This window comes from Oryctolagus cuniculus, chromosome 4 (genome assembly GCF_051225735.1).
Source record: "Oryctolagus cuniculus isolate XC-2025 breed Fujian yellow rabbit chromosome 4, ASM5122573v1, whole genome shotgun sequence".
Taxonomy (NCBI): Eukaryota; Metazoa; Chordata; class Mammalia; order Lagomorpha; family Leporidae; genus Oryctolagus; species Oryctolagus cuniculus.
In genome coordinates this window covers 167307840-167596197 of record NC_142870.1, presented here as the reverse complement: position 1 = coordinate 167596197, position 288358 = coordinate 167307840, and the positions used below count along the sequence as shown (strand labels likewise).

The following is a 288358-nucleotide window of genomic DNA, read 5'->3' as shown; positions in this document are numbered from 1 at the left end:
AAGAACAACACCAGATACTTAATAAACATAAAATTAACCCTCAGTTATCAGAGAAAATGAATTAAACATTTTATTTATTTGTTTTCATTTCATTTGAGAGGCAGAGAGACAAATGGATGGAGAGAAATCCTCCTTCAGCTGCTTCACTCTCCAAAAGCTCACAACAGCCAGGTCTGTGACAGGTCAAAGCCAGGCACTCAGAACTCCATCCAAGTCTCCTATGTGGGCAGTAGGGACCCAAGTACTTGGGCCCTTGCTACCCACGTGGGAGATCTAGGATGGAGTTCCGGGCTCCGGGCTTCTGCCTGGCCCAGCCCTGGCCACAGCAGCCATTTGGGGAGGGTGGAAGATATTTCTCTCTCTCTCTCTCTCTCTCTCTCTCTCTCTCTCTCTCACACACACACACACACACACACACTACCTTTCAAATAAATACATAGACCTTATTTTTAAAAAGTTGAAAGAAGTGTGTCTTTTCTTCTAAACTACATGAAGATATGAGTTGCACTTAAAGAAACATCTTTTATAAGAGCTTAGATGGGGGAGTACCGAAGAGTTAGGGACCTAAGTCAGGATTGCGGTTTTGGCTTAGCAGTAATTTTGGGCTGTGTAATACTGCTGTTCTTAAAACCAAGAGGATCTTCAGGGTAAAATGTTTTTGATTTTCTTTATAAAGTAGTTTCATTTTTCAAAAAGATTTATTTATTTATTTGAAAGAAAGAGTTACAGAGAGGTAGAGGCAGAGAGAGAGAGAGAGAGAGAGAGAGAGAGAGAGAGGTTTTCCACCTGCTGCTTCACTCCCCAGATGGCCACAAGGGCCAGGGCTGGGCTGATCTGAAGCCAGGAGCCAGAAGGTTTTTCCTGGTCTCCCACATGGGTGCAAGGAGCCTAAGCATTTGGGCCATCTTCCACTGCTTTCCCAGGCCACAGCAGAGAGCTGGATTGGAAGTGGAGCAGCCGGGACTAGAACCAGTGCCCACATGGGATGCCAGCACTGCAGGTGGCAGCTTTACCCACTATGCCACGGTGCCAGCCCCAGTGCAGTTTCGTTTTAAAAGTCTTCAGCCAACAGATGTGTGTTGAGAGCATCCTGTGAGCCACTGTTCCAGGATGGGGCACATAATGAGGCACAGGACAGAATAGAGAACCCCGTCCATGTGCAGCTGACATTGTACGTGGGGAGAATAACACAGCAACTCAACAACGGTGAGCACCTGGGAGGCAAGAACAAGAAAGCAGAATAGGACAAAGTGGGATCCAGAGGGTTGGGGATGGGGAGGAGGAAGGGGAGGAAGGAAGGCCTCACAGACAAGGTCCGATCTGAGCGACATTTCAGGCAGACGACTGAATAGGGCAAGGGCCTCCAAATGACAATGCTGAAAGTCGTGGTGCTTGGCTGACCCTGGAACTGTGGGGAGGTCTGTGGGCTTCCACTGAGTGAGTAGGGGGAGAGGGCTCAGAGAACAGATCCCACTAGCTGCAGACACACCCAAGACCCTGGTCACTCTTGGAAGGAGGGGAAACCACGGAGACGTTTGAGCACAAGAAAACATAATTTGAGTCATTTTACACTTTATTTTAAAATTTGTTTATTCAACAGATATAGAGAGGGAGATCCCAAGTATTAGCACCCCAAATAGCTATAACAGTGTAGTGGGGGGCAAAGCTGGGAGCTGAGAACTCAGTTCAGGTCTCCCACATAGGTGGCAGGTGCCCAGTGTCTTGAACCATCATCACTGCCTCCCAGGGTTTGCATAGCATGAAGCTGGTGTGAGGAGTGAGCCAAGACTCACACCCACATATTTTGTCTTGAGACATGGGCATCCTAACTGGTGTCTTAACCACTAGACTAAATACCTGCTCCTGGTCATATTTTAAAAGCATAATCCTGGCTACTTTTGATGGTCAAATGTGGGAAGCATATTTGGAACAAGAAAATATTGCAATAATCCATATATGAGAGAATAATGCTTGGTGTCATGACAGTAGTGCTAGATATGGTGAGAAGTCATCATCTTTGTGTGTGTGTGTGTGTGTGTGTGTGTGTTTATTTGAAAGGCAGAGTCAGGGAAAAAGAGAGAGAGGAGAGAGAGAGAGAGAGAGAGAGAGAGAGATCATCTATCCATTGGTTCACTCTTCAAATGGCCGCAATGGCTGAGGCTGGGTCAAGCCAAAACCAGGAGCCCAGATCTTCTTCCAGGACTCCAGCATGGTTGCAGGGGCCCAAGGACTTGAGTCCTCAAAAGATGGCTGCTTTCTCAGGTGCACTAGCAGGTAGCTAAATCAGAAGTGGAATGACTGGGACTCACTCTGGCACCGATATGGGATGTTAGTATTGCAGGCAGCAGCTCAACCCACTGCATCACAATGCCAGCTCCATGAATGTGTTTTAAATGTACAAGCAAGAGGAGTTTTAGCAAATTGGATGTGGTTATTAGAAGAGAAATAGTCAATAAATGACCCCCAGTTGTTGACTTATGGAAGGACTGGGTAACTAAAAGGATAAACTTGCTATCAACTGGGCTGGATAGGCTGTGTGTGGAGTAAATGTTGCATGGATTCAGTTTTGGGTATTTTGGGTTTGTAATGCCTATTAGACTTCCAGTTATATATATAATTTGGAGTTTGGGCTAGAAGTCTGAACTAGAAGTGTAAGTTTGAAACTTATATTTTAACAATTTCACTCATTTCTCATGATCATTAATCTCATTGTTACTCTACTTAATGATGGAGGCATAGAGAGGGATCTTATTTCCTTTGACCCTATCTTCCTAAAACTGCCAGGATGATTTGAGAAGTAGTAGCAAGTATTTTGACATGAGCTACTTTGCTGTAAAATAACTGCCTGGATATTGGCTCATGGAAGGGGAAAGTAGAATTATTGTGCAGCCACAGTTTATATAATAGATGCATTACTGAAAGCATGGGATAATTCCAAACTCATGTCATTTAGGATTTACCCTGGCCAGAGTGACAGGTGTTTGGTGGTGGCTCCATATGGCACTGGTATAAACACAGTTTACACCTCACTTTGGCCTCACTCTGTGAAACACTGAGTTTGCTTATATTTTATATAAATTAATTGGCATTTTTCCAACTCAATCCACATGTAAGCTGAGATTTTAATCACATTTTCAATTTGAACTCTACATAAAATGAGCCTGTTTCATAAGTTTACACCTGAATATATTAAGAAGAGATTTAACTCAACTTATAGATAATATTTACAGTCCTCTGACCCTGTTCTCCCATTTTCTCTCAAAGTATTAGGAGCCCTGGTTTTTAGGTTCACATCTGATTGGCAAAAATAAAATAAAGGAATGTCCCAGCTAGGGGTGACCACTGTGATGTGACTAGAAATGGCATATGTACTTGTCAGAGCTCATCCTTCTCCCTTCCTCTGTCCTATTCCTTGAGTCATGACCATGGCAGCCAACCACTTTGATCCATCCAGACAGAAGAAATATCACAGGAATGGTGGAGCAAGAAAACAGCAAAAGTCTTGGCCCCAAGCTGATGCTATGCCACAGAGTTTCCGTGAGAGCCCTACATTGCCTGTCTCCTATCTGTCACAGAAAAGAAAAACAGCTTTGAAGGTTTTGATGAAGTCATTGTTATTTGGCCTCTCAAGAATGTATAATTTTTTCTATTTGATATTTTTATTTGAGAGAGACAGTGGAGGAGACAAAGAGAGGAAGAAACACACACACACACTCACACACACAGAGAGAAAGAGAGAGGTCTCATCTGTTGGTTCACTCCTTAAATGTCTGTAACAGCTAGGTTGGGGAAGGACTGAAGCCAGGAGTCTGGAACTCAATTCAGGTCTCCCTCTGGGGACAAGGACCCAATGACTTGAGCCATCAGTGTCCCATCCCAGGGTCTATACCAGCAGCAAGCTGGAGTCAAAACCAAGGTATTAATTGTAAGAATTTAGACATTCACACAAAAATCTTACCTTGTGACTTAACCACTAGGCTAAATGCCCATCCTACGCAACTTGTACTCTAATTAATAAAAGTTGAAGAATTATCCACTTTTTCAAAGGATAAAAAGATTCACAGGGTGTCTTCCTGGGCAGCACAGTTTTGCAAAAAGAACATGGACTTTTCTTTTTTCTAACCTTGATTAGAATTTCAGCATCTCCTCCTATCAGCTATATGACCTTGACACAGTTATTCAAATTCTTTGATACTCAATATTGATCTGTTATATACTTTAAAACAAAATGGAGGTTAACTACCTAACACATAGGTTTCTGTGGAATTAAATACAAGGAGGTCAGGAACATAAATTCCTTGCAGCCTGGTAGGCTCACAATAAACTTTAGGTCTTTCCCTCTAGCTCTATCTACATATTTCAACTAGCCGTTCTAGTTCTCCAAATAGAAGTATAGTGGATATTTCAGACTCAAGTTCAAATGCGTTTCCTTCCCAATTGAGTTTGTTCCACACACAGACTTCTTCATATTACTTTACTGCAACTCTACCTTACACTTTCTCAAAGTCAACAATCCAAGGAGACTTCGAATACACCTCTGACTTTCTCAGAATCTACATTAATTTGTGAGAAAATGCTGTTGGTTCTGTCTTCAAAATAGAACCAGAATCTAACCTCTTCTTAATAAACTCAGCTCCTACCCTGGTCTGAGACACCACAATTGTAGGCAGGTTGCACTTCCTAGCTCACTAAGACTTTAATAGATATTGGTCCTAGTGATATAGGCTATGTAGATGCTCACCAATTAGATATAAAGGAATATGCTGCCTTGTGAATGGTTTTAGTTCAGTTGTCCCTATTAGAGAGATATATTTGAGTATCTGGGAATCACGCACCATAGTTTTGCCTTTTAATTTAATACACAGTACTTTGCAAATGCTCTTTTTTATGGAAACATAGTTGAACGCTAAGTAGGATGGATTTTTATTGCACTCTTGGCACATTCTGCACTTTGTAAATTAATTAGCCTGTTTTTCAGCTTTGTCTTTAAAAAGTAATTGTGTGCAACTGTCTACTGCATGCTTATCTCCCTCCTGGAGGCTGCATTTTGATTCTTTGAGAAATCAAAGTGGTAGGGAAGAGGGCGGATTCTGTGTTCTGCCATTTATCCCACCTTGTAGATTTCCTAATAGAAACAGAGTGAGGTATTCTTTTGTGATCAGATCTTTTGTGACCACTTTACTTCCTGCTTTCTCCTTTATTAGTTTCTTTTTACTCCAAAAAGAGGAGCAATTCTAGGTAGGTCAAGTCGCCTCTGGAGCCTCCATCATTGATCAAGTGAATTGAAACAATTTCTTAAAGAAATCACCAGGGCTTCAATTACTGTCTTTGGCAAGAGTCAAAACCAAGCACAAATCATTGGGAAAATCTTACACAATTCATCCAACAGTTTGAACAACCACATGCAAGTTTTGTTAATTTCTGGCTTTTCTGATCACTGGTCAGTCATTTTCTCATTTAGTTTCCCAACAGGACAGGCAAATGTTTCTGCATCATTGATGAAGTTAATTTCTAGGATGGGACTTCTCAAAACATCAGGGCACATAATGACCCAGAAGAACAAAGGATGATGGGAAGAAGACAAATGCTAACCTGGGTTCTCATGTGTCTTCTGAGGAGGCTACAACAGTTATGTAACCCATGGATATCACTGCCCCCTGCTCTAGACTTAGGAGTGAGAAGAGCTGTGACCACCTTTCCTGAAACTGTTCTGCACATGGCTGCTCCCTCTGGCCAACGCTCTTGGAATAAACTGCCCACCATCTGATAGTAGCCGAAGACCAGAGATCCTGGAGTCCTGTCCAGATCTTGAGCGAGGTTATTTTACTCCCTGCACTTCCACTTTCTGATCTTTAATTTGGGATGAAGACAAATGATCCTGTGTTACTCTCAGTGCTATGTAGGATGCTACATCTAAAGTTGCTACAGCATCGTAATTTCCCAACCAGTGTTAAAGGCCTCTATAAATATCAGTGTTTTTAATTAGAAATATCAAATAGCAGAGTTATTGTAGGAGTGAACCTCCAGAATTGTTCAAATTTGGAAATGTATTGTACTAGAAAAGTATATGACTCATGTGGATTAGCAAAAGGAATGCTTTTTTCACTCAACATTGTGGGCTGCTTCTTTGTTTTGTTTTTGAGGTTGATCTTTATACTGTGTTCACCAACGGACACTTTCTTCATGATGTATTTTGGATATTTACAATGAATTAGCTTCATAAGTGATAAAGCTGATTAAATACATCTCTCTCAGATATAGAATATTTTTTCTGTTTCACTAGAGCAGAAGAGAGAAGGACACCCGTGTGTCCTAATCCTGCCTCTACTCCTCCTACGTAGTGTCTGCTCTTCATAGCACAACCATTGCATGACTTTCAACTTCGGCAATGTCCTTCTCAGTTCTCATCTGCCAAACCTAAGATCTTGTTTTATGACTAGCTCTGCTTCAGGGTACTGGGAGGAGTGGCTTATCAGCAGAAAGTGTTCACATTATGATGGAGTTGCTTTACTCTTTGTCGAAGCTGTTCTGAACATGGTGAGCAAAGATGTGTATGGAGTGTAGGAACAAAATGGAAAAGTGGCGCAGACATTGGGTGCAGTAGTGTAACTGCCACGTGGGACACTGGTATCCCACCCTGGAATGCCAGATTCAAGTCAAGTTTCCTCTATTTTGATCCACCTTCCTTCCTGCTACTGGGTATGCTGGGAAGCAGAAGGTGATGGCTCAGGTGGTTGGGTGTCTGCTACCCACATGGGAAACCTGGATGGAATTCCTGGCAACCGGCTTCAGCAAGCCCAGCCCAGGCTGTTGCAGCATCTGTGGAGTGAAGCAGCTGATGGAAGATCGATCTCTCTCTTTCTCGCTGTCACTCTCATTCTCTCTGTCTCTGTGCTTTTCAAACAAAACTAAACAAAAACAATATGTAGAAGCTGGGTTTAAACAGTGAGTTGAAGTTCCTTATATTTTTTCTTTCTTTCTCAATCTTTTTCAGCACTGCCCAGAATCTGTCCTTGCAGAGCCACTTTATTTTGATTAATTCTGTATAGCTGATTACTTTATCATAATAATAGATGTCACATTTCTTTTATTCTTTTTATAAAAACTAATCTATGTATATATAAGACAGAGCAACTTAGGGGGACTGAGGGGAAGATCTTTCATCCGCTGGTTCACTCTCCAGGGATCCAGGAATTCCATCCTGGTCTCTCACCTGGGTGGCAGAGGCACAAGTACTTGGGACATTTTCCGCTTTCCCAGGCACATGAGCAGGGAGCTGGATCAGAAGTGGAGCAGCTGGGACTCAAACCTGCATTCATGTGGGATGCTGGCATCAAAAGCAGTGACTTAATTCTCCACACCACAATGCCGGCCTCTAGATGTCATAGTTTTTTTTTTTTTTTTTTTTTTTTGACAGGCAGAGTGGACAGTGAGAGAGAGAGACAGAGAGAAAGGTCTTCCTTTGCCGTTGGGTTCACCCTCCAATGGCCGCCGCGGCTAGCGCGCTGCGGCTGGCACACCGTGCTGATCCGATGGCAGGAGCCAGGTGCTTCTCTTGGTCTCCCATGGGGTGCAGGGCTCAAGCACTTGGGCCATCCTCCACTGCACTCCTGGGCCACAGCAGAGAGCTGGCCTGGAAGAGGGGCAACCAGGACAGATTCCAGTGCCCCGACTGGGACTGTAACCCGGTGTGCCATCGCCACAAGGTGGAGGATTAGCCTAATGAGCCGTGGCACCGGCCTAGATGTCATAGTTCTAAAAGCCCAGTGATACTACTGAAATAGTCATGCCCTTCCCTGTTCATTGTTTTGGAGTCACACTCCCCTGAAGCAATCAGGCTCAATTCTTCCTGGCACTTTCTTCTCACATTTATCTCCATTCTTCTTAATCATATTTTAAAGTTACTTTCTAAAACGTTTATTTTCATTTTTTGAAATGTAGAGTCAGGGAGAGAGAGAGAGAGAGAGAGAGATCTTTCATCATCTGGTTCTGTCCCTTAATGAGCTAGACAAAACCAAAATCATGAGTCCTGAACTCAACCCAGATCCCAAGTGGATGGCAGGAACCAAAGGGCTTGACATCGCCTGCTACCTTCCAAGGTACACGCTAACAGGAGGCTGGGTCAGAGGCAGAAGCAGGCCTGGAAATCAGGCACTCTGATATGGCATGTGGGCATTGCAAGCTGTGGCTTTTTTTTTTTTTTTTTTTTTTTTTTGACAGCCAGAGTTAGGCAGTGAGAGAAAGAGACAGAAGGAAAAGACTTCCTTCCATTGGTTTACTCCCAAAATGGCTGCCAGGGCTGGTGCGCTGAGCTGATCCGAAGCCAGGAGCCAGGCACTTCTTCTTGGTCTCCCATGCAGGTGCAGGGCCCAAACACTTGGGCCATCCTCCACTACCTTCCCGGGCCATAGCAGAGAGCTGGACTGGAAGAGGAGCAACCAGAACAGAATCCAGCACCCCAACCGGGACTAGAACCCGGGGTGCTGGCACCTCAGGCAAAGGATTAGCCTAGTGAGCCATGGGGCCAGCCATTGCAAGCTGTGGCTTAACCATTGCACCCAATACCCACTCCTTTAAATTGCTATTTTTAACTTGATTGATGTTTTAGTCCCTGTTTGCTACCTAAACTTCTTTCTTCCATCCTGTTGGATCACAATTTCTCCTTAAATTAACATTTTATATATTATTATAACTCATTAATACACTTGTAGAATAACCTTGAATTATTCTGTGTTATATATCCTTTTTCATACAAATTTTCAGGTTATTTTTAAAGGAGATAATAGCTGTTACAATTTTGTTTCTTACAAAGTACTCTATGAATATAAACAGATTTTCCCTGTTAGAGCTTTTGTTAAAAAAGATTTATTTATTTATTTATTTGAGAGGCAGAGAGAGAGAGAGAGAGAGAGAGGTCTTCCATCTGTTGATTCACTCTCCCAAATAGCCACAATGGCTGGAGCTGGGCCAAACTAAACTCAGGATCCACGAGCTTCTTCTGGCGCCCCACGTGGGTGCAGGGGCCCAAGGACTTGAGCCATTTTCTACTGTTTTCCCAGGCCATAGCAGAGAGCCAGATTGAAAGAGGAGCAGCCGGGACTTGAACCCGCGTCCATATGGGATGCCATCACTGCAGGCTGCAGCTTTACAAGCTCCGCCACAGGGCCCCTCCCCTGTTAGAGCCTTCATGACTGTTTCAGGATGACACTATTCTATTGTCAGCGCTTCCTCCCATCTTGGAACACAATGCTCCATCAGTGTTCACTGTCTGCCCTCTGGCCTCTTGCAAATGACATCTGGAGACTTCCCTCTGTCATTAGCTCTAGGCGTCCCTTTTATTACCTGTTGTGTTGGAGTGGTGTCCTCAGCCTCATCTCTTCCTATTTCTTGGTTTACTCCATCATCTCAATGGACAAAATCTTCCAATAGCTTTTGGGAAAGAGTGCATGTGAAATAAACATTTTGTGTCATATCATATTTGAAGATGGCTACTGTATCCTCATATGTAATGCTAGAATGACTGAATTGAGAATTCTAGGTTGCATATCCTCAGATTTTCTAGGACATTTTTGAATTCTATTGTCCAGTATTTTGAAGTGTTGTTTTTTTTTTTCTACTCTGGAAATTTCATTTTGTCATTCATTGTATCACAATACTGAGCCTTGTGAGAATTTCCTTTTTATTTTATTGAGCATTCATGGATCCTTCAGAAGAGAGGAAATATCTGATTATTTCTTTCACTCTGTTCAGTTTTTCCTAATATCGCTGTCTTACGTGCTTGTTATTAGAATATTAGGTTTTCTATTTCAAAGTCCTTTGCTTTTATTTTTCTATGAGATTTCTGTGGATATTTCAGTCCACTCACTTTTTTCAGTGGCTACTATATTTTTAATTTCAAGTAACTTTTGCTTTTAAAAGATTTTATTTATTTTTTATTTGAGAGGTGGAGTTACAGACAGTGAGAGGGAGAGGCAGAGAGAAAGGTCTTCCTTCCTTTGGTTCACTCCCCAGATGGCTGCAATGACCGGAGCTGTGCCCATCCGAAGCCAGGAGCCAGGAGCTTCTTCCAGTCTCCCACACGAGTGCAGGGGCCCAAGGACTTGGGCCATCTTCTACTGCTTTCCCAGGCCATAGCAGAGAGCTGAATTGGAAGAAGGGCAGCCTGGACTAGAACTGGTGTCCATATGGGATGCTGGTGCTTCAGGTGGAGAATTAACCTACTACACCACAGAGCCAGCCCCCCCCCCCCTTTTTTTCTTTTAAATAGAAATCATTTCTTTAGGCATATATCTTCTACATGAAAATACCATTTTTGAAATCTTCAACTTCTAATAATCAATTTTGTTCCTTTTGAATTGTTTTATTCATTGTGCATGTTTGTGTTTGAGATTATTTGTGTGTGTGTGTGTATCTGAGATGATTGTACACCTGAGATTATTGATTGTCTACCAAAATCCATAATACTCCTCTTTTTTCATAATATTCTTCTTCCCTAAAACAATTTATTTGGCAATCTGTATTCACCTTGCTAAAATATTGCATTTTCAGCCTCTCTTGTAGCAGATATATTCATATGAGTATGTTTTGGCCAATGAAAGGTAAAAAGAGTTATTTAGCAATTCCAGGGCAGCTGCCTAAAGAGAGTTAACTCAACTGGAAGTCTAGCCCCTTTGTCCTTCTTCTTGTTTACCTTCCTGTTGCTGGGAGTTAGATTCAATGGCTGGAGTTCTAGTAGTTATCTTGGGTTTTGAGACAGAGAAAATTAAAAGCTAAGGGCTAGGTGAATGAAGCACTTTTGTCATCTTGGTAGAAGAAGCCTATGTCCCTGATGACTACAAACCATCATGCCTATTCTGGAATTTTGGTATTTATTTTACATGAAAATTATATTGATTATTCTTATATTAAAGATATTATTTTTCATCAATGATTCCATGATTACATGGAGCCATTCCTGTCCCAGTCTTTGATTTTAAAAGGTTTTTAAAACTATTAGGTGATCCTTGCAGATCAAAGTTTATGTGATATGAAACACTAAATTGTTGATTGGAAACTCAAGGCAAATTTTGCCAAACCACTGTGTTTCACAGAAATTAAACCAGGGAAACCCACAAGTCTTTTTTTTTTTTTTTTTTTTTTTTGACAGACAGAGCAGACAGTGAGAGAGAGAGACAGAGAGAAAGGTCTTCCTTTGTCGTTGGTTCACCCTCCAATGGCCGCTGCGGCCGGCGCACCACGCTGATCTGATGGCAGGAGCCAGGTACTTCTCCTGGTCTCCCATGGGGTGCAGGGCCCAAGTACTTGGGCCATCCTCCACTGCACTCCCTGGCCACAACAGAGAGCTGGCCTGGAAGAGGGGCAACCAGGACAGAATCCGGCGCCCCGACTGGGACTAGAACCCGGTGTGCTGGCACCACAAGGCGGAGGATTAGCCTAGTGAGCCGCGGCGCTGGCCTGAAACCCACAAGTCTTTCTCTTGGGATAATTTATTTTTTCAGATAATATATCCAGTCTCCTCCCTAGTACTTATGAACCTACAGGTTATCAGACTGTAAGCAAGTAGAGGGGATGGGGTCTGCCAGTGAATTATATAGATGTTTTGTTAACTCCTTATTTTCAATATGGTGCCTCACCACACAGGATCTAGAGCCCCTCATCAAATTCCTTCAGAGAAAACAAATTCCATTTATTTCTTGGGTGCATGAGAGTGCAGGAGGGTGTCTCTTGCTATAGTCTTTATACCAATCCTGCTTTCTGCCCTGTTCTTCCCAGGATAGCTCAGATCTCTGTCTCCTGGGCGACACTGCCACCCTTCTTTGCAGACCTTCCCTCTGAGGCTTCACTTCCCAAAAGGCCCCAACCGTCAAGGCTGGTCCAGGCAGCAGCCAGGAGCTTCATCAGAGTCTCCTATGTAGGTGCAGGGGTCCTCGTACTTGGAACATCTTTCATTGCTTTCCCAGGTGCATTAGTGGGGAGCTGGATCAGAAGTGGAGAAGCTGGGAGTCAAACCACAGCCCATATGAGATGCAAGCAACACGGGCAGCAGCTAAACCCACTGACCCACAATGCTGGCCCCCTCAACGGAGCCCTTCTTAATAGTCTCTTACATCCAGATACCTCCCCTCAAACCCTTCCTTCTTCTATTCTCTTAATTTTTGCTAAGTTATCTTATTTTAGTAGCACCATTCCTTAGTATATGTGTTTCATAGTCAAAAAGTTCTTAGTTTTTCAGGCTCTCTGGGAGACCACAGATTTATTCCTTTCTCAATGAAATTCACTCTTGCAAGTGGAATGGATTGTTTTGCCACTGGGTGTATCCACAACCACTCAGGAGTGCGCTGATCTCTTTGTTCTTGGCTTTGTGGTTCCTTAGCACCCTTAGCAGCCAGCCCCCTGAACAATGGCAGAAGATAACGAGCAAAGGCATTGTACAAGGCTCCATCAGCGACCTGAGATACAGATCCTGGTGCCATGCAGCCATGAGCCCTTATTCTGCACGCAGTTACACAGCCTGTGAGTCAGCTGATCAAGTTGGCTTACAGTAACTGTGTCCCAGTTACTGGTCAAGAAAGTTGTTTGCCTTCCTTCCCCCTGGTACCAGGCAGCTAAAACAGACCTGCTCTTTTCCTGGCTGTGACAGAAGAACAAGGCAGCCAGCCCCACTGCACAATCAGTTTTCAAGTTGCCACTTGCATCATGTCTGCTGGCCTCCCATTACATGGCTGAGAACAGAAACAAAACACAGGGAGGAAACATCTCTCTACTGATGTGAGGAGGGAGGAAGGAGTGGTTAGTTTGTCGTCTACCTGTGTGGGAAAGATCATTTACTAAAAATCTCAAAATACCTCATTGAGTAACTTACCTTGGTTCAAACAGAAGGCACACGTGTTTGAATCCTAGTCTAAATATATTCAAAACCACACCACCTATAGCAACTTGTTTTGAGATTTTTTTAGAATCAAAATAAATGTGAAGGAAAGGGTCACTTCATACACCTCAGCAAAACTGTAAAAGCATTTTTGTCTGAAATCCCTAAATTCCTTACTAGTAGCTTAAGTGCTAAGAAAGTGAAAAAGTGATAGGTAAGGCAAGAGGCTCTTTTCTTGTTCTCCATCCCCCACCACAAAACAGAATGATCTACAAAGACAACGTTTGCTAAAATTGTGTTTAATTATCCAGGAGTTTGATAGAAGAGAATATTTCATTATTTATAAGCCAATTCGTGTGCAGCCAAATTAGGTCTTTAATTCTTGCATATTATAGCAACTATAAAATACCATTACATGTTACATAGGAAACAAACCCATAAAACAAAATGAACCAATCAATATAACTCATTCCCCGTAGAATTCTGTTTGGTATTTTAATGAGCCAAACTCCCAAACTAAGAATCAATATCCATTATGGTCCTTTTAGAAAGGACCGGTGGTCACAATTTCTTACAGTGAGCGTTATCAGCAGAAAGTGTCCCCCAGCCTGTTTCTCCGAGGCCCATGGCTAGAGCGCCTGGTTGACTTACAGGGACATTCCCTACTACAAATAATTTAGCAGGGCTTCTTATCTAGGCTGAATCTTTCCCTTCGTGGACAGTCAGGCTCAGCTTTCTGGCTCACAACATTGAAGCCCCTCCAGGAGGTATTACGAGATTAAGAGGAACTTGGGACTCCCATGTCGCAGTGACACTGGAATAGTTAATTTGGAGAGCCAGGGTGTTTCACTAGGAAAACACAACAACAAAAGTTTAGGTATTAAATTATGATAAGAAACAGGAAGAATCCGTCTACTGGGAAGAATGATAGAGGAGAGAAGAAAGTAAGCAAAGGCGGGAGGGAGGGAGTTGGGGAGAGTGAAAGAAAGGGGGAGGAAAAGAGAAGGCAAAGGCTGCCTGAACTCCCATTATCCTCATCTCCTAGGAGATCTGACTGCGGCCTGAGTGTACCTGTATCTGTCTTGAGTGTACCTGAACCTGTTTGGACATTGGAGCACAAAAACTAGCCTTTACCCAACACTTGCCATGTGCTATGGCTCTAGAACTTCCTTTGGCAATGGAAATCCCTACATCTGTGCTAATTGAGTAGTGGCTAGTCACACATGCCTGTCACCCATTCAGAATGTGTCTAAAGCAACCAAGGAACTGAATATTTAATGAATGAGTTTCATTCTAGTGGGGATAGCCACACATTGCTAGTGTAGAGAGACCAGCTCTACACAAAGACTGTATGCATAGTAACTCCTCTAGCTTGCATTCACTGTGATTGCCTCCATTATGAAAGTGAGGCAGAGAGTGACTGCAGCTTGCCAATGTCACACAGCTGGCAAGCATCAGAGTCGGGAGTCACACCCAGACAAGCATAGGCGTGGTGCTATCTTCTGACCTATAGTCCCAAATGAAGCCAGTTCTACAAGGAACAAAACCCATTTTATGATGGAATGTAGGAATCTAGAAGGTGTGCAGGAGATCCTTGGGATGTGAATGGAGAGAGCCATAGAGATCCTGAGGGTACCATCTGTGGAAAGCCATTCAGCAGCCCCAGCTATCTCTGCCACCATGTGATCACAACTGGCCTCCCTGTGGGGTTGGGCACAGCTTTTCCCAGAGTGTTTCCTAGAGTCTTGGAGATGTAGTGTTTAGCGTCCCAGTCTCTATAAATAATGAAACACAAGAACAACCTTGCAGTAGTTGTGGGTGATACAACCTACATGTGAGGCAAGAATATATTCAAATCAAAAATATTATCTTTTTAAATAGAATGTCTTTTTAAAGAACTTTTTGTGTTAAGCTTTCTTTTAAAAAAATCAGTTTTTGATTCAAGAAAAGGAGAGAGACAGAGGAAGGAGAGAGAGAGAGAGAGAGAGAGAGAGAGAGAGAGAGAGAGATCTTTCATCAGCTGGTTCACTCCTCAAATGCCTGCACCAGCCAGGGCTGAAGCCAGGAGCCAGAAACTCCACCTGGCTCTTTCACATGGGTGCAGGGGCCCAAGCATTTGGGCCGTCATCTTCTGCCTCCCAGGTGCATTAGCAGAAAGCTGGATCAAAGGTGGAGTAGCTCGGACGCAAACTGGCACTGCCATGGGATGCTGGTTCACTAACGGTGCCTTGATCTGCTGAATTACAATGCCAGGCTGGGAGATAGAGCCTTGTGATGTTCTGTTGGGAGAAACCCAGTCTAGCATCTTCCCTAATATAAGGCAATCATATAATTTTATCTTCCAAACCAGACATTTTTGAGAATCAAAAGAGGAGCTCTTTGTAGTTGTTATCGTGATGGTGTTCGCAAACAAGGACTGCCCTGGAGAAAGCGGACACGTGGTCTCTCTACTTTTTTATACCAGTGGGCATCCATCACCTACTTGCAAAGGAAGCAAGTGTGTATTTCAATTTCCTCTTTGTTAGAAAAAGAATTTTAGCTTTATTGATCATTATTGTATATTTGAGAGAGAGAGAGAGAGAGAGAGAGAGAGAGAGAGAGGTAGAGAGAGAGATATCTTCCATCTGCTGGTTCACTCCCCAAATGGCTGCAAAATCCAGTGCTGGGCCAAGCCAAAGCCTGGAGCCTGGAACTCCATTCAGGTCTCCCACGTGAGTGGCAGGGGCCCAAGCACTTGGACCACTTTCCGCTGCCTTCTCAGACACATTAGCAGGGAAGTGGATTGGAAGCAAAGCAGTGGAGACTCAGACCTTGAATTGACACTCTGATATGGGAGGCCTGCATCCCAAGCAGCAGTGGCTTAACATGCTGTACCACAACCGGGTTCCTCACTTTGCACTTAAATGAAGCATGCTCAGTCCACAGAGGAACTACCAGAACAGAGGTTCCTAGGCCCTTGCATCAGAGATTCAGATTCCACATATCTGGGATGGGAACTAGAAATATGCATTTTAAGGGCTGGCACCATGGCTCACTTGGTTAATCCTCCACCTGCGGCACCAGCATCCCATGTGGGCACTGGGTTCTAGTCCCGGTTGCTCCTCTTCCAGTCCAGCTCTCTGCTGTGGCCCGGGAAGGCAGTGGAGGATGACCCAAGTGCTTGGTCCCTGCACCCCATGGGAGACCAGGAAGAAGCACCTGGCTCCTGGCTTCGGATTGGCGCAGTGCGCTGACCATAGCAGCCATTTGAGGGTGAACCAAAGGAAGGAAGACCTTTCTCTCTGTCTCTCTCTCTCACTGTCTAACTCTGCCTGTCAAATAAAAAAATGCATTTTAATAAACTTCCCATGTGGTTCTAATGTGAGAACTGGAGTTTTGCCTTATGGAAAACCTGAGCCTTAAGTTTAGAGTACATGGGGCCAGCACTGTGGTGTAGTGGGCAAAACCACCGCCTACAGTGCTGGCATCCCACATGGGTGCCAGTTCGAGTCTCGGCTGCTCCACTTCTGATCCAGCTCTCTGCTATGGCTTGGGAAAGCAGTAGAAGATGGCCCAGGTCCTGGGGCCCCTGCACCCGCGTGGGATACCCAGAGGAAGCTCCTGGCTTCGGATCAGCACAGCTCTGGCGGTTGTGACCAATTGGGGAGTGAACCAGCAGATGGAAGATCTTTCTCTCTCCCTCTCCCTCCCTCCCTCCCTCCCTCCCTCCCTCCCTCTCTCTCTCTCTCTCTCTCTCTGCCACTTCTTCTCTCTGTGTGTAACTCTTTCAAATAAATAAATAAATAAATATTTTTTAAAAAGTTTAGGGAACATATGTTTCCAAGATCTTCTACAACTGGGAAGATACCCTTTCTAGTCATTAGCTGCCTCAGCTATACAATGGACTTGGTAAACATTCACCTCATGACGTGTTTTATGGACTAGGATAAATCTTGACTAGGTCCTCCGCACCAAGCTGGCTGCATTGCGAGTATTCAGTGAGTGGTGGAAAGAGTGTAATGGTGAGACAGATCAAGGTACCATCTTTGTGGTTAAACCCACTGCCTGGAGATGGTTTCATGTGGCTTCATCTAATGATAAGGAAATATTCTCAAGGCTATTTGAAGTCAATTTCATGAGCTGTTTATTTTTGACTGTTTAAATAGATTATGCACCTGACAGGTGCTTTGTTGAGGATAGGGGAGATATAACCTGCAAAGAAGGATGCTACTTCTTTTTGTTAAAAATATTTATTTACTTGTTTGAAAGAGTAACAGAAAGAGGGATTCACACACACACACACACACACACACAGAGTGAGAGAGAGAGATCTTCCATCCACTGGTTCACTACCCAGATAGCTGCAACAGCCAAGACTGGATCAGGCCAAAGCCAGGAGTCAGGAGCTTCTTCCAGGTCTCCCACATTGACGGCAGGGGCCAAAACACTTAGGGCATCTTCCATTGCTGTCCCAGGTTCATTAGAAGGGAGCTGGATCAGAAATGGAGTAGCCAGAATGGGAACTGGCTCATATAAGAGATGCTAGCATTGAAGGTGGTGACTTTAGCCACCATTCCACAATTCTGGCACCTAACGATGCTTCATGCTAAAGGGCTCATGGTGCCACACTGAACTATGGAATTATCTTGCAAACTCTAATGCACACACAAATTACAGAGGGCCTTTTATAAACGCAGATTCAGACTCATTGGGTTTGAGTCAGGGACTGAACTTTTGCATTTCATGCAAGCTCCCAGGTGATGCTGATACTGTGGTCCATGGAAACTCACTTTGAGAAGCAAGGATCCAGGAGGCTTAAAGGGATATCAATTTATAAAGCTGTCTCAGGGGTCTTGACTCTCCGGTGAATGAAAATTAAGTGTTCATCTTCCTAAGACGAATGACGTGAATGAATATCTCTGCGACCTCATGGTGCCGCCAAGTTAATTGCTTTTCTGAAAGTATTTTCTTAAATCAAAATTACTGTGCATTTATCTTATCACAAATCCAGGAATTTGGATATATCCATATTCTGATAGATGAAGCAATTTCCTATTCAGAAGGGTTGCCTATGTTTTTCTTATTGCTGTGCTGAGAAACATGAAATTTTAGAGCTAAGTGGATTTATTCATTCATCATGCATCTCTTTAGCATCAACCCCATGGTGTGCCCTCTATTAAGCTGTTTGAGGGTCCTGAGAGAGGCTTTCAGAGCTAGCTGGGATGTGACTGGGAGCTGACTGCAGGATTCCTGACCGTAGCATTTCTTGTCTTCCACCAGGTCACACTACAAGGGCGGTAAAGGAATATATCAATCATCCCAGGTGACAGATTTTGGGAATTTAAAGCATTTGACTTCTCCCATTTCTTTGTCAGTGTGTATATTGGAGAAAACCTATAACATAGAAACAGATGACCAGGAAACACGTGCATTTTCTTCTATAGCATCCACTCCCCCATATGTGAGTGGAGAGATTGGCTTCGATCATTTCCAAGGCCACTTCCCACTACAAAATTCTACAATTCATAGCAACAAAGAGCATCTTGGTCTCAATGTACATTTTCTTGAACCTTTGGTCTCTGCTTTCAAGTGCATACTTAATTCAGTTTTCCTCATGCTCTAGTGTAACAGCACCAGCCTGTCTCCAGGAAAGTGAACATAAACATGCCGACGATATCAAATTCCAGGTTCACTGCTCTGTTGCAGAGAAGGTTGAAACTGAAGCCATGAGTCATACTCTCTACCCTTAGAACTGTGTCTCTGCATGGATTTGAATTTTAAATGGGTGTAATCTGCAACTGAGGGGTCTGGTACAACAGACACATACACATATATAGGGGTGAAGGAACAGTTTCTAATTGGTAATGTTGGACACACCAGGCTTGAGGATTTAGGATCACGCATCTGAGTACAATAACCAGTTGTGTCATTTTGGGTTGCTGGAAGCTTGCTATAGTTTGGTCTTTTTCACTCACTATTTTTTGCCCTTGTATGAGGCTAATTGCTCCGTCAGCTCATTGGTTCACACAAAAGTCAATCAGTGCCCTTGTCCTTCTAGTGACCCGGGGTAAATTTTCCTTTATTGATTCAGCTGTGCATTTGCCCATCACCAATTTTATCATAACATCTAGTCTCTGTGTTTTCCCATCTCAGCCACGAGATATGTGAATAAGAAGCTGCAGGAATAATTCCTGTGATGAGTTTCAGCACCACCATCCCAAAGTACGGCACCTTGACATTTAAGACAGCAGCAGAAACAGGAGGGTAACTCTCGGTTTCCCCTGGCTCTTCTCTGCTTCAGCAGGTCCTGAGATCCTGTTCAAGAGGTGCCCTCCCTACACACAGAGGGAAGAAGCATCCTTGTCTCTGAGGATACCAGGAACACACAGGCGAATGTCAATAAGCAGATCTTGCTCTGTTCCCCTCTTTAGAGTATACATAGTTCCTGCCATCAGATTATACGAACTTCCCAAATCAACTTCATCAAACTTAGCATACAACACCCAGATTTCCCTGTTTCTTTGTGTCTTCATATCTGATGGCTCTTGTGTCATATAAAACTCCTATTAATTAGGTATATCTGCTTTACTCTTGTTACAATATCTTTAGTTACAGGGGCCTCAATCATTAATCCAGCAATGGGGAAGGGAAAAGTATTTTCCCTGCACCTGCTCCCATCACCAGCTAGGCTACAAAAGTGTCAGAAACTTAGAATTACTGAAGTAAGCCCAGTCAGCTCCCAGAACTATGGAAGACAGTATTAAATGGCTGTGGTGGTTTTAAATCAGCATTTGGAATGCTCTGCTATGTATCAATAGGTAACCACAACTAATGCCATGGAACTTGTTTTTTTCAAGATAATGCCAATCTGTAAGCATATGTTTATGAAGCACCTACAGTGACAGACTAAGTTGCCTAGTCTGTCATTCCACTAATTGCAACTCCTAGCATGTGCTTCTCCTCTCACTGGCCTGATCAATGCCATTGTCCTCTGGACACAGGCTAGAAGTTTCTGGTCCCTCAGAAAGCAAGTCAGTTGCACTAAACCCTACGCTTGCTGCTAAGTTGAAAAACAGGTGCTGTGATCCTAAACTGCTGTGGGACAAGGACTCAATTTACACCTCCACTCTGATGTCTTCCATCTGTGGGAATTCAGCCAAGTTATTGAGCCAATGAGATCCCAACATCCCCATCTATGAAATGAGGTTAGTAACACCCTCACAGAAAGGATGGTGTGGCTGTTACTGAGGTAATGTCTATAAAATACCCAGTACAGTGTTGTCTCATAGTAAGTGCTCAGTAAATGATAGATGTGGTTTTTGTTTTCATTGCTTCTTTTCTTCTAGAAAAGTAATTATTTTAATGTACTCTAACATTAAATAGCAAATGAAGTTAGCTTTAGAAGACACATTCTTTTTTTTAAAAAAAAAAAGATTATTTATGTGAAATCAATTAGAGAGAGAGAGAGAGAGTGAGTGAGAGAGGCCTTCCATCCTCTGGTTCACTCCATAAATGGAGGTAATGGCCAGGGCTGAGTCAAACCAAAGCCAGCAGCCCAGTGCTTCCTCCAGGTCTTCCAGATGGGTTGCAGGGGCCCATGAATTTGGATCATTTTCCCAGGTCATTAGTAGATAGCAGAATTGGAAGTGGAGCAGCCAGGATTTGAACCAGCATCCGTATGGGATGCCAGCATTAAAGGCGGTCACTTAACCCACTGGACCACAATACTGACCTTCCACTTACATTCTTGACTCATGAAAATTATGGTGAGAGGAAGTCTTTAAATCCTTGTTTTCTAATCCAGTAGATGATGCTGGCAAAATTCAGAGGGAGGGATTCCAATGACTGTAGCTAACAAGTGATCCCAAGTGCACTTGGTCCACAGACAAGAATTCTCTTCCCATGCTTTCCCTTTTCCTGCATTTTGACTTTCTTGTTGACTAGTAATAAGCTCTATTGAAATTCAGCCTGTTGACACTGGATCTTAGTTGTAACATGTCGATATATATCTTGATAATTCTGTCAACAAAGACATTCTCAGTCCTTTGGATCTTATGTCTGCTGTCAATTTGGACAACATATCTTGTATATTTTCATCTGTCATTGATTAAAAATGGCTACAGCAACATCTTGAACAGAAATCTTTTAGTCTTCTACTGAGGAGCTGCCGCCAACCTGGTGTTAGCTCATCATCTGTCCCTCTTGGGCATGGATGTTCAACTGGTCATAAATCCACCTTGCCATGCTATCATCGGAGTCAGAATCCTCACCTCTTTATATCACCAGAGACTTTGACAAATGTTCTGTTGAATTCAGAAGCCTATATCTACAGAATCTCTCTAACACACTTGTCAAGAAGCCATGATAAAAGAGAAAGAATTTTGAGTAATCCTCCTGAGGAAGACTTGGTGATCTCAGCTTTCTTTTTTCTTTTTACTGCTTTTCTTATTTCTTGTTTCTTTTTAACTTTAACTTCTACCATTTCAATAATACACCCTACAATACTACCTGGCACTGAAATTAGAATTGCAAATTTGTCTACTGACCCATCTAGAGGGGTAGAGAACTTGGATGAGAAACTTCTTTCTCTGAAACTCTCTTCTTTTGTTCCTCCTCCATTTTCCTTTCTTAGTTACTTTATTCATTTCGTTACAAGCTTGAATTTGGAAATTTTAAGCACATACAAAAGCAGAGAAACTAGCACACCAGCCCCACATATTTCCAGCATCTGGCTTCTAGGCTTTCCCATCTGGCTAAACTGTTTTATCTATGCCCCCAATGTCTCTCCCCAGACATCACTGGCTTGCTTTGGATGATGTAAGATTGGTTCATTGCAAATATGTCAGTATGCTTCTCTACAATCAGGGTTGTTTTTGAAAGAATAACCACAACACCTTTTTATGACTAAAAATGATCATTCATTAACATCCTCAAGCACATAGTTAGTAGTAAAATTTTTTACCAGAGGGAAAAATTCATGTTCCACACTGACTTTGAGTCATATAGAACTGTGAGGTGTCTCCACTCTCTAAACATAACACAGGCTCTGGGGCTCAAACTGCTAAGGTAGAGCACCTACAGGCAGCAGGTTCTGGGAAAGTCTCTGCTCTCCCTGTGGATGGGACAGACTATTGAGGCAGAGTACATACTCTGCACCCCATGACTGTGGAACTCTGTGACTGCATGATAGGGCTCAGTATGTAGCTGGGTCTCTGGGAAATCACTGTGTCAGGCTCCAGAGGCTAAAATCCTCCTGACTGCCTGGGGGTGGGTCATTAGAGAGGGATCTGTGCTCACACTGAAGACTTCACAGATCCTTTGTGCCATTCATACAGCAGCACAGGTGAGTGTTGTTGTGAGTGAGTCCCATTACAGACTAAACCTGGGCATTGATCACCTTGAAAGAGTTAGAAGAGTGGAGGCTTTTGGGGTGTGGTTAGGTCAAACTAACAATAAAGGAGCCCTACCATGCTTAAATTGGGTGTCACCCTGAAACACTGCACAGAGCTCTCTAGCCACACCCAACACTTAAAGAGCAGACATTCCACTACGCCACTGAGGGATAGTTCAAAGAAAATTACATCAGAGGAGAAAACCAACAAGTACTCACACAAATGCCTTAAAATAAATGCAGAAATTCAAGAAATAAGAATAGAAAGGAAGACAACATGACTCTCCCAAAGGAACACAACAACACTTCAATATTGGAATGTGATGATGAAGGGATTGATGAATTGCCTGAAAAAAAGAATTCAAAATAATGGTCATAGAATTACACAGAAGCAATGAAGAGCAAAGTCATGAGTTAAAGAAATCCACACAAGCATGAGGAAGATTTTCCTGTGAGATTGAGATTTTGAAGAAAATAAAACCGAGATATTAGAAGTGAAGACTTCAATATGACAAATAAAAATACAGTGGAAAGCCTTAACAACAGTCTTTGTAAGGCAGAAGAAAGAATATATGGGTTAGAACATGAATCTTTGGAAATATCTTAGATGATGAAGAAGTCTTAAGAGAAAAAACTTTCAGGCCGGCGCCGTGGCTCTCTAGGCTAATCCTCCGCCTTGCGGCGCCGGCACACCGGATTCTGTCCCGGTTGCCCCTCTTCCAGGCCAGCTCTCTGCTGTGGCCAGGGAGTGCAGTGGAGGATGGCCCAAGTGCTTGGGCCCTGCACCCTATGGGAGACCAGGATTAGTACCTGGCTCCTGCCATCGGATCAGCGCGGTACGCCGGCCGCAGTGCACTGGCCGCGGCGGCCATTGGAGGGTGAGCCAACGGCGAAGGAAGGCCTTTCTCTCTGTCTCTCTCTCTCTCACTGTACACTCTGCCTGTCAAAAAAAAAAAAAAAAAAAAGGAAAGAAAAAACTTTCAGCCCGGGATACTGTACCGTGGATAGCTCCCATTTATGAATGAAGGTGAAATAAAGACCTTCCATAACAAACCGAAATTGAAAGAATTTTTCACCACTCTTATAGCCTTAAAATGATGCTTAAGGATGTGCTACATACAGAGAGATAATCATCATTATGAAAGAATATGAAGGGAGAAAATCTCCCAGTAAAAGTACAAAGGAAATCTGAAGCAAACAACAGAAATATTTATGGAAAAATGGCAGGGTCAAGTTGTTACTTATCATTAGTAACCTTGAATACAAATCACCTCAACTCTCCAATTAAAGTATATATAATGGATGAGTGAATTCAAAAACAAGACCTATCTATTTGCTCTCTATAAGAAACATACCTCTCCAATAAGATATACACAGAATGAAAGTGAAAGCATGGAAAAAGATATTCCATGCTAATAGAAAGCAAAAAAGAAGCAGGTATAGCCATCCTAATATCAGACAAAACAGACCTAACACAAAAATTATCAAGAGACAAAGAAGAACTCTATGTAATGACTCAGAGATCAATTCAACAGGAAGATGTGACTATAATAAAAGTATATACATCCAATGCCAGGGTGCCTGGTTACTTAGAACAAATGTTACTGGATCTAAAGGGGGACATAGACTCCAATATGATAGTAGTGGGAGACTTTCAGCACTCTACTTTCATCAACAGACAGATCAACTAGACAGGAAATCAACAAGTAACAACAGAGCTAATCTACACTAGGTACCAAATGGGCCTAACTGATGGCCATAAACCCTTTCATTCCACAGTTGAAGAAAACATATTCTTTTCATCCATGCATGGAATTTTCTCTAGGAAAGACCACATGATAGGCCATAAAGCAAGTCTCAGCAAGTGAAAAAAATTCAAAATCATACCATGCTTCTTTTTTGACCACAATGGAATGAATCTGGAAATTAACAACTTAAGAATCTCTACAAAATATGCAAACAGTGGAGACGGAACAACATGCTCTTGAATAAACAATGAGTCACAGAACAAGTCAAAAGGGAAATAAAAAATATTACTGGAAATGAGTGAAGGTGACAAAACAATATATAAAAACATGGGATACAGCAAAAGTGGTGTTAAGAGGGAAGGTTATAGCAATTGGTGCCTATATCAGGATATTGGAAAGACATCAAATAAATGAGCTATCAATGCATCTCAAGGACCTAGAGGGGCTGGTGCTGTGGCATAGTGGTTAAAGCTGCCGCCTGTAGTGCCTGAATCCTATGTGGGTGCCATTTTAGGTCCTGGCTGCTCCACTTACAATCTGGCTCTCTGCTGTGGCCTGGGAAAGCAGTAGAGGATGGTTCAAGTCCTTGGGCCCCTGCACACATGTAGGAGACCTGGAGGAATATCCTGGTTCCTGGCTTCAGATCAGCTCAGCTCTAGCAGTTTTGGCCAATTGGAGAGTGAGCCAGCGGATGGAAGATTTCTCTCTCTCTCTCTCTCTCTGCCTCTCCTTCTCTCTGTGTGTAACTCTGAGTTTCAAATAAATAAATGAATCTTTTTTAAAAAGGACCTAGAAAAACAATGAAAAAGAAAACCAAAATTACTAGCAAAATTGTAACAAAAATACAAAAGATAAATGAAATGAAGAGCTTGTTTTTTGAAACAAACAAACAAAATTGATACATTGTTGGCCCAACTAACCAAAAACAAAAAAGGGAGAGAACACCCAAATTAATAAAATCAGAGAAGAAAAAAGACATGTAACAATGAATATTATAAAAATAAAAGGAATCATCAGGAATTACTACAATCAGCTATATGCCAACAAGTTGGAAAATCTAGAAGAAATGGATAGATTTCTGGACACATACAACCTACCAAAAGGAGTCATGAAGACATAGAAAACCTAAACACATCAATAACCAAGACAGAGGTGGACTCAGTAATAAAGAGCTTGCCAACAAAGAGAAGCCAAGACTGGATGGCTTCACTGCTGAATTGTATCACACATTCAATGAAGAACTAATTCTAATTCTTTTCAAGCTACTCAAAACAATTGAAATTGAGGGGACCCTCCAAAGTTCTTCTATGAGACCAGCATCACCTTCATTCCTAAATCAGAGAAAAATAAAAAAGAGAATCAGAATTATAGACCAATATCCCTGATGAACATAGATTCAAAAATCCCCAATAAAATAATAGCTGATCAAATCCAACAACACATCCTAAATATCATCACCCAGGACAAAGTGGGATTTATCATTGGTATGCAGGGGTGGTTCAACATACACAAATCAGTAAATGTGATACATTTCATTAATAAGTTTAAGAATTGAAGCCATGTGATTGTCTCAATAGATGCAGAGGAAGTATTTGAAAATTACTACATGTTTTCACAATAAAAACCTTAAGCAAATCAGGCATAGAAGGGCCATTTTTCAACATAATCAAGACAATTTATGACAGGCCAACAGCCAGCATCATACTGAATGGGGAAAGGTTGGAAGGATTTCCACTAAGATCTGTTGCCAAACAAGTATGTCCACCATTGCTATTCAATATGGTCCTGGGACTTATAGCAAGAACAGTTAGGCAAGAAAAATAAATCAAAGGTATGCAAATTGAAAAGGAGGAAGTAAACTATCCCTATTTGCAGATGACATGATTCTATATATAAAGGAACCAAAAGACTCCATGAAGAAACTATCAGAACTCTTAAGTGTTTGGTAAAGTTGCAGGATATAAAATCAACACACAAAAATCAATTGCCTTTGTATACATAGACAATTCCATGGCTAAGAACAAACTTCCAAGATCAATCCCATGCACATAGCTTCAGAAAATTTAAATACCTTGGAATAAGTTTAACCATGGACATGGAAGTTCTCTATAATGAAAATGGCAAAACATTAAGTAAAGAAATAGAAAATGATACAAAATATGGAAAAATCTTCTGTATTCATAGGTTGGAAGAATCAATATCATCAAAATGTAAAGATTACCAAAAGCAATTTACAGATTCAACGCAATACCAATTGAAATACCAAGGACATTCTTCTCAAATCTAGAAAAAACAATGCTAAAATTCATATGGAAACAAAAGAGACCCTGAATAGCTATAGCAATCTTAAATAAAACAAAAAAACCAAGCTGGAGACATCACAATATCAGATTTCAAGGCATATTACAGGGCAGTTATAATCAAAACAGCCTTGGACTTACGCAAAAATAGATGGGTAGACCAATGGGACAGAATAGAAACACCAGAAATCAACCCATACATCTACAACTAACTTACCTTTGACAACGGAACTAAAATCAACCTGTGATCACCAAATGGTGCTGGTAAAACTGGATCTCCACAGGCAGAATTATGAAACAAGACCCTACCTTGTACCTTAAAAAATCAGTTGAAAATAGATCAAGACCTGATACCATTGAAATGCTTCAAGTGAACATCGTGGGGAACTCTGCAAGGTATTGGCATAGGCAAAGACTTCTTGGAAAAGACCCCAGAAGCACAGGCAAATAAAGCAAAAATAGGCAAATGGGATTACATCAAGCTGAGAAGCTGCTGCACTGCAATGGAAATACTCAGCGAAGAAGCAACCAGCAGAATGGGAGAAAATATTTGCTAACTATGCAACTGATAAAGGATTTTTTAAAGATTTATTTGAGAGGCAGAGTTACAGACAAGTTAGGGAAAGATGAAGAGAGAGGTGTTCCATCTTCTGGATCACTCCCCAAATGGCTGCAAGGATCAGAGCTGGGCCAATCCAAACCCAGGAGCCAGGCGCTTCTTCTGGGTCTCCCACATGGATGGAAGGGGCCCAAGCACTTGGGCCATCTTCCACTGCTTTCCCAGGCCATTGGCAGAGATCTCTTTCAGAAATGCAGCAATTGGTACTTGAACTGATGCCGATATTGGATGCTGGTACTGCAGGAAGAGGCTTAACCTACTACGCCACAATGCCTGCCCCCAAAAAGGATTAGTATCCAGAATCTACAAAGAGCTCAAAACACCAAAACAAACAATCCATTTAAAAAATGGACAAAGGACTTAAACAGACATTTTTTAAAAGAGGAAATTTGGATGGTCAACAGAAGCTTGAAAAAATGCTCAGGATCACTAGCCATCAAGGAAATGCAAATAAAAAACACAGTGAGATTTCACCTCACCCAAGTTAGAATGGCTCACATACATAAATAAAAAATAATAAATGGTGGCAATGATATGTGGAAAAAGCTACCCTAATCCACTGTTGATGGTTATGTACAGCCTTGTGGAAGATGCTTTGAAGATTCCTCAGAAAGCTAAAAATAGGTCTCCCAAATGACCCAGCCATCGCATCTCCTGAGGATTTATCCAAAACAAATGAAATCAGCATATTAAAGGGCTATCTGTGCCCCTGTGTTTATTGCAGCTCAATTCACAATGGTTAAGATATGGAATCAACACAGATGTCCATCAACTGATGACTAGATAAAGAATTTGTGGCCAGCGCCGTGGCTTACTAGGCTAATCCTCCGCCTGCAGCACCGGCACCCCGGGTTCTAGTCCCAGTTGGGGAGTCAGATTCTGTCCCGGTTGCTCCTCTTCCAGTTCAGCTCTCTGCTGTGGCCTGGGAAGGCAGTGGAGGATGGCCCACGTCCTTGGGCCCTGCACCTGCATGGGAGACCAGGAGGAAGCACCTGGCTCCTGGCTTCAGATCGGTGCAGCGTGCCAGCCGTAGCAGCCATTTGGGGGATGAACCAACGGAAGGAAAACCTTTCTTTCTGTCTCTCTCTCTCTCTCACTGTCTAGCTCTGCCTGTCCAAAAAAAAAAAAAAAAAAAAAATAGCATATGTGGCATATATAGTGTGGAATACTATTCATTCTAAAAATAATTAAATCATCTCTTTTGCAACAAAATGGATGCAACTGGAAATGATTATACTTAGTGAAGTAAGCCACTCCAAAAAGACAGATACCATATGTTTTCCCTGATATGTGTAACTAATAGCTTACCAAAAATGGAATCTGTAAGAGTGAAATTGACATTTTGTGATTCCATGATTGTTTACAGCTCTTGTCTCTACTGCTAAGGAACACAGTTTTTTTCATTCTTACTATGTGTTGAATTATTTTCTTAGTGTATTTTATTCTTACTGGTACAAAATAAACTGAAGATAGATCATTGTAAAAATTAAGGGAGGGACCAGAAGAGGAAGCGGGAGGGGGTGTATGGACAGATAGGGTAGGGAGGGAAGAATTACTGTGTTTCTAAATCTGTACATATGAATACATGAAATTTGTTCATGTAAAAATTAATTAAAAGTAGATTTTAAAATATAGAATACATATTTAAAGTATTATATTTTCTTTAAATATAACAAAATATAAAATACACATATACTTTAAAGTATTCACCATCTTTTAATTAATATATATTATATTATAATATACGTTACTATTCAAAATAATGGTTTCTGTGACTATTTTAAAATATTTTCCTGGTAAGAAATCTCCATGTTTTCTTGTCTGCTTTGTAACAGGTGCAGAAAGGCAAGTGAGAATTATTTGTGAGTTGTCAGACCTTGTCTTCTCTCAACAGATATTTAGTGAACTCTCCTGTCATCTCCATCCCGGTAAGCAATCCTTACACAGTCCCTATTCTCGTGTGCATTCAACCTGCACAGGAGGCAGATATTAAAGAGTTCATCTTTCCTTGTTCCCCACTTCTGCTGTTTGCCATCTATGATATATTGCATGCCCCATGGAACAGTCATTGGTATTTAGTGTTTGATAGCATATTTATTCATTGTGTCCTTTTAAATGGCCATGATTTGGTTTTATGGAGTCTTCTGACCTATCTCCTATAGAGGGTACAATTTTAGCTCCAGAGCTATAGAACTTGAACCCCTAATTTCTCAACTGGTGCAGATCCTTTCATCCCAGTGTTGGGAGATATGGTTTGCAGGACTTCCCTACCAAGCAGAAATAGTAGTGAAATGGTGTATCAGTTAGCTATTATACATTTCTAAAATGCCAAATATAGCCCTTACGGCAATAGTAAACAATTTCTCTTAGCTGGAAAGTTCTAGTCTTGGCTGGATTCCTTCATGAACCTATGAATAGCAGTAGTTCAGATAGGAAATTTTGCTGATGTGGGCTGGACTTTTTATTCTAAAAATATTTGGTGAGAAAGAGGGAGGGAGGGAGGGGGAGTGAGAGAGAGAGAGAGAGAGAGAGAGAGAGAGAGAGAGAGAGGTTGGTTCATTCTCCCAATGCCCCCAACAGCTGAGTTTAGGATAGGGTTAAAGCCAGGAGCAGGGAATTCAATCCAGGTCTTTCATGGGTAGCAGGAACCCAGCTACTCGAGCCATCACTGCGGCCCCTTAGAGTCCGCATCAGCAGGAAGTTAGAGTCAGGAACGAGAGCTAAGTATGAAACCTGGACACTGCTACATGAGACATGGGCATCATGACCAGCATCTTAACATTTCCAGGTCAAACTGTCATCCTTTGATTGGACTTCTCCATCTGTCTAAGAACTGTATCTGAGACAACTGGGTTAACTTGGTCTGGGCTATCAGACCTCTCATCTTCCAGCAGGTTAGTTTGGGCTTATTCACGTGGCAGATGCAAAGGCCAAGGAAACGACCGGAAGAGGACTCACACACAGAACCAGCACATAGCATTGCTGCCACATTCCACAGGTCGAAGAAAATCTTAGGACACAGAGGGAAGAGAAATAACTTTTATCTTTTAATGAAAGAAGCTGGAAAACACTGTGAAAAGGAGAGGTTTAAGGAAGGGTGGCCATTTTTGCCAACAACTTCTCCTGTGTAGTCATATTTGAGGACAAGAGGCTGGAAGTAGACTCTTCTTATTGCCTTCTGCATGCATCTTAGGAAATGACCTCTAAGACAACAAATGACCCATCACTGAGAGGAAGTTACTTGAGCGTGGTCCATTCTGAAATTTAGTATTTGCAGGACCAAGGAAAAGAGCTTTTCAAGTTGAGGACTCAAAGCTGCAAATTCTCATCCTTGTCTCTTCAGGAGATCCCAGGCCATGTTTAGGGGGAAAGATGCAAGGCACGTTCCTTTGCATTGATCTTTGAATAATCTTAAGCAAATCACAGAAACTCCCATGCAATCAGTCCCCAGGCAGTCCACCTCCCTTTGTGTGCTATTTCTTTCTAACATAACATACTTGTCAAAGCAGTGAGGTATTACCGAGAAATGGGCTGTGGATGCATGTAAAATAGCATTTTATATTTTTATGCGCTGAGAGTCAAAGTGAACATCACACAAACCATTTAGTTTTGAAACAAACTCTTGTGAAGCTTGCTTCATTGCTGTTCAAAATTCAATTGCCCTCCCTGTGAAAGTCACTTCTCCACCTCCTGTTTTTTTCTCAATTCAGTGTACGGAGGACATACATTAGGACCTGATACAAAATCTCTCCGGATTGTTGAGGAATTGATTTCTGCCCAAGAGTTTCACTATTATAATATTTTCTTCATGATTGCCTATCTGATGCCTCCTATCTGCAATGGTCATTTTTCATTTGTTATTCTGATTTGGTGGGAAGTTGTGCAAACTATGCTATTAGCTGCTTTTTTCCCCACTCTTCCATTCCACCAAAGTAAATAGGTGGATTTCATCCTGGGGGTGACTTTCATTTTGTTTCTATAAAAGTGTCACCACATGTTGACTCAGTAAAATTTTGTAGATTGTTAGGTCCTTTTTATCAGTCTTGTTTTGAGGATCCAATCTGCTACGAGCAAGAAAAGGTACATACTTTCCCTAGAGAGAGTGTGATGGTCATATGTTTGACTTGGAAGTGTCACAGCCTCAATGAATATCCCAGTACTGCCATTGACCTTGATGAGTTCCTATGCGTCTTTAAGCTTCCGTTTCCTTATGTGCAAATAGAGTAAGAGTTCACTCATGAGTAATTGTAGTGATTGTGGAGAAAACGCACAGAATATGCTTAGCTTGGGGCCTGGAACTTAACAGGAGCTCACTAAACGTTAGCAGGTGCTTGATGATATTTCTGCAGTGGTGGTGGAACTATTCCTTCTGTCTCTGACTGAGGTTACGAGATCAAACAGAGCCTCAGCTGGGAGCCACATGAAACTGCTTTTGGAGATATGGTAAATGGCCAATGGCATATTAAATTCATTTGATAAAATGCCATAAAATGGCCAAAAGCAGATAAAGAACATACATTTCCTTCTTTATCTCAGTCATTCCCTCTTCTTGTCATTTATTTTTTCTCTCCTCTTATCTCCAGAAATATTTGTTAAGAGGCATCCACATGGCACAGGGTCAGGTACTAGGGTATACAACTACTGTGGCAAAGTCTCTGCATCCCAGTGCTCCCAATTTTCGTGGAAGATGTGAAGAACTGGCCACCATAGTCCAGGGCTGCATAGGGAGCTCACTGGAGGCCCATCTAGTTGAGCCTTGCCAGGATGTGGTGTCAAGAGGAGTTAACTGTTAAAGTTGAATGTAACAGGCCAGGCATTACAACACATTAGGTTAAGTCACCACTTGGAAGGAATGCCGGCATCCCATAGAGAACTGCCTAAAATTGACCCCTGGCTGCTCCACTTCTGATCCTGCTCCCTGCTAATGTGCCTGGAGAGACTCAAATGGAGTTGCAGGTTCCTGGCTTTGGCCTGATCAGCCCCAGATCTTGTGGGCATTTGGGAACTTAAGATCTCCCTGTCTCCTTCTTTCTCTGTGACTCTGCCTTTCATATAAACAAATAAATCAATCTTTAAAAAATGTTGCGTGTGGAATGTGAGTAGTGTGTATCCAGGTAGCCAGGCTGAAGGGTGGGCTTCTTATGAGAATGAAAAGACATGAGAAAGAGAGAGGAGAACGTTATTCTGCTTCTGTGAAAACATCGTGCTTCTGTGCCTTGATGTAGGCCAGAAGCAGCCCCAATGCCAAGTCCTAGTGAAACACATTCCCTACATAGGGAACTCCTGTCCACTCCCCTGCCCTTACGTGGCTAGGGAGAAGGCTTAGGGGTGTAGGAGAGGGTCAGGGAACGTGAATGCCACAAACAGATCTAGATGTGATCAAGGAAGCTAAGGAGGTGAAGGGGAAGAACAGAAGGTGAGAGGAAGGAAAATCAGTGCCTCAAATGGACAGCAGACAGGCTGAGGTTGAGTCCTGAGCCACAGGGACCTCAAAGGAGCAGAAACGCTAGGCCAATCCAATGCAGAATGTTTCAGGGCCTGCCAGCAGGAGGTTGTGAATGGCAGCTTTGGAAAAGTACCACTCCCAGGGCTAGGGTTGTGGTGTAGCGTGTTAAACCATTGCTTAATATGCCAGCATTCCTCATGAGCACTGTTTTGAGTCCTGGCTGCTCCACTTTTGATCCAGCTCCCTGCTAATGGGCTTGGGTAAGCAGCAGATTGCCCAAGTACTTGGGCCCTTGCCACCTACAAAGAAGACCCGATGAAGTTCCAGGGTCCTGGCTTCAGCCTGGCCCAGCCCTAGCTGTTGTGGTCATTTGGGGAGCAAACCAGTGGATAGAAGATATTCTCTCTCTCTCTCTCTCTCTTTCCCTACCTGTAACTCTGTCTTTCAAATAAATAAATAAATCTTTAGAAAAAGAAAGAAGAAAAAAATTGCCACTCTCTGCAAGACCCTTTAAAAGAATTAAAATGCAAATCAAGTTCAATGTGTTTTTTTTTGGTGTTTTTCACCAGAAACCTTTTATTTAAGGAATATAAAATTTATTCGTTTCATAAATAAAACTTAAGGAATATAGTGATTCTTCCCACCATTCCTGTCATCCCAACCACACTCCCACCATTCTTCTCCTTCTCCAATTCACATTCTTATTTTTACTAACATCTATTTTCAAATAACATTATGCACATAGGATTAACTCTATACTAAGCAGAGTTCAAGAAATAGTATGAAAAAATACTGTTCCTCAATACTCAACACAGAGCTGTTCAAAGTCATTGCATCTTGAAGTGTTAATTTCACTTCTGTATACTATCTTTTAGGTGCTTTATTAGTTATCACAGATCAAGGAGAACATATGGTGTTTATCCTTTTGGGACCGACAGTTTTATTCATTTTGTTGCAAATGACAAGATTTCATTTTTTACTGCTGTGTAGTATTCCATGGTGCACATACCCCATAATTTCTTTATCCGACCTTCAGTTGATAAGCATTTAGGTTGATTCCATATGCTAGCTATTGCGAATTGAGCTGTAGTTAAAATGGGGATATAGATAACTCTTTCATGTGTTGATTTCATTTCCTTAAGTAAATTGCCAGGAGTGGGGTAGCTGGGTCATTTGGTAGGTCTATATTCAGATCTGAGATATCTCCATACTATCTCCAATAGTGGCTTTACCAGTTTACATTCCCACCAACAGTGGATTAGGGTACCTTTCCCCCCACATCCTCACTAGCATTTGTTTTTTGTTGATTTCTGTATGAAAGCCATTCTAACTGGTGTGAGGTGAAACCTTATTGTGTTTTTGACTTGCATTTCCAAGATGGCTAGTGATTCTGAGCATTTTTTTTCATGTGTATATTGGCCATTTAGATTTCCCCTTTTGAAAAATACCTGTTTAAGTCCTTTTCCCATTTCATAACTGAGTTGTTTTTGGCTGTTGTTGAGTTTCTTGATCTCTTCATATATTCTGGTTACTAATCCTTTATCAGTTGAGTAGTTTGCAAATATTTTTCCCATTCTGTTGGTTGCCCTTTCACTTTGATGAGTGTTTCTTTTGCAGTGCAGAAGCTTCTCAATTTGATATAATCCCATTTGCCAATTTTGGCATTAATTTTCTGGGCCTGTGGGGTCTTTTTAAAAAACTATTGGCCTATGTCAGTATCTTATAAGTTTTCCACAATGTTCTCCAATAATTTGATGGTATTGGTTCATAGATTTAGGTCTTTGATCCATTTTGAGTTGATTTTTATATAAGATGTAAGGTAGGGGTCTTGCTTCATACTTCTGCATGTGGAGATCCATTTTTTTTATCAGCATCATTTTTTGAAGAAACTATCCTTGCTCCAGGGATTAATTTTAGCTCCATTGTTAAATATATGTTAGATGTAGCTTTGTGGGTTGATCTCTGGCACTTCTATTCTGTTCCATTGGTCTACATTGTCTTTTTTGTGCCAGTACCAGGCTTTTTTGATTATAACTGCCCTGGAATATGTCTTGAAATCTGGTAATGTGATGCTTCCCGCTTTGTTTTGTTGTATAACATTACTTTAGCTACGTGTGATCTCCTGTGTTTCCATATGAATTTCAGCATTGTTTATTCTATATCTGAGAAGAATGCCCTTGGTATTTTCATTGGAGTCACACTGATTCTGTGAACTGCTTTCAGTACTATGGACAGTTTGATAGTATTGATTCTTACAATCCATGAACAGGGAGGATTTTTCCATTTTTTTTTACTAATCTTTTATTTCTTTCATTAATGTTTTGTATTTTCATTTTAGAGATCATTAACATCCATGGACAAATTTATTTGAAGATATTTGATTATTTTTGTAGCTATTGTGCTATTGTGATTGGGATAGATCTTAGAAGTTCTTTCTCAGCCATGGCATTGTCTGTGTATACAAAGGCTATTAATTTTTGTGTGTCGATTTATATCCTGAAACTTTACCAAACTCTTCTATGATTTCTAATAGTGTCTTAGATGAGTCTTTTGGATCTCCTACATATAGAATCATGTCATCTACAAATAGGGATAGTTTGACTTCCTCCTTCCCAGTTTATATCTTTTTCATTTCTTTTTCTTGCCTAATGAGTCTAGCTATAAGTTCCAGGACTATATTGAATAGCAGTGGTGAGAGTGGGCATCCTTGTCTGGATCTCAGTGGGAATGCTTCTGACATTTCCCCATTCAATATGACCTTGGCTGTGGGTTTGTCATAAATCGCCTTGATTGTGTGTTGAGGAATGTTCCTTCTATACACAATTTGTTTATGGTTTTCTTCATGAAATGGTGTTGTATATTATCAAATGCTTTCTCTGCATATGTTGAGATAATCATATGATTTTTGTTCTTCAATTTGTCGATGTGATGTATCAGATTGGTTGATTTACGAGTGTTGAACCATCCCTGCATACTGGGATAAATCCCACTTGGTCCATGTGAATGATCTTTCTGATGTGCTGTTGGATTCAATTGGCTGGTAGTTTTTAAAGATTTTTTTACATCTATGTTCATCAAGGAAATTGGTCTCTAGTTATTTTTCTCTGTTGCATCATTTTCAGGTTTAGGAATTGTGATGCTAGCTTCACAGAAAGAGTTTGGGAAGATTCCCTCCCTTTTAATTGTTTTGAAAATCTTGAGAAGAATTAAATTCAGTTCTTCTTTAAATATCTGGTAGAATTCAGCTGTGAAGCCATCCATTCCTTGGCTTTTCTTTGTTAAGAAGATCTCTATTACTGATTCAATTTCCATCTTGTTTATTGGTCTGTTTAAGTTATCTATGTCTTCATGGCTCAATTTAGGAAAGTTGTATGTGTCCAGGAATCTATTTCTTCTAGGTGTCCTGATTTGTTGGCATACAGCTCTTTGTGTAATTTCTGATGATTCTTTTTATTTCTGTGATGTCTGTTGTATTTACTTTTTCATACCTAATTTTATTGATTTGGTCCTTCTCTCTTTTTTTGGTTAGTTGGGCCAATGCTATGTCAGTTTTGTTTGTTTGTTTGTTTGTTTTTTCAAAATACCAGCTTTTTGTTTAGCTGATCTTTTGTATTTGTATTTTGTATTTTTTGTTCCATTTTTAAAATGTCTTCTCTAATTTTAATTATTTCCATTTTTTGTTCCATTTTTTAAAATTTCTTCTCTAATTTTAATTATTTATTTTCTCCTACTAGTTTTGATTTTGGTTTGCTGTTTTGTGTCTAGATCCTTGAGATACACTGGTAGCTCATTTATTTGGTGCCTTTCCAATTTCTTGCTGTAGGATCCAATTACTATAAACATTTCTCTTAACAGTGCTTTTGCAATATCCTATAAGTTTTGATATATTGTATTATTGTCTTCAATGATTTACAGAATTTTTTTGATTTCTCTTTTGATTTATTCAGTGACCTACTGTTCATTCAGGAGTATGTTGCTAAGTCTGCATGTGTTTATACAGGTTTTAGAGATTCTTGAGTTGTTGATTTCCAGCTTTATTCTATTGTGGTCAGTGAGGATACATGATATGATTTCAGTTTTTTCAAATTTTCTGAGCCTTGCTTTATGGCCTAGCATGTGGTCTATTCTAGAGGAAGTTCCATGCACTGGGTGTGGTCATGGAGCTCTGTTTAGTGCTCCAGGGTGAAGGGAGTGTCCAAGGTGACAACTAAGTTTGGCATGGTGAATCGTGTTTTTTTCTTCTTTTCTTTTTAATCAGAGGGAGGTCTGCTCAGCTCTGTTCAGCTTTGTATTCTTACACTCACCTCCTCTCCTCAGTGGAGATCAATGCCTGGGTGCTAGCCTCAATGGGTACAGTTTTCATCTGCTGTGCCACAAGAACCACACAAAGGATCCACACAGTCCTCAGTGTGAACACAGATCCTGCAGCAATGACCCTCACTAGGAATCAGGGTGCCCAAAGCATGTGGAGCTGCTCCAGTGACTTCTCAACGTCCTAGCCACAGCCTGTGCCCTCCCACACAGCCACAGTGTTTTCAGAGTCCTGGCACACAAGGCTCCCACTGTCATGAGCACCCAGCTCCCTGTCATTTCTCCCAGCCAGACTCAGGTGTCTACTCTGGGCTGGTTGCTGAATGCATGGACACAAGCTGGCACAGCTGTTATGCATGTCAAAAGCAGCACTCACCCTCTCCCAGCTAATTACAGGATGCTGGTGATTGGTGGTCAGGAAGAGAGAAACATGCCCCCCCTTTGTTCCCTTCTATGTTGGCAGGTACACTGTCCCCCATAGGGCTCCAAGCCTGGCCCATTGCAAGCTATTCCTACAGCTTCATCACCAGTGGCTTGGGCTGCTGCAGTCTGGTCTCACCTCACTCCAAAGCTGGTGCTGAGGCTCTGTGTAGGTCCACACCCTCCATAGAGGTCCACAGTGTCCCTCTAATTTATGTAGCATTTCCTCTCGTCATTTTCTCCCTAACCCTTCCCTGAGATTGCACACTCTCCACTTTATTTTTTTACTATCCTCCCTTAGACTCAGAGCATAAGCTCCCTCTCTATTATGCCATCTTGAAAAACTCAAGGTCAATGTTAAGTGATTGAGAAAGTGTTTTTAAAATGAAAACTCCTTTAGAAAAGAGCTTTGTATTTTTTTAACCTAGAATTAAACATACTCAACTGATGTTGGTAAATGTAGGCAAAGACTAATTAATCTAATTCACAAACATAAGGAAGGTTTTTATTTTGTGTCTAATTGAGATACCAAGGAAGAGGTTTTTAGATACAGACATATGGGCTTGAATCTCAGAGAAGTCTCAAACCTGCAGTGTGACGTCAGAGATAGTGTATCCTATCTCCGTACCTCAGTTTCTTATCTCTACAACAAGGATGAAGATGCTCTCCTTCCCTGGCTCTGCTGTGCACTATATGTGCTATTTCTGCAACACAAAGCACCAGGTGGATGTTCCAAGGGTGACAGCTCTAATTATTTTATCCTACCTATTTTATAAAATAGGAGCTGTCACTCTTGGAGGGGCAACTTCTTTTGCCTCAACTTGAAAAGCATTTAAAGAATGCAAGAACTCTTTAAGGAAATGAGATTTAAAGGGCGCAACCTATTTGAATATCTTCTTAATAAAAACTTCTCTAAAGAAGTTAAAGAACTTTCACATTTAGAGAGCTGGCACTTTTTAAGAGTTAGGTGTTTTTTACCGCTTAGTCCCGTTCTAGTTAGGATCTTGTCTGGAGACAGAACAACAAAAGTCTAGCATGAAAATTTATTAATGGGAATTGGGAACAAGGAATTGGCAAAGATAACATAGAAAATAACTTTTAAAAAATTATTTAATTTCGTTTTTATTTGAAAGTCAGAGAGACACGTGGAGAGAGACATTTCCTTTGTTGGTTCACCCTTCAAAAGCCTGCAGTAACAAGGGCTGAGTCAGGCTGATGCCAAGAGCTCTGAACTCTATTCATGTCTCCCATGTAGGTGGCAGGGACCCAAATAGTTGAGTCATCATCTGATGCATTCTCAGGCTGTGCATTAGTAGAAAACCAGGTCGGAATTAGAGTAGCCAAGATTCAAAACAGGCACTCTGATGTGGACTGCGGCTATCCCAGGAAGTGACTTAATACTGAACCCCAAAAAAGAGCTCTTAAGGTTTCTCTATAGCTGAGGGTGGAACCAAGGAAAGTATAAACCTGGGGTGGAGTATTCTCGCTGTGGTTGAGATTCTGATCTGGTTGGTGAGAGTGTTATTGAAGGTACCTGGATAGCAGAGAGATTTGGATTGTGGCTATCCAGTCATTGGGATGAGCTGAGGCTGGTAGGCAGAAAACCATCTGCCAGGAATCCTAAGGAATTCAAAAAGAAATTGCCACAGGGAATGGGAGTTGAAAGTCAACAACTTTCTGGAAACCCAGTCAAGCACAAGATACATTTAGGGGGAGTTACAGACAGAGAGAAAGGTCTTCCATCCACTGATTCAATCCCCAAATGGATGTAACATCTGGAGCTGGGCCAATCTGAAGCCAGGAGCCAGGAACTTCATCAGGATCTGCCACGTGGGTGCAGGGGCCCAAAGACTTGGGCCATCTTCCTCTGCTTTCCAAGGCTATATAAGCAGAGAGCTGAATCAGAAGTGGAGCAGCTAGGACTCAAACTGGTGCCCATATAGGATGCCAGCACTGCAGGCGGAGGCTTAACCTAATATGCCACAGCACCCGGATCCAAGATAAATTTTTTTAGGAATATTTGTAGAAGCTACCAGAAGGTGTCACAGGATACTGTTAACTCACCTGGAAGAAGCTATTGCCAAGAATGCATCAGGAAATGAACCAGGAGTGGAGAGAACTCAGTAGCTGCCTTTGAAACACAGCTATACTCCATCTTAGAAACCCAGCTAAACTCCAGCTAAGTGTTTTTTGTACTGGCCCTGAAAAGTGTCTTTATCCATTTTGGTTGCTGTATTAGAATGCTATAGACTGGATGATTAATAAAGTAAATTTGTTGCTCATAATTATAGAAAGGCCTATATTGATGTTCTAGCACCTGGCTAGAACCTTCTTGCTTGCTCATCCCATGGTGGAAGGCAGAAGGTCAGGACAGCATGCACATAGCACTGGAAAGGGGATTGAACTCAGCATTTTCCAAAAGACTTATTTATTTATTTATTTATTTGAAAAAAAGAATTGCAGAGAAAGAGGAAGAAATCTTCCATCTGCTGATTCACTCCCCAAATGGCTGCAATGGCGGGGGCTGGCCAAGCTGAAGGCAGAAGCCAGGAACTCCACCCTGGTCTCCTTTGTGGATGTAAGCCATCTTCTGCTGCTTTCCCAAAACCATTAGCTGGGAGCTAGATTGGAAGAAAGAGCAGCCAGGAATCAAACCAGCACTCTGATATGGGATGATGGTGTTATACGCCACAGCTTGACAAGCTCAGCCACAATGCTGGCCCTGAACTCATCTTTTTAAATCACTAACACATTTCTCTGATAAGCAAACTCACTTTTTAAAAAAGCTTTTATTTAATAAACATAAATTTTGAAAGTATAGCTTTTGGATTACAGTGGATTTCCCCCGACCCATAACCTCTCTCCCACCAGCACCCCTCCCCTCTCCTGCTCCCTCTCCCATCCCATTCACATCAAGATTCATTTTCAATTATCTTTATATACAGAAGATCAATTTAGTATATACTAAGTAAATGTTTCAACAGTTTGCACCTACGAGAAACACAAAGTATAAAGTACTGTTTGAGTACTAGTTATACTGTTAATTCACAAAGTAGAACACATTTAGGAAAGAGATCCTACATGGGGAGTAAATGCACAGTGACTCCTGTTGTTGATTTAACAATTGACACTCCTATTTATGGCATCAGTAATCACCTGAGACTCTTGTCATGAGTTGCCAAGGCTATGGAAGCCTTTTGAGTTCGCCAACTCCAATCTTATTTAGACAAGGTCATAGTCAAAGTGGAAGTTCTCTCCTCTCTTCAGAGAAAGGTACCTCCTTCTTTGATGGCCTGTTCTTTCCACTGGGGTCTCACTCGCAGAGATCTTTCATTTAGGTGTTTTTTTTTTTTTTTTTTTTTTTTTTTTTTTTTTTTTTTTTGCCAGAGTGTCTTGGCTTTCCATGTCTAAAATACTCTCATGGGCTCTTCAGCCAGATCCAAACGCCTTAAGGGCTGATTCTGAGGCCAGAGTGCTATTTAGGACCTCTGCCATTCTATGAGTCTGCTGTGTATCCCGCTTCCCGTGATGGATCGTTCTCTCCCTTTTTGATTCTATCAGTTAGTATTAGCAGACACTAGTCTTGTTTATGTGCTCCCTTTGACTCTTAATCCTATCATTATGATCAATTATGAACTGAAATTGATCACTTTGACTAGTGAGATGGCATTGGTACATGCCACCTTGATGGGATTGAATTGGAATCACCTGGCACGTTTCTAACTCTACCATTTTGGGCAAGTCCAATTGAGCATGTGCCAAACTGTACATCTCCTCCCTCTCTTCTTCCCACTCTTATATTTAACAGGGATCACTTTTCAGTTAAATTTAAACACCTAAGAATAATTTTGTGTTAATTAAAGAGTTCAACCAATGGTGTTAAGTAGAACAAAAAAAAAATACTAAAAAGGGATAAAGTATTAAGTTGTTCCTGGACAGTCAGGACAAGGGCTGATCAAGTCATTGTTTCTCAGTGTCCATTTCACTTCAACAGGTTTCCTTTTAGGTGCTCGGTTAGTTGTTACCGATCAGGGAGAACATGTGGTATTTGTCCCTTTGGGCCTGGCTTAATTCACTTAGCATGATGTTTTCCATATGCCTCCATTTTGTTGCAAATGACCAGATTTCTTTTTTTTTACTGCTGTATAGTATTCTATAGAGTACATATCCCGTAATTTCTTTATCCAGTCCACTGTTGATTCCAGATCTTAGCTATTGTGAATTCAGCTGCAATAAACATTGAAGTGCAGATAGCTCTTTTATTTGCCAATTTAATTTCCTTTGGGTAAATCCCAAGGAGTGGAATGACTGGTAGGGTTATATTCAGGTTTCTGAGGAATTTCCAGACTGACTTCCATAGTGGCTTCACCAGTTTGCATTCCCACCAACAATGGGTTAGTGTCCCTTTTCCCCCACATCCTTGCCAGCACCTGTTGTTGGTAGATTTCTGTATGTGAGCCATTCTAACCATGGGTTGGCAAACTCACTTTTAATATATTGGCATTAATCCATTCTAAAGAGTAGAGACCCTACACTCTAAAAACCCTTAAAGATCCCACTCCCCAGTACCATCACAGTGGCAATCACATTTCAACGTGAGTTTTAAGAGGGGGCAGATATTGAAGTCGTAACAGGGAAACTGCCACAGAAAGCCAGCCACTCTGTAAGAACGTGGCTGGACCACAAGAGGAGCACATCAGAACCAGGAGGAGCAGTCCCCTTCCTCTCCTGGTGTCTCTCCAGGGTCCTCCTTTGACAAAGCTTAACAGCACTGCTCAGGCTGCCAAGAGAGAACTATTTATGACTCAGTTCCCTCATCACAAGGCAGGTGCAAGGGTGAACTTGGAGCCAAGGGGCACAATGTGGGCACAGTTACATGGGAGGGAAATAGATATGAGGATACTTCAGATGGTTCATGAAAATAGAAATAAAAGATGTTTGTTTACATTAAAATTGTTAAGCCAATGCATACAGGAGGTCATGAATTAGCTCACAGAAAATGCATGAGATAGAAAAACTGTGCATGGATTTTAAATAGTATTTTGAATACCATTGTAAACTTGCCTTTTATTTCCATTTTCCTACTGACTGTTTGAAGTACCCTACTTCAAACTACTACTTGTTATTTCTTCTTCAGAGAAGAAAGAATGGATTTACAGATAGTTAATATATTAATATCTTCTAATATCTCCAAAGAAGTATCACAGAAACTGCTTATAAATTTGCTACAACTTTGTTAAATAGTTCTTATGAAATCATAAAATTAATAATGCCAGTACAAAGCACAATTCCAAAGTGCTTGGACAATTTTGTGCTAAAATTATCCATATGATTTTATCTACAGTGTATGGATGAATGTTAGAAGCAATGCATTTAAGCAAATAACTGCAATTGGATTTCTTAGACTTTATGAACTATAGAAAAATATTTCTTTCCAGCCCAACATTCTAATTTTTAGGAAGTTAGTACAAAAAATCTCAAAAGGTTTCTTGACACAGCAAGATGTCGTGAAAGACTTGTTTGCATTATTTCAGTTTTTTTTTCAGTGCAAGTGAAAACAATATCTGTTGCATATCTGTTGTTTAATTGTCTTAATTGTCCAGATGTGTGCAGGTAGTTTGTCAGGGAACCGTGTTGGTGAGGAGGATGAGGGGGTGGGAGAGTGATTCAGGGAGGGGGAAACCCCACACATGGGTGATTTGGAGCAAAGTCCCACAGCGCGGCCTTGACCCTCTCCCACAGGAACCTCTGGCCGTAGCTGTACCTGAGTTGTCACTGTCTCACGTAAGGGAGCTGGGATTTTTATACTCTTGTACCTGGAGGGGTAGGAATATTCCAGCACAATCAGTTCCTGTAGTGGCAAAGTGGGCTCAAGTAGGTTGAGAGGAGTCCTCAGAAATGAAACTTTTGGAAGCAAAATTATATCAGCATCCCAGGCTGGAGGGTGAGTGTGTGCACACACATCACACACACACACACACACACATACATACATACATACACCACACACACATAATGCTCTCTCTCAGTACATGCATGTGTGTGTGTTTCCCCCCTGTGTGTCACTCTATCATTCAATTAAACAAATATTTTTTCAAAAAGTAGATCAGTTTGATTGATTGATTATTGTAAGTTTTCAACAGAGTGCAGTAAAAAGACAAAAGAGAAAAAAAAAGTTTACCATCTTGAAAAAGTGATTGGAAAAATGCATCATGGGTTCAAGTGGGCTGGGAAGAAAGAAGGTGGGTAAGGACTTGGAGTTAAACAACACAGTCATGGTGGCATGAGCTGAAGAAGATGGGAGAAGAGACGTAGACAGAGGTAGGAAGATGGGGATTTCAACATGGTCCAATACTCAGACTCACGGTCCTGGCAATGGTCATGAGGCTGGGTTGAGGAGTTGGTTGTTAAGAAGATTACCACCGCTGGCGCCACGGCTCACTAGGCTAATCCTCCGCCTAGCGGCGCCGGCACACCGGGTTCTAGTCTCGGTCGGGGCGCCGGATTCTGTCCCAGTTGCCCCTCTTCCAGGCCAGCTCTCTGCTGTGGCCAGGGAGTGCAGTGGAGGATGGCCCAGGTGCTTGGGCCCTGCACCCCATGGGAGACCAGGAAAAGCACCTGGCTCCTGGCTCCTGCCATCGGATCAGCGCGGTGCGCCAGCCGCAGTGCGCTGGCCGCGGCGGCCATTGGAGGGTGAACCAACGGCAAAAGGAAGACCTTTCTCTCTGTCTCTCTGTCTCTCACTGTCCACTCTGCCTGTCAAAAAAAAAAAAAAAAAAAAAGATTACCACCAAAACTGAGCATAAGGACCCTAGGGCTCACATGTACTCAGCGTGCACTTTACATGTCCCTCTTCTCAGACATACACATGGCAGCTCATAGCCTCCTGTCCATCATAGCACCCATGGGTCATGATCCTTCTCAAATAGTACATCACTTAGCCACTGTTAATTGGTGTCTAGCTACCCCATTGCTTGTGTATTTCATGGAGTTGATGATAGACACTGATTATTACTTTATAATTCTTTTTGCACAAAGTGTGATATAGCGATAGAATGCAAAGCCCTTAGCTAAACATCTAGAGGCTTCTGTCCTTTCTGAGTCGATTCCCGGCTGTATGACCTTGGACAATGACTTAAGAAATCTGCACATTTGTAACTTGGTAGTAATTATACCTGCTTCGCAGCCTCCCAGAGGACTTACATAAAGATTGCTCTTGGAAAAGGCAAAAATACTACACAAATGTTGTAACCATCATTAGTGATGTGAACAGCTACAAGTGGCAGGGTAAACTGGAGAAAAAAGGGACTAATTGAAGAAGGCCACACAGACTCAAAATACAAGATCAAATCCATTTTTTAAAATTGCCACTTACTGCATATCCTTTAGTTCCAACAACAACATCCAATCCAAGTGAGTGTAGTAGCCAATAAAGGAAAAAAAGAACAGCTTAAAAACTTAAAAGAATTGTTTAAAACACAGAGATTCTGCAGCCCAGTCAAGCAGAACGGGATCCACCTGCTTTCCTTCCTTCTTGTACTTCCCCTGTACCAGAGAGGCTCAAAGTCTTGTCCTGTTGCTTGTGTGCTCATGCTCAGCCATGAATTAGACCGGTTGAGTTTTAAAGTCTGGCCATTCCCATGTCGACCTGACTGCTCTCTGTTATATTTTTCCAAGGAGAAAATGGAGTGTTGTTATTCATCCCCCAGCCCCGTGCCTGAATAGCAGTAGGTGTTCCCATAAATGGGGCTGCTGTCCTGTATGCTGTGACAGCACTCAAACGCCCTGTGGCCAAAGCAGAAACTTTTCTCTCACATTTACCTGGGAAGGGTGTTACAGCAGCCGTGCTGGTGGAATTATTAGAGCCAACCTTTTCCAGTGTGCGTGTGCAGAGTCACAGCCAGGTTCTCAGCGTGAACTGCACTGACGGCAGCTACAGTGAGATGTCTCAGCTCGTTTGTCTTTACGGTTAATGCTGTTTCCAATCTTGCTCGCTTGCTGTCTCTCAAAAGTATACTACAAGTTAGTTGAATGGTGCAATTGTTATTTATTTACAAGCTAAATAATAAGTAACCTACAATCATGACAAACTAATAAAATAACAAGCTAAATACAACAAACCAAATAACATAAAAAGGCCAGCGCCGCAGCTCACTAGGCTAATCCTCCGCCTGCGGCGCCTGCACACCAGGTTCTAGTCCCGCTCGGGGCGCCGGATTCTGTCCCGGTTGCCCCTCTTCCAGGCCAGCTCTCTGCTGTGGACCGGGAGTGCAGTGGAGGATGGCCCAAGTGCTTGGGCCCTGCACCCCATGGGAGACCAGGAGAAGCACCTGGCTCTGGCTTTGGATCAGCGCGGTGCGCTGGCCGCGGTGGCCATTGGAGAGTGAACCAATGACAAAGGAAGACCTTTCTCTCTGTCTCTCTCTCTCACTGTCCACTCTGCCTGTCAAAAAAATAATAACATAAAGAAATAATAATGAAAAATAACAACCAATGAATCATAGTATATAAATTGTAACAAATTAAATCACTAATTCCCTTCTAGATTACCTATACTGTGTGAAGAAGCAGTTACCCTTAAAACGGTACTCTGGCCTCTTTTTCTATTTTACAAATCAGTATCTTTTCCACATTAAAAAAAATAGATAACTTACAAACTGACCTCGGTACCTGCCTCTCCTTTGCTTCCCCACTTCCCTAGTGCACTTACTTGGATAACACAGTTAATGGGGTAGAAGAGCCCTCATTGTTCTCCCTGCATTGGCAATCTCTTATGACCCCCTCAGACACAATTTAGTGGCATCAAGCTCTAGTACCCACTTTTGCTCCTGGAGGACATTTACTCTTCCAAATTGGACATCATTATCCTTTTATGAGAGGGCTATTATATGTTGTAAATAGTAGAGGCCCAGCAGCTGTGGCTCAGCAGGCCACAGTGAGGATACAGCAAACAGACTGGACAGAAAATCAAGAGAAAACCAGTTCTCCACCCTGAAATCCACATGCCTGCCTGCTGTGCCCCTATGGGAGGCTGAGTCCTAGGGTGCACCAAGGACGGGTTTGCAAGCTGGGCAGATACAGCTATGGGCCCCAGCTCTGCCACTCACCTGGCTGCACACTGTGTCTACCTGCACTGCACTTCAGCTCCCTGACCTCTCAAAGGGGCACAACAGCTAAGACGTCACTTAGAATGCCCACATCCGTGTCAGAGTGTCTGGGTTCGACTTCCTGCTCTGCTTCCATTTCAGCTTTCTGCTACTGTGCGCCTGGGGAGGCAGAGGTGTTTGCGCCCTGGCTCCGATGTGGGAGACCTAGACGGAGTTCCAGGCCCCTGGTTTCAGTTTGGCTCAGTCCTGGCAGTTGAGAGCATGATGGAGGAGCTCTCTCTTTCTCTCTCAAATAAATGAACTTTTTTTTAAAAGGCAGGGAAATGATATTCCTACCTCATGGTGGTGTGGAGTGCCTCAGTCACTTTGAAAATAGATCTAGCAGCATCTGCCGTCTATTGAAATAAAATCCATGTGTATCTTTCAAGCCAGAAAGCTCACTTCTGGAGTCTAGAAGCAGCCATGCACAAAGGCAGGTGTACTTGTTGTTTATACAGCATCATTTCTGGGGTCCACAAACTATCGGGAAACAGACAAATGCACCAGTACACCGTGCAATGTTGTGCAACGCTCAGAACAAATGTGTTAGAGTTCTTCATGGAGATATTTCCACTAGGTATGATTGAATAAGAGAAAAAAAACCCACAAAACAAAAGGAAGAATGTGTGTCATGTTTTGCATTTTAAAAGTATACCTATGGAGTCAGAATTGTGGTGCCACAAGTTAAGCCACCACCTATGACTCTGGCTGGCGTCCCAAATAACATCAGGATACAGGTTCGAGTCTCAGGTGCACTGCTTCTGACATAGTTCCCTATTAATGTGCCTGGAGAAGCAGTGGAAGAAGGTACAAGTGTTTGGGCCCCTGCCACCAGGGGAAGAGAGGAGACTCCAACTGGAGTGGGAGATTCAAATGGAGTTCCAGGCTCCTGGTTTTGACCTGGTCCAGCCCTGGCCATTGTGGCCATTCGGGGAGAGAACGAGAGGATGGAAGATTTCTCTATGTCTCTCCCTCTCCATCTGTCACTGTACCTTTCAAATAAATAAAAATAAATCCTTTTTTTAGAAAAAAGCATACATTTTCATATATGGAGAGATTCTTGTGCATGTGTGCTTACTGAGTTAGGAGAAAATACAATGAGTGTGCATGCCTTGAGTACCTTGGGAGGGGAAGAGTGATGTGAGGACGTGCTAACGAGACACAGAGTAGGAATCAAGAGACCTGGAGAAAGGAGGGAGAGACCATACCACGAAGTATGCATAATCTGTTATGGACTGCATTTTGCCCTGCCAGTTTCCAATGTGGAAGCCCTGACTACCAGGATGTCACATTGTGATTGTGACTGTACCGGGAGACAGGACTTTTAGGAGGTCAAGAGGTCAAATGAGTTTACTGGCATGAGCCCTTTCCCAATATACCTGTGTTCTTTGGGGAGAAGAAACTGGGACAAGGGCATATACAGGAGGAAGGCCACCCGAAGACATCGTGAGAACACAGCCACCTCTGAGCTTAGCGAGAGGGCTCAGAAGAATTCCACCCTGCTGAGACCAACCGTGCAGAAATGAACCTCTGTCATCCGGGTCCCCCAGCCTGTGACACTGTTACGGCAGCCCTAGGAAACTCTCTGCACATTTATACATAACAATCCTCCTGGGCAGGTGTGTCTCCAGATTAAACAGCATATGGAAACATCTCTGCCCCACCTAGGAAGTATACAGTAAACACCGGCTCTCATGATTATTACAGTCACTTTTACCATCTTCACCTACATTATTCACTTCGTGTTTTCATTATCATTATTTCCTTTAGAAATTCTTCGTTTTGATTTGTACTGAAAGAATTGTTGTAGAGATTTTCCATTTGCAGGTAGAAATCTATTTTTTCCTTATTCTTAGTTATTTTAAGTTTTGCTGCATTGTCATCAGAGTGGTGGTCATACATTTTCTACTTTATAGAATTATTTGGATTAATTTGTAAATTGGCATCATATCTTTCACATATCCTGAAGATGTGTTTTCTTTTTTTATATATATTTGAAGGAGAGAAAGAGAGAGGGAGGGAGAGAGAGAGAGAATCTTCTTTCTGCTGATTCACCCCCTGCCCCCCACAATTGGCCATAATGTCCTGGGCTAGGCCAGGATGAAGCCAGGAGCCAGGAACTTCTTCCTGGTCTCTCACATGAGGTCAGGGCCCCAGACACTTGGACTATCTCCTGCTGCTTTCCCAGGTGCAAGGAGCTGGATTGCAAGTGGAGTAGCTGGGACTCAAACTGCCCATATGGAATGCCAGTGCTCCAGGCCACATCTTAACGTACAGAGCCACAGTGCCGACCCTGGAGAAATATGTTCAATGATAAAAATTGTAAAATTAATAAATATCCATAGGACCTGCATTAATATTGTTTTTTAGGTAATTCTTACGATTGGTCCACTCAATGCTATGACTGGTTTGTAATATATTTTTGTGATTTTTTCCCCCTAGTAGTCTGTTTTTGCTTAAAAATTTCTCATTTGCAGGGCTTGTGCTGTGTCATAGTGGATTAAGCCACCACCTGAAATGCCAGCATCTCATATAAGTGCTGGTTCAAGTCCCGGCTGCTCTACTTCCGATCCAGCTCTTTGCTATGGCCTGAGAATGCAGTAAAAGATGGCCCAAGTCCTTGGGTCTGTGCACCTGTATGGGAGACCTAGAAAAAGTTCCTGGATCCTGGCTTTGGATCTGCTCAGCTCGGACAGTTGTGGCCATCTGGGGGGTCTGCCTGTGCCTCTCTGTAACTCTGCCTTTCGAATAAATAAATCTTTTAAAAAAATTTCTCTTTTGGTATTTAGAAAAATGGTTTATAATTGGTTCTCTTACCTATAAATTATTACCTTTTATAATATTCTCGTTTTCCCTTTTTCTTACTTAGGCTTCAGTACTTAATTTGTCATCTTTAAATGATATCCTTGGAATGCCAAGGATATGCAAGGAATGCCAATGTCACCTTTCTGCCTTCCTTCTCCCACTCTTAGTTGTACTGTTGCAACTGCATCAAAACAGATGTTTTCCAACTGTTCTCGCTCCCTTATCATCACCTTTGTCTTTGTCTTGTCTCTCATATTTTTGACATTTTTCAAATCCTCTTAGTCATCATCTAGTAGACTTTTAAAGAACTTACAAAGGCAGCAGCTCCAGGTAGAAATCTGTAACTTTCTTTAGGTTTGTACAAGATATATTCTTTGGCTGGGTCTGTTTCAGGAAAATGTTGCTCCTTTTTTTTTTTAAGACTTTGCAAACCACTATTGAGAAATCTTATGCAAACCTGATTTTCTGTTCTTTGCTAATGAATTGATCATTTTACTAAGAGGCTCAATGGCATTTCTTTACCTTTGAAGTCTAATAACTTTTTCCGTTTTAGTTTTGAGTTGATTCTGTATACATGATGGAGTTTTCTAATTTGTAGATTCCAGAATGTTTTTCCTTTAGACTGTTTTCTTGGTCATATTTTAAATATTAGTTACATTCATTATTTTACTTTTCTTCTTCATGAATTCCATTACATTTATTCCAAGAACACTTACACTTGGCCTTGGATTCTTTATTTTGCTTTCTTTCCCTTAACTATTTTCATTCATTACCTGAATGCTCTTTAGTCTATTTTTAATCAAGTTGATTTCTCCTTGGGGTCTGTGTAATTCAATCTGATATGGCTTTTTTTGTTGTTGTTAATTCAAATTATTTCTGGAGCTTGGTGATCTGTCTCACATACTCCAGGTTTCTTCCCATTCTATTGTATATTCTTTATCTGGGGTGCTTTTTTAATATCTGCAAATATTTGTTTATGGCATATAATTCATGTTGAAATATTGCGGTGTAGTTTCATTCTGTTTTTTTTTTTCTTTTTTAGAATTCTTAATAAGTTGAAAACAATTGACTCTTATTTTCTCTGCTTTTGTTAAAAAAAGCTTTATATGGATGGTGTACTTGTTCTGTTTTTATTTTATTTTACTGCATGTCTATTTGTTTATTTGAAAGGCAGAACAATACACACAGATACACACACACACACACAGAAATTTTCTATCTGATGGTTCATTCTTGTAATGTCCACAACAATCAGCCCTAGATTGGGCCAGCGCCTGAAGCCTGGAACTCCACCAGGTCTCCCACGTGGGTGGCAGTGACCTAAGTACTTGGGTCCTCACCTGTTGCCTCCCTGGGTGCACGTTAGCTGGTAGGTGGGTCAGATGTGGAGTAGCCTGGATTTGAACCGAGGACTCTGACATGGAAGGTGGGCCAGGCACTCCAGTATGGGCGGTGGGATTCCCAAATAGCAGCTTAAGTTGCTGAGCCATAGCACCTGCCACCCCATGCGTTCTATTTTTAAATGTCTTGTACTTAACAGGACCATCAGTTACACCACAAAGGGTTTGGTTTTGGCTCACAGATTTCTCAGTTCAAGGATGCCCTCTTCTGTCAGCATGCTGAAGTGTGTTTTCTTTCCTCTGTGGCGTCTTTCTGGAGGTGGAGGGCTGATGTGTGTGTTCTGATTCTTTTATACTCCTCTGCTCTTTAGGTCTCTTAATTTCTACCACTTGTTTCCTTCATTTTTCTGATTCACTTTTCTGCTCCAAATTTCTTATCTCCAGAAAGGGTACTTATCCAACGTAAGCCAAAGATAAAGACTTCATCTTTAGATTCTTCCACAGCAAAGTACTCCATTCCACCAGCTCATAGATGACCTGAGGGAGAACTCAGCTGTCCTCTGTGAGAACCTGCAGCAATCTTCGTCTTAGGGAGCGTTGCCATCTCTATAGTACTGATTACTTTGAATCCTTGAATATGCTTAGTCTATTAACATAGACCTTCAGTAACTGATGTGTGTAGAATTCTGCAAACTCCACTGTAGAGAATTCACATGTTTTATTAGAGATATTCTGTCCTGATGATACGCTTTTCATATGCAGCATATAGTTAATCTTCTGGTTATAGTCATTCAAACAGTCCAAATCATTATATAGATTATTTAGCCTATTTATATTTAGTATAATTATTGATATATTGGGATTTAAATCTATCATCTTTAGTTATTAGCTGCTTTGCCTCAGCATTTTCTATTCTTTCTTGTCCTTTTTGAGGTTAATAAAAAAGTAAGTTATTTGTGAACATAGATGCAAAAAACTTCAACAAAATTCTGGCCAATTGAATCCAACAACACATCAGAAAGATCATCCACCTAGACTAAGTGAGATTTGTCTTGTAATGCAGGGATGCTCCAACATTCACAAATCCATCAGTGTTATACATCACATTAACAAGCCGAAGAACAAAACCATATGATTATCTCAATAGATCCAGAGAAAGCATTGATGAAACACAACACTTTCATGATGAAAACTCTAAGCAAAAAGGGTATAGAAAGAACATTCCTTGACACAATCAAGGCAATTTATGACAAACTCATGGCCAGCATCCTACTGAATGAGGAAAAGTTGGAAGTATTCCCACTGAGATTTGGAACCAGACAAGGATGCCCACTTTCACTGTTGCTATTCAATACAGTTCTAGAAGTTTTAGCCAGAGCCATTAGGCAAGAAAAAGAAATCAAAGAGATTCAAACTGGGAAAGAGAAAATCAAATTATCCCTATTTGAAGATGACATGATTCTATATATAGGAGATCAAAAGACTCAACCAAGAGACTATTGGAACTCATAGAAGAGTTTGGTAAAGTTACAGGGTTTAAAATCAACACAGAAAATCAACAGCCTTTGCATACAAAGACAATGCCACAGCTGAGAAAGCACTTTTAAAACCAATCTACAATAGCTACAAAAAAAAAAAAAAAATCAAAAACCTTGCAATAAATTTAACCAAGGATGTCAAAGATCTCTACAATGAGAATTACAAAACTTTAAAGAAAGAAATAGAAGAAAGTACAAAAATGAAAAAAAAAATCTTTTATGTTCATGGATTGGAAGAATCAATGTAATGGAAGTGTCCATTCTTCCAAAAGCAATCTGCAGAATCAATGCTATACCAATCAAATTACCAAGGACTTTCCTTTCAGAGAAAAAATGATGCTGAAATTCATATGGAAACACAGGAGACCCCAAATAGCTAAAGCAATCATATACATCAAAAACAAAGCTGGAGGCATCACAATACCAGATTTTAAGACATACTGCAAGGCAGTTATAAACAAAATTTTGTGCTGGTACAAAAACAAATAGATAGACCAACATAACAGAATAGAAATGCCAAAAATCAATCCAAGCATATACAACCAGCTTATCTTTGACCAAGGAGCTAAAACCAATCCCTGGAGCAAGGAAAGTCTCTTTAACAAATGGTGCTGGGAACACTGGTTATCCACCTGCAGAAGTATGAAGCAAGACACCTATCTTACACCTTATACAAAAAATCAATTCAAAATGGATTAAAGACCTAAATCTATGACCCAATACCATCAAATTATTAGAGAACATTGGGAAACTCTGAAAGAGATCGGCACAGGCAATGAGTTCTTAGAAAGACCTGAGAGGCACAGGCACTCAAAGCCAAAATTAACAAATAGGATTACATTAAATTGAGAAGTTTCTGTACTGCAAAAGAAACATTCAGGAAAGTGAAGAGGCAACCAACAGAATGGGAGAAATTATTTGCAAACTATGCAACTGATAAAGGATTAATAACCAGAAAATATAAAGAGATCAAGAAACTCTACAACAACCAAACAACCCAGTTAAGAAATGGGAAAAAGACTTAAACAGACATTTTTCAAAAGAAGAAATCCAAATGGCTAACAGATACATGAAAAAAATATTCAGGATCACTAGCCATTAGGGAAATGCAAATCAAAACTACAATGAGGTTTCACTTCACCCCAGTTAGAATGGCTTTCATACAGAAATCAACAAGCAACAAATGCTGGCATGGATATGGGGAGAAGAGTACTCTAATCTACTGTTGTTGTGAATGTAAACTGGTACAGCAGCTGTGGAGGTCACTATGGAGATATTTCAGAAATCTGAATATAGACCTACCATATGACCCAGCCATCCCAATTCTGGGAATTTACCCAAGGGAAATGAAGTCAGCAAATAAGAGTTATCTGCACCCCCATGTTTATTGCAGCTCAATTCACCATAGCTAAGACATGGAATCAACCTAATTACCCATCAATTGAAGACTGGATAAAAATATTATGGGATATGTACTCTATGGAATACTACATAGTGGTTTAAAAATATGAAATTAGTCATTTGCAAGAAAATGGATGAATCTGGAAAATGTCATACTTAGTGAAATCTGCCAGTCCCAAAGGGACAAATACCATATGTTCTCCCTGTGATACCAAATAGAGCACCTAAAAGGAAATTTGTAGAAGTGAAATTGACACTTCAAGAAGCAATGATTTGAACAGCCCTTGTCTTCACTGTCGAGGAACAGTTTTATTTCTTCTTCTTCTTCTTCTTCTTCATAATATTTGTTGAACTCTTTACTTAACATTAAGTTAATCGTATGTGTATAAAGTCAATTGAAAATATATCTCAGTAAAAAGTAAGAGTATGAATAAGAGAGGGAGGAGGAAGTTTGTAACTATAAAGTCGTATAGTACTGCATACATCCCGATGGACTTACTTCTAAAAGTACATTTTTAAAAATCTCCATTGGACCCCAAATCCCATTAATCTGGGTGTTAAAATTCCATTTTAGTGGTAAAATGATCATATTAAGTGGTAAAGTGATTATATAGATAGTATTAAGTGTTGAAGGGATCATATATATAAGGTAAAGTGTCTGGTAATATTAAAAGATAAAATTAAAAAGGAGAGAATGTTCCAACATGGGAAGCAGTCCAGAGCAAACTCAAAGAATGACAATCACTTTAAATAGCACTCTGACCTCAGAATCAGCCCTTAAGGCATTCTGGTCTGGCTGAAAAGCCCATGAAAGCATTTCAGGCATGGAAAGCCAAGACACTGTAGCAAAAAAAAAAAAAAAAATCCCACATGAAGTTTCTCTGTGAGAGAGACCCCAGTGGAAAGAAGTGGCCATCAAAGAAGGATGTACTTTTCTTTGAAGGGAGGAAAGAACTTCCACTTTGCTTATTGCCTTGCCTGAATACTAATGGAAATTGTGGTCCCAAAAGGTTTCTATAGCCTTGGCAGCTCATGTTAAGTGCCTTGGGTGATCACTGACATCATACATAAGAGTGTTAAATGTTAAATTAACAACAGGATTCACTCTGCACTTACTCCCCATGCAGGACCTCTGTCATCAATGAATTGTACTATGAGAATTAACTGTAAGACTTTCTCAAACAGTTTGTGTGTGTGTGTGTGTGTGTGTAAACTGTTGAAATCTTACTTACTATAGAGTTGTTCTCCTGTGTAAAAAGTTAATTGAAAATGAATCTTAATGGAGAATGGGAATGGGAATGGGAGAGGAAGGAGGTGGTGGTGTAGCAGTGATGGTGGGAGGGCAGGTATGGTGGGAAGAATCACTATACTCCTTAAATCCCTGTACCAGGCCCAACACAGAAAACTGAGTTGGAGATGTCCCTGTGGGTCCTTCCTGTAGAACCAGACTGAATATCTGTGCCCTCCCTTTCCAGACAGCCATGAGACTGCATTTACCACTGCTCTCTCCAGCAGAAAGTAGAACAAGACTCCAGCCGTGGCAGAGTAGGGTGGGAGAGGCAGCTTAAGATCTTGCCTGGGAGCTTAGAGATGAATATGCCACCATGAGATACAGCACCTCATGAAGCGTAAAGACCTCTCTCTAGACCAGTGCTTTCAGACAAAGCTTCTAGACATGCTCTGGCATCAAGCAGACACCTGCCCACCAGTGGGGCAGGCTTGTTTCAGGGTGTATGATTACCAGCCTCAAATGGATTTTCTGTGTATTCTTGAGATTACAATTTGCAGGGCCTAGTTATTATGAGACCCAGATGTTACCCAGCCTAGTGCCTGTCTGGGTGACGAGTGTGAGGCCATTATTACTCTACTCCATCCTTGGCCAGACAGGAAGGAACCACAGGGCTGTGTGTTGAGACTCAGTATCTGGTTCATAAATTCCTGATGGTCCCTGTCCCTAGGCCAGTGCCTGTGGACAGAATCTCTAGACTTCACCCAGTATCAGATGGAGATTAGCATTGAGATGTGAAGAACTTGCTTAATCTGTATTCCTCACATGTGTGTTAAATGCACATCCAAGATTTCACAGGGCCTGATGACTGTAAAACTCAGAACAGCTTCCTCTATTATCTCTCTTCCAATCTTGGGAAGACAACAAGGAACCACAGGATTATAAAAGAAATCAGTGCCAGGCTGAAAAAGCCAACATTGAATAAATCTTAATAGTCACTGTCCCCAGATCAGTGCCTGCAGATGGAGTTTCTGTATCTGTCTTGATACCAAGTAGAGTTCTGTAGCCCCTGCTGATCAGTTTTATGACCCAGCCAGCATCCCCAATAGGAATGGCATCGGGCAGTGAGTCCACCTTAGCAATAGGCAGATCGTATCCCAGTAGTCTGCAGTCATGCACTGAGACTGCATAGGTGTTGGTTACTGTTGATTCTGGGTGTAATTTAGCATTGCAGCATTGGCATTGGTGGTAACAGGAATAGGTATCTGGGTGAACCACAGCTCCAAGAGGAAGTTTGTTGGAATGATTTTTCCCTTATTATATACTTTCCCACTTCATTTTAAAAACCACAACAACTGCAGATTTGGGGCAAATCTGAGTTTTGGAATTACTGCATGATTGAAATGGTGACAACATATTAGTAATAGATCTGAAGAAAAACTCAACTTAGGGTGCCAGGTAATACTAAAATAGCAGAAGTAGCTTTAAGCTCTCAGAAAGTCAAAGACCGATTGCTTGTAATTTCTGGAAGGGCAGCCACAAATGAAGCAGGATTGCATAACCAATCCTTCAATGCACTTCAAGAACTTTCAGGGAGTCATGGCCTCACCCAGTGAGCAAAATGTCAGAAACCAGCCATCTAGCAATTGAAATTCTCAAATGAAAACTGAAAATTTTCAATAAACACAGAAATAACTAACAGAGACACTTGACAGAGATGGAAGTAATTAAAATGAGCAGGGATCCTCAACTAAAAAGCATATTAAGCAAAATTAAAAATACAACAGGAATCATCAATTGCAGAATAATAGGACAAAGAGAAAAAGAAAAATCAGTGAACTCAAAGACAGGTTTTTTGAAAATACTCAGTGGAGAGAAAACAAAAACTAACAAGAAGAATGAAGAGAGCTTATGGGAACTTTGAGACAACATGAAAAGAGCTAATGTTTCAGTTATTAGAGTACTAGTGGGACCTGAGGATACTAAAGGGATAGAAGGCATATTCAACAAGGTAACAGAAAACATCCCAAACTTAGAGAGATAAAACTGTAAGGCATACTCAGATCAGGGGAGCTGAGAGTGATAGAAGCAGGAGCAGAGAGAGTTGATGTGTCTCACCAAATTAACTAGTGAAAGAGCAGATCAGGAAGGTAGCTGGAAAAGGACTTCTTTAAAAAGTGGGAGGACCTTAAGCATCCCTATATTCCAGGAAAAAGGAGACAATTGGATGGAAGTTTGGAGATAAACATGGAACTGGGAAGTCAGTAAAGAGGTTTGTGAGAAGGCGGAGAAGGCTGTGCCCAGAATTCATCTGGGTGGTCAGCCATTGTTAGGATCCGCATCTCTTCTAGTGTAACAGGAAGAAACAAAACAAGATGGGAAGACGTGCAGACAGATTTGGGGGTTGACAGCCAGATGGTGAGGGAGCCCTGACTCATTACTAATTTTTCCCTCATAAGAGGAGGTGAGTTGGCCCACTCACTCAGTAAGTACTTGTGGAAGTTCTGCCCTCTAACCACACTCTTAGGGAGACAGTGAACAGTGGTGAGCAGACTGACATAGGCCTGGCTATGAGGGGCTCAGAACTATCTCACCTTAGCTATTTTTTTGTAAAAATGTATTTTCTTATTTGTATTTTGTAAAGATGCATTTACTTACTTACAAAGAGAGAGGGAGAGACAGAAAGAATCTGTGGCAGTTGCAAATTCAAAAAGAATGTATAGGAAATACATGGACATCTTGTGATATGATTGTGAATTTTAGCCCTTGTTTATACTCCTGTGGAACTGTGGTCTTACTTTTTATTTGTTGAATATTCTGGTTACTGGTGAATTAAGCCTCTGATTATAGAGTGGATTAAAATTATGTCTGCAAAAATTAATGAAAAAAAAAAAGAGAGGGAAGGAGGGGGACTGAGGATGGAGATAGGAAGGGAAGGAGGTGTAGTTATCTTCTTAGAACTGTACCTATTAAATAGAACCCCCAGAAAATAACCCACACATCTGCAACCAACTATGCTATGAAAAATGAGCTGGAATCTGTCCCTAGAAAAAGGACAGTCTCTTCAACAAATGGTGCTGCAAACACTGGATCTCCCCATGCAGAAGTATAGACCAAGAATCCTACTCATACTTTATACAAAAATCAATTCAAAATGGATCCAGGATCAAAATTTATGGTCTAGTGCCATCAAATTACTAGAAGAAAACATTGGGTAAACTCTGCAAGCCATTGGCATAGGCAAAGACTTCTTGGAAAAGACAACAGAAGCACAGGCAATAAAGACCAAATAGACAAAAGGAATTACATCAAACCAAGAAAATAATGCACTGAAAGGAAACAATAGTGTTAAGAGGCAATAGACAGAATGGAAAAAATATTTTCAAACTATGCAGCTAATAAAGGATTAATATGCAAGGCCTAGAAAGAGCTCAAGAAAATCAACAACAAAACAAGCAGTCCAGTTAAGACATGGCAAAGGACAGGAACAGGCAATTTTGAACGGATGAAATACAAATGACCAACAAACACATGAAAAAATGCTCAGGATCACATTAGCTTTCAGGGAAATGGAAAAAAAAGCCACCATGATGTTTCACCTCACCCAGATTAGAATGGCTATCATCCAAAACTCAAAACACAGTAAGCGCTGATGAAGAAGTGGGGAAAAGGTGTCTTAATGCACTGTTGGGGGGAACGTAGATGACAGTATGGAGATTCCTCAGAAACCTGGAAATACATCAACAGTATGAACCAGCCATCCCACTCCTGGGATTTACCCAAATGAAATGAAATCAGCATATGAAACAGTTATCTGTTCCCTCATGTTTATTGCAGCTCAATTCACAGTAGTGAAGATGTGGAACCAACCCAGAGGTCCATCAAGTGATGACTGGATGAAGAAAATGTGTATATACACTTTGGAATACTACTCAGCCATAAAAAAGAATGAAGCCCTGTCTTTTGCAACAAAATGGATGCAACTGGAAACTGCTATGCTTAGTGACATAAGCCAGCCACAAAAAGACAAATGTCATATGTTTTCTCTGATATGTAACAGCTAATATAGAATACCAAACAATGTATAGAAATGAAATGGGCATTTTGGGATATGATCTTTTTTTTAGCCTTTGTTTATACTCCTGTAGAACTGTGGTCTTGCTCCTTTTTACTTGTTGAATATTATGATCAGTGTCGAATTAAGCCTGTGAATATAGAGTGAATTAAAATTATGTCTTTGAAAAAACTGATGAAGAGAGGAGAGGGAGGGAGCAGCATCAGGGGGCAAAGGAGAGTGAAGGAAGTGTGGTTTTCTTCTTGGAACTGTACCTAATTAACGCGTATTCTTTGTATTACTACAAAGCAAAAAAACTGTACCAATTAAAAATAAGCTAGTGAAGAAGAATTGAAAAGGAACCTTAAAAATAAATTTATATTTTAAATTAACCTATTTTAACAATTTATAATAAAAAAATTTAAATGAATCTCCAAACTCTGTAAAGAGATGGCATGTTGGAACTTCAAGGTCATATAGGAAGAGCCTGCCCTTGGCCATTTTTCTTAATCTATTTAGGGAAAACTCAATCAGCATTTAAAAAGTCTGGGCCCTCATTTGTTACCTGACCATAATTTAACTGCCGGTCTTGTCACTTCCTCTCCCTATTCCTCAGTCTCTTCATCACTGGGTTAGGTCCGCTTTGTGCTGTATGATCTCACCTGTTAATTTTGAGAGGAATAAACAAAAGGTACAACTTGCCTTTTAAAAATAATTTGTGTATCAGATGCCCCCTTTATGTCACAGTAATTAGATAGGTTGACTATGGATTGATTTAATTATTAAACTAATTTCTTAGCAATTTTCAGAGGACTTCCTCACCCTCCTGTTAAGTGTCTCTGCCCTTGATGTATTTACTTTCTTAGCACATTATTTGCACTTGCCTTCTCTGCATTCTACCTTTTCATTTAACACTGTGATTATTCTTACTTTTCTCTGATTTCAATGATTTTTATGGGGTGCAAACCACAGCTGACTTTCCTGAAACAGGGCTTTTAAATATATATATATATATATGTATAGTTTTTATAGTAATTATAATATATATAACCTTATTATTTCAAAATATAAGATGCGAACTTACCCCTTTTGCCTAAAAAGTCTAGAAAAACAGCATCACGCATCGTGAACTATTAGGGTTGGAGGATGCCAGCCAGATGGGCAAGTCCCTGAGAGCTGTGAGCTGGTGGAAGTTTATGCTTTAAGAATTAGTTCTAGGGGCCAAGCATGGTGGCGCAGCAGGTTTACCAGATGTGTGGGATGCCTGACTCCTGCTTTGCTGTGCCCACTGAAGCCTGGCTGCTCTGCCTCTCGTCCAGCTCCCTGCTAACGCTCCTAGGAAACAGCAGAAGTCGGCTCAAGTACTTGAGTCCCTGCCATCCACATGGCAAACGCTAGTGGCATCCCTGGTTCGTGGCTTTGGTCGGGCCCATTCTGGCTGTTGTGGCTGTTTGGGAACTAAACCAGCGGATGGAAGTTCTCTTTCTCACTCTGTCATTCTGCCTTTCACATAAACAAACAAACAAATCAGCTTCACAGCTAGAAGAAATGGCTCCAGAAGGCTTGCGACGTCCCACAGGGCACAATTGCACGATGAGAATATTGGATGGCAGGAGCTTGTTTCACAGTTTTCTCCACTGGACCATAGACTGTGCTAGAAAAAGCAGTGTCTTGCATGGCTAGACTTAGGTAATCAGAAGTCTGTAGGAAAACCGAACAAAGGACAGCTGACTTAGTTTTCTGGAAGAGTTATGGGAAGTTGGTCTCTGTTCCTGATGCTTCCCTCCTCCCACACTGCATGTGTGTATATGTGTGCAAACAGGCAGACACACACACACACACACACACACACACGCATTATTGGACCTGAAGATTGTTGGCCTGCAGAGTAGCCTGGACTTGAGCAAGCTGGCTGCATTTTAAAGAAGAGAGTCAGCAGAACCTGGAGAGGGAGTAGCCAGGCCTCTTTCTTTTCCTCTTTAAAAAAAAAAAGAAGATTTATTTTATTTTATTCCGAAGTCAGACGTACAGAGAGTGAGCAGGAGAGACAGAGATCTCCCACTGGCTAGTTCATTCCCCACATGGCTGCAGCATCCTGGCCTGGACCAGGTCAAAGGAGCTTCATCTGGGTCTCCCACATGGGTGGCAGGGGCCCAGACACTTGGGTTATCTTCCACTTCTTTTCCCAGGCCATTGGCAGGGAGCTAGATTGGAACTGGAGCAACTGGGACATGAACTGGTCCCCCTATGCAATGCTTGCCTCTTAGGTGGCAGCTTTTCCTGTGATGCCACAAAACCGGCACAATCCAGGCCACTTTCCTGTAGGGATAAATTTCAAAGTTTAGGGGCTGGTACTGTGGCATAGTGGACTAAGCACCCACCTGTGGTGCCAGCATCCCATATGGGCTCCAGTTCAAGTCCTGGCTGCTCCACTTCTGATCCACCTCTCTGCCGTGGCCTGGGAAAGCAGTAAGATGGTCTCCCAGGTATGCATAGGGGCAAAGGCTCTTGGGCCATCTTTTTTTAAAAAGATTTTATTTATTCATTTGAGAGGTAGAGTTACAGATAGAGGGAGAGACAGGGAGAAAGGTTTTCCTTCCATTGGTTCACTCCCCAAATGGCCACAACAGCCGGAGCTGTGCCAATCCAAAGCCAGGAGCCAGGTGCTTCTTCCAAGTCTCCTATGCAGGTGCAGGGGCCCAAGCACTTGTGCCATCTTCTACTGCTTTCCCAGCCCACAGCAGAGAGCTGGATTGCAAGAGGAGCAGCTGGGACTAGAACCAGCACCCATATGGGATGCTGGTACCACAAGCAGAGGATTAACCCACTGCACCACGGCGCTGGCCCCAGGCCATCTTCTGCTGCTTTCCCAGGCCATTAGCAGGGAGCTGCATCAAAAGTGGAGTAGCTGGGACTCAAACCAGCACCCGTATGGAATGCTGGCATCTCAGGAGGCAGCTTTACCTACACCACAATGATAACAAAACTAGTATTTTAATATGATCTAGTGCCTAGTCTGTAGTTGATCTTCCAAATTTTTCTTTCCACAATTGGTTTATTCAAATCCAGTGAAGGTCCTCATATTGCATTTAGTAGAGTTGTTGAAAATTTTAACCAAAATGTACTATTTTCATCTCTGATGTTGGCATCTTATTCCAAAGATGATAATATTCTTTGAAGTCATAGTCCATTTTCTAGTATATTAGATACTGCTGGCAGGATCTAATCATTGTATAATCATGTGTCTCCCTCCAAGTTACTGACTGAAAAAATGAAAGGACAAGGATTAAATACGGATACTGAACTACTCTGTCTAGGTCTAGATCTTATCCTAATACATCAATTGTCCAAACTGTCTTCAAATCTCTAAATATCTAACTGCAACATTGTCAGCAGGATGTTCATCTTTCCTAAGGTTCTACTCCCACGTAGACCTTTCTTATTGATTAGAAATTTTAGGACAAAGAAGGAGTACATTGTCATCTTCAGATGAAGTACAAGAACACACATAGAATCAATTAAAGGATAAATAAAATGCTTAGTTGTGAGTCATGACATGATTTTCTCAAAATCAATTTCATCACCATTTTAACACAAACATGAATCACCTGTCATTTAATGAAGGGAAAAAATGTATTATGAAATGAGCTTTCTCCCTTCTTTAGTATAGTCCCCAAAGCCTAAAGGCCCTGGACTGTTCTCCTCCTGGCTTGAATCCCTACCCTGAATTCTGGCAAAAACATCTACCCAGATGATTGGGTATATTTCCCTTGCACATAGATTATCTCATGTTGTAAAGAACTTCAGATGCCAATGAAACACACCCTCTGTGCGACCGCTTGTCACTACGTAGTGAGTTCTGGAATCAGAACAACCAAGTCTGGAACCTGTGCTCTTTCAGGCTGCATGTGCACCTTGAACCAGTTTCTCCATGTTGCTATCTCAGTGACCTCTTAGGGGGTTTTGTGAGGCATAAACGAATCCGTGTCACAAAATGTTTAGAACACGTACCAGGTAGAACACAGAGATACTTCATGAATGGCACTGCAGTGGTTCTCACTGGGCGTTCATTATGTAATGCACTGTTGTGCTGTGTGTCAGTTCTATGAAGTCTACATTGGTCCTGCTGAGAATGTGTACTCGCCACATCAACAAAGCCTAACAGATTTATACTTCTAAAAAATGGAACGCAATCCTGTTTTTTAGCAATATAATGAGAGCAGGCATTTGGCATAGCAATTAAGACATCACTTGGGCAGCCAGTGCCGCGGCTCAACAGGCTAATCCTCCACCTAGCGGCGCCGGCACACTGGGTTCTAGTCCTGGTCAGGGCGCCAGATTCTGTCCCGGTTGTTCCTCTTCCAGGCCAGCTCTCTGCTGTGGCCAGGGAGGGCAGTGGAGGATGGCCCAAGTGCTTGGGCCCTGCACCCCATGGGAGACCAGGAGAAGCACCTGGCTCCTGCCTTCGGATCAGTGTGGCAGCATGCCGGCTGCAGCGGCCATTAGAGGGCGAACCAACGGCAAGGCAAAGGAAGACCTTTCTCTCTGTCTCTCTCTCTCACTGTCCACTCTGCCTGTCAAAAAAAAAAAAAAAAAAAAGGCATCACTTGGGGATTCCCACGTCCCATATTGGAGTCCTGGGTTTGAGTCCCAGCTCCATTCCTGATTCTAGCTTCCTGCTAATGTGCACCCTGGGAGGCGACGGGGAGTTCAAGTAGTCGGGTCCTTGTCACCCACATGGGAAAGCTGGGTAAACTTCAAAGTTCCCAGTTTTAGCATGGCTCAACCCAAGGTATTGTGGTCATATCGAGAGTGAACCAGTGAGTGGGAAATCTTTCAAATATACAAAACAAGTAAATAAAAATTTCTAGCAAAAGAAAAATATTATAGTGAGTGAATCAAATGGCATCATTGTGGGGGACGCTGAATCTGGACAGGCCTAGAGGAACTTCCTGAGCCTGCCTTGAATTTGAAAACCTGACTTTAAGTTTCAAATCCCTGGTCGCAAACACCCCAGCCCCAGGGTACTTCTGCCTAAGGATCATTAAGGTGGTATAAGAGGAGTGTCTAAGGCCCTTTTGCATCACAACACCCCACCCCTTGCCCGCATCTGCTCATCTGCTCTGTACCATCCGCTCTGTACCTCAACTATAAATACACCTCCCTTTTACAATAAAGTGAGACCCTGCTTCAACTGGGCTCCACACCGTACCTGATTGTCCCCCGGGTTTGGGGAAGGCTGAGTGGCGGGTGGCGCACTTCCCCTCCTCGGTCAAGGCAAGCTGCGGGCAGCCTGCCTAATTCTCCGGCGGTGGCGAGGAACAGTCACCGCACATCATCAAAACTTTTTTGCTAGTGTTTCTAGGAATTCATTTGGCCTGGTATTCTAGGAAGACAAAGAACCAATGCTGCTAGGGGCCGGCGCCGTGGCTCACTTGGCTAATCTCCGCCTGTGGCGCCGGCATCCTATATAGGCACCGGGTTGTAGTCCTGGTTGCTCCTCTTCCAGTTCAGCTCTCTGCTGTGGCCCGGGAAGGCAGTAGAAGATGGCCCAAGCACTTTGGTGCCTGCACCCGCGTGGGAGACCAGGAAGAAGCGCCTGGCTCCTGGCTTCGGATCGGCACAGCGCTGGCCGTAGCGGCCATTTTGGGGGTGAACCAATGGAAGGAAGACCTTTTAGATCCTTGGCCATTAAGAAGAATCCCTCTTGGGTTACATGGAATTTTCTGATTTATTTCTTGCAGTTTTGCTCTTCTGGAATTCTATTTTAGCCAGTCTTTGCTCTGAGAGTCCTGGTGGATGTTCAGTGACCCCAGTGACAACTCAGACAGTCATTTGTCTCACAATCCATTCCTCTTATATCCAAAGGGAATATATATACTCTGATTATTCAGTCTTTTTCTTTAGGGATAATATGTCTTAGTGCCTTGTGTGGTTCTTCAGTACAGACTAAGAGAGAAGAAAATTTTAAAATAAACCTAACACAGCAGAAATGTAAATCAGGTACTTCCTCCCAACCAGAGAAAATGTCAGGCTCAGTTGCGTGTGTGAAATCTATGTATTTAGTAAAAGCACCTGATGTCACCCTAATGGTGTCGGGGGCCTCAAAGGGTTGAGTCTGGCATTGTGCAAAGGTTAAGCCCAGGGAGGGGTGTGCATGGTCAGTGCTGTGCTGCACTAGAGCTCATAGCCAGCAGGGAGAGACTGAGGGGAGGTCAGGGGTGGGCAAAGTGAGCAGAGAGGCAGGTGTCTAGATTATAAAACAGGTGTGCTCCGATTTTGTTCCTCATACATACTGTACACAAATAGACTTAAGTCTTAGACTTGCCGGAGTGACTTTACTTCCAAAACCTCAGTTTTTGAGGCCCAGTGCAGTGACATAGCTGATAAAGCTGCAGCTGGTGATGCTGGCATCCCACAAGGACGACGGTTCATATCGCAGCTGCTCTGCTTCCTATCCAACTCATTTCGTATGGCCTGGGAAACAGCAAGAGATGGCCAAGTGCTTGACTGGGCCCAGGCTGCCCACATGGGAGACCTGGAAGAAGCTTCTGGCTCCTGGATTTGGTCTGACCCAGCCCTAGCTGTTGAGGCCATTTGGGGAGTATACCAGCAGATAGAAGACCTCTCTTTTTCTGTGTCTGTCTGCTGTCTTTCTTTCTCTCTCTGTAACTCTGACTTTCAAATAAATGAATAAATCTTTAAAAAAAAATCCCCTCAGTTTTCTCCTTTGTAAAATGGGATAATAGTAGTTCCAACTTTGAAGAATTGTTAGAATCTACAAATAATGTACTCTTCTTTCCTCACTTTATGATCATTGCCAGAAATCTCTTGCTATGTGTTGTTAATATACATATGTTTTCAGGCCAGCATTGTGGCAGAGCAGGTAAAACCACCACCTGCAACTCTGGCACCCTATATGGGCACTCGTTCGAGTCCTGGCTGCTCCACTGCCAATCCATCTCCTTGCTAATGTGTCTGGGAAAACAAAAGAAGATGGCTCAAATGTTTGGTTCCCTGCTACCCTCATGGGAGACCTGGAAGAAGCTTCTGGCTCCTGGCTTTGGATTGGCCTAGCCCTGGCCATTATGGCCTTTTGGGGAGTTAACCAGTGGGTGGAAGATCTCTATCTCTCCCTCTGTCTCTCTGTAACTCTCACTTTCAAAATAAATAAATAAATCTCTAATATTATATTTATATATGTTTTCAAGAAATAGTAGTATGAATATATATGTATACAATATCTACATATGAAGTGAATATGGCAAAAGATTAAAAAAGGTTAAAGTCTTAAATAAATAAATGACCACTAAAAAATAAATACTATATATAAACCACTGGGACAGGGCGTGGTTTGAGGGGGTTCTTAAGAAACATTGGTAGAACCCCCAAGTGGACAGGAAGGGTGAGAGTGCACGACACTGGCAGACAGTTGGGGGAAGTTCAAATCAGACTGGGTCTGGCAGAACCTGAGAAGTTCAGACCCCAGACTAGCAGCTTTAGAAACATCGAGTGGGGACTGACTTAGGGTGACCTGGCTGTGGAAGTCAGACCCCGAACCAGAGAAGCTACCAAGGCAGTGGAGTCCAGCATGGCTCTGGGTATTCACAGATCCCATGGACAGTGAAGGGCTCCCCTCGCCCCTGCCAGAAAGAGAAGAATGAGGGCAAATCATTAGACATCCTCCTACTTGGACTCAGGAGTCTCCCAACCACACTCTGTCTCACCCCGGCTGGAGAATGGCTTCCACCTTTATTGTCAAACCTCACCTAACTCTGTCAGTTAGAAATGGGTTTGTTCACTCTCAGTGGCATAATCACTTCCACTAAATGTTAAAGCATAGTTGCCAAGTCAAGTTTCAGAGTAATCCAAAAGAGATGGCTTCAGATTTTATGCCATGGTTCTACAATGCCAATGCAAACACACTTTATGGTGGATCCCATGGTGTATACATACACACACACACACACACACACACACACACATCGATTTTGTCCCCTCTGATGAGTGTGGGGAGCAACCCGGACTAGACTGAGTTACTGGAATTAAGACTTATTCTATGCATCTGCTCTCCCACAATATGGCGCTGGGAGAGGAGAAAACAGCTTCTACGCAGCTGCCTCCAGTTCAACCAATAAACTGTAGGACCTACTCCTGATTGGAGGAGAGCAGCGTACTCGGCGTGTGGGCAGCCGAGTTAGGATTGGCGGAGGAGGACTATAAAGGAGGAGAGAGACGGCATTCACCAGGAACATCTAAGAGGAACATCTAAGGGGAACACCTGTGCAGCCCCCAAGAAGAGCCGGCCGGCGGTGTGCTGCTCCCCTGCGGAAGTGGGGAAAGCGGCCAGGGGGAACCGCCCTTCCACGGAGGTGGAGGGGATGGTGGCCAACCCGGGAAGAACGAGCAGCAAGCCCGGGGAGGGCCGAGCAGACGAAAGAACAGCGCAGGGTCCTGTGTTGCTCCTCCACGAAGACAGGGAGCGACAGATGAGTTTTTGAAAAGCATTTTATTTTAGTCACATCATGGTCACAAGGTAGCCCAGTGGCCAGGACAGTGGGGATGAGTAGGCACATATTTCCTTTTATATCACAATGCTTTGGCTTTAAGTTCAAATAGGGCAGTGCACTGGCTGACTTCCCCTCTCATTTATCAGAACCCTTAACATCCAGGGCCCAGAACAATCATTAGCAACCAAGACTGAGTTCATCAAGACGTGTTTCGTCCCATGATGATTCATTCCCTGCCACTGAGACCTGAGCTGAAGATAACCTGCATTTCAACCTGTGTCCATTGAGAACTCAGGAGCAAACAGATGATACAGAAGTGAATTTACAAAGGGATTAATTATAAATATGCGGCCGGGGTTAGGGAAGCCACAAGGGATAGTATCAAAACATCCCTGCACCAAAGGAATGAGGCAAGGGTGATCCTACACGACCCAGCAGGAGAAAGGAACAGTGACCTTGTATCAAGGAACAGAGCAGGTGAAGGTGACCTCAGAGAGCCTGGAGAATAAAGCCCCCTCGCCCCCATTCATTCTCCTGCATGGTCTCCTCACTGAAAAAATACAGCATAAAGCCAGATAGCTCGGGAATTGTTGATGTAATCCAAACAGGGCAGCATCCGGGGTAGAGAGCAGGGCGGAGACGGATGTGGGGAAGGGAATGTCAAGGAGAAAGTCGCGGAGACATGGCACACTCCCTAAACACACATCAGATTCTGTGTGCAGGGGAGAAGACATGTTGTGCGCGTGCATGGCAGACCACATGTCCACACCATCTGGTCAACCCCTCCCTCTACCACAGCCCCCAAAAGAATGGAGGGGTCCTGTTAGTTGCTGTCAGTGATACACAGCAAGCAAGAAGGGACTGTCTATCGGCTTAACACCAGGGCCTCTTTTATTACCGTAATTCCTCAATGCCAAGGTGCCATAACTGTAATACAATTCATCAGTTTATTAACAACTTCTCAGGGGAAGGAAGACTGGAAGGAAGGGAGAGAAGAGAGAAGGGGGGGAGGGCGGCGGAGAAACTTTACACTAACTGCAGCCACTAATGGACTACTTATGAGCTAGCGAAATGTGAAAAAGAAACGTGTCAGGTGAATTCACAAGGAATTTTTAGGTCAGTAAAACTCTTCTGTATGATATTTCTGTAATAAATACATAACATACCTTTGTCAAACCCCATAGAATATGCAACAAACGAGTACATTCTAGCATGGGTAGGGAACATTTTTTTTTTCCTACCAAGGGCCATTTGGGTATTTGCAACATCATTTGCAGGCCATACAAAATTGTGAACTTAAAAATTAATCTGCTGTAGATTGATTGAATTTTGAGTTCCACCTGCTGTTGCCTTGCAGGGCCAGACCCCATGATTTCCTGGGTATCACATGGTCTGTAGGCTATGGCTTTAGTTAATAAGAGTGTGTTCATGTTGGCTCATCAATTGTAACAAAGGTACCATACCAATGCAAGGTGTCAGCAAGAAGGGAAATTGAGGGGCCAGGAAGTGAGGCTATGTGGGAACTCTCTGCTTTGACTACTTTCTATTTCTCTGTGACCTAAGACTGCTGTAACAAATCAAATCCATTCATTTTTAAGATAAATGGATTTCAGGGCCAGTGCTGTGGCATAGTGGGTAAAGCTACCGCCTGTGGTGCCGGCATCCCACATGGGCACCGGTTTGAGTCCTGGCTACTCTATTTCTAATCCAGCTCTCTGCTATGGCCTGGGAAAGTAGTAGAAGATGGCACAAGTCCTTGGGCCCCTGCACCTGCTTGGGAGACCTGGACAAAGCTCCTGGCTCCTGGCTTTGGATCAGCACAGCTATTGCAGCCATCTGGGGAATGAATCAGCAGATGGAAGACCTCTCCTCTCACCCACCTCTGCCTCTCTGTAACTCTGACTTTCAAATAAAATAAATCTTAAAAAGATAAATGGTTTTTACACTAAAGGATGTATAGTTATAACACCAGACTTAAAATGCTTTCCCCCGAGTGAAGGTGTGGTGGGTTAGAGAGAATCTTCCTATCCCAGGTAAACTGTCACAGATAGCCAGAACATGAGTGTCCCCATGTGACTGTCTGATTCACGTGGATTTCCTGGCATCTGTATAGCTTCCTTAACCCAATTAGAAAATACACGGTCTCCTCATTACACAAGGTGAAACATAAAAGAAGAAGTATGTATCTTTTTTCTCATTTAGGACCTTGAATTTGTTTTAGAAGCAATAACAGTAGAAACAAAAAGGGTTGAGGATCCTATTGAACACCTAATTTGCTGGACATTTATCAAAACCTCAGTAGAATTACAATTAACTACGGTGCCAGCAGACCAAAATGTCTCTGGGTCAGAGTCTTTCAGCCCCTGAAAGTTTCTGACTCTGTTTTTGTTTATTCCACTGAATTGGCAGCTTTTTGTGTATTTCTGCGAATAGAACTCAATGAATAGAATCCAATGAATAGAATGGATAATTTTGCAGCAAGACATAGCAAGCCAGCAGCTAGTTTAGAACGTAGCCTTGCCCAGGGAGCAGTGGTACTGATATTAATCTGTGCTTGAGGCAACTAATAGCTGAAGATGCCCCCAGTGAACCAGGCCTCCCGTATCCATGCCCTGGTGCCGTCCCCTCCTACTGGATCTGGCTGCTCCTATGATTCACTTTTGACCACAGAATGTGGTGTAAGATCAAAACTCTTGTGGCTTTCACTTGGGACTCTTGAACTATGCATGCTGAGGGACTCCAGCCACCGTCTAAGAACCTCCATGCTGTTTTCCATGACAGCTACTCTATTTTGCCAAGTCCTGGCTGTTGTGGTCATTTGAGGAGGAGTCAACCAGTGCATGGGCAGCCTCTTTCTTTGTCTGTCTCCCTCTGTCTTTCAAATACAGAAATGGGAAGAAAAACTAGAGTGTTTGAGAGGTTACTAAAAGCCTTGTTTTCTTTTTTTTTTTTAACTTTTATTTAATGAATATAAATTTCCAAAGTACAGATAATGGATTACAATGGCTCCCCCCCCCATAACGTCCCTCCCACCTGCAACCCTCCCCTTTCCCACTCCCTCTCCTCTTCCATTCACATCAAGATTCATTTTCGATTCTCTTTATATACAGAAGATCAGTTTAGCATACATGAAGTAAAGATTTCAACAGTTTGCTCCCACACAGAAACATAAAGTGAAAAATACTGTTTGAGTACTAGTTATAGCATTAAATCACAATGTACAGCACACTAAGGACAGAGATCCTACATGAGGAGTAAGTGCACAGTGACTCCTGTTGTTGACTTAACAAATTGACACTCTTGTTTATGGCATCAGTAATCACCCTAGGCTCTTGTCATGAGCTGCCAAGGCTATGGAAGCCCCCTGAGTTCACTGACTCTGATCATATTTAGACAAGTAAAGGCCTTGTTTTCAAAGGCATCTGTAAGCATAAAGAAACCCTGAGGGATGGGGGCATCCTCTCGGCAGCCGTGAGATCCTTTGTCAGAACCCATGGGAAGCAGCTGCCCCAAACTTGAGCCCTCTGTAGGCAGACACAGAGTGGCAGGGAACCATCAGGGGGCAGTAGGGGTCCCCACACACACTCCCCTCTTCCCTTCTCTCTCCTGGCCCATCAATGCCTCTCAATAGCTGAGTCCAGTTGGGTCCAGAAGGCAGGGAAGTCTGATGAGATATCTGTATAGACCAGGCTCTCGGAGCCCAGAGCAGGTGGAGAAGGGCCCTGTGGAAGACCCCAGGACATTAAGACGGGTGATGTTCCAAGATGCACAGAGCGTCACTCCCACTGGTGCTCCACGTGATGGGTGACATGTGACTGCTCTGTTGAAGAACATTCTAGGATCATAATCTTGTCTTGAACTTGTCGTTTGCTTCTTTTTTTTATTTTTTTATTTTTTATTATTATTATTTTTTTGACAGGCAGAGTGGACAGTGAGAGAGAGAGACAGAGAGAAAGGTCTTCCTTTGCCGTTGGTTCACCCTCAAATGGCCGCTGCAGCCCGCGCACTGTGGCCAGCGCACTGCGCTGATCTGAAGCCAGGAGCCAGGTGCTTCTCCTGGTCTCCCATGGGGTGCAGGGCCCAAGCACTTGAGCCATCCTCCACTGCACTCCCTGGCCACAGCAGAGAGCTGGCCTGGAAGAGGGGCAACCGGGACAGAATCCGGTGCCCCGACCGGGACTAGAACCTGGGGTGCTGGCGCCGCAAGGCGGAGGATTAGCCTATTGAGCCACGGTGCCAGCCTTGTCGTTTGCTTCTTAAACACTTGCAAGGTTCTTTGAAAATTTCTAAGAATTTTCATTGATGATAGCCCTGGGAGGAGGACCATCCAAAAGCTGCACAGTATAACCGAGAGTCCGAGGTGCGTAGTGCTTGTAGACTTAGCTTCCTTGCTTTCCTTTCCTCTGTGATTTGTCTGGTCCACCTCAGATGTTGAATTCCCAGGGAGAAAGGGGCTTTCCAGAAACTTCTGAATCGATTATCTTTTGCATGGCTAACAGCAAGAGTCACAAATGCAAATATACCAGAGAGGAATTGAAATAAATGGGGCTGGGTGGTGACTGTGGTACTTGTTAACATGCATCAGCAGTTCTGCTCATCACCAGCAGCTTTGGGAGAGAGGCAGGACGATTATCCCCCATGTGCAGATGAGAAAACTGAGGCATGGAGAGGGAAATGCAGAGAACAGATTTCCTATCTACAGGGAGCAGACAAAACTTGGCTCCAGCCCATTGGAATCATGCAATAATGTGGTCCATCACCCCATAGTTTCTTAAGATCTTGAGATGAATTTAATGTGAACTTCCCCAATTAAGGGGGAAAAAAGCCCTTACAACCACTTAGAAATTGTAAAAACATCATGCAAACCAAATTATCACCTGCAAGTGAGTTATGGCTTCAGAAAACCCATTTGCAACCTCCAGTCAAGTAGTCTAGAAGTTTTTTTTCTAAGAGCAGAGCTCAAGTGGTTTTTAATAAAAAATAGAGAGAACCTGGTGCATTAGTACGAAGCTGCCCTGTGTTGGGGACAGAACAGAAGTTGAGCTTGTTGGCTGCTGCTTTTCTCCAACAGGGGCACTTGGACACCCTGGGGACACCCAAGAATAGAGCCTAGCACGACAGAAAGCCACCAACCACCAACCACCGTTAACTAAAAGTTGCCCAGAAACGGAAAACCAGGCAAGTGAGATTCATTTGCATTGCACACAGGAGGCCACACCTGCTTCTCCTTTTCAATTACCCTTCTTTACATACAGTTGCCAGGAGGAATCTCATTTTGTTTCCATCATTTTTTTCCATTACTTTTATTTATGTCAAGAGCCGGCCCTTGTGCTGAGTCCTGCGGTTGAAATTGCAGAGTCACTACCCAGTTGGGTTTGCTGAGCCCATTTTAGGTTTTATTGCTCTTGTGTTTTGTAATGTCAGGTTTGAAACCAACACACACGGTAATGATGGTTGTGCTATAAATACAGCCCCCCAAAATTGCTCCGGCTCTCTGAAAGTTCCTACCCATATGCGTGTATCGCTTTTCAAATTGCTTTCACCTCCAATAAAGCATCAGTAGCAATTAAGGCAGACAAATGACTAATTTGGGTGAAAGTACTTTCAAAGTCAAGGGGTTTTTAAAAGCAAAAGTTGTTTTAAAAATCTTCACAATTAGCTCTAATTGGCAGCCCTTAATTTTCTCCCTGCACGCTCTTCTGAGAGACTCGGGATGCCTGCTGGGTGCGGGGAGGTGTTTGGTACACTGGTTAAGGAGCTGCTGTGGGATCCTGTGCTTCTTACCTGAGTGTCTGGGTTCAAGTCCTGGCTCCTGACTCCAGCGTCCTAAAGCACTCCTTGGGAGGCAGTGATGATGGCTCACGTGATCGCATCCCTGAAGCCCACATGAGAGACCTGGATTCAGTTCCCAATTCCTGGCTTCAGCTCTTGTAGGCATTTGGGGAGTGAGTCATTAGATGGGAACTCTGTTTCTCTCTCTCTCTCTCTCTTTTGTAAGATTTATTTATTTATTTGAAAGTCAGAGTTGCATCAAGAAAGGGACAGAGAGAGAAAGAGAAAGGGAGGGAGGGAGAAGGAGGGAGGAGAGAGAGAGAGAGAGAGAGAGAGAGAGAGAGAGAAAGGGAGAATCTTCCATCTGCTGTTTTACTCCACAGAGGGTACAGTGGTGGCTGGGACTGGGCCAGGCCAGTCAGGAACCAGGAGTCAGGAGCTTCTTCAAGTTTTCCCATGTGGGTAGAAGGGACCCAAACACATGGGCCATCTTCCACTGCTTTCCCAGACCATTAGCAGGGAGCAGGATCAGGGAGTGGAGCAGCCAGGATACAAACCAGCACTGGCATTGTAAGCAGTGGCTTTAAACATTATGCCACAATGCCAGCCCATGTTTCTCGCTGCTTTTCTTCCTCTTAAGTAAGAAAATTGCATTTTGGAAGCTTCAGAGCTAACTTGACCCTCCCATGCAGGGGCAGAGTTGAGGTCAAGGGCGCAGGCAGCCACGTGAGCTTCATCCTGCAGAACCATGACCCTTGGAGTGGGGTCCTGGGCTCACTTGTCAGCAATTACTCAGGCAGAGATTGTTACAACACGGCCTCTGGTCTCTAACTCAGACGGGCTCTGAGGTGGAGTTGGTCAGCCGTGGAACTTGGAATTGTAACAAAGCTTCCTCAAGCGATTGGTGGGTGCCTACTGAGATCCAGTATGACAGAAGGCGCGGAGTGAAAACAGTCTTGTGCACTTAGCATGTGCCAGTCACTGCTGTAGGCGCCATCCATGTGCTAATTCATTTACTCCTCACCGACACCCCTTTGAGGTAGGTATTCTCATCCCCATTCTTCAGAGGAGGAAACTGAGGCTGTAATGAATCATTAAAGCCTCCAGAATCACACACCTGGTTAACAGCAGTCGCCAGCCTTGAGCCCAAGGGACTGGCTTCACACAATGCTCACACAGTGGCCCCCTGCGGTGCTGGTCTAAAATGCGGGTCCCAGGTTAGCCTCTGCTGGGGAGGTGCATCCCTCCTCTGCCTGCAGGTTAGAGTCTCAGCTGCTCTGCTTCTGCTCCAACTGCTGCTGCTCTACCTGGGAAGGCAGTGGACGAGGGCTCAAGCACCTGCGTCTCTGCAGATCTGCATGGAATTCCTGACTCCTGGCTTTGGCCTCAAACAGCCCCAATTGCTGTGGCCATTTGGAGATGAACCAGTAGATGGAAGGTGTGTGTGTGTGTGTGTGTGTGTGTGAGAGAGAGAGAGAGAGAGAGAGAGAGAGAGTCAAATAAACAAATGAATCTTTTAAAAATGCAGGTCCTGACATGGGTGCTGGAGTTACCAGCGCAGGGAAGGGGGGGTGCTCTCTGTTCTCTGGCCCCCATGGCTGCTGCTGAGAAACACCGTGTTTTGTTTTTTTTTTTTAATTTAATTTTTTTGACAGGCAGAGTTAGACAGTGAGAGAGAGACAGAGAGAGAGTTATAGAGAGACAGAAAGGTCTTCCTTCCGTTGGTTCACTCCCCTAATGGTCGCTATGGCTGGTGCTGCACCAACCCAAAGCCAGGAGCCGGGTGCTTCCTCCCTGTCTCCCATGCAGGTGCAGGGACCCAAGCACTTGGGCCATCCTCCAGTGCCCTCCCGGGCCACAGCAGAGAGCTGGACTGGAAGAGGAGCAACCGGGACTAGTACCCAGCACCCCAATCGGGACTAGAACCTGGGGTGCCGGCGCCGCAGGCGGAGGATTAGCCAAGTGAGCCATAGCGCCGGCCCGAAGCACTAGGTTTTTATGAGACCTCTGTGCACATCAATTTTGCTCCCATCACTCCTCAGATCACGGTCTTTGCCTCACTCCCAGACAAAGAGAGGCTTGGAACCTTACCTAATGGAACCTTACTTTCAACAGAGATCCTGTCTCTGTTGAAATTTGGGGAGGGGGCTCTCTCTCCACTGAGCGTGTCCACTTCTCTACAGATATGCTTAGACATCGGCAGTCTGAAAAGTAACTGTAGCCTAACTCTTGCCTTAGCTGTAACATTAGCATTATTGAATAGCGTACTCTGCCCTGTGTATTCCCACAAATCCTGAATTCACTCCCCATCAAACTGCATTCTGACCACCACCACTGACGTGGCTCTAGCTCAGGTCTCCTAATCGCACAATTCCATGGATATTTTAATGCACATCCCCATAGGACATCAGGGTGGATGTTTCATTTCTTCAAATTCCCTTTCTGCACTGGCTGCCATTGCTCTGATCTTCCTGCTTTCTTCTCCGATTTTCCTTTCTTTTTCCTGATGCTGAGTCCTCGTCTCTGTTTTCCCTTTAATTCAGGGATTCACAATGTTCTGTCCTGGGTCTTCCTTGCTTCCTGCCAATTTCAGCCTTTCAGGTGTCTTCATCAGACATTTAATAAATCTATATTCCTCTTGGAAACCCTAGTACTGTATATTTTAAGCATCTCTTGAATGAATCTGCTTAAAAATCTCCCAGTCATCTCAAACTCATCTCAAACAACTCACTACCTGTGGATCTCCCCAAAATGCACTTTGCTTCTTGTTCTGTTAATGGCTTTATTGTCTCTTCTCTCCACATCAGAGAATTGAGTCATCCTCAGGCACTCCCTCACTTTCAGCCCCAAGTTTAATGAAGGTTGGAAAACGCCATTCGAATGCCTTGCTACGGTCACTGCCTTAGCTCAGGTTTGCAAACCGCTTCAGAACTGGTCTGCCAGGTTCCAGTTCTTGCCTAGTCCAGACTTCACCTCTGAAAAAACAAAGTTGACAAGAGCACATCATTGTTGAGTTTGCATTCAACCTGCCCCACCAGCTCTGATCACTGGCACTTAAGGACATCAGTTGATCCCAAGTCCCTTCTTAGGACTGCCCATTCCACACTCACCCCCTGTTCTTGCCATGCCAAACAGCTGCCCGTTTCAGCGAGACTCCAGCCTTGCCTATTGCACAAGCCAATTCCTTTTTGATTCTTTTCTTCACTTGGCAAACTCCATCCAGTCTTCCAAGCCCCGTTGAGGCATCACCTCCTCTGGAAGCCATACTTTGGTTCCCCTAGAATTCGGGTCACCGTCTGAAAGAGCAGGTGCCCAGTATGTCTTGCTGGCTTCCTCTGTCACTAGGCTGAGAGCACACCATGCAAGCAGCACTGATTTGTCCGATCGGTTTGAGGAGCCTCAGAGCCTGCACTCTGCAGACACTCACTGCATCACTGTGTGTTGCTCTACCAGATGGCAACAGCTCCCTGGCACTTAGCGTGTCATCAGTGTTCCAGTGACTTATTTTCCTAAGATTCGTTAAGTTGTGCTCAAATGCTCAGTTGTAGGACTCGGTGGATATTCTCTAGTGGTGAAAGTTAGGGGCTCCTTGAGAATTTTATGACTAATTAATTGGTGATGGACGAGTATCGTGTACAACTCGTGAAGGTCATTGATACCCAGACAGGTCGGTCTCATGACTTGAGCTGTTGGGTCATTCTGGCAGGGGGATGAAGGGGAGACCAAGGTTGCTGCCACCTGGTAAGGACCACTTCTGTATTTTGGATGGTGATTTTCTGGATCAGCATGTCTCCAGGGATGTGTGGGGATGAGACTTGTTTTAAATCTGACATAAATTGGTAGTGAAATATGATACTAACATATGATAATAACAACCACTAGAAAAGAAAGCAGAAAGTTGTCACAATGCAGGTCCCAAGTATATTTTTATATGAGCTTCAACAGACCCAATCGTACTCCATCAAATTGCGATAAAGCAGTGGTTCTCAGCTGGGAGCATTTTGTCTTGTAGGGACATCTGGCAAAGTTTGCAGCCACTTTTGCTTGTCAAAACCAGGAGGAGGTACTACTAGCACCTACAGGGTTGCTACTAGTGAGGCTGCTAACCACCCCACACTGCACAGGACCACACTGGGGCCATGAGGTCAGCAGCGCCAAAATTTTTCCTATTACAGTTTCTAAATGAGTGCCCTCAGTTGTTGACTCTCCTGTCCTGGATCGGTTCAGACACTTCCCAGACCAGCACTGGTCACCGGAGCACTCTCTGAGGAGTACTCTTCTAGAGATTTTGCCATTGCCTTCTGACCAGCCCAAATCCTGGTCCTAAGGGTGGGGATTTCCAAAGGGAGTTGTGTCCATTTGAAACTTTAAATTTTTTTTAACTTTTATTTAATAAATATAAATTTCCAAAGTACAGCTTATGAATTACAATGGCTATTTCCCCCCATAACGTCCCTCCCACCTGCAACCCTCCCATCTCCCACTCCCTCTCCCATTCCATTCGCTTCAAGATTCATTTTCAATTATCTTTATATACAGAAGATCAATTTAGTATATATAAGTAGATTTCAACAGTTTGTACCCACACAGAACATAAAGTGTAAAATACTGTTTGAGTACTAGTTATAGCATTAATTCACATTGAACAACACATTAAGGACAGAGATCCTACATGAGGAGTAAGTACACAGTGACTCCTGTTGTTGACTTAACAAATTGACACTCTTGTTTATGGCGTCAGTAATCTCCCTAGGCTCTTGTCATGAGTTGCCAAGGTTATGGAATCCTTTTGAGTTTGCCAACTCTGATCTTATTTAGACAAGGTCATAGTCAAAGTGGAAGTTCTCTCCTCTCTTCAGAGAAAGGCACCTCCTTCTTTGATGGCCTTTTCTTTCCACTGGGATCTCACTCGTGGAGATCTTTCATTTAGGTTTTTTTGTTGTTGTTGTTGTTTTTGTTTTTGTTTTTGTTTTTGTTTTTTTTTGCCAGAGTGCCTTGGCTTTCCATGACTAAAATACTCTCATGGGCTCTTCAGCCAGATCCAAATGCCTTAAGGGCTGATTCTGAGGCCAGAGTGCTGTTCGGGTCCTTTTGAAACTTTAGATTAACATGTAATACTTGCACATTTTAAGGGGAACAATGAAACTTTTCTTCACATATACATAGCTTCAACCAATTGTACCAGCCAACCAGCCTTTCCATTTCCACATCTTTTTTCCTCCAGTTCTTTATACCAAAACCACCCCCAATGTGCTACAAGATACCTCTTATGTTCACCTGATGGTGTTTTATTACCCTTTGTCCTAGCTCCTCATATATAGCCTTATTTTATGTCAAGGTGTGTATGCCTTCCACACTTAACTTGTTCACAGGTTTTACCATGAATGGATGTTGAATTTCATCAAATGCTTTCTCTGCATCTATGATTTTCTAGCTGATTATCTTGGGGTGATGTATTACATTCATTGATTTGCATATGTTGAGCCATCCCTGCATCTCTGGGATAAATACCACTTGGTCAGGTGGATAATCCTTCTGCCATGTTGTTGGACTTGATTTGCTAGTACTTTGTTGAGACGTTTTTGCATCTGTGTTAATCGGAGATTGTTTTCTTTTTCTGTTCTATCCTTGTCTGGTTTTGTAATCAAGACCATGTTGGTTTTGCAGAATGATGTTGAAAGGGTTCCACCCCTTTCAATTCTTTATAATAGTTTGAGAATAAATGGTTACTTCTTCCTTTAAAGTTTAGTAAAATTTGGCATTATAACCATCTGGTCCCAGGTTTTACTTTCTTGAGAGCATTTCTATTAGTGATTCAATCTTACTACTTCTTATTGGTCTGATCAGGTTTTCTATGTCTTCATGATCCAATTTGAGAAGGTTACCTGTATCCACAACTTTAACCATTTCTTCCAGAATTTCTAATTTGTTGTCATATAGTTGTTCATTGTGATCCCTGTATGACTCTCTGTGTTTCTGCAGTATCATCCATAATATCTCATTTTTCAACTCAAATTAAAATTAATTTGAATCTTCTTTCATTTATTTCTGTTATCATATTTAAAGATTTATAAATTTCATTTATCTCTCTTTCAAATAAATACCCAACTTTTCATTTTACTAATATCTCACATTGTTTATTTGGCTTCTATCTCATTTAGCTTCTACTGGTTCTTTCCTTATACCAACTTTACGTTTGTTTCTTTTTTCCATGCCCTTGAAATGCGTGGTTGGGTAATTTATTTGGCCACAATAATAGTTATGGAGACCACATGACTTATAATATGGGCATTCATTTTTTTTAAAATGGCAGAACTAAGCAGGTGAATTCAAAGAGAGGTGATTGATCCTATCTCCATCCTTGGGTCCAGGCATTGCTAATCAGGCATACACCTCTGATGGATTTGACCACGTGATGCAAACGTAAGAAATGAGACTCTCTGGGTACTTGTGGATAGCATCTCTCTTGCAGCAGAAAGAGGGAGATGGAGCACCCTTGGCTAGACTTGTCCCTGTAACAAGCTGTTTGCTGCACTTCCTACTTTTTGAAAGTCCAGAGCTAGCTTGGCTCTTGCTTGGTCCTTCCTCCAATCTTCTAACCTTCCAATCTCCAGGTCTCTATATGTTCTTCACATCTTCCTAATAAATTGTTTGTAAAAAAAATTCTTAAGGTATCCAGATGTGATTTAGGTGGCTTGCAAACCCTAAATGTTAGGTCTGTTTCTCATTTTTTTCTCCCACATCTCTACTTTTGTTTCTATGATTTGCTGTCGCTTTTCTTGTTCTTGGCCTAGAGATCTGCAGTGTAGTAGCTAAATTGCTTCTTTAGTTTTTAGCACCAAGCTGTGCTTGTTATAATCCAAGTGATGTTTCCTGTCAGTTCTGATCTTGGCTTGAAACAGATGTTCCAATTCTGTCACAAAAATGTCTGTCTAGCCCACATCTTGCCTGTTCCCCAATTACCCCTCTCCACACACACACATCTAGACCAGTTCTAGTATTGTATTTTGGTGAGGATCTTTTTTGATTCTTTAACACAGCTGTTCCCTCCCCACACCTGACCTCTCTTGCAGACAGAACATCTATCAAATTTTAAATGGATGTTGTCGGACAAGGCTTCCAGGAAAGCTGTTGAAAGGTGCCTGACTCAGCTTCCATGTGTTGTTTTTACTGTTTCCCCCTTTTCTTTCTCCTTCCTATTCAGAAAACTGACATGAGTCAGTTCAGAGCTCCGGCAGCCATTTTGTGATCATGAGGAAGTCTTGAGGCTGGAAGCCTGTGTTAAAGATGCCAGAGAAAGGAAAAAAAATAGAAGACATTTAGGAACTTCATGAAAACATGAGTCTGCAAGACCAACCATAAACCACATATCTCTAAGTTTCAGTTAAAATTAGAAAAAATGATCCTGATTTGTTTAAACCATGGCTAATTTATATCTCTGCTACTAGGGACTAAAAGCACATCTTCACCAACCTATAGATCTCATGCAGAAGTCCCATAACGTTGGTATTGTTAATGTCATTTTACATATGTGCGATCTTATGACAGTTGCACAACTTCTAAGTTATTCACCCATTGGGCAGTATTGGATTGATCCAGGACTGAGTAATTGGCTGGATGGGTCAGATTTGAACGTGGTATTTGTCTGACAAGAAGAGTGGATTTGTAATCACTGACTTTTTGATGTCTCTGTGTTGAACATGTGACTCAGAACCACACAATTTGAGGGCTGCCTTGGGTAGGTGTGACCAGTGGAGATTTTTATTATTGGAATAGAAGCTCTTAATTTTGTTTCTTCTCTCCCACTTCCTGTCCAGCAAAAGGCATGTTTCTCAACTTCAAGTAAATTGTTCCAATGGGCAACTCTAGGTAGAGTAACTCTCACTTCCTCTGTGTGTTCCTTGGAGCATTCCTAGGGAAATCTGTCGTTGGACTGAAATCAGCCTTCAGAAAAAGGGTATATCTAGAGTGGGTATTCAACAGGTGATACATGAAACAGTGGATTAATGAATGCTATTCTCCTAGAAGTGACACCTGATACACTGATTCCCAAGTTCGTCCTAAGAGTCCTTTGAATGTCCCATCGTGTTAAGACAGGTAGAAACTATTCTGTGAAGAAAGCAAGGTTGTCTCGTGCAGTCTGATTTCCTGCAATGCCAGCTGGCTTATCTCCATTCTCTTGAAGGACTCATTTTTCCTGAAAGGTTTTCGTGAAAACCTTTGGTACAAGTTTGTAGAAAGTGCTTTTGCTAATCAGTGCAGACCTGTGCAGAGATGGGGTGCTGGCTTCATAATGACAGAGAGCTACATTCCAGCCATGATCCTGAAACTCTTCAGTTCTGTGTTCTTGGAAAAGTTATTTAATCTGAATGTCAGTCTGTCCATGTGTAGAATGGGGACAGTCATCATTCCTGTTCTTAAGGGGTTACAAGAAGGCAGGTGTGAGCTAGCGTGCCTAGTTCATATGATAGCAACTATCATTGGTGAAATTTCCTACTTCTGGTTGGAAGCACTTCTAATTCCCAAAATAGAATTGTCCATCTTCTCTGTGGCTCCTCAGTGTCGCATATCTCCTGCAGAACGTAAAACATCTCAGGAAGATTAGCTGGTTCTAAGCCTGTCTCTCTCTCAACTGCACTACAGTACTCTGTAGGCAGGATTTTTTTTTCTATAAATCCTTTTAGTGTGTGGCTCAGAGGAAGCACCTCCTAATTAAAGAGTAAAAGCCAAAAGAATAGCATAGGATGCTTTTTTTACAGGGATAAATATTACAGTTGAGAGATGCCAGAAAGAAGTGAGCTCTAAAGACAGTTTCTGGTTTTCAAACTAAGACATGGTGATCAGACTCTTCCCTGCTGGGGGAAAGGGAGTCCCTTGCCCAGATCCGGGAATGGACAGTTCTGTAACCCCCCATGGTCCCAGCAGGCACTGGTCTGTCTCTCACAGAGCGATACATAAATCAACGAGAGCAGACCCAGTCTTCATTCTGAGCTAGAGTGGGCAGGGTTATTCTAATGCCACAAATAGAAAAGCACAAAACTTTGCAGAGTGTATACTTCTTTCAGTATTTTTTAAATAGAGTTACCAAAGGTTCACCCCTAGAATTCTTATTTAAGCTTTTATCCTGAGATCTCAGCCCTTTATCTGGTGGAACAGGACAAAGGAGTTGATGGGAGTCTTTGTAAAATGCATCTGCAGGGTCTTCACTTTAACATTTTTAGTAACTCTGGTTGTAGGCACATTAGAAATAATCAGTTTTTCTATGGGAGGCAGAAGCCTGCACTGTCTTCACTGTGGACTTCCTGCTTGCCAGAGGAAAGCACTCACTGGGAAGCAATGCTACCAGGCTCTGTGCAAAACAAAGGCAGGATCATTTTCTTTTTTAAGTCTGTTGAAGGGTCTGGATTACAAATGCAGCCCCACGATGGAGTTGTCATAAATGCGTTTTGAAATGGCGTTAACTGATCATTCGCATCACATCAACAGCCTCAGTTAAAAGCTCCTAAGGGAGTAAGACTTTAAACGTAAGGTCTGCTGGAGGAATGACAAAAAAGCAGCGCTTACTGATTCTATTTAAATTTACACAGGAGCAGGGCCGACAGGAGCCTTCCACCCGCTTGCTTGGTGGAGCAAATCCAGTGTTAAGAAAAATTCTGCTCTGAAGACCAAACAAATCTGGGGTTGTTCTGATTTATTTATCACCTCCTTCCGCTCATGATTGGGTGCCAGCAACCTTGCCTTCCTCCAAACCCAACATTTCACACAGGCAAAGAGCTGACAGGAGACCCGGGAAAAGTCTGGCTTTTAGAACTCTTAAATGTCAGCACAGTACTGAATGAATGGGTAGTGGATCCTCTCCTCACCAGAGCTGCCCTAAAATAGTTCCCTGAGCTGCTGGCCCGAAGCGGGCAACAGATTTAGCTTCGGGCTCCTTCTGCCAGCTCAGCCCTGGCAGGAGTTTGCTGCCAAGAGCTGGACGCAGCTAAGGTCACTAGACCAAAGCCCGCTCAGGGGTCTTGTCCAGCCTCGACCCTACGTGGGCTGAGGGTGCCCCTTGCCTCTCGCCCCAAAGCACCACCGCCTCTCCACGCGGTTCCCCGCCCCTTCCCCCCTGGGTCAAGCCCGTGGCACGCAGTGCCCCGCGCTCCAAGTATTAATAGAGAGCCACTGGGTGCAGGAGGCTGGCACTGGAGCCTTGGACCGCAGAGCGAAAGCATCGCCGAGCGCGCGTCCTCGCGGCTCCCGTGGCTTGGGCGTGCGCCCCGCGGCCGCTGGGTGCACCTGCGAGGCCCCCGGGGGGCGCTGCCTCAGCAACCGCAGCCGCCGCCCAGACTGCGGGAGGCGCGCCCCGGGCTGCCCGGAGCCGGAGCGGAGATGAGCGGCGACGCGGACCGCCGGCACCCGGTGGACGGTAACGACTCCTTGGGGGCGCGCCTGCCTTTTCAGCCCCGAACCACCTCCTCTCCAGGCGTCTTGATGCCCCCGGTGCCTTGTTGATTGGGAAGCCTGTTATTTCCGAGGGTGGGTGGGAAGACCCCATCTGCGTGGAGTTTCGCACGTTTTCCTTTAGCTTTCGGGGCTATTTTCTTCTTTTTTTCTTTCAATCTTAAACGAGTTAACTTTTACCAGCTGCGGTGGGTTGGCCTGGCCCGTGTTGGTGGGCTGCTAAATAAGTTGAGTGTTGAGGTTTCGCTTCTGGGCGCGCTGCTGCGGGTGTTCTTAGGCGGGTGGGACGCACCTGCCCCGAAATAGGGGTGGTTTGGCTTCTACTTGGGGGCGAGGGCAGCATCACCCCAGTCTTCCCACCTGCAACCCGCCGCTTTAGAAATTGGCGTCCAAAGAGTCTACCTGGATGCCACGGGCTGAGGGACGCGCTGATGATCATTGGAAACAGATACCTTAATTATTTCAAGAGGAGCCTGTGAGTTCTCCAGGTCTCTTCATTCTACTGGTTTAAAATAACCATTGACAGCTTTTTGTGCAAGGGAGATGGTGTCGGATTGCTGTGAACATGTGGTGCAAAAACCCAACCCCCGTGCCCATGGGAATCCCCTCCCAGTGAATAACGGATCTCTGGTCACGATTTCAGGCTAGACCCCTCAACTCCAGGGAGCCCCAGGTTAAGAGCCCCTCCTTTGAAAGGTCTGATGTTCAGACTTTCTCACTAGGTAGTTGTTGACCTTGTAATTCCTCCAGGAATTACTCCTCCTGTTCTCAAGCATCCTGCTGGGTGTGAAATCTCCAAGGGCTTTGCTCAACAGGTAGGTCAGGTGACACAGCTGGGTTCTCTGAGGATGTTAGGGCTGGTGTTTTGCCCAGTCATTGGCAAGAAGAGGATCATTGGGTGGGAAGAAACATTTCATTCTTTGCTTTTATTACCCCAAGGAGGGTTCCCAGCCTCATACCCCAGATGCTCTTTAAAAATTAACTTTTGAAAGTTATATTGTTATTGTTTAAATTCGTGGCGGAAAAAAAAATCGGTGTTCTGAACTGCTGGAGTTTTTGTTAGACTGGTACTTTGGTGTTTCTCGGTGTGGGAAAAATGCTATAATCTAAGACTTTAGGCTATGTGAAAACTGAGAAGTCCAAGTTGCATTGCTCATTAAAAAACAAAATGCCGTTTCATTTGGCAGATTTCTGCGTGGAGCAAGGGTGGGCAGGGTAATTGTATCCGGCCATGGTAGCCCCATTTTATTCTCTTTATTTCTCTGAATTTCTATTTCAAAATAGTCTTTAGAATTCAGATAGAAACATTTAAAAATGTACTGACTCTTTCTCACATAAGCATGTGTTCTTGTACCCAGCTATTTGAATGGAAGTTTTTGAATTTCATCGTCAGCTTGACAGGTGGCTACTGCCCTTGTACACTTACCTGGTAGTGACAGAGGTGCAGAGGCAAGATTATCTTCAGGGCATCTGCCTGTGTGGGTCTCTGTGTGTCTCCCTGGGGGCCCTCACCATTGGTGGGGGGAGGGGATTGTAGGTGTTGCTTCAATAACACCACCACAATGTGAACTTTAAGAGGTTTTTTTATTATTATTATTGTTTCCACACTCTGCAAGGAGGCAAGCTGTGGCTCACCTGGGCAATGCACACAGAACTCAAGGAGTACAGGGAGGGCCAGACAGAAGATCCCAGGCCCTTTATAGGGTGCAGCGCCCATGGAATTATCCAAATAGGTTTATTGGGGGGAAGCTTTAGTTGATGGGTCTCAAGCAGTCACTAGATCTTGGACGTCATGCTCTGGACCTACTGGAACTTCACAGGCAAGCGTCTGAATGTCCCTTCCCAGAAACAGCAGGAAAGTGGGGAGCTGGCCTGCTAGGTGGGACGGGTGCCTCTTAGTTTATCTCTGGTCACCAAATGGAGCCATTTGGGTGGGGTGTGGCACTGGAAACTGCACCAAAGCTGACATGGCCTGCTTCCAGTGTGAGAAAATAAAACAAGTTTAAAAAGAGGTGTTGGGGCCACATAAAATTCAGAACTCTCATTGTCTTTTGTAGCTGTGGTGATTTCAATAACTGGGGTGTGTAAATAGTGAGTTCCAAACTTTAAGTCTAAATTCCCAAGAGTAGTGGAAGGCTTCAGTTGCTGTCTCTCTGGCCATTTCTGAGCAGGTGAGAAGGTGGGAATGGGTTTCCCTCCACCTGATTGTGACCAATGCTTGCTATGACATCTTTGAAAAGTATAGGATGAGTATCTGTAGAGTTTAGTGAATTTCCAAGTATTTATGACAAGACCATGCAATGTGACATTTGACAAAGTGGGAATTTGTTCCATGAGCTGGAGTATTTTCAGTCAACACGAATGGCTGTGACCCCTGCATGGTCATCATTGCCCTCGGAAGTTGAGTTCTGAAACACACAAGTTTATCAATCAGTATGACCAAATCTGGAACAAAACAATTTGTAAATGGAGTGCCCTTTAAGATGGAAAGAACATATTTTATAGAATCCCCGATGGTGATGATAGGCTATCCTTATACAGATTATAGAACCATTTAGCCTCACCATTGCGATTTTTAATGTCACTTTTAGTGAACATGCTACTATTTGAGTAAAAGTGGCAGGTTCCATCAAACACTGCATATGTTCCTCCTTGTTCTATTAAAATATATTCCAATGCCTATTGATTGTCCATAACTACCTTGGACAGGGTGTCAACAGATGTCAGTACTTGCTATAAAGGTTGGCCTGAAGTGTAAGCCAGATTACCTAAAGCGATGGTCAGGTTTTTAAAATTAGCTTCATGTGTCTCACCAAGATCTAGTATTATAATAGAAGAACCTGCTAAGGAATTTTTTCTGCCAGTAACTGCTCCAGAAAGAATCAATTGAAGAGGTAGGTACAACATGTCTACCTTAAAGTGCAGCATTCTTGATGTGACAAAAGCAAAAGATTTGCTTATTTTTTTGCTTTCTGAAGAGGTATTTAAGATCTTCGACTGGCTCACAGAAATAGGCTGACTTACCTTTCAAGTGCACTTATGAAGACTTAGGAGGTAGAAGTTTAATCCTTGACAAATGTACGCAGCTTAGCATGCCCTGTAATTTCACTGAGGTAGGCGTGCTCAGTAGCACCTGGGAGGGAATCGTCCATTTAGGCTGCAAATGGTCTGATGGGGATCCTTGTATAACCAAGGTGAGTGGTTTCCTCCGGCTTCAGAAACCACACGTCTCTGAGGTAGGAGCTGCCTGAGTACCGCCGCTTCTTAAAACCAAGAACTGCCTGAGCTCTGCCGATTGTGAAAACCAAAAAAACTGTCTGAGGCCAAAACCTCACTCATTTGCTCAGACGCCTTAGCTGAGAGTGAAATGAAACTGTGCTATAGCACATTTCTTGAGAGAGAAACCACAAAAGCTGAGAAGAGAGACTGGGAGACAGAAAAAAAATTTAGGATGTAGAAACCACTCCCTGCTGAGATAGAAATCCTTTGATGGCCGGCGCCGCGGCTCACTAGGCTAATCCTCCACCTAGCGGCGCCGGCACACCGGGTTCTAGTCCCGGTCGGGGCGCCGGATTCTGTCCCGGTTGCTCCTCTTCCAGGCCAGCTCTCTGCTGTGGCCCGGGAGTGCAGTGGAGGATGGCCCAAGTGCTTGGACCCTGCACCCCATGGGAGACCAGGAGAAGCACCTGGCTCCTGCCATCGGATCAGCACGGTGCGCTGGCCTCGGCAGCCATTGGAGGGTGAACCAACGGCAAAGGAAGACCTTTCTCTCTGTCTCTCTCTCTCACTGTCCACTCTGCCTGTCAAAAAAAAAAAAAAAAAAAAAAAAAGAAATAAAGAAATCCTTTGAAAGCCCCTTACCTTGTTGCCATTTTTTAAACAGGTATCTAGTCCCTTCATGGTTGCCATTTTGTTATAGGCTAACTTAAGACAAAATTTAATATTTCAGATTCTTGCCGTCTACTTACAGAAGAATTCTAAGCACGGGCTCAGACAATACATGCAACGTGTGCTGCTCCTCTCCTAGCACTTTTAGTAGTGTTTGCAGCTATTTATCTCCCTGTCCCTGGATTGAAGTGATTGAGGAACCACAAATCTCCACAGCGTCCAGCACAATGCCTGGCACATGAGAGGTTTAGATACGCAAAACAGAGTCACTCAAGAAACTCATGCGCCGGTAAATGATTTAGAAAGTGATGGTAAGGGGAGATGGTGGTGGGATTTGGGTAACAATACAAGATTCCTGAAATTCTTTAGTCTTTTCTACCTTTGCATTAAATGTTGAGTACCTAGTCACTTTTTCCTTTATGAGCTGTTATAATGAAAATTTGTAACCTTTGACCGTCATGCAATAGAGCATTGTTTAGAACACCCAAATATCTATTAGCTGCTTGGCTTCAATCAGTCATGGCAGGATAACAATATTATGTAAATGCATTCTATTTTTGAAAAATGGTAATACATTGTAAGAGGACCTAACTGATGGATAGCAAAGGATTAATAGACATTGCTTTTCGGTAGGTGATGATATGGATATTCCTTGAATTCTTTGGCTTGGTTGTCTTTTTCAATTCTTACATAATGAGCTTTCCTTATTTTTACTAAGAAGAAACCAATATAAGAAATATATATGTATACATGTTATATTTCTTATTTATTGTATTTCATATATACATATATATGTATGTATGTATGTATATTGTAGATCAGTTATACTCTACCACCTGTCCCTGGACATTTAGGTGATCTTCTCAGCTTAGTTTCTAGATTTGCCCTCCTAACTATTTCTGAACATTTAAATGGTTTCCAACTTTTAAGTCATATAGAATAGTGTAATTGATCTGAAAGACATGAGCAATTGAAAAAAAATCTCAAAGGAGAAAAAAAGAAGCTAACTTGAAGTCCCTAAGGACATTAATTTTTCAGTACATTGTCACACTGAACACATTTGTTGCTGCAAATCACAGTTAACCTAATGTTTTGTCTCTCCTCTCCCCTTGGCTTTTCTTTCTTTGCTGTGTAAAATTTTATGACAGCTCATGAATTCCTGATTTGTCAGTGTTCCCTGTTGTTTTGTGTACTTGAAATGTTTTCAAGGTGGCCATTGTTGGGTGCCCTGTCTCTTCTGCAAGATCTTTTATAAAAGAGAGTGATTTTCTTGTTGCTTTCACATCAGCATTATGTGGTGTGAATGGGTAATCTTTAATCTTACACATATATCTGCCTCATGGAATTCATACTGTTGCTTCGACACTTTCCATTGATTTCTGCCCAATGTTTCATTGTGTCTTCAGTTTTCTTTCTTTCTTTCTTTCTTTCTTTCTTTCTTTCTTTCTTTCTTTCTTTCTTTCTTTCTTTCTTTCTCTCTCTCTCTCTTTCTCTCTTTCTCTCTTTCTCTCTTTCTCTCTTTCTCTCTTTCTCTCTTTCTCTCTTTCTCTCTTTCTCTCTTTTTTTTTGGACAGGCAGAGTTAGACAGTGAGAGAGAGAGAGACAGGGAGAAAAGTCTTCCTTCTGTTGGTTCACTCCCCAAATGGCCGCTATGGCCGGTGTGCTGCGCTGATCCGAAGCCAGGAGCCAGGTGCTTCCTCCTGGTCTCCCATGGGGTGCAGGGTTCAAGCACTTGGGCCATCCTCCACTGCACTTCCGGGCCACAGCAGAGAGCTGGCCTGGAAGAGGAGCAACCGGGACAGAATCCAGTGCCCCAACCGGGACTAGAACCCGGAGTGCTGGAGCTGTAGGCAGAGGATTAGCCTAGTGAGCTGCGGCGCTGGCCAGTTTTCAGTTTTCTGACTGAATAGTAGAACATGGAGTCCCTTTTTCCAGGATATGTACTCTTACATATGGGGAACTTCTTGTCAGTCTTCAAGGTGATCCCTACCTCATTTTTGAGGTTTTCCCCCACCAGTCCGTCATGACATGCTTGGAGTCTCGTTGAGACCACCTCCCCTTCTTGTTGTCTGCCCTGGCTCACCCTTTCCCCTAGGAGTCCTGATCTCTTGACTTGAGAGTCACTAGAGATCAAATAGTTTGTCTCTTCTGAAAACTCATGTTGGAGTTGAATCCCTATTGTGAGCTATTAAAATGGTAGAAATGGAATCTACCATGGCGTTCAGAGGTGAGGCCTGAGAGGGGGTTGGGATTGGTTATGCTGGTGAAGGCTGCGGCCCTGTGATTGGACACCAGTGGCTTTATGAGAAGAGAGAGCAAACAGAGGAGGCGTGCACATCCCTGTGCTGTCTCTTTTCATGGATGCTCTCTGTCTCTTTGGGACTGTGCCAGCAAGCACACCAACAACAGATGCAGCCCTTGGGACCTCTGGAACTGTAAGCTAATAAGCCTCTTTTAGTTGTAAAATTATCCAGTGTCAGGGACTTCTGGCCGAAATGCAAGATAGTCCTAATATGAGGGTGATGCCCCTGTTCTACCCCTTTGTGGTAGAATAGGTACAGGAAGGGAAAGACGTCTCTAAAATAGAATCCCTGCTCCATTAAAATGCTCCAGACACTGACAGATCCTAGCACATCCCCCATCTCCACAGGGCTTTGGCAGATTCCTCAGACTCTGGGACTCCAAGGAGCTGGGGTCTATTTTCTGCTCATTAAAATTTTTGGGATGTGAGGGCTGGACATACAGAATGTCTAGTTATCATTTTGTATGCTTGTAACACCCATCCAGATGAAAAATTATAATTTCACCATCATCCTAGAAGCCCCATTGTGTGCTCTGTTCCAATCAGAGCCTCTTCCTCCCCTATAAAAAATTGCCATTCTTATTTTGATAATAATTACTTTTTTGCATGTTCTATAGCTTTACCATTCATACGTGCATTCCTATGTGTTATGATATAGTCTCAACTATTTTAAAAACTATGATATGTATTTATAACATGTAGATTTCTTCTCTATCCTCTTCTCTCCTTTTAATTTACCCTATGAAGCTCTTGGTCCAATTGATTTATTGAATTCTCTACAACCTGAATTTCAGAGTGTGTATGCTCATGGTTGAATTTTTTTTTTCTTGAAGATTATCTTCCTGTGAACTCCAATGTATGCCACGCTAGCCCTTCTTCCTTCTCAATCCTTGCCTGCATACAGTAGGTACTCTATTAATTAAGAGGTGAGGTACCATACCATGTTGATGTCCAGGCTCCACCAGTTACTAGATTGTAGACTTGCAGGTAAGAACTCTAACCTTGGGCATGCTGCTTGAATTCCCTGGTCCAGGTTTCTCATTGATAACTAGCACCAGTGCCTGCCTTACAGAGTAGTGGTAGGGATTAAATGAGCCAATACATGCAAGCACATAGCACTGGCTCACCGCTCTTGTATACTCTACGTGAACTATCATCACTGTGGTCATCATTGCTAAGTAGGAAGGAGTGGCAGACTTCACTTGGGACTGGAGCTCCTATGTACTGTTAGAAACTTGCTTGGCTCTGTTTTTGTCCCCTGCCTATCCTATGATGCCTCCCAAGAGCTCAAGGCTTTCCCCTGGCTTGCAACAATAGAGATGGGGACCCAGAGACCACTCAGGCTGAATACCTCACAGCAATCAGAATCCTCGGGTCCTTTCTGTAGCACACAGAGTAAGCACGAGACTTGTAGGATGACTTTACTGGCCTGAAGCTTGCCTTTCTGATGAGAAGTTCATGTTCTCCTTCAATGGGCTGTGAGAACAGCTTTGTTTAGGACATCAGAGCCCCCGGCCCCGTGAACCCTCTCTCACACTATTCTACTTCACTCCCTGCCCTATCTGCTGCTCACCGGCCAGTTTGCTTTTATTGTGCCCAAATTTTGCTCTTTGTAGGGCATAAGGGGAGGACCTTGCTTGCTTTGCAGACCCCCTGGATACCAGGGTTGGTGGTGGGAAATCAGCCCTGATCTTTCAGTGTGCAGAAGTCTCCATATTGCAACTTCTTTGGACACATCTTGTCCTGTAGGCTAATTTACACTTTTTAATCTTTAAGTTCCAGAGACAGAATAAAATCATTTTATTTATTAGGCTTCTTATTATGAGGCAATCAGACATTTCATTGAGCTTCGCCTATTCAGCTCCTCAGTTCCGGCGTTAACTTCGCTAGGCATTATAACGAGTTGGTTAAAATTGATGTCCTCATTGAGTAATTATTTCAAATATTAGTAATTGAGTGCATTACAGGGCAGTTTTGCAAACTTTCATATTTTAAGCATATTAGAGACCTATATTCAAAATTTTTATATTTTATTTTGCTTTTGATCTCATCACTCATTTTCCACTCCTGCCTATTACTAATGCTGAACTATTGGAAAACATTCAAAGTTAGGAAACAGGGATTCATTGGAAAAATGTAAATGTGGAGTTATTTAAATTATAGTAGATCACAAAACACGGGGGATAGAAAGAGTTCATTTTGTTAAAAAAAAAACAAAGCATAATCCATTTGTACATAGGGAGCTGGAACTGAACAGCCACACGCAGGGATAGGAAGTAGCTGTGTACGATTGAGGGATAATGGGTTTTTCGTAGGTTCTTCTGCTGTCTGGACTTTCTGTAGAGAGCTCGCACTGCTTCTGTCAAAAAGAAAACAAATTAACTTGTTAGGGAAATGGCTTGGGGTTCTTGTTTGACTTTAAATATCTTTCTCACACTAGGCTGGGCTTTCCAGCTGCATTCTGCTGGCTTGATTTTCATCTTCCTGCAATTTCTGTTATTAAAAAAATCCTTATGTTAGAATCCACAGTGTGTTCCAATTAATCTCCTACAGCTGAGTAGTTAGGCTGCTTCAATATTTTTTTATTTGTCACAAGCAAGACTGAAGAAAAAGCAATAGGCTGAGAATGAATTAACAATATACAAGAGAAAAGTGAGGGAAACCTACTGTTTTTTAATAGGAAAAGATTAACCCTGCGTTAGGGCATACCAAAGAATTGAATAGTTGTGGGATGCATCAGAATGGTCAGTCCTTGGAAATCCAGAGACAGGACATATTGAACTTTTTGATGAGTGGCCATCTTGACCAATGTGCATCTGTTTCTGCAGGACAGCTAGGGGGAAGGGCAGGGTTTGAGCTCAGCTGTCATAGCGATGGAGGCTCAGTGTCTGGCTAAAAGCAACAACTCCCCCCCAACCCTTTTAATATTTATTTATTTGAAAGGCAGACTTACAGACAGAGTCAGGGAGAGAGAGAGAGGCCTTCCATCCGATGGTTCACTCCCCATTGGCCTCAATAGCCAGAGCTGTGCCGATCCGAAGCCAGGAGCTGGAGCTTCTTACAGGTATCCCATGTGGGCCCAGGGGCCCAAGGACTTGGGCCATCTTCTACTGATTTCCCAGGCCATAGCAGAGAGCTGGATCAGAAATGGAGGAGCCGGGACTTTAACCGGCGCCCATATGGAGTGCTGGCACTGCAGGTGGTGACTTTACCCACTATGCCACAGCACCAGCCCCCAAACCCTTCTCTAAACATCTTTCTATGCCCCAGGGCAATGAAGGTGAGAAGAGGCACCAGTGTGAAGCTCACAGGATTTTGTGAAACTGGTGGGGAAAATACAGAGTCTTCAACAAGTTATGGAAAAGGTGCATTTGAAAAAAGTATGCACAGATTTCAAAACACTAGCTTTAAAATGTTTTCTTTTAAAAACAATTAAGCATTTGTTGGGTTAAAACAAAAAAAATGTTAGCACCAAAATGAACCTATATTTAATTCCATTCTTTTTCTTACTCATTCTTTCTTTCCAATTTCCTATCTTCCTCCTCTAATACACATTTTTCACATTGAAATGTATGGCTAAATAAAATGGGCTCAATGGGGAGTGCACTTTTTTAAAAAAGATTTATTTAGACAGAGAGGGGGAAATAGAGAAACAGATCTTCCATTTACCAGTTTACTCCCCAAATGGCTGTAATGACCAGAGCTAGGCCAGGCTGAAGCCAGGAGCAAGGGACTTCTTCCAGGTCTCCCATTTGGGTGTGGGGCCCCAAAGACTTAGGCCATCTTCCACTGCTTTTTAAGGTGCATTATCGGGGAGCTTGATTGGAAATGGAGCAGCCGAGAGTCAAACCAGTGCCCAAATGAGATGCTAGCATTGCAGGTGGCGGCTTAACCCATTAGACCACAATGTTGGTCCCAGGTGAGGGGTGCAGGCACTTTTTAACGTAGTTTAGTTTGAACAAACCAAATCACAAATGCACTACAAAATGAGAAAGAAAGACCTTTGACTTCTGTCACTCTCAGCAAAGAAGTTGAAAAAAGGTGGTGATTTTTAAGATTTCTCCTTCTTTAGAACTAAAATAGCACAGAGAATAATACAATGTAGAAGATGGGAAGTGTTTGTCTTTGTTTTGCTGCTGACTAACATAAGGTGGTTGATGTAAACACCTCCTTGAACTTGTGCTGAGGTTGTGTCTCTGGTGCAAACTGGCCCTGCACTGCTTTAAGAACCTTGTCTTCAATAGGTACTGCAGACTTGCAGAAGAAATGAGTCACTGAGACTGCCAATGAGGGGGTTTTGCCTGATACTCCAATTATGAAAAAATACATTGTAAAGTTCTTTTTAAAATTTTTAAGTTTATTTTTATTTACTTGAGAGAGAGAGAGAGAGAGAGAGAGAGAGAGAATGCATCTATCTGCTGGTTCATTCTCAAATGCCTGCAATAGCTGGGGCTGGACCAAGAAGAAACCAACAGGAGCCTGGAACTCAGTCTAGGTCTTCCACATGGGTGGCAGGGTCCCATGTATTTGGGCCATTACTTGCTGCCTCCCAAGGTTCACGTTAGTGGGGACCTGGAATTGGAAGCAGAGTTGAGACTCGAACTAAGGCACTCAGGTGATGACTCAGCTGTTGCGTCAAACCCTGCTTCCATCATGAAGTTCCTATGTGTGGAATTGTCAGAAGGCAGTCATTTTTCTCTGCCCTAGCTGGGCTTTATTCCAAAGTCCTAAGATGGGATTTATATACTCTCTTTAAAGTTTTCTGGTCTGTGGCGATTGCGGCTGCACTCTGTCTATATGGGGACAGATCCCAGCAAAGGTTGATCCTCACACCCAAGGGAATATCACTGAATGTGTTTTCATTGTTCCCTTCCTGTTCCTTATTGGCAGTGAAATGGCAGAATCTTGTAGATGAAGACACAGACACCTTGGAGTTGAGTGATCAAGTAGGAAATCCAGAGCCAAAGGACTTACACCAGTAGGAGACCAGCAGTCTGTCCACAGCTGACTGTTCCACTGCTACCACTTCAAGAGACAAAGACTTAAAAATTTTGCTAAACAAAAATCTCAGAAGATTTGTGATTGCATCAAAACAATAACTATTTAGGAATAATTGAGCCAAGGAGATTAAAGATTTGTAAACTGAAAACTACAAAATCTGCTAAAAGAAATTAAAGACACATATAATTGGAAAGATATCATCTGCTCACATATTGAAAGAAAATATTGTTAAGTTGTTGATACGTCCTAAAGTATCAACTTGATAAAGTCCTAAGATTTGACACAATCCCTATTAAAATTTCAATGCAGTTTTTTGCATATATAGGAATTTTCATCCCCCCAAATCATGGAATTCAAGGGACCCTGAATAGTTAAACCAATTTTGAAAACAAAGTTGAAGTTTGAGCACTCACAGCTCCTGATTTCAAAACATACTACAAAGTTATAGTAATGAAAACAGTGTGGTGCTAGTATAAAGACAGACATGTAGCCCAATGGAAGAGAATAAAGAGCCCACATAAACCCTGACATGCATGGTCAAGTGGCCTTTGAGAAGCATGACAAAGTCAGTAGGGAAAGGGGTGTTCCTTCAACAAATGGTGTTGCAAACATTGGGTATGCACATGGAGAGGAACTAAGTTGGACCCTTATCTTACCCCATGTACAGAAATTAAGTCAAAAATGGATTAAAAGGCCTGGTTGTGGCCGGCGCCGTGGCTCACTAGGCTAATCCTCCGCCTTGCGGCGCTGGCACACCGGGTTCTAGTCCCGGTCAGGGCGCCGGATTCTGTCCTGGTTGTCCCTCTTCCAGGCCAGCTCTCTGCTGTGGCCCAGGAGTGCAGTGGAGGATGGTCCAAGTGCTTGGACCCTGCACCCCATGGGAGACCAGGAGAAGCACCTGGCTCCTGCCTTCGGATCAGTGCGGTGCGCTGGCCGCAGCGTGCTGGCCGCAGCAGCCATTGGAGGGTGAACCAATGGCAAAAGGAAGACCTTTCTCTCTGTCTCTCTCTCTCACTGTCCATTCTGCCTGTCAAAAAAAAAAAAAAAAAAAAGAAAAAAAAAAGAAATCCTTTGAAAGCCCCTTACCTTGCTGCCATTTTTTAAACAGGTATCTAGTCCCTTCATGGTTGCCATTTTGTTATAGGCTTATTGGAACAGAACATAGGGTGGTGGTTCCCAGGAACTAGGGATAGGAGGCAAAGGGCATTTTTTAATGGATATAGAGTTTTGGTTTAGCATGATGAAAAGTTCTGGGGATCTTTTTCACTACAAATTGAATATATCTGACACAGCTCCACTGTGCATGTAAAAATGCTTAAGACAGCAAATGTTATGTTATACATTTTTACTACAATAAATAAATAATACTCAATTTAAAAACACAGACAAAAACACTTTAAGGATAGTGACGTTTATAAAAATCATTTAGAAACTTATTGCTCATAACAAGTTTAGTATGTGTGTGTATGTATGTGTGCGTGTGTGTGCATATGTGCACGTGTGTGTGCGTGTGTGTTTGCACGTGTACGTGTGTGTGTGTGTAGGATCTTGGTATTGCCATTGTATTGATCATATTGTGATACTTCTGAAGAACTGAGATATACCCAGCTGTGTGTCCCTGCACTGAGTGATCTCTGTTGGCTGTTCCTACATTTTTGTGTCCTCTTTCCTGAAGTTACTTTCTTGTCAGTCTCCTCTGAATGTCAGCCATATTTTCTTTCTTCTCCTAAGTCTCGGTAGCATCCTGAGTCACCACTTCCTGCCCCTCCTCCAAATTATTGCCTGTACAAGGGTGGTCCTTGTCTCATCTTCTGGTGTTCAAACGTACAGATGTTTGCTTGGAATTGTGCACAGTGTAAGACAGATTCCCTCCAAATGGGACTTGAGGTCTATTATAAGAAGAGTTTAGAAGTAGGTGCTACCTTGGCATTGTTCTAATTTTTTTTTGCATTCTTCTGTATTCTTGTGCATGTTCTAGTTATTTGATTTTGCTAGAAAAGAGCTTCCAGTCAACGTGTATATAAATACAAATATTTCATGTAAATGTATGCATGCATAATTAAAGCTTGTGTCATGATTTGAAGAAACTGACAATATTTCATTGCTTAGGAGCCATGCATGTAAACTTGAGTTGGCAGATAAGTCCTGGTTTGGAAGGAAATCATAGCTTTCTACTCACCGAGTTACACTGGGAATGTGATTGATTGGCCTGTACCTCCTATCTATTGTCTTTCTTTCCACTGTTCCCATAAGCAGAAACACTAAGCAAGTTCGAAGTCCAGCTGACAGCAGGGTGACCGACCATATTTCATTCTTTTTACACTGCACATGATTTTCTAAGAGCTTTCTTCGGGTATAATTTATATTCCATAAAATTCACCAGTTTGAGTGTAAAATTCAATTTTTAGTAAATTTACTGAGTGATTTAACCCTCACCACAATCCAATTTTAGAATATTTCCATGCACATGAAATATATTTTTTAAATTATTGTGCTTTTCTTTTGCTGCTTTTCTGAATACTCTCTGCAAGCTGCTGTCTGTTTGGGCGAGATTATAATCTTTGTAGGGAGAACACAAAGAGAAAGACAGTTAATATTTAGATCCCTGAAGTCAAAATGGGAGTTTCAAACAAAGCAATAGTTTTAACAGCCAGACTTTTGCCTTGAGTTAGGGCTTCTCAATTTGGTCATTTCCCCTTTAACGTGACCTACTACATCTGAAAGACAAAATTGTGGGTTTTTCCCATGGTGTAGGGACGACACTGCATTTTAAAGTTATCCATGGGACCAGCGCTGTGGCGTGGTGGGTAAAGCCACCACCTGCAGTATTCACATCCCATCTGGGCGCTGGTTTGAGTCCTGGCTACTCCACTTCTGATCCAGCTCTCTGCTGTGGCCTGGGAAAGCAGTAGAAGATGGCCCAAGTCCTTGGACCCCTACACCCATGTGGGAAACCTGGAAGAAGCTCCTGGCTCCTGGCTTCGGATCGGCACAGTTCTGGTCATTGTGGCCTTCTGGGGAGTGAACCAGCAGATAGAAGATTCTCTCTCTCTCTCTCTCTCTCTCTCTCTCTTTCTCTTTCTCTCTCTTTCACTCTCTGCCTCTGCCTCTCTGTAACTCTGCCTTTCAAACAAATAAGTAAATCTTAAAAAAAAATAAAAATGTTATCCATGGCCAGCGCCGTGGCTCAATAGGCTAATCCTCCACCTAGCGGCGCCGAAACACCGGGTTCTAGTCCCGGTCGGGGCACCGGATTCTGTCCCAGTTGCCCCTCTTCGAGGCCAGCTCTCTGCTGTGGCCAGGGAGTGCAGTGGAGGATGGCCCAAGTGCTTGGGCCCTGCACCCCATGGGAGACCAGGAGAAGTACCTGGCTCCTGCCTTCGGATCAGTGAGGTGCGCCAGCCGCAGTGTGCCAGCCATGGCGGCCATTGGAGGGTGAACCAATGGCAAAGGAAGACCTTTCTCTCTGTCTCTCTCTCTCTCTCACTGTCCTCTGCCTGTCAAAAAAAAAAAAAAAAAAAAAAAAGCTTATCCATGAGGCTAAGGTTGAGAAAAAGGAACACTCCATTTGGCAGAAGCCATTCAAAATCTTCACTTTTCGCAGGAGGCCGTAGTGAGGTGAGAAAGAGATTGGGGCAAGAGAGGCAAGTGCTGCTGTGTACAGTCTCGATTTCCCGTCAAAGCAGGCTGGGGACAGCAGTGGCGGTGTCTCTGGCAATGTATGACCACCTGGAGAGCAGCAGCGGGCATCTTTACTGACTGCTCTTGGCGGAGGGTCCTATGCAGCCTTGGTGACACTGGATGGAGAGGCAGAGCCCAGCCTGAGCTCTCTGAGGCATAGGGGCGACTCACAAAGACCCTCCTGTCCTAGAGGAAGGTGGGTGAATCGAGGCCCTCCATCCTCCATGGGTCAGAAGCCATGGGACCAACCCCACTGACTGGGGAGCACTCTCAGAGGATGGCAGTCAGAGTGCTTCCAGTCAGCGCACAATGAGAGAGGAGAGAAGAGAGCCTGGCTCAGCCACAAGTGGCAGGTGGGAATGGAGTGCAGGTGTTGCCAGGCGAGAGGGGCCAGGGACACATTCCTGTGCACACTGCAGCGCCCTAAGGACTCCAACTCTCTTTCCACCTTCCAATCGAGTGAGACATGGCTTTCTCCCCTTCTAGCTAGAAGCCGTTAAGAAGAGTGTTAGAAGACAGAAGTGTGGAAATCTAAGATATCAAACAATTTAACACAGAAAAACAGAATAACCAAAAAGGACTGTACACTTTATTACATCAGATCAAGTGTTTTTTTAAATATTTATTTATTTATCTGAAAGGCAGAAACTCTCTCTCTTTCTCTCTCTCTCTCTCTCTCTCTCTCTCTCTCTCACACACACACACACACAGATTATCCATCTGCTAGTTCATTTCTCAAGTGATCAGAAGCCAGTTCTGAGCCAAGAGCCAGGAACTCCATTCTGGTCTTCTACATGGGTAGCAGGGTTCCAAACACTTGGGCCATTCTCTGCTGCTTTCCCAGGTGCCTTAGCAGGAAGCTGGCTCACAAGTGGAGCAGCCGGGACTTGAACTGACGCTCTAATATGGGAAGCTGGCATCACAAGTAGCTGTGTAACCCACTGCACCACAACATAGATCCCTTGATCAAGTTTCAACCAGTGGATAAAGTGAATTTTATTACCTCTTTCCAGCAATGGGGGTTCATGAGAGAGAGAATATTAATATGAGGTCAAAATAAAGATGCTATATTTTCTCTATATACCTGAGTGTCATAAGGGCGAGGACAACACAAATAAACTTAAGACAAATGCAGTTGATTGCTTCAGTGCCATTGCCACTGCCACTGTCTTTGGGAAATGCAGTTGTACAAGGTAAATATGTGCAATGCGGGGACTCAGTGATGTTGATGAGGTAAACGAGAGGCAGAGAGAGAGAGAGGAAGAGAGAGAGAGAGAGAGAGAGAGAGGCAGTGAGCAAACTCCCACCTGTTGGTTGACTCCTCAAATGCCTGCCATGGCTGGGGCTGGGCTGGGGTCTGCGGCTAGGAGCTGGGAATGCAATCCAGGTCTCCCACCGGGATGGCAGGGACCCAGTTACTTGCACCATCACTGGAATCCAGGACCACAGTCTGAAATGAAGCCCAGGCACTCCAGTGTGGGACACAGGCATCTAGACTGCTAAACAGAACACCCACTCCCAAGTTCTCCATTTTTTAGAGAGGGAAAATAAGTGGGTGTCCTATTGTAATTTTCAGCCAAAGTGTGCATGTATTTACTCTTACCTACAAACTCGTTGTTTAAGCCAAGTGATACAGACATGTTAGAGAGGAAGCAGCATTTCTTTGCCTTAAGAAGACTTCAGGGGCTCAAAGCCCACCTGTCATCTTCGTCATCACTACCTCCCCAAAGCCACCTCCATGAAGATCCCAAACACTTTAGAAAAGCACAGGTCTGGGGCAGGCGCTGTGGCGCAGCAGGTTAAAGCCCTGGCCTGAAGCGCCAGCATCCCATATGGGTGCCGGTTCTAGTCCCAGCTGCTCCACTTCCAATCCAGCTCTCTGCTGTGGCCTGGGATAGCAGTAGAAGATGGCCAAAGTCCTTGGGCCTCTGCACCCATGTGGGAGACCTCGAGGAAGCTCCTGGCTCCTGGCTTCAGATAGGCACAGCTCTAGCTGTTACAGCCATCTGGGGAGTGAACCAGCAAATGGAAGACCTCTCTCTGTCTCTACCTCTCTCTGTAACTCTGTCTTTCAACTAAATAAAATAAATCTTAAAAAAAAAAAAGCATAGGTCTGTGCAGCACCCATGAGGCCCACTTTTAGAAGAGCTGGGATGTGGTCTATGCTAATTACAAGAATAGGATTTTAGTTGAAAAATGATCTCTCACCATAGAATCATTGTTAGGGGTGGCAAGGTGTCTCACAGCACATCATTGAACCGAGGGCCTCATTTAACCAGCGAGAGAAGGTACTCACAGAGTACTTAGAGCTACTTAGAGCCAGATTCAGGGCTGAGACTCCCCTATCCCAAATGCCGGAATGTTTCTTTCATCACAGTGCTAGGGCAAGTAATTAGAAGTCAGAAGCCAACCCTGAAAATAGTGACCAAATCAGAGTTGGGATTTATGCCTTTCTATACCAGCATCTGAGATTGCTTGGTATAGTGTTAAGAATCCAAGCATTCAGGAGCTTATTACTGTTGCCTATTGCAGAGCAAATAACTGAAACACTAGATCTTAGAAAGCCACTGCTAAGTGTTAAAAATGTATTTTTGTGGTATAGCCACAAGCATTGAAAAATCCCATTTTTTTTTTTTTTTGACAGGCAGAGTGGACAGTGAGAGAGAGAGACAGAGAGAAAGGTCTTCCTTTTGCCATTGGTTCACCCTCCAATGGCCGCCACGGCTGGTGCGCTGGGGCCGGCGCACCGCGCTGATCCGAAGAGGAGCAACCGGGACAGAATCCGGTGCCCCGACCGGGATTAGAACCCGGTGTGCTGGCGCCACAAGGTGGAGGATTAGACTAGTGAGCCACGGTGCCTGCTAAATCCCAAATTTTCACACTCCAATTTTTGCCCATTAAATATACGGCAAAGTCCTCCCTTTGTTTGAGATTTTTTTAATACGATTATTCCCAAATCAGCACTCTGGATGCTATGTCGTTTGATCTTTCAACACTTAGTATTGACTCAAAAAATCAATAGGACTTAGTTGGTATTTTATGACATATCTGTTCTTTCAGATAGTTTGTGGGCCAAAACTATAACCCAAGAAATATATTTTCTTCATATGCATTTTCGTCATGGTATCTTTTGCTATACCATCAACTCAATTTTATTTCAGTACCTAATTTCTATGAAAAAGTGATATAGGAGAAAGAAAATCCATGAAAAATTGAATTTCCTAATATTAGTCAGTGGCCTTATTTTTCAAGTTGATGGCACAACAAAAGAGAATTTTTGAAAGTAATTGTTGGAAGTAAGTAAGATGACAGCTTTGCCCAGAAGTGTTCGATACAATTTGTCAGTTTAGCAGTTAATTGTTCTTTTATTGTTTCATGTGTGTTAGTCTAATCTCCCCTGCGAGAGATGCTGTAGTGCAGTGGAAAGAACAGAGAAGTTGCAGTCAATCAAAGTTTGAATACTAGTTCTGCTATTTACTGTACCAGTTCTGCGATTTCCACAGAGTTAGGTAACTTCTCCGATTCTCTTTTCCAAACTTGCAGAATTGGATATGATACTTGTCTCATCAGTGCCCCTAATAGTGTCTGTGTGGTCCGTTGGCATGCAAAAAATGGTGGCTGTTTGTTGCATTTGTGTTTTCCAGAAGCAGATTCTGATCAAGGAGTAGAGAGTAAGAAGTTACTTTGGGGCCGGCGCTGTGGCTCACTAGGCTAATCCTCCGCCTTGCGGCGCTGGCACACCGGGTTCTAGTCCCGGTCGGGGCGCCGGATTCTGTCCCGGTTGCCCCTCTTCCAGGCCAGCTCTCTGCTGTGGCCCGGGAGTGCAGTGGAGGATGGCCCAGGTGCTTGGGCCCTGCACCCCATGGGAGACCAGGAAAAGCACCTGGCTCCTGGCTCCTGCCTTCGGATCAGCGCGGTGTGCCCGCCACAGCGCGCCAGCCGCGGCGGCCATTGGAGGGTGAGCCAATGGCAAAGGAAGACCTTTCTCTCTGTCTCTCTCTCTCACTGTCCACTCTGCCTGTCAAAAAAATAAAAAAAAAATAAAAAAAATAAAAAAAAAAGAAGTTACTTTGTAAAGTGACCCCGGGGAGGCCAATAGCAAATGCACTGTAAATTAAGGTGTCTCTGTGGACAGTGGAACCTTCATCCCACTGGTGTCTCTGGGTGCTAGTGAGGAATACATACCTCAGAGTTATCCCATATGAAGGATTGCCATGTAAGTGGGTAGACAAATAATGGCCACTATCAAAAGGCCCCAGCAAGACTGAAGATGCTAGCACTCAGAAAGTAGACTACACGTGGCCATAGTACCTGAAGAACCACCTTATCCCACTTTTTGTTACCCACTATACCTTTTCTTACAGATGAATTTTCGTTTTCCTAGATTCTTTACCCAGAAGTGTGCTTGAATTGTCTCATACCAGCTCATGAGTGTTCCATATTCAGAAATGCTGTAATTCAGTTTAAAAATGGTTGGTACCATGAAATTAGCCATGATGGGAGTCTTTGCACCATAGAAATAGGAAATGCTGCCAATGAGGAATCTCTCCCTTGGAAACCAGTTTGCCAGGGCATCACACTTCCAGTTGCTTTGCATTACATAACTGGAGAGCAGAGATCACAGTATAGGCTTGAGAATCAGATAGACCTAAGTTCACATTGGAGCTCTGACACCTTTCAGCTGTGCAGCCTTGGGCAGGTTACCTAACTTCTCTGAGTTTCTGTATCCTCGTATGTGAAATGCAGTTGATGGTAGGTCACTTACACAGCTGTTGTGAAGAGCACATACAGCAACATTATTTGTAAGGAGTGTTTCAGGGTGAGGAGTTTATTACAGGAATCAGGCCTTCCACAATTGTAGGCGGAGCCAAGGAAGAAGTGGCAGGAGTGGCCACCGTGGTGCTTGTAGGGGAATGTGGGAATCCAAGCGTGTCCGCTTCCCAAAGTGAGACTGTGAGATGGGCTGGAGAGAGAGAGCTGTTTCCTCTGTGTAGCTGACAACTCTGAGGACCAACAACCACGCGTGGAGATGACAGAGCAAGAGTGTGAGGGAGGCTGCAAGGTGCTGGCCCGTCTCCATCTACCCATCACTGCACTTGACCTCAGACATTGACGGAGAGGCTGGGCTCCTGCTCCTCCACTTGTAGCACAGATGTAAGAGCCTCAGGGAACCATGGATTAGGAATCTGACCACAGGGCAGAATCTGACCATTTTCATAGATGCCCAGCTGGATTTCAGAACTGGTTTGGGCCAGGGACTGCCTGTGCTGCCTGTTCTTTCCTGGGAGCATCTGGGACACTGATCCTGCCCTGTGACACTGTCATATGTGATGTGTGCTGCCTGGTATCTTGAGTTTTAATTTACTGGACCCTGGACCAAGAACAGTTGCAACTGCTCAACCTCGTTTGCTTGTAAACCTGATACAGATATTGAGATCTGAGACTTCAAGCCTTATTCTTTAATAGGCTAGGATATTGGGGTGTACATGAGCATAGTTTGTGGATGAAAAGAACACGAGTCATTTGTGATCAGAAGCTGAACTGCTAAATATTGCAAAAATGGCTCCGAATTCCTTCCACTGTGTATTTGTGAAAGGGGCTAGAGAAAGAAAGCCATTTGCTCTGTGTAGCTGACATCTCTGAGGATCAGTAATGTGGCATCATGGGGTGAGCTTTTTCTTTTCTATGTCCCTGAGTCTAGCTGTCCTCAAGCTGTGCTTTGCCCAGTGGAATGCGGCAGAAATGGTGATGTGTGACATCTAATCTGAGGCCGCAAGAGGCTCTGTGGCTTTTACCGTCACTGTCCATGAACCTGCCATCACTTTGTGTATTTTTTTTTAATTTTTTGACAGGCAGAGTTAGTGAGAGAGAGAGACAGAGAGTTATAGACAGTGAGAGGGACAGAGAGAAAGGTCTTCCTTCCGTTGGTTCACTCTCCTAATGGCCGCCACTGCCAGTGCTGCATGCTGATCCGAAGCCAGGAGCCAGGTGCTTCTCCTGGTCTCCCATGCAGGTGCAGGGCCCAAGCACCTGGGCCATCCTCCACTGCACTCCTGGGCCACAGCAGAGAGCTGGCCTGGAAGAGGGGCAACCGGGACAGAATCCGGCGCCCCGACCGGGACTAGAACCTGGGGTGCTGGCACCGCAGGCAGAGGATTAGCCAAGTGAACCACAGCGCCAGCCCCTGCCATCACTTTGTGAGGAATCCCAGTCTGGTGTCTTGGAGGCTGGAAGCCTGCATGGAGAGGCCCAATGGGCTCCATCATCTCAGCGGAGCTCAGCTCCAGGCAAGTGCACAATTTGGATGCAGTCGTGTGACAGAGCCTGGGCAAGTCCAGCAGAATGACACAGCCAGGCCACAGAATCCCACAAAAGAACACAGTGCTGTAGCACAAAGCTTTTAAGGTTGAGGCTCATTTATTTGTGCAGCTAATCTACTTTCCCAGTAAGTTGTTTTTCTGCTTAACTGAAGCAGAGTGAGTGTTGGTTGTTTGAATCTGCACAGAGTTGGGTTGGATAAATGTTCTGCGGTTTCTAAGGGACTTGCCAAATGCCTGATGATGCTACACTTCTGGGAAACAGGCCCTGGAGTCTTATGGGAGATGGAGTGTGGACAGCCCTTAGGGTATCTGGTAGACCTGTAGAAGCGGTCACGTGGACAACAAACCATCTGTGTGCTATTGAACCTCAGTTCTCTCAAATTCACAATGAACAGATTTGCTAACTGATCTGTGGATACTTGTAAAGATCTACATTCCCATGAGTTTACAGACAACTGGCCTTGAAATACCTTTGACATGTTCTGAATGGATCCAAACCCATATCTCAGTGGGGCTCAGCTGAGGAGGAGCCCACACCAGGGTGTTGATGACCTGCTGGGTGGTGTTCCGTGAATACCACATTTCTCTATGGCAGAGGAACGCTGAGGTATGTGGGTGTCTCCCGGAGCACCTGCTTTGTCACTTCACAGCTTGCATCACTGCAGTGGCTCCCAGGTGGTTACCATTTTTTAGAACATTTGCTCCAGTTTTATATAGAGGAGACACTGATTCATGTCACAGAAAGGAGGAGAAGGAGGATTCTGGTGGCCGCCTCACAGCCTTTTCTACTTCCTTGAGCAATTCTGCTCTGACCCGGATTTGCATACCCTACTCCGCAATGAGAGTCCTCTCTCCTTAGAAGGCAGTTAGTACCCTCTGTTCTTATTTAAAGATGTCCTTAGGCCTGCACTGTGGCGTAGCTGGTAAAGCCACCCCTGTAGTTCCGCATCCCATATGGGCACCAGTTTGAGTCCCAGCTGCTACACTTCTCATCCAGCTCCCTGCTAATGTGCCAAGGAAAGCAGCAGAGGATGGCTCAAATGTTTGGGCCCCTGCACCCATGTGAGAGACCCAGAGGAAGCTCCTGGCTCCTGCCTTTGGGTTGGCCCAGCTCCGGCTTTTGTAGCCTTTTGTGGAGTGAACCAGCAGATGGAAGACCTCTCTCTCTCTCTCTCTCTCTCTCTCTCTCTTTGTAACCCTGTCTTTCAAATAAATAAATAAATCTTTAAAAAAGAAAATATGTCCTTGGAGAGGTCTCCTTGCCATTCCCTGCACCTTCTTGGTAGATTTTTTTCCCAACCCTTTGTTGTAACTCCATCAAGGAACTTCAGCCAGTAGTTTTCTGCATCCGAGGGTGCCACATATGAATGTCTCAGTGAGTGGGAGGTGCACAAGCCCGAGAGCACTTGCCCTGCCCTCCCCAGAAGATGCTTCACTGAAGCCATAGGCAGGAGGCAGAACCATGGGCATGGAGGAGCCCCTTATCAAAGTTAATCAACAGATCATGCAAATGAAGCATCCATTTATAGCATTTATTTAAATTTTCATTTAAATTGCTGGTTAAATGGAATACATTTAAAATCCTGAAGTCAACACTTGAGCAAATTGGTTTTAAAACTAGATATTAAATTGCTGCACATTGCAATTTAATACATACTTCCAAGATAATTACTTATTGCTTTAGGAGTACAAAATTGTGTCCAAATAGTTTAGTGTGGTTGATGAGACACAGGAAGTAATATGGTCTTGCTTGCCTGTTTTGGAAAAAAAAAATAGGATGTGTAATTATTAGCATGATGTCTGGCCTTAGATTGCCTGGCTTTGAATTCTGCCTCTACTAGCTGCATGATTTGGGCAGTTCTCTTCATCTCTCTGGTCTCAGTTTTCCTGTCTGTAAAATAGAGTTAATCAAGAAGCTTTTATTATATGATGGTTATAAGGTTAAATGAATGCCACATCAAATGCTCAGCTCAGGACAGGGCTTAGGGCACAATGGGATAAGCCACCACCTGCGACACTGGCATCCCAGATCAGAGCACCAGTTCACATGTCGGCTTCTTGCTTCCTATCCAGCTCCCCCCTAATGGGCCTAGGAGGCAGCAGAAGATGGCCCAGATGCTCTGGGCCCCTGTCTGCCAGATGGGAGCCCTGGATGGAGTTCTAGGCTCTTGTCTTGGGCCTGGCCCAGCTCAAGCTTTTGTGGCCATTTGGGGAGTGCACTAGCAAATCTTTTTCTCTCTGTTTCCCCTTGTCTGTCACTCTGCCTTTCAAATAAATAAAACATCTTAGAAAATGTGCTCAGCTTGTTCATACCTTGTTCTTGTAAGTTTTCATTAAATGTTAACCTTCATTATCATTTTATAAGCACAGTTACTTTTTTTTTGTTTCTTTGATGCCACACTAAAACCAGGAAAGCTACTAGAAAAGATAAAATCACCCAGGTGGTTGCACTGTGTTTATTTTTGATTGTCCTAGACTCATTGTGCTAGCACAGTTTTATATGCCTTGACCTCAAGCATCCAGAATTGTACATAGGTGAAATGTTTTAAAAAAAAAAGTCACATATTTATTTTCTGACAGTAATTGAGTGACCTCCAAGATTTGGAAAACAATAAAAATAGATGAGAAAATCTGAAGGCCCAGAGAGTCTGTTTAATAAGTGTGTCTGCTTAGCTTTAACTTTCCTTATTTGGACGTGGGCACAAAGTCCGGGTTGCCCACCATGTTAGTATGTTAGTTGTGGTTCTCTGGTTTCACAGAGCACAGAGGATTCCTGTCACTAAAAGGGAGAGTTTACTGGGAGGATCTTGGAAAGCTCACGGAACTGGAAAGAGGGAAAAATTAGGTCTGAAAAAGACAAGCACAGAGCAACTCTGAGGATCCGGAATCCTTGGAGAAGCCCACACAAGGGATCTTCGCTTAACTGGCAGTCTCACCAAGACTGTGTTCTGGAGTTAGGATGGCTCCCACTGGGATGCTCCTTGGGCCAAACGTCCTCCCAACTAAACACACTAAGAATGGGCATTACCCCGATTCGGTCTTAAATCTCAGCAAACACAGGGGCACTGAGAAGGCAGTGAGTCAAATCTGGTGATTCACAAACACATGGTGACAAGAACAACGAGGAGGCCGGCGCCACGGCTCACTAGGCTAATCCTCCACCTTGTGGCGCCAGCACACCAGGTTCTAGTCCCGGTCAGGGCGCCAGATTCTGTCCCGGTTGCCCCTCTTCCAGGCCAGCTCTCTGCTGTGGCCAGGGAGTGCAGTGGAGGATGGCCCAAGTGCTTGGGCCCTGCACCCCATGGGAGACCAGGAGAAGCACCTGGCTCCTGGCTTCGGATCAGCGTGGTGCACTGGCCGCAGCAGGCCAGCCGCGGCGGCCATTGGAGGGTGAACCAACGGGAAAGGAAGACCTTTCTCTCTGTCTCTCGTCTCTCTCTCTCACTGTCCACTCTGCCTGTCAAAAGAAAAAAAAAAAAAGAACAAGGAGGAAGAGGTGGACAAACAGCCAACGTGGCAGGGGCAGAGAGGCCAGCAGGAACTGTGACTGCTCGGGTGCCCCGGCTGTTGAAGAGGAGAGGGAGGGTGTAGGGGGCACAGCACCTGCAGCACAGACCGCAGCCCCATGCAGTTGCTAATACTGAGCAAGTTCAAGTGTGTCATCCACAGCAATGTTATCCAGCCTAAGTCTGAAGGCAGGCAGTGAGGTTCACCCGTCGGGAGTTCTCATGGAACCCAACTGCATTCAGATCCTTTGAAGGTGACATTGGACCCTCAGATTCAGACACTGGATGGTGGATGAGGGTGGTTTGAAAGCCACCTACGCTAAGACGTACGAGAGCAGTACACACTCAGGGAGCTGGTTAAATCATGTTTAAGTTGAGCCACATGAGTAGACGACACTGGAAAACCTACTCGCCCGAAATGATCAGAAAGCTGCTTAATTCCTGTCTCAGTGTCCGTTGAAAGGAAGACATTTTTGGAATGAAAAATAAGGAAGCAGGATTTATGATACAGCACGTGTCTGTCGCCGGTGGCAGGGCACTCCCTGCTATTTCTGTGGCTGGGTCACAGGCTGCCTTCCGCGGGGCTTGTCTTTTCGGAAGCCGGGTGGTGTTTATGGTCTTGGCTGTTCTGTTAAAGGGGATGCCTGGCTGTTTCAGTAGAACCTGAATCCTCTGACCAGTATGCCAGATACTAACCTGACAGCATCTCGTGAAATAAAATCCTAGGTGATGAGAACATGTCAGCTCCCGAAATGCTGTGTGTCCATCTGTGCTCTGCGGGAGGGGAGCTGGGGCAATCCATGGCATTTTTCCTGTCTTGTTCTGCGACCTCTGCATCCAAAGATGGTTTTAGAACATGGACTTCATAGGGTACAGTCAAACTATCCTATCCATGCCCGGCTGTAGGATTCAGTACAAAGACAGGGGATTCCTGGCATGCAGTGCAGTAGCATTATCACGCCGAGTGGGAATTAAGCACACACCTGTCTGCTACCGAGTTCATATCCTCCTTCCCTGACCTGGATTCTTGTTTCACATCTCCCCACCTCCCATTCTTGAGTTTCCTCTCTGAGCTCCACACCAGTAGCCACCACATCTTCCTAAAGCTCTCTGCTTGTCCTATCAGAAGTTCTCAGTGGCTTCCTACTCAATAACATCTAAACTCCTCAGTTCCTGTATAAGATGGGTCTCTGTGCCTCCTTCTTAACAGCTCCTTGGGCAGACAGAAGCTCCTGTGGTTTCCTGGACGCATGCACATGCATGCGAGGATGCGCACACACACACACACACCCCCACACCCCCCCCCACATGCTTTTCTGCCTATTCCCTGTGATTTTGTTATCATCAATGCCCTTGCTTTGTTTTTATCCCATCAGAACCAGTTTGTGTGACACTGTCAGAACTCTTGCTCTTCCTGTGCCCCAGACCCACGGCTTGCCTCACTGCTCTTCTTCAGCCTTCCTCACGCTGGTATAGGGCTTTGCGGTCCACCATCCACCTGGTTGTTCAGACCCAAACCTAAGAGTTCTCTTAGATTCCTTTGCTTTACACCCGAATGCCTCCCAAATTGTACTCCTCTGCCCCAATCTCCACTACTCCCTTCAGATCAACGTCACCATTTTCTGTACCCTGAACGTCTACAGAAGCCTCCCAAACAATGGTCATGTCTGGTCCAGTTCATCCTGGCGTGCAGGGAATGCATGAGCAATACATGAACAGCACAGGGCTGCAGGACAATCTTATCAGTATAAGACAGATCATGTGACTCCTCTGTATACAGCCACGGTGGCTTCCTGTGGCTGTCAGGGAACACAATTCCCATCTCATCTTCTCTGCTCTCGGGATATCTCTCCAAAGCTCATTTTATTCCTTTCTTTCCCTTGCCCTCATGTTTGGGCCACGTTGGCCTCTTTCTGTTTCTTAAAGGATCCAGTCTATCTACTGTTGGTATTTTCTCTTCACGCTTGCTGCACCATTCTCTTTCTGTGTCTTTTCATGCCTAGCTCCTCTGAGCTTCCATGTTTTAACTTAGAAATCCTTTCTACTGACCATGGCTAAAGCAGCTCATTGATCTTGCTCTAGCAAGTCAGTAGTTTTCTACAGAGTATTTAGCAGGGTCTGCAATTATTTTACTTATTGCTTGCCTATGGAAGACCCATGTCTCCCATCCACTCCCACCAGATGCAACTTTGTCTTGTTCATTGCTGAAACTCTAATGCTTCGTTTGGTGTTTTGCACGTAACAGGCACTAAATACTTGCTAAGTGGCTGAATAAAGGTCCATCTCAAATGCCACATCATCCAGAAAGACTTTCTGTCTCTGACATTCAGAAGCAGATCCTTCTTTGGAATTTCGCTGTGCGAGTTGTTCGGCCTCAAGTGTCATACTTTGTACCTGGTGGATGCGATTCCAAGTACCCATGGTTTATCCATTTTTTGTTACTGAATTTTGAGGTCACCACCTGTGTTGGTTTTTGAGTCACTCATGGTGCTTGCTCCAATGTCTTGTACAGAGTAGGAATTCAATAAATGTTGGATGAGTATTTTCTGAAAGTATAAATAGAAGAAGCTGTGGATTCCCATTAAGGTAAATTTATTCCCAAAATGACACTCAAGTGATGGTTGACATTGTCTTTTTCTCTCTTTCCATTGGACACCCATCTGCAGCTGAAGAACATTGTAAGCGTAATCTTGACCTTAATTCCTTTTTTTTTTTTTTTTTTGATAGGCAGAGTGGACAGTGAGAGAGAGAGAGACAGAGAGAAAGGTCTTCCTTTTGCTGTTGGTTCACCCTCCAATGGCCGCCGCGGCCGGCGCACTGCGCTGATCCGAAGCCAGGAGCCAGGTGCTTCTCCTGGTCTCCCATGGGGTGCAGGGCCCAAGTACTTGGACCATTCTCCACTGCACTCCTGGGACACAGCAGAGAGCTGGCCTGGAAGGGGGGCAACCGGGACAGAATCCGGCACCCCGACCGGGACTAGAACCCGGAGTACCTGTGCCTCAGGCGGAGGATTAACCTAGTGAGCCGCAGCGCCGGCCGACCTTCATTCCTTTGGCTTCCCATTGCAGTTGCCCTGTAGAAATCATCCAGTCCTTAGGCAGGCTCTCTGGCTCTGCTGAATCACAGAGTGGATTCACACACTTTGTCACTCTACTTATTGATTAACAAAATGATCAGAGTTTCTGTGGACACCGCCTAGCATTGTTGTTATTTCTAAATATTTATTTCTTTTTTAGGATTTATTTTATTTACTTGAGAGGCAGAGTTAGAAAGAGGGAAAGACAGAGAGAGAGCTCTTCCATCCAATGGCTTACTCTCCAAATGACTGTAAGGGTCAGGGCCAAGCCAAAGTCAAGAGCCTGGAACTCCACCTGGGTCTCCCACATGGGTGGCAGGGGCACAAGCACTTGCGCTGTCTTACACTGCTTTCCCAGATGCATTAGCAGGGAGCTGGATCAGAAGCAGAGCTGCCAGGACTCGAACCTGCACTCCTATGTGGGATATAAGCATTGCAGGCTGCAGCTTGACCTACCCACCATATTTGTTTCTTTCCTGTAGTCTTCTTTCTTGTAGGCTATCCACAGTTGCTCCCTCACTGGCTGGTTTTAAACAGATAAACTGGCTTAACACAAATGTGAAATTTTTTTTGACAGGCAGAGTGGACAGTGAGAGAGACAGAGAAAGGTCTTCCTTTTGCCGTTGGTTCACCCTCCAATGGCTGCTGCGGCTGGCGCACCACGCTGATCCAAAGGCAGGAGCCAGGTGCTTCTCCTGGTCTCCCATGGGGTGCAGGGCCCAAGTACTTGGGCCATCCTCTACTGCACTCCCGGGCCACAGCAGAGAGCTGGCCTGGAAGGGGGGCAACCGGAACAGAATCTGGCGCCCCAACCGGGACTAGAACCCGGGTGCCGGCGCCACTAGGTGGAGGATTAGCCTGTTGAGCCACGGCGCCGGCCACAAATGTGAAATTTGTAAAGAAAGCAAACCATCTAGGAGGCCGGTACCAGGTACATCTAGGAGGCCAGTAGCAGGCATCCACTCTTGTGGACTGAGACACCTCCTTAGAAAACTCCAGACAGAAGATGCACCTTCTGATTGTCTAAGCTCATTTCTCCTCTGCTTCATTCCTGACATATTGTCTGCTAACAAACTGAGAACATAGCCTGTGTGTTGCTGTTTACTTCTATAAGGGAACTGTGGAAGTTCATGGAAAATGAAATGAAAAGATAGGTTTATTTTAGTGCCCCAAACAGTGAGATCCATGTATCTGAGGGGATCTTCAAAAATGTTTGAGGAAAAATGAGGATTAAGAAAAAAGTATGCATGGGCTTCTTTTCTTTTCTTTTTTTTTTTTTTTTTTTTTTTTTTTTGCTTTTGTACCACATGAACTTATCTTTTGCTTCCATTTTCCTATAAACTTTTCAAAGTTCCCTAGTAAATTCTGGGGCACCAGACTGGATGCTTGGTTCACCGTAAGCTCTTACTAATTTGTTAATGATGCCATACTGTTTCCCCAGACTCTGGGGCTCAGGCTTTCTTGGGCTGCCCTGGTGGGGTTGCTAGGTCCAGACGCTCAGGCCTCCTTTGTCTTTACGTGAATTTTCTGGGGAGTCCCTCTTCCGCCTAACCAGATGACTGGACTTACTGCAGAGCCACTGTTTCTCCTCTGTGTCCTTTGTCCAAAGACGTCCTTTTCCTATTGCTCATTTGCTCTTCAGAATGTAAGAGTCTTGGATGGGAAACCTGGCTCTTCTGGCAGACCTCCTGACAAAAGCCTAAGGCTGTTCATTGTCACCCTGCCAGAGCCAACAGTACAGCGTGAGTGCCAAAGGAGGCTTCATATAGACGCAGGCACACTGATGGTCACCTTAACTGAGGTTCTTACACTGTTGCTGGCCCTCTGCTCAGCACCTTGCAAGCTCTCCCACATTTGACCCTCGCAATTAGCCTGGCTATTTCCCTCGTTTGCCAGATAAGAAGTGCAGATCAGAAGGAAGTTAAGGGGCAGAGCTGGAATAGGGGCCAGGATATTCGCCTAGTTTCATAGTCCAAGCTTTGGCATTCACTGAGGTGCCGATGTTTCTTTGTTAATGGAGGTGCAGAGAACAGAGGGTGAGAAAGAGGACTTCGCTGTATGTAGAATTGGTGAGGCCACACAGGGAGATTTCCGTTACACCTCACTTTATTCATGCAAAATTTATTTGTTTGTTTGTTTTTATTTGAAAGGCAGGAAATGAGGATGTAGGAAGTGAAGAAAGAGGGAGGGGAGGTGTGGACATTCTTTAAGTAAACCAGTGAATGGAACTGTTCTCTCTCTCTCTCTCTCTCTCTCTCTCTCTTCTCACCCTGTAATTCTGACTTTCAAATAAATAAATAAATAAATCTTTAAAAAAAGAAAGAAAAAATTGGAGCAGTGTAACTAGCAAAACAAGAATTTAGATGAGAATTGTTCGACACCTCCACGTATTTGGATTTGAGACCTGTGGAAGAGAACTGAGACTTCCCTGTCAGCTGTGAAAGCCTGCGGAAGGGATGTGAACGTGTACTTGGAGTTTCCCTCTGCAGAGGCGCAGTGGTCATTCCAGCTGTTGGTCACTGAAGTGGCTCCTTTAAGAAGCAATGGACTCAAACCAGCGCGCATATGGGATGCTAGCACTGCAGGCGGCGGCCTTACCCGCCATGCCACAGTGCCGGCCCCTACAGAGGGAAAATGCAGAGGCACATTATTGTGTATGGCAATAGAAATGAAATGGGTCTGTTAAGAAAAGTGGCATATGGGTTAAGCCATTACCTTCGATGCCAGTATCCCATAAGAGAGTACTTATCTGAATCCCAGCTGCCCCACAACTGATCCAGCTCCCTGCTAATGCACCTGGGAACGCAGCAGAGTGCTTGGGCCCCTGACACCCATGTGGGAGACCTGTATGAAGCTCCTGGCTCCTGGCTTTGGCCTGGCTCAGTCTTGGCCATTGTGGCAATTTGGGGAGTAATCTAGCAGATGGAAGATTTACCTGTCTTTCTCACTCTCATTCTTGCTCTCTTCTCTCTCTGTGTGTGTGTGTGTGTGTGTCCCTCTATCTATAACTCTTTCAAATAAATAATTAATCCTTTAAAAAGAAAAGTGAAGGAGGCATACGGTAGACCCAATTTTTCATGGATTTTTATAGCATTTTCTCCCAGGTAAGTATATGAATTATGAGGATTTCTTTAATTGATTGCTGTGAAGACAGTGACAATTTAAATATTTAAATTTCACCATTATTCTGATTTCAAGTGGGTGTTTGACATTTTTTCATTTTATTGTGTGTGAGTGTACCAGAAGCATAGAAATTGGGGGAAGAAAGAAAGAGAGAGAGGAGAAAGAGAGAGAGAGAGAGAGAGAGAGAGAGAGACTGACTCTGTGAGCAGGCAACCAAGCTGCTATGATTCCCTGGACAATAAAAGCCTGAATTCCTACTAATGAGGTTTTAAGAAACCTAACTTTTTCCTGTGAGCTTAATAATAGCATTGCCTACTGGCATAACCAGGGTTTCCAGAATAATTGCCCTCGTTCCAGTTTTATTTTTAGGACCTAAAAGCATGTTTTTTGAGTGGGGAAGTACCTTCAGATGAAGAGTGTTTCCATCTAAAAAGCTCAATTCCAGGGCTTCAGTGTTTGGCCCCAAACCATGCTAAACTCATCCTTTCAAGCGAAAGATAAACGAAGGATGGCAGTAAAAGTCATCCTGCGAGCCCTGCCTGGCTTCCCCCTCCGGGAGCAGCTTAACGATGGGGTCTGGCTGCAGATTCCCGCTTTCCCAAATTGGGGGATCTTCCTATGACGTTTCTGTCTGGGCCTTTGTGAGAACTATTTGTGTTTTCCCATAATAGAAGTGAAGGCTTTATTAAGCCATTACATTATACAAGAACATTTGACTTTGAAGCCAAGCTGGAGACCAAGGCGTAATAAATGTTAATACTGTCAGAGCCCTCAGTGAGAAGTATTTGAAATACATATATTTAGAGAGTTTTCTTTAAATAGACACCAGCACATTTAAAGTGGATTTAAAATATAAGGCACTGTGTGAGGTGCAGTGCTGACTTCTAAAAATTGTTCCGGAAAATTCCACGACTAAATGAGCATGCACCTCATACGGAGGAGGCGGCCCCGATAAGGCAGAGGAAGCAGTGAGACCAGAGGCCGCGGCGGATACTGGTTGGCTACCTGGATTGACTTGCCAGAACTATTTTTGTAGAGGGCTATTTTTGGTAGGCAGTAACCTTTCTGCTAAGATATAGATTTCCATATTGACTTTTAACCTTTAGTCCTTGATTGGCAGTTGTACAGTCCTCAACGTATTCTGTTCCATCTTTCTGTCTCTGCTTAAGCGGCAAGTTTGAAAGGTTTAAAGGCATTAAAGATAGGTTTACACAAACCACCCAGCTACTATGCCATCACCTACTCTGCAAGAAATGGCTGAGAGATCAGGGAGGAGCTTCCAGGGACGAAGCAAGATCTCTTACATGCAGGCTCTTAAAATGGCTTAAAACATAAAGTAAGATTAGTGATGGGGACAGGGGTTTTGGCTTAGTGACTCAGACACCTGCATTCCATATTGGAGTGCCTGACTCCCCTTCTAATCCCAGCTTCCTGCTAATGTGCACCCTTGGAGGAAGCAGGTCACGGCTCAAATTCTTGAGTCCCTGCCACTCACGTGGGAGACCCGGATGGAGTCGTTTCTTCTTGGCTCAACCCTGCTCTTGGGGACATTTGGGGGGTGAACCATGCCCAGAGAAGAATCTCTCTCGTGTTTTTGAATAAATAAATATTAACAGAAAGATTACTGAGGAGGTGTGCATTTAGCCTTGCTTTGGAGACGTGGTGACTGCACCCACATCCCACGTTGGAACACCTGGGTTTGATTCCCAGTTCTAACCCCTGATTCCAGCTTCTTGCTTATGCTAACGCTGGGAGGCAGTGGGGATGGCTCCAGTAACTGGGTTCTTGCCACTCACGTGGGAGCCTTGACTGAGTTCCTAGCTTCTGGCTCCAGACCTGGCTGTCGTGGGGCTTTGGGGAGTGAACTTGCAGGTGGGAGCCCTCTCTGTCTCTTTTTCTCCCTCTGCCTCTCAAATAAAGATTAGTGCGATGTTTATGGTGCCCCTTCTTCTTTCAGAATGAATACTAAAAGGACAATATGCTCATCTTTAACAAATTACCAGACAGTATATGCATGTGAGAGAGACATGGGCTTGTATTTACAGAGATCTTTTTGTATGCATTAGAAAAGTATTTGCAAGAGTGAGTAAAATGGGTCACATTTACACTTCCCAAGCTCCTCCACACTCCCCGATGTTAAACAAGATGCTGCAGGAATGGCAAATAGAGCTTTCGTCCTGGGCAGACTTTGTCATCTAGTTCATGGGGAAAATGACTGGGAGCTACCCCACCCAAGGGAAAAGGGCACATGCATTAGAGGAATGGATTTGTGTGTGCCAGAAGCAGCTAGCTCTCTGCCTTTGAAGATTTCATTATTTACTCTCTTGAAGGTGACCAGGTGATCCTTCTCAGCTCCTTCCGTAATTCGGATACATCAAACACAGGACAGACCTTTATGAAACTTAATTTGGTATTCCAATCCAAAAGTGTGTACTGCTTCCGCGAGGAAAACAATCTGTGTGCGGTCAGTGTTGTTTTCTCTTCCTGCGCACAGAGCATCATCCTGAGTCCCAGGCACACTACTTGAATTTGCACAAAGAAATGAAGTCAGGGGGCCGGTGCTGTGGCGCAGTGGGTTAAAGCCCTGGCCTGCAGTGCCGGCATCGAGTCCTGAATGTTCCTCTTCCAATACAGCTCTCTGCTATGGCCTGGGAAAGCAGCTGAAGATGGTCCAAGTCTTTAGACCCCTGCACCCACGTGGTGAACCTGGAAGAAGCTCCTGGTTCCTGGCTTCAGATCGGCTCAACTCTGGCCGTTGCACCTATCTGGGAGTGAACCAGTTAATGGAAGACCTCTCTCCCTCTGTCTCTACCTCTCTTTGTAACTCTTGCAAATAAATAAAAATAAATCTTAAAAAAAAAGAAAGAAATGAAGTCAGAGACTTGCCACCTAATGTTTTGTGTAGTCAATGCACCAGATGCTGAAAATTAAAGCAAATAAAACATAATTTTTATGTCAAGAGGATACAACCAAGATGTGGTATTCATTCTAGGTAATTTTTTTTAAATATGTATTTCATTTACTTGGAAGAATTTCAGAGGAAGAGAATCTTCCATCTACTGGTTCACTCCCCAAATGGCTATAATGGCTGGGGCTGGTCCAGGCCAAAGCCAGGAGTCAGGGACTCCATCCTGATCTCCTAGATGGGTAACAGGGGCCCAAGTATTTGGGCGATCTTCTGCTGTGTTCCCAGCCACAGTAACAGTGAGCTGGATCAGAACTGGAGCTGTTGAAACTCAAACCAGTGTCTTGATATGGGGTGCCAGGTAAAATGTGGAGGGCTCTTTCCCCTTTTCTCCAAAGGCAAAACTCTTTTCCTTCCACCTTGCTCCCTGTTGTAGGAGAGTTGAGGGATGTTTCTAAAGAAAGAACATAATGGCCGTTATTTGTACCTTTGTGGGAATAACTAGGAATGTTTGACACTCCTTTGGGAATGGGTGTTTTGCAAACAATCTAGCTACAGAAGACATTGTTTGTTCAACTTATGACAGCTTCTACTGTGAGGTTTGATATACCCAATGATAACCCTCCTGATCAGACCTGAAATTATACCAAAAAAATTGCCATCCACTCCATGTGCTAACTCAGCTTGATCCAAGGGGACATATGTAATAAGATAGACATGCCTAACCCATAAATCGTGCTTTCTGGAATTTTCTCTCACTGTGTCATGCCTTTGTTTCCATGCCCCCAAGATATCTTCAGATTTTAAGAGGAAGTTATGCCATGTGGAGCTGGGAGAGTGATCCATTTTTTATCTCTGTGTTTTGTTCTGTGAATTAATGAGATTTTATCTCAAACATAATTTGTCTCTGTGCTTCCAGGAGACATTGGTCAACAAGAGATGGCTCCAAGTAAGAAGGGCGCTGTCCTTGTGGATGGCATCATACTGAATGGCCCCACAACAGATGCAAAAGCTGGAGAAAAATTTGTTGAAGAGGCCTGTAGGCTGATCATGGATGAGGTGGTTCGGAAGGCTACAGATATCCATGAGAAGGTAAAAATAAGAACCTAAAAGAAATTCCAGGACTGGGAAAGATGGGTATTTCCCGTAACTGCATGCTTGGGACCTAAATTAAATGGAAGCACACACTTTCATTTTCTCAAGGCCATTGTCTCAAGGGGATGTCCAGATACCAAAGTTTGGGCCACACCCTCCCTGGAGCCCACCCAATGTCTGCTTTCCTTGAAGAGTGGACCCTTACTATGTCAGTCATCATTTGTTGGGAGGTTGTCAGAACCATGGTGTAGCTAGAAGAGCCCATGAAGCACAGCAGTGAGGCTCCCTGCCCTAGACTGTAAATAATCTGCTGGTCTGATGCATACACTCGCTAAAACACGCTTTGCTGGGCACTGTTTTCAGGACAATTCTATATGCATCTATGTATTTAATGCTTAGAAAATCCTGTAAGGCAGATACTCTTTATTATCCTCGTTTTAGAGATGAGGAGGTGAATGAGGCACAAAGAAGTCAAATGACAAAGAGGTCAAATGTTTACCCAAGACCATGCACTAGTGTCAGAGCTGGGACTATGATACAGCAACCTGACCTTAGACTTTGTATTTTTTACTACTTCTCCAGGAGGCTTTCAAATCATTAAATTGTGCTTTACCCTATTAATTGCTTTTCATTTTGGAATTGAATTACCAACACATGAATGAATGGAAGAGATTTTTATTCCAATTACATTAACCAGAATAAATTCATTTTAAAAATAGCTTAAATGTGATGGTATTTATTTTAAATGTTTGATCCCATGTATTTGGGAAAACTGACAGAAAACTAGATTGACATGGGCTGTGAACTTTGAGTGGATTCAATACAAATAAAACCATTGCTGATGTTTTGTATTCATTGAGATTAATAATCTATAATTGCATATTTTCCAATGTTTATACTGCTAATAGGTTGGATCTGCTTTATTTTGGAGCACACTGATCCTCTGGCAAGATTTTTTAATTGGCTTTTTTTTTCTGTTAAATATTAACCAAGTGCTAGCTATGGGCAAGGCATTGTATCTGGCCCTGGAAGATAAAGAGAAAAATAAGGCAAAGGCCCAGCTTTGGACAGAATGTATAATCTCATTGGAAGGATAAGTTTTCTTTGGAAACGAGAGAAGGAGATCCCAGGGTGAATGTGTAGGCTGGTGTAAGGTGGGGCAGATCACTGGGGTTTCAGAGGAATGGGCAGGGTGAACTTTTATGTGGAGTGTAATGGTTAGGTAAGATTATGCTGGGCAGAGAGAAGTCAAAGTGAGGTTGTTCATTTCTCAGGGTGTTCAAGAAAACAAGATGGTAAATAATGGAAAGCATTGCAGAAGGACAAAATATTTAACATAGCAAGAGAGAAGGGCTCATGGAGGGGACACTGGGAGATGAGTAGGCAAGGCTTAAAGTCCTCAAAATATCAACTGTGGAGCCTCATGTCAATCACAACAGAGTAGAAGTGTGGGCTGAGGATGTGAAGTTAAACTGAAAGCTATGTGGGGGTTCAGGGAAAGGAGGTGAGATTTTTATGCCACTAACTCAGCCTACTGTGTTTGAGATCCAACAGGACACCATTGACAGGGACTGTGCTTAGTGAGATGATCACTCCTAGTGTCCTGACCAGTAGGCCCTTTCTCAGACACATAAGAAGCTGAGCTATAATTCATGCTGTATGTTTCTGGTGTGCAGTTCCATGAGTATTGATAATTCATGTCACATCGCCACAATCAGGATATACAGCTCTTCCATCAACCCCCACATGTCCCTGTGCCTTCTTTCTCCTCTAGTACCTGTGAAACACTGATCTGTCTTCTGACCTTACAGGTTTTTGCCTTTCCCAGAATGTTGTGTAGAGGAGATCATATTCGGAGTGGCCTTTTGAGTCTTGTTGTTTTCCCACAGTGAAATGCACCTGAGACTCCTCCATGGTGGGGAGTATATCAGGAGTCATTTCTTTCCATTATCAGAAGCACTTTTGATTTACCTCTGCCAGTCATGGTTATAGCATGGATTTAATTTCACACCTCTTGAAAACTTGGTATTTTCCCCTGCCTCTCCCAACCTCCCACCTCCCAGTCATCTTACTCCCTGGCTACTCCCTGTCTCTCTCCTCCCTTCCACAGCCAAACTTCTTAAAGAATGTCCACACCTCCCCCTCCCTCTTTCTTCACTTCCTACATCCTCATTTCACAGCAATCTGGCCTCCACACCCACCCCTCTAAGTCAAATTTCTCTTGCCAAGAACACCTCCTTGTTGATACATCCCATGAACACTTCTCAGTCTTTATCTAATTTGGTTTCTCAGCAGTCTTTGATAATAGTGACCTTCTCCTTAAACATTCTCCCTCTTTCTCTCTCTCTCTCTTTCTTCCCTGACCCCTAGTAGTCGCCTTACCTGTCGGACCTGTCTTCATGGCATAGGGGAGCTCTTCTCCCATTGCCTGATCCCCGGTGCCCAGGGGAGCTATGATGGCTTCTCTTCTTTGCTGTATGTTTTTCTGAGCCATATCATCACTCACTCTTACATAATCAGAATGTATGCCTAGAACTCTACCACTGAGTTGTCACGAGAGTATCGGATCAACTGCTATGTCTCTTTTGGATGTTCCAAAAGTGACTTGGACCAAATGTGCCCCAAACTCATCATCCCTACTCCACCTGAGACCAGAAGCTTCTCCTATTATCCCTATTTCCATCATCAAACCTGGGGTCCAAAATAGAAACTTCAGGATTGTCCTTGGCTCATTCCTTTCTCTTAGCCTCACCATCTAACTGGTATCCAAAATCTACTGCTTCTGCATTTTAAATATTGCTAGAAACTATGCATGTCATCCCTATGACATCTACTGTCAACCAAACCATTACCTTCTTTTGCTTTGTTTCTTCCAGTAACTTCTCGCCTCCAATCTTTCTTAGACTCTCTACAAAGCTAATAAAAGCTTTTGTCAAAACACACAAATAAGATATCATTTAATCTCATTATCTGAAACAGCTCAATGGCTTCTTTAGAACCAAATCAAACCTGTCGCTCCCCCTCTTCATGGAGGAACGACACAGGACCCTGCGCTGTTCTTTCGTCTGCTCGGCCCTCCCCGGGTTTGCTGCTGGTTCTTCCCGGGTTGGCTACTGTCCCTTCCACCTCCGTGGAAGGGCGGTTCCCCCTGGCCGCTTTCCCCACTTCCACAGGGGAGCAGCACACCGCCAGCCGGCTCTCTCGGGGGCTGCACAGGTGTCCCTTCAGGTAGATGTTCCCCTTAGATGTTCCTGGTGCATGCCGTCTCTCTCCTCCTTTATAGTCCTCCTCTGCCAATCCCAACTCGGCTGCCCACACGCCGAGCACGCTGCTCTCCTCCAATCAGGAGCAGGTCCTGCTGTTTATTGGTTGAACTGGAGGCCGCTGTGTAGAAGCTGTTTACTTCTCTCCCAGCGCCATATTGTGGGAGAGCAGATGCATAGAATAAGTCTTAATTCCAGTAACTTAGTCCAGTCCGAGCTGCTCCCCACAAAACCCTGTAACATGACTGTCATGATCTGGAACATATCTCTTCATGTGTTTATTATTTCATTCAACACATCTTTATTGGGCACCTGTTAATGAGGTCAGTTCTGTGTTAGTTACTTGTGATCAATAAACAAACAGATCTAGATCTCTGCCTCCCTAGAGAGCCTGTAGGACATAGGAAATAAATGAAGACCATAATGTATTGAAAAATGCAATGTGCTATGGAAAGGAGGAGAGAAGCAAAAACTCAAGGGAATTCATAGAGACAGGGTCCTAGGCAGGTTTTAAGTTTAAGTAAGAGAGCTAGGCCTGCTGTTGTTGATAAAGCGACGTAAGAGCACAGTTTTGGAAGGAGTAAGGGCATCAGCTAGGAGGATATGTAGGGAAGAAGTCTTCTGGGCAAAGGAAGTGGCAAGGAGGCGAAGGTGGGAGCAGCAGTCCCCAGGAGGAAAGTAATGTAAGTGAGATTAGCGTGGAAACGCAGCCAGGAGAAGTATGTAACCTGGGATCATTTTATGTCTTTGTAAGGACTTTAGGTTTTTCCATGAAGGAAATGGGGAACCGTTGAACATATTGGAGCCCAGGCATGGCCAGAGCTTAGTCTGAGGATCATTCCGGCCCCTAGGTTGATAGCAGACCCAATGGAGCAAGGGCATCCGCAGAGAGAAATCTTAGGATGCTAGTTGAATATTCCAGCCCTACATGTTGCTTCTCTTATCCATAAAGTCCACAGCAAACTTACACAGTTTTCCAGATGTGCCCTGAGCTACCCTAATTTTAGTCTTTGTGACTTCTGATAACTGCTTCTAGAATACCTCTTGCATTCCCTCATCCCCCAACCTTTGTTTGGTTCAGACTACTCTTAATTTACAGAACAGTGGGTATCAGTTCTTCTAGGATGCCTTGGACCTTGCAAATCCAAGATGGAACCCCCATTGTTTCTAACATCATCTGCATGATTACTATAGCTCTTGTCATGTGAAACTGGTTTCCCATTTAAATACAGTCCTTCCCCTTTGTCTCACAGCTTCATACAGTCCATGTTTCCCACTTCCTCTCAATACCTGGCTCTGGTGGGTTCTCGATGAATTGCATGTTGTTGCTGATCTCCAGGTTTGTGAATGGCAATCTCCTGAACAACTGAAACAACTTCTTGATTTGGAGATGAGAGACACAGGCGAGCCACAGGACAGACTGTTGGAGCTCTGCCAAGATGTCATTCGCTACAGCGTCAAAACTAGTAAGAGCATGAATCTGCTGCCTTGATCTGTGCCTCTAACAGGTTCTTAAATTTGTAAAGCATTCATCTACTTCTTAATAAAGTGAAGTACAGTAATGTTTATGGGATGAGAAGCATGGATCAAAAAATAGTGGTTATGATGTTTTCACAATGGTCCATGTAATCTCTGATCCAAATCCATTGTCAAGGTCAGAGATGAATTGAGAGGGAAATTAGTGTTTATATTTATATGGCAGCTGCTCCTTGCCCAATTCCATACTCCACTTGTGGTCAATACCATGTGTTATTGCTTCTACTTGTAGTTTCTTATGTTGATCTAAACTGACAAATGATATTTTGACTCTATGGGCTTGTTAAATGATTTAAACTCTTGATGTCTCAAAAGATTTAAACACTGTTAAAGAGGGCATTTGGGGGTGGGCACCATGGTATGAGTTAGGCAAGGACACCTGCATTCTGCATTGGAGTACCAGTTTGAGTCCCCACTGCTCTACTTCCAATTCGGCTTCCTGCTAATGTGCTTGGGAAGGCAGAAGAGGTGGTCCAATTATTCAGGCCCCTGTTACCCATGCAGGAAACTCAGATGAAGATTCCTGCTCCTGTCTTTGACCTGGCCCAGCCCTGGCTGTTGAGGGCAACTGGGGAGTGCAACAGCAGATAGAGTACCTCTTATTCCCTTGCTGTTTCTCCCTCTCTGTTACTCTGCCTTTCAAATAAAGAAGTAAATCTTTAAACATGGATGGCACCTATAATATATACAAGGCTAGATTGATTTGGAAGTCACTGACTAATTCTTAGTGTCTTGCAACTACCAAATTCTTTCAGCAAATATTGCAGGATCAAAAAATCAAAACCTTTAGACAAATATAAGAAAAATAAATACATGGTAAGTTTTTACTGTGATTCTCACAAAAATGCAATAACTACTGTGCTTATTTGTGAACGCAATGATGGATATCTCTCTTATAGTGAGGTACTTTTGAAACCTGAGTCTTAATATCCTAAATACCCATAAACAAGCTGCAAAAGTGAAAGAATAACTTTCCAAAATATTCATTTCTCAGTGTGACATAAAGGTAATGCAGCGCTTAAGACCATACAGGCACTGTGCTTTGTGAATTCTGACACTGGACTAAATTTAGTGGAAAGTATATAATAAAATCCTGGCTAAAAATAATTGGATTGTATTCCCTTGGGAAAGTCTGGTGTATGTATCAAAAACCCAGTTAGCATTTCAAAAGCAGAGATACATATCTTATTATTATAGTGCATGTCAGGAGTGTAGAATGACATTTAATGTAGTAGATTTTTCAGTTTACTGGATATTTTCCATAATGTTACCATGGAAATCAATCATAAATTAACACAGAACTATAAAAAAATCTTATTAAAATTACTTGTAGCAAGTCTGGTTTCATTTGCCAGATCAGAGGACATTTTCCATGTTTTAGTTGAAAAGACATTTTCTTGTGAGATTTTCATTTTTTATTGAATCCTGAGTTTAAAGAGGGGGAAAAAAAACCTCCAACCACATGCTGTAAATTGTAATGAGAGGTCACTGGCTAAAATGGTTCACCAATACTCAAATTTAGAAACAGACCTCCTGCCTCTTTGTTTTCTGTCACAGTGGGCTTCCAGAGACTGAGAATGTCAAGCCCCAGTCTGGTGTGTGGTGTGAATATTCACTCCTAAAGCCAAGACCATTTAGGAGACCCTTTTTTATCAGGAAAAATGATGCAGAAAGTTGGAAGGAGAGGTTGTTTGAATCTGAAAGATTTCATTTGAAGTCATTTGAATTCAAAAGTGTATGTAAGCTGTATGATCAGTCACATCCTACTGCATTTACATGGCGCCCACTGCACTGGCCCAGTCTGAGAACAACGGGCCACTCCCTGCTGTAGCCTGAGCTGAACCTGCGGTGAGTGGGATGCCTTCGGAGGGAGGGAGGTTAATCTGGAGATTTTCGGAAGATAAAGGAAGCAGGCTGTGATACCTGCACAGCGTTCAGAGAATGCGTGTTTCAGGGATTCTGGTCTGTGTGTACAAAAAGCAGCAGGCTATATCAAAGCTCGGGAAAGAGTGCTTGGATTTTGCTTAGCTTGGAAGATGAATTTTCAGCATTTTTTATGTACACAATCATATGTTGAGCTTTTAAAAATCGAGAAGCATTTTATGTTCAATAGAGCACACACATTGGAAGCGCTCAGCTCATTGAATGCTGTGCATGTGGCAACGTCATCCAGATAGAGATTTAGATCAACCCTAATAGTGCAGAGGTGCCCTCGAGGCCCTTCCCATTCAACAGTTTCTTCTAAGTACTGGGAATTCTAGCCTCTACCTCCACAGACAGTGTGGCTGGTTTGAGTGCCGTATAAATAGTATCGTGTCATATATACCCTTTTGTGTCGGGCTGCTTTCATTGTCTGAAAGATTATTTGTGTTATTGCTGTATCCATAGTTTCTCTATTTCTTTTTTATTGCTGCATAGATGAATACTCTGTTTTACATTTACAGATCACCCAAGATTTTTCAACCAGTTGTATGCTGGACTTGATTATTACTCCTTGGTGGCCCGATTTATAACAGAAGCATTAAACCCAAGCGTGTAAGTGCCAATGCTACTGGAATGTCATAGCACATACGAATTAGAGATGTTTTTAAGTAGATGAAATTTTACTTAATGAATTTATATTAAATGGTTTCTTTTGCATAGTCTCTAGTTTTATAACATTTAGCAGTAGTCAAAGAGCTGTCTGGTTTGTATAGTGACACTGTGTGATAAGGCAGAAAATTGTTGTCTCCATTTAACAGAGGGGAAAACTGGTTAAGTAACTTTTCATTCATTCCTGTATGAAAAGTTACATCTGTGCTAAGCACTGGAGAGACACTGGGAAGAGAAACCAACCTTGGCTCTGCCCTGAAATCTGGTGTGAGAGAAATCTTGTCAAAATGACCCACATAATTTAGGAGAAAATTCAGATATGTGGTGAAGAAGAGGTACATGATGCTACAAATAAAAAATGAGACACTTTTTCCTAGTTGGAAGCTCAGAAAAGCCTTCTCTTAATAAATGACAGTTAGGAACTGAAAAATAAGCAAGAATCAAGTAGGTAAAAGAGGGAGGGCTGAGTTCCAAGTAGAGGAAACCACAAGTGCCAAGGCCCTGTAGTAGGAGGGACTGAACTGGAAGTGCAGGTGGAGAGCCACAGGGAGTAGAGTAGAAGATAAGATCAGAGAGAGAGATAGCAGCGGGCCATGTTAATGAGTTATTTTGAGAACACGGAAAGCCACTGAAGATTTCTATATCATTGAGTAACATTTGCTGTTTGAAAAGATTGCTGGAAATATGAAGAGGAGATAGGAAGGAAACGATTTGGAATGTATCAGGTGAGAGATCCTAGTAGTTTGGAGTTAGATGGTAGGAATAGTCAGAAACAAAATGTATGTATGCTAAAAAGATAAAATAGGAAAGACTGCATAATGTGTTGGCTCTGGGAAATGAAGACAAGAGAGAAGCTTCTGAGATGACATCTGTATTTCAGGTGCTCATAGCTGGGTTCATGGTTATGCCATTCATTGACATAGGAAGCCCTGGGAGAGTGGAAGAATTTTCAAGTATAGGATGGAAGAGGCAAGATCAAGGCATTTGAGTTTGAAGTGACTTTAAGATGTCCAAGAACATATATCCACTAGACTGAAGGATATCTAGGCCTGGAGTTGTGAAATCCATAGAAAAGATACAAATGTAGAAGTTATTTGTAAAATTATGATTGAAATAGTGGGTATGGATGATATCCCCTAAATCAGTCATCCTCAGCCCTCATTCAAATTAATGTGGGAAATTTAAAAACTAGATAGAAAGAGAGTTGGATATGATAGATAGATAGATGGCAGCTGGCTGGCAACAAATAAATCTGAATTTCTGTCGGCATGCTCCACACATTGATCGATATATTTCCAAAGCTCAACAAGGCATTTTAAGTGAGTGGTCAAGATCGGAAAGCATCCTCCCATTGCCTGTTTGATACAGTATAGAGTGAGAAGAGAAGAAAGCTTGGGTCTGGACCTTGAGAAGACCCAGCATTTATTGGTAGGCTGGGAGAAGGAGGATTAGCCTACAGAGGAGACAGAGAAGGTGCTGAAAATCAAGAGAGCAGGTACAGAAGCCTTGGAGGAGAGTGTCACATGTTGGTCGGTAGTGAAGATGAAGATTAAAAATGTCCACTGGATTAGCAACATGCACATCATTGGTGACCTTAGTCACAGATGCTTTGGTGGCACCATGAGAGCAGACACCAGGTTTGAATATGTGGAAAAGCAAGCAGTGAGTAAGTCAGGAGAGACAGTAGGGTTATACTCTGAATTTTCTTGTATGTACAAGGTTTTTTGGATTATATTCTTTGAACTTTCTTGTATGTTCAAGGTTTTTTTTTTAGTTCTTCATCTCAGTTTTTTATCTGAAATATGTAGAAGTTTTTAATTGTTGCTAAGCTTGAACCATCAAAGCGTAGCAATCCATGAGTGTATATTTTTTCACACTCTCTATCTCCTGCCCTATGACTAGATTTACAGTTGACCAAGTGTTCCAACACAGCTTTCACGCTTGCTTTTTAAAAAATTTGTAGGTTCACATAAACACATATACCTTGTTTTCATACTCTTGTTGTGTGTACACTGATTTCATCCATGGTTAAAAGAAGAAGCTATCTTATTTTTAAAAATTTGATACCTGTGCAGGGCTGGGAACAGATTGTCAGTACGTAGTTGCTGTTATATATATATATATATATATATATATATATATATATATACACACACACATATATATGTATATATGTATATGTGTGTGTATATATATATAGATATAGATATATATATATAGCCTGTATCCCAAGGGTTTCTCATCCAGATGTAAAAATAATTACATTAAGTTCTGTGACTATCAATCTCTGCATAGCATGCATATATACGGTAAACATTTATTCAGATAGAATTAATGTGATCACTTAATTGAGAAGAAAAGTGTAGATATTTAGTCACCCCTGAGTTCTCTGGAGACAGGAGACTCAAACATTACAAAACAGGGCTCTGTGACTCTCACAGTTTGGGTCCCCTGAGAAACCACTGTAGATGGAGATTGGTGAGTAGCATATTTTCTCGGGAATACCCTTGAGACCAACATGGAGTGAGAAGGAGGATGCAGGAGTAGGCAGGACAGGACCAAGCTACCATGCAGGCTCAGTGACAACCTGAGTTGACTGCATGGAGACCCATGGCCTACAGTGGCCCTCCAGAGAGGTCTGGAATTGGGGCTGTGGGCCAGGCCTTTTTAGCTCATCAGGTGTGGATTGCCACAGGAAAGGGGGTATCCTTGGGGAGGTAGCCTTCTGCAGCCCAGGCAATCCCCAAAGGGGCTAACACAGCTCTGATCTCTGTCAATGGCCTTGCAGCCTAGAGTAACAAATCCTTCATTGCCAGGGGATCTGGCAAAAGTAATGAGAGATATCTCCCAGCACGCTTCTCAGTTGAACAAGCACAGTAGTGTGGTGGAGGAAGCCCTAGTTCAGAACAGGTAGGCCCCATGTAGAATAGGTCGAGCTGACGATTAGCATATTCATGAGAGTAACCTAATCAAACCTGGTCACCATGATGATGGCTGTTCTTCAACCAACATTGACATCCAACTTAGTACCACAGGATCCAAAGAGTGCGATGACCACTACTTATGGCCAAGGAAAAAACTCTAGTGCACTGCCTTTGTCTTTACCCATGGGATTGAAACTTTACTCTAAATTAAAACTGTTGATGTATCTTGTGTATCATGAAGGTCACCCCATACTGGCACTTAGGGAACCATGCCTAGCATAGTCACTGATGAAGTAATTCCTTATTTCCAAAGACTACCTACACATTGGCAGCCCCTTGGTTTAATAAACTCTATGTGCGTTTCTTGGGACACCAAAGGGATGTTTTGACTCTAGTCATAGAAGTGAAGTGTTTTTTATATCTATCTAGTTATACGTATGAGGTGTCCCCAGTGTTTCTATTAGTGGAAGAAGCGGTTCTGAAGAAAATGATTGAATTTATTGGCTGGAAAGAAGGGGATGGAATATTTAACCCAGGTGAGTACAATTAGTTATTGCCATCACCCTTCCATGACAAGCATCCAAAAACTTACTCATATCAGGAACAACATCCTTACAGCTCCACACACTATACAACACTGGGTATTAACAGAGCTGCTTGGTGGGGATCTAGCTTGTGCCTTTCTTCAGAGTGATAAAACATTGCACATACACTAAGTGAATGACACACACCCTTAACAAGTGAGATGCCTATAATTTAGGACTTGTATCTAACACTAATGTATTTATCTGTTCTTGGGCATTTAGAAGGGCTATGATAAGTCCTCAGATTTTTCAATCAGTTTTATTTGAGAAGGTGTCAGAATCACATTTGTTTATCCTGCAACCACCATCTTTTTTTTTTTTTTTTGAGTGAGAGATGAACATGGGTTGTCATTTCAGTTTTGCTGATCAGGTGGTAGACAGAATATTATTGCCTATGGAGAGCTAGGTACTGGCCCTGTGTCCAGACCTCATAGATTTACAGCATTACTTTGGGAAAGCCCTAGAATGAAAGAATAGACCAAAATGTTCCTCTTTGATGAGACTGAAGGTGTGGGATTGGAGCTTAGATCACTGTGTGTGGAATATGGAGATGTGGGTTGGGGGCATTGTCGGGATAACTTTCACAGTGATTGCCACTAGACTAGCACTGCTACAGTTATTCAGGCTGTCTCTTGTTGAGCACTTATGGAACTTAACTTCATGCTATAAATATGGTGTTTTCATTTCTTTGCAGGTGGCTCAGTGTCCAACATGTATGCAATGAACTTAGCTAGATACAAATATTGCCCCAATATTAAGGAAAAGGGGCTCTCTGGGTTGCCAAGATTCGTCGTTTTCACTTCTGCCGAGGTAAAAAAATTATTCTTGATATTAGATATAGGTTTTCTGAGAATGCAGTATTTATGAGGCTTCTTTGAGCACCCGAGGGTAACTACTCTGCCTAAGTATAATCTAATATTGTGTTCTGAAAAAATTCTTGTGGGTCCAATTTTGTAGACCATCCATATGTAATATTTACAGTCTGTAACATTTTCTCTGAGAAGAGAGAACACTTGATTTGAAAGTGTTATCTCTTCCTGTGAATTCCCTCATTGAGCGTCTCATTTATTAAAACATAGATGATCACTACTGATCTCAGTGAGGTCTGCTAATCACATAATTGATTTCTTTGATTGGCAAATACAAGGGAGTCATCTTCCTTTTCAAGGGAAAAGGAGGTACTTGTAACACACACACACAATTATATGTTCCCTATCTCTTGTTTTATTCACCACCAATGTAGAAGGTCAGATTGTGGATAAGTACCTTGACTTTGAATTAGGCTGCCTGGATTCATTTGTCTCCACTGCTTACTGAGTGACCGTGAGTACGTTGATCAATTTCATTGGGCCTCAGTTTACTAATTTATAAAATTTGAATGAATCAGTTAACTTTTCTGCCTCGCCAATTATCCCGAAGTCCAACAACATAGAATGATAACCGTGTATTATTTTTTTTTTATTTTTTATTTTTTATTTTTTATCTTTTATTTAATGAATATAAATTTCCAAAGTACGACTCATGTGTTACAATGGCTTCCCCCCCATACCGTCCCTCCCACCCACAACCCCCCCCTTCCCACTCCCTCTCCCCCTCCATTCACGTCAAGATTCATTTTCGATTATCTTAATATACAGAAGATCAGCCTAGCATACCTTAAGTAAGTATTTCAACAGTTTGCTCCCACACAGAAACATAAAGTGAAAAATAATAGATGATTTTTTTTAAATGATGATGAAATCAGATCAGACCTATTGTCATGTTTAATCCCAGTGAGAGTCAAGTTGGGAATTGATAATTTCTTTTTTTTTTTTTTTTTTTTTTACAGAAGATCAGTTTAGTGTACATTAAGTAAAGATTTCAATCGTTTGCACCCCCATAGAAACACAAGTGAAATATACTGTTTGAGTACTCATTATAGCATTAAGCCTCAGTGTACAGCACGTTAAGGACAGAGATCCTACATGAGGAGTAAGTGCACAGTGACTCCTGCCGTTGACTTCACAAATTGACACTCCTGTTTATGGCATCAGTAATTTCCCTATGCACCAGTTATGAGTTTCCAAGGCTATGGAAGCCCCCTGAGTTCTCCAACTCTTATCTTGTTTAGACACGGTCATAGTCAAAGTGGAGGTTCTCTCCTCCCTTCAGAGAAAGGCACCTCCCTCTTTGAAGACCTGTTCTTTCCACTGGGATCTCACTCACAGAGATCTTTTTGCCAGAGTGTCTTGGCTTTCCATGCCTGAAATACTCTCATGGGCTTTTCAGCCAGATCCGAGTGCCTTTAGGGCTGATTCTGAGGCCAGAGTGCTATTTAGGACATCCGCCATTCTATGAGTCTGCTGAGCATCTCACTTCCCATGCTGGACCACTCTCCCCTTTATCCATTCTATTGGTTGGTGTCAGCAGATACTAGACTTGCCCATGTGCTCCCCTTGACTCTCAGTCCTTTCATTATGATCAATTGTGAACTGAAATTGATCACCTGGAATAGCGAGATGGCATTGGCACATGCCACCTTGATGGGATTGAATTGGAATCCCCTGGTATGTTTCCAACTCTACCAATTGGGGCAAGTCAGCCCGAGCATGCCCCAAATTACACATCTCTTCCCTCTCTTATTCCCACTCTTACGTTCAACAGGGATCACATTTCAGTTAATTTTCAACACTCAAGAATAACTGTGTGATAATTACAGAATTAAACCAGTCATATCAAGTAGAACAGACAAAAAAAAAATACTATGAGGGATAATGTATTAAGTTGTCCATCAGCAGTCAGGGCTATGCTGATCAAGTCACCATTTCTCATAGTGTCCATTTCACTTCAGGAGGTTTCCCCTTTGGTGTTCAGTCAGTTGTCACCGATCAGGGAGAACATATGGTATTTGTCCCTTTGGGACTGGCTTACTTCACTCAGCATGATGTGTTCCAGATTCCTCCATTTTGTTGCAAATGACTGGATTTCATTGTTTCTTACTGCGGTATAGTACTCTAAAGAATACATATCCCATAATTTCTTTATCCAGTCTACCGTTGATGGGCATTTAGGTTGGTTCCAGGTCTTGGCTATTGTGAATTGTGCTGCAATAAACATTAGGGTGCAGACCGCTTTTTTGTTTATCAATTTAAACTCCTTTGGATAAATTCCAAGGAGTGGGATGGCTGGGTCGAACGGTAGGGTTATCTTCAGGTTTCTGAGGAATCTCCAGACTGATTTCCATAGTGGCTTGACCAGTTTGCATTCCCACCAACAGTGGGTTAGTGTCCCTTTTTCCCCACATCCTCGCCAGCATCTGTTGTTGGTAGTTTTCTGTATGTGAGCCATTCTAACCGGGGTGAGGTGAAACCTCATTGTGCTTTTGATTTGCATTTCCCTGATTGCTAGTGACCTTGAACATTTTTTTCATGTGCCTGTTGGCCATTTGGATTTCCTCTTTTGAAAAATGTCTATTGAGGTCCTTGGCCCATCTCTTAAGTGGGTTGTTGGTTTTGTTTTTGTGGAGTTTCTTGATCTCTTTGTAGATTCTGGTTATTAACCCTTTATCTGTTGCATAGTTTGCAAATATTTTTTCCCATTCTGTCGGTTGTCTCTTCACTTTCCTGACTGTTTCTTTTGCAGTACAGAAACTTCTCAATTTGATGCAATCCCAATAGTTGATTTTGGCTTTGACTGTCTGTGCCTCCCGGGTCTTTTCCAGAAATTCTTTGCCTGTGCCAATATCTTGAAGGGTTTCTCCAATGTTCTCTAATAACTTCATGGTGTCAGGACGTAGATTTAGGTCTTTAATCCACGTTGAGTGGATTTTTGTGTAAGGTGTAAGGTAGGGGTCTTGCTTCATGCTTCTGCACGTGGAAATCCAGTTTTCCCAGCACCATTTATTGAATAGACTGTCCTTGCTCCAGGAATTAGTTTTAGATCCTTGATCAAATATAAGTTGGCTGTAGATGTTTGGATTGATTTCTGGTGTTTCAATTCTGTTCCATTGGTCTATCCATCTGTTTCTGTACCAGTACCATGCTGTTTTGATTACAACTGCCCTGTAGTATGTCCTGAAGTCTGGTATTGTGATGCCTCCGGCTTTGTTTTTGTTGTACAAGATTGCTTTAGCTATTCGAGGTCTCTTGTGCCTCCATATGAATTTCAGCATCATTTTTTCTAGATCTGCGAAGAATGTCTTTGGTATCTTGATTGGGATTGCATTGAATCTATAAATTGCTTTTGGGAGAATGGACATTTTGATGATGTTGATTCTTCCAATCCATGAGCATGGAAGATTTTTCCATTTTTTGGTATCCTCTTCTATTTCTTTCTTTAAGGTTTTGTAATTTTCATCGTAGAGATCTTTAACGTCCTTGGTTAAGTTTATTCCAAGGTATTTGATTGTTTTTGTAGCTATTGTGAATGGGATTGATCTTAGCAGTTCTTTCTCAGTCATGGCATTGCTTGTGTATACAAAGGCTGTTGATTTTTGTGCATTGATTTTATATCCTGCCACTTTGCCAAACTCCTCTATGAGTTCCAATAGTCTCTTAGTAGAGTTCTTTGGATCCTCTAAGTACAGAATCATATCGTCTGCAAAGAGGGATAGTTTGACTTCTTCCTTCTTGATTTGTATTCCTTTGATTTCTTTTTCTTGTCTGATGGCTCTGGCTAAAACTTCCAGAACTATGTTAAATAGCAGTGGTGAGAGTGGGCATCCCTGCCTGGTGCCAGATTTCAGTGGAAATGCTTCCAACTTTTCCCCATTCAATAGGATGCTGGCTGTGGGTTTTTTATAAATTGCTTTGATTATATTGAGGAATGTTCCTTCTATACCCAATTTGCTTAGAGTTTTCATCATGAAAGGGTGTTGAATTTTATCAAATGCTTTCTCTGCATCAATTGAGATAATCATATGGTTTTTCTTCTGCAGTCTGTTAATGTGGTGAATCACATTGATTGATTTGCGAATGTTGAACCATCCCTGCATACCAGGGATGAATCCCACTTGGTCTGGGTGGATGATTTTCCTGATGTGTTGTTGTATTCTATTGGCCAGAATTTTATTGAGGATTTTTGCGTCTATGTTCATCAGGGATATTGGTCTGTAATTTTCTTTCAGTGCTGCATCTTTCTCTGGCTTAGGGATTAAGGTGATGCTGGCTTCATAGAAAGAATTTGGGAGGATTCCCTCTTTTTCGATTGTTCTGAATAGTTTGAGAAGAAATGGGATTAGTTCTTCTTTAAATGTCTGGTAGAATTCAGCAGTGAATCCATCTGGTCCTGGGCTTTTCTTTGTTGGGAGGGCCTTTATTACTGTTTCAATTTCTGTTTCAGTTATGGGTCTATTTAGGTTTTCGATGTCTTCATGGTTCAATTTTGGTAGATTGCATGTGTCCAGGAATCTATCCATTTCTGATAGGTTTTCCTGTTTGCTGGCATACAGGTCCTTGTAGTAATTTCTGATGATTCTTTTTATTTCTGTGGTGTCTGTTGTTACGTTTCCTTTTTCATCTCTGATTTTATTGATTTGGGTCTTTTCTCTTCTTTTTTTAGTTAGTTGGGCCAATGGGGTGTCAATTTTGTTTATTTTTTCAAAAAACCAGCTTCTCGCTTGGCTGATTTTTTGTAATGTTTTTTTGGATTCAATCCTGTTAATTTCTTCTCTGGTTTTAATTATTTCTCTTCTCCTACTAGATTTGGGTTTGGTTTGCTGCAGTTTTTCTAGGTCCTTGAGGTGCGCTGAAAGCTCATTTATTTGGTACCTTTCCAATTTCTTGGTATAGGCACCTATTGCTATAAATTTGCCTCTCAATACTGCTTTTGCTGTATCCCATAAGATAACCGTGTATTATTGCCTACACGTCTTGGGAGAGATGCACTTGGAGGCTGACCTCCCTCACCTGCTAGGGGTTGACTGGCCAATGGCTGACCTAAGAGTGGCTCAGCTTGGATAAATCCAGTGACTTCTCTCTGCTCCATGTGTCCCTCTCCTTCAGCAGGCTAGGCTAGGCGTCTTCTCATGGCAGTGTCGCAGGTGAAAAAGAGCATCGAAGTATGTCAGGCCTTGTGGGTCTCAACCTCAGAACAGGTGCATTGTCACTTCTGCCTTGTTTGCTTAGCACAATAACACATCTGTGAACTCACATCTAATGTAGGCAAATCAGCTCCATCTCTTGAGGGGACTTGCTGAAGACTCACCAGGCAAAAGTCTGGATACAGGGTTGCCCTGACCAGTGAGGGACCATTAAAACAACCAGCAACCACATCATGGTCTCTGACTAGTGAGTTGTTCAGAGGTTACATTAGCTAATGCATGTGAAGAAGAGTCTGGATTGCAACAAGAAGTCAGTTAGCTGCTGTTGGTAGGAGAGGGATGATCCGGCTGCCACTAGGTGGGAGAGTAGATGGCCTCGCTTAAGTGCAGTAGTGAAATATCAGGGAGATTCCAGTGGGTGCCTCCCTTCCGCTCTGCCATTTATTCTACCCCAGGTCCCTGGTAGCAGCATGAGTTTAGCTTCTTCACCTTCTGTGGCAATGTCAGGACTCCTGTCAAAAAAAAAAAAAAAAGAAAAAAAAAAGAAAAAAGAAGTGGGCGCAATCTGCAAGTTCTGTGTCATTTCCAGCTGGGCTTTCTTGCATGTGTTGCTTTCTTCTAATGAGAAAAAGTCACTTTATTATTGCAAGGCATGAAAAGTGCACTGGGCGCTCCACAGTGTAAGCGAACATGACCACCCCCGTGCTCTCCCCAAGCCCCGTTAAACACCACAATTCTGGTTAGTTCATCACCAGAGCAGGGTGTTGAACACCACAGTTATGTTAGTTCAGCACCTTGAAGGCACCACCTTGTCTGAGAGTCCTTTTTTAAAGAATATTTATTGATTTGGATAATAAATATTAGTGAGAGGGAGAGGGAAAGAGAGAGACAGGGGGAGAGAGAGAGAGAGAGAGGGAGAGAGAGATCCATCTTGCATCCACTTGTTCACTCCCCAATTGGCTAAAACAGCCAAGTCTGGGCCAGGACCGAAGCCAGGAGCCTGGACTTTCATCCGCATCTCCCAAGGCAGTGGCAAGAGCCCAAGTACTTGGTCCATCTTCACCTCCTTTCCCAGAGGCATTTAGTAGGGAGCTAGCTTGGAAACGGAGCAATTTGATGATGGCATCACAAGCAGAGAATTGAATGTTGAGACGTTAGATAGACTCTCATAGATCTCCAATGCTGTTTTTTTTAGTTTTCTAATTCTTTTATTTTAATCTGACTGTATAATTTCCAGAGATTTGTTTTCTAACTCGGATATTCTTTTTTCTGCTTCACTGATTCTGTTGTTAAGAATTTCCACCACATTTTTTATTTGATCTATTGAATTCTTAATTTCCAATATTTCATTTTTATTTCTCAATTTCATAAGAAAAATTTTCTTTCATGTCATGTACAGATTTCTTTAGTTCATAAATTTGCTTCTGATTATTTTTAGTAATCCTATGATCAATTTTTTTAATTCCATTTCTGGCATTTCTTCAAGCTCTTCATTTTCACATTCTAGAATTGCAATGTTGTGTTCCTTTGGGGACATTGTGTTGTCTTCCTTATTCTTGTTTCTTGAATTGCTGCATTTATTTTTAGGCATTTGTGGAGATACTTGTTGGCTTATTTTTTCCCCCCTGTGATGGCTTTTATCTTTGTACTATGCCTCCATGGGTTAGTGGAGTGTCTGCTCTTTCAGTGAATACCCTGAGGTGTGTGGACTGTGTGTGGCCAGGGAGCTGTGTTCTGTGCTCCAGGATGAGGGAAGTGTCCAAGGTGATTCCGAAGTTGGGCCTGGTAAATCTCTCTCTCTCTCTCTCTCCCTCTCTCTCTCATTAGAAGGGAGGTTTGTTCAGCTCGTTGGCATAGTCTCACACTCACATCCTCTCCTCCAAGGAGACCAATGCCTGGGCGGGAGCCCCAGTGGTCGCAATATTCATCCACACTGCCACAAGAACTGCACAAAGGATCCATGCAGTCCTCAGTGTGAGCACGGATCCTGCAGCAATGACCCTCACCAGGGAATCAGGGAGCCCTGAACATGTGGAACTGCCCACAGTGACTGCCCAAAGAACCTGCCACACCCTGCACCCTCCTACACAGCCACAGTGTTTTCACAGTCCCAGCACACAAGGCTCCCACAGTCACGAGCACCCGGCCCCCTGTGAATTCTCAGACAAACTCAGGCGTCTCCTCTCAGCTGGTTGCTGGGCACGTGAACACAAAATGGTGCTCCTCCTCTCTCAGCTGGTCACAGGACGCCGATGCCGAGTGGTCAGGAAGAAACAAATGTGCCCCTTTTATTTCCCTCTAGGCTGGCAGGCACACTGTCCCCCATAGAGCTCCAAGCCAGACTCATGCTAGGCTCTTCCCTTAGTTCCACCATCATTGGCTTGGGCTGCTGCGGTCTGGTCTGGTCTCTCTTCAGTCTCCAAAGCTGGTGCGGAGGCTCTTGGCTGCTGGAGTCCTGAGTTGTGTGTGTCCACACCCTCCACGTAGGTCTGCTGTGTCCCTCTAACTTGAGTTTCCTCTGCCATTTTCTCACTACCTCTTCCCTGAGACTGCCCTTGCACCATGATTTTTTTTTAACCATCCTTCATTTGGTTTAAAACTTGATGGAGTTCTTTTCTGGGATAATTGCCCTGGAAAAGGGGGAAGAAATTATATGGACATCCCGATTATGGCATGGTGTTGTGGTTTAGCGGGTACTGCGATGCCAGTATCCAATATTGGCACAGGTTCAAGTCCCAGCTGTTTCACTTCCATTCCAGCTCTCTGCTAATGGCCTGGGAAGAGCAGCAGAAGAAAATTCACTTGTTTGGGCCCCTGTCACACATGTAGGAGACTCAGATGAAGCTCCTGGTTCCTGGCTTCTGTCTGGCCATCTCTGGCCATCATAACCATCCTGAGAGTGAACCAGTGGATGGAAGATTCTCTGTGTCTCACCATCTCTCTGTAACTCTTATTTTCAAAGCAAACATATAAATGAATCTTAAAATAAAAACCATAGTGAAGATGATCCTGGAAAAGACCAGAAATGCAAGTGTGCCTGGTGAACTGCGAATGAAAAGAATGGAAATCTCTTGTGGTTATGAAATCAGAACTTAAGAAAAGTTTTTTTTTTTAATTTCCAAAAGAAGACAGAATGTATACCTTGTCTTACACGCCAGTAAAAACTGGAGCCAGACAAACCAAGAGCCAAGTGTGGATTCCACAGAAAGTCCCACCACTTTGAGCACACTGTAGCCATGATTATATATGTTCACCCCCTCCATCCACACTCTGATTTGTAATGTTTCTCCTCCCCTGCTCTGCTGAGAACACTAGGACATAGTATTTGCATATGTGATTTTGTATTTGAAAAGCAGAGAGAGAGGGAGAGAGAGCAGTGTCTTGAATCTAGTGGTTCATTCCCCAAATGTTTATAATAGCTAGGGGTGAGTTGGCCACAGTCAGGAGCCTGGAACTCAATCTGGGTCTCCCACGTTGGGTAGCAGAACCCAACCACGTGAGGCATCACCTGATGCTTCCCAGGGTACACAACAGGAAACTTGAATTGGGAGTGGAGCAAGCACCTGAACCTAGGCATTATAGCAGGAGAGGCATCCTAAGTTGTCTTTTCCCTCCTAAACCAAACACCCACCCCCCATTATTTAAATTCATATTTTAATTACCACCTTAACTATTATTATACCAAATGAATCCATTTCTGAGATAAAAGAAGAATTAAAGGAGCCTACATTTACTAAACAGTTTTCAGATCTATGTTATTATTTTTGCTCTACCTCCCGTCTTATCTTTTTGATCGGTGGTCCAGTAAGTTTTCCTGTACTATTTTTCAGGTGGTTTTTTCCAGTTTTTATCCTGACCTAAATTAGTCTAAGTCTGTTCTGCACTATCAAATGCAGAATATGTGTGTTCACCGTGACGTCTTTGTTGTTGTTGTTGTTGTTGCAAACTGAAGGTTTTGGTTGTAATTCAACTGTTGATAGAGACCTGTAAGATTATGATGGAGACCCTTGAAGTGTCTATATCCAAGGTCATCTCTGTGGTGCTCAATGGGGCTCATACAGAAGGAGTCTATAGTGGAAAGCAATGAAAGATATCAGTCCTTTGGTGTAGAGCCATTCTGGGTTTGTAAACTTCTGGATAATTCATAGCACTTTTGGAATCAGCATAAAGCAGGATTGTTGTCTGCCACTAAGAAGTGAAGTGGGCAAAGAAACTTAGCTCCCAGGCCAGTGATCCATTGGCTTAGTTCCTTTTTAGCAGGGACAGGACTATGAGAAGGCAAAGGAGATGTCTCAGATGCAGTTCCCAGGGTTGTGGTTCTTTAAATTTGGGGCCTTTGTGCCTCACTCACTGCACCCCGCTCTCTAGGTTGGGATATTGTTGCATGCCTTCTCAATGGGCATCCTTAGGGTGTCCTGCAGAGCATGGGGCTGTGGTCAGTCCACCTGGATTTGGGCTCTGGTCTCTTTAGGAACTGAACAAGCTGTGTATTTTAGAAGAAGCCCCTGAATGTTCCATTTCTTCATTCCCTAAAATATAACCTTTGTAAGCCTTGCTCTCCCTACCAGCTAATTTGAGCATCACCATAACATTAGATGGAGTCCAAGTGTCCATGGGGGCAGCGAACATCGAGGACAAATCAGCAGTGCATTGAGAAACCTAAGATCATAGCAAAAACCCCGTGGGAATCAGAAAGTCAAACTTCTGCTCAGTGCTTTCTTTCATGTAGGTGTTTGCTGTTTTGTCTTTATAGGAAGGATCACCTGCCAGGATTTGTGGGTCTTCTGTAGATTTATGAAACCCACAGGAAAGTTGGGACTTAGAAGGAATGACTTATCTTCTGCCAGTGCACCATCTCCATTGGCTTCTGAATTGCAGCCATCTGGGTTTACCTTCCCTAGAAGCTACTCAGCATGTCTGCAGCAATCCCTTCTTCCTTTTCTTCCTATACCAGGGCTCTTTTCAGTTCCGTGATGCTTCGGTTTTGCAGACTTTTTTTTTGAAAAATCTGTCCCTATCCATTTGAGATTGACATCGGGCTGTACTGAGGTCCTTCAAGATAACACTGCCAGAGCTACTCTTTCTCTGATGACAAGGTCTTTATTTAGCACATCCTTGGTGGGAGATACTTTGCTATTTCTCAGGGGTAGAGCACAGCGATTTTTCCTTATAGGCAGATCTCCGTAGAAAGGCTGCATTTATCATCATGAAATCAATAGCTGTTTGGTTGCCAGGGCCCAACTCTCTTGTGAGAAATAACTCACCATAGCTATGCCACCTTAGCTATGCCAGACATGTTACCTCCAACCAGCCTGTGCTGATGTAGCAGGTAGAGAATTAATTACATTTTCATGTACATTATTACTCTTCAATATGCATATGTTCTTGTAACAACCGGAAATAACTGCATCCTACAGGCATTTTTGGCTGTGTCATATTTGATATTTGGAAATTAATTACTTAGGATTGCTTCATTTTTCCTGATGCTGTTACTTCTGCATTTATTTTTATAGTGTTAAAAAGGAGAGCTCCCAATAAAACTCTCGTGACAAAAGAAGGAAAAAATTACCACATTTGAGGGAATATATCAAGTTAAATGTGAAGGCATGACTGCTCTTTTAATGTATTCATACCTACAAATTAAATTACTTGGGTTTTTTTTTTTGGTACAATAATGTCCTTTAGTACCTTCATTTTTCTGGCATGACAAAGAATTAATTGACCACCTGTCTGCACGAATATATAAAGAATTACATCTCCAATGTTTGAATGCTAATTATTTTATAGATTTCATGCAGTTGGAGGAGAAAGGCCCAAGAACCCAAAGCACCTATAATTGTTTGCCAATAGGAAGGAGAAACACCTACTTTCAGAGCCATCAATTAGCCCCATTCATGTCACAGCCAAGAAAGTAGCTTGTCTATAAATTACTGTTATTTTTGTTATGATCCTAGCCATACCCCTGTGTGTGTAATTTCAGCTTTGCATTCAGTATTTAACAAGGTTGGTCAAGTGTCTGATCAGCATTTATAACCCATTGTTTGTTCTTGGAAATAATTCAATTCTTTTCTAGTCTGTGATTGCAATCTGTGCGATAGAGCTTTGCTGTCTCCTGGAGGGTTTCAAGTCTTCAGTGGAGTAGATCTTAAGTTTCCATCAATACTGAGCCCCGTTAGTAGCATCAAGAGGAAACTCTTCTCTCAATGGTATGAAAACCAATAGTGGCCGGCACCGCGGCTCAATAGGCTAATCCTCCGCCTTGCGGTGCCAGCACACCGGGTTCTAGTCCCGGTTGGGGCGCTGGATTCTGTCCTGGTTGCTCCTCTTCCAGGCCAGCTCTCTGCTGTGGCCCGGGAGTGCAGTGGAGGATGGCCCGAGTCCTTGGGCCCTGCACCCGCATGGGAGATCAGAAGAAGCGCCTGGCTCCTGGCTTCGGATCAGCGTGGTGCGCCAGCCACGGAGGCCATTGGAGGGTGAACCAACGGCAAAGGAAGACTTTTCTCTCTGTCTCTCTCTCTCTCTCACTATCCACTCTGCCTGTCAAAAAAAAAAAAAAAAAAGAAAAGAAAAGAAAAATGAAAACCAATAGTTTGTTCCATATGCTAGGCACCATATTAAGCCTTTTGCATGTATTAACCCATTTCAGTCTTTATCAAGCAGATGGAGTAGGCAGTATTTACATCACTGCTTTATAAACTAGCAAATTGAGGCTTAAGAAATGTACATGAATTTTTCAACCTCCTATAGCTATAACTTGGAGAACATGGAGTTAAATTCTGGTTACTTTGATCTCAAAGTCTCAACCTCTCTACTAAGGATCTCAATGATATTACTCTTTTTTTTTTTTTTTTTTTTTTTTTTTTTTTTTTTTTTTTATGAAGCAACTTTCCAACGATGGCAGTGCTCGGGCATAGTGACATACAGTCATTGAGATAATAAGCAACACTTTTATTGGCTGTGTGCTCACTTCCTTTGCTTTTCCCCTGCCCTTTTTAAATCAGAGTCATTACTCCATGAAGAAGGCAGCCTCCTTTCTTGGGATTGGTGCTGAGAACGTGTGCTTTGTGGAAACAGATGGAAGGTAAAGGGGGTAGGATCCAGAAGCCTAGTGGGGGGCAGGGAAAATGCACACTGTTTACAAAGCAGTACTACTGTCTGTTAACTACTAAACATAACTCAAAGTCTCAATTCTGTGTCCCTCAGAGGTAAAATGATACCTGCAGAACTGGAGAAGCAAGTCTGGCAAGCCAGAGAAGAGGTGAGAGGGGAGAAAGGGAAAAAGAGAGGGAGACAAAAACATATGTGCACGTCTGGGTATGTGAGAGAGAAGCAGGCAGTCAACCTGCTTCTGTGTGTGGGAGAGAGAAGAGAGCCCATTAGAATCACAATAGGGAAACTCATTTCCAGATGGTCTATTTCCAGGTGCATGGCTCTCCATGTTTTGTGGAGTTTCTCGGATGTTCTCATTCCCAGGTGGCGGGAGCCTATTAAGACACTGACATCATCGTATTCAGGAACCCTCCTCTCAGGGCTAAAGTGAGCCCTAAGGATGCACCTCTCCTCCCCAGGAGGGCCCACTCCCCTGCTTAACTCTTCCTATTGAAAAAACTCTGCAGGCCAAACCCCTCGTCTCTGGGCAGCATTTAAGACAGTTCCTGATTTCTTGGCCAACCTGTCTTCCCCAGTTGCTCCCAACACTAAGTCTATCTTTTACGGTCACCGCATATTGGGTCTCTGCTGAGTATTTCAGGGGCAGAATGTCCCCTGTTCTGTAGCTGCTAGAGTATATTAAAGCCACAGGTCCACTGTTGGAGAGAGCAAGGCATGGCCATGGTCACCTGCTGTAATCCAACCAAGGCTGTCCTGGTACCTGCTTTGTTAAAAGGTGGGTCATTATTTCATGCCAGTCCTTTTACTTCTTGGACCAAAAGCCTACTGGATTTTGGTGTACCTACTTTGTTGTTTCCCTCCTATCACACCATTGCCTGTACTCTTGTTGGAGTGTCATACCATTCTCCAGTAACTTTCCAAAAGTTAGCACCCAATCCAGCCATGACTGCTGATGAGGGAAAAGCCCAGCTTCTGAGCTGGGTGTGAACACACCTAACCCCCTAGGAGCTCACACTATGAGAAAAATGGGCTCCTTAAAAATTATGAGTCTTAAAATTTTATTTTTATCATTATATTTTTCACCTTTTTTTGGCATTTTCATGAAAATCCCCTTGTCCTGGGGTATGTTAGATCATTGTATGTGATTAGAAATTTTGTACTTCAAAATTCTGTCATTACTGCATAGGTCTTGGCTTCAGGTGTGTGTCTTTTGATCTGCATTTAATTATTTATTTTTAAACATTCAGATTACAAGTGGATTTGAGAGTAATCTCATGTTTTAGATGATCAGATTTTTTTAGCTCTTGGGTAAAATTTACATAACCTTATGAGGAGTTTGTTCTGTTGTTAACCACAGGTATTGCTTTCTTTAACTTCATCTTTTTCTGTGCAAGTTGCTATTGAAACAGACTTTCATTAAGTCATGAATGCTTGTCTGAGTGATTGTGGTTCCTGCATGGGTCCTGAGGTTCCTTCCTTCTTTCTTCCCTCCCGCTCTGCCGTCCCTTCCCCTTTCTCCCTACCCCATCACCATCTTTCTTTCTTTCTTTCTTGGATTTTTAACTTTTCATGATGGAAAACTTCTAGTCTATACAAAATTAATATAATGAGCCCCCATATACCCGCTGTGCGACTTCAGTAACCACTAGCTCATGCGCCTTTTTTGTTTTATCTACACACCACCTGCTTCTACCACCCTAGATTAGTCTGCAGCAAATTCTAGACATCATCTCATTTCATCTACACAGAGTTGAGTATTTCTGTAACAGATATTGTTTCTTCCAAAAAAAGCCATGATTATATTTAAAGAGAAAGGTTTATCAATATCATCAAATATTGCAGCTGTATTATAATTTCTCACATCATCTTTTTATAAATATCTGGTTTGTTTGAACAAGGATTCAAACAATGTCCCACATGTTGCATTTGATTGACATGTCACATAAATATTTTCTAATCGATAGCCCCCTCCTTCTATTCTCTCCACCCCCAATTGACTTGTTGAATAAATCAAGTCCTTTTTTTTTCTTTTTTTGACATGATGATTTTATTTTATTTTTTAATTTTTTTATTTAGTAAATATAAATTTCCAAATACAGTTTATGGATTACCTTGGCTTCCCCCCCCCCATAATTTCCCTCCCACTCGCACCCCTCCCATCTCTCGCTCCCTCTCCCATTCCATTCACATCAAGATTCATTTTCAATTGTCTTTATATACAGAAGATAGATTCAGTATATATTAAGTAAAGATTTCAAAATCAAGTCCTTTGTCCTGGAGAGTTGTCCACGTGGTGGATTTTGTAGATTACATCAAGAATTGGAGAATCAGCCTGCTCCCCTCCTCCACACTGTTCTGTTTAGTCTCTGTATTTCCTGGAACGTACAGTTAGATTTTAACTCAATGAGATTGAAGTTGGGCTTTTTGCCAGGCAAGTTTCATGGGATTTTGTTCTGCCATCACAAGACATCTGTGCCACTTTTAGTGATAGCATTGATTGATGAGGCAGGGTTGTTGGACTCTCCATGTAAAGCCCCCTGCCATTCTCACCTCACGGATTTTGCTACCATTGATAACCATTGTCTAGACCTATTATTTGGTGAAGGGGTGTTCTAATTCATTCTCCCATTCCTTCCTTATTTCCTGGCAGGCATTCTCCTCTAAAGAAAAATGTTCCTTCATCCCTATTTGATTTTCCTAAGGAAACAGTGTGTATAGACAAGACCAGATAAGTGCTATTGTCTTTCCCTTCATTTACCAATTTTCAAAACAGTGAGTGAGTTGCCTCGTATCCCTTAAAGAGGACCCCCATTTCCTTAGGTATCATTAAGAATTCATGTTTCTAGCATAGTGGATTTTATTCTAGTCATTATTATTTCCATTACTCACATTTTGTTTGCTTTGACAATGAAAATACACAACACTGAAATAATCCTAGAGTTGAGAACTTGAAAAATATTGTTTGTAAAAAAATGAAAATTGCCATAGGCCCATTTGAAAGTAGAGCAATGAGGTTAGAATGGCTGTGACTCCTCAGTTCCCTTTCAAGTCAGCTAACACTTGAACCCGGATTCACCTGGGACCAGCCTGGCATCCACTGTGAAATCATAGTACGTAAGGAAGAGTTTGTCTTTCTCCATAGCTCCAAACTCAGTTGTTTTCAAACAAGTTTTTCACTCACATTGTTTCAGATGTAATGGATAGTACATTAAGTTGTGTTTTCCCTGCTGTGATCCAACTCCTTGACCAGCAGAATCCCATTAAAAACCTGTTGAGCAGTGACCTTTACTTGACCATTACAGAGATCATGGCAGCCAGAAAGATCATGTTTCTAAAGTACTTACGACAAGGCCAGCCTACAGTGACCACTGCATATCTTGTGCCTGTTTGAAATAAACTTAGAGAACATAGCTCATTGGCAGCTTGCAATCAATACTGTTTCTGCTGAATTTTCTCATTAACAGCAGGAAATATAGGGACAAAAACATCTGAAAGGTCAAATCCAGATTGCAAGACTTTAATTTCTGCGCCTGATATTTATAGTGAGATTTTTTTTTAAAGGTGAGGAAAACTCATTAATAGGCTACAATAGCTTGCACAGGTATTTTCTCACCACTGTCAGGATGTCATATAGTTTATGAGGAAAAGCCCAGCCATTAAAGACATCATAAATGGCTCTAGTAAATTACTTTTTCTATTGCTTTTAATGATTGATGCAAATCTGGTCTCATTTCACTTAGGTCACCAACACAATAAAGACACACTCTGGTGTCTTGAGGTAGTTGAGTACAGGGAAGGATTTCAAAAGCCCATGGTTCCCTCCGGGCTTTCTCACCTGCTGGCCTGGTGCTCAGAGGTTTAGGTAGACTGGATGCCATGCACCACAACCGTCTTCCACCATGGCAAATAGAATAATTAGGTACCTTCCTTTTCATTCTTGCACATCTCAGTTTAGCCATATCGACCTAGCTTGCTGTCTCTGCCCCAGTTCCCATTGGGAAATAACATCTTTCTGTCCAAGGTTAGCTACATGGAATGAGTTTGGTTCAAACACAGCAAGTGCTGAGATTAAAGGACATAAAAGTACATTGCAGGGACAATGGACTACTTCATAACACTGAGAGGAAGAATACAGCTCCGTGCTCAGTGGAGGGAAAGTGACATTTACCAGGAGTCAACATTCTTTTTGCTTTTTCCTTGGCTGTTCTAGAACCTGAAGATTCTGTTTCCCATAATCCCATATTTGCCTGCAAGTTTTCCCTGCCTGGCAACTCCATAGTGAGAAACATGATCTGCCATCATGCTGGGATCCATCTATTTAGAAGCAACCTGGTAAACTTTTCTTCTACCTGGTTAGCAGAAAGTCCGCGAAAGGGGCCAAAATGCCTGGCTACCTTGACTAGGACTTCCATTCATTTCTGTGTGTGTCCCTGCATTCTCCCTCCCCTACTCCCACTGGCGTCTGCTAAAGATGTAGCCATCCGCTGCACAAGGAGAAACAGTCATGGTGAAAGTGCTACAGGTTCTCTCTTCCAGCACATTTCAATGACTTTCTCTGTTGTCTCTATTTTGGAGAATGTATCCCGCTGAGATGGCCTTGTCCTTTCTGTTCAAATGGTGCTGAATTTGAACCTGTTCATCACCTTTGTTTAATAATTTTACTTACACTGCAAGGCGATCAGCAGAAGCGCGTGCAGGCTTTATCGTCAGTGCTGGGTGTGGGTCTTGCCATCCCATTCCTTTCTATTCTACAGAAGGCTGACGACACTGGCACTCTGAAGACCTGATGTGTTTCCCCAGGAAAGCACTAGGAATCACAGAGAATGTGACTTTGCAGGGAAGTTTGCAGGACAGAACACAAGGGACTGTTTTCATAGCATTTTCTTTCTCCTTAGCTGTTTTTGATGATAAGTGCCCACATAGTAGAGAAGCTTAAAAATGCCCATTGAATTGATTATTATCTCCAAAGGAACCAAAGAAGTCTCTGAATGCATAACCCTGTATGTCGACCAACCTACTGCGGGGCAAATCTCATGGTGACAATGACAATTTTCTTTGTCTGTGGATCCCTCTCACAGGGGGCAGCACCATTTCTGGTCTGTGCCACCTCTGGCACAACCGTGCTGGGAGCCTTCGATCCTCTGGATGAAATAGCTGACATCTGTGAGAGACACGGCCTCTGGCTTCATGTAGATGTAAGTCATCTGTGTGTACATGTGTGTTTGTCTGGTCTCTCCGTAGCTTCGGTAGAGAGCTTTCCATACTCTGAGGAGCTAGATGTGAGGACACTACTACTATTCTTTCTTTCTAATATGGGAGAAGTAAGCACACCATTTCCTGTAAGGCATAAAGAAGATTCCAAGACACCATGTAAATGTTGATTTGGTTTCCTGGATTCATTTGCATTTTCTTGTTTCCCGTGAATCATCTCCTTTTTTCCCTCTGGAATCTATCATCTTTGTGGTGGCGTGGTACAAGAGACACATTTGTGGTATGTAACCCAGAGGCTGTGATTTTTGGATTCTCTGCCTCTTCATCGTTAGCCAAGTCCCTCAGGGGTCTTCACTGGTAAAAAAGAGGTTGGCGAATGTGGTCTGTAAAGTATCTTCTAGCTCTAAAATTATATGATCTCAATCAGCTAGAAATGCAAAAGCCACCTGCATGATTGCATGCTCCAATTAGAGTAGGTTTTGTCTGTATCTGTCATAGATAATTACTTGAGAGGGATTGGTATAACTCATATTCTTCATAATTTTCTAACTTAAGGATTGTATGTTGGATTCTTTTCTCATTAATTTTGTAAGTCCTGGGGTTATTCGTCATCCATTTTTCCTTAAATATAATTTTTAACGTTCTACTTATCTGGAATTAAAACTCTGAATTCAGCCAGTCTTGAATGGTTGTTGTGCTCTTTGGTTTTTTTTCCTTTCTCTTTTCTTTCTTGTTTTGTGAAGTCAGGAGCTAATTAGTTTGATTCTACCAAAGAAAAGGGGCAGTTGAACTTGCTGAGATGTTAGGGAACTTGCTCTGGTGGGCAAATGGTTCCGTTCCTCCTTATGAGAAGAAATATTTTTAGACACGCTGCATAGAAGGTAGCTAAGCATTTGGGAGGGAGATATAGCTACATGCAATGTTATGGTTTGAATGATTTTTACCCTTCCAAGTAAAGTGCCTATGATATGCTATCAAGAGGATTTTTCAGCAGTTCCGGGTCTTCATTACATAGATGCTAATATTTGGAGAGCAACAGTAACATAAACTCTCTGGAGTCCCTGGCTCTATTAGCATGCCAATGGTAATACTTCAGGTAGATTGGTTGTGACCTCTTTAAGTGAGATTTTAGTATTTGTGTCGGTTCATGTTTCAATTTATAGCTCCCTGATTTTCATCGTTTTAGAAGCATAACAATACATTATGTCCTCACAGATAATATGAAGTGAGTACTTCTATAACTCTGGAAATAAGGGGAAAAATCAAATGTATCAGCAGTGATACTTAAGCATTCTACTCTCATAAGCGAGACATCAAATATGGATTATGTAGTTTATGTAAAACAGAGTAACTACAGCTGTTTCTAAATTAGGAATGATATTAAGAGATTTGGGGGCTTAGAGAGAACTGCAATTTATAAGGGAATGGAAAACTCGCTAGTTTTCTTAACAATTAAAGATTGGAATTTTGAAGAAAATATTTTGTAAGGAAAAAATTTAACACATTAAATTATTCTATTTGTACATAATAGGCATCAGCCTATCTGTCCCCTTAAAAATTCATAAACTCTAACATGGAGACAATATTCATCCATATATTGGCATTGCATGCATCAAATCTGTTGATAAAATTTTATTACAGGAGTACATTGCTTATCTTAAAGGAACTTTATATACCAGTGATCGTTTATTAATTTTAAAGTTAAAATATGAACAAAACCTCTGTAATTACTTTGACCTATTAGAAATCTTTTAAAGGCTATTTTAAAGTTCCTTTAAGATATTACAAATGGATACTTTATCTCTTTTTAAAAATGAAATTATGCTGATTTGTTCTTCTGAATTTTCCATTAAACTAAATTACCTTGCACACATATCATGTTTTATTCATTCTTAGATGCATTTTAAAATATATTTTAATATCTCTATCTCTGAAATTGGTAATTCAATGTCATTTTTTCTTACTTAGTGGGTACCTTGGGACATGCTTAATCGGACTTGCCCCAAATGGTGGAGTTAGAAACGTGCCAGGGGATTCCAATACAATCCCATCAAGGTTGCATGTACCAATGCCATCTCACTAGTCCAAGTGATCAACTTCAGTTCACAATTGATCACACTGATAGGTCTAAGAGTCAAAGGGATCACATAAACAAGACTAGTGTCTGCTAACACTAACTGATAGAATCAAAAAGGGAAAGAACGATCCAACATGGGAAGCGGGATACGCAGCAGACTCATAGAATGGCAGATGTCCTAAACAGCACTCTGGCCTCAGAATCAGCCCTTAAGGCATGCGGATCTGGCTGAAAAGCCCATGAGAGTATTTTAGGCATGGAAAGCCAAGACACTCTGGCAAAAAAAAAGAAAAAAAAAAAAGAAGACCTAAATGAAAGATCTCTGTGAGTGAGATCCCAGTGGAAAGAACAGGTCATCAAAGAAAGAGGTACCTTTCTCTGAAGGGAGGAGAGAACTTCCACTTTGACTATGACCCTGTCTGAATAAGATCGAAGTCGGCAAACTCAAAAGGCTTCCATAGCCTTGGCAACTCATGACTAGAGCCTAGGGAGATTACTGATGCCATAAACAAGAGTGTCAAATTGTTAAGTCAACAACAGGAGTCACTGTGTACTTACTCCTCATGTGGGATCTGTCCTTAATATGTTGTCCAATGTGAAGTAATGCTATAACTAGTACTCAAACAGTATTTTACACTTTGTATTTCTGTGTGGGTGCAAACTGATGAAATCTTTACTTAATATATACTAAATTGATCTTCTGTATATAAAGAGAATTGAAAATAAATCTTGATGTGAATGGAATGGGAGAGGGAGCAGGAGATGGGAGGGGTGTGAGTGGGAGGGAAGTTATGGGGGGGAGCCATTGTAATCCATAAACTGTACTTTGGAAAATTATATTTAATAAATAAAAGTTAAAAACATTTAAAAAAAAGATTTTAATGCATATGTACTTTTTTAAAAAAAGATTTATTTATTTATTTGAAAGTGAGAGTTATAGAGAGAGACAGAGACAGAGAGAGAAAGAGGGAGAGGAGAGGGGAGAGAGAGAGAGAAATCTTTCATTTGCTGGTTCACTCCCCAGATGGCCTCAATAGCCAGGGCTAGGCCAAGGTGAAGGCAGGAGCCAGGGATTTCCCATGTGGGTAGCAGGGACCCAAGCAATTGGACCATCTTCCACTGCCTTCCTAGGCCATTAGCGGGGAGCTGGATCAGAAGTAGAACAATGGCTGGCACTGTTGCATAGTGGGTAAAGCCGCCACCTGCACTGCCAGTATCCCATATGGGCGCTGGTTCAGACCTGGCTGTTCCACTTCTGATCCAGCTCTCTGCTATGGCCTGGGAAAGCAGTAGAAGATGGCCTAAGTGCTTGGGCCCCTGTACCCAAGTGGGAGACCTGGAAGAAACTCCTGCCTTTGGATTGGCGCAGCTCTGGCTGTTATGGCCAATTGGGAGTGAACCAGTCTCTCTCTCTCTGTGTAACTCTGATTTATAAATAAATAAATCTTTTTAAAAAAACGGAGAACAGCCAGGATATGAACTGGCACCTGGGCTGGCGCCATGGCTCAATAGGCTAATCCTCCACCTGCGGTGCTAGCACCACGGGTTCTAGTCCCAGTTGGGGTGCTGGATTCTGTCCCAGTTGGCCCTCTTCCAGGCCAGCTCTCTGCTGTGGCCCAGGAGTGCAGTGGAGGATGGTCCAAGAGCTTGGGCCCTGCACCCGCATGGGAGACCAGGAGAAGCACCTGGCTCTTGGTTCAGATCAGCGCGGTGCACCGGCAACAGCGTGCCAGCAGCAGCATGCCGGCCACAGTGGCCATTGAGGGGTGAACCAACGGAAAAAGGAAGACCTTTCTCTCTGTCTCTTTCTCTCTGTCCACTCTGCCTGTCAATGAATAAATAAATAAATAAAAATGAACTGGCACCTGTATGGGATGACAGATGTTGCTGGCAAAGGCTTTACCCACTGCATCACAACACCAGCCCTCTAATGCACTCTTAAGCAACACAATGTGTTTTGTTAGAATATTTTGCCCCTAGTACCATTCTTCCTCCATAGGAGCACATGCCATTATGGCCTGTGTCCCAGACCAGGATGTTGGGACTGGTCCAGTTCTTCCTGGAAACTAAGGCAGTGATGGCTACAAAGCCTCATATTGCCAGTGAGGACTCTTAGCCTCACATCCACTCTTGAATCCAGGTCCCAAGAGAGGGAGTAAGCGTTGACTGTAATATCTTGGGCTTCAGAGACTGCCAGAACTTGATCCTATTCCTGCCTCCATCTCCTTTTAGCATGGGTTCTACTATCAATTAAAGAGAAAAATGTGTGGGGGCCAGCACTGTGGCTCACTTGATTAATCCTCCGCCTGCGGTGCTGGCATCCCATATGGATGCCGGGTTCTAGTCCCGGTTACTCCTCTTCCAGTCCAGCTCTCTGCTGTGGCCCGGGAGGGCAGTGGATGATGGCCCAAGTGCTTGGGCCCTGCACCCGCATGGGAGACCAGGAAGAAGCACCTGGCTCCTGGCTTCAGATTGGTGCAGCACCAGCCATGGTGGCCACTGGGGAGTGAAACAACAGAAGGAAGACCTTTCTCTCTGTCTCTCTCACTGTCTATAACTCTATCTGTCAAATAAATAAATTTTAAAAAAAGAGAAAAATGTGTAACATGAAAGGATATCACCTAGCATATAGTTCAAGATTAATAAATGACAGCCCCTACTGCTATGGAAAATCCAGTTCCTTAATCAGATAAGGGGTTGGTTGGATGCTTTTGCGAGTTCTGGAGCTGGAAATGGAGAAGTAAAATAAAAAGAAGGAGATTGACATCTGGGGTGTTGTTTTTCTCCTTTCAGCTCTTTGGAAGATTGAATTATGGATGACCTATTCCTAACTCTTCCTAACTCCTTTGTAAGCAGGTGAATTAGTGCCTTGAAAGAGTACATGTGATTGTAAACCTTGAATCTCTAGGGGTGGAGGACATTATTCACTTGTTTGGGGCAGAGGAGAATGTGTAGGGGAGTACAGGAGTCCTTAAGTAGTAGAAGTGTAAGGAATGAAGCAGGTGGAATAGGTGAGAAAGTCAGTGGGTATGGCTGAGTCTTACTAACTGTGACTGGCAGGTTCTCAATGAGTTTGGGGAGTGAAAAAATTGAGAAACATAGGTAACCTAGCATTTGGAGAGCTTAATGGCAGTAAAGGACCTAATGCATACATCTTAATGTTTGCAGGGGTCAAGATGTTAGAATCTGGATCTGAGGAGCCTCAGTGACCCCGACAGAATAATCTTTTGTTAGGTATAGAAGACAGTGCCTCTGTTGCCCAGCCACAGTTGTCCACAGTCCATTGTGAATCTCAGCAGGAAAGAGTGTAGCAAGAAGGGAGTTTGACCGTGGACTCCAAGTCATCCATCCTTTACCCAGGAATCTTTGGGATTCGAACCTAACCTATCCTCACGATGCATCAGAGTCACAAGCCTTCGGGGACTCTGTGGAGTTCTTGGAGTCCAGGGACTCAGGACTGGGACCAAGGCGAATCAAGTGAGGGTGATGGGGCTCAGACTTTAAAGATGCATTCACTCTTGTTTTATTTTTTTTTATTTATTTATTTATTTATTTATTTTTGAGAGAGAGAGACAGAGAGAAAGGTCTTCTTTTTCCGTTGGTTCATCCCCCAATGGCCGCTGCAGCCGGCGCACCATGCTGATCCAAAGCCAGAGCCAGGTGTTTCTCCAGGTCTCCCATGCGGGTGCAGAGCCCAAGCACTTGGGCCATCCTCCACTGCACTCCCGGGCCACAGCAGAGAGCTGGCCTGGAAGAGGGGCAACCGGGACAGAATCCGCGCCCCGACCGGGACTAGAACCCAGTGTGCCGGCGCCGCAGGCAGAGGATTAGCCTAGTGAGCCGCGGCGCTGACCAAGATGCACTCACTCTTAAAACTATGTCAGTATCCAACTCTGAAAATGAATTATTGTTTACATTGTATACCCTACTGATTCACTCACTTCACCCCCGTCCTAGCCTTGAATGAGAGTTGTTTTTGAAGGGAATTTAATGCCACAAACTGGCACGTGATGTACTTTTTCTTTACTGCCTTCTGATGAATATGTCTTTTGTAATATTCTGAGTATTATTCAGATGTCTGATTTCTTTTATCTTCCTTACATTCAATCTCACCACATCTTTGTCCATGATACTGAAATTTGCTTCTCTTTTTAAATTAAAATAAATAGCATGGCCTTTGTCTATATCCCAGGTAACTCTTGAGCTCACTTCCTGTCTAATAGGTCCCCATCATCCTTGATTCTCCCAAGTGACCAATTTGTAAGTTCTGGAAATTCCGCCCCAATTTTACCAGATGGTCACTTTACTTAAGTCATGACATTATCATGATAAAAATAAAAAATGACATCCTAAATCTGATTTTTAATACTTGCAAACCTTGGAGAATATATCTACAACCTTTAAACTTTATCTGTAAAAATGGAGGTAATAAGACTTCTATTCTCAAGGGGGTATTGTTAGGCTTAAATATACTTGGAGAGCATTCAAAATAGCCTCAATTTCTCTCACCAAAGCCATGCCTCATTGTAATACATATTAAACTTAAAGGACTGTCAATATTCAAGAACCAAAATTACTTTCCTTTTTTTTTTTTTTTACAAAGATGTGTGTATTTATTAGGTAGTCAGAATCAAGTGAAAAGAGAGAGAGATGGAATAAAAATCTTCCATCTGCTTGTTCACTCCCCAGATGGCTGCAAAGGCCAGGGCTGAGTCAGGCCAAAGCCAGAAGCCAGGAACCATGTGGGTGGCAGGGGCCATCTTCTACTGATTTCCCAGGCCATCAGCAGGGAGCTGGGTCAGAAGTGGAGCAGCCAGGACACAACTGGCGCCCATATGGATGCCAGCACTGCAGGAGCAGCCTTGCCTGCTGCATCTCAATGCCAGCCCCATTTCTTTTCTATTTCCTACATCAGTTCCTCCTCCCTTCCAGCTAGACGGACTGATCATTTCTTCCCTCTCCTTTCTTTGCTCCCCTCTCCTTTGCTCATAAAAGTTACCTCTGTGATGAGTAACATACTGAAGTCCAATTATCTCTCTTCCCTTCTTCTACCTTTGATTTGTAAATATTTCTGAAAGTCATTGGGCTGCAAAGATCTATGTTGTCATTAATTGATATGTTTCCCTGTAGCCCCTCCTAGCTAGCCCTCTATCCATCTTGCCCATGATGTTCCTGTCTTGTCAGATAGAAGGCACACCCTCAGCGCAGGTCTCATTATCATAGAGTGTGTAGGGCAAACACCAGCATGATGAAGCTGTTATCTGTTTTAGATCCTAAGCATCAGGAGGGCATGGGCTGTGTCTAACTGCTTTTCAGCTATACACAGCTCAGTTGCTCTCTGTATGTCAGTCTTTGTGATAAGTGACGTTACGTCTAAGGATTATTTAGGGACCCATCTGTTTTGAGTAAGTTCTGCTTGCCAGTGACCACATTTCCTGATACGCCAATTGGTGAACATGATATAAAACCAAGTATCAAACGACACAAACTGAAGGCACTTGGTATAGCTCACTTGTGAACACACAGTGGTAAACTAAACTTGTTTTTAAATATCTCAACAGGCTTCTTGGGGTGGCTCAGCGTTGCTGTCCAGGAAGCATCGCAAGCTCCTGCATGGCATCCACAGGTAAAGGCAATTTCCCACTTTGCAGCTGTCTTTCATTTATTTTTATTTATTTATTTGACAGACAGAGTGGACAGTGAGAGAGACAGAGAGACAGAGAGAAAGGTCTTCCTTTGCCGTTGGTTCACCCTCCAATGGCCGCTTTGGCCGGTGCACCGCGCTGATCCGATGGCAGGAGCCAGGTGCTTCTCCTGGTCTCCCATGGGGTGCAGGGCCCAAGCACTTGGGCCATCCTCCACTGCACTCCCGGGCCACAGCAGAGAGCTGGCCTGGAAGAGGGCCAACCGGGACAGAATCCGGCACCCCGACTGGGACTAGAACCTGGTGTGCCGGCACCATAGGTGGAGGATTAGCCTAGTGAGCCGCGGCGCTGGCTTGCAGCTGACTTTTATTTAGGCAATGACATCTCTTAGGATTTTGCACATCCAAGCCGTACTTTGAAAATGGCAAAAGCAAAGCAATTGTTTTGCTTACAAACAACAACAACCCAAAACGAAACCCTCAAACCTCTCCATATTCCCACAACCACTCAGACTAGGCATCCTGTAGAACAGTAGCTTGTATGTGCATCCTCACTGGGATGCGGCTGGTGAACGTCTCCTCTCTGCCTTTACAAACCAAGTGCGTCTCCTGCCTGCTCTGCCCTTTCTTTGTTTAACACAACAGGGCTGATTCTGTGGCCTGGAACCCACACAAGATGCTGATGGCTGGAATCCAGTGCTGTGCTCTCCTCGTGAAAGACCACTCTGTGAGTTTTCCTCTAGAGTCTTTGAGGTTGGAGGGGGTCAATCTGGGTGTCTGCTCCCACCTGTGCTTTGCTGGCCTGGGCCAGGTACACATGAAAGTCTTTGGTAAATGGTGATGGCCTTGGTGAAAGTTTGAGTGTTCCTGCTCAGGTAAATTTGTGGATTTGGTATTATATAATCTCATTAATTACAGCTAAACGGTCTCTCCCACCCTCGTTGGGATTGTATTTTAAAACTCAGTTTTCAATGTTGCCAAGATCTTTTCTTCTCCTTGATTAAGTCTGGGATTTAAGTTATTTTGAAACTTCTGCTGAGAAAAGTGGAACAGATGTGTGTCATACATTAAATTGGATGCTTAATGTGCTTATCTCAGGCTTAACAGCCCATTGCTGTGGGAAGATGTTAGTTCAGGGTTGATCAAGAAACCCTGATTGATTAAGGGATGGCTGGCCCAAGTAGTTTGTCATTAACTTCATCGGAAACAGTGGTAAGTGTTGGACAATGGTCTGGATTTCTGTGAGGCAAGTGGGAAAGAGTTGTTGAAGTCTTTCTTGGCCAGGGAGACAAACTCCATGTTTTCCATGGGTTAAATCAGGATCTTTGTGGGCAGTGGCCCAAGCTGAGAAGTGCTGCTTCATTCTTAGAAATGCCTCGCTAAGATCTGTGTTCAGCATGTGGGTGATCTTTCTCAGCCATCTGTTTACATTTTTTTCTTAGGGGACTCCCTTTGCCAATGGAAAAGTCACTTTCTGTCTTTAAGGGATTTTTATTTCAAATGAGAAGCATATTTAAAACCAATCTTGAATGTGTGAATGTTTACAACTCTTAGAAAAAAGGTTTTAATGATATTTGTTGAATTGTGCCCCATGTGCTTTGACATGACCACACAGAATGTCCATCAGAAACTGGGAACGGCTTTGGCATCTCTTCAAATAGTCACTCTCAGGTGTATGAATCGGTATCGATTCCTTGGTGTGTTACTACATTGTCTAGAGTTGAATGTATTCATTAGTATTTAAATAATTCTAACTTAACGTTTAACTTGTGGACTATTTATAACTGAAAGGTAATGTAAGATTAGTATATCATTTGTGAACCAAAGAATCATATTTAGGTCATGAAACAAGGGAGTCGTCTCAAGTTTCTGTTTGGACTGGAGACAGAAACACAACAGCATCAAGCATCCTTTGTATGCCAAGCATTTGCATTTGCTTTGCCCCTAATCAGCCAATCCGAATAACAAATTGATCTGTTGGCTCCATGCTTCTCAGGAGTGGGAAGTTTAGAAAAAAAAATGTTATGGCTACTCTTATAAGTAACTTCCTAGTTGTTAGTCATTTTTTCTTGTTGAAGGATATTTGACTGATTAAGAATCAATTTACATTTATGTACCCAAGGCAATTTACATTTTTCTGGATCATATAACTCCTTCACAGGGCTTAAAATTTTTCATTTATTTCATTTTTTAAAAAAAGAATTAACTCTTGGATGTCAATGACACAGTAATATTCGTGTCTACCCCTATGGCAGGAACTAAGAGGTTTGGAGAATTCCATTCCAAATATAAAGAACCAAACACTTTTCTTTTAAACTTTTATTTAGTAAATATAATTTTCCAAAGTACAGTTTATGGATTACAATGGCTTTTTTCCCCCCGACAACTTCCCTCCCACCCGCACCCCTCCCATCTCCTACTCCCTCTCCCATTCCATTCACATCAAGATTCATTTTCAATTCTCTTTATATACAGAAGATCGATTTAGTATATATTAAGTACAGATTTCATCAGTTTGCACCCACACAGAACATAAAGTGTAAAATACTGTTTGAGTACTAGTTATAGCATTAATTCACATTGGACAACACATTAAGGACAGAGATCCCACATAAGGAGTAAGTACACAGTGACTCCTGTTGTTGACTTAACAATTTGACACTCTTGTTTATGGCGTCAGAAATCTCCCTAGGCTCTAGTCATGAGTTTCTAAGGCTATGGACCAAACATTTTCAAACAATTGCCTATTCTTTTTTATGATGTACAGATTATGAGATGTGAGATATGGCAATCAGGAAAAAGTTTTGTGTTGGCAGTATTGTGTCTCCATTGTACCCATCCAGTACTTCTTTGTCCTGTTTCATGTTAATATATTCATTCCTTTGACTGACATTAACTGATCTGTGTAGGACAGGCACTATGCTGATTCTAGGCTGATAACAGTGAATACAGAAGACATTCCCCACAGTCAGTGTTTACGGCATCACAGAGAAGTTACCGAGCAAAATGTGAATATTTAATTATGTAATTGTTGTTTTTCAAAGTGTGTTGAAGAATTTTACACTGTAACAATCAACAGTTCCAACTTCCTTCTCTTCTTGCTCATCCCATTACTCATCCAACCAACCTCCCTTCCAGTCATCATATGACACTGATCTGGCCAAGGTGACGTAGGGGAGTGGTGATGAGGACTTTAGGGAATCATTTTACTCTCTGATAGAGGTGACAGGTGCAACAGGAGCATGGTCTTCCCTGTTTCTTCCACTTTGAATACAGTGGTGTCAGAGCACAACTCATGGATCTCTCATAGCCACCCTTTGATCACAAGCAATGACCCTAAGTTAAAAAGTGAGCATACACAGAAAGGCAGAGAGAAAGGAATGAGTTTTGGCCTGGAATCATGATTTTAAAATGTTGTACCAACCCTGGGATTGCCTTTTTACAAATATTTTTGTGATACGAGATAATTGTATTATTGATGGAACCATCTCCATGGAATAATGTGTAAGTCATAGCCAGGAACACAGAAAAAGTAGTACTTTGAAAGTATAAAGCAGGGAGACCTAGCTGTTCCAAGTGGAAGGAACAGCATTTACAAATTGAGAAAGGAAAGTCCTTTATTAATTTCAGAAATGGAAAGAAGTCTATTGTAGCTGAAGCACGCGAATAATGTGAAGATTGACATAAGACTGAGGTATTGGGTGAAGAGTATTAGCTTATATAAAGATTGCCCTCAGTGTGTATAAGCACCTAGAATTCATTTAAGTAGGTTTGGCATAGGGGTTGAGATGGATGCTGCTTGAGATGCCCTCTTTCCGTATTGGAGTATCTGGGTTTGAGCCCTGATTGTGTTCCTGACTCTAGTTTCTTGCTGATGCACACCCTGAGGGGCTCAAATGGGTTGTGTCCCATGTGGGAGACCAGGATTAAGTTCCTGGCTGCTGTTTTCAGCCCGGCCTGTACCCAAGTGTTTTGGTCATTGGGGAAGTGAACCAGTGAATGGGGGTAATCTCTCTCTCTCACTCTTGTTCTCGCTCTTTCTTTCTGTCTCTGTGTGTATCTCTCTGTCTTTTAAATAAATCAAATAAATTTTATAAAAATTAAAAAAAAAGACTGAGGTACTAAGCAGAATCTTGCTGTTGTGTTGATTTTAGATTGGATTTTCAAAGCCATAGAAGAGCTAGAACTGGAGGGTAATCTGGAAAGATTTTCATTTAATGCAATGAAGTGGAGGGGAGTAATAATGGGTGTAAGACCACGAAAAGGCTTGCTGTATCTAAGCAAGAGTTGATGGCATAGGAGATGGTCAAATACGGTGAAGAACAAAGTATATTTTAGCTGTCAGCCAGATGAGAACTGAATTACCAGTTAAATAAGGGAGACAATGGAGAAGAAGGCGTCATGGTTGAGTCCATGATTATTGATATAACAACTGAGTGAATGATCCTAATTAGGGTGATGGGGTCCACTGGAGGAGAAAAAGACCTGAGAGGAAGACCTTCATTTTACCCATAGCTGTACTAAACTTGAATCCCATGAATGATTCAGGTGAAGATGTCACATAGGCAGGTGGCATATGGATTGAATCTAGGAAGAGATGTGGCTGGAAAAGTCTAGCAAGAAATTGGTGACATCAATGACACCTGGTGTGAGACAGGTAGATTGGGATACTTGGGAGGAACTTTGGACGGGGGAGAGAAGAAGGCCTAGAATGTAGCCCAGGAGATCTGCAGAGCACAACAGCTGTACAGAAAAGGAAGTTTATGCCTGGGAAGGCCAAGTCAGAAGGACCCGGGGGTAGGAGGCAGGCCAGGAGGGGTGACATCAGTGAAATCAAGAGAAGCCCTTGCAAGGGAGAAGACAATATGTTTTCCTCACCCATCTCACAGGGCTCTAGATGGACATCTTCGTACAAAATGGCATCACCAGGAGAAAAGCTTAGAACATTTAACCAACATTTTATATGGGGGAGGACTCAAACACCCAGGGAAAACTGCATCCCTAGGGACTGGGGTGGAGACGTGTCACTGGAGGACAAAGGGGTCTGATCTAACGGGAGTGACCTGGGAGAGCCTAGCAAAAATCCATTTTCTCAGATTCCTCTTCCCTCCAGGTGCAGGTCGGGACCCCCTAGAATGAGGATCTCCTGACCTACATGTAAGGGCGGTAGGTTAAGAAATTCTGTTATGCCCTACTTCAGAAGGGAAGGTGGGAGAGGGTCAGAAGTAATGGTCAAGTGCCTTAGGCAGCAGGTTCTGAGCCCCGAGAAGTCATAGTAGGACTGTGAATGACTTTGTCTTTCATGGCACAGGCTAAATAACATCTCCTCAACTGAGGACAAGTGGTGAACTGGCTACTATCTATCTATCTCAGACTCTGTTCCTTACCTCTAAATAGTGCATCCCTATTTATAATTAAGGTTTCTCATGGGATATCTTTCCCTCTACACTATAAGCTTTGTGACAAAAGGGACTGTCATTATATTCACCACTGTGTCTCAGTGCCTAACAGATATTCGCTGGAAATGGAAAAAAAAAAAACCACTAAAGTTTACTTTAAAATTTAATGATTAATTAAATGTATTAAAAGTCCCAGAAATGTCTGCCTTCATGTCAGTAATAAATGAGACTCTTCATTTTTATTTCACCCCAAATGATTTGAGAGCTCTGAGATGCAATAATTAAAATTACAGTTGCCTAGGTCCTAACACAAGGCTTGAGTATACCTCCAGCAGTAATTGATGAATAGTGGTTTTAATTTGGACTTACTTCTTCAGTTGATGTAAGGCATAACTTAAAAGAAAGCAAAGTACTCAGGGAATATGCGGCTGCCAAAGGGGAAAAAAACCCAAAGCTATTTCCCTAATTTGTGCCTCTGTTTCCCTGACAGTGGCAAGGCTGTTTTCATGACTTACAAGCTGGTGGTGTTTGCGCTTTTAATTTCCTGTATTAGTAAAGAGGACTGCTTCAGAAACAAAGCAAAGCTGTTTCTCTTGAAGTTGTACTATCACTAACCCTCTTGGCATCACAGGGATAAAAAGAAAATCAAGGAGTTTTGAAAAATCTGTGATGATAAATAGGTTGACTTCAGATGTAAATGCTGGCTCTACATGGCTGTTTTGGATCAAAGACAGTTTTGATGGTTTGATCTAAAATAAAAGGAAATATACTCTAAGATTCAGTTGTATAGGTGGAGAAAAATCTTGAGATCAGCTTTTTTGATTTTTAGTGTTTATTGGAAGGACTTTTTGGAGAATATAAAACCCAATAATTAGATGGCCTTTTGAGAGCATAGACTACTCCTCTCTCTTTCTACTCATGATCATCATCTGTCTTTAACTTCCAATGTCGTCTGTCTTGTTGAACCTAGCACAGAGAATTTAAATGACATTTTTTGCTTCCTTTTGTTATTTTTGTTTTTTTTTTAACAAGAATATGTTGACACTAGGGAATTTTTAAAAATCATGCCTATTTTTATGCTTTCATTTCCGAAGTCACATTCATCAGAGATAAATCTGATAAACACAAACAAAATGGGACTTAAGATACTAACACCTAAAGATGTCCTTTATAAATTTCCCAAATCACACCTCCATTTAATTTATATGTATTATCCATGCCTCATCCACAAAATCTGTAGCTTGTTTTGCTTTTAGCAAGCATTTCTGTTTAAATTATGAAATCATTTCACATCAATATGCATCCTATACACTATCTAATAGCTGTATAGTAACCTATCATTCTGATATACTGTAATTAACTTGACAGATTCTTATAAGTGGCAAATTAGTTTAAATTTGGGGCTGTTAACACGCACATGTTATTGCCATCTTTGAGGACAAGTCTTTGTGGACATCCTTTATTCTTCTTTTAAGATAATCCCTAGAAGTGGAAGAACCATGGTTAGCCTTTGTGATGCGTCTCTCTGTTTCCTAATTTCCCCCCCCCAAAAATGGTCTCTGTTCTCACTAGCAGATCCTGAGGGTGTGTGCATATTTGCAGGTGTCTGCAAGTGATTTAGCCTTTGCCATCACAGCGGGGGGTTTTGATAGATGAGACCTTTGTATACTTACATACGTAAATGTTCTCCTTCTAATTTTATCTATTGACATTTGTACCTACTTCTCAGGAATCTTCTTTGGCTAGGCTGTTGACATGCAATTCCAAGCTCACTAGGTTTCCAACGTGAGGCCTTTGAGATATGCTTGCAATTATTTTCCCTTAATCTTCTTTCTAGAGGAGACTCAGAATGTAAACCTCATTTTTCTTTAGAAGAAAGAGTACCAGGAAGAAGAGCTACAGGAAGTTCATTCAACACACACTTCTGAGGATGTACCCTGAGCCACACAGAGCCATGGCAAGAGTAAGAGAAAAAGGATATGAGTGCCATCCCCCAATGTGGGCCCTAAAGAGGAGGCAGACGAGTTTTGCTGGAGTAGCAACACCTAAGAGATTTTGCTTCTGTTCTGAATGAAAATTCACATTACCAATGGCAAGCATTATGTGTGCCATTTTTTAAAAGTGTGCAAGAGAAGAAAAGAGGAGAAAATAGATTTGTTATCAAGGAACAAGAACAAACTGTGCCTGTTTCTGTGAGGATTCCTTCTGCAGCTCTTGTGTTTCCTTACAGAATTCGTGTGGCAGTGCCACTAGATGCCCTGAACATGCTGGGTAATCTGATCATCAACAAACTGTTTTTTTTTTTTTTCTCTCATGCCAGAAAGCACTCACGCGTCCTCCATACACGAACATTATACATTTCTTTAGAATGACAGTTTCTTAGCTAATGTAGCAGAAAAGAAGAAGGTGGGTGTTTAAAACTGATTAGAAAAGAAAAGCACATGACTTGTAGGAGGGATGTCAGCCTCCTGTGCTTGTTGTTGCCAAACGTGTTCACTGTCTTGGGTATTCTTGCTTGAGCCAAGTCCTCCCAGGCTTTTCAATAAGGTTGAGAATTGCATCAGACGGGCAGAACTCATCAAGTTCAAGATTCATGAATAGCCCCCTTTTTAAAATTCCTATGCTTTAAGAATTCTAGAGAATTCTAGTTTTCTTTTTGTGAAGCTCTTGGAAATTGTATGCACAGGTGTGTATGCATAAGTGCATCACATTTTATATTGCATAATAACAAAGCTGCCATCTTTTCTGGTTTCCTTCCTTGGGAGGTAAAGGGTTTCACCTGTTTAAAATCCATTATGTCTTTCTCCGTCACAGAAACCAATACAATTGCATTTTAGGATTTATTTATCGGTATTGTCATTTCTATTAATTTTAACAAGGGAATTTGCCCCTTGTTTCATATCCATGCTCCATATAGCCTTGTATATTAATTTGGTGGCTGACTGTGGCCCTGAGAGATGTGTCATTAAATAATTATGGTGGTACCACGTCATTTCAATCATTGGTTACCAGTAGTTACAAGGTGCACATGTCCTAATGCAGTTGAGCAGTCAACGTCAGCTCCCATTCCATGACTCTTGGAATCTTCTGTAGAGTAGACTGTGACCCACCTGAAAATAGGATGGATTTAATTCACATCTATAGTCCCACTACCATGTACAAACAATTAATGCTCAATACTTCCTGACATGAATGAATATCACCAAATATTCATGGGCCTTATGATTTTTAAGGAAGATTTATGTATGTATTTGATAGGCAGAGAGAGCGAGTGAGTGAGTGAGCAAGAGAGAGAGAGAGAGAGAGAATCTTCCATCTGCTAGTTCACTCTTGCAACAACCAGGTCTGGGCCAGGCCAAAATCAAGAACCAGGAACTCTATGGGTAGTAGGGGAAGAAGTACGTGGGCCATCTGCTGCTGCCTTCCCGGTTGCATTAGCAGGAAGGTGGCTGGGAAGCTGGACAGGACGTGGCATGCTGATGTCACACGTGGCAGCCCGGGCTGAGGTACCACAATGCTTGCCCCAAAGTGTGAAGTAGCATGTCCTTTCCCGTGCATCCTGAATGTCCCTTCCTGCTAGTACATGGGAATTTTTTTGACAAGGTATACAAATGATTATTTGCCTTATCCATATGGTTTGGTACATCCATTGCCTCCTCACACTCCAGCTCATGTTGGCACTTTAAAAAAGTCTTTAGATTGTGCCAACATTTGGCCTTTTATCTGCATGCCTCAGAGGCCAATAATAAATCAGTGACTCATGCTATCCTTTTTCAGAAACCATATTGTCTTTCCTCTAGGAAGTTATTTTTATTTTAGTGCCTAATGATGCTGTCCTTTATTGGAGACTGGACAAGCGGAAGAGGGACTTGCCATCTAAGGTTCCCTGGGTCCTCTCCTGACCCCTTCTAATGAACGGAGTGACATTCACAATCTGTCAGTTTGCTGGCAGTGGCTGCTTGGCCATGTTGGATCCAGCATCTTGGCTAACAGTTTCCCAATTTCACCCTTGAGTTCCTTCAAAACTCTTGGGTGACTGCCACCTGGTCCTACTGATTAAGCTACATTTATTTCATCAGTTTGGCTTAGATGAGTTGAGGTTTTGCCCACCACTGGATTTCATATTCTGCCTTTCTATTTCTGGAAAACCCTGAGTGTGTGAGAGTCTCTTCACTATCTGTTCAGGTGAAGAGCACATTCTCTTTCAGCACTCTCATTTCAGTACGGAATCCCAACCTTGCTTCTCTGCCTGTCATCACAGAAGACCTCAGATTTGCTAAGAAATGACCAAAAATGGAAAAAAATGACGTTTTACATTTTTTCCTTTGGTCATCTCAGATTCGACAAAACCATCAGCTGGAAACTATCCAGAGAGAGTAATCTGTTTACAGACTGACTTTTTTTTTATTCTCTCTTGTAAGCAAACTGATTATAGAGCCCCATAATCCAGGAAGATTATGCATAAGTTAAAATCTAATAAAACAGAAACATAAGGATAAAGGAATAAAAGAAAACCTGAAATGAAGCTAATGGAAAAACTGTGCCATAATTAGCCTGAATTACCTGCCTCAGTGGGTAGGCTAAAATTTGATCTCAACATTTTTAAAGGATTCTAAGCTGTCTCTTTTTTTGCCTTTTACTCTATTAAGTCAAGGAAACAAGGCCTTCTCTTCTATGTCTGCTCTCTGCTATGGCCCCTAAGATGCTTTTGGCTTCTTGGGACAAATCAGTTCATTTGTTTTCCTTTGTGCAGTTCTACTTGTCATATTTGTTCCTTTCTAAGGAAGATATCTGAAAACATACCTGATATTCCTAATTAATCTTTCCAGCTTTGTTGTTTCAAAGCCAACAATTATTAGGGAGTAATGTTTGTGGGGATTTATCCTTCCATGATGATTCAGAGTTGGAAATAACTAAGAAGTGGCAGTTAGAGATCACACACACAAGCACACACACACACACACAATGTATGTATATATACCTTTAGTAATAGTATTTAAACCCTAATTTGTATAAAATTACTAGTGGCATTAATAAAAAAGTTAATTGTGAGTGGGAAGTAAAAAAAAATGTATAAAATAGCAACCTGACCTTTCACATAGGGATCACAGCATTTGTTGTTTGTTGATTTCTGTATGAAAGCCGTTCTAACTGGAGGAAGGTGAAACCTCATTGTGGTTTTGATTTCATTTCCCTGATGGCTAGTGATCCTCAATGTTTTCTCAAGTGTCCATTGGCCATTTGAATTATTTTTCTTTTCTTTTTTTTTTTTTTTTTTTTTTTTGACAGGCAGAGTGGACAGTGAGAGAGAGAGACAGAGAGAAAGGTCTTCCTTTGCCGTTGGTTCACCCTCCAATGGCTGCCGCGGCTGGAGCGCTGCGGCCGGCGCACCACGCTGATCCGAAGGCAGGAGCCAGGTGCTTCTCCTGGTCTCCCATGGGGTGCAGGGCCCAAGCACTTGGGCCATCCTCCACTGCACTCCTGGGCCACAGCAGAGAGCTGGCCTGGAAGAGGGGCAACTGGGACAGAATCCGGCGCCCCGACCGGGACTAGAACCCGATGTGCCGGCACCACAAGGCGGAGGATTAGCCTAGTGAGCCGCAGCGCCAGTCATTTTTGCTTTTATGCTATGAGTGTGAATACCTCACAACCTGTTCATCCACTCTGCTTTTCATGGGACTTTTGATTATTCCAACTTTTGGCTTTGACAAAAGTTTGCTATGAATATTTTTGTGGACCTATATGAATTGCTAGCTGTATCACCAAGTCCCAGCTGATATAAATTTTCCTCCTTTAAGATCATATTTAGGAATTTCTTTATGGGTCAAATAGTAATATATGCTATGTTATATTTTGCTTCTTGGAAAATGTCTTAATTTCATTTCACATAGAATTCTGTCATAATACTTTGATGACATATTTCTCTTCTCTTTCCTTTTGGAGTTGTGTTAAAATGTTAGCTCTTTAACTGTCGTCCTTTTGATTATAAAATAACCTTTTCTATTTTTTAATATTTTTAAGATTTCTTTAATTTTCTCCTGTTTAGGTATGTTTAAATATGGATTTTGTTTAGCTTATCTGTTTTTAGCTTTGTTGCTCTTCATGAAACAATGGATCGATATGTTTCATGAGGTTTGAAAACTTTAATTATTACCTCTGCTTCCCTTTCTCTCTTCTATTACTTCAATTAAACACACCTTAAATCTTCACACTATTTCTTTGTTCCCTAACTCTGTTTTGCATTTCCATAGTTCTGTCTTTATGGGACTCATTGTTCGCAATATCTTCTGTATTATCTTGGAAGTTACATATATCCTTTTAGCTCTGTCTAATTTGCTATTGAAGCCACCCCTTTGGTTCTTATTGGTGGTTCTGGTTTTAGAATTTCTGATTGATTCTTTTTACATTTATACTGTTTCTAGGTTCTTGCTGATTTTTTTTTTAAGATTAGCTGTTATTTCTCCCCCAACATGTAAACGAAGATCTACAATCCGCCTCTGTTTATTCAATGTCTAGTTTCTCTCTGTTGCTACTCCCATGATTTCTAGTGTTTGTGATTCCTACAGCTTCTACTGTCTAGAAACATCTTACAGTCTTGGGTGGTTTATTTAGGAAAAATTTGAGAGCTGAGATGGACTGATACGCCTTCATGGAGAATGATATTTTCATTCCTTTAGACATCTGGGGGAATCACAATCCAGGCTCAACACTGGAAGATTTTCTGAATGTCCAGAGTATAAACTGTGCCTTTACCTCAAGCAGGTAGACTTTTGGGTCACAAATAAGAAAAGCAGTGGCTTTCTTGGTCTTGATGACAGTGAGCATCCTGAACTCTGTTTCCTGAACCCCTGAGAATGTCTGCTGGTGAGAAATGATGGGGATGCATCATGTGTGGCCATGGAACCCAGTCAGTCCTTGGTCTCTACCCCTCATCATTCTGACTTTCATCTTAGCTGCCCTCTGTGTGTCTGGTCATGTTCTGAGACAGAAACATCTCAAGATTACCGCCTTCCACTCATTCCTCTCCTTGTTCCTCCTGGTAGTCCATCTCTGTTTGGAGTATATCTGCTTTACTTTTCAATTGATGCAGTTTTTAACTTTTCTTCCAATGTTTTCAGTTGTCTTTAGTGAAGGGTTTCAAATTCATCTACCTTTCTACTGATAGAATTGATATGGATTTTTAATAATCAACTGGTGTTCAGTGCTGCCAGTTGGGATAAGCATTCATTAATTTGTTCATCCCTTCATCCCAACTACTGATACGTGGAGCCTACATTGCGTTTGATGAATAAGACCTGACCCCCACCCTTAGAGAACTTGAATACTGATAGAAGCAGAAGCAAGCAATGAAAATATTTTATCTTTTAGTTATGTGATCATGTAAAGCAGGTGTTTGCAGAATGTAGATCAAATAAGGACACAGTGCCAAAGAAGTTGGCTGAGAAAACTTAGTGACAACAGAAGTGACTTTAAAATACCAGTTATTGATATGAGGTTTCCATGCATTGATATGTATGATCACAATAGCAAATAGAGTAGCATAATGAGGGAGATAAAAGTTACTCATAACCCAGCAGTCAATGATAAATCCTTTAAAATTTTCTTGGTAGGTCCTAATAATATGTGTTTCTTAACGCATCTATATCCATGCTGACAGATAAAGTATGATATTCCATTGGACGTACCACATGAAGCTCAGTATGACTCAAAATCTATGTATAACCAGCAGGGGAGGGAAATGCCTGGTTCAGATAAGGCCCTTGAAGCCATTTGTTCTGGCCCTGCAAAGGTAACCACAGGCAGGACTCTAAATTCAGTACATCTGTATAGCAGGCTAATTGATGAGTTGATCATTTCATAAGGCCTGCGAATGATGGTAGAAATGACCCTTGGCAGAGAAAAGTTTCACCACTCCTAATACTAGATGAAATGTGAAACAGTCTAAAGTGGAAAAAATGTATTTTTTTTTTCAAGAACAGAAGCAATTTCAGAATTCTAACACATGTAAACTGCAGGGGGAAAGCTAGAAACATTAATGAAGTTTCAGAAGAAGGCACATTAAGGAAAAAGTTTAGCTGATGTTGCGTTTCTAGAGTCACCTCTTTGTTGGATCAAACCAGTGTTTGCTGTTTGGACAAATCCGCATAGATGTAATGATTGTAACTTCAGAATACATTGCATCTAGTAGGCAAGTCTTCATTTACTCTTTGCAAAATAACTCATTCCCATATGTGGATACGTCCAAAGAATTTCTGGGATAAAACCTCTTTTTGGTGTGGAAATTATAAACTTCTATGAAAGCAGAGATGATCATCCATAAGCCCAACACATGCTTTCAATAAGGATCAATTCATGACCAACCCTAGTCTCATGTGTACTTCTTCCTCCTCTTACCTGTGCAATTATGAAAAAAAGGAAACAATCACAAACATTATGTCATCTTAGCTGTGAATGTTTCAGCTCTGCAGAGTTTCAATGGTTTTCCTCAAGGGGAAACTGAGTATGCTTTGATAGGTTTATTTATCAATTTTCGTATTCATTAATATCATTATGTACAGCATCTTGTTGTTTTTTTTTTTTTTTAAAAAAACCTTTAACTTCTAATGCTGGTATAGAGGAAACTGTTTTAGGTATTTAGTTATATTTAGCTACTTTATCAGATTATTTATTAGTTTTGAGGAACACAAAGTTATTTACCTACATTTTCTGAGTATAATCATGTCAATATAAATCTAATTTTGTTTTCTCTCTAACATCTAAGCTTTATATCAGACACAATTGTAATGCATTGATAGAATTTCCAAAAATGAGTTCAATAAAAATAAAATTATAGTAAATAAAAAGCATTATTATTTTCTTTGTAATTTCACTGGATTGTCTTAAGATATGCATTCTTTATAAATCCTCCTAAGAAATGGTCTAGAAATGAGTATTGAATTTTATCGAATTCCTTTTTATTATCTAATGAGGTGATTCTGTCATTTTACTACTTGAACACAGTTAAATGTGTTTATAGATTTTCTTCATTACTGATTGACCTCATTTTGTTGCAGTAAATTATTGTTCTAATGTATTGATAGGTTTATGTCTTTAGATTTTTGCTTCTATATATGAATGATTGAGCTACTATGTATGTGTCTGTTGTGTCTTAGTAGGATTGTATTTTGAGTGCCAGTTTTAAACCATCTTCTTTGTTTTAAAATAATTAGCATAGGGACCATCAGTTTTTAGAAATGCCCAGGAAGATAAATCAAAAACTGTTTGCTCAGAAATCCGGGGGAAGATAATTCTTTGTGTGTTCATTTTTCACATTTTTATTGAACTATACGAATTTCCTGCTCTACTTGAGTCAATTTCAGCAGCACATTTTCTCAAATATTTAATACACTATATTAAGATTTTCAAACATATTAGCATAATATATGTCACTTTCTTATCATCCCTAAACTGTTCTTCTCTTGAAACCTTAATTTTTAAAATATTCTAATTTTTTTCTGACTTGATTTGCTTATCTTCTGTCCATGAGGAATGACTGTTTGCATTTATTTTTCAATTCACATCCTTATTAAGTTTATGTAATTATTATTTATTTCCTCCTCCTTTCTTTATGTTTTTGTGCTATAAGGATGCTATTTTACATTTGAGAGACGTTTGGGCTCAGCTCCTTAGGTTTTGTCCTGGAGTGTCCTCATTTATTTTCTAATTAATCTACAAGAAAAGCATGGGTTTATCCTTTGAGCAAAGAATGATTTATAAACATGATTTTAGTCTCACAGATGCATATGATATGTGATGAAATTCTGGTTTGTGTTCGTGTGGCCAGACTTGGAAGGATATCTTGTCATCCAGAAAAGACTACGTATACAACCTCTTTCCTCACCAGATAAACTGGTTCTGACATTCACGGCAGGGAGGAGGGTGTCCAAAAGGAGCAATGACACATGTGTAAGCCCAAGGGCACCAAGAAAGAACAGAACCTCTCTGTAAGTGTAAGGTGACCGGCACTTGTTCTCTCTTGGCTCAAGCTCTAGGGGAGGCTCAGAGAGTCTGGAGACCTCTGACTCCCAAGTCAATATGGGAAAGCGGAAAAGAGAGATGGCAAGGAGGTAGCTCTAGGCATGGTAGTTCCAGAGATAGTCGCTAGTGTCTGTGAAAGCTTCGGAGTGGCTGGTAGGGGGATCATCCAAAAGTGACTGAAAGTGAACAAGACACAAGGACCCTGGAAGCAGGGGCGGGAAGGACGGAACATGAGCCACGGGATCTGACAATGAAAGGCCCTGGAGGGTGGTCTTCAGACTAAGAGGAAGATGGAAGGCCACCCTGAGATGGGCTGGGGATGGAGCAGGTGGTCATCAGAAGACAGGGGTGACCACACTGGAGAAGCAGAGCTCACTCCTCAGTGAAGTACAGGGAACTAGATTCAGCAAGTAAAAGTACAGGCTAGTTAAATTTGAATTTAAAATTACCAACAGAGACTATTTTGGTGTAAGTATTTCTCTTAAAATGAATAAATAAAAGGTTAGTAAAATAAATAAAAAGATAAGTAATAAAATAAAAAGCTAATGAAATCTCATTTTTACACCTGCACAGTGATGTAGTTTTCAAATTTGGAACAATGACACTTGCTTTTAAGTTTATGTGACAGGTGGAGCATGGTAGCTCATAGTATAATGTTTTCTTCTGTGCCCATGAAACCAGCAGAGGCTAAATTAGAGTCTCTAAGTGACAATAGCATATTCCTAGTGACAATAGCATATTCCTAGTTTTTGCCTCTGGTCAAACCGTCTGGGGCTGGGGCTGGGCTGGGGCCAGCATCATGGAGTGCATCCATCTCTGTGTGGGAGAAGGGAACTGAGCAAAGAGCCCAAACTCTGTCACCCAAACCTGGCTTCCCTCTTGCTAGGACAACTTACTAATGGGGTTCTGGGTTTTGAATTTGGTCCAGAAAACGGAAAGGAACGAGGAGCCTGAACTGTGCCCTTCCATTTCTGGTTCCATGGCAGTTGTCAGAAAGAAGTTCACAGCTTCCTTCAGTAGTGCTACCTCTTTCTAGTACATTTCATTACGCCCTTGTCATGGAGCAGCACATGTCACTGTTCTATGTCCCTTGGATCTTATCTTGGCGTATTATTCCTCTGTTTTATTACCACTTTTGGACAGCTCCATGGTGCAGATTAAACCCTTGACATCCAGTTACAGAAATACCAATGCATTCATTTAGAGGACTGTCAGAATCTTTGTGCCATTTCAATACCCAGCGTGCCAAACATACAGTGAAGTGCAGTGAAATACACAGCTGTTTTCAGAACTCGTGAGAACCAGGGGTTTATCTGTAATAAGGAAGAAATTGTTTTCTGCCTGTAAGGTAGCAACATCAAGTGTTAGATTGTTGGCCATTCTAACAGGTTTGATTTCCCAATTATGAAAGTGATAGAACCCCCTTCACTTAAAGGCGTGAATTGACATCCAAGAGTCACATCTAGAGGGGAGTCGAGTTCTCCAAATGCCCCTTTCATTTAAAAAAGACTGCAATTTGGTACTCATAATCCAAACTCTCTCTCAGTATTAGATCGGAGGAATCAGTTCCTAGTGTTACATGGTAGAGTGGATTGAGTACATTTCACAATAATCTACATTTTATGAACAAATAAAAGAAAGAAGCCCCAGGTCTCCAATCATGCAGTGATGTCAAAGGAGTGGCAATGCTGAGCACCCTGTTTTGATCAGTATAGATTGTATACATGCATTGAAATGTCACAGGGTACCCCGTAAATATGTACAGTTATTGTTTATTTAAAAGTTTCTAAAATCATGATCCCTGTGCAAGTGAAGCTGCCATTTGTAGCAAATAAAAATGTGGTTTTTATCCCAAAAATAAACAAATAAAAGGCCATAACAGGTAAAAGACACGTGGTTATTGGTGATGGGTAGGTTAATTGTATGGAAGTGTACTGGACAGGCTGACACTGACTTTATAGTGTAACAATGAATCAGTGTGAAGCATGGAGTTTCACTTCCCTGCATGGGGCAACTTCAGGCATTCCTGAGCAATGTTGTTTATATTGTGGTTATCATAATCCTTCAGAAGCGAAACCGTCAGAGAGTGGCAGGCTAGATGAGATGGTAGAGAAGATCTATGCTCTCATCATCCTAGCAACTTCAGGATGCTGGGAGACAGGAGAGATGGGAGATGTCCATGGGTTTTTTGGGGTCACTGGGCATCAGGGTAGTGTAGCTGTTGGACCACGGCACCCTTCTGGCAAATGTGCTGAGCCGTGATTGGATTGGAACTGGCTTTTTGTAGTAGACTTTGCCCCATGGTGCAATAAAACATAGCCTCCCCTGCTTTCTCACAAGTTCTAAGTGGTCAGAAATAGAGAATGTGTGGCCTTGGAAGGGGCAGGCTGATCCACACAAGGGCACATGCCGGGTGTCTGGGACCAGGGAGTGATGTGCTGGTGATGGAGCCGGGAAGAAGTCAGGACCACAAATGGAGGGCTGTGGGTGGCAGGTTAAGAGGGTGTTTGTTTCCCTGGAGGCACATTGTTTCCTTTGAGTGAAAAATCAGACCCTGTCTTCTTGTTCTCTCTCAAAACTCACTGAAGCTTCGACACATGCCAGGGGCTGTTTTGTTCTGCCCGGTTGCTGTTGAGGCCTGTTCTCTGTCCAAGCATTGGCTCAGCCCATGTCCCAAAGTTGTCCAGAGGTGGGGCTACTGGCCTGGCATTTGTACTGGACTAGATGCTCCTCTACTATTCTCATGCCCAATACAGGCCTGGCGAGCTTGATGGACAGACGAATGAGTGGATGAATCTGGTAACCCAACTAATCCCATAGCGATCCCATGAGGGAGAGATTACAGTTCTGCCAACTGTACAGATGAGAACCCTGATTACAGAAAGCATAAATGACATGCCCAGAGCCACAAAGCTGGTAAGGGGTGGAACTGATTTGGGATTCAAAACCAGGCAGGCTCACTCTACAAGCCACACTTTTAATTACAAAGCTCACACATTCCCAATCAAGATGGCAGGGAGTGGATCAACCTTATTTGTTACCTAAAATGATGAATTTCAGAGTTGCAATTTTTATATAGAAATAGAAAATGTTGATTTAGAAAGAAAATCCAATGGTATAATCTTCTTAGGGCCAGGACAAAGCGCAATGGAGTTGCTGATGATTTTGCTAATCCTGCCTCACTCTCTGCCTACCCAGCCACTCTGGTAAAGCTGACTGATAAATCTCCCAGCTCAGTTTAGTCCCCAGACTCTTGCCTGTAGGTTTTGCTCATTACACTTCTCCTCTTCCAGCCCAGGATGTGCAGAAAGACTGGGCTATAGATGGAGCAGTCATGATCATTTTAAATACACCCGGTTCTCTTGTCCCCTTTTGGGATATTTGCAGTTCATCAGGCCAGCGTTTCTTTGCATGGTTCGGAACTGTAATTCCCACACTGAGAGACTGATTGGCTAGAGGATCCTCGAAATCGTCTCCCCCTCCTGCTTCTAACCCAGCAGAGTCCTTCTGCGAGCCTTCCTTCTCTCCTCCTTGCTTTTCTGCTCTTTGACCACGGCAGTTTCTCCTTATTGCTTGCACACAATGAGCTTTCAGTTTGAGATTCATAGCCCTTGCTGCCCCATTGTTTCAGCAAAGATCCATTGCAAATGGCAAAACACAGCCTTAGAATAAAACAGAGAATGAACTTGTTTCATCATAGAATATGCTGAGGGAATAACAGAAATGAAAGAGTTGGCGCTAGTGTGGGTCTGGATCATCAAATGTCATGTCCCATAGAAACTCTGTGATGGATTTCTCGAACCAAACGCAATGACAGTTTTATTTTGCAAATGTAAGTATCTTTTCCACTAGCTGCGCATTTACTGTGTAAAGGGATTGGAAATGTGCCTTAATGAAAATAAAATACAAGTACTTGTTCTCTTTTATTTGAAAAATATTTAAGCATTTGAGAGAGAGAGAGAATCTTCCATTTTCCGATTCACTCCCTAAACAGCTACAACAATGGGAAAGGGCCAGGCTAAAGCCAGCTACCTGGAACCCAATCCTGCCCTCCCGCATAGGTGACAGCGGCTCAAATAATTAGGCCATATTCTGCGGCTTTCCCTGGCACAGAAGCTAGGAGCTGGACTCAACAGACACTCCAATATGAGAAACTGGTGTTGCAGGCAACAGCTTAGCCTGGTGGGCCACAGCGCCTACCCCTGCCTTAGTAGCTACATATACATTGTGTGAAGAGATTGAAAACCTGCCTTAATGAAAATAAAATACAAACTCTTGTTTATTATTTCATGTATTTATGTTTAAAGCTAATTATTAAGAGGCAGATAGACATACAAAGAGAGGCAGAGAGAGATCTCCCAATCTTCTAGTTCACTTCCCAGATGCCAGGATTAACTGGGATTGGGCCAAGCCACAGTTGGGAGCAAAGAATGCAACCCAGGTCTTCCACAAGGGTGGCAGGGACTCAACCACCCGGGCCATCACCACTGCCTTCCAGGTGTGCATCAGCAGGAAGCTGGTGTCAGGAGCCAGAGCCGTGAATTCAAACCCAGGTGTGCTGATGCGGGACATGGTTTTCTTAATGCCTTGGCTAAACACCTGCCCTGCTCATTCTGTCTGGTTTGAAGGTTTTGGATATATGTTTAAACATTCATATCTCTGTGATTTGGAGATGCTTGTGTTACTGAGTGTCTTTCCTTTGTGGCTTGTCTTAGAACAGAGGCTTAAAAATTAGGAGTCAAATCTAGCCTGTCACCTGTTTTAGTAAATGAAATATCTTCGGAACACAGCTATGCCCGTTCACTTTAGTGTCCTCTATGGCTGTTTGCCTGCTACAGCACAGTGGAGAGTAGCTGTGACGAGGTCCTACAGCTTCAGAACTGCTAGAATCCCCTATCCAGTCCTTCATAGAAACTGTTTGCCCATTCCTGTTTTGGCCACCCAGAGAGGGCTTTTGCCTTCCCCACTCTCTAGGGGTACTTTAATGAGGCAATTTCCCTGGGATCAAACATGATTTCACAGTGGGCAAATCGATTTATGATCCTTGAAACCCAGAAAGACCAGTGTTCAGATTTTTATCTCTGCTGGGATTGTCCTTCATGATTTTCTTGGTTTTCTTTTTTGTTTTGTTTTTTTGTATTTTTTTTTCCATCCCCTTGGAGCATAGTTTCTTTCTTTTTCTACATGACTTTCATAAGACACTTAATCTTTCTGAACCTCGGTTTTTTTTTTTTCTTGACAAAATGGAGACACCACCTATAGAAGTAATTTTTAAGTTTATGGAAAATGGAAAATTAAATTAAAGGTTGTTTATTTTGGTGCAAAACCTGTTTGAAATCCATGCATTTTTTTCCAATGAGTCATATACATTTTATTTTTTTTTAACTTTTATTTAATGAATATAAATTTCCAAAGTACGATTTATGGATTACAATGGCTTCCCCCCCATAACGTCCCTCCCACCCACAACCCTCCCCTTTCCCACTCCCTCTCCCCTTCCATTCACATCAAGATTCATTTTCGATTCTCTTTATATACAGAAGATCAGTTTAGCATACATTAAGTAAAGATTTCAAGTTTGCTCCCACACAGAAACATGAAGAGAAAAATAATAGATGATTTTTTAAATGATGATGAAATCAGATCAGACCTATTGTCATGTTTAATCCCAGTGAGAGTCAAGTTGGGAATTGATAATTTCTTCTTCTTCTTTTTTTTTTTTTTTTTACAGAAGATCAGTTTAGTATGCATTAAGTAAAGATTTCAACAGTTTGCACCCCCATAGAAACACAAAGTGAAATATACTGTTTGAGTACTTGTTATAGCATTAAGTCTCAATGTACAGCACATTAAGGACAGAGATCCTACATGAGGAGTAAGTGCACAGTGACTCCTGTTGTTGACTTTACCAATTGACACTCCTGTCTATGGCATCAGTAATCTCCCTATGCTCCAGTCATGAGTTTCCAAGGCTATGGAAGCCCTCTGAGTTCTCTGACTCTTATCTTGTTCAGACAAGGTCATCGTCAAAGTGGAGGTTCTCTCCTCCCTTCAGAGAAAGGTACCTCGTTCTTTGAAGACCTGTTCTTTCCACTGGGATCTCACAGAGATCTTTCATTTAGTTGTTTTTTTTTTTTTTTTTTTTTTTTGCCAGAGTATCTTGGCTTTCCATGCCTGAAATACTCTCATGGGCTTTTCAGCCAGATCGGAATGCCTTTAGGGCTGATTCTGAGGCCAGAGTGCTGTTTAGGACAACCACCATTCTATGGGTCTGCTGAGTATCTCGCTTCCCATGTTGGATCACTTTCCCCTTTATTTATTCTATCTGTTAGTATTAGCAGGTACTAGACTTGTTTATGTGCTCCCTTTGACTCTTAGAACTTTCATTATGATTAATTGTGAACTGAAATTGATCACTTGGACTAGTGAGATGGCATTGGTACATGCCACCTTGATGGGATTAAATTGGAGTCCCCTGGTATGTTTCTAACTATACCATTTGGGGCAAGTCAGCTTGAGCATGTCCCAAATTGTACATCTCTTCCCTCTCTTATTCCCACTCTTATGTTTAACAGGGATCACATTTCAGTTAAATTTCAACACTTAAGAATAACTGTGTATTAATTACAGAATTAAACCAGTCATATTAAGTAGAACAGACAAAAAAAACTACTAAGAGGGATAATGTATTAAGTTGTTCATTAACAGTCAGTGGACAGTGAGAGAGAGAGACAGAGAGAAAGGTTTTCCTTTTTGCCGTTGGTTCACCCTCCAATGGCCGCCCGGGCTGGCGTGCTGTGGCCGGCACACCGTGCTGATCCGAAGGCAGGAGCCATGTACTTCTCCTGGTCTCCCATGGGGTGCAGGGCCCAAGGACTCGGGCCATCCTCCACTGCACTCCCTGGCCACAGCAGAGAGCTGGCCTGGAAGAGGGACAACCGGGACAGAATCCGGTGCCCCGACCGAGACTAGAACCCGGTGTGCCGGCGCCGCAAGGTGGAGGATTAGCCTGTTGAGCCATGGTGCCGGCCCCAAGCAATGTCTTCATGACCATGTCAAATGTCCATCCCTGAATGGCCTGGTTTTAATTCCTTTTTCTATGCATGTTTTGAAGTAGCTTCAGATTTTGAAAAAATTCCTTAACATTAAAGGAAATGCTGTTTGCAAGTATGTAGGCATTATGGGGCATTCAGAGAACACTCAAAAATATAATTTCTCTTTTTCTTGTATGTCCAAATTGAGGAGTAAGCACCTAGAAATGCACGGCATTTTCTGTTTGAGTAAAGATCCATTAGTACAGTGAAAAAGTCCTTGTCACTTTAGGACATTGCTATATCATATTAGGAGTCTTTGGGGAAAAAAATGCTTGTGTCCACTGTATCTCTGTTTCTAGCCAAGTGCTTCTCAATTCATTTTAATGTATTATTTAAGGCCATTTTCCAAGAGGATTGCCCATAGTTATAGTAATATCAACAATTTCCAACAACTCTTCGGTGGGATTTATATAAAGAAGAGCAAGGAACTTGTGTTTCAGAAATTGCCTTCCTGCACAGCATTTTTCTTTTCTATAAAATCAATCTCCTGCCTCTCCTTCAGCCCTCCGAGGCCAGACCTCTTCAGGATGCTCAGACTCCAAGAAACACAGGCCAGGGGCTTTGCTGCTGAATGCGTAAAATTCCATTTGAAAAGGAACTGGACCCTCATTAACAGCATCACAATGAACTGGAGACAGAGATTGATTGTGTTAAGTAGTGTGCTCCTGGTATGGAATTGCTCTCCTAGCCTCAGACCAAAGCAATACACTTGCTCCTTCTTGTCTTTTTCCAACCTGAAAAAGAGCAGTTTCTTAGTTTGTCCACTTATTTGGGAGGGCTGCAACTAAGCCATGTAGGTAGAAGAGATATGTCTCTTGTTAATAAATATCGTTTTACAGGCATTCCCTTAATTGTTATGCCATGAACATATGAAAATGACACATATGAACAATGAAAATATCAGGAGGTGGGCCTTGTATACCATCAGGATCCTTAACTTACAGATGAATGGGAATGTGATATCACAAAGCTAAGTGGTGCAGCTGCAGCTACATAGTACAGCCTCAGAGTTCAGAAGTAGCAAAGCAACAAAGAGATAACACTTCTGTCTGAATGGTTTTTGCTGTGTGTGGGTTGCCAGGTATGCAAATAGCATTCCTCTCCCAGCATGCTCTTGCTATGCAGACACCACTCCAGGCTCCAGTGTGTTTCCTCATCTCATTTTCTCTTGGCCTCCACCTCATCTCTTCTGCTGCTCCACTTCCTCCTCCCTTCTCCCCCTCCTCTCTGTTCCCCCACCACCTGCACCCTCTCCCTTTTTCCATTTGTTTCTTCTCCTTTTCTTTCTCTTCTTCCTTTTCTCTCCTAGTTCCACCTCCTTGTAGGCTGCCTGCATCCCTTCTACAACAAAGTGTATCAGATAGAACACACGTGTATCAGATAGAATCACTGAAGCTCAGAGTTGGAAGTTTGGGTCGGGGAGAGCCAGGCTCACAATTCCTCCTATCCGAGTTAAGTGATTCCTCTGCACCACCACTAGTCAAATCACAGAGACATAGCAAATCGAAGAGTTGAATGGATGCAGGTCTTCTGTGTTGTTTGTAACTTACGCCCATGCCATGATCCTTAGACACGTTCCACAGCTTGCCGTTCATTTCACCACTCTGACTAGGACCCCAGCGTGATGCATCTCTAATCAATCTTCTCTTGAGCTATGCAGGAAAGACCTCTTGCACTTGTACTCACGCACAGAACTCTGATCATGGACACTGAGAGCGCAGATAGCCACGCTGGTTTATATGTTCGCATACAGTATCAACACTTGCCATGTCTCTGCTTCCAACATGAATGCAATGCTGACCAGAACGTCCAGATTAGAGCTCTTTGGATGAGAGGTCAAGATTCTCAGGGCAATGGTTTTCAATCCTGGCTGTATATTAACATCACTTGAGGAACTTTAAAAAATAACATTTATCTTACCTGATACCAGAAATTCTGAGTTTTTTTTGGGGGGGTGGGTAGTAGCTGGTCTAAGGACCCTTTATGACTATTTTTTATATTATTCAGATGATCCTAAAAGCACCTAGGCTTAAAAATCACTGTATTAATTGATCTTGAGTTACATAGTTAATATAAGTCATATGAGCTGTTAATTTTAATTTTTCCCTTCTAACAGCATAGAACGAAACAGAAAATATCCATCAACATTCCATGTAGTGTCAGTTTCAAGTAAAAATGTAGGTGAACACTTCAAAAAGTTTATGGAAAATGGAATGAACAGATAAGTTTATTTTGGTGCAATTTTTTTAAAACCCATGCAGTGTTTTTCATAAGACACTTTTCTGTGAAGTTGTTGAAGTACCTTCACTTTAGGGTAGATACCATGTCCCGTATTTTAAAATAACATCTTACTGTGGGATGTAGTAAAAGTTTAGACAACCACTTGTTTTAGATCACCTTTAACAGAGGTGCACCAATGATGGCCAAGGGAAATTGGGACAATCTCCATGTGTCCTAAGAAGAGAAGCCCAATCATGCTATTTTTAAATGCTTGCAGGGCATGCAGAGGTATTGCCAAGTGATCCTAGCACTATCAAATGTCCCTTCCCTATTTATAGAAGCACTTACACATTCTCTAAGAAACTGAGTCCAACTTTCCTCTCTGCTGGAGGCTGTGCCATGGTTTCAAATTATTAAGTTGCATTTTTCAAAAATATCTTTTAGCTCAGTCTCCTCATTTTCAACTTAGCTCATTCCATTCCCTGGTTAGGGATACTTAAGGAAGATTTACACCTCGGGAGAAAATACAGGATCTCAGGTCATGCACTCAAGTTTTCTCATCAGTTGGAAAAAGCCCTGCTCGGTCTACAGGCCTTGGACTTAATCAAACTGTCTGTAAACTTCCAGGATGATGGCTCAAACATTTGCGGATCCTTGGTGGTTTTTACAGATGACAGCAAACTCATTCAGTGCCTACAGCAACTTGACTTGATGGTAACATATAAGCCCCAATCAGGGAAGCTGGTGCCTTCTTAGGTCTTCTGAGCCCTGCCCTTGGAGTGGGGCAGGGAAGGAATCCCAGGCTCCTCTCCCTGGCTCCTCTCCTCCCTCCTCATTTCTGGCTATGGGTGTGCATGCTTTGAAGGCTGCTCTTTCCGCCATCCATTTTCCCGTGAGGATGCTATGTTGCTGCTGGAAGAGAGTAACTCAGAGGACCCATGGGGAGGGTAGGGGAACCCAAGGAGGCTGTGGCTGAGTGAGGGTCACACTTCCCTCCACTGGGAGATGGCCAGAAAGGAGTGAGCACTTGTGCCCACTGTGCATGCAGCCCACCTCCTGCCCCCTTCTGCCTTGGGCTGTAGCAGAGTTGCAGGATCTGTTTCAGAAGTTACAATACACACAGTGGGGATTTTGCAAAACAGGTCAAATGCGTGAAGGAAAGGAGCAACAACTCAGCTTTGCAGAGCAACTTAACAATTCTCAAAAGAAGGCCAGAGATTGAAAACAAATGCAAATATGTATCATGGGAAACTTCTTTCATATCATCACAAATGAAATCATGATGCGTTCTAGAAGAATACGTTTACAGGTAACTGTGAAGTTAGTACGGCAGTGAACTGAGCTAGGAGAGGAAAGCCCATGCCGGAAACATGGCACACAGCACTCAGAAACCTTCAGAAATGGCTTCAGTCAGGCCATTCAGCTCAGTAAACTGAGCTGGTTTACAAAGGGGCTGCCAGCACAGCAGTGTTTGAGAAAACAGAGGCCAACATGAACTTTGTGCAAGGAAATGATAACAGGACAGGCTCCAATATGTCACTTGATGGCAGAAGATAGCAGGGAGGTCTGTTCCCTACTTCTTCAGAAATCCAAGCACAAGCGCTAAGTGCCTAACGTCTTCCAGAAAATGCAAGCAATGACAAAAGGCATGAGACAGAGAATTGGAAATTAACTGAAGACTTAAGCAGAAGTTGAGTTACAGGTGATTCCAATGATTGGGAGATACTGGAGTGAGATGGTAAAGAGAGATGATTCAGTTGATGAAAATGGACTCAGAACTGGTCATAGAAGCTTGTACATCAGGGTGTGTACCCTTTGCAGAAATTGCAGAACCAGTGAAGTTCAATGTGCCTGAAATTAGCCTTTCAGATCGCAAAGAAGGCACGGAAGCAGTCCGCTCTGGTAACAAGTTCAAAAGAAGACGCGTCCACTTGTCAAAAACAATAAGGCTTTCTTCAAGCTGGATCGGACACCGGATGAGGTTAACAATTTTTATATTCTGATAGAGAATGAAATCGCTACAACAGAAAGGAAATGAATTAAATAAATAACTCTGAAGAAGGCAGATCAAAGAAATGCCATATGAAAAGCAATGGCTATGTAAAGAATTCACAGCTAAAGGGGATACCTGCTTTGGGTGATAGATGAGTAAAATGCGGAATACACACTTGGTAGAAGCTGAGAAAGGTGAGATATGGTTGGTCAAAGCTGAAGGCAGATTCCAAGTAATAAGTAAATATATCATCCGATAATGTTGAGTGGATGAAACACAGGATTTGCTATCAGTCAATAAATGCACAAGGCTAGGAAATCCAGACGTAATTTCCACAGCAGAACAGGGACACAAGCATGAAGTAAAGGTAAATGCAAAAACTGTGATGCTGCAAATGATTTTGACGACTGGTTCTTAATCTCATCATAGACGTCATAAAACGTCCAATATATGTGAAATCCAGAGAGAGGAGACATTTGTGAGGCTGAAGGAGAAACACAAATGAAGGCAAAAGTAGTGGATGGACATGCACTTAGGGAAACAGAGACAGTCGTTGTATCGGTCCGTATTTTGTTACTGTAATGAAATACCTGGGACTGAGAGATTTTATTATAAAGAAAAGGGGAATATTTAGCTCAGAGTTGTGGTGTTTCAAAGACATGACACCAGCAACAGCTGGGGTCTGCTGAGGTCTCCTGGCAGATGATGGAATCATGACGGAACATGTGTGGGTGAGAGATCTCATGGCTGGCATAGGAAGCCAGAGAGAGACTGTGTCCCCACAATTCCTTCTAAGGGGGTGCCCCAATTGACCTAGGGATGTCCCACTAGGCCCCGCCTCTTCTAACACCACCCCTTTGGGCAGGGTTGTGCTTCCAATACATGAACTCTTGGGGAACAAACTCAAACCATACCCACTTACGCACTTCATGCATTTGTGTCTGGATGCAGATGACTGAAGATGCCTAAAGGTGATGTGCTAATGGTTGAGTTTCTCTATGTCAGGTGGAAACCAGATGGCCTGCTACTTTTGACATGGCTCAGACACATCCATATAAACCTATGCCTGGGACTGACCTGTGCTTCAGCACGTGAAGCCTCACCCTGGAGTGATATCGCTGTACTGTTCCTTCTCCCTTTGTATTTTTCCTCTCCTCTCCCTCCCTTCCTCCCCTTCTTCCTCCCTCCCTGATCCTTCTACCTCCCTCTACCCCTTTCTTTTCTTCCTCCCTCCCCTGCCTCCCTCCCTCCATCCTTCATTCCTGCCTGCCTGCCTTCCCCTTCCTTTTTTCTGTCCTCATCTCCTTCCTTTCTCTGTCCCTCCTTTCCAACCTGCCTCTTCTTCTCTCTCTCCCTCCCTTCCCTCCTTTCTTCCTTACCGGACCATAGACGCCTCAGTCATATACACTGGCTTTCCCCACGGTTCAGGCTGATTTGCTTCTTTTTGGAGAAAATAACACTGATGTTATTGTCCTGTGCATCCTCTCTTCTGTTCACCCCATCCCTACTACTCAGCAGTCAGTTAACATAACCATTTTCCCCTCCCTATATAAGGAAACTGAAAGACACCTAGACGTTACACCTTCACTGGTTGGCTCCTTAGACTTCAGTTCACCGAGTGTACTCCCTGAGCAGCTCTCACTCTGCACAATGTTTTGTCTTCCATGTACATCACCCTGAGACTAGGAAAGAGCCGCAGCATCCAGGCCATCAGTGGGAGCTTAAGTAAGGTCAGCCCCAGCTCCATTCAGAAGATGAAGACCATGCATAGCTCTATTAACGCTACGATTTTTTTGTAATCATCATTATATTCTGCTAACTTGGTCTACTTCTATAACTGTAACTGGCAAATACATTGCATTGGAAGGGTAGGTGTGTGAATGTTATGAAATGCTCATTCCAGAAACAATGAGAACTCTAGAGCAGATATCCTGTTCGGCAGTTTTTTGGAAAATTAGTCAAGTGAAGCAAAAATGGGTACGAGGGCTGAGAAGAGACAGGGATTACAGGAACGCACTGGAGAGAAAGAGTGGTGTGTTGGGTGTTGGCTGAGGGGTGTTCGCAGCCCACATTAATTCAGATTCTTTTTTCAGTATTCATGTACAATAGATAGAACAAGTATCATCAGTTCCATTAGGTCGATGAGAAAAATGAAGCCCAGGATGTTAAGTGACTTGCTTTGAGCTCTGACACCGAGTGACTAAATCAAAAGCGGAATCCACATTTGCTGATTCTCCCTTTATTCTGCCAAGTCAGTAATGAAGTGTAGGTTGTAGTGGCTCCATGAGCCTTTGGAGCTCTCACTGCAGATCATTCTTACTGTGGCATTTAAGATTCTGGGTGACTTGGCTACTCTTTGCCTTCCCCGCCTGTTCTCTGCAGCGATGCTCCACTCGTTAATTAGCTCCAGTCACTCTGCGCTCATTCTGTCCCGTCTTCTAGCAGGCGGCTCCTCGTCTTTCAGCTCTCGGCTGACATATTTCTTCTTTAGAAAAGCCCTATCTAACATCCCTCAGGAGCTGAGAGATGACCTGCCTTGTTCCTTGGAGCAGCTGTTCTTTCTCCCGTTCCAGCACACTGTACTCTAATTGCTTGTTTTTTTCCCCCCATCCCTTTCTGAAACTTCTAAAGGATAGCAACTCTCTCATCTGCCATTACATCACCAGGGCCTAGCAGAGTTCTTGTAGATGAGGGTACTTGTTTATTTCAGTGCAGAACACTTTTGAAATCCATGTTCAGCTTCTTCTTAATGTGCATTTTCCATGAACTTTTGTAAATCCTTCATATACATGGATATCAAAAATTTTGTACCGAAGAAAATTACTTTTAAATTCCATTTTCCATGAGTTTTGGGAATTGCCTTCATATAAAAGTGCTCAAAGTCTTTTCTCTGGGACCAGCATTGTGGTGTAGCAGGTAAAGCCACCACCTGCAATGCTGGCCTCCCATATGGGCGCTGGTTCGAGTCTCTGCTGCTCCACTTCTGATCCAACTCCCTGCTGGTGCACCTGAGGGAAAAAAAAAAACAGCAGAAGATGGTTCAAGCCTTTGAGCCCCCGCCTCCCATGTGGGAAACCCAGAGGGAGTTCCTGGATCCAGCCTGGCCCAGCCCTGGCTGTTGCAGACATTTGGGGAGTGAACCAGTGGATGGAAGATCTCTCTCTTCCTGTCTCTCTTCCCCTTGTTCTGTTACTTTTCCTTTCAGATAACTAAATAAATCTTTTTAAAAGATCTTTGCTCAAAAAAAAAAAATCCAATGCCATATGGTGTAGTCATTTGAAATCATTTTTACGATCTAGATTGCACTTTCTTCTGTTTGTACCCTATATGTGGTCTTGTTCCTTCAATTAGCAAATATGAGGCCATTTACTTACTACCTCCATGAGGTGGTATGCCCTAGCTACTAGCATAATAGTGCTTACTATGAAACTGATCCTTAACACATAATTTTGGAATGAATTGATTAGTACAGGTGACTAATATACCCATTTCCTAAGGCATTTAGTTGAGACAATTTTTTTGCAAGTCAAGAATGATTGCATGGGATAGAACATGGAAACAGCCATAGCAGAAGAGTTTTTGGTGGCTTCAGTTTGGTAAGCTGAAAAACCAGGACTGCAAGGAGTGAGGAAATATAAAAGCTTTTGTGACCTACAGAAACCTGACATTAAGTGGACTCATAGGGTCTATTAACCCCCTCAGAAAAGAGACTTCAGGATCTGATCTACCTGTGGAAATCAAAGCTGGCTTAACCAATCATGAGAAGGAGAACATGCAACCACCGATCAATTACAGGCTTTTAATGACATCCTTAGGTATCTCACGAGTCACACATATTCAGTAAAATCTCAAAATGATTACAAAGCGTGATGTTACCACAAGGAAGACCAGAAATCATCTCTAAGGAAAGGATCTGAGACATGACCTTAGTTGTTCTGGCCTCAAGTTCAATGTGCTGTCTGCTTCCCATTTCCCTCCTTTACCTCCTTTCCTCCAGGAAGCCTTCATGGGTGTTTGTGCAACGCACTCTTCCGCACACACTTCACTGTGCATGTTGATGCAGGAGTGTAATGGTTTAAGAGTTCAGGCCCTAACACTAAACATCTTTGGTTGACACCCAACCCTAACATCTGGTAGCTAGTTGACCAGCAGTAGTAAACTGAATGTTGATGTGCTGAGAAATGTGTACAATGAACTTGATGAAAATAAGATAAATAATCTCAATGGTTGCTCTGAGATTTAAATGAGTTGATGCATACACAATGTCTGGCATATAGTAATAACTCAATAAATGTTAGCTCTGGTCATTATTATTATCTGGTAGGTTGTGGGGAGCAACTCGGACTAGACTAAGTTACTGGAATTAAGACTTATTCTATGCATCTGCTCTCCCACAATATGGCGCTGGGAAAGGAGTAAACAACTTCTACACAGCTGCCTCCAGTTCGACCAATAACCTGCAGGAGCTGATCCTGCTCCTGATTGGAGGAGAGCAGCATACTCGGCGTGTGGGTAGCAGAGTTGGGATTGGTGGAAGAGGGCTATAAAGGAGGAGAGAGACAACATGCACCAGGAACATCTAAGGGGAACATCCGGATAACATCTGAGCAGCCCCCGAGAGAGCCGGCCGGCAGTGTGCCGCTCCCCCACGGAAGTGGGGAAAGTGGCAGGGGGAGCCGCTCTTCCACGGAGGTGGAAGGGTCGGCAGCCAACCCGGGAAGAACCAGCAGCAAACCCGGGAAGGGCCGAGCAGACAAAAGAACAGCGCAGGGTCTAGTGTCGTTCCTCCGTGAAGAGGGAGAGCGACATAATGTGCCGTGACTCGGATAGGAAACCTAGGAGGGAAGAAGCGGGAAAAAGTGGGAAAATACCGGAGAGAGAGACTAGGGAAGAGCCTAGGGAAAAGCCGGATGGAAAAAGTGCCGGAAGAAGTTAATATTGAAAGTGAAAGTGAAAGCTGGAAGAAACATAGACTCAGATAACTATGGCGGGGAAGTTAGGAGAAATCTATGGTTGAAAGCGAAAGTGAAAGCTAGAAGAAACTTAGACTCGGATACGGACTGTGGGGAGAAGCCAGGAGAAATGAGAGGGGAATATTGTTGGAAGAAAAGTTAGGAAACATACCGGGTAGAGAAAAATATGTTAGGGAGGATGAAGCCGCGGGGGCAGACTGAAGTGGAGACGTAAGCTAGGTTGGGATTCGTCAAGTCAGCCTGGGGAACAAAAGGCGAAAAACTAAAACTAGAATGGAGACGTAAGCTAGGTTGGATTTCGTCAGGTTAGCCCGGGGAACTTAGACTGAAAACTAAACCAAACAATAGTGGAAATGTGAGCTAGGCTGTGATTCGCGGAAGCCGCCAAGCGCAGAGAAAGCGCACGGGGCACAAGTGGAGAGAATGCATGGGGCACGAGTAGATAGGAAGTGCGGGGCTGGCGCGGAGGCCGTGGTGCGGGCGCGAAGGGCACGGAGACCACGGAGCACGCGCGAAGCCGGGAAACTGCGCAGATGAGAGAAGCGCAGGCTGAAGCCGTGCAGAGCCGGGAAGCCGCCGCAGGGCGGGCGCCGGGAAGCCGCGGGGATAAGAGAAATAGAAGTATAGAAGTAAAGTGAGAGAAATAGGAATGCTGGCAGATAGAAGTAAAATAGGAGAGATAGGAATGCCCAGAGATAGAGAAATAGAGAAAAATAAGGCCTCCCCACAACACGGCAATGAGAGGGCTTGGATTCGGTCTGCCTGATTAGTAAGGCGATAAGCACTTGCAGGCAGCTCAAGCAGAGCATGCACTGCAGGGCACTGAACACAGGCACGCATCAGCGCCTAAAAACCTCCTCTCAACATGGCGAAGAGAGGACCCGGATTCGGTTTGCCTGATTGGTAGGGCTTGTAAGCACCTGTGGGCAACTCCAGCAAGCAGAGCAGAGTGTGTGCCGCGGGGCACCGAAGACAGGTGCGTATCAATGCCAAAGAATAAAAAGAAAGGGGGAACTGTGGGGAGCAACTCGGACTAGACTAAGTTACTGGAATTAAGACTTATTCTATGCATCTGCTCTCCCACAATATGGCGCTGGGAAAGGAGTAAACAACTTCTACACAGCTGCCTCCAGTTCGACCAATAACCTGCAGGAGCTGATCCTGCTCCTGATTGGAGGAGAGCAGCATACTCGGCATGTGGGTAGCAGAGTTGGGATTGGTGGAAGAGGACTATAAAGGAGGAGAGAGACAACATGCACCAGGAACATCTAAGGGGAACATCCGGATAACATCTGAGCAGCCCCCGAGAGAGCCGGCCGGTGGTGTGCCGCTCCCCCGCGGAAGTGGGGAAAGTGGCAGGGGGAGCCGCTCTTCCACGGAGGTGGAAGGGACGGTAGCCAACCCGGGAAGGGCCGAGCAGACAAAAGAACAGCGCAGGGTCTAGTGTCGTTCCTCTGTGAAGAGGGGGAGTGACAGTAGGTTAGCTACTATGAATGCAAAAAAAAAAGTTATGGTCTTAGTACTTAATATAATATGCCTGCCATTTTCCTATTTTTCTTTACTGTGTAATCCACTATTCACCTTCTGCTACTTTCCTCTGCAAAGGGGCCTGCCTTCTTTGCAGCTCCCTTGCTCAGACTCCTCAGCCAGTTGGCTTCCTGCTAGGTTTCCCCAGCCGAAGGCTCACATATGAGATTGAGGTTGGAAGGCCCGGGGTGTATCTCTCTCTGCTTGGGTAGTGTTGAAGGGAACAAGAGCCAGACTGTAAAGTGGTAAGGTAGAATTTGTTTTGGAACTATTGCAACAGGGGATAGAGACCTCAGTGTTGAACTGAACACAATCCTGAACATGGTGTGGACAAATCGGGATTTATAGCCAAGAAGTAGGATGAGGTCAGCTGATAGAAAATGAGTAAGAAAATATTCAGACTAAACAGATCTGCAAAATATTTCTATGTAATACGGGTCAGAGGAATCAAATTCCAAGGGTAAGAGATGAAGAATTGGGTCAGATATTACGGGTGATCAGATATCCAAGGGGAGGAGATTCTCTTTAAACCAACTCAGCAGGATTCTTGCTACCTCTGGGCAATGAAGCATGACAAGGATGGGAGCCAGCGCAGAGGCCATACAGGAGCCTAATTGAATTTCAGTCGAAGAGGGAACCTTTCCCAGTGGTATCGCTGGCAGGAGCTGACTTCTCCGCTTCCCATCCCTCTCCAAACAAGGCCCAACTCCATGTTCACATGCCCACCTGCGAGCCACAGTCCCCAGGCTACCTGTCAGCTTTCTGCCTAGGGAGGTGAGCCAAGAGAGAAGTCAAGAAAGCAAGAGGGAAAGACAGATTCCTGAAGACGGGTATCATTTAATCCCAATCCAATGGTGGCTAGAGATATGTAACTGGGTTTCAATTATTTATTTATTTATTTGTTTGAGAGACAGGGGTTGGGGTCAGAGCTCCATCTATTTATTTGCTCACTCCCCAAATGCCCACAACAGCTGGGACTGGGCCCAGGCCAAAACCAGGAGCTGGGAACTCATTCCAGGTCTTCTACAGAGGAGGTAGGGACCCAATTACTTGAGACATCACCGCTGCCTCCCTGGGCTGCATTAGCAGGAAGCTGGAGTCAGGTGCTGAAATGGGGAATTGAACCCAGCTACTCCCATATGGGATGTGGGTCCTTAACTGCTAGGCTAGACATTTGTCCTGTGACTAGTTTTTTAAAAACATGAGCCTATAAAAACTCCCCCTTTGGTTTAAGCTTCTTTCATTTGCATTGTACAAGTCCTACTATGATGTGCACTAATTAATCTCTGAGAACACTTTGAGTTAATATCACAATACAAATAAACTGGCATTCCCAATGGACACTTGTCTCTGAAATTCATAGAACTAGTATTTATGGTTCTGATAGGAGTAAGGGTGTGAAGATTATACTTTTATTTGATAGCACAATAATAACTAATCACATTTTTTTGAAAATGTTAATTTTTACTATAATTACTCCAAAATGTTTTCTCTGGGGATCTGAGCGTCTTCTCTTAGTTGATGTATACCTTAAAATGAAAGGGCATCACATATGAGTCTTGATGTGAATGGAATGGGAGAGGGAGCGGGAGATGGGAGGGGTGCAAGTGGGAGGGAAATCATGGTGGGGGGGAGCCATTGTAATCCATAAACTGTACTTTGGAAATTTATATTTACTAAATAAAAAAAATGAAAGGACATCACATCCATTTCCATACAAGGTTATAAACTCAAATGCAAAGCAGGAACTTTTGGGGGAAGTTTTCATTTATTTTCGATAAAGTAAATCCCAAGCCTACAGTTGTTCTTTGTGAAACCTTCCCAAGGCAGGAGGGTTTTTCAGTGCGAAGAAATTAACTGTGTCACCACTGCACGACAATCGCTCACTCTGCTGTGTGCTTTCTCGACTCGCCTCTTCCCCATTAGCCTATGATGATGCAATTTGTCTTCCGATAATGGATGGGCCTTTTCCCTCTCTCAATCACTATCATGAGCCCCCGAAGCTTGCTCGAGACACGTCCAAAGTTCATTTGCTTTGGGGACCTTTTGAATCTTTCATGGTTGATGGAAGTAAATTTATAATCACAATGCCAGTACGAGGGTGTGTGTGCCTGTGTTGTGAATGTGTGTGCATGTTTCTTTCTTAAAATATATGCAGTGGCCTTTTAATGCTATAATATATGACCAGAACTATAGTTGCTATAGAAACAACAGCCAAATCTCCTGACCTTTAAGGGTAGGCAGATGCGGTGGTGGTAGCTATGAGCAGTCAAGAGGTTGTTGATAAGATCAAAGTAAAGATTTCAGAGGAAAGGGTGTTTTCTACTTCTGTGTTCAAGTCAGAGCTGTCTGCTCTTCCTTTGTGTCTGCTAAGAATATCTCTGAGGACCAGACTAAAGGCCAACTAGTATTCCTTTGATGATTATTTCATACTCAGTTTATTGTGGATCCTGGATGGATGAGACTTTGGAATTCTTGATTACATTTGCTATGAAGTGTTTCACATCATGTAAAATCATGCCTTTTGATAACAGAACATATTTAGATCCAGTAAAGTGACCCTGGAAGACCAGGCTGCTATGAAGATAACAAATTTGTACTTTCATTAGCAATGTGATACCTCGCGATTTTTCTTCTCGTTCTTTAAGGACAAACTAATCCATTAAATGAAGCAGATTTAATTTACTCTGATCACAAAAGAATGTTTTCTGGGACCCCTCTGCTAATGGGGAGTTCTCTTTGTAATTTCTTTACAGGACTGCTAGTTTTGCTTCATTGGGACAGGGTATGCCAGAGGAAAAACTCACATCTCTGCCTTTATTCTAGTCACACTACACACCACAGGAATGGGAAAGAAGGGTGGCTCTCGGGGAGTGTCATCACCATTGTCCTGAGTGCTTACTGAGGGTACTCTGTGCCCAGGAAGGGCTGCATTCCCAGGTGTGGAAATGCGTAGAAAAGGATTCCTGCCCTCAAGAACCCACTCGGCCACACAAGTAGAGGATAAATGTTGGGATGACTTACTGGGTAGGAATAGCACAGGAACAAGACCAACAGATGCAGGCAAATACCAAAGGAAGAAGTATGTGAAATGCGTTGGAATAGATAAGAAAGTTGAAGGGGAAGAAAAACTTGAGATGGGACCCAGAAGAATGGAGCCAGGTAAAGAGAGGAGGCCGTGTTTAGTGCTAGTAGATTGCAAGTTACAAGTAGGTAGCATGTATTCTTGTGAAGCATGAAATATAATAAAAAAGAGACAGGCTCAAGCAAATGTTGTGAGCAAAGATACAGAGGGGACATGGTCTAGTGGGTAAGGGACATAACTGGGGAGAAGATGACTCTAAGAAGTACTTCTGGGAATGAAGCTGTTCAGGGAATTGTGAGGGCAATGAATGACGGGATAGGGAATCTGGGCTTTGGAGGACACCAGATGACACTGAGCGTAACATGGCTCACACTCAGATAATATTGGGGTGGTGAGTGAAGACCCTAGAAAAGGGATAGAGTCAGTCGTTACTTTTCTGTAAGAGCTAACTGGTCAATAAATGCAAATGGAATTGGTTATGGCTAATAGAAGACAAACATAAAAGGCCCTTTGGGATTTTAGCTGATGTTTGTGATGACAAGAACTTGTTCCCTCTTATTTAACTCATCCATAGCACTTTCCTCAGGTTTTTACCCCTGGGTTAAAAAAGACCTACTTTTTTGCCTATGGAATTGTATAAAGTATGTATAGCATGTCAGGATCTACCCCCCTCCACACACCACACACACACACACACACACACACACACAGTGTGGAGCTTTGAGTGAGTTTCAAGCAGATTTCTTCATCTCAAAAGTGACCCACCTGGCTGGCGCTGCGGCTCAATAGGCTAATCCTCTGCCTGCAGCACTGGCACCCCGAGTTCTAGTCCCGGTTGGGGTGCCAGATTCTGTCCTGGTTGCTCCCCTTCCAGGCCAGCTCTCTGCTGTGGCCCGGGAGTGCAGTGGAGGATGGCCCAAATCCTTGGGCCCTGCACCCGCATGGGAGACCATGGGAGACCAGGATAAGTACCTGGCTCCTGGCTTTGGATCAGCACGGTGCGCTGGCCGGCTGTTGGGGGGTGAACCAATGGAGAAAGGAAGACCTTTCTGTTTCTCTCTCTCCCACTGTCTACACTGCCTGTCAAAAACAAAAAGTGACCCACCCAGCTATCATAAAGAAGATGATATGGTCTTCATAGCTGCTCTATACTAGTCAGCTTAACTGTGCCCATTGGATCTAGTATTGTCAGCTCTGGGGAAGACACAATGGGTAATCATGCACGCCAATCGTGTCCAACACAGGAAAGCCCACCTTTGGCACAGTGCCTTAGAGGAGTGTTTGGTGTTTTCAAAATTGAGTGTATTCTAAAAGTGGATGAATATCACATGTTTTCTCTGATTTGTGATAGCTAATCTGTAGACTATAAAAAATTTAATGTACATGAGTGAAATTGACATGTTGAGATTTGATTATTGCTTATAGCTCTTGTCTACATGCCTGCTGAGCAGTGGTCTTCCTACTTTTAAGTTTGTTGAACTCCCTGTAGTGGATAATTAAGCCTTTGACTATAAACTAAATTAAAATGTTATCATAAAATTAAAAAAGGGGAGGGAGGAAAGTATCCTATTCTTATAATTGCATCTATGAACTCCATGAAATAAGTTCTTGTTATGTTAATAAGCCATATAATAAAAAAGACAAAAAATAGAAGTGGACCATCTTGTAATATTTCTTTCTCCCTTTTCCCAAGGACCTTCTTAAGAAATGCTACTCTGCCAACGCATCTTACCTCTTCCAGCAAGATAAATTCTATGATGTCAGCTATGACACAGGAGACAAGTCTATCCAGTGTAGCAGGAGACCAGATGCATTCAAGTTCTGGATGATCTGGAAGGCTCTGGGTACCTTAGGCCTTGAAGAAAGAGTTAACCGTGCTCTTGCTTTATCTAGGTACCTACCTGTGTGTGTGTGTGTGTGTGTGCGTGTGCATGTGCATGTCAGAGTGTCTTTAATGGAAACAACCAATGAAATCAACATTTGCAAAGCCTGTACATGTTCATGTGAATTGTCCCTAATAAGCCTTTTCCTCGTGTCAGGAGTTGTGAACACTGCCCTTGATGAGCCTAGCCTACTGAGGGAAGGCTCACTCAGGTGAGAGGCAGATGAAGTGCAGATGCCTCTCCTTTTTGGTACATGGGGTCATGGTGCTCCAAGAGCGCTCAAGAGGGCCTCCTTGTGTGTTCTTGATAGGCACTGGTAAAGACTTCTTGGAGCTGACATTCAAATAAGACCTAATGAAGAGAAGGGGAGACGGATGACCCAGGAGAAGGGAGCATCAGGTCCAAATCTCTGGCTGTGGGGAGATCCTAAAATCTGGTTGTGATTCCAAGTACAGGAAAAGCAGATTTCTCAGAATGTGTGGGTAGGGTGAAGGCATGGAGAGACAGGGAATGTGGAATCAGCATGTTGCCTCTTAGTAACTTAAGAGACAAACTTCTGTCAGCACTTTCAGGGACATGGGAACAGCTCCTGAGCTACAGGTGCCAGACACTTGCCACCTGGACAGGACAGAACTATGACTTTAGATTGGTGGATGCAAACTGACAAGTCACAGCCACATTTGAGTGAGCTTGGTTGGCTTGCACTGCATAGGGTTGCCCTGTATCATATTAAAAAAATTCAGGTGTTTAAAATAGGGGACATTTCTCAAAAAATAAGAATGTTTGGCTTCTCTTAAAGGATTGGAAGGCTCTCACTCCCACATAGTCACAGTCAGCACTCCATGGAGAGCCACAATCCCCACCACTTCCTCCCTAGCCTGTTGCCTATGTTCATGGAGATGCAGACACAGAGGACTTAAAGCCTAGCCCCACCATTTACAAGCTATTTGATTTGGGCAAGTTTCAAGTTGCTGAACTTCTCTGCACCTCAGTTTCATCCTATGAAATGGAAATGGTAACGGAATCTATTTCAAACAGTCTTGTGAAGATTAAGTGAATTAATATATGTAAAGCACTTGGAACAATTCCTGGTATATGGTATGCCTGTCATGAGTTTTAATTATCATTTTTTACCAGCTTGGCCACTACGGGCAAAAGCTTTGGTGATCTCTGGTTTGGCTAGTCCTTTCTACTTCACTCCTTGTTCATGCATCACTGGCAAAAGCCTGAAGTATCTCCTAGAGACTTACAACAATTTCTGTTTTTTGTTTGTTTCTTTACATTTTTTTCCTTTTGAGAGGAGGGGTGAAGAGAGAGAGAAAGAGAGAGAGAGATTGATTCCCATCCTCTGGTTCACTACCCAAATGTCTGTTGTAGCAAGGCTGGGCTCAGGCCAAAACTAGTAGCCAGGAACTCCATCCAGGTCTCCCAGTGTGCGTAGATAAAAGCCAGTCACTTGGGCCATCACCTCTGCCTCACAGGGGCTGTGTTGGAAGGAAGCTGGAGTCAGGAGTTGGAGCTGGGTGTCAAACGCAGGGACTTGGATATGGGACGCAGGTGCCTCAGCTGGCTTGTGAGCCACTCAACGGACTGCCTTCTCCCTACAGTTGCCCTTTTCTATATTTGGAGTGAAATGGCCGAGAGTGTTCTGTTGCACAAACTTTCTGAACTCAGTGTTGAGAATAGTGTTTGTTTATTCCCAGGGTCTGCAGGTTGGCTAGCATGTGTGTACCCCCTGGCTGAGGATCCCCACATCTTTCGTCTTCCGTGGAACATCGAGCTAGCTCAGCATATTCTTGTCCTGATGCCCATGCCAGAAGCCCAAGAAGGCAGGCCCAATTGTGCAAGCCCACTCTGAGCTCCTGATCGCATTGTGTTTACCAGCATTCATTGGTCAAAACACATCATAGGGTGAAGTCCAGTGTTGGCACAGGAAGCACCATCTGTTGTAGAAATAACTGCAAAGTTATATGGCAAAGATATGCGAGGAAATAAAGAGATGGCTTCAGCACTTTCATTAGACTTTTAGAAATCAGCAGTTCTGGCCAGCGCCGCGGCTCACTAGGCTAATCCTCTGCCTAGCGGTGCCGGCACACCGGGTTCTAGTCCCGGTTGGGGGGCCGGATTCTGTCCCGGTTGCCCCTCTTCCAGGCCAGCTCTCTGCTGTGGCCAGGGAGTGCAGTGGAGGATGGCCCAGGTGCTTGGGCCCTGCACCCCATGGGAGACCAGGAAAAGCACCTGGCTCTTGACTCCTGCCATCGGATCAGCGCGGTGCACCGGCTGCAGCGCGCCGGCCGCGGCGGCCATTGGAGGGTGAACCAACGGCAAAGGAAGACCTTTCTCTCTGTCTCTCTCTCTCACTGTCAACTCTGCCTGTCAAAAAATAAAAAAGTAAATAAATAAATAAAAATAAAAAGAAATCAGCAGTTCTGGTGATTATAGTTTAAGTAGTTTGAGAATCCTGTGAGTATCATATCAGGACTGTTTTCATGGTAACAGAAACATTAACTCAAAGTATTATAAACAAAGATAATTTATTATGTCACCTTACAAGACTAGCCTTCGGTGATGTCTGAAATTTCTTGATCTAGGGTTTTAAGTAATATCCAGCCTCAATCTCTCTCCATCTTTCAGCCATGCTTTGCTTCTTGTTGAGTTTATTCCTATGAAAGAAGGTGGCTGAGAGGAATGTCAGATCTGAATTCCTCCTAGTTCAAGTTCAAGATCAACAGGAGAGTGTTCTTCCTCAACAATCCCAAGGAACATTTAATTGTCTCTGGGTAAGGTGCATGTCCATCTTCGAATCAGCCACCATTGCTCAGGAAACAGTGATGCACTCAATAGTCAGCGACTCACAGGCGCTGGCCTGGCACTGGGGAGAGTGGCAGCTCCTCCTGGAGAGAGTACGCCAAGTCTGTGTGAGGACTCTGCTTCTACAGAGCCAGACTACACTCTGTGGCAGAAAAATGAGCCTGGGCACCGTCAGTGCTCCTAGCTGCCCCTTGAACTAAGAGTGTGGAGACTCTATTCTCTTTTTCTTCTGCTATTTAAATATGGAAGAATTTCTGCATTTTTTTTTGGTCTAAGCTGCTAAGCAATTCAATGACAGGTGTCTTGAAATAAGACTAGGGATATAAATATTTTATGAACGTATTTGTTATGAAGTTAGCATTCATCTCAGGGTGGAATTTAGTTTAAAGTCTAAGGATACTTTCTAATTTTTGCAGAGAAATATCACAGGAGGCTAAATGTTAACGTTTTGATTCAATTCAACAAATGCTCATTGTTTATAAATGTTTGTCATGTTGAATTGAGTGGAATTAACATTTCCATGAGCATCACTAGACTCTGTGACCTATATTTAAATATTTGAAAAATAATCCTTCTTTCATGCTGTATCTCATAATAATTTCTTGTTTTCGTTAACTTTCCACATTCCCGATATCCAACAGTGTATTCCTGGGGTTAGGCAAAGTCATCCTGTTCTCCATTCCCAATGCCAAGAGAAAGGACAAAGTCCTTTTAGGCATGTCAGTTGGAGTGAATGTAAAATTATAAATTTGACAACAGTTTCACTGAGAATTGAGAATTATAATAAATTAGCAAAGAAAGGCTTTATTTTCATGGTCTTATTTTTTTTTATCAAATTCATTGTTTGCTTAGCTTTTTTACTTTTTAGGAAAGTTAGAATATTTTCCCAATTTTAGGATCTACTTTGTTTGCTTAAATTAGCTCTCAGGAGGAGAAAAAAGCCCCAGTTTGTAGTGTCTGCCAATTTCCATGGTGTAAATATTCCCATCATGTCCCATTGAAGGCAATCGTAGCTTGCAAAATTCCTGATTATTTAACCACAGGCCATCCTCAGCTAGCTAATATGGTCTAGAACATTGTTCTAGAATGCCACTAATTTTGTGAGCCAACAAAATCAGTTCAAACCACTGACTGATGAATTAAAATGCCATTTCTCCTCCAGCCCACTGACCTATGGCCTATTGCTTCAGAGTTTATCAAATAAAAATAATTGTCATTCATGAGAAGGTTGTATGTGGCATAATATCCAGGTCAGATTATCCATTATTTTATGTCCAAGTATGATTTCCTACAGTAAATAACAACTCTATCAAAGCAAAGCTTTGATCGTGTCACTATTTGGGGTACATATCTGTTACTGGCATTCTAGGTGTGTACTCCATATCTATTGTAGCTTAGATATGAGTTTCAGACCCCAGGTAAGGTCTTTGAAATACCAGAAAAGTTGTACAACTCTTCCCTCTTCTATTACAGTCAAGATTGCACAATTCCAGAGAAACAAGGTTTTCATATTTCTGAATATAAGTGGAACTTTATTTTGAAATTTGTATATTTCCCTTGAGATCTAAAGACAAGGCTTGCTTTCTTTAAAAAAAAAAAATCAGGCATTGAATTGAGAAAGAGAGAGAGAGGGAGGGAGAGAGAGGGAATCTTTCACCTTCTGAATCACTTCTTGAAAGATGGCAACAGTTGGGGCTGGACAGCCTGAAGCCAGGAACCAAGAACTCCATCCCAGTCTCCCATATGGTGACATGGACCTAAATACTTGAGCCATCTGCCTTCCCACATGCAGGAAGCAGAGCAGCCCAGAGGGGTGCTGGCGTTGCAGGCCACAGGCCCAGTGAGACCTCAACTCCAGCTTCTGAAGACCAGAGTTTAATAGACCATGGATCCCTGCCCTGATCAGATGGGTCTCTCCCTCTTCCTCTGGGAAAGTCAGGACAGACACTTTTAAGAAGACAAAGATTCTAATTTTGTGTGTTAGAAATCCAGCAAGAAGGAAAAAAAAATTAGTGTCTAGAACACCTCTAAGGCTTTTCATCATTTCCATTTGACAGTGTCATTCCAACGGAGGAGAGAGCATTTCCCTCCAGAAGTGTATTAATAATTAAAATCACTTTCCCTTTGGTTGTTTGAAACTCAGTGACATTGACAGCCTAAAGCAATGTGTGATTATTAAGCGTAATTGAAGCCCAGAGGGCTGAGAGTTAAAACCACTCCTTCTGGCACAAAGCAGGTGCTCTGCTTCTCGGATACCTGCTTAGAAACGTGGAAAACATTTTCCAATAGTCAAGTTTACCTGTTGCTGGGAGCACCTTATGGGCCTCTGCTGTAGCATGCACCTTACATGGATACTCATTGAGGGGTATTCTTTAAAGCTGACTCGAGGAATCGTGTGTGTGTGTGTGTGTGTGTGTGTGTGTGTGTGTGACAGAGAGAGAGAGAGAGAGAAAGAGAGAGAGAGAGAGAGAGAGAGAGAGAGGATTTTCAATAACCACAAGCAGCTCAAGGGTTCCCCCTCTGCAACTTTGCTCTGTCTCCAGTGCGTCATTTTTCTAGTCTTTTGACACACAATATCTGTAGTCTCTTGAGTAGCATTCATTTCAGACTTGCACAAATACTGAGGATTTTATTGCCATCCATGTGGAAAAGCTGAACTGTTGCACCATGGCACTCTTGTGCTAGTGTATTTTCCCAGCTGACAAGAGGGACAGAGTCTAGAAGACTGTAGGAGCACCGTGTTTTCATTAGTTTCTTTATTCTGGTCATTTTTTTAGAAAAATCACAATTACAGTAGAGTAGAGTACGTGGATGTCCGTGATGAATCACACAGGCTACAGGATGTGTTCTGTTGTTTGCAGAGCATACAGCACGCAGGTGGAAAGTTCTCAGTGCTACTGAGATGGGTGCCCACTGTGTCCATCCAGAGAAATTCCTAACGAGAAGATGACACTGGGAGGATCATGTAGTCCAGGAGACTAAGTGATTGGTGACTTGAGAAAGAGTCTGAAATGGCTATGTTTTAGAAATAAAAGCATGTTGAATAGAAGGACAAATGACATCCCAAAAAGATTAAATGAACTCATGCAACAAATTGGAGACTTGCGAGTCTCCAATGTTGAATCACACTGTTAAGTGTTTTGGAACAAGATGATCATCAATGTATGTCAGGAACAAGACAGACTATTAGTATGGACTTCGCCCCAGATGGACTGGTGATAACTTTTGCAAATGTGTATTTTTCCCTTTCTGCTGTTTAATGCTTACCTTAGTGAGAGGGGCAAAGACAAGTTTTAAGGAGTTATTGTTGCTTTCAGTCTATTTACCTGCATGCCTTTTCAGAGATTTTGTGGTTTCTTCATTGTTCCACAACTGAAGGCACATATTTTTCCTAGGTCCTACAGTCTAGCAGTACATTTTTATTTATTATTTATTTATTTATTTATTTGACAGGCAGAGTGGATAATGAGAGCGACAGACAGACAGACAGAAAGGTCTTCCTTTTTGCTGTTGGTTCACCCTCCAATGGCTGCCATGGCCAGCGCTGCTGCTGGCACATTGCGCTGATCCAAAGCCAGGAGCCAGGTGCTTCTCCTGGTCTCCCATGGGGTGCAGGGCCCAAGCACTTGGGCCATCCTCCACTGCACTCCCGGGCCACAGCAGAGAGCTGGCCTGGAAGAGGGGCAACCGGGACAGAATCCGGCACCCCAACCGGGACTAGAACCCGGTGTGCCTGTGCCTCAGGCGGAGGATTAGCCTAGTGAGCCACGGCGCCGTCTTCTAACAGGACATTTTAAAATGTATTTTGTCTTTAGGCTGATTTCATATATACTGGAAAAAGTTGTGAAGGCTCATCCCCATAAATGTAGACAGTGGTGACCCCCAAATTATTTGCAGTCCCTCCACCATCTCATTTCACTCCAGCATTTATTAAAGAGGAGGTGAAGCAACCCTGCAGAAGAAGCCACTTCAAACCTGAGCTCTGTGGAGTAATAGGCTTCCATGAGCTCTTAATAAATGACCTTTCAAGAAATGATTCCATGGTGAAATATGTTTGGAAAAAGCTAACTCCTCTATTATTCTTCTCTTGGAAAACTCAAAGTGCTTGTTAGTACATTAAAGTCTCTGAGAAGGCCTATTATGTAGAAATATTTTAAGCTTTGCTTTAACTATTAAGTAGACACTGTTGACTGTGCAACCAACAACCATTCTCTCTTCTTCCTTGCCAATAGGACACTGATTTCATTCAGGTCGCAATGTTGCATCTGAGAACATCGGTTAGCCAATCTCCTCTACCAGTAATTGGTTTAGAACTCTGTGAACACTTCTGGGGGACATATTGTTACCTAAGTAGAGAGAGGTGTGAGTAGTGGGTAGTACTCTAGTCCCCTCTGTTCCTTCTTGGGGCACTGCTGTAAGGACAACATGTGTGGAGTTGTGGTAGCCATCTAGTGAACTTGAAGGAGACCTCAGCATGGCTGGCTAAAATGCTAGAAAACACCTGTTTCCTGGTGGCAATGCTGACCCATACAATCAGCTCCAGAAATACACTCATGGATTAAATCAGGTGCACTTCTAATTATAGACAGAAGCCATTTAATTGATGTACTTAGCAGTGCTCAAACTCATTTGAGAGTGGAGTCCTTTTATGTGAACAACTGTTACCATGACATACTATGAAGGATAATTGTTGCTATTATTGTAATAGCGAGATTCTCTCTTTCCCCAAATCATCTCCACCTTGAATTCAGCTGAACTGGCTCTGCAAGCTCAGATAGCAATATTAGTGGAAATGCTGACCCCAGTACAAAGCCCAGGTCTACATGGTTAGCAAAAAGCAGAATTTTACTGGAAATAATTCTACTCTCTTTTAGAATGCCTTGCCACCAGGAGCAATTTTAGTCAGTTTCACAGGATTGTTTTTGTTTTAAGATTTATTTATTTTATTTGAAAGGCAGAGCTACAGAGAAAGAGAGAGAGGCAGAAACAGAGAGAGAAAGATCTTCCAATAGCTAGTTCACTCCCCAGATGGCTGCAAAAGCCGACTCAAACCTGAGAACCAGGAGTTTCTTCTGGATCTTCCATGTTGGTGCAGGGTCCCAAGTATTTGGGCCAAATTCCGCTGCTTTCCCAGGTGCATTAGCAGGGAGCTGGATCAGAAGTGGAGCAGCCAGGACTTGAACTGGCGCCCATATGGGACTCTGGCGCCGCAGGTGGCAGCTTTACCCACTATGCTGTGGCACTGGCCCCAACAGAAGTGTTTTAAACAGACTACAGGAAACATAGGGGCTTCGTGAGACACACTCTGTGAGGGCAGGCTTTTTTACCTATTTTGTTTAGAATTTTCATTACATTCAAGAGGAAACTGAGGCAGGCTCAGGGAGGCTAAGGAATTTGCCCAGAGTCACCAGATGGTTGGCTGAACCATCCGAATCTTCTAATCTAGTGTCATTCCCAAGATTTCTGAAGAGACAACGTGTTCCACAGGCTTGGAGTGTGTGGGATTAGTGCGGCCTCCTTGTGCAGACGAGGTAAAGGTTTTTGAGTTAACCGCCTGTACTTTTTTTTTTTTTTTTTTTTTGGACAGGCAGAGTGGACAGAGAGAGAGAGAGACAGAGAGAAAGGTCTTTCTTTTTTGCCGTTGGTTCACCCTCCAATGGCAGCCCTGGCCGGCGCGCTGTGGCCGGCGCACCGCGCTGATCCGAAAGCAGGAGCCAGGTGCTTCTCCTGGTCTCCCATGGGGTGCAGGGCCCAAGCACTTGTGCCAACCTCCACTGCACTCCCGGGCCACAGCAGAGAGCTGGCCTGGAAGAGGGGCAACCGGGACAGAATCCGGCGCCCCAACTGGGACTAGAACCCAGTGTCCCGGCACCACTAGGTGGAGGATTAGCCTATTGAGCCGTGGTGCCAGCCCATGCCTATACATTTGTGAAGATGACAAACAGATGGTTCACAAAGCTTTCCTCATGTAGGCAGAGATCGCATATGTCCATTTCTGTGCTTTCTATATAAAAATATGTTATTTATTATTTTAAATTTTATTTAAATTGTACAAGTGTCATGTATTTCCTATATACAGATTTAAGAACATAGTAATACTTCCCCTATCCTTCCTCCCACCCACACTCCAACCCTCTTCCTCCTCCCTCTCCTATTCACACTCTTAATTTTTTATGAAGATCTATTTTCAGTTTACTACTTACTACTCATAAGGTTAACCCTACACTAAGTAAAAAGTTCAGCAAATATTATGAAGCAAAAAAGCACTGCTTTATATATTTTTAATTTTGTGCTTTATAGTTTTTCTTTCATTAAATTTCTTTTCAAAATCTTCACAACCACATGTAGGAACCCTCACAAACAGACACACGAGTAGAGTCAAGCATCACTAACCCACGTCTACCACGTCCTCTCTCTGCCTCCCTCACGTTAGTCGGTGTTCATGCCTGCATGGATACAGATTGCTTCTGGCTTTCTTTCCAAAAATGTCTTTTAAAATGGACTCACTGATCCATATTTCTCAGTACCTCATTTTTTACCTCTTACTGATTCATTTTAATAGCTGCATCATTGTACATTCGTCACTGTAGTACATTTTACTTTACCATTCTGGAATTTCTCAAGACTGACCTTGTTTCTGGTTATTTTGTATGAGATCACACACACACACACTCAGCTTTAAATACAACACTGTGTGTCTGTGTTTAATATCTGTCTACCCTTTGTACTAATTCATTCTCCAGTGGATCACCATCTCAAAAGTGGTTCGCTGGATCAGAAGCTATGAGTGTCAGTAATTTTAGAAGAGTTATAGCAGCTTCCCACAACTTTCTCACCAGCACTGCATGTTGCTGCTCTTTTATTTTTGGTCTCGTGTGTGGGGAACATGGGTTAGTATTTTTCTGATTTGCACCTGTTTGATTACCAGTGATGTTGAGCCTCTTTTTCTGGTGTGTATTGACCATTGGAATTGCTTTTTTCAAAATGCAGGTTGTGTGCTAAAGGCTTAAGAACTCTGCAGCCATGTAACCCCTACATGAAAATGATTTATGTACAGCAGTGTGTACGTTGAGCATCAGAGTTTTTAAATCAATCTGTGTGTGTATGATCGCAACATTGTGTTCAAAATGAAGTAGTCCTACTGTTGGCTAATACTGATAGACTTTTTATAAGTTTATATGTGTTTCAAAGATGACATAATTTCTATGCACACATCAATATAATCTCCTATGAAAAGCTCTATCAATAAGTTTGTTAAGAAGGAACTGAATTTTCTAAACTAATATATTCCAAATCCATATTCTACAACGGCTTTCAGCAAACGATGTAATGAAAATAGCTCCTGCTCTCCATGGTTTTTATAGTTTCCAATTTGTGTGTGTGTGATCTTCAATTATCCAACAACAACTTTTCAGATTGAGAAAGGCAGATTGTGTTCATTCTGTTTTACAGATTTGGGAGTTGAGGTCAAATGTGAGCGTTTTCTGTGTGTGTCCTTAAATACTAATTGAATATAGCTTAGTGACGAGATCATGGTACCATAGTTCCCATGATGAGACCACAATTTCCAAAGCCAGTCCTTACTGTTGATGGTGAGGTTCCCCTCATTCTTTGATTCTTATCTTGATATTGCATGAGAAATCCCAGTAAATATCTAACACATACGCTTATGTCAGCACATCTGAACACTTCCTGACATGTGACCCCCAGATCTGAAACACTGAGTCGAGCTTTGGGAACTCCTTTAGGCTAATGATCAAGTCACACGTTTCAAAGCCCAACCATTCGGGCCTCTGTTTTTCCAGACACAAAAATCAAGCTGAAAGAAGAGGGCTTACTGTTATTGTACTTGACATGCTTAATGTTATTTTGGTTGCTACTCAGTCACAGTCCACACCCCACGTGTCTGTGCCCTCTGCTTCCAATGTGATAATTCCCCTGCCCCAGATGTTCAAGATAACATCGTAGATCTCCATCAGTGGCTACAGCCCACCTACTTTTAACATTGTGATGATTCTCAGTCCATGCTAGCCTTAGAAAAGAAGCCTATCTTCGGTGCACTTAAATGAACTTTAACAAGCAAGGATTATACATCATGAACTCTTTCCTCCAAGTCAGCTAGGGAACTTAAGCATCTGCTAAATCCCATCTAGAATATGGATGTGAAACCCACATGTCTGGAGATACACGCTTGACCTTTTCTGCTGAGGTCAAAGTCAGCTGCTAACATGTGAGCTGGAGATTATCTTACAAAAAAAAGATCTTTTTGCTCAGACCCAGAGAGTACAGTAGGCCCAGAGGTATCTGTCTAAAAGCACAGCTCTCCTTTCGCCAGTACCCTTACCTATAGCTTCCATTTCTAAGCCTTGTCTAACAGCTTTGTCATATACCTGAGTCATGTTCATGACACTTTTAGGTTGGAGATGGTAAATGTTTTTGTAATTTTTAATTGTAGGTACCTAGTAGATGAGATCAAGAAAAGAGAAGGATTCAAGTTACTGATGGAAGTAAGTGAATGCCAAAGTGCATTTGTGTTTTTGTCAGTCAACACTGATGAAGGTGGTAATTTTCTAATCTGTTGTATTTCCTGGGTTTTTGTGTTGCAGACTTGACTTAGAAACAAGTCATTAGCTTAATTCTTGGAGTCCATTATGTTAATTTACTCTATTAGTGAGTATTTTTTTCTTTGTGGGAGTCACAGAGAATACACATGCCTTTAAGTATTGAAAATTAAAATGCTCGGTAATGATTACTAGGGGTAATATTGAATAAATTATGACCTCTATCTTGATATATAAATTGTATAATGATTATACTGTAGATATTCAACTGTGCTGTCATGGTGCCTGCATGTGAAAAATCAATTAAGTGAATGCAAAATAATGCGTACAGTTTTCACTTTTTATAAAATAATGGGGACATATTAGATTTGAAGCAATGGGAAAGTAAGTCATTTTGTTGTTTATATTTTCTCTTTAAAATTTTGTTTATTGGAGAAGCGGAGGCGGGGGAGGGCAGAGACACACACACAGGGCACTTCTATCCACTATTTCACTGCTTAAATGCCCGCAACAGCTGGGGCTGGCCAGGCCAATGCTGGAAGCCAGGAATGTAATCTGAATCTCCCATGTGGGCAGCAGAAACCCAATTACTTGAGCCATCATCCACTACCTCCTAAGGTTCACATTAGCAGGGATCTAGAATCAGGAGTGGAGCTGGGATGTGACCGCAAACACTTCATTGTGGGATACGGCATCCCAGTCAGTGACTTTACAGCTAGGCCAAACACCCATCTCTACCATGGATGCTGTATCTATAAGGAATAAGATGATTACAGAGTTGGAGAATATTTTTTTCTAAAACATATGGTTAGAAAATATGAAAATATTTTTTGGTTCTGATTTTTTAAGAAATATAAAGTGTAAAGATGCCTTGGATCTTGTTATAGCATATAGCTTACAGCAGCTTTTAATATAATGTAAAGTTCATCTAGAGACTTCAGTCTAGGAATCTGTGCTGTATGTAAACAATCTAGCTAAATTTGGTATTCATTTATTCAGCGTGATTTATTGAACAATTACTGTGTGTGAGGCACTGTTCCAGACACTGCAGATATTAGATAAGAAAACATCTGCTCTCACAGTGCTTACCTTCAAATAGAAAGTGAAAGCAATATACAAACAAATCAATACACAGGAAACATGATGTAATGAGAAATATTTTTAAAAATATATTTGGTTATTTATTTGAAAGACAAAGCTACAACGAGAGGGAGAAAGAGCTCTTTGACCTGCTAGTTCATTCCCCAAATGACTGTAATGGCCAGAGTTAGACCGGGCTGAAGCCAGGAGCCAGGAAATCCATTCAGGTCTCCCATATGATTGGCAGGTGTCTGAGTACTTGGGCCATCTTCTGTTGCCTTCTCAGGCATGTTAGCAGGGAACTGGATCAGAAGCCGAGCAGCTGGGATTCAAACCAGCATTGCAATATGGGATGTTGGTGTCGTAGAAGGCAGCTTAACCCACTGTGCCACTACACCAGTCCTGAGAAATCGTAGAAAGAAAAATATAGAACTGGTTTATGACAGAAAATCTAGTATACAAATGAATAAAACAACTATTATAATGGAAGTAACTAAGGTGAAATGCTGAAACTAAGATGTCCGTGGTTTGTTTGATTCGGATAGGTTGGGTAAAGGGTTTCAAGGTGATCTTTGAGCTGAGACCTGATTAGTAATAAACAGAAATCCATGCAGATGTTTGAGGGAAAGGTATTCTGTGCAATCCACAAACAACCTCAAAGGCTCAGAGTTGAAGATGTCTGTGTAACTGAGCAGCCAGAAGGAGGTTCATTAAACAAGGGGAGAGGTGCAGCTGGTGATGGAGTTAGAAAGGGAGATGGAGAACTTGTCTAGTGGGGTCGGGTAGACCGAAGTAAGACCTTGAACGGTTATTCCAAGCATAGTCAACAGGCATCTGACTTCCAGTTTCAGAGCTCCTGCTCGTGTCCTGAGATAAGGGATATGGCAGGGGTGGCAGTGAAAGCAGGACCAGAGAGCAAGGACGAGGCAAATCAGGAGACTTCATGAGATCCAATGATCCTCAATGGACAGGCGTGGGAAATAATGATCCAGAAAATACAGACCATGGCTCCCACCCTGTCTACAAGGAAGCAGCAGATTCGAAAGGTACTAAAATCCGTAAGTTCCAGGGCTGGCATTGCAGCATAGCAGTTTAAGCTGCCACCTGTGACACCAGTGTCCCACAGAAGTGCCTTTTCATGTCCCAGCTGCTCCACTTCTGATCCAGCTCTCTGCTGATGCAGCTGAGAAAGCAGCAAAAGATGGCCCAAGTACTTGGGCCCTTGCATCAACTTGGGAGGCCCAGATGAAGCTCCTGGCTCCTGGCTCCTGGCTCCTGGCTCCAACTTGGCTCAGCCCTGGCCATTGAGACTATTTGAGGAGTGAACCAGAGACGGAAAATCTCTCTCTATTTTACTCTCCCTCTGTGTTTTATTCTCTCTATAACTCTCTAACCCCGCCTTTAAGTAAAGAAATAAATTTTTAAACTTCAGATTGGTGCAGCGAGCCAGCCATAGTGGCCATTTGGGGTGTGAACCAATGGAAGGAAGACTTTCTCTCTCTCTCTTTCTCTCTCACTGTCTAAGTCTGCCTGTCAAAAAAAATACAATAAAAAAATCTAAAGTTCCTGAAAACTAGAGATTCAAAGGAAATTACAAATACACCAGACAAAGCAGAATTTAAATGACTTTCTGGTAACAGTACAAAGAAGCAAGAAGACGGATTTAGAGTGATGGACATTCTGTAGCTTACCTGGTTTGCTCAACGGGTCAGTGACATGAAAGAAAATAAACAAGGGACTTGTGATAATCACTTTAGCTTCAAATCAAGTGAGGCTTAACAAGCATATGCAGGATTAGAATTTTGATTGGACCCTAATTTAAACAAGGAAACTGTATAAAACAATTCTTGAAGTATTTTCAGGATATTAAATATGAACTGGTTATTGGATGATGTTAAGTATTTATCACAATTAGGCTTGACAGTTATACTATAACTATTTAAGAAGATGTCTATAGATTTTAGAGATGTATACTTAAGTGTACAAAGGAGAAATACTAGTTATAGGATTGTCCTGAGTTGAAGGAGAGTCACTTTTTTATTTTCTTCAGTTTGAGTTATCTCTACATTTTCTTAAATTTGAAGTGCCCTGAATATTTAAAATTTTTTTAAAGTATTTATTTGAGAAGTAGAGAATTAGGACAGAAAGTGTGCTCTCAACTACCTGATGGTTTGCTTCCTAAATGTCTGTGACAGCCAGGGATTGGGCCAAGGGCAAACCTGAGAGCTGGCTTCTCCATCCTGTGCTCTGTGGACTGGGGTACTTGGTAGGAATCTAATTTCTTGAGCCATCACTGTTGCCTCTTGGGGTCTGCATGAGGGGGAAGCTGGAGTCAGGAGCTGGAAGCAGACATCAAAGCCAGGCACCCAACATGGCAACTACCAGACAAAATGCCAATCCTGAAATGCCTTTAATTTTTTCTGGTAAGAAGAGCTACAGTGCTTAGGGAAGATATTGTACACTATGAAACAGCCTGATTATTTCATAGAGAAAATGTGATAAGAAAAAGATGAGCCAACCAAAAAATTATTTACTGGCAGACATTGTATGTGCTCCCTGCTGCTCCACTTCTGGCCGAGTTTCCTGCTAATGAGCCTAGGAAGACAACAGATGATGGCCCAAGTACTTGGATACCTGCCACCCATGTGGGAGACCTGGATGGGATTCCTGGCTTCAGCCTGGCTGGGGCCAGCCCCGATTATTGTCACCATTTTTGAACAATGACTCTATGGATGAAAGATTTCTCTCTCCCTCTCTCTCTCCTTCCTCTCCTCCCTCTCTCCCTCTCTTCCTCTCTCCTCTTTCTCTATCATTCTGCCTTTCAACGAAATATTAAAATCTTTAAATAAATTATTTGTGTACTTTTCCAAAATACTTAGAAAACTGAGACAGGAATCTTTTGCCATCATCCTTAGGGAGCTGCAAACATTCTCATCCTTGTCATGAAAACTGAGGTTTTTGTTTGTTTGTTTTGCTTTGTGTTTTTTTTTTTTTTTTTAAATCATTAGGCAGCCTTCTGTCTCTGGATGTTTTCTCTATGGGAGCCAGCTGTCCTATGAGTAGTGAAGGTGGCTTCCCAAATGGTCTTCCAGAATTCCTACTACTTGGATTTTCCTAAGGGATCTGCATTTGCTTCTTTTCTCTTTATTTCATTTTGAGAAATAAAGTAGCATTTGACCTTGAATTTCACATGCAAGTGTCAATTTGATGCATCACTTTTTTGCTAACAAATGTGTGTGTGAAAGAGTGTGTGTTATATTTGAGTCAGGGGATCTGATGTTGAGAAGATAGCAGCAAGAATGCTAAATGGGACACTGAAAACACTGAATGCACACAGCAAAACAGAACACCTAGTACATGACTATCTGTTCCTGAAAAGAGGAAAAAGAACACCTATCTTCTTGAAGATGATTGAAAGTTACCATTTCAAATGAATTGTGCATTATTCATAGGCCCCTGAAAATCATATCTCTATCTCTGGTGGATCTGAGGTCTAATAGATATTTTCCTAGAGGTATATTCATTTTTATACTGCCATTCACATATTTTATTTTCATCTCTTGGGAGAGTCCTAATTATTCAACTTTTTGTTTTGCTGTTCCTGAGTTCTCACTTGGAAATGTTATTTAGGTTTCATAGATTTTCAGAGTTAAAAAGGATCTTCAAGGACATCTAGTCGAATGCCTGCCCATTGCAGGAAACCCCTCCCAAGATCACTTGTAACAGGTGGTCAGCCTGTGCTTCAACACTTTCTGTGGCCGAGAATTCACTACTCCATCCTCTTCCTGGTAGCTTTAATTATTCACGTTCTAATAGTTATTGAACCTTACTATTAATATGTATCAAGCACATTGTGATTTATCTCACACAGTTATCTTGTAATACAGTTTTATTAAATCACAGAAACCTCTTAATTGCTAACTCCGACGCACCTTGATTAATCTTCATCTTGCTGCACGCTGCAGCATGTTACACTGTTACCCACTCCACCCATCGTGAAGTGTTCTCTTGTCTTGGTTTCTATGGCTTTCTTCCTCTAATTTTTCTCCTTTATGGGGAACTTTTTCTTCCCAGATTTTTTGTTCCAGTGTCATCATCTGAGGAGCCACTCAAGGATTCCTTCCCAGTCTCTCACTCTCAGTCCTTCATTCTGCCCATGTAGTCTCCCCAGCGTGTCTAAGCACAGCCACAGCTTTGCCATCAATAGCCTCAAGGTACTCGCCATCCTTGACTCCCAAGTGCTCCCGAGTGCTAGTAGTTTATATACAGTGTGTCCTGGAATCTTCGCTGGGGTTCCACAGGCAATGCAAACTCACCATTTCTTTTTTTTTTTAACTTTTATTTAATGAATATAAATTTCCAAAGTACGACTTATGGATTACAATGGCTTCCCCCCCATACTGTCCCTCCCACCCACAACCCTCCCCTTTCCCACTCTCTCTCCCCTTCCATTCACATCAAGATTCATTTTTGATTATATTAATATACAGAAGATCAGCTTAGTTTACATTAAGTAAGGATTTCAACAGTTTGCTCCCACACAGAAACATAAAGTGAAAAATAATAGATGATTTTTTTAAATGATGATGAAATCAGATCAGACCTATTGTCATGTCTAATCCCAGTGAGAGTCAAGTTGGGAATTGATAATTTCTTTCTTTTTTTTTTTTTTTACAGAAGATCAGTTTAGTATGCATTAAGTAAATATTTCAACAGTTTGCACCCCAATAGAAACACAAAGTGAAATATACTGTTTGAGTACTCATTATAGCATTAAGTCTCAATGTACAGCACACTAAGGACAGAGATCCTACATGAGGAGTAAGTGCACAGTGACTCCTGTTGTTGACTTTACAAATTGACACTCCTGTCTATGGCATCAGTAATCTCCCTATGCTCCAGTCATGAGTTTCCAAGGCTATGGAAGCCCTCTGACAAACTCACCATTTCTAAAGTTGAAATTGAAAATGCAGTAGCCTACCTCTTCCCCTGGATCATTAAAACTGCAGTAGGCCATTCATGCACGAACCTTGGGGTTTCTTCTCCGTCTCCCTTTCCTTTGCCCTTACTGTATTCCGGATACTTTCTCTACTGCCAAAGCCACTGTCTCAGGAATCATCGCTTAGGTCTCTCAACTTGTCTCCCATTCTTACACCCTGCCAACCCATTGGCCCACAGCTCCTCCAGGGAGATCTCTTCCGGAGTGTGACTGTCCAGTGATTCTACTTTGCCTCTAGCATCAAACTCAGACTGCCTGGCACTGCGTATGAAGAAGCCCCTAGTGAAGTGGTTTGCAGCTCCACTTTCAGGTTCCCTTCTCTCTGCACACCCTGTCCTCTATTCATTCTAAGTACTCGCCGTCCCCTTTACCACACTAATCTCTACAGGTGCAGTATTCCTTTGGCCAGGAATAGTTCTTGGATTACCAGGAATTTCTTCTGTGGCAATGCTTACTCCATTGCAAGTTCACTGCTGGTACCGAGCTCCATGACTGGTCTCTGAGTCCCTGGAGGCAAATCCACAGCAGAAGTCATTTTCTCATCTCGATGCCTACTCTGATATGTATAACAGAAAATTCTGCTCATTAAGTCCTGTTCTACGAGTACTCTGGCTTTTTAATGTTTCCCATCAAATATGGCACCCAGAAATTAATATAGTGATAAATCTAATACAGATTTAAAAGATTTATTTAATTTTTTGAAAGCTAGAGTGACAGGAAGAGAGGGAATGACAGAGAGAGATCTTCTATCCCCTGGTTCACTCTCCATCTGGCCACAATGGTTGGGGCTAGGCCAGATCAAAACCAGGAGCCAGGAATTCCATCTGGGTCTCTCACATGGGTGGCAGGGGCCACCTTCCTTTGCTTTCCTACCTGCATTAGCAGGGAGCTGAATTGGAGGTAGAGCAGCCGGGACTTGAACCAGTGCTCTGGTATGGCATGCTGGAATCTCAGGCAGCCACTTATTCGTCTGTGCCACAGTACTGCCTCCCAATACACATTTGGATGAGTCTATTTATCCACTTGAAAAGAACATCTCTTTCTCTCAAAATAGGCTCAAATAATAGTCCCAGAACTTATAGAGTGACTGCTGCGCATGAGATATGTTATAAATACTGGAAATAAATTAATAAGATAAAAAAAATCAATAAATCTTTACTCACCAAGCCAAAGCAATGAACAGATAATATCATCGGCACTCTATTGTTTAAGAAGCAGAAATATAGAATTATTCAACACTTGAACAAGCAGAGATATGAGAAGCTGGATTTCAAGCCTGTATCCTTGTAGTTCCAATTTCCAGCCTTTTTGTGTTATTCATTGCTGCCTTTGGACATTTTCAATATTCCAATCTTATATTTAGAACCTATGAGCTTGAAGTCAACTAAAATCCACGATGCAAGCTTTTCCCCATTCTATATTTCCACGATTGATTGAATCTGCTGGATTCTACCTTCATACTTGTAAAATGCATAGTGCTAGGTTTGATTTTTTTATTACTGTTGTTCAGGTCTAATTACTTGGTAAGCAAGGGAGAGGCATTATTTTTTCTTTTTAAAAAAATAGGATACAGTTTTAGGCCATGTGAGCTGCTACTCCTTAGTGACCATTGCTTTCTTTCCCAAGTGGTCTTACATTATTTGGTCAACAATCCTTCCTAGAACTAACGTCAAAGTACCTTGTAATGTATCTATTCTTTCCCTATTGAAAAGCCAGGATAGAATGTACCCATCTTTTCTTTAATGGCACTTCCCTACATCTTCATTAATTTCAAAAGATTGTGACAATGCACTTGCTGCTGCAGGTGCTTTGTGCTCCTCAGTGGATATTTCAATTCCTTTTTATGCCTTCCTAGTGTCATGATTTTTGGAGAACACAAACCAAGTGTGCTCCATCAGCACACAAACTTCATGCTTTCACACATGGAGTGAATTAAAATTACATGGCATTTGAGTGGTTCTACTCTGACAATACTCATTAGTGCCTTACTACCTCTTGAAGAAAGTTGCTAATATAAAGTAGAAGCTACAGAGGTGGAGATACATGAGAAATTTAATTATGTTCTTGGTGATGCAACGAAGGCAGGTTCTTTCTAATTCTTAAAACCTTGGGAAAATTTCACCAAATGGACCATCAAATTTCTCCCAATGGAATGAAGTGTCAGAAAGGCTCTGGGAACATTCAAATGTCATAGCACTGAAGCCATTTCATTCTAGAAATGAATGTTTAGACAAAAGGGATCCCAGATGTGTCACTTCCAAAAATACCCACATACAAACATACTAAAAGCAACACATTTGAAGGGCCTAGGTCCTAACTCGTGAAGTGCAGAGCGTAGCATTCCAGATAGTTATGTTGTAGAATATTTTATGATCCTTTCATGGAAATGGAAAGTGATAAGAGATTTGAGGAGGAATCCATCCGGGATCATTCAGACAGAAACAGAATAGCAATCTGAAGTTAGAGAGTGTAACATTCACAGGTGGTTAGAGTCCTGGTGGGGTTGCCTCATAGGAGAGAAAGAGACCCCAAAGTATACAGTAATGGACAGCAGAGGGGGCAGCCACCCTCCCAAGGACTGGGGGAGAGCTTTTAAGGAGGAAGCCACTACCACCCAGAGCTGCAATCCAGACATCTCTGGAGACAGTGAACTCAGCTGTGACACACAGGTGGCAGAAAATGCCACTGAGGATCCACATTGGTGGGGCTTGCTAGAATTTGACCCTAAGGAGTGTTGACCAAAGACAACTGCAGGGAGGCCCACACCTGAGACCTCACTTCAAACCACTCATTCAAGGCAAAGTGTCTGTGTGTTGTCACTCCCCTGGGGAACCGTCTGAGGGGATTGTGAAAGGAAAAGTCATCTGTGGGCCCCACCTGCTGCCAGTCTCCTGTGGGGGAGGTGTGCTAGGGGCCCCGGGGTATCCAGCACTGCTGAGATGAAGCAAAGAGTCAGTGGGCAACCCAGGCAGTGTGCACAGCAACCCAGGAAGAGTCATCCCTTCTTTATTGTCCCTCCAACATCCTCTGCTGCAAAGGTCCAAGACTGGACCAGATCACAAGGGAGAAATATCGGAGTCTAATTCCATTATTGTAGGACACCAAGAAAGGGTGTATTTAGACTGAACGACTATAAATTGATAACCAACATTTGTGACATCTGGATAAAGATCCTCTTTGATATAAATTCCTAAAATGGAGTAAAAGATAATCACTATTATTTCTACTTTCAAATCAGTCATAGTTACTTTTTACTTGAAAAGATTGATTCACATTAATTGATCAGAGAATTTGAAGCCCAGTGTATTCTGTTTTACAGAAACCAAATCAATTATAAATCAGAGATTCGAGTATAAATTGTGTAGATTTGTCAACGTTTCTGTAGTCTCATAAGTGTTGTTGAAATTGAGTTGAATTACATAATACTTCATTTTTTAACTATTCTGAAGACTCGTGGCTCTTTTTTTTTTGTCAAATCTAATAAGAATGTTAAAAATTTCAAAGGTGAAAGGATGATCAGATCAAGAACTTGTTGAGCTGGAAATACTTCAGGGCATTCACGGGTGATTTAAAATCCACTAAAATCAAAACTCTATTTAGTGCTCATCTTGATGTTAAGCTATGAGATGATAGCTGTTTCTGCTTTTTGGAATACATTGACCCATGATGCAGACACTGAAGCAGAATTGTGATGGTTATTGAAGACTATTACAACATTGGCTTTTCCCCGTGTTTGTGGTGGAAACTAGAAAGCACTTCAAATACTGTCAGCAGCAAATGAGGAAGGTGTGTGTGGCCCCAAATTTTTCCTGAATACAAGTCCATGTGTATAATTTGTGAACCCCCCAACCATCTGATCATTGAAGGTGACTGATGGTGATCAGTCTGTGACTGCCTGTATGATTTTGCCCAGGGAGGACAAAGCCTTGTCTCTATGGTAATGGCTTGGGCTGTAGTCTGTTCTAGAATTCTATTTCTTGTTTAACCCAATGAGAATCTCAGTAGAACAACAGATTAGTAGGGCAGATGACAGGGCTATGGCCACTATGGCCACTTAGTTTAGATCAGTTTCTTGGACACAGAGCATGCCCTACCCACTTCAGAACTGTCTGCCATGCTTCATAAATGTGTTTTCTGAGATGGACTTAATCAGACTCTGAGCATTCTGAAACAGGAACTGAGAATGTACATTTTGCACACGCTCCCCGCCCCCAAGCAGTTCACATCCTTTCTGATGTTGGAAAGCCATGAGCGAAGGCGATTTCCTTTGTTTTCCAAAGCAGCAGGTGCTTGGATTCCAGCAGTGCTTCTGAACAAGGGCCACACATGTCATGGTGCTCTCAACTCACAGGGGCTTTTCAATGGTCAGATGGAGCTGGCAAAAGAGGCCAGTTTTGTTTGCTGACAGCATAGGAGGAATCATGGGAAGGATAGGGCAGTGTAAGAAATACTGTAAGGATCAGATCAGTGAGGTGAGAGAATAGAGCATCGAGGAGCGTGTCTGTATATCAGGTGTAAACTGTTGTGAGCGCTGGGTTGAGTCAACTCTCTTATCGTTTTTTTTTTTTTTTTTTTTTTTTTTTTTTCTGGTGTGTGATCATCCTTTACCTAAGGAGAAGAGAACCCTTTAGTGCACATAATGGAGAAGAAAAATTTTCCAACAAACTGTTATCAGAATTTAGGTAGACTGGATATCTACTACGTAAGATTTCAATTTGTTATCAAAGTTCTATACACATGACAACTCTTAAAGACTAGCTAAGAGTTTAAGCACTATTTGTTGACTTGCCTTTGAAGATAAATCTTAGAGTAACAAAATGATTTTCAAATGTTCTTAAATCTCAGCCTGAATATGCCAACATTTGCTTTTGGTACATTCCACCGAGCCTCAGAGAGATGGAAGAAGGACCGGAATTCTGGGCAAAACTCAATTTGGTGAGTGCAAGTAAATCTTTTTCTTATGAAAAGGAGTCATTGTCCATTGTCTGTTGATCCTATAAACAAGTCTATGCTTGCTAGTGCCTCTTGAAGATTTCCAGGTAGCTCCTACTGTGTTAAAAACCAGTGACAAATCAAACACTTGTTGACACTGTTTACCCTTAGCAAATGAACACGTTGACACATGTGCAAATTCAAAACAATTGTATGGTCTGCAAGATAGTTGTAGAGTTGAATAGAAGTTTTGATGCACAGTGCACTTGAGAAAGTATGATCTGGAAATAGGACATAAGGTTACAGTTGTATGCTGAATGGCTGCGTTTTTCAGCTCTACTATTGTTCCCCTGTGACTGTTGTGTCACCTTGCCTGGAAATAGTGGTAAAAATCTGAATCTGGCACTCTGTGCTCTTCAACAACAAAGGCCCTGTGTCTTATACCCAAAGGACTTCCATGAAGCAAAGGGGAAGAGAAGCCAACAATGGATTTCACCTGATAACTAGATGTGTTTGCATGCAGCTGTTGAAAGCTGACAATTCAGAATGAAGAGTCCTAGCACTTGCTTGTGTCTCTTCCACACCTCGCCTAGTGTGCCCTGCCCATCTAAATCCCTAGAACTATGAAATCTCCTGCATCCACACCGCGTCTCCCACTGCCCTACAGGAAAAGAACTGCAGGGACTCCTTTGGGGATTATGTGGCCTTGGTGCATAGCATGAGCGTGGGATAGATTGGCACCATCCAAGTTAGACTTCTTCTGTCGCTCCCCCTCTTCGTGGAGGAGCGACACTGGACCCTGCGCTGTTCTTTCGTCTGCTCGGCCCTCCCCGGGTTTGCTGCTGGTTCTTCCCGGGTTGGCTACTATCCCTTCCACCTCCGTGGAAGGGCAGTTCCCCCTGGCCACATTCCCCACTTCCGCAGGGGAGCGGCACACCGCCGGCCGGCTCTCTCGGGGGCTGCACAGGTGTTCCCTTAGATGTTCCCCTTAGATGTTCCTGGTGCATGCCGTCTCTCTCCTCCTTTATAGTCCTCCTCCGCCAATCCTAACTCGGCTGCCCACACGCCGAGTATGCTGCTCTCCAATCAGGAGCAAGTCCTACAGTTTATTGGTTGAACTGGAGGCAGCTGTGCGGAAGCTGTTTACTTCTCTCCCAGCACCATATTGTGGGAGAGCAGATGCATAGAATAAGTCTTAATTCCAGTAACTCAGTCTAGTCCGGATTGCCCCCCACATTCTTCCTCACCTTGTAGCTTGCCTCTCAAGGTAAGTGCAGTTGACTCCCCCACCCTGGGGACAAAAGCTCTGGCTGCAAACCCCTCTCTCCTCTCAGGGAGAAAAGCACTGATTGTCTGAGCAGATTTTACACCATAGAAAAGCACCTGTTCAGGGAGGTAATGAGTAAAGAGAAAGTTACCAGGTAATTAGCAAGTGCTTACATGGAAAGACTAAACCCTGTTTGCAGAGCAAGCCAAGAGAAGAGGTTCCCACCCCTTTGTGTGACACCAGAGAGAGCTTTGGACGATAAGTGGATGCCAGTCGGGAACAATTGTGAAATATCAGAAATAGCTTGGAGACTCAGAGCTTCGGGAGAGGAGGGGGTGATTCAAAGCAGGGGTGCAAAGCGCAGTAATGGAAGGTGAGCTGAGAGCAGCAGTAGAGTCCTGGGGCCTTGCCTTCCACGGCAGAGACCTTAGAATTGTGGCTGTAGACTTATTCTGCGGAAGAGGACTTTGCATGACTGTTAAGCCAGGGCTACCTGTGTTGTCTCACCTGGCATCAGGTCCTTTTACTTTCAGGTCACTTTTTGATTATTTGTTGCTCATTAAAGCTCCTATACTGTAAAATAAAGATGACCAATATGTAAAAATCCTTCCTGTTTCTAAACCTGAGACCAGGTAGCCAAGATGGGGATCAATGGATGGTGTTATCTGAGCCTTTGCCTACTAAGCCCTTCATTACCCATTTCAGGCAGTTAACACAGGCCTTGGGGTTTGTCTTGTATTTCCGTCGCACATTGCAAACAGGAAAGTGCTTAAGAATACATCTGAGACCGGCGCCGCGGCTCACTAGGCTAATCCTCCACCTAGCGGCACTGGCACACCGGGTTCTAGTCCCGGTCAGGGCACCGGATTCTGTCCCGGTTGCCCCTCTTCCAGGCCAGCTCTCTGCTGTGGCCAGGGAGTGCAGTGGAGGATGGCCCAAGTGCTTGGGCCCTGCACCCCATGGGAGACCAGGAGAAGTACCTGACTCCTGCCATCGGATCAGCGCGGTGCGCCAGCTGCAGCGCGCTGGCCATGGCGGCCATTGGAGGATGAACCAACGGCAAAGAAAGACCTTTCTCTCCATCTCTCTCTCTCACTGTCCACTCTGCCTGTCAAAAAAAAAAAATACATCTGAGATGGTATGTAAAACACACACACACACATACACACAGACCTAGACAGTGTGAGAAGGTAGTCATTTAGTGGGGAGGTTTAGAGGAAGATTTTTCACCTTGATGGGACCCAACAGACACTCTTTGATCAGATGAGGAGAGAAAATGCTTCAATCTGGGAGAGACAGCGCTCCCACTTTTGTCCCTCAGTTAAAATCTCTTTCTGATTGCTCAGAAAAGAAAGAAAGAACAAGGTATTTATGCCTTGCTGACTCGATGGTGTGGCACAAAGATCAGGATAACTAGGTAGGGTAGTCTCTTTTTTTTTTTTCCAGAATATCTTGACTCATCCTCCCTTTATTTCCTATCCTCAGAAAATTTGAAATTAAAGAAGAATATTAAAAAAAAAACTATAAAATCTTCATAATTAATGGGAGGTTAAACATAATTTGAGACACTCTCTTTAGCCCCCAGTATTTGCTACTATTAATTCTCTTACGTTTAATATTCGGGAGTCTCCATCTCTTCAAATTGGAAATGTATTTCTGACATTTGGGACCACGGTTCCTCTGCCTGGTCCGGGATTATACCATATTAATTGTTGCAGTTGCTTCTTGTGAAAATGTGCGATGAAGACAAATTGTCGTTGGTCCTCAGGTTCTCGGTTTCTCATTTTTCTTCTTGCTCTGTGTGGGCGTGGGCGTGAATTTGGCAAGGGGGGAGGGAGGCATACATATCTATTGTTGATCTCTGTGGTTTTATGCTTGCTGTACTGTGAGAATGCAAGTGTAAGATTTATAAGCTGGAGTTTACTTAAAGCCCACTTGAAATTTATTTCCGGGTTTATCTTGGATGGAGAATCACAAACAGATAAATAAGCCGAGTGTGGCTCTGCCCCTCCGATGCAGACGAGTGTCAGGCTGCACTGTCAGATTTCAGAATCAATGGTGTGATAAGTCTTCCTCTTGGCAGCAGAAGGGAATAGACTTTTTGGTAATGAATCTGAGAGCGTGAGTGGATAAGTGCCTGTGTGGCTCGCCATGTGTGTGTACGGGTGCGAGACTGTTTTAGGGAACACAATCACTCTGCAGTAACAACACTCAGGTACTGCAATCAACCACCAAGTCCCAGTGACTTCTCTTTTGAAGATGTCCTCCATAAAATGCTCTTCTTTTGAGTCTTTCAGGCATTACGGTACCCTAGGTCTTCATTACTTTCCTGTCTAGATGGTGGTTGTCTCTCTCCTGTCTCTCTGCCTCCTGCCATCTCCTTTTCCATCTCAGTTCCTTTGCTCTTGGCACAGTCCTACCTCTGACTCTGCTTTATCATCACAGCCCTGCCCGAAAATTCTTTTTCTGACAGCAGCAGTTCTCAGCCTCCGCAGACGGAAGGGCCACTTTTCATAGTAAATATCCTCAGTGTTCGCTCTCCTTTCCTAAACTGAAGTCGATAAACAGTGTGACCTCCTGTACACACAGTAAAAGGCAACATAAGAGCTTACATGTAACATGAAGAAGAAATAAGCTTATAACCAAAATATTTGTTGCATTCTAGAAATGCTAGGAAGGAGTAAGGATGTGATGTGTGTTTCCCTGAGAAACACAGGGAATGGGGGCCAGGATTGCAGATGAAACTATGCAGGTGACGTTGATACGCATAACAGGAATGGTGTGGTGTTGGTGACGTCATTCTCACAAATGGTGCACAGCTCTCGGGGAAGCTCTGAAGAAAGATTCTTTCCCTTGATTTCCCTACTTGTCAAGAAACATGTTAAGAACTAGGTGATGAATAATCTTCATTAATCAAATTGGCAAATTAATGGAGTTTTCTTTTTTAAAAGTCCATTGTATTTATTTGAAGGGCATATTTACAGAGAGAGAAAGAGAGAGAGAGAGATCTTCCATCTGCTGGTTCACTCCCCAAATGACTGCAATGGCCAGTGCTGGGCCAGATTAAAGCCAGGAGTTTTTCTGGGTCTCACACATGGGTGTAGGATTTGAAGCACTTGGGCCAACTTCCACCACTTTCCCAGGCCATTAGCAGGGAGCTAGATCGCAAGTGGAGCAGCCAGAACTCAAACCAGGACCCATATGGGATGCCAGCATCACAGGCTGTGTCTTTACCTGCTACGCCACAATGCCGGTCCCAGATTAATATAGTTTTAATGTTGACGTCAAGTGTTGGCTAGAGTGTCAGTAGATTTTGACCAGTTAGTTACTTGTGGGCTCATACATTTGTACTATTTTTCGGAAGAGCAACTTTATAAAATGTACCAAATACCTCAGGTTTGCATAGATTTTCTTCTAGAAATTTCACTTCAAGAAATGTATACTTTTGAAATAGTTACTCATTATATATAGAGACAAGCTACTTATTACATTCATGGCTTTTATCTAAACTACCAAAAAATTTAAAAAACTAAATATTTATCTACAGGGAATGGGTTAAATTTTATGATACAATTTATGGTGCCTACACAATTAAAATCTGTTCCAAAATTATATATTAGAATACTTCAAAGGATAAAAGTTATTTAACAGCGATCATTGTATAATTTTGAAAAATTATATATTTATAGATACATAAATTCTTTTTTTTAAAGATTTATTTATTTCAATGTCAGAGTTACAGAGGGAGAAGGGAGAGAGAGAGAGAGAAAGAGAGAGATCAATCTTCCATCTGCTGGTTCATTCCTCAAATGGCCATAACAGCCAGGGCTGGGCCAGGCCGAAGCCAGGAACTAGGAGCTTCTTCCAAGTCTCCCACATGGATTCAGGGGCCCAAGGACTTGGGCCATCTTCCACTGCTTTCCTAGGTGCATTATCGGGGAGCTGGATTGAAGTGGAGTAGCCTGGACTCAAACCAGTGCCCACAAGGGATGCCAGCACTGCAGGTGGAGGCTTAATCTGCTATGCCACAGTGCTGGCCCCTAGTATATGCATTTAAAACTATACAAAGGAACATTTCTAAGTGTAACTTTAAATTATTAGATGTTCTAGTCTTTTCATCTCATGCCAGAGGGAAGTTTCCTTTGGAGATACAGATTATGTGATATTCAGTCCATTCATTTGCAAGCCTTTTTAATCTCCATGGTGTTCTCAGATCCAGTATATAATTTGTCCTCCCTCTCACTGCTCTCTATGTCCTTATTAAAATACAACCTATGTACACAAGGCTGAGTTCAGAGGTCTCTCACAGTGGATCTGATGGCTCCTAGTGAGAGCCCCCACAGCCTTCCTCGGGCTCCTGAGAGCTACCAGCATGGGGGTAGGAGACCCCTTGCTCTCGGGAGTGACTGCCTGAAGTCAGTGTATCCCTGTTTGTTTCTTCTGAAGCTGCTCCCCTGGGACCAGATACTGAGGAGGAGGGAGTGAGTCTAGAAGGAACAAAACTGGGAAACATGTGAGACCCATGGATGTAACAGGAAATTCCATTCATTTGTGTTGCCTCAACATTACTCAACGTTCTGATGCAGATTTCCTCTTTTGTCAACTTTTCATAAATAATGTTACATTATACCAGAAAAATTTATTTTCTTTTATTAAAGGTTGTATTTATTTGAGAGCTAGAGTTACAGATAGAGAGAAGGAGAGAAAGAGACAACGGCCAGAGCTGGGCCTATCCAAAGCCAAGACAGGAGCCTCTTTTGGGTCTCCCATGCTGATACAGGGGCCCAAGCACTTGGGCCATCCTCGGCTGCTTTCCTAGGCCATAGCAGAGAGCTGTATTTGAAGAGGAGCAGCCAGGACACGAACCGGCGCCCACATGGGATGCCAGTGCTTCAGGCAAAAGCTTAGCCTGCTAGGGGGAAGCACAGGCCCTGAAATTTACATTCTTAGAAGAAACTCACAAGCTGTCTTTTTGTGTGGTCATTTCAACTGTTTTGTTGTTGTTGTTTGTATTTTTATTTGCTGGCCTGTAGATTTGTGGCTAATGTTAGTCATGTTTAACTGGCTCCTTTCTCCTCAATAGTCGAATGGGCTGGTTGTCTTATTGCATATTTGATGCTATAACTTCATATGATATCCCAGATATCTTTAGAGAGAATTTGGTATTCTCCTTGCCAGATGACTGATGAAAAACAGCATTTGAAGAAGAGGCTGTCAGCAGGGTGGGGTGGGGTATGTTTCTGTGTTGGGCTCACAGGCAGGCCACGTCCTGGGAATTTAAACTGCACTTCCATGTGCCTTGCCGTGTCCCGTTTATTTCCTGAATGTTCTTCGTTCACGTCTAATATCTGGACTCATTTATACGTATACAGTGTTTGCAGATTTCTTTGGTGTGTGTTTATGTGTGTGTGAGAATTCCTGAATTTTTGGAGTTTTTGTTTGAAAAGCAATTAGAGAGAAAGAGAGAGAGAGATCTTCCATCTGCTGGTTCACTCCCCAAATGGCTGCAATGGCCAGAGCTGGGACAGGTTGAAGTCAGGAGCCTGGACTCCATCTGTGTCTCCTATGTGGGTGGCAAGGCCTCAAGCACTTGGTCCGTCTTCTGCTGTTTTCCCAGGTGCCTTAGCAGGGAGCTGAAGTAGCAGACAGGCAGCTGGAACCTGATGTGGGATGCTGACATCACCAGCATTAAGCCGCCACTCCGCAACTCTGGCCTCTTCATTTATTTTTGAGAATTCTGATTCTGATTTTCTTCAGATCATCATTTGTGACATTGGTATAACCAATCACTAATCACTGGATTATGAAGTCAAAACGTCTGTTTCTTCAAAACAGTAGAAGTTCGGGTTTTTTACATTTTGTTTTACATTTTGAAGATGTGATTGTTTTAACCTTTTGTTTACAAGTTACAATGCGGCCAGCGCAGCTTCTCAATAGGCTAATCCTCCACCTGCAGTGCCAGCACACCGGGTTCTAGTCCCAGTCGGGGCGCTGGACTCTGTCCCAGTTGCCCCTCTTCCAGGCCAGCCCCAGCTGTTGTAGGGATTAGGGAGAGAATCAGCAGAAGATCTCTGTCTCTGTCTCTCTGCCTTTCAAATAACTAAAAATAAACATTTTTTAAAAGACAGTGTTTTTATTTCACAAATGAGGATGTCAAAATTTTATTTTCTTGGCCGGCGCCGCGGCTCAATAGGCTAATCCTCCACCTTGCGGCGTTGGCACACCGGGTTCTAGTCCCGGTCTGGGTGCCGGATTCTGTCCCAGTTGCTCCTCTTCCAGGCCAGCTCTCTGCTGTGAACAGGGAGTACAGTGGAGGATGGCCCAAGTGCTTGGGCCCTGCACCCCATGGGAGACCAGGAGAAGCACCTGGCTCCTGGCTTCAGATCAGCGCGGTGCACCGGCCGCAGCGGCCATTGGAGGGTGAACCAACGGCAAAGGAAGACCTTTCTCTCTGTCTCTCTCTCTCTCACTGTCCACTCTGCCTGTCCAAAAAAAAAAAAAAAAAAAGTTATAATGCATACTTCAGAAATCCCATTGTCTTGTGGATAACACTCATTCTCAACCTACGCTTTCTTTAAAGTTGATATTTAAGGAACATCCAACATAGGAGTGCCTTTTCAGTGGAGTGTTTCTGAGAGTGGCTCTACAGACCCCCTTGTTCTGATAGTGGCTGGGTTGTAGATTTCAAAAATGTTTCAACTAATGAGTTGCCTATGTCTTTTAGATGTTCCATGCTCCTTTCTCGTGTTACCAAGACCAAAGATTAAATGCTGTTCTGTTCAGCATTCTCTCAGGTAGAGATATTATGCACAATTGATCCGACATCATGGTTTAATCAGCTCTGTTGGGGAGTTACTCCGCAGTTGAAGGTCAAGGAGCCTCTTAGGCCTCCCGGTGTGAGTGTGGGGAAGTGGGCTGGGGGAGTGCGGAATCTCTTTGCCCGAGGGACAGGAGACACTCCGGATGTTTTCTGGCTTTTTCTATATTTGTCCATGGGACCTGACCTTCGGGAGTTTTATTTACAGCTGTTACCTAAACTCATCGGTCCTTGGTCCTTGATTTCCTGTTACTGGACACAAGGCCCCGGCAGCTCCTCGGGATGAGGATATGTCCCTCCTCAGACTTTGTGCCTCCATGCAGCCCATCTGTGGTCAACCCGTGCCCCACCAGTAGCTCTAAGGGATGCCTGAGCTCTGTATCATCTACGAGACAGAGAACGCTCACCATGCCATACTGTCATTTCTTAAGGACTGCAGCCTTGTGGCAAAGACACAACTGAGATACACAGATATATTTTGTTCCCGTGGTTTTCCCTTTTTCCAACCTTGGGACTCAAGTGGCCTGAGGATGTGTCTCTTCATATATTTTCCAAAAGCCTCAGCTGCCCCATGATGAGACCATAGAGGGAGCCAAGACAGGCACAGGGGAGAGAGGAGAAATTTCCTCCAACCAAAGGAGGGTTGCAGGAGGCAAGAATTCCACAGGTTGGGATCATCTTTAGCTTCCTTACTTTGGGTACCCTAAGGAGGTGTCTGTGTGTGTGTGTGTGCGTGCTACAGATCTCGGAACTTCTGCTTGTATCCTAGCTGGTAAGGGCCCAAAAGACAGTCAGAGCACGCCAGGAAGTCACGTGGATTCTGATTGTGTTTCACTGGCAAGGAGGATGGACCAGTGAGCTAATGGTCAGCGCAGGCTAAGACCCTGACAACCTCTGCAGCACCGTTTGGAGCTGTGGGAAACTGTAATCAGGACTGAGATTGACTCTGCTTGCCCTGGTAGGACGGTAGCTTGAGGTCGCATTTAATTTTATTTAAAGGAAATAGAGTACTCTGACATTTCTTGCACACCTGAGTTTATGGAGCAAAATTCATACCCACAACAGACCATTAAGGAAATTGCTCTGGACTCAATACAGTATTTATTGTTGCGAAATAAAGAATGGACCCATGCCGAAAAAAGAAGCCTTTTTTTTTTTTTTTTCTCAAATACTGTCTTTGCAGCTCTTTTCCCAGTTCCAAACCTGCCCCCTGGTGGCACGTTTGCTCATTTTCTTTGTAGCGTGGGAAGGACGCACTCAATGCTGCCTGAACACAGTGCGGATGTCAAGAAATCCGGGCATCAGAGGTGTCAGAGACGCTTGACTCTGCCTGACCAAAGCCGTTCACCTGAATAGGGAGCACTCAGCGGATCGAGCCAGTTCTTCGCTCACACACATTCCTCTTTCCCTGTCTTCCACCTTCTCCTGTCTTCCCCTCCTTCATTCTCTCATTTCCTCTCCTTCTTAGAGTTGTGTTCTTTTTTCTTCTAATACAATGCTCCCCTCAGGGGATCAACAGTGCAGGCTTTGACAAAGGAAACAATTCCATGGGTTTCTCCTTCTCCATTCCCTTGGGTTAAGCTCCTAAAAAGAGAAGCGTCAAGTGTCCTACCCTGTATAATAGTGCGTGTCGCGATCTATGACACCATTCCCAGGGTTTAGGGTGTCCATGATGTCTCGGATTTTGCCATCGTAAACAACACCAAATGACCATTTCAAGCAACTCCGGATGAATTTTTTATCCTTATACCTGCTTTGGGTTTCATTACTTCCCGAAGAGAAATTGCTCAAAATGTTCATATCTGCTGTGAAGATCAGGGTGATTTTGAGCCTGGTGATGGCTGGATACTACTACTCACTTGGGGGAAGTTTGTGTCTACTTTCAAGCCTAGCAATGGGGAATGAGCACACAGGTTCCATCTATCTCTGGTGACAAGGAGGTTGCCAGCGAGTGTGGCGGTGGAGCAGTGGGAGTTCCTTAGAAAGATAAAACAAAATCCTATCTCAAATTTGCTTTACTTTGTGTCGTTGGTGAACAGTGTTCTCTTTCTCTTATTTACTGATGGTACTTCTCCATGTATTCACCTCTTAAAAGTTTTACATATTTAAATTTTGAGATATAGTATTCTTATAAATTTCAATGAGGATCTATAGGGTTTGGGTGTTAAACCTTTCTTTGCCACATGGAATGCAAATGCTGCCCTCAGTGGAATGTCCTTTTCATTTTAGTCTCGCTGTTTTCTTCATTGTACTCAACTCTTCAATTTTTTATGTATTCAAATCTGTCAGTCTTTTCCTTCATGATTTATTCCACTGCTTCAAAGCTGGAGTTCCTGTTCTTTCACAAATCTGATAAATATTCTATTCCATCTCCTGCTGATTTTTCTGTCATTCAATTCTTTATATTTAACTCCTTAATTCATGTGCAGGTTGTGTTTGTGTACTGTGTAAAGTAAGAACCTATCCTGGTTATTGCCCCAAATTATTGACCAGTTATTCGTACTTGATTTATGAAATATTTCCTCCTAACATTTTTATTATGGGAAGCTTGCTTTATCGTGTGGTATATATTTTTTTCCCAAACACTTTCTTCTATTTCTGGGGTTTCCAATCTGTTCCATTGATCTGTATTTCTGTTTTTTGTGCCAGGAACTGAGGGATTTCAGTGGTGTTACTTTATAATGGGTTCTCAAGTATGCTAACACTCTACCCTATTGGCTGTTTTATAAATAGCATTCTTTAGTATTGAATATGTTTTTTTTTTTTTAAGGTTCATTTATTTACTTAAAAGGCAGAGAGCAGAATGAGGGAGAGTCAGAGAGAGATTTTCTATCTGCTGACTCACTCTTCAAATGGCCACAAGACATAACTGGGCCAGGCCAAAGCCAGGAGTCAGGAACTCCATCCTAGTGTCCCGTGTGAGTGACAGGGGCCCCCTACTCGGGCCATCATCTGCGGTTTCTCAGGTGCAGAAGGAGGAAGCTGGATGGGAAGCGAGACAGCTGAGACTCATACCAGCGCTCCCCTATGGGATGTGGGCATCACAAACAGTAGCTTAACCTGCTGTGCCACCACACAGAGGCACTTTCAATTTTCTCATAGCTTTAGATCCTTAAGAGACATCTTGGTAGATTTTGCCTGGAGTTTAAATCAGCGGTTCCAGAGTTAACTAAATGATACCCCTGTCACTCATCTGCTGTGTGAGCGTGGACAAGATTCTCAAATTACTTGGCCTCCAGTTTTCATCAACATGGGGATAATGAAGAGGACCTACCTCATGGGGTTTTGGTGGGGATTAAATGGCATCATCCACAGGCAATGTTCCGTCCCACAGGACATGGCACAGTGGAGAAACTGGTTGGGCCTGCGCTGTGGTCGTCATCCCCTGCGGCCTCATATTTGCAGCACTCATGGGCCCTGCCCGTCTTCTTCTTGCTTTCTCTCTGTCCTCCTCTCCAGGGCCTTACGTGCTGTGACAACAGCCATGCCACAGCACAACACCGACAGTGCCACTCCCTCACACTCCCCCTTGCCCATCGGACGATACTCAGGGCCTGCAGGCATCTCATTTCCCTACACCTAACCTGTCTGCTGCAAGACCTCTTCCTGCCCCAGAACTCTGCCCACTGAACCCCTTGCAGCGGGATTCAAGCCAACATTCCACTGCCACCCATCACACGCTGTGGCTCCGTCCCTTCTCTGTGGCAAGGTCCATCAGCACGTCATGCCTGGGTTTCCTCATCCCTCACATTGCATGGTTATCATGTGCCTTGAATTTGCCAAGGTTGGGTGAGTCAGCTCATGTAAGCCACCTGATGCAGTGTTAAGGACAGCCTGTAACTTGAAGAGCCCGCTGCAGAGTAGAACATGGGGCTGCCTGTTTTCAGAAATTGCCAGGAATTCGAGAGTGGAGCCCTCTATCAGCTCCAGGCCCCTGGGAGCATGGGGGCATTGTGCAGCAGCAAGGGATGGACACCATAGTTTGTCCAGGGATCCTGACACCCAAGTGCCTGTGTCTTTTCCATACACTCCTTGTAACACATGTGTTTCCCCCGAATCCTGAATTGGCAGTTACCACAAAAGAGCCACAAGTGAGGGGACTTGGAAAGATGGTGGCAAGGTACAGACGAGAGATATCACCCACTGGAGGAAGAAGCTGATGGGTGTTAGCACAGGGCCGATGCCTTCTAACTGCCCTGTTGTCTGCAAAGATTCACTCGTATGCATTCAGAATACTGGTGGTAGAAGTGGAGACTGTGGGGCAGTGTGTCACACTGGGGTCAGCCATATTTGAGCGCTGGGCCTTCAAGCCTGGCTAAATATAGAGCCCAGTGCAAAATAAAAATTCAGGGCCCTTTGTTTCAAATGTATCCAGAATTTCAGCATCGTGACACTAGAGCATTAAAGCCACGCATGCTCTCTGGAAGGCGGTGTCCTGTGCAACTGCACAACTGCACAAGCGCTGGCACCTGGCATTTTCCTGCGGTGTTACATCACATGGTAGCTGCCAATACATGCTTGCTGAGTGAAAGAATCCATGAATTAAGGCATGAGCTAATGTTGGTGACTTTGTTGTATGCATATAATGATTTGGTATAGTGGATACTTAGGACAGGGTGGCTTAAAAAGGGAGATGTTTGAGGGGAAGATGAACATTTTATTGACTCATCTAATGTAGCCATGGAGGAGACCTCTTCCTATGGCTTGTGAAAATCCAGCAGGATATGGTATTGTAACTTATCGTCTGCTGTGTTCTGTTGGCCAACTCGTCCTCAGTTCAGAGAGTTCAGGGGGAAAAAAAGCATGCAGGTGCGACTGCAGCTGTTTCAACACCCTTGTTTTTAGTTCAGTCTTTTCCTACTGCTTGTCCTCGGCTCTGGCTCTGTGTGTTATGAACGTGTCCCCCCACTAGGATGTCCTGGGAACGCTGGGGCCTCACTGTAGGGTAGGGATCCTTCAAATACTGGCAGTGCTGCCTGTAGGGGAGCTCGCTCTAGTCCACTGTACAGCACCTGTCAGCTCAGAAGGGAGGCTGTCTGGGGGCCAGTTACCCAGGTGCTAGTGAGGGGGACCAGAATACTGTGGCCGGTGAATTCAGTACCCCTCAGGTCTATCAGGTGAGTTAACAATGCTTGAGTACAAGATGACCAGAGAGACAGAATTCTTATTTGAGTCTTCCCATTCATCAAAACAATACATGATGAGCACCTACTATGTGCAGATACTCTTGTTGGTTCCTGGGATGTATCTCTCTTCTCAAGTCATTTCTCTAATAAAATGCTCATCCAAAGACTTGGAAAACTTATAATTGGGGACTGGAGTTTTAAGAAAAATAAGCAAATGTAACTATATCCAGAGATAGCTGTCAGTGATAAACTGTTCATTATGTTAAAATCAATCTAATAAATTACTTGCTAAGAACAAGAATAAAAGAAAATGTAACAACAGTGAATTGCTCTTCTTCGGTTCTTACAAAAGGAAGCTCAGTTTGGTTTTCAGTTTACAATGCGTCTGTCCTGCGGTTCCATTTTTCTTTCACGCACACATTGTAAGTGTCATCTCACAGAAGCATTGCAAACTGAGCTCTGGCTTCTCGCACAACCTAAACACCAGAAGCTGTCAGATCATGTCTTTGAAATTAGCTTTTACTGTCTATTTTCTCATCATTTGAGCACAGAAAATGCTATGGATCTAAATTTTTCCATCATATAATTTATATTTAAGAGAACTAAATTTGAAAACTTTCTTAAATAAGTTTTCTATTTACTTTTTGTTATGAAGTTGAAATATAAGTCACTTCTATTATTAATTTATTAAATACAAATATGAATTTATTAAATAGAAACATGGTATTAGTTTATATATATTAAATATATATAACTACATAAATATATTTGTACAATACTTGTTAGATTAATATTTTCCATACCATTATCATAAAGCTAATATTGACTAAACTATTTTAAATCTTGCTAACCTCATTCAGGAGTTTAAAGTTAGATTAATGCTAATGCTCTATGAAATTTTTGTTATTTTTCTTATAAAAATAAATAGAAATATGGTTTCTTTTGTACCATTGAATTTATTTATAGATATATTTTTTCAAATATAGATGACCAAATTCTGTATCACTTAAAGATATTTTCAGGTATCATCACAATTCTTCATTGCATAACTTCAATTCTTCTGGTCAAAAACTGACTGATGCTAATGCAGTGTTCATCATGTTAAAATCAGTCTAGAAATCACTTGCTCATATATACATGTGCATTGAATGTTCTACATATACAAGGGAAATTCAAAACCTTTATTGAAAATGGAATTAATAGATAAGTATGTTTCATGCCAGAAGAATTTGAATTCTAACTATAATTTTTTCATAGTACACATTTTACATGATTTTTTGAAGACCCTTTGTATGCATAGATTTCAATTTTTTGTGCCCAAATTCCATATTCCATGAACTTTTTGAAGTACCCTTGTACAAATATTTATGCACACTCACATAAAGAAAGAATTTTTGATGGAATCTAGGGGGTAGAAAGTCTGTTGAATAAAGAAAATTTTATAAACTTATGAATGTCTTGGTAAATATCTAATTTCCAAATTTTGAAGGTCAATTTTTTGAGCTGTAGGGCTCAATTATGCTTCATGTTTTTTTTTTTTTTTAATGTAATGACAATTCAGGAAAACCACACAACAATTTGGAACACAATCTTCCAAAGGAACCATATATTGAAGTACTGGATAGAAAAGGAAACTTCACATGTATGTATGAGGAGTGTTGAGAAAGTTCACAGAGAATGTGTACTATGAGAAAAACTAGACCTGGATTTTACAATTATTTCTACACAAAAGTAAACTTTGAATTTCATTTTCCCATGAACTTTTAAGGGCTCTCGTGTGTCTTCAACCCTCCTTCCTTTCCAAGATGACTGCACAAACCACGTCAGCCAGATCTTCTTACCTCTAGCATTGCCACTGCCCCAAGCCTCTCTCTCCATACTATTAGGGACCACGTATAAACAGCCCCTAGATCATTTGTTCCACTAATAATTCCTGCCTTCTCTGTAAAACATGAGTTCCCAGACAGGTCAGCCAAGGCCCTTAGGTCACAGACTTTGTCTCTTCCTGCAGCCATAACTTCCACCTGTTCAGGCCACAAGAGCTTCTTTGATATCTCCAAGGTTCTCGTTCAAGATCTCAGCTCTCTGTGGTACCATAGTTTCAAGTGCCCCATTTCCAGAATCTCACTGCTCCCATGGCCTCATCTTTCCCCGGCGTTATAGACATATAATGCATACTCACATACATAAACTTCATCTCATATTTCATGTGAGGCACAGCGTATTTATGTGGTATGCTCTGTCAATGTTGTCTTTAAAAATGTCCATTGTAGGTTTGACCCTCGTGGGCAGTGGTGCGAGGAGGAGCGAGTGCTCTATTGTAGAACCATGTAGAAACATATTCATATGATTTTTTAGCTCCCTGCTAGACCAGTGGAGTCATTTTCTCTCTGTCCACTCTCTCGCACACTGACACCTCTAAGCACTATGTTTCTGTCCACTTTTGATGACCACGGTCTGTTAAATCTTGTTATTTTCAAGTGAATAAAGCTTGGGCTTGACTCCAAGTCTTTCTGGATAAAGAACAGGTCAGAAGGGAGACTTGCTCAATTCTCATTTGTATCAAAATAAAAGCAAAAATGACTTAGCGAGTGCAGAAGCTAAAATACACCATGCCGTGAAAATAAAAGTATGAAACCCCAGGTTCTGCAGTTAACGAGTTGCGAAAACGTGTGTGTATGTGCTGACCCTCAGCCACTTGCTTTGTCAATAAACCCCATATATATGCCATAAATTTGTTGTTCATGCCTAGAATTCACTAAATAAATATTCTCTGAGTCTGTTTTAATGCAGCAGCTTGGAAAGAAACTGTGACGGGCTTTAGCTGTCTTCCCCATGGAGGCTTTGCTCAAAATTCTCATTTATTTCCGAGAGAGAACATCTCTCAATAATGTACAAGGTGACAGAAATTCAGCTGGATTTAGGAGAAAGCTGCAGTCTCAGTAAGTAAGTAAATAAAGCACAAAATACAAGACTGACATGCAGCAGCTCTTCAGAGGGCCTTTGTTAAATGCCCCTATGAGAAATGGTGGTGCTATATCCTTTTCATATAGAGAAAAAAATCTGGTTGCGAAGTGTTGTATGAGCTACACTCTGTGTGGTAAATTTGAATCCCTGTTTAGCCAGTTTGAGTTGGTATTGCTTATATTTGTATTAGCCATTGAGTTTTTCTTTTTTTTTTCTTTTTTTTTTTAACTTTTATTTAATGAATATAAATTTCCAAAGTACAGCTTATGGATTACAATGGCTTCCCCCCCATAACGTCCCTCCCACCCACAACCCTCCCCTTTCCCACTCCCTCTCCCCTTCCATTCACATCAAGATTCATTTTCGATTCTCTTTATATACAGAAGATCAGTTTAGCATACATTAAGCAAAGATTTCAACAGTTTGCTCCCACACAGAAACATAAAGTGAAAAATACTGTTTGAGTACTAGTTATAGCATTAAATCTCAATGTACAGCACACTAAGGACAGAGATCCTACATGAGGAGTAAGTGCACAGTGACTCCTGTTGTTGACTTAACAAATTGACACTCTTGTTTATGGCCTCAGTAATCTCCCTAGGCTCTTGTCATGAGCTGCCAAGGCTATGGAAGCCCCCTGAGTTCACCAACTCTGATCATATTTAGACAAGGCCATGGTCAAAGTGGAAGTTCTCTCCTCCCTTCAGAGAAAGGTACCTCCTTCTTTGATGACCCGTTCTTTCCACTGGGATCTCACTCACAGAGATCTTTCATTTAGGTTATTTTTTTTCCCCAGAGTGTCTTGGCTTTCCATGCCTGAAATACTCTCATGGGCTTTTCAGCCGGATCTGCATGCCTTAAGGGCTGATTCTGAGGCCAGAGTGCTGTTTAGGGCATCTGCCATTCTATGAGTCTGTTGTGTATCCACTGAGTCCTAGCTACCAACACACTGTCTTCTGCTGGCATTCCTCCTAATAGCTCTTTGACAGAACTTCAAAAACCACATCTGGCAACATCTTCTTCAAAGTCACACTCTGTCTCCTCTTTCTTTTTTCTTTCTTGACCATCTTCCAGGCCATCTTTACATAAAATCTCAGCAATAAACATTCCTCTTCTCACCAAACAAAACGACATTGCAGTAGAAACAGTTCTGTTTCAGATACAGTTATTTTGATTACTATCACTTCCAAGTGACAGGAATACTATTTGGAATCTTTTTTTGAATAGCAAAGTATGGCTTTGGTAATGTAACTTTTCACTGAATTTATTCTCTAATTTCAAAAAATTTTACGATCCATGTTTATTTAAAAATTGAGAGCAAGGAAGCAATGGACAGAAGGTGGATTCTCACGTGTACTGATAAAAGGTACACATCTGGTCAGGGAGAGATGCCACAGGGAGACACAACCATTCCCAAATTGGTTAACATGAAGCACTGATGCCTTGGACTGTCCTATTAAAAACTCAATGGCTAGGCATCAGTGCTTCATGTTAACCAATTTGGGAATGGTTGTGTCTCCCTGTGGCATCTCTCCCTGACCAGATGTGTACCTTTTATCAGTACACGTGAGAATCCACCTTCTGTCCATTGCTTCCTTGCTCTCAATTTTTAAATAAACATGGATCGTAAAATTTTTTGAAATTAGAGAATAAATTCAGTGAAAAGTTACATTACCAAAGCCATACTTTGCTATTCAAAAAAAGATTCCAAATAGTATTCCTGTCACTTGGAAGTGATAGTAATCAAAATAACTGTATCTGAAACAGAACTGTTTCTACTGCAATGTCGTTTTGTTTGGTGAGAAGAGGAATGTTTATTGCTGAGATTTTATGTAAAGATGGCCTGGAAGATGGTCAAGAAAGAAAAAAGAAAGAGGAGACAGAGTGTGACTTTGAAGAAGATGTTGCCAGATGTGGTTTTTGAAGTTCTGTCAAAGAGCTATTAGGAGGAATGCCAGCAGAAGACAGTGTGTTGGTAGCTAGGACTCAGTGGCTATGACTTAGGAAACGTTACAGGCTGGGGATAGAATCGGGAGCTTTCCACGAAGTGATGCAAGTCCTTGAAAATGATACTTTAGAGGCTTACTGAAGAGAAGCAGAATTCTTGAGTAACATCTGGGGATAAGGCACGGAAGGTTGAGGTGTGTGAGCAGCTGGGGCACTGGCCGTGTGTATTACTGTGGAAGTGAGGCCGATGACAGGAAGAAGAAAGCAGGGAACGGAGGGGGATGCACTGGAGGGGAGCTTCTGAAGTTGAAACAAGGAATTCCTTTGATTATCTTCCCAGAATCATGACTTACTGCCACAGTAATACTGTGAAGCACTGTCACGGAGGTGTGGCAATGGAACATAGTAGGCGTTTAGTTTTCATGCACCTGCAGAGAAAGGGGACCTGTGGGGTGGCTGATTTGGGCTGGACTCAGCAGGGGTGGCTCTGCTCCGTGGGTCTCTTACCCTCTACCCTGAAGCAATGGGGTCCCTGATGCTTACCACGATGACAGAGGCACAAGAGCAGAAGCCCAACCGCATGAGGCCGTTTCAGGAGTCTGTGTCACATCTGCTGACATATGAGTGGCCAAAGAAAATCGCTTAATGGAGCCCAACATTAAAAGATATAGATTTTGCCCCACTCCAGTGTTAGCCACATCTGGCCACATGGATATACCCAGTATCAAAGGAGCCAGGAAATATATTACTCCCTTGGAAGTAAGGACGTGGGGGGAAATATTTCTGGACAGTAATCTAATCTGCCACAAAGATGGTTACTTTTAAAACCAGCAATTTAGGCATAATTCAACAAGATATAGATTACGGAGTAATAAAAGAGAAATCAGACTGTAGTCCACCAAAGAGTTGCTTTGGGATCCTGACTCAGTTTGATTGAACAAATGCTTTGTGCTCAGAGTACGGTGCCAAGTGTAATGAAGAAAATAAAAGATGAAAGTGATATAAGTGGCTGTCATTCAAACTTCAATCTGAGGAAAAGGTAAATTCCTCTGAAAACTATGAACATATCAAGGCAGGTGTATCGAGAATTATCAGCAAGGTGTAACAGGCACAGAAAGGAGGGTAGAAGAGCTCCTCTTCTGAGTGACTGGAGTTCAAGTGCAGAATATTCTGGACTCCAGCTAATCTAGGAAGAAAGGGTGTTAGAGAGCATTGAAAACTTACATAATCATTATGGGGTTAAAGAAATAGAATGTCTCAGTCTTGCCCCAGAACCGGGTGGCCCAGAGGCCAATACCCCTGCCCCCATCGGAATTGTGCTGTGAATCTACCACAGGAGACCAGCCCAAGAGCCAGCCTCCTCCACCATGATCTGCACTGGAAACAATGGACTTATATCATTACCCCTATTCTTCCACTCACCTCAGTTCTGAAATGATGGCTTTTTGCAAGTGCACCTGGTTAACTAACTTTTTTCTATTTTTTAAAAATTTTTATTGACAAACAGTAATTGTACATTTCTATGAGGTACAATGTAATATTTTGATACATGCCTACATTTTAATGATCATATTGGGATAATTAGCATCCATCATTTCATATATTCAATGTTTCCTTGCAGTGTGTATATTCAGAAGTCTTTCTTCTAGCTATTTAGACAAGTACAGTATGTTATTTTTAACTATTATTACCCTACTGTGCAATAGAACACCAACAATCTTGTTTTTACAATAAGGGAAAAATACTTTTTAATTCAATAAGAGTAAGCCTTTCTGAGATTTGACATAAGTATATATATATATATTTTTTTTTTTTTTTGAGGGAGTTAACTTTGGAGAAGAACCCAAGAATGGTGCATCTTTTACAAACACTTAGACATTACTATAGCTTATGATACATAGATCAGTCTCCTTAGCTGCAAGGGACTTTTAGAAATGTACAAGGCTCTGCAGCACAGGACTGGTCTGTAGGGGGAAGCTCAGTAGATACTGAATCAGTTCCCACGGTTTTCTACTGGAAATTCGGGGAAGACTTCATTGAAAGAGTGACATTTGTACCAGATCTGAGAAAGCGTGGACTTAGGACAAGGATGGCACAGGATCCTGTTTATTAAAGGTGCTTTACAAATTGTAACACAGCAAGCAAAAACAAAGAAGGCTTGCTTTATGGAAATGGAATGGAATGGGGTTACCTTAAGCACCCTTGTCTCAGTCTCAAGAACCCAGGAATAGTTTTAACTCTCTACATGCACCAGACCTGTGTGTTCACAGAGAGCCTCCTTTTTTCATAGCACTTTTTGAACATTTACTATAGTGTCTTACACCAGGCTAACCCCATTGCATATGTGATGGAATTCCTTATAACTCCTTTAGTTCCCTTAACCATCCTCTACGAAGTAGATTGTTGTTATCCGCCCAGAGGATAAGTTACTTGACCAGCTTCTCATGTTAGTTAGGCAAGTAGACAGTGGCAGAGTCAGTCTGACTCTAAAGTCATCAAGCATAGTCACTGTGGTTCCTGGTGAGGAAATGGGGAAGGGAGGGAAAAACAAGGAAGGTAGCATGGAGCCAGGGTGGGAAATGGAGGCCTGATGGAAGGCAGAACTGAAAGAGGCTGCAGAGAGAGACCTGGAGCAAAACCATCAGGTAAGAAGAGGCTCCTTCCAAGATCTCAGTGCTCCCCTACGCCTTGCCTAGACAGAGATTCACCGAGAGAGAAGAAAACACCTGGTTCGTGCAACCATTTCTATAATTAGCACATGGCAGGTGGCAGCGCATTGTACAAGCATTTATTTCAAAGGCCAGGAATGGTGGGTGGACCCAAGGCTTGAGGTCAAGTTTTTGGGTATCATCCAGACTTGTTTGTTCTTGGCTCTGCCAACAACTAGTTCTGAGACTTTTGGGGCAAGTTACTGCATCTTGCCAAAGCACACCTGTAAAGTGGGATTTAGTTAGTTCATGGAATTGTTGACGACAGATTCGAGATAATGAACACCCTAGTGTTCAATATATATAATTAAATGCTGCATTCATTGTAGCTGGGTAACCTTCCTGCCCATCTCAATTTCAGGTATTTTTCTTGAATTTTGCTGACTTGCTGTGGTCTAAGCAGTTTTCCTGCTGGTGTATGTTGTTAAGAAGGGTGTCTAGAGACCCAGAATATACACTCTAAAAAGAGAACCCCTGAAGCAAGAGTGGGGAAACATTTTGTAGTGTTCAAGCTCCTTCAAGTTTTGGCAACCTTGTGAATCTAATGGGCTAGTCATGAGAAAGTTCGGAGGACTGGAGTTCTAGATCTTCCTCCTGCACTTCTTCATACCCCTTGGGGGGGATTTGGCCCTGGAACAGAGACAAAAGGCAGACATAAGGCAGAAGTGCACTAACCCAAGGCTCCGTGATGGCCCTCGGAGTGTTCACTGATGCATTCGCTAGCCTTGGCTGTACGTGGCCAGCCTTCTGTACGCTAGGGTGTGCTTGCTCATAAAAAAGACTTTGATGGGTTACCCTTTCATCTCCTTTTTAATTCACTTTCCACTTTCCATGTAAATTTTCCTGAACGTTTATGCCTTTTATAGGCTTCTGATGATCTAGCCTCTGATCTATTCCCTTTTCCTTTTTTGCTAACTAATACTTTCCTGCTTTCTTGTATCAGCTGATTTTTAAATGTCAGACTGGGTAGGTGGATTTCAAAAGCTATATTTAAAAGGAGACCTGCCTGCATATTTGGCTCTTTATTAGGATGGCATACTTAAAGAGAGATTTGATAGGGTTCAGGAAGCCATTTTTTATTTTCTAAAAAGAAAATCTTGGAAACAGAGGTACGGCTGTTCACAAATGCTTCTGTGAATTACAGGCAGTCTTTCTGCTGAGTTCAGAAGCTCACAGCCTGAGTACTGAATGCAGCCAGCAGTTTTGGATAAACCCACCCTGGACACGCTGAAGGAAACACAAAGGGAAAGCGGAAAACTTGATAGGGTCAGTGTGCGTCATTGGCTCTCAAACCCATGCATTTTCTTCCCAAGATTCTCCCACTTCCTGAACATGTTCCTAATGTTGTGGGAAAATTGGTGAGGTGAGTCTAGGTTGGCGTCCTGGTGTCAATGACAATTTACGAGACTGGACACAATAGTAATAAGAGAAGAAGCAAAGTTTTATTTGAGTTGAAGACAGAGAAGCTCTGAGCAAATGATGGGGCTGGTAGAGAGAGAGACCAAGCCCTGAGGTCTCTCACACTGGAGGTATTTGTTTATCTTTAACACATCTTCAAAGAACAAATGTAGTGATTGTACTTCAGCTATTGTGAAAGCAGGGCCAGTCTTCATGGTGCCTTTTCCAACTTGTTTTTCTCAAAACCTAAATCTTGTACATTGGCAAATATTTGTTAGAATGAGCTTCTGTCCTGGTTTGTTTGTTGTGTATGTGCAGGCAGGGAGCTATGGGATGGAGTTAGTCTGGCCTGCTTCTAGTCCCAGACACCCTGACCAAGGACTTTAAGCTACCCTGCTCTCTCAGTTAGCTGTTGCTTCCTAAAAAACCTTCTCCGAAGTCGGTGGTTCACAAATGCTCTTGTCACTCCTCATGAGCCTACAGATCATCTGTGGAGCTCTACTGTCTTGCCTGCTTGCTCTTACACCTGCCGTTAGCTACGGGTCAAGCAGCTCTGCCAATCATGGCTGTGTCCGCCTCTGTAGGTTGGACTAGGATGGCCTCAGCAGAGTCAGGTGAGTACTCTACATGATCTTTAATCCTCCACCAGGTTAATCTCGGCTGTTCTCTCGGCAATGGTAGGGTTCCAGGAGAGCAAGTGGAACTAGCATACCTCCACTTTTGCTGTTGCCCAGAGACCAAAGCTAGTTGCAGAACCAGCCCGGACAGTCAAGAAGATGATGTGGAGGAAGACACCCCATCCTTGGATGAGAATAACGTTAAAGTCATGTTACAGAAAGCTGTAATGGGATGCTCAGTCCTGTATCTGTAGTCCTTGCACCACAAAGGCACCTTGCTGTCTAACTTGATACATTGCGGAGTGTTTTGTGGCTTGACAAGTGTTTCAACATCCGCAATCTCACTTGACTCGTCTCAGAATCCTACAGGATCTATTTTATTCTTTTTATCATCTCCATCTTAGCTATAAGGAAACCGAGGCCCATATCAGTAGAGGAGCTCAGAGCTTCAGTGTAGCCAGGACTTAAATTTAGTTCTCTTGTTGCCAAGCTCCGAGTTCTTTTCATGGTGCATGAAAGCACGTGTATTTCATAGGATTAGGTGAAAGTAAGTGCTTCTTGGTGTGGCTGAATCACATGCCTGCAAAGAGGAGTGAGTTGTTTTGCCTCTGCAGCTGGTGGTTCCACACTGCTCAGTGAGCGGAGGTGACCGCTGTCTCCTGGACAGTCTTAGATCTCTCCTGCCAGCACTAGTAAGGCGAGTGTGAGGACGGTCAAGAAGCCGACGGCTTCACCTCTGCACACATCTAGGAGAAAGCTGTGGCCATTTTCCAGGGCCATCCCAGTGGCTCACACAAAAGAACCAGCCATGTGAGGTTGACTTCGGCCAACCTGTATGAACGTGAGAAATACTCCATTACCTCTCACTTTCTTTGAGTAGAGAAAGTAAAAAGAGTACTTTGGCACATGGCTGCATCTATTGCTATCACAATATACATTTCTGGATGTTTAGCTTTCACTTCCAGCCTTCGTTGATGTAGCAAATACTTATTCAACATTTCCAGTGTCTCAGGCCTGTTCAAGGAGGGCTCCATGCCTCTGTGAGCTTGTAGTCTAAGGAGTGATGCAGACAAACATAAAAATAACTGTAATATCTCCACCATCCTGTGAATGTAACTTCTCTGTAACTGTCCCACTTTAAAGAAAGAATTGGACAATTTCCTGTCTAAACAGTTTTGTGAAGGAGCTGTCTCTCAGCAGGACCCAGAAATTCCCGAAGGAGAGGAAGAATCTCCCTCTGTCCTTTGAACAAATTTCTGAGTATATATCAACATATTACTAATATATAATAGCCATCTGTGCAAACAATCCTCTTCATGTTTATTCTAGTGCTCGCTTAGACAATTTGGGGCTTACTGAAAGTTATGTGCAGAAACTCTGAATTTTTTTACAATGGTATCTTCTTCCAAGAGCTAGTTTAGAAAGCTCCTCTCTTTGTTGTTGCTTTTTGTTAGCAAGAAGAAGGATCCACATTCTTTAATAAGTCAAGCTGATGGTGTCATCATGAAAGCATCTTTGTATATATCTTAACGTCAATAAATAACTATTTCCTGTTGTAAACAAGACCAATTCAGTGGGCATGGGATTCACGAGGAGGTGAAAGGCAGTTCTCGGTGGACGTGATACACTCTGGTCGTCTCTGTAGATGGAGCCACCGTCTTCATCCCTGATCCCGATGCTGTAATGCTGAAGTGGTTCCCTTTGGTTTGCATTCTCAGTGAAAGCCTCCTGGGTTTTATAGTTACTAAAAAAAAAAAAAAAGTTCTCCCCAAGCACACCCGAAGCTATCTTTTCAGAAAGGAAAAAAGAAATAAACTTACGTCCTACAGTTGTTGCCCTCTCCTAGCACAGAGTTAAGATTCATTTTTAGGAAAACATGCTGAGTAATTACATCTTCCCCCTCTTCCAGTTTATCTCTGTTAAACACAGTCAACATCTCACTGCTTAATTTGCTCTGTCAGCCACGGCTGTTAAAAACTGGAGCTCTCAGGCCTCTGAGATTTCATGTCTGCAGTATAATTTCACAGGCAGGATTTTTTTTTAATATTTTGTATTCTTGGCTCATTGACAGTCAAATAGCTTCCACTCCATGAAGCTTACATAGTTAGCCATTGAGGTAATACGCTCTTTATCATCTGTAAGCTTAGCCATGGAGTCTGGACTCCACCTTCTTGATGTGCCCGGCCTCCTGGAGATGCAAACATTGGTTAGTGGCAATCCTCGGAGGCGCTCCCTCTCCATAGCCCGCTACGCTGTGGACGACATGATGCTTATCCCTGCAGTGGTGTGCACTCTCAAAATGCAATCACAACTTCCTCTTTTTAATTTCCTGAAGGAATATAGATGATAGCATTACCAGGCAACTTTGATTGCATCAGTCGTGCAAAACTGAATCTGCTCCCCAAAAGGCTTGTAGGTGGGTCCTTTTGTGCCTACCTTGACAAAGATAAAAACAGTGGACTCTCTGCCCTGCACACTGCTACTCTGGCCTTGGAACCCATAGAGATGGTGTAGAAGAGTAAAGACACGTTCTTTCACGGCCCTTCTGGAGGTCACATTGGCAACTGAATGCTTTTTCAGGCAAGCCTGGGTGTCACTAGTTGAGTTTATCATTCGAAGATGAAAGATATCAAATGAAATGGGTACTGCAGGTGACCATTTGTCCACTTGGGAAAATTTCATGGGTGCCCGTGACTTTCAATGTTCTAGCCAGAAGAGTGTTGTCACTTTAAACAAGTGCTTCCTCTCTTCCAGTGGGCAAGGCTTTGGTTATGTCCCTCATAGAGCACACTGAAACAGTGGTGCAGAGTGAGGAACTCCTGGATTGATTTAAATGGACAGGAGGCTGGCCAGGTGTCTTTCTGTTCATTTGACTGGATAAAGCCAACGCAGGAACATGACTTTGTAGATTTGTGATGGGGGCTTATATTTGGACCACTACAGAACCATTGGTTTCCTCGTGGAATGACTCAAATGTCAGCTAGGATTCTCTGTAAGCCTCATCCCACAGGGGAACATGAAGCTCAGAGAGGACTCCAGGGATTGTTCAGAAGGTCCAACAAATTCACTTTACTGTATGTTGTTCCTTTGTTGTTTTCTTGGAAGAACTCAGTGATGGTCAGTGGGAAAAGGAGTTTTCCATTCACCACTCTCCTGGAAGAAACCAACTTTGCTTAACGGAAGTAATTTGAATTTTTTTAAGATTGCAAAAATGATCACTTGAGAGAGCTTTATATTCTGTCTGGGTTAAAATTGAAAATTAAGAAAATTTAAAAATAAACAACGGATCTCCCAATTCACTAAAAGCTGCAAGCCACATGCTCATTGTATTCAAGCCTGTTGCTAATATTTGTAAAGCTCTATTTGGAGTTAGTATGCACACTTGATGTCCCGAGGAAGGATTTCTGAATGGAAGCAGGGAATGTCAGAAGGAAAACGCCCTACATGTGAGCACGCTGCGTAAACTGGAACTGTCTCCATCCACGCAACTTGAAGGCCATTTCTTTCCACTGGCAAGTAGCCTTGGGTAGTAGCGTCTTTGGAGTGTGTTTGACACTTCACAGTATACTTGGAAAATTGGAATTATGGTGGCAGTAAGCCATGGTGCTACGCAAAGGGGAAAACGTCACGTTCGCTTCTTGGCCTTAAAAGAGAAGTTGGCTTGAGAGGCTGTCTTTCATGACTCTCCTTTAGGAATCTGACTATATTGAAAATTTAATGCTTGATTGGCACTTTCTAAAGGGATGGAAGTTGGTGAGAATGAAGACTCTGGGCTCTCAGCTCAGTACAGCCGTCACACCAGTTTCTCACCATCCACTGACACTGCTGTCACCTACCCTGTGGGCAGTTAAGCCTTGAGGGCTTGCGAAAGAATTACCCTGTCACCGTAAACAGGACCAACACTCAATGTCTTGCTGCAGGTTGGACTGTGGTAGCACGTCACTGACAGCTCCCCAGTGTTAACCAATCAAACTTCGGACTCCAGCACTTTCTAAATTCTACAAATGAACCAAGAGTTGCTGGAAGTTCCTTCTCAGACAGTCATTTTGCCCCTCAGGCTCCTGTCTCTGTGCCTTTGTGACTCTCAGACACTTAAGGGTGAAGTGGGACAGGGGAGTACAGAGAAAGAGTCAGTGCTAACTCTTCTGCTGAGTTAAAGAAGCCAACAGGCCCCCTGTTGCCCTCATCTCCCAGGCTATCCTAGCTGGGTGGGACCATCTTAACAGTAGATCCAGGGCCTGTCCTGAACATGACACTGACTGTGACAAAGTCTCCCTTGTTCCTCCTGTCGTCTTTCACAGTGCATTGCTACATCTCATTGCAAAATGCACCACTTCAATGGACTTTGGGCTTAACCTGCGCTGTGTAACTGCCCTACGGTGTCTAAAATGAAAGCTAAGCTTTCTTTTCATGTCTTCTTGTGCTAGTGTGTGGTTTGTGAATCTGGCTTCCCTTACATTTAAAAGGAGAAAAAGCTCTTGGTAATAACCCTGAAATTATCTAACGAAACCTGATGAGCAGCACTGATCCCAGCCGCATTTTGTGCTCAAGTTTCTCGGGGAAGTCCTCGGTCAGGTGCCTCCTCGTGTGCGGAATGAGAAACCAGGACAGCGCTTTAATGAGAGCCTTTCCAGCCCACGGGCCTGGGCAGCCTTTGGAAGTCTTCTGCCTGCTGGGTTTAATTTCAGAAGCGCGTCCTCGCTTACTCTGCCAGCCAGCAGCAAGTGGGGTTTTCTGCCTCATTACCCTTTGCCATTCACTTGTTGAGAAAAGAGGGCAACAAAATTGGTTGGAGGTGGGGAAAGAGAAGCTCGATTTAGCCCTGCCTTTTAATCCTACTGGTGTTGAATCAGAGACAAAAGCCTGGGAGTTTTCAATGGGGTTTCCTCTGAAAGCTAGGAGCAGTGCAGTGGTAAGACCATTGGGGGGCGCCAGTGCAGCAGAAATCTAACAGTTGCTCAGTGCACCTAACTTAAAGTCTAGTAGACACAACTGTAGGAAAAACTAGGTGGGGATTTGGTGGGGCATATGGGCACATAATACTTCCAATCACCTCTCTTAAGAGGTTCTTATATTCTACCCAAAATCTGCAATTTTTTTTTAAAATTTGATCTTGCTTGAAGTACTCAGTTTGCCTACAAAATAGCACTGCGCTGCTTTCTCTCAAAACACACTTCCTTTTTATTTGCTGCAAAGGTTGACCTTGTGGTTCAGATGATGCCCTATGTCTCCCCAAAGTATGTGATATATGTAATTTTCTATTAATGATAGCCTTGACCAAAGCCTAATGCTCATTGTAAACTAAAACTGAACTAAGACAAATGAATTAGCAACTTGTTTTTAAGATGTATTTATTTATTTGAAAGTCAGAGTTACAGAGAGGCAGAGGCAGAGAGAGAAAGAGCGAAAGAGAGAGAGAGAGAGAGAGAGAGGTCTTCCATCGCTGGTTCACTCCCCCAAATGGCCACAATAGTTGGAGCTGCACCGATCTGAAGCCAGGAGCCAGGAGCTTCTGCTGGGTCTCCCACATGGGTGCAGAGGCCCAAGGACTTGGGCCATCTTCTACGAATTAGCAACTTTTGAATCAAGCTGAAAGTTAATCTGAATATGGATTTAGATCAAGTCATTAGAAGCCACCAAGAGAAAGACACGTAGGGATGGGCAGATCTTGTACGTGTGTGTGTGTGCTACCATTGGCAATCTGTGGAGCAGCTATGTTCAAAATATAGGCTGCAGGGAGAAAGGAAGGGAGAGGTGGATGTTGTTGGGTAGGCTTCTGCATCGTTGGAGAGCATCCATCAGTAATCACTCGATGGCCGCTGTGGCATTCCCCATGGCCTCCCTCTTGGGGTGTTATTCGGGCACCTAGTAGACCTTCCAGTTTGGAAACCTAAGTAGGAAGGGTGGCCCGTGACAGTAGATGCAGATACTGCATAATAAGCACTGTTACAGCTTTCTCCGCACAGACTGTCAGCAGGGGCGCGGTGGTCAGCGCGCACACTGCCCAGCTCGGGGTGCTTGGAGAGCGGTGTGAGTGCTTTCAGCAAGAACACCAGAACAGCATGGCAGAGGAGGAGGACTCTGAGCATACCTGCACGGCTCCTTCTAAGCGCTCCTGCTTGGGGTCTTAACCCCTTCTCTCCCGCTTGTAAACGCGTGTCACAGTGGGCATGAGTGGGAAAATGTTTCCAAAAAAGAGAATGATCTGAATTGTACTCCAGTTGGAGGAAGAAGAGGCAGAGTCATTAACCCATTCTTGTAGTTTAATCAGACTAAGATGTTGACAACAGCACACAACTCACCGAATGTCGGCACCATCTCCCGACCTGGTCTGAAGACCAGGGCTCCTGCCCATGCGTTCTTTTCCATTGCCTTGGAAGAGCCTGTCTTGTGTCTCCATCATTCTTTGTTCTTCTGTATGATATCCAACCTGTTTCATATCATGTCACGGTTGTGTGTGTTTCCTCACCCTTCCCAGAGCAGTGAAAGGTACCTTCTAATTACTTTCCATTACAGTGCCTCAGGCACTTGTTTGCTTAGAACAAAAATGACAATGGACTATGGGATTCTGAACCACTAAAGAGAGGCATTCTGATGGCCCTCTTGTACTCTTGCTGTAGCCTGTTGAGAATTCATTGCCAAGTTCAACCCTTCCCTCCATATTAGCTAAAGGAGCCCAAACACGTAGAAGGAAAGCATGGTCAAAATGTCTTAAAACTCTTCTTTTCTCCAAGTTCAAAAACAAGTCCGGTTGATCTAAACTGTTGATTTGGTGACAAAATGCTCCCGAGCTTCACCTGTTGCTATAAAATAGGCACGAGGAGGCAGGGATCCCTGGATTCAGCAGAGGGATGGCTGATCAGCCGTTGGTCAAACAGTGGGAGGGTGGGGAGGAGAACCTGAGAGATGCCAGGTCTCCGGCAGTCTACCGCTGGTGAAGTGAGGTTTTGTACGCCAGGAGAAGATGAAAGCCAAGACCACTCTGGAGCGTCGTTAATGACAGTAAGAGTCGCACAGTAGGGAGCGGGGGGTTTTCCTTGGTGTTTTGCTCTGTCTTGTTCCTCCGCTGTGTAAAGTTACAGAGGCAGCCATATAACATTAACTCAATACGAAGAGCTTGTCAATCAGTGTCCCAAGGGACATGGCATTGAAATGTGGAAGTGAGAACTTAAAAATATAAATTGGTTAACTGGGGACATAGTTTGCTGTATAAGAATTCACAGTGCGATGATGGAATTATGTTCAGCTTTCTCTGTGGGTTAAAAACTCTAGCTGCCACCTCTAGTTATTGAACAATGTTGTATTTATTGAGTGCTTTTTTTTTGTGCAGCACACTGTGAAATAGATGCTGTTGGTACTGATTTTCTGGCGATAAAAGCTATTGGATTCTAGAAAATTTTTAAATTTTTTGATAGCTCGGGCCTCTTACTCAGCCACTGTTTAACCAAAAGACAGCAAGGCTGAGCGATGCAGGTGTGGAAACCGGGCACCCTGGAATCACTCTGCTCAGGGCTGTTGTTCTCCCCAGCGGCTGACTTCCTGAGAGAAGCACATTATTGATTATCCTGGCTCCGTGCGACACTTCTCACGTCCTGAGTGGAGTCAGTGGGAAAGAGCGTTGGCGGGATGCTGGCCATCTGTTCTGAGAGGCAGGGGGAAGGGCTCCCCGAATCCGGGCTGAGCTGGAATATACACTCATCATTCACTTTTGCTTTTTTCCTACCTCTACTGTAGAATCCCCCCGGCATTCATTTCTGTAGCACTGAAAATGGTCTGAAGGAAGTGCTGAACCAGCTGAATCAGGATTTGGCTTGGGAGTTTCTTCCCAGGTCCATGCACTTCCTCCAACCCTGCACTAGATGGTGACCTATAACAACCCATAGTCTCAGCGCAGGGCCTGTGGGCCAGGAGGCAGGTGTGACGGCACGAACTGACCCAACTTCTGGCTTCTGGCTTCAAGGATGAGTGGACCATTTTCCTCCATCCGATGCATGATCAGGTGTGTGTTCTGAGCTTTTTCTGTAGGCCCTGCTCACTCGCCAAGATTTGGAGGTCGTTGTGACAGGAGGCATTTGGAGCCTGTGACTATCTGGAAGCTTGACTGGACCCACCATTAGGGCCCCATGATCTTGCTGGTGCTGTGTATCAGGAACAAATTCATTTGAACGCCCTGGTGAAGACGATGACCACAGGCCATAGTCCTGGAAGGAACCGGAATCATGAGGTGTGGGACAGATGAATGAGTTTACGGGACAGGAGAAGCCAGTGGAAAGGGCTAAATCCTATGTGCATCTTTAAATCTTTGCCCCACGTTTCCTGCATTACAGCCACATACAGAGTCATCATTTCAAAGGAAATGAAAAGTTAATGTTTTTGTTTCTATAAAAATACTGAAAAGTCCATTTGATTCATAAAATACATTGGAGACGGTCTTTTAGAAGGAAATTGGATTTTAGGATCTTGCAAAATGTCCAAAGAGCTGTATGAATAGATATGAATTTATCCTTGGCCAGAATTAAGTGTGTGTGGTTTCAGATGCTATTTAATTTCTCATTTCTCTCTCCCTCCCTCTCTCCTCTCTGCTCTGTTATTCTGGCAGTCAAGTGCATCATCATTTTGACATATATATGTGTGTGTGTGTGTGTGTGTGTGTGTGTGTATGCGGTTGAATCATTATTGTTAGTAGCCAAGATTTTTTTTTCATGATATTCCATGGGAAGAACTTTCAGACAATTCTACAAGCTGGAAGTCCCCTAGTAGGGAACAAAACCCTGGATACTTGCAGTCATGTGACCCTCACCATAAACCAGAGCCTCATGCTGATTGGACTCACGAGGTTCTTCACGTGCCAGTCCATGCTTCATCTGCAAGCTTGGCTGTGATGTGAGAATCAGCTGAGGGCAGAGAGACCAGTGCAGGAGTGTGAGGGGCACCCTCTTGTGGACGTCGACTGCCCTGCGTGGCGGCCCCAACTTCCCAAGGCACCGAAAGGGCCTGTGAGGAGAAAGAATGGAAATTCTCAACCTAAATCACATTCTTCCACAAAACGACGTCTCGGCCACCTCCTGCCCTTTAATTCTCAAGCTCGCCCTGTTTTGTGCCCATTCCTTGGCATCGCAGGACCGCAGGAACATAGATAAGGACACGGAAGTGACACAAACGCCTTAATGTATGGGCGATCCGGGTCATCGTTTCGATTATGGTAATGACAGTTTTTATTGATAATTGCTTGAATGGTTTTCTCCCTTACATCCCCAACTTACGCATCCTCCATATGCCCCACATTTGGCTTCAATCGGAATCACTTGGTAAGAATTGTTACCTCCAGGTGTAGCCTCTTAGAGACTGGCGGCTCAGCAGTTCTTCAATGAGTGGCATCTGCAAGTCTGTATTTTCTACAGTTAGCACCTCCAGGTGGTGCCAAAACAACTTGACCATGTTCTGGAGACAGATGGGGTGAGTGGAGGCCTGCCTGGCTCAGTGGTACAATCTCTGCACCCCCACCGCCAGCATCGTGCCTGAATTAAGATAACACCAGGATTCAATGAACAGCAAGGCATTTCCGAGTTCTCTGTCCCCTTTCCCTCATGTGTATTCAAGCACACATCACCAAAGAGCAAGTTCATATTTTTCTAAAAGTGACCTCTCCTCTGTGAATAAGGCAAACATTTCCCTAAGTGTATACGTAATTCTTCCTACACCCCCTCCAGGGTGTTCCCCCAAGAGAACATGCGTATTATTCATCCTGTGACTAGAGCAGACACTGTGGGGGGTAACCCAGCATATGGACATTACTTTGGCAATAGAAGAAATGGAAAGGGTAGAGGGAGAGGAACCTGCTGAGCTTCACAGGGAGGTCTTGGAAGATAAACTTAAGATTTGGAATCAGACTGAAAATGTATAGGGAGAATGAATCCCTGTCAATCTGGTGGTGTTTAGAGTTAGAGAAAAGGGTAGAGCAGTGATGTCATCAGCTGTCGCTGTGACCCACCTGCCAAAGATGGCGGATGTTGGCCGTGGGCTTCTGAACACATGATTTCGGACGGAAGGCAGCAGAACATAGAGCATCCCATTGAGATGTACGGCTTTTTGAAAGAAAATTTGACCTCCCAGGGTGAGTTCAACAAGTGTCAGAACTGCCTTCTGTTTAGCTGAGCGGTTTCACAGTAGAATATGTGGCACTGGGATTTGAGTTTCTCTCTTATCAGTGCAGCACAGAGCTCTGACACAGGACTTTAGAAATTTCATGACTTTGATAACCTCGATAATTATTTTCTATCTTTCAAAATATACTTCTGTGTCAAAAATAGAGCACTTCCATGTCAGGTCAATGTAATTAGGAATCTAATTAATGGCCATGCAAATCATGACATATATTAATATTTATTCTTCATTATCATGAGTTTGTCTTATCAAACCAATTGCTCAGCAAATGTTTACTCAAAGAGCTCTCTGCCTCACCTCATTACTGCTTGACCTCACTCATTAGCACGGCAGGCATTAAATAGGCTTTAGCGAGAATCCACTCTGAGTCTTACAGTTGGACAATGAAAGACGAAAAGAAAGAAATTCATTGAGCACTTACTCACTGGCACTTCACACTTCATCTTAATTAATTCCTACAACAATCTTACAAGGTAGCTGTACTATCGCTATTTTATATATGGGAAAACCAAGGACTTACCCATGATCTTCAGTTGCCACTGAGTACCATTTAATTTTCAGTCAATAGGAACACGGTTGTAGAATATTCTGCATTATATTTGTGTTTTAGCTTTTTTTTTCCTTTTCTTCAGTTTGTGTGTCTTATTTTGATTCATTTATTTATTTTTATTTGAGAGACAGATACACAAAGAGAGATTCCACTTACTGATTCACTGCCCTATTGGCCGTCATGACCGGGGCTGGAGACAGGGCAAAAATGGGAGTTAGGAACTCAGTCTGAATCTCCCATGTTGGTGGCAAAGACCCAGTCACTGGATCCATCACTGCTGCCTCCCAAGGTCTGAATGTACAGGTAGCTAGAACTGGGAGCAGAGCCAAGACTCCAACCCAGGCACTCCAATATGGGATGCTAATACCTCAACCGGTGTCTTAATCGCTAGGCCAAACGCCAATCCCTATTTGGATATCTTTAAATTTTCTTATGTGATAGTAGGGGTCAGCCTGCCAGCCAAATGCAGCCTGTTGCCTATTTGGGTAAATGAAGTTTAATGGACGTATGCCCTTGTGATTTTTCCTATATGTGGATGCTTCTGCTTGCAACCTGAGTATTTGTAACAGAGACTGTATAGCTGCAAAACCTAAAATATTCACTATCTGACCCTTTACAAAGGAGCCTTGCTAGTTCTGTGTTATACAGACAGACACCACCTCTACAAAGGACTGGGCCACTGCTGTGTTGGCAGATACACACAAATCCCCACGTTGTCAACTTGAACTTGCCTGTCAGGATCTGAGTGCATTGCCAGGGCTTGGAGGCTTTGGCCTCTTGCACATAAGGCAGAGAACATTCATCAGAGCTAAACTTCCAAACAAGCAGGAGTTTCCTCTAAGGAGAAAGTAGTGGTGGGTCGAACCAAATATGTATTTATCTGAATCCTGTGAGTTAGGTTTCACTCTGTTAAGTTACAGCAACAAGTGGTCCTCCTATCCCCAGCACCAGCGAAGACTCAAGGGTTTATTATACTACCAAAGGTGCATTTCCTGGTCACATTTCGTGTCCTGAGAGTCAGTGGCAACTCTGCTGGTTCCTGGGCTTCCTCCCAGTGTCCAGGCTGAAGGAGAAGAGCTAGTTTGGGACCTGCCATTCCTCTGTCAAAGAAAAAGGAGGGGGCATTTGATGCAGTGGTTAAGTCACTGCTTGGGATGTTGGCGTCAGTGTCTGATTCGAATCCCTGTTACTCTGCTTCTGATCCAGCTTCCTGCTAATGCACCTGGGAGGTACCAAATGATGGCTCCAGGACTTGGGTCCCTGCAACCCACGTAGGAGACTCAGATGGAGTTCCTGGCTCCTAGCTTTGGCCTGGCCCAGCCCTAGCTGTTATGGACATTTGGGGAGTACAACAGTGGTGGAAAATTCTCTCTCTCTCTTTGTGTGTGTGTGTGTTTTTGTGTGTTTGTGTGTGTGTATCCGATTCGCTGGCTGTCTACTTTTCAAATTAAATAAAAATCAATCAATAAATACTATTTTTTAAAGATTTATTTATTTATTCAAAAGTCAGAGTTACACAGAGAGAGGAGAGGCAGAGAGAGAGAGGTCTTCCATCCGTTGGTTCACTCCCCAGATGGCTGCAATGGCCGGAGCTGCGCCAATCCAAAGTCAGGAGCCAGGGGCATCCTCCCGGTCTCCTACGTGGGTGCAGGGGCCCAAGGGCTTGGGCCATCTTCTACTGTTTTCCCAGGCCATAGCAGAGAGCTGAATAGGAAGTGGAGCAGCTGGGTCTCGAACTGGCACCCATATGGGATGCATCAGGCCCAGGCAGCTGCTAGAAAAAAACATAATAGCTCTTAAAAGTGTCTCCCAGACTCAGATGCCCTCTGACAAGGGCATCAGGGTATATCCTCCTCCCCCAGGGGGCGCTGCAGACTTCCAGACAAAGGCAGGGATGGGCACCAGGATAGCAGAAAGGAGGACAGGGTAACTGAAAACAGAAACAAAGTTGACCACAGGCCAGACACTCAGTCTCCGATCTGCCACCTCCAACGCACCATGCTCCGAACTGCACTGTGGAGTTAGGGCAAGTGGGGGTATCTCGGACTCTCTGCTTCCCCACAGCCCCTCACCATGACTGTCCTCCTCGGGACAGGTCCTTGTCCTGAGCTTGGTTCCAGCCGTGCCTCATCTTGCACACACGTGTTTCGGTTTCTCTTGCTGGACAAAGAATCCGTGATGGAGCAAACACAGGTGCAGCCTGGGGCTTCTGCTTTGCTCCCATCGAGAGGCACGCTGTGTTCTGAGGCCCCCAGTCATTCCACCTCTGGTTTCTGTTTGCTGGGGTTACGGAATAGAAAATAAAATCACTGAACAAGCTGCCTTGTGATACAAGTTTCAATTTCCTCTTTAAAGCAAGCCGGCCCCTTTGTGAGCCGGAAGATGAAAGTTGCCTGGTAAACGCAGCTATTTCTGGCTGTTCCACCTGCAGGTCAGTGAGGCAGAACAAGACACTCAGGATGCTCGCCTGAGCCGGGACGCAACTGTGGTAAAAGATGAGAGGATTATTTTAGGGAGCCCTACCGTAATCCACTCACATGAGTGGAAACAAATTGAGCTAGCATCTCTCCACTCCAAGAAAGTGAGCACATGGACTTGTCAGCCGGGGTAGCGTCCAGTGTTGTGCTAACATCCTGTTTCGGTACTGCATTCACACAACTCCATTATGTCAAAAGCTAAGCAGACACAGACTTTAAAAGGCAATTGCATCATTCCTACAATTCTTGGCACAATAAAAACACTAATCCAAAATTATTTTTCCCTGTTAGATTGAGCAGGAAAGGAAAAAAAAAATCTTAGAACTGCTCTAAAGTACACAGGCTGAAAGACCTTCCAAATTAATATGAAGGCTTAGAGGTTATCTCAGCATTAAATTCTTTTGTTTTTTTTTTTTTATGTGCTATATTTGATTAATATATCCTAAATATGAAAAACCTTTTTTATTAAGCTCAGGGACACCTTGGGAATATCGCCATGAGTTAGCATTTTCCTGGGAGTGCTAGTCTATGCAATGGCCAGAAAATTCATGGTTTTCATTTAAAAGGAAAAACCCAAATGTGTTCAATTTAGATTGTGATTCTGCATCTATAAAACCTAAAAGCACCAAAGGAAAAGCTTTCACAAATTTACTATAGAAGATGTGCACAGTTGAATATCTTAAAGAGGATGTTGTCTGACATAAAGAATAAGAAACTAGGAGCTAGAAAACTGAAATTTATAATGGAAGATAGCTTTTGGTCAGCATAATTTCATTACCAAGTTAACAAAAATGCCAAATGACTAAGAGTTAATTTAAATGAAATATAGTACCTATAGAAGAAAAGTAGGAAACTTTAAGGTTATACCAACTTCCTAATTGTTCCAGTAACAACTCCTGCTTTACAAATGAAGCAGTTTGGACACTCATTTTACTAAGCACACAGGTTCTGTAGCTAGATCAGGAATTCAGCCGGGAAAGACTCAAATACCCAAGGGTGACTCAGCGTCTGAGGCTGGAACATTCTGGAAGCATCTTCACCCACAGGTTTGGTGGTTGATGTTGGCTTCTAGCTGGGGCCTCATCTGGGGCTCTTACACAAGCCTTCTCTGTATGGCCTTGGATACCTCCTAGCCTGTTGGGCTCAGGAGAATGGGACTTGGAAAAGCCTGAGTACATAGGAATAAGACAGACACTGGGCCACCTCTTCTGACCGCTCCTTGATGGGCACACAGCACCACTTCCACTGCATCTTATGGTAACCAAGGTGCCACAAGGCATCTCCCATTCAAGAAGTCTCTTGGAGATGAATGCCATCATATTTTTTAAAATCTAATTCATTTTGAAAATGGGAAACACTGCAACTCTAGGTGAGGTTAAGTTTCTCCCTATATGGTCTTAATGAAAGTATTATTTTGTTAATCTGAGTTTTTTTTTTAACTTGTCAAGGTATTTCTAGATAACCTGTAGTGGTTAATTTTGAGGATGATTCCAAAAGGAATTTTCCTTCTCAAGTAATTTAACATAATATAGAACTACACTAAATAAGACAGCTAAGATTATTCTAAGAATAGACAGTCATATATAATAGAAAGCCTAGGTCCCAGGATTAACATGAATATACAGGTTCCCAGTATGTCTTGGGGAAAGTAGGTTTACTCCATCAGTTGTGCTGAGACTACTGGGTAAATGTGGGGTATAGGGAGTTATCTCATTTTTTAAAGCACATATGCAAACCTAAAACATTTTACTATTTAAGTAAACTATTGATTAATACATACAATATTAACTGCAAACACCCTTTATAAAGACTTATAAAGATTTCAAGAAGATAAACCTAACACAATATTTTCTCAATATTTTAAGAGAAATAGAGAAACAATAATTATTTTTAGATATCCCCATGGTAAAAAACTTGTTTAGAAATTCTGACGATAATACATGAAACATGTATCTTTACAAGTTCAAGTTTAAATACCAGGATGCTGGGGGATTCACTGGAGGGCGCTGAAACACATGTAAGAAACGTACAAATAGAGATACAGAGAAAAGCTACAGAAAGATCTGTGTGTGCAACTAACTTTGGGGCATACTACAGACACCTGTGCTTGATCAGCCCCCAAAAGGCCAAAAGACAATTTTGACTTCAATTTACTGTTAAAGCAAATATTAAGTGAAAAAAAAAACCTACAAAGGAGCTAAGGATGCATGGGTATGGGTGCAGGCAGGTGGGTGGAGGCAGGCTCGGGAGGGAGTTGGTTGCAGGGGAAGGTACATGAAGACGGGTGCAGGCTGATGGGGTCAGATGTCTCACTGAGACACAGTTTGGACATCTTAGCAGCCTGTGCAGAGTAAGGTGTCTAGCAGGTCAGGACAGTGTTAACAATGTAGACTTGCTTCCTTTTTTTCTTTAATCCTTGCCTTGTCAGATCCCAGAATCTACCTTAAAATAAATAATTCTGCAATTCAGGAAGCTAAACCTCCCAATTCTAATATGCAGGTTCTGCACCTCAAAATTATTTCAGGCCCCACACAGGGACCTCCTCCTGCATCTGTGTCTGCAACACTAAGACGGAGTTTTGCATCTATGCCCAAGAACCTCGTGGCTTATTAAAGACTTAGGGTATGTAGTAAATTAAAAGAATTTCAGCTCTGCCTGCCCCATGCCAAATATGGGAACGAAAGAGATGTGTCAGGAAAGTGACCTTGAGAAATCCTGTGGGAAAATGAATCAGATTTTCACCCTCTTTCTTTTTTCTTTTAATAAAGGATTTATTTATTTACTTGAGAGCAGAGTTACAGATAGAAAGAGGGAGAGACAGAGAGAAAGGTCTTCTATCTGCTGGTTCACTCCCCAAATGGCCAGGAGCCAGGAGCTTCTTCCAGGTCTCCCACGTGGGTGCAGGGACTCAAGCACTTGGGTCATCCTCCACTGCTTTCCCAGGCCATAGCAGAGAGCTGGGTTGGAAGAGGAGCAGCCAGGACTTGAACTGGTTGCCCACATGGGATGCTGGTTCCGCAGGCGAAGGCTCAACCTACCACACCACAGGCGTCAGCCCCTTCATTCTCTTTCAAAGACTTTCCAGGCGTGTGTCCTCTCACTCGTGTGTGTCGAGAATCTGACTCCTTTATTGTAGCAGGCAGCAGTGCTGGGAAGACAGCTCTGTATCCTTGATACATGCTAGACACACTATTCAGAAATACTGGCCCACTGCCCCGAGGACTTAGACAGAAACGTGGGACTGTACACATTTACTCCTCTTCAACGGAGTGTTGCTCTAAAAATTGTTAGAATCTTTGAGAAACAACGGGAAAATCCTGTTACACTCTTAGGAATCTGTTTATTTTACTAACTCATCCATGTAGTCGGCTGCTTGGGGCCCAAGCAAGGTGAATGATGCTTGCGAGAGGACCCAGCAGACTCAAAAGAACGTGCAGGTGATGTTTGTGGAGAGGAAGGAACTCCTGAAAAGCGATTCTCCACAGGAGCACTGTTGGTGTGGGGGCAGCGTAACTCTTCATTGATCAGGTTTATTTCAGGCACTGTGAGGTGTCCGACGCCCCGGTTGTCAGGACCCCACATCGCTGTGACTATCCAAAGCCCTTGGGTGTGTGTTCAAATGTGCTGAGGGAGTGGGCACTGCCCCAGACTGAGAGCTGTTGAGTGACCGCTCATTTTAGGGAGCAGTATGAGGACTTCTCGACGTGGACTCAGGTTTGGGGGTTTGCTCACAACAGCGTCTCAGGAGCTGTTAGCTCAGATGGCAGCTGGGGTATAAGCGAGTCTTAAGCGTTTGCTTTATAGAAAGTATAAAACGTTGGTTGTGTCCATTGCTCAGCTGACGCTTCCAGTTCAGTGTGGTTTGTTTTTATGACTGTTCATTTCAGCTGGCTTGAATATATGACTGACATTAGGTTTATTGGAATTGCTGCCATCGTCATTTCTACACTGTAAACACCAAATGTGAAAGTAACTGTGTTTTTCAGCCTTTCTGGGGTTCTAAATGTGTTTTTGTAGCTTTGCTCATTTGTACTGGAAAGAGCATGAATGGCACAGTCATTTTTTTAATTGAGACTTTTTTATATTGTGTGTGTCTGATTTACAGATACGTTTTGGAGGAAAATATGAGTAAAAATTTGTGCTTGAGAAGATATGTCCAAAGTGTAGCTTATTTCCCCATGTTCTGCCAAGCTGAAATGATCTCCTAGATGCATATGATTTCCTGGGCTGTAGATCACCACTTCACCATAACTTAAGCTTGAGAGATATATACTGATGCACTGTGCCTCCAGATTAGGAGGGTGGAGGTAGACTTTAGAGTAAATGAGTAACAGTTCTACAAAGGAGCAAGATAAGAATGAGAAAGGTAAAGAATGTCAAAAATATATGGAAAGAGGAAAATTGACTCCAAAAACCATCAAAACAAAGGGGCTCCTTGTTTCTTGGGCCATGGGTAAGTGTTTTGAACACTTTGTTGGGCTTTCTGAAACACAATAGCCGGTTAACCACTTCTTTGAAGGCACTATCTGAGCATATTGCACGACTGGCGTAAACAATCTAAGGGGAGAACATTCCCCCACTCCTGTCCTCTTCTCTCTCAAAGCTGCTTTTCTTGCCCCCAACAGCTCTTGCCTCTCACCTCAACTTTATCTCTCCCAAAGTCCCAGTGAAAGGACCATCATTCTCCAGTGTTCCCCAAGTACTGTAAGTGAGAAGAAGCACTTGAGGTAGCCGCTGAATCTACAGATCACCAAGTCTGTCCCGGGGGAATTCACATTGAGCTCCTGGAATTGGGGCATGGATCCTGCTGATCTGCATCATCCCGTATGATTGGGAAACACTAAACACAAGAGGGCTTCAGAAAGGTTGTGGAGAAGTGGAATGAAACGATACGCTTATCTTGTTTCAAAAAATACTTGAAATCAATGCAAGTTTTTCATATCACACATTTTCCATGAACCTGTTGAAGACACCTCCTCATACGCATGGGTGTCAAAATGTTTGCACCGAATACACTTGTGTTTTAATTCCATTTTCCCACAAACTTTTTGATGTACCTTCACACTACTCTTCCTCCTTCCTTTGACGACAATCCAAAGGGCAGGACAGCCCAAGGAGACTTAGCAGCTAGAGACAAATCATGAATTGTCAGTGCGTGCTTTTCTCAAGTGTCTAGAGAGGAAGTCACTTTTCTATCTATACAGTATGTCTGCATTTTAACAATGGACCCAAGAGATAGAATTTTCTAAAACACAATAGAAAATTATCAGTGCCCACCATAGATCTGCATGGAAAACTTCCCCTAACAACAAAACCAAACCCCCTGCCAAGATGATCAATGACTGCCTTAAGGAAAAAACTATTAATATTGAGAAACACGCTGGAACTTAAATAGAAGATAGAGGGAGGAACAGCATGCAAACGGGGCAAGATTTCATTTCTGAACCTTCTAATTCAACAAATATTTAAATACAGTTCGGATGCTTTGGGGGGAAAGAACAAATTAGAAGTCATGTTTTTTCATAGCACTTTCAAATGCTCATGTCTCGAGAGACAATAATGAAATAGTGTAATAAAAGATCAGGTATAAATGTAAATGGATTTAAAAATTAATTTTAAGAGATAAATAATCCTAGTTTCTGAGTGTCTAGCATATGCCAAGCCCTATGCTTGTGTATTTATGTCCATTAGTTTACACTGTCCACATAACAGTGCCACAAGCGATTGTCAGTTCTTAATAGAAGAGGAACAAGATTCATAGACAGGCTTGATATTTTTCCAAAGTCACTTAAAAGTTCAGGAATTTTGGCCCAAATTAGTATGTTGCTCTGTGTGTAGTCAGTCTTACCATTTGAACTGGGGCACTTATGAGACTGATAATTACAGCAAAATAGGTATTAATGGGGTTGTTTCTGCAGAAACAATATTTAATTTTTCCAGTGTGAACATAGCTAGTTTATTTAACCATCAGGCAAAATAAGCATTTGGGACAGAGGAATTGCAGGGTTTTAAACATGGCTCCAAAATATAAAAGAAAAACTGCAAAGTCAAGCATAGTAATAGATCTTATTAACTTAGTCAACCACATCTCAACTGAAATCTTCTATAGTTCTATGTGGATTGTATTTGGTAAGCATGTTGTTCATCTGGTGTAAGATAGAACTCCCAAAAGCCTTAAGCCCTACAGATTCCATTATTCCCCTCTGCCCACTGTGGAGAAAAATTTCCAGAGCTATATGCCCAAGTTTGTCTTTAGTAACCAAGAATGCTCTGTGACCCTTCTCATTTTCAGACCTACAGAGAAGTACCTGACATGCAGTTACTGGTAAAAAGAGAAGGAAATATCCCGATTCTCAGTTCCATTTCCTTCCTGGAGTTTGTGCTGTAGGCTCTCCTTGAATTAGAACATTTTCCCTGAAATCATCTTATGAAGAGTTACTGCGCCATTACTCGTATTGTCATCCTTTTCTAAAGATAAGGAAACCAGGCACTGAGATCTTGAATGATTTCCTGAAAGCCTTTTGTTCTCTTAAACTAACTCATTTACTCCCTTTTAAATGTGCATACAGATAGGCTTCATCTTTTAATGTATAAAGGTCCGTGAGTTTTACTGAGTGCATAGTATGAGCCACTGGTAAGGTATAACTTTAGGCTCTGATGAATATAAAGAAAATAAGGTCAAGACCGACCCAGCTTAGAATAGAAAGTATAGTCCAACCATCTATATGCATCCACCCTTATATGCATACTACACAGAAAAATTCCATCCCCTCTGAGGGGGATGGAATTCCCTAAGACTGCCTCTTTGTAGTTAACCTCTTCCCTTAGTCCACGCCCCTGGCACCAGTCATCCATTTTCCATGAAGTCGTTTTGCTTTTTGCAGAATGCCATATACATGAAATCATATATAAAACGTAGCCATTAGATTCTGGCTTATTTCACTTAGTCTGATAAATTGAAGCGTAATGTTTGCTGCATCAGTAGTTAGTCTCCCTTCTTGCTGAGTAGTATTTCATCATATGGCTATACCTGGTGTTTATGTATCCGTTCAGTAGATGAAATGCATTTCTATTGTTTTGAATGGTTGTTATAGATGTTCACTTTTTGGGAGTTGTTAAGATTAGATAGCCAAGATATTTAATAAAATAAGAAAGAGAAACATACTCAACAATTACATTTGATTTTGGGGACTGTTAAGAAAAATGCTCCAAATTCTTCATTGATGAACAGCTGTCCCGGATGGTTCACTCACACAGTGTGACCTCTTCCCCATGCAGCAGTGGGGGAGTGAGATTGCTCTCCTCGCCGATGGCATAGTTACCAACAAGACACTGTTCTTTTGCTCTTTCCTGTTGCAACAGGAGAATATGTAACTTTAGGAAACGACAGAGAAATAGGCTTATTTTTCCTAGGACTACCTCAAGAGGAAGAAAAAAGTAGAACAACTTAGGTGGCACCTGGAGAGAGACCAGGAAGGCTCGCTTTCTCCCCTTTGAATCATCCGGTGCTCTGGGAAGGGAGGATGCGCTTTAGCGCTGCTGGCTCGTGGGTTCTTCCTTGCGGAGTGGAAGGCTGGGAGCTGCCTTTGTGATTGGGCGTAACCAGAATTTCTACAGTTTAGGGCTGTGAACAGGAGCCAGCTGTGTGAGCAGGGCTAATGTCTGAGATACACAGTGTCACATTTGGGGCAAGACACCAGTTACCCAGATGTATATGGAAATGCAAAGGAAAATTTCTGTATTGTGAGCTGGCGATTTTTTCTTCTGTATCAGGTGAGAAATTCCATTGGTACAATTTAAGGGTATAAAGATAACCGTTACCCAAAAGAAATTTTTATATAAAACTAGATACATCCTTTGCATGTATTATGTTTAGATCATAAAGAAATTCCTCTTTCTGGAGGGTGACATGGAGAGTACAATGAGGGATACACATTGAGCTGAAGTCAGGACCCGGTCAGCTCTCCGTGTTGTTTGTCATGTATATAATACAATTCAGCTCACAATTATAGTCAGAAGAAACCTAGATAACTCATTTAATGATTGAAACCATCATTGTAGTGCAGCAGATTAAGCTGTTGCTTGCGACGCTGGCATCCTACATGGGAACAGCTGCTCCAATCCCTATCTAGCTCCCTACTAATTAGCTCCTGGCAAAACAGCACAAGATGGCCCAAGTACTTGGGTCCCTGCCACCCATGTGGGTGACCTGGGTAGGGTTCTTGGCTCCTGGCTTGGACCTAGCCCCAGCCCAGCTGTGTGGCCATGTAGGGAGTGAACCAGCAGATAGAATCTATGTGTGTGTGTGTGTGTGTGTGTGTGTGTGTTTGTGTGTGTCTTTATCTCTCTCTGTCACTCTGTCTTTCAAATAAATAAAATAATTTTTTATCAATGTCCATTGAGGTTTTAGGAAGTTCATTTTTCTCTGAGTCATATGGTTGAGCTCTTTGACCATCAGAGACAGAGGAAATCTACTTTTCCACTGGAGAATATGCTTTTTAAAACAAGGAAAGTAAAAGGAAAACAGATGTCAATCTGTAGTGGAGACTGTGATCCAATGGGAGTGTCCGAATGACCTTAAAGTCACCGATTCGTGAAAGGACAGCTATAATGTTCTGGTGATGAGGACAAATACAAGATAAATTAGTGAACAAGTAAAGAAATTGCACACTGCCCACGGGCCCAATTTTTCATGGCTGCAGAACCGGGCACTTAAGACTACCTGGGTAATCTCCCTGGGTTAGCTTCTAGTTGATGGTCAGCTGGCACTCAGTTGTGATGCCTGTGACTGTTCCCTCCTGGGTGCACTGACGAAGGGGAAAATCTGCTTCCCAAAGTACAACTGCACCAGCCTGTACCCTTCTCAGAAGGAGGAAGGCATGTGGGAAGTCCGGCTAAGTGCTCTGAACTGTCCTGGCCGAGCCTGCTCTTGGACTGGCATTCTTCTCTTCTTGCCTCTGACATAGTCCTTCCCTGAATTCTGGCCCCTGCTGTGGTCCACACTGTACCTCTCTCTAACCCCAGAAAACCTGAGATGCCCCCAACCTGTTAAAAAGAAGACGGAAATAAATGAGGGAAAGATTTAGATTAAGTCTCAGTAACCGTTTGCATTGAGTACCGAGTACGCAGTGTAAAGATATCATGCCAACTTTTGCCAGGAATAAGATTTTAGTAGCCTGTTTAGGAGAGCCCTCTTCAAGTTAGCATGGAGGGTGGGGGCACATTTGGAGTCTATATTACTTGAGAAAAAAGCATAAACAAGTTACTTGTGCTTGTTCCAGAAAAGCCAGCTGAAAGAGAGCAGTTGCTACCCATCTGTGTCTCGGATTTCCTGTTCTGCTGGGGGAGGATCAAGAAGATGTTTATCATTTCCTGGCTCAATACAGAATTTCAGACAGAGACCCAATGAGCATAATTTTCTATGTACTTTTACACTTGGAGGGTTGATTTTTATTTATCAAAATATATTTTCCCATATGGACCAAGGAGATAGTAAAGGTTGCTTGAGACAAAATATGACTTGTTGCCTATATATTTATGCACAGCTTATGAGTTAAGAACAGGTTTTTCACTTTGTATTTCTTTGTTTTAATTTTATTTATTGGGCCGGCGCCGCGGCTCACTAGGCTAATCCTCCGCCTAGCGGCGCCGGCACACCGGGTTCTAGTCCCGGTCGGGGCGCCGGATTCTGTCCTGGTTGCCCCTCTTCCAGGCCAGCTCTCTGCTGTGGCCCGGGAGTGCAGTGGAGGATGGCCCAGGTGCTTGGGCCCTGCACCCCATGGGAGACCAGGAAAAGCACCTGGCTCCTGGCTCCTGCCATTGGATCAGCGCGGTGCGCCGGTCGCATCGCGCTGGCCGCGGCGGCCATTGGAGGGTGAACCAACGGCAAAGGAAGACCTTTCTCTCTGTCTCTCTCTCTCTCACTGTCCACTCTGCCTGTCAAAAAAAATATATATAAAAATAAATAAATAAATAAAATTTTATTTATGGATTTATGGGGTGGGTGTTGTGATGCGACTGGTTAAGTCACTACTTGGAACACCCAGAGCCCATATTTAGTGTTGGTTCAAGTCCTGGGTAGGACTCTGCTTCTGACAAAGTTTCCTGCTAATGAGCTTGGGAAGACAGCAGATGATGGCCCTGGTATTTGAGTTCTGGGCTTCAGGCTTTGGCGTGGTCCACTCCTTGCTGTTGTGGGCATTTAGGGAGTGAACCAGTAGACGGAAGATGTCTCTCTGCCCCTCTCTCTCCCTCTCTCTCTTTCTCTCTCCTTCTCTCTTACTCTTGCTTTGCCTTCTGAATAAAATGAATAAATATATTATTTTTAAAGACTTATTTATTTACAAGTCAGAGTAACACAGAGAGCTGGAGAGGGAAAGAGAGAGAGAGAGAGAGAGCAGAGAGACAGAGAGAATGAGTCTTCCTTCTGCTGGTTCACTCCCTAAATGCCCATACTAGCCAAAGCCAGGAGAGACCAAAGCCAGGAGCCAGGAACTCCATTCAGGTTTCTCAAGGACCCCAGGACTCGAACCATCATCTGCTACCTCCCAGATGCATTAGCAAGAACGTGGCTCTGAAGAGAAAGCAGAACTCCATCTCAGGCAGTCTAATATGGGGTGCACACATCCCAAACAGCAACTATACCCACTGTACCACAACACCTGACCCAAACATACATTTTTTTCCTCTAAGATTTATTCATTTGAAAGATAGACACACGCTGAGAGAGGGGGGTCTTCCATCTACTTACTCACTCCCCAAATGCTTGCAACAGCTAGCACTGGACCAGGCCAAAGCCAGTGCCAGACTCTCCATCTGGGTCTCCTAATGTGGGAGGCAAGAAGCCAAGTAATTGGCACATCATTCATTCCCTTCCAGACCCATCAGCAGGAAGCTCTGTCAGAGGGATAGAGTAGCCAGGCTTCAAGAGAGGCGCTCCAACATGGGATGCAGGCATCTCAAGTGGTCACTTACTCCACTCTGCTACCATGCCAGACCTCCATTTCTGAGTTACCAAAAAATAACCCAAAGCAGTATATTCCATGGCATGTGATAGTTACCTAATGTTAAGTTTCAGTGTCCTTCAAACATGCTGTATTATATCACATGCTCTTACGGTACAGTGGAGCTTTTTGCAACAGAGATTGCTTCCCCTGCAAGGTCTAAAACATTGACCAACTGGACCTTTATAGGAAGGTTTCTCATCTGTGATGTAAAGCAACTAACATTCAAGTATAGTAACTGAATCAATCTCTCCTTTCCATATTGTTTTCTCTGTATTTGTTTAACCATGAATTGCCATGAGTAGCCCTGGTATGGTTGGAGTCTCTTTTCTGGAGAATATGGAAGAGGTCAAAGATGTATGAAGTTGAGTGCAAATATAGATAAAGTAAAATCTTAAAATTTCAAATGAACTTTTTTTTTGACAGGCAGAGTGGACAGTGAGAGAGAGAGACAGAGGGAAATGTTTTCCTTTTTCCATTGGTTTACCCCTCAATGGCCACTGCAGCTGGCACACTGCTGCCGGCGCACCGCGCTGATCTGAAGCCAGGAGCCAGGTGCTTCTCCTGGTCACCCTTGGGGTGCAGGGCCCAAGCACTTGGGCCATCCTCCACTGCACTCCTGGGCCACAGCAGAGAGCTGGCTTGGAAGAGGGGCAACCGGGACAGAATCCAGTGCCCCGACCGGGACTAGAACCTGGAGTGCCGGCGCCGCAGGTGGAGGATTAGCCTATTGAGCCAAGGTGCAGACCTTCAAATGAACTTTTATAAAGAAAAATGTGCAATTTTGTATGATTTGGAGCAAGATAACCTTTGAAAATATTTTTTTAAAGATTTTTGTAGGGGCCAGCACTGTGGTGTCTCAAGTAAAGCTGCTGACTGCAGAGCCGGCATCCCACATGGGCTCCAGTTCAAGTCCTGACTGCTCAACTTCCAATCCAGCTCTCTGCTATGGCCTCAGAAAGCTGTAGAAGATGGCTCAAGTGTTTGGGCTTCTTGACCTGCATGGGAAACCTGGAGGAAGCTCTTGGATCCTGGCTTCAAATCAGCCCAGCTCCTGCCTTTGCAACCATTTGGGGTGTGAACCAATTTATGGAAGACTTCTCTCTCTCTCTGTCTCTGCCCCCCTGTAACTCTCTGCCTTTCAAATAAATAAATAATCTTTAAAAAAAGATTTTTCTATTTGAAAGTCAGAGTTATAGACAAAGAGATCTTCCATCCATTGGTTCACTCCCCCAGATGGCCACAATTCCTGGGGCTGGGTTAGGCCAACACCAGGGGCCCAGAAGCTTCCTCCAGGTCTCCCACATGGGTGGCAGGGGCCCAAATACTCAGGCCTTTCCTAAGCCATTAGTGGGGAGCTGGATGGGAAGTGGAGCAGCTGTCAGGATAGAACCCCTGCCCACATGAGATGCTGGCATCACAGGTGGTGGCTTTACTCACTATGCTGAAAAGATTTTAATTAGATGAAAAACTTCAAGTTTATTCTTCAGCTTATTAGTCTACCTACCTACCATATGCTCTACCCAAAAGATTGGCAAGTTGTTATGAATTTAACCCCTCTCCAACACCCCCAAAGAGTCTTTGCCACCTTGGAGAAAATGGAATGTACATTAATAAAATTGAAATTGAGAAGACAATTCTGAAGTTTCGTGTTTGAAGAATATCGCTTTGTTCATAGTTGAAGGGAGGATTTAGGAAAACACAAGTCTCTTTGGGTGTGTTAGAGGTGCTGAATGAATTGCTATCTAGACTTGGAGCTGAAGCATATGTAGTCTTTATCCCTCATATTTACTGCAAAAGGATCACTCAGTTAGTTATGGCTCTGTCCCAACTGTTTTGTGGTCCCCTGTGTTATAGGTAAAAAATGTGACTATTTCACCCATTTAGCAAATGATAGGGAAAGTTGCATGAAGATCACAGTCCAGGATATTTTGAATCAATTGAGAGGATTCATGAACTGATTCTAAGGCTTCTGATAGAGTCCATGATTTCACCGAAATGCCATTATGAGTGAAGCAGTTCCAAGATTTAACAACTGGGAAGTGTTTAGGTCAACTATGGCATAGCAATCTGGTGGAATACAAAAACACCACTCCAGATGGTATGGAGACCTTGCTAGTAAGCAAAATAGCATCAAGATTCATAGTTGAAACAACATCTGCCTGGCCGGCGCCGTAGCTCACTAGGCTAATCCTCCGCCTTGCGGCGCTGGCACACCGGGTTCTAGCCCCGGTTGGGGCGCCGCATTCTGTCCCGGTTGCCCCTCTTCCAGGCCAGCTCTCTGCTGTGGCCAGGGAGTGCAGTGGAGGATGGCCCAAGTGCTTGGGCCCTGCACCCCATGGGAGACCAGGAGAAGCACCTGGCTCCTGGCTTCGGATCAGCGCGGTGCGCCGGCCGCAGTGCGCCGGCCGGGGCGGCCATTGGAGGGTGAACCAATGGCAAAGGAAGACCTTTCTCACTCTGTCTCTCTCTCTCACTGTCCACTCTGCCTGTCAAAAAATAAAAACAAAAGCAAAAACAAAAAAAACAACATCTGCCTAAGAAGCTAGGGAGGTTAAAGCAGAACGGCACTCCCCAAAGCGTGGTCCACAGCCCATGAAGATCCAAGTCCAACTGGGAAGTGTGGAAATCCAGAGTTTCCATTGGGAATCTTTTACAGCAACTTAGAAGTTTGATTTTACAGTTAAATTTAAAATGAACAACAAAATTGGGCCTGTATTTTCAAGTCTTTTTTTCATTTTTCTAGCAATTAATTTTGTTTTATTTCACAGAAGTATTAGCCTATAATGCCTGGAAGAAAATAAAATAGACTCTCCCTTACAGATAGTTTCAGAAACACTTTGTCTACTGAAAAAAAAAATGGGTTCTTGTTAACATTTACAATGAAGTGCATTTTTTAAACAAAAATGCCATTTTATGGGCATTACCATTGTATTTTAATCAAAGGTTATGACAGTGCCCGGTTAGTTGCTTGTTATCAAATTGCTATACTGGGCCAGAGAGAGAATCATTTTATTTTTTCTCCCTTGGGTTTAAGCAAGTTTTAAATATCAAATGCTGTCTTGTGCTGCCGCAGTGTGACAACAAATTTCTGTGTAAATGCCTAAGTCATTGCTGCAACATAATTCAAGGAGGGAAAAACAGAAATCCTACAGAAACATGTAGATTAAGTCACTGTGCAACAAAATAGAAATGTCAGGATCTTCCTCCACTTAAGATGCAGGGACCAGAGCACGGAGGCACGGGAAGAGAATTTGATTTACAATTTGAAGGAATACCAGCAGTAAAATAATTGAGAGCCAGAAAGCAATCTCACTCCTGCCAAATTGCTTTCCGCCATGCACGCTTCATTTAGGAGCAATATCCAGCTACTTACATGTAGTCCCTGCCCATTTTCTTCCCTGGGGAATTCTCCATCCTGTCAGGTTGGGAATGCTTCTCAGCTGTGATCAGCAAAAGAGAATATTCAGGTTACAGCATTGGGTTATGCCTGGAGCTTTACAAATAGAAAGTGGTTGATTTTCCAAATGCAAAGGTGATAGGCTGCATGTTAATGAGAACATTCTTGGTCCCCAAATTGCAAAAATGTGGGTTCCTTTAACTAAGCTTTGATTCTGTGGAAATCAGACATGTGGAAGAACATTGCAAATGGTAAACAGTTGGCAAAATATTTGTCAACAAGACAGCATCTCTTACTATTACTACTACTGCAGTAACGCTTTGTCAGAGAGATGTGATAAATCTGAGCCTTGATGTTGCTGATGGTTTTCCGTCCCAGGAAGTGTTCATGGACAAAGGACATGGTCCCCTTTTACAGACTAGTAACTCCCTCCAGGAATTGTAGTTCACAGATAACGTAAGTAAAACATGTACTGTGCTGTCAAACCGTTGCTTAGCTCTCTGAGTCACATAGATATTTAGTCATTTCTTTATAATCTTGAAAAGCCAGTGACAAACTTTGACTGAGGAGCCTGCTGCGTCTTATGCCTTACCCTACAGCAAGAATTTAAAGACCCAAAATGAATGTACGTGCAAACATCCGAGTGTTTCTTACTTACATTAGAAACCATTTCTGGTTTGCTTATAAGAAATGCAAATCTGCAGATACATTTAGTTAATTTTTAATTGATGTATAATATATGTGTACTTATTTGCAGGCTACAACTTTACAATTCAATACATGTAGACAGTGTGTAGTGATCAAATCAGAATAATTAGTATTTCTAGCTTCTCAAATTATATAATTTCTATGCATTTGGAATGTTCAAACTATTCTCCAGTTATTTTTTAAAATATTTATTTATTTGAAAGGCAGAGCAAAAAAAAAAAAAAAAAAAAAAAAAAACCAGAGAGCCAGAGAGAGAGAGAGAGAGAGATCTCCCGTCAGCTGGTCCACTCCGTAAATGGTCATAACTGCTGGGATAGGGCCAGGGTAAAGTTAGGAACCAGGAGCTGAGATCTCCCATATGGGTGGCAGGGGCCCAAGTACTTATGCTATTGTGTTTTTTTTCTCATTGCTTCAGTTTATAATGAAGAGGTCACCTGTTCTTTAAATTCAAAATAAATGTCCTCTCAGACTATAGTTCTGCATTATCTAGTGAGCAAATAGGGAGATTTTGGGAGCAGTGATGGCATTTGATATAAGTATAAATGAACTGCAGATGAGCACACTCAGTGTGCATACATACACACACATACATGAACTCATTTGCATCCACATGTGCACCACAATTATGCACATGTACACGTACTGTAATGAGGCTTAGTCGGCTCAAGCAAGTAATTCTAAAAAATGACGCAAACGTAACTCAGCAACTTGGACATTTTACATTTGTATTTCACATAGAAATGTTTTTACTTCTCCTTTATGTGTCTATGTGTACTTATGTCCTCATCTTTTGAGGATGAAGATTTTTTCCATCAAGTGAGCCTGTCCAAACGCTTTCCGAAAGCAAGTGAGGTTTTTGTTATTTAAGATTTATTCACTGATTTGAAAGGCAAAGTTACAGAGAGAGAAGGAGAGACAGAGAGAGATCTTCCATCCACAGTTTCATTCCCCAAATGCTCCCAATGGCCAAGGCTGTGCCGGGCAGAAGCCAGGAGCACCCATAGAGGATGCTGGCATCACAGGTAGTGGCCTAGCCCTCTGCATTGCAGAATTAGTCTGGACTGGGTTTGTTTATTTGCAAGGTAGAGTTACAGTTGCCATCTGATGGTTTGCTCCCCAGATGGCTACAAAGGCTAGGACTGTGTCAGACTGAAGCCAAGAGCCAGGAGCCAGGAACTCCATCCAGATTCCCACATGGGTGGCAGAGAGGCAAGTGCTTGGATCGTCTTCTACTGCTTTCCCAGGCACATAAGCTAGGGAGCTGGATGAGAAGTGGAGCAACTGGGACTCTACCTAGTGCTCATTTGGGATGCCTCAAAGGCAGTGAGATCCAATGCCAGCCCACCTAGACTCATAAGACTTTATTTGAAAAGCACAGTTATCTCACTACACCTAATTTGGCAATAGCAGTGTGTACTCATTCCACTTTAGTGTTTCCAAAGCATTCTGGTTTGTTTTTGTGGAAATCACTCTCTAGGTACTCACCACTGGATGGCTTACATATTATTTCACTAGATTTTGTACTTCTAAAAGCCAATGCTGCTTGTATAGAGACACTTTGGAAGACAACTCAAATGACACACATAAACTCGTGGCTTCAAGCAGATAGGTGTAAGCTGAGTGGGGAGTCACCTGCTAGTTTCCAGCTGTCAACATCCACCAAACATTTGTCGCTAAGTTTTGCAAAGAGAATGGAAGGTGTTCTTTCTCTTTTTTTGTTTTTAAGATTTATTTTATTTATTTGAAAGACAGAGTTATACAGAGGGAGAGGTAGAGCCAGAGAGAGAGAGAGGTCTTCAACTCCCCTGGATCACTCCCCAAATGACCGCAACGACTGGAGCTGAGCTGATCCGAAGCCAGGAGCCAGGAACTTCCTCTGAGTCTCCCACGCGGATGCAGCGGCCGAAGGACTTGGGCCATCCTCTACTGCCTTCCCAGGCCAAGACAGAGAGCTGGATTGGAAGAGGAAAAGCCAGGATGTGAACCAGCATCCATATGGGATGCTGGTGCTTCAGGCTGGGGTTTTAACCCACTGCACCACAGCACAGGCCCCGGGTTTTGTTTCATTAACACTATTTCCATAATCTCTCTGAAGCTCGGAATAAAACCTGTGACACATTTCTGGAAATTTATAGAACCTAATGGTCCATACTTTTCCCTAAGTTTACCTCTGACCTCACCTTTGTCTACATTTTTTTTTCTTTTAGTCGCATATACTTTATTGCCTTGTCTCATTATACTGTAAGAACCCTCTCACCTCCGACTAGATTAGTCAAGAGGTTTGCTGAATAGGTATGTGGTGATGTTATGGGCAAGCGGTAAGCCGTGTTTTCCTAGACTTTGATTCTAGAATTAGCACATATGGAAAAGAAGTGTTCCATTAACATTATCCTTGAACTTCCCTTAAGAAGGCCGTCTGGTTAACTCTAACACAGTATCTCCAGGGATCTAAAATACTCACTTTTTCCATTGTCTTTGGAGCAGCTCAGAATTATGTTGTCAGAGTTAATTTTGGCTGCAGAGGGAGTAACTGGCAAGACACAGGTATGTTTCAGAACCAGAAGAGTAGGGTGGCTCCTCTATGACAGAGAGGTTTGTGGGAACTGAGATTTGTACCTGTCTCCTAAGGAGTTTAAAAGCACATTCTTCCTGGAGTTATTTAGGAGTGTTTAGGAGTGTTTTCTGGATGAGCTACGTCTCTACTTTCTGAAAATACAACAACAGAAAATCATGATGTTCCCTTTCCACATATTCATGTAGGACACACTCAAAATTTTTTCAGTGAGCTACCATAAAATTCAAATGGAAGAGCTTTGCTTGTATTTCCACACCACACTGATCCGATGGCAGGAGCCAGGAGCCAGGTGCTTTTCCTGGTCTCCCATGGGGTGCAGGGCCCAAGCACCTGGGCCATCCTCCACTGCACTCCCTGGCCACAGCAGAGGGCTGGCCTGGAAGAGGGGCAACCGGGACAGAATCTGGCGCCCCGATCGGGACTAGAACCCGGTATGCCGGCGCCGCTAGGCGGAGGATTAGCCTAGTGAGCCGCGGTGCCGGCCCATTGTAGAGATCTTTTATGTACTTGGTTAAATTTATTCCAAGGTATCTGGGGAGAGGGGGCTATTGTGATCTTAGAAGTGCGTTTCTCAGCCTTGGCATTGTCTGTGTATACAAAGGCTACTGATTTTTGTGTGTTGATTTTATATCCTGCCACTTTACCAAACTCTTTTATGAATTCCAATAGTCTCTTAGAGGAGTCTTTGGATCCCTTATTTATAGAATCATGCCATCTGCAAATTGGGATATTTTGACTTCCTCATTTCCAATTTGTATCCCTTTGATTTATTTTTCTTGCCTAATGGCTCTGGCTATATCATCCATGACTATATTGAATACCAATGGTGAGAGTGGGCATTTTTGTCTGGTTCTGGATCTTAATTGGTATGCTTCCAGTTTTTCCCATTCAGTAGGATGCTGGCAGTGGGTTTGTCAGAAATAGCCTTGATTGTGTTGAGGAATGTTCCTTCTATACCCAGTTTGCTTAAGAGTTTCATAATGAAAGGATGTTGTATTTTATCAAATACTTTCTCTGCATCCATTAGTGATAAGAATATGGTTTTGTTTCTCAAGTTTGTAAAATTTCCAGAGATTTGTCTTTTAATTCAGATATTCTTTTTTTTCTGCCTCACTGAGTATGTTGAGGCTTTCTACTGTATTTTTATTTCACCTATTGAATTCTTCATTTCCAATATTTCATTTTGATTTCTCTTTAAAATCTCAATTTCATGGGAAAAGTTTTCATTCATTCCATGTATGAATTTCTTTAAGCCATGGGTTTGCTACTGATTAGTAAGTAATTCTACAATCAATTTTTTGAATTCTGTTTCTGGCATTTCTTCAATCTCTTCACCTTCACATTCTAACACTGATATGTTGTATTCTATTTGGAGGTGTCATGTTGTGTTCCTTACTCTTGTTTCATGAATTACTGCATTTATTTTTATGCATTTGTGGAGATATTTGTTGGTTTTGTTTTTCCCCTATGATGGCTTTTATCTTTGGACTATGTCTCTGTGGCTTAGTGGAGTGTCTGCTCTTCTAGTGGATACCCAGAGGCATGTTCTGAGTGTAGTCAGGGAACTCTGGTCAGTGTTTCAGGGTGAGTGGAGTATCCAAGGTGATACCCAAGTTGGGTGACTTAAATCTCTCTCTCTCTCTTTTTTGTTATCAGAGTAGAGGTTTGATCATGTCTGTTGGCATAGTCTGAGGCTCACCTCTTCTCCTCCAAGAAGACCAATGCCTGGGCAGGAGCCCCAGTGGTTGCAATATTCATCCACACTGCCACAAGAACTGCACAAAGGATCCATGCGGTCCTCAGTGTGAGCATGGATCCTGCAGCAATGACCCTCACCAGGGAATCAGGGAGCCCTAAACATGTGAAACTGCCCACAATGACTGCCCAAAGAACCTGCCACACCCTGCACCCTCCTATGCAGCCAGAGTGTTTTCACAGTCCCAGCATACCCAGCCCCCCATCAATCTTCTCAGCTAAACTCAGGCATCTCCTCTCAGCTGGTTGCTGGGTGCATGAACACAAGCTGGATCAGCTGTTATCTATGTCAAAAACGGCGCCCTCCTTCTCTCAGCTACTTACAGGATGCCATTCAGGGAGAAAGAAACATGACCCATTTTTTCCCCTCTAGGTTGGCAGGTACACTGTTCCCACAGCGCTCCCAGCTGGATTCACACCAGGCTCTCTTTGTAGCTTTATCACTAGTGGTGTGGGCTGTTGCAGTCTGATCTCACCCCACTCTACAAAGATGGTGTTGAGGCTCTCAGCTGCTGGGATCCTGAGTTGTGTGTGTCCATACCCTTCACATAGGTCCATAGTTTACCTCTAATTTGCATGGAGTTTCCTCTACTGTTTTTTCCCTAACGCTCCCTTGAGATTGCACTCTCTCCACTTTTTTTTAACTATCTTCCCCTAGACTAGAGTAGTAAGCGCCCTCCCTATTCTGCCACCTTGGAATCCCCCAGTTTGTTTTTAAAGAAGCAACATTGCATACTGATTTAGATTTCAGAGTCTGGGTTTGGAGCAAGACTGCCTGGGGCTTTGGGATATTTTTTTAATCTCCATGTGCCTAAATTTCCTCCTCTATAAATGGACATATTAGTTGTGTTAGTAGTGAAGATTAAGTGAATTACTCTTTCTAAAACTGTACTCATACACCACAGTTCTCAAATATTTTTATTATTAGTGTCAACTAATAATATTAGAGAATGAGGTTCACACAGGTAGATGGCAGCTGTAATACCTTGGTGATCCGGTCTTTCACCTCCTCCCTTCTTGTCTCCATGCAGGTGGCACCAGCCATTAAGGAGAGGATGATGAAGAAGGGAAGTCTGATGTTGGGCTACCAGCCCCACCGCGGGAAGGTCAACTTCTTCCGCCAGGTGGTGATCAGCCCTCAAGTGAGACGGGAGGACATGGACTTCCTCCTGGATGAGATAGACCTGCTGGGTAGAGACATGTAGCTGTGGCTTTTTGTCCCCCAGAGGCAATGATCCTGCCCTGGGGAGGGTGTCTTGGAGACACATTGTAGATTGCAGCTTTCCTGATGCAAAATAGGAAATATTCCCAGCCCAAACTCAGCAAAAATCAAAATTCTATGCAACTAGTGATAAAGATTCTTTATCTGCTGAGTCACTACATTTGCTCTATCAGAACAAGTAGTAAACGAACAATAAAAAGATTTTCTCAAGGACCGTCTCTGAGACATGGCCTTGAAGAGAGCTTTGTAAGCCTCATGTGGGTTTTGGGTTCTCTAAGCTTACACTGCTCTTCAAGGAACATGTCACTTGGTAGTTTGAAGTGGTTCTCAAAGTGGGCTCCCTGCTAGCAGCCTTGACATCACCTGGAAACTTGTTCAAAGGGCAGCTTCTCAAGACCTATGCTCCAGACCCAATGAATGAGCAGCTCTGCAGGTGGACCCCAGGAGGCTGTGTCATTGGGAAGTACTGGTTTAAGGAAAATCGCATAATGATTGAATAATCAGTCTGAAGTTTTGCCAGCAAATGGATGTGGAATATTTCAGTAGTCCCTGAGCCAGTCTTTGGAAATGATATCTGTAGCATTTACAGCAGAAATATTGAAAGGCATCAGCAGCATGTCAATGCTAATTTATAAGAGGCAGAATATATAAAATGTTTACTTTATGAAGATGTATGTTTTCTGCTGGCTAAATGTGTTTTCTCAATGGTTAAAATGAACAGTTATCTGTTCTAATTTATCTAAATTAGAGATTAGGATAAAAGACAAGCACTTTGTAATGTGACTCTTTCCATCAGTAAGCAATAGTTCTAACTCCCTTCCAAAACCATTGCATCATTAGCTGGGAGCAGACTTTACACTTTGTGTGTGTGTGTGTGTGTGTGTGTGTGTGTCTTTGAACTCAAGGGGCCCATTTCTTATCTTGCTCTCTGCCTTGTAGGGAATAACTAGAACAAAGTCCAGGGCTATACAACATTCCCTTTCTCAAGTTTGCAATGTCAGTGTAGACAATTAAATGGTTTCTATTAGGCAGAGAATCTCCAGATCAGAGGCCTTTCAGTAGAAGTACCTCCTCCATGTCTCCTGGAGTGGATGATTGAAATTCTCTCTCTGATCCTTGTCTTAGATTTCTTGGAATGTTTTCTTTGACTAAGAAATGGATAGAATTCAGTTTTGGGTACAGAGTTCAAAAAGCTGGGTTATGAAGATAATTAAAGCTCTGTATTGAAAGGTGAATGATTGAAGAGTGTTCAGGTATTACACGTAGCATATTCAATAACCTTTTCATACTCCATCTTCAGCTCATGTCATTTAAATTTCAGACAGAAAAAAGCAGACATATCATGTTTGCTTTTATTGCATACTTTCATTTTGCTGTGCATGGTTGTTCAATATCTCTATTGGTAAAAATATTTTAATCTTTTTCTGAATTAGTTCAAGTTCTCTGGTGATAGATATTTACGTGTGTATGTGTATGGGGGAGGGAGGAGTGTGAGTATTTTGCATATTTTGTTGCCTTTTCATTTTAATGTCTGCATAAAATGGTTCTAAAATTGATGTTTGCAAAATTTGGTTTCATGAAATAAAAAGCAACATGAATACACTTAGTGTTGTTGGCTTTTTCTGTCATCTCCTCTTTACTGGATTGTGCCAATCCATTTTAAAAGTGAACTGTACTTGATTGACATTTTAGCTTAAGATTGAGGAAGTAGGTGAGAAACTGTCTTTGAGTTAACAAATTTAATAAAACAGAAAAGGCAGTTATAACAAAGTGTGGATGTATCTCGTGTTTACTCTTTCTTTGTCTACCAGGCAAGTCATGGAAAATTCTGTAACGATAGCTCAACTCCTGCTGTGCCTTTTTATGAAATATGGTAGTCCTTTGATTAATGAAAAAAACTATCAAATATTTAAAAAATTCTATTCTTGTTTCTTGGAATATTCAAACTTACCACACTCAATCAGACATTTGACTGGATGACCAAAAATAATCCTTCAATGAAAGGGTGTTTATAATTCAATCATGCATTTGTCTGGTAAAATATTTGTAGTGTGTCTACTGTGTTCTAGGCAGTTATCTAGGTGCTAGAGATAGGCAGCGAATAAAATAAACAAAGGCCTTGCTGTTCAATGCCTTCCTTCCAGTGGAGGCAGGCAATTAGAATATATATATAAAACAAGTCAGCTAAAGGGAATTGTTTGGAAGAAAAATTAAAGAGAATAAAGGGGATGAAGTGTAAAAGTCAAAGAAGGATGTGGTGTGCCATCGTAGAAAAGCTGGTTAGGCAAGGCCATTGTTGAGGTGACTTTTGAGTGGTGATTTTCAGGAAAGGAGGGAGAGAAGGGTAGGGTTCTGGAAAAAGATGTTCCATATCAATGGGATACGAATAAGAGGCCTGAGGGCTTGCATTCTTGGGGCATCCATAGACCAACATGGGGTTTAGTGTGATGGCAGCAGTGTTGGATGATGAGTGGAGTGGCAGATGACCAAGTCAAAGGAACACCTGGGAGTCAGTTATTCCAGGTTTGCCAGTGGGGACCTCGAGTTAAATGGAATCACATTGGGAAATTTGAACAGGGTATTGAGGTAATTCAACATAATTTAGAAAGGGCATGCTGATTATTGTTTGGGGAATAGGAAGTATACAGCAAACGTAGACTTAGAGAAACCTAATAGGAAGCAACTGAAGCTGTTCAAGCAAGAATTATGGTAGTTTATACCCAAGTCCTAAAGGGGATCTCACTCTCAGGGAACTTACAGGCAGAGCTGAGAGGGTTCAGAGCGGAGGCGAGTGTTGACAGAGAAATGAGCAATTAAGGAGAATTCCATGTACGTGTGGCCTGGGCAACTATTAAGAAGGGGTTTCCACTTACTGAAATGAGGACTGGAAAAGCAGTAGTTTTAGCTGGCTTTGGCCATGTCAAATCTGAGTTGTCCTGGAGTTAGTCAACCCAAGAAGATTTATAAGTAATTACTTATGAGTCTCAGCTTCAAGTGGGTAGAGACTGAAGATATAAATTTAAGAGCCATCAGCACAGGAATGTTATTAAAGTTATGGAACTGGATGAGATCATAGAAAAAGTGTAGATTCAGAGGAGAAGCAGGTCAAGAAGACACAACTGGAGAAGAATAGGAGTCAACAAAGGCACCTGGGAAGAAGCTGCCAGTGAGGTAGAGGAAGAAACAAAAGAGAATGATTGCCCAAAGGCCAAAAAGGCATTGTAAAAATATACTTATTTTCATTTTATTTGAAAGGCTGAGAGACAAACAGATGGAGAGAGAGAGACAGAGAGACAGACAGAGAGAGAGAGAGAATCTTCCATAGGCTGTTCATTCCCCCCAAATGCCCACAATAGCCAGGGGCAGGCTAGGCCAATGCCAGGACCTGAAAACTCCATCCATGTCTTCCCTGTGGGCGGCAGAGACTTGAGCCATCATCTGCTGCCTCCCAGGATCAGCGTTAGCAGGAAGCTGGGTTGGAAACAGAAATAAGACCCAAGCTCAGGCACTGTGATATGAAATGCAAGCATCCCAAACTGAGTCTTAGTCACCATGCCAAACACCCACCCCAAGAAACATCCTTAATGAAGGAAGGAGTGATGGACCATATCAAATGCTGTGGATGTGTCAAGTGAGAACTGAGATTTACCTTAGGAATTAATTTACCTTAGTCTTAGTATAAAAGTGGGCATTGATTTGTTTATTAAAACTACTCTGACAAAGGTAAGTATTTGGATTATAGTTTTCATTTTGCTTCCTAGTAGTCATCAGACTTTATTCAACCAAAAGACTTAACTTATTCTTCTGCCTTTTGACTTTTATCAATACTCCTTTATTGGAAAAATATTTAGTAATTGTGGCCGGCGCCGCGGCTCACTAGGCTAATTCTCTGCCTTGCAGCTCCAGCACACCAGGTTCTAGTCCCGGTCGGGGCGCCGGATTCTGTCCCGGTTGCCTCTCTTCCAGGCCAGCTCTCTGCTGTGGCCAGGGAGTGCAGTGGAGGATGGCCCAAGTGCTTGGGCCCAGCACCCCAAGGGAGACCAGGATAAGTACCTGGCTCCTGCCATCGGATCAGTGTGGTGCGCCGGCCACAGCGCGCTGGCCGCAGCGGCCATTGGAGGGTGAACCAACGGCAAAGGAAGACCTTTCTCTCTGTCTCTCTCTCTCACTGTCCACTCTGCCTGTCAAAAAAAAATTTAGTAATTGTAATGTGGGTAAGCTTAAGAAAGAATCATATTGCTGTCGGATTAGATAGGATGACTGTTTGGGTCCAGCTTGACAGGCCAATGATCGACTTGATCATAATCAGAATCATGCCCCTTAGGGGACCCTGTCAACCATCCCCAACTTTATGGGGTAAAGAAAATCATTAAGATAACCAGCTGCTCTTATCTGACCCCTGCAGGGTCCCTTATCCGATGACCGAAATATTAACTATTTCTCTTTCTAAGTTTTGTATATTTATTTATACAGCAGAGTGACAGAGAGAGAGTCAGAGACAGAGACAGGGAGAGACAGAGAGATCTTCTGATCACTAATTCACTCCTTCAATTGCATGCAACAGCTGAGGTTGGGCCAGGCTGAGCTAGGAGTGTTTGGTCCAACGTCCGATGGTCCTATGTCCAATGGCACCCAAGGCACATTAGCAGGAAACTGGACTGGAAGTGTAGCGTAGCCTCGACTGAAACTGGCTCTCTGATATGGGATGTGGGCATCAGAAGCTGTGGTTGAATACACCATGCCACAGCAGGTGTTTGTTTTGAGAAAGTCCAGGTGCATTTCATTTAACTTTGAGCCACAATTTTTCTTATAAAACATTTATTCACTAATCTTGTGGCATGGGGGGGGGGTCCACTGAGTTGTGGCCACCCAAGGCCATGCTTTCATTCCTGTCCCGCTAATGTACTACATTCTACATAATCCTGGATTTATCCACTTCCTTTTTTATGACTCATGGCCCCTCCTGCCTTTAGCAGCCAGCTCTCATTTACCAGGGTTTTTTGTTTGTTTGTTTTCTGAGAACAATGAGATTTAACAGAATATAACAGAACACACAAATAACAATGGTTTAATTATAGGCTTATTTTCATTTATTCAAAAGATGTCCCAAAACAGACAATTCAGAGATGATGTCTTACCTTGGTACCCCACAGGCAGAGATGAGACAAAGATTTGCGAGCAAGCTGCACATTGATTTGGCGATCGTGGGAAACACTGTTCAGAGATGGGTGAAGGGAACTGGTAATGTGAGAAATAGTGAGCAAATTAGTGCCGTGGGCAACTGAGGCTCAATCCTGCAATGACATCTGGGAAAAGGTACAGCACAAACTTCAGAGATGTCCCACCCCAGGGCTGAGAAAGATGGGCTGAATACATTGATCAAGAGTTGAGCTCAGGACAATTCACAATAGCCAAGACCTGGAACCAACCTAAATGCCCATCAATGGTAGACTGGATAAAGAAATTATGGGATATGTATTCTTTAGAATACTATACCGCAGTAAGAAACAACGAAATCCAGTCATTTGCAACAAAATGGAGGAATCTGGAACACATCATGCTGAGTGAAGTAAGCCAGTCCCAAAGGGACAAATACCATATGTTCTCCCTGATCGGTGACAACTGACTGAACACCAAAAAGGAAACCTCCTGAAGTGAAATGGACACTATGAGAAATGGTGACTTGATCAGCATAGCCCTGACTGCTAATGGACAACTTAATACATTATCCCTCATAGTATTTTTTTTTTGTCTGTTCTACTTAATATGACTGGTTTAATTCTGTAATTATCACACAGTTATTCTTAAGTGTTGAAAATTAACTGAAATGTGATCCCTGTTAAACATAAAAGTGGGAATAAGAGAGGGAAGAGATGTATAATTTGGGGCATGCTCGGGCTGACTTGCCCCAATTGGTAGAGTTGGAAACATACTAGGGGATTCCAATTCAATCCCATCAAGGTGGCATGTGCCAATGCCATCTCACTATTCCAAGTGATCAATTTCAGTTCACAATTGATCATAATGAAAGGACTAAGAGTCAAAGGGAGCACATAAACAAGTCTAGTATCTGCTAACACTAACCAATAGAATAAATAAAGGGGAGAGTGATCCAACATGGGAAGTGAGATACTCAGCAGACTCATAGAATGGCGGATGTCCTAAATAGCACTCTGGCCTCAGAATCAGCCCTAAAGGCACTCGGATCTGGCTGAAAAGCCCATGAGAGTATTTCAGGCATGGAAAGCCAAGACACTCTGGCAAAAAGATCTCTGTGAGTGAGATCCCAGTGGAAAGAACAGGTCTTCAAAGAGGGAGGTGCCTTTCTCTGAAGGGAGGAGAGAACCTCCACTTTGACTATGACCATGTCTAAACAAGATAAGAGTCAGAGAAATCAAGGGGCTTCCATAGCCTTGGAAACTCATGACTGGTGCATAGGGAGATTACTGATGCCATAAACAGGAGTGTCAATTGGTAAAGTCAACAACAGGAGTCACTGTGCACTTATTCCTCATGTAGGATCTCTGTCCTTAATGTGCTGTACACTGAGGCTTAATGCTATAACGAGTACTCAAACAGTATATTTCACTTTGTGTTTCTATGGGGGTGCAAACGACTGAAATCTTTACTTAATGTACACTAAACTGATCTTCTGTAAAAAAAAAAAAAAAAAAGAAAAAAAGAAAGAAATTATCAATTCCCAACTTGAAACTCACTGGGATTAAACATGACAATAGGTCTGATCTGATTTCATCATCATTTAAAAAAAATCATCTATTATTTTTCACTTTATGTTTCTGTGTGGGAGCAAACTGTTGAAATCTTTACTTAATGTATGCTAAACTGATCTTCTGTATATAAAGAGAATCGAAAATGAATCCTCATGTGAATGGAAGGGGAGAGGGAGTGGGAAAGGGGAGGATTGCGGGTGGGAGGGACGGTATGGGGGGGGGAAGCCATTGTAATCCATAAATCGTACTTTGGAAATTTATATTCATTAAATAAAAGATAAAAAAAAAAAAAGAGTTGAGCTCAGGGACACTCACTCGCTGGTGCCAGGTGCTTGCAGCTAAAGCTCCCAGCAGGATTAGTGAGTGCCAAGGTGATTTGGAAGGGGTGCTGATAGCTTGTGAGATAGTGGATGTACCTAAACTACAGTAGCTTCTACAGATAATGTCTATAGATTTAGAATCCTGCTACACCTGTGAGATGGATTCCCTCGTGATGGATTTGATCCAGGAATTTCACGTACAGTTGTAACCCTGTGTCTTCAGGCATCTTTCCCACATTGCAGGCAGCAAGAAATTAAAAGGAACCTATACTACAACTGCCATGACCACCACCACTGCCTCCATTGGCCACACTTCTCTTCTGGGGGCACTGGAAAAGGTGGGGTTTTGCTTCTGTTTTTGTTGATTTGTTTTAGCTAAATGTACTGATACCCACAATGATGCAAGTTAGATCCACTGGTCACAAAGGGAAATAAGATGATGTCATCGGGATCATCATGACATAAGCATAGAGTGACACTATTTCTTAAAGCAGTGTTTTATGCCAGGTCTTCAAAATAGTCAAGGAAGTGGATATTAGGAAAAATTTTCTGGAGTTCAATATTTTTTGTCCCCAAACAAGCTTATCTCTTAACTCTATATTCCACAGAGTTCAGACATTAACCTCGAAAGGCAAATTTGGATTCCTAGTAAACCATTCTGGATCCAGTCTGTCTGGTTCATTCTTGTCTAATCCAACTGGAAATGCACTGATACAACTTGAAATGTCTTAATCTCTTCGACTCAGTTCCAGTTGATTTTAAGCTGGGGAGTGGGATGGGGAGAGCACGTTCATTTTTAGTTCTTCGGGATCAGTTTGTTTCCTTTTAATTTACACTGGTCTGAACTCACCTAGTGTAATTTGAACTGGCCTGGTTTCAGCCTGAAGTACTTTCTGCCTCTGTTGCAGTCCCATTCCATTTGAGCTGGCTTTATCTTATGGGAATTCATTTCCACCAACTAAGACTGGTTTGATTTGGTCTAATGCATATAGGATTTACTATGTACAGCCTAATGCAAGAACAAGTGGATTAAACTTACCCAATCCAACCGGATTCAGAAAGAAACTCCCTTTTAACGAAGCTCATGGCTCAGGGAGCGCCCGTAGCAGCAGTGGTGCAGTAAGGGGACTGCTGGCTGGTTCCTCCAGAAGACTCACCTAAGTGTGCAAACACAGCCCAGGTGGAGTGGAAATCACAAGTTCAAAGAAATGAGCACTTTGCTCATTCTGTTCTCTACTGCCTTTCCTGCTTGCATGAGATTGGCCAAGTGAAGCACTGGTTAGTCAGATGCTGTAAGTTAAGATTCGGGGTGTGCTCTGTGGGCTGAGTGGGGGTGGGAGTGTGAACAAGCAGCCAAGGGGAAAGTGTACTCTAGGGTTGCTGCGTCTTTCAGGTGGGGCATTTCTCCTAGTCTATCACACAAGCCTGAGAATCCACTAACACGAGAACCCAGGCAGAAGGTAACAATAGTCAACACTTAGCAAGTCCCTACTACATACCAGGTGCCAGCTACTTTACATGGTCTTATTTATTCTGCACAACATGCCATCCACTGGAAGTTATTATTATCTTGTCTATTTAAAAGAATTCCTGGGGCCGGCACTGTGGCACAGAGGGTTAAACTTCTGCCTGCAACGCTGAGATGCTGGCATCCCATATGAGTCCCAGCCACTCTGCTTCTGATCCAGCTCCCTGCTAATGCACCTGAGAAAAGCAGCGGAAGATGGCCCTGCCACCCACATGAGAGACCTGGATGGAGCTCCGGGTTCCTGGCTTTAGCCAGGCTTAGCCTCAGCTGTCAGAGCCATTTGAAGAGGAAACCAGTGGATGGAAGATCTATCTTTCTTTTCCTCCCTCTGTAACTCTGCCTTTCAAATAAATAAAATATATCAATTTTTTTTAAAAATCCCCAAGATTATCAATTTAGCAGGTGATGGATCCAGGGATCAAATCTACATCCAAATCACCCCCAGAACCCAGATTTTTAACCTCTTCACGTTACTGGTAGCTGTATGTGGAGGAAAGACCAATCCAAACAAACATCTGTGCCTGGCTTCCACAGTCACTTTGCAAAAAACAAGCATCAGGAACCCATGTCACCTTTCTCAAGGCAGAGTATAGAAAATTTCCTTTCCACATTTTGCCTTAAGTTGGAGAAAAGTGGTATAGAGAACGTTTTGTGTGCAGATGCTGAGAAATTTTAACAGGAAGCCCAGTGGAGGAGAGGAGAAAGCTTCTGAGAATCCAGCCATCTCTTTACTTAGGCTTGACAATCCCAACTGAGCGTCTCAAAGTCACCTCAGGGTGGGCGCTGTGGTGTAGCCAGTGAAAGCCCTGGCCTGCAGCACCAGTATCCCATGTGGGCACTGGTTCGAGTCCCGGCTGCTCCACTTCTGATCCAGCTCTCTGCTGTGGCCTGGGAAAGCAGTAGAGGATGGCTCAAGTCCTTGGGCCCCTGTACCCACGTGGGAGACCCAGAAGAAGCTCCTGGCTCCTGGCTTCAGATTGGCGCAGCTATGGCCGTTGCGGCCATCTGGGGGGTGGGCCAGCGGATGGAGGACCTCTCTTTCTCTCTCTACCTCTCTCTGTAGCTCTGACTTTCATATAAATGAAATAAATCTTTAAAAAAAAAGTCACCTCAAGATCAGCCTAACCGAAGCCGACTCAGGATTTCCTACTCCCAACTCTGCATTCCTCCCCAAATCTGTTCCTTCGCCCAGGTTTTCCAGATCAGTGAATGATATTATTTTCCATTTCATTCAGCAAAGCAAAACTTGAGTTCATGCTTAACATCTCAATCTCTCCATCTCCTCCTCTGTCTAATCTATTTGCAGGCTTACTCCATTGGTCTCTAAAATATATCTCTGATCCTTCTGTGAAATCCTGTGTCCATCGTTCTGTCCAAATTCCAAACTTCTGTCTCCTTGCCCTTGGCCTACAGCAACAACCTCTTGACCACATTCACACCTTGATTCTGTACTTTGTGCACTCACCAAACAGGAACCAAACACAAAACGGAGCCTATGGTTCATTTTCTTAAAAACCGCCAATGGCTTTCTGTTTGCACCTAGCTTGAGCAGCTGCCAACTGAGCCAAAAGCCCACCAGGACATCTGTTGGCCTCTGAACCCTGTGGCAGCCAGGAAGAAGGCAGCTTTGAAAGTCTTGGTGCCATCTCAAAGCCGGAAGTTGCAGGAGAGAATTTCCAGGCCTCAGGTCTGGAGTGGTTTAAGGTACCTCTCTCAAGGGGAGCTGATTGGGGCACAGTTTCTCAGCGAGGTGAGACCTTGATGCTGGTTTGGTAAGGAAGTCGTTTCTGTTGCTGAGCAGACAAGCACTCCTTTGTTCTGGATGGAGAGATGAGTCAAGTGTTTGTTGGGATAAGTTAGTCCGGCAGGAATTTGCTAAAGCAAACAGTGGACTTATTCATTGATTTACAACCTTAACTTTCCGAGCAAGAACCTCTTGCAACACACTGTTAACTCAGGGCGATGTAACAGATTTCGGTTCTCAGTCCTGCCAGTTAAAGGAGAGGGGATTCCAATTCTCAGGATAAAGACCAAACTCTGCAACCAGTGCCAAGGCCCTGCCTGCTTCCAACTCCCAGGAAATTTCGGTCTGGTGTTATGCTAGCTTCCAAAAACCATCAGCCTCCCTTCAGATCCCATCCCTCTCCTTTTTCCTAAAAGCCAAAGCCTTTGTATGTAGCGCTCCCTCTTACTCAAGTGCCATTTTCCTCTTCTTTCCCTTCCCTTAAACAATCAATGCTTGAAATTTAGATCTCAGCGGCATTCCCAGGCCTTATGGATGGTTTCCCTGCCTCTTCCCCGCCCACCCAAAGGGTATCTGTGCCAACAGAAGCTGTGTATAATTTTCTTAAACTATATGTGTCACTGGAGAAAAGAGCCGTGGAAGCCATGGGGTGAGAATTCAGGCGTGAGACAAAGAGCAAAGTGATAAGGTTTTATTGGGGATAGGGCAACCATCAGAACAGTAGGGACAGATAGAGAGCACCCAGTCACTCAGACTAGGGGGCAGTGAGGTCACATGGTTGAACGGAGAGAATATACCTAGGCAGGCCAGGTCGGGAGATGCCTATTTCATTTGGAGGCATCCAGGTACAGACTTGCAAAACAATGAGCCATGCTCAGATAAAATTCTATCATCACCTTTAACCTCAGGACACACGCTGGAAACCGGGACATCAAGTGTTCTCATTGGTTTTGTGCCCGTTTGGAGGAAGTGCAGCTGCTTCATTTATCTCGGAAAAATTTCCCCTTGGGATACACGGTTGTTCTGATTCTCCGTGTTTCCTCCAAAGAGACCAAATAGAGTGCATGCACCTTACAACATCACAGCTCACGGATGGGTTGAACGTTTCACTAACGCTGGCTCTTGCAGACTTACATTTGAGATACTCTGGAATCTGCAGTTCCCACGGACAGCTGGGAGCAGTGTGGCACTCACATGGCATAGACTACAGTTTCTGTGAGAGGTGAGGTCTAAGCAACTTCAATTCTGTTCAGTGGGAGGCATGGAGCTTTCCTGGGAGAGGTCCTGTCCTTCAAAGCCCAAGCCTGGGAAGGCTGTGAACCCAGAATGGAAACACAGCTGTGCTCTCTGCAGGTGTGGTCACTTCTGCGGGTGGCCGGGGTGGGGAAAGGAGTGAGAACTAGGTTCTTGGGGGGATTTCATGACCTCCTCACTCGCCTGCTCTGGGGACACAGTTGGGAATCCACGCTAAATCTAAAAGGATGTCTGTTGTCCCATATTTAAGGATATATTTCAATTTTCGCTTGAATGATTGGGTCAATAGTTCAATAACCCAAACACTGAGTTTCTGAAGGCGTCTCAGATTTGGGTCTAAAAAAGACAATTTTACCCTTCTGGGATCAGCAGCCCCAACTCAGTGTTTTACTGGTTACTATCTGGAGTCTTTGGATACACTTTGACACTTGTCACGTCCTCAAGGACAGAGCTGCACAACCCAAACTAACTCATTTCTAAGGACATTTTACATTTGTGATCTGGAGACTTGCTGGCTCTGCAGGCAAGAGCACACACACATCCTCATAATTTTGGTGTGCAGAACGTGAGGATTTGGGGGGATTCTCCACCCTATGCAAATCTAGAACTATATGTATAGTTGCATCTGCATTGTAAAGTCTAGGTGGAGGTTTCTGTATTGTTTGTTCTACTATGAAAAATCGAGAGTGAGGAGCAAATCCTGGGTATTACCCATAGACTGACTAACTGGCACCTGGACTTGATCCACCCCTGCTGTATAATGGCACTGGAATTGCTACCGAAGAAGCAAGGATTCTTGTCTTTGCACACGAAAGAATTCAGGCGTGAGACAGAGAGCAGTGGAAAGCAAAATGGCAAGGTTTATTAGGGTAGGGACATCAGTAAGAACGGATGGGCAGCTCTCCAGACAGAACCTGAGAGAGAGTGCGCAGTTCTCGTTTAGGCTGGGGTTTTTAAGGGGATGGGTCTTGCCTTTCCTCCCCCTCTCCTTCTCCTCCTCCCGAACAAAGGATTTGTTGGGTTAAATACGAAAAATTCCTTTCTGAGTTTTTTCCCCTGAAATTATCAGACAGGGGAAGCCTGGCTGGCATCGCTCTGTTTTAGAGGAAGGACTTTTATCAGGCCAGGTAGAAGGGGCAGGACCCCCTGGAAGGTCATCAGGATCTGGGTGGGTCTTTAAAGTGCAGATATTGGGCTGTACCTGGAAGGTTATCGGGGTGACTTTGCAACGTGGATGCTGGACCGCTATAGATGTCAATTCTTTAGGCCCTTGTCACACACACATAAGCTGATTTCTGACTTCCTACCTAACACACATATGTGGTGCACAAAGTGATAATGTTTATTTCAAAGGTGAGAAAACACACACATACACACACACACACACACACACAGGCACAGGTGAACAGTTGAGTAGACCAGAGGAGAGAAGGGATGCAGGAGGGACATCTTTAACGTGATCACTCCTCTGCACATGTTCAGATGCCAGACTAATGACATCAGCTGATCTTGGACTGTGAACCCCCAAAATGTAAGCTACAGGGCCAGCGCTGTGGCATCGAAGGTTAAGCATCTGCCTGCAGTGCCAGCATCACATATGGGTGCTGGTTCGAATCCCAACTGCTACACTTCCAAACCAGCTGCCTGCTAATGTGCCAGGGAAAGCAACAGAAGGTTGCCCAAGTCCTTGAGTCCCTGCCACCTACGTGGGAGACCTGGGAGGGAGCTTCTGGCTCCTGAACTCAGTGTGGCCCAACCTCAGCCATTGCAACCACTTGGGGAGTGAACCAGAGGTTGGAAGATTCTCTCTCTCTCTCTCTTTCTCTCTCCTTCTCTCTGTGTATCTCTGCCTTTTAAATAAATGAATCCTAAAAAAAAAAGAAAAGAAAATGTAAGCTACAGTAAATCTTTTTCCTTCCCAGGAAGCTCTTCTCAGGCAGTTTAGTTAAAGTAACACAAAGCTGACTAATACATGTCATTTAAGTTAGGGAAAGGGTTACAGGTTGAAGGTATGGTGGCTATAGGACTGGGACTGACTGGACCAAGATGTTGCCCAGGTGTTGGCTGCAAGTCTGCCTTCTGTGAAGCCAGAAGGGTATGAGAGATTTTTAACTAGAATGCAGTGATCCAGCAGCACCACCATGCTTTATGGCTTTAAAAATAGTAAATCACATATTGTAGAGGGTGAGCCTAAGCAATAAAGTCCAGTTACCAAAGACAGGAAGTACGGCTGAGTTCGCTGAGCATGAGCAGATATTTTGGATTCACCTTTGCAATGTATGTGGACTCTGGTATTGCAAAGGTCTAAGGCAATGCAAATTTATGATTCTGGTAAATGGAAAAATGATTGTTATTACTATGGAAATCTGGAGGGGAGATAGTTGAGTAGGCAGGCAGGTGAAGGAGTTTAAGGTGAGCAAACAGCTTTCAAGAAGAAGTGTGTAATACAACTTAGAAAACAGGGAGCCAGTGCCGTGGCATAGAGGGTTAAGCCACCACCTGCAGCGTTGGCATCCATATGGGCATGGGTTTGAGTCCTGGTTGCTCCACTTCCAATCCAGCTCCCTACTAATGTACCTGGCAAAGAAGTGGAAGATGGTACAAGTGCTTGGGGCTCTGCACCCTTGTAGGAAACCCAGAAGAAGCTCCTTGCTCCTGTTTTTGGATTGGCCCAGCCCCAGCTATTGCTGTCATCTGGGGGGTGAACCACCCAAGGAAAGATCTCTCCCTCTCTCCCTGTAATTCTGACTTTCAATAAGACCAGTGTCTGCAAATAATAGTTGATGGAATTAAAAAGGAGAAATGATCCTACATGGGAAGCAGGATACACAGCAGACTCACAGAATGGCAAATGCCCTAAGCAGCACTCTGGCCTCAGAATCAGCCCTTAAGGCATTAGGATGACCTAAATGAAAGAATTTTGCAGGCATGGAAATCCAAGACACTGTGGCCAAAAAAAAAAAAATGACCTAAATGAAAGATCTCTGTGAGTGAGATCCCAGCAGAAAGTACGGATCATCAAAGATGGAGAGAACTTCCACTTTGACTACGACCTTGTCTAAATATGATCAGAGTTGGTGAACTCAAGAGGCTTCCATAGCCTTGGCAGCTCATGACAAGAGCCTCGGGTGATTACTGGCGTCATAAATAAGAGTGTCAATTGTTAAATCGACAACAGGAGTCACTGTGCACTCACTCCCCATGTAGGACCTCTGTCTTTAATGTGTTGTACTATGTGAATTAACAGTAAAACTACTACTCAAACAGTACTTTACACTTTGTGTTTCTGTGTGGGTGCAAACTGTTGAAATCTTTACTTAGTATATACTACGTTGATCTTCTGTATATAAAGATAGTTGAAAATGAATTTTGATGAAGAATGGGATGGGAGAGGGAGTGGGAGATGGGATGGTTGCAGATGGGAGGGAGGTTATGGGGAGAAAAGCTGCTATAATCCAAAACTTGTACTTTGGAAATTTATATTTATTAAATAAAAGTTGAAAAATCTTTAAAAACAAGAAAGAAAAGAAAACTGGAACATTCCAACAATCATAAATTTTGATTGCACATGAAAACTGGAGAAAAACTAGGTCACCAGTTACTGCCAACTGCTGTTGTTTATAAAGTGCTGGCAATTAGAAACCAATGATTGGCATTTATGCTGCTGCTGATTTGAGTATTTTGCCGCATTGCCTGCCACAAGGAGAACTGAATGCCTGAAAGTCAGGCTCGACCCTTGCTAAGTGATTTACCATTGGTTCTTATTTTCAAAATAAAACTGAAATCCTGTGAGTGTTTATGAAAGAATTGGCTGAGGACAGCAGTTTCATATTTGCATGACTTTGGACCCCTGTGAGAACATCTCATTTGTGCTGTTGATTTTTCTGAGTTTGAAGAATGTCCCTGATATCCCTCAAAATATCCCTGGAATCTGAAGACCAGGGGGAACTCACTCAGCAGCCATTCTTCTGCATCACAGGACTCAACACTATTTTATGTTCTACCAAGATAGTGCGTCAGTTTCCTTCCTGTGGCGTGAATAATCCAAACTGGTGAAAAGGGACGTTCATGCTTTAATCGTGTACTCAGGAATGTTAAGGCCAGGCCTAAATGACTGGAAAAGAAATAAAAACATCCACAGTCAACAGGGAAACAGCACAGGCAGAGAGAGGAGAGAGAGATCTGAGCAGGTAAGACTTGGTGGTGGTAGACAACATAAATAATTTCTGAGCACATTTTAGTTCTAAATGCTTACTTAATGCTTATTAAGCATTAATAATGCAATATCTGATGCTTATCAGATATTGATTAATGAATTTTTACAATA

The 288358-nt window shown here is 42.9% G+C and overlaps 1 protein-coding gene and 1 long non-coding RNA gene across 6 annotated transcripts; one reads left to right on the top strand and one right to left on the bottom strand.

Moving 5' to 3' along the window:
• The first annotated feature begins 83065 nt into the window (after positions 1-83065).
• Positions 83066-274056, top strand: GADL1 (GAD like acidic amino acid decarboxylase 1). Of its 5 annotated transcripts, none has more exons than XM_070072897.2 (15): positions 83066-83287; positions 118044-118216; positions 122822-122948; positions 125463-125553; positions 128964-129070; positions 129813-129928; positions 142139-142218; positions 142341-142395; positions 147326-147442; positions 155097-155161; positions 155825-155906; positions 193181-193380; positions 204637-204688; positions 215667-215756; positions 272264-274056. In XM_070072897.2, the coding sequence occupies exons 1-15, from the start codon at positions 83251-83253 to the stop codon at positions 272435-272437; spliced, it is 1566 nt and encodes a 521-aa protein (XP_069928998.2). In that variant the 5' UTR covers positions 83066-83250; the 3' UTR covers positions 272438-274056. The 5 variants fall into 5 exon arrangements, with proteins under 5 accessions (XP_069928998.2, XP_069928999.2, XP_089187336.1 ...); XM_070072898.2 differs by having other exon boundaries at positions 83172-83397; XM_089331209.1 differs by lacking the exon at positions 83066-83287 and adding an exon at positions 87272-87499.
• Positions 250788-251611, bottom strand: LOC138849405 (uncharacterized). The gene is made up of 2 exons (XR_011388231.2): positions 251387-251611; positions 250788-251088 (listed from the first exon to the last, which is right to left on the bottom strand). It is a non-coding gene; the product is annotated as an uncharacterized LOC138849405 (long non-coding RNA).
• Positions 274057-288358: the final 14302 nt, after the last annotated feature.

Bases quoted from the DNA above. Each gene is read 5' to 3' on its own strand.
- GADL1 (XM_070072897.2), top strand. From the start codon at position 83,251: ATGAGCGGCGACGCGGACCGCCGGCACCCGGTGGACG. The intron at 122,949-125,462 runs GTAAGAGCATGA...TTACATTTACAG, and splicing joins TCGCTACAGCGTCAAAACTA to ATCACCCAAGATTTTTCAAC. The intron at 129,929-142,138 runs GTAAAAAAATTA...TTTTTAAATCAG, and splicing joins TCGTTTTCACTTCTGCCGAG to AGTCATTACTCCATGAAGAA.